The 243,793-nt window shown below is 39.2% G+C and overlaps 7 protein-coding genes across 13 annotated transcripts in view; 1 reads left to right on the forward strand and 6 right to left on the reverse strand.

The window, feature by feature from the left end:
• LOC124880766 (UDP-glucuronosyltransferase 2C1-like) overlaps positions 1-6,779 on the reverse strand; it is a 10,760-nt gene extending 3,981 nt beyond the window's left edge. Inside the window, exon 1 of one of the 2 annotated variants that reach the window (XM_047386106.1) lies at positions 6,711-6,779. The gene's annotated coding sequence lies outside the window, so the exon portion shown is untranslated. Of the gene's footprint in view, positions 1-2,755; positions 2,813-6,710 lie in introns of those variants that run through there. The other variant, XM_047386105.1, reaches the window with a different exon arrangement.
• Positions 6,780-15,866: 9,087 nt separating this feature from the next.
• Positions 15,867-21,428, reverse strand: LOC124881193 (placenta-specific gene 8 protein-like). Its single transcript, XM_047386719.1, has 3 exons — positions 21,157-21,428; positions 20,901-21,055; positions 15,867-16,159 (listed from the first exon to the last, which is right to left on the reverse strand). The coding sequence occupies exons 1-3, from the start codon at positions 21,254-21,256 to the stop codon at positions 15,986-15,988; spliced, it is 429 nt and encodes a 142-aa protein (XP_047242675.1). The 5' UTR covers positions 21,257-21,428; the 3' UTR covers positions 15,867-15,985.
• A 16,921-nt stretch (positions 21,429-38,349) lies between these two features.
• On the forward strand, positions 38,350-41,697 carry si:dkey-112a7.4 (calcium/calmodulin-dependent protein kinase II inhibitor 1). Its single transcript, XM_047385930.1, has 3 exons — positions 38,350-38,668; positions 38,958-39,314; positions 40,380-41,697. Exons 2-3 carry the CDS (start codon positions 39,134-39,136, stop codon positions 40,457-40,459), a joined length of 261 nt encoding a protein of 86 aa, XP_047241886.1. The 5' UTR covers positions 38,350-38,668; positions 38,958-39,133; the 3' UTR covers positions 40,460-41,697.
• A 4,078-nt stretch (positions 41,698-45,775) lies between these two features.
• cldn7a (claudin 7a) lies at positions 45,776-53,963 on the reverse strand. Of its 4 annotated transcripts, none has more exons than XM_047385929.1 (5): positions 53,947-53,963; positions 53,080-53,319; positions 48,977-49,141; positions 47,903-47,987; positions 45,776-46,820 (listed from the first exon to the last, which is right to left on the reverse strand). In XM_047385929.1, exons 2-5 carry the CDS (start codon positions 53,300-53,302, stop codon positions 46,652-46,654), a joined length of 642 nt encoding a protein of 213 aa, XP_047241885.1. In that variant the 5' UTR covers positions 53,303-53,319; positions 53,947-53,963; the 3' UTR covers positions 45,776-46,651. The 4 variants fall into 4 exon arrangements, with proteins under 4 accessions (XP_047241885.1, XP_047241884.1, XP_047241883.1 ...); XM_047385928.1 differs by lacking the exon at positions 53,947-53,963 and adding an exon at positions 53,405-53,709; XM_047385927.1 differs by lacking the exon at positions 53,947-53,963 and adding an exon at positions 53,413-53,708.
• A 7,014-nt stretch (positions 53,964-60,977) lies between these two features.
• Positions 60,978-75,582, reverse strand: chrnb1l (cholinergic receptor, nicotinic, beta 1 (muscle) like). 2 transcript variants are annotated; one of them, XM_047386244.1, is made up of 11 exons: positions 74,869-75,582; positions 71,802-71,935; positions 69,813-69,857; positions 69,509-69,618; positions 68,106-68,214; positions 67,522-67,669; positions 67,275-67,418; positions 66,287-66,510; positions 66,027-66,208; positions 61,804-61,942; positions 60,978-61,674 (listed from the first exon to the last, which is right to left on the reverse strand). In XM_047386244.1, exons 1-11 carry the CDS (start codon positions 74,954-74,956, stop codon positions 61,534-61,536), a joined length of 1,464 nt encoding a protein of 487 aa, XP_047242200.1. In that variant the 5' UTR covers positions 74,957-75,582; the 3' UTR covers positions 60,978-61,533. The 2 variants fall into 2 exon arrangements, with proteins under 2 accessions (XP_047242200.1, XP_047242199.1); XM_047386243.1 differs by having other exon boundaries at positions 67,233-67,418; positions 74,869-75,581.
• Positions 75,583-80,564: 4,982 nt separating this feature from the next.
• On the reverse strand, positions 80,565-110,324 carry chrnb1 (cholinergic receptor, nicotinic, beta 1 (muscle)). 2 transcript variants are annotated; one of them, XM_047385160.1, is made up of 12 exons: positions 110,117-110,255; positions 105,802-105,970; positions 105,455-105,588; positions 102,385-102,429; positions 101,862-101,971; positions 98,527-98,635; positions 98,297-98,441; positions 97,871-98,056; positions 96,470-96,693; positions 90,041-90,219; positions 81,308-81,455; positions 80,565-81,193 (listed from the first exon to the last, which is right to left on the reverse strand). In XM_047385160.1, exons 2-12 carry the CDS (start codon positions 105,938-105,940, stop codon positions 81,047-81,049), a joined length of 1,566 nt encoding a protein of 521 aa, XP_047241116.1. In that variant the 5' UTR covers positions 105,941-105,970; positions 110,117-110,255; the 3' UTR covers positions 80,565-81,046. The 2 variants fall into 2 exon arrangements, with proteins under 2 accessions (XP_047241116.1, XP_047241117.1); XM_047385161.1 differs by lacking the exon at positions 105,802-105,970 and having other exon boundaries at positions 110,117-110,324.
• Positions 110,325-116,656: 6,332 nt separating this feature from the next.
• On the reverse strand, positions 116,657-243,106 carry fgf11a (fibroblast growth factor 11a). Its single transcript, XM_047387003.1, has 5 exons — positions 242,796-243,106; positions 175,819-175,929; positions 157,854-157,957; positions 129,704-129,902; positions 116,657-128,084 (listed from the first exon to the last, which is right to left on the reverse strand). The coding sequence occupies exons 1-5, from the start codon at positions 242,866-242,868 to the stop codon at positions 127,942-127,944; spliced, it is 630 nt and encodes a 209-aa protein (XP_047242959.1). The 5' UTR covers positions 242,869-243,106; the 3' UTR covers positions 116,657-127,941.
• Positions 243,107-243,793: the final 687 nt, after the last annotated feature.

Genomic DNA, 243,793 nt, shown 5'->3' on the forward strand with positions numbered 1-243,793 from the left:
TAAAATTTGTATTATGGCAAGAAAAAGCAGCTAAGTAAACAAAAACGAGTGGCCATCATTACTTTGAGAAATGAAGGTCAGTCAGTCCGAACAATTGGGAAAACTTTGAAAGTGTCCCCAAGTGCAGAAACTGGCTCACATGAGGACAGGAATGTCCCCAGGAAAGGAAGACCAAGAGTCACCTCTGCTGCGGACGATAAGTTCACCCGAGTCACCAGCCTCAGAAATCGCAGGTTAACAGCAGCTCAGATTAGAGAACAGGTCAATGCCACACAGAGGTCTAGCAGCAGACACATCTCTAGAACAACTGTTAAGAGGAGATTGTGTGAATCAGGCCTTCATGGTAAAATAGCTGCTAGGAAACCACTGCTGAGGACTGGCAACAAGCAGAAGAGACTTGTTTGGGCTAAAGAACACAAGGAATGGACATTAGACCAGTGGAAATCTGTGCTTTGGTCTGATGAGTCCAAGTTTGAGATCTTTGGTTCCAACCACTGTGTCTTTGTGCGGCGCAGAAGAGGTGAACGGATGGACTCTACATGACTGGTTCCAACCATGAAGCATGGAGGAGGAGGTGTGATGGTGTGGGGGTGCTTTGCTGGTGACACTGTTGGGGATTTATTCAAAATTGAAGGCATACTGAACCAGCATGGCTACCACAGCATCTTGCAGCGGCATGCTATTCCATCTAGTTTGCGTTTAGTTGGACCATCATTTATTTTTCAACAGGACAATGACCCCAAACACACCTGCAGGCTGTGTAAGGGCTATTTGACCAAGAAGGAGAGTGATGGGGTGCTGCGCCAGATGACCCGGCCTCCACAGTCACCGGACCTGAACCCAATCGAAATGGTTTGGGGTGAGCTGGACCGCAGACTGAAGGCAAAAGGGCCAACAAGTGCTAAGCATCTCTGGGAACTCCTTCAAAATTGTTGGAAAACCATTTCAGGTGACTACCTCTTGAAGCTCTTCAACAGAATGCCAAGAGTGTGCGGAGCAGTAATCAAAGCAAAAGGTGGCTACTTTGAAGAACCTAGAATATAAGACATATTTTCAGTTGTTTTACACGTTTTTGTTCAGTATATAATTCCACATGTGTTAATTCATAGTTTTGATGCCTTCAGTGTGAAGCTACAATATTCATAGTCATGAAAATAAAGACAACTCTTTGAATGAGGTGTATATATATATATATATATACACAATTAGTGTGAAAAGCATTTTGTTGGGAAGTCAGTTTTTGTTGCTATTGAAACAATAGATAATGCGGAGGGGATTGTTGGTGCCGGCTGTTGGTACCGGCTGCTGTCTGGTTGCTGCGGGGGTAGTAAGCTGGGCAGTGTTTGGTGACGATTGGGGGTATGGCTTTTCTCTGGTGGACAGGCTGGCCGGCCAGCTTGGTGTGGCAGGGATATGCCATGCAGAGGGGGGCGTGTGTGGTTGTCATGCTCTGGCACCTCCTGGTTTGTGGTTTGGTGTTGGTGGGTTGCCTGGTCTTTGGTGAGCTTTGATGGCCTTCCTCCATTGCTTCCTCTTGTGGCTTTGGCCCCCAGCCTGGAGCGATGCTGCTGTTGTGGTCGTGTGGGTGGAGTGAGTGCTTCTTGTACCTGCATTGGGGCTGGTTGTGTGCGGCCTGGGGTGGTTGGTTGGCCCAGATGCGTGTACCCGGCTGGTGTATGTGGAGCTCCCACTGTATGGATTTGTCTTCATTGGATTTTCAGGGGTGAAGCTCTCTTGTGGGACCGTGACTCTCTGGGCAGGGGATTCATGGCATTTTTGTTTGGGGGCATTTGCTCAATATCTGTGTCCTGGTTGGGGGTGGCCCTTTAGGAAAATTCATGTTGGGCCTTATGGGGGGGTTGAGAATTGGAATTCATCGGGGGGTTGGGACTGTTTAATGCTGGGGCGACTCCGGTTGATGGGCTCGTTTGGACCAAGTGGACCCCTGTTTTTTGTTTGTGGCGTCCTGTCTGGATAGGGACGGAGTCAATGGGGGCTGGGTCAGCGTGGAGGTCGGGTTCTGGGCTGGGGTTGCCTGGGTTCAGGCGGTGTCGGCTCTAGCCTAGACTGGTGGCTCGGGCGGGCTGCCAGTCTCCACCCTGGAATAAAGGGGTTGGAGACAGGCAGAGGGCTGGTTGCCCCTCTGGGCTTCGGTACCTGGACCTGGGAGTATAGAGTGTGTATGGGGAAGGGAAGTGAGTGTATGGAGTCTATAGTTTTGTGTCTTTATGTCGGGGGTGTGGGTATAAGTGTTTTTATGTGTACGCAAGTACCTTTTCAAAATAACAACCTTAAGGGAGATATTCAATATACTTTTCATTTACCCCATATTTATGTATAACAAATGTTCTTTTTTATTGGTCTGATGTTATATTCTAGTGTCTATAACCTGTGTATCTTTTGAGCTGGGTCTCAAAAAAATTTCATTATGGTGACATAATGACAATAAAGAATCTTGAATGTTGTGTTTTCATTAGCTGTTAGTCAAAAAAAAACCTTGTAATTAACAGAAATAGAGGCTTGGAAATATCAGTTTGTGTGTAATTACTGTAAATAATGTGTTTCACTTAGTAAATGCAGTTACTGAAATAAATGAACTTTTCTGTAATATTCAAATTTATTGAAAATGACTGTATATACACACAGGCATGCCTATTTTGCTTCTCCTAGTCATGGGTCCTAAATGGGCTGCACAAACCAGCATGTATGTGTGTATTTTTTGATTTTCAATATTTTGGTTGTTGCTTACACTTACCTGATTGTTGTTGAACCCGATTCCCAGAGTATAATTTGTGCTGCCGGTCTCCAGTGAGCCAGGATAATATTTGACATTTATTTGCACACAGCATAGCTTTTGTGCAAAGATGCCATCAGCTTGTGGTGCAAAGTCTAGTATGTAGATTAAAGATTAAGTCACAGGAGTTCATGGCACATGTTTGAAATCAATGTGTTATGTTACTCATGTAAATATATTAGTGCGATAAATGTTGGCTCTAATTTGGATTTGAGGTAATCAGAGGTAACAGTTTTTGTGAGTTATTAGTTATTGTATTTTTTTAAATTCATGTCCGCTCTTTCAGCATAAACTCAAGTTATCAGATGTTTATTGCTCATGCTTCAGGTACTTTTATCAGTGACTGCACTTTGCCAAACTCAATTTATTTGCACCCAGCTTAGCTTTTACACAGTGACACCTTGGGATAATGAGACAAAGTCCAGTCTTTTGGTTAAAGGTAAGTCATGAAGGTTTATCTTGAAAAGGATAATGGCCATATGAAATTTGCACTACATGGTAGAAAATGTAGTTTTAGTCAGTTTCTACTTTATTGTAACAATGCTTATTCTATTTATTTCCCCTGTAATGGTGGCATATTTGTTAAGAAATTGCATTTGTGGGTTCAGCAGCAGAGCTAAGTATATAGGTTGCACCCAAGAAAGACTTAAATCCTCTTTGCTAAAGCTAAAAACAGCTTTGGTTGAAGAACATGTGAAGGTGTGGGGTGGTATCTCCCCACTGTTAAAATAAAGCTTGTCCTTACTGCATGATATATGTAATGCATGAGATAGGTAATGAAAAGATTACGCAAAAATACCATATCTCCACTCATAGGGAGTGAACTCTATCGTCCAAGATGTCAACGTTACCTCTCCCAGAGCAGGGTTCACCAGAACCAACCTTTAGAATTTGGGACCAAAGAGGATGGAACAGCTTGCCAGTCCTGACCTCAACCTCTAGAAACACCTGTGGCTTTAGCTTGGACATGCTGTTCGTGCTAAAATAATCAGAAACAACCATATGGACTGACTTAGAAGAAAAGGTGGTTGAGGGATGCAATGAGCATTGCACTGAGGCTCTAATTTGTTAAATGGTCAATCTGTCTCTTCTTTCTTCAAGTTCAATCATCCAATCCAATAAACGACCAAACAAGAGTCAATAGCAGAATAAACCTTGTTGGCATTGGAAGAGAGGATCTGACAGGTTTATTATGGGTGTAACCCACATACTCAGCTCTGCTACTAAAACCACAAATGCATTTTCCTTACAAATGGGCCACCATTTCAGGGGAAATAAACAGGCTTTCCAAAAGTGTCAGATTTATTTCCAAGAAGCATTGCTACAACAACAGCAAGAAAAGAAAAACAGCTGAAAATAGACTTCCCTGTTTGTGCATTTACAAAACAACTTTGCTGTAAAATCTTTAGCTCCTTCCACAAATTCTCTATCAGATTCATGTCAGGACTCTTGCCACCTCAAAAAGTTACTATCACTTCCAGCCATTAGAAACATGTTGTCATTAAAAAGTTGTATATAAATTTAAATCGTTCAGGGTATGAATAGTTTTGGGCTTAATTGTACAAAAACAAAGAGTCTGTTTATTAACGGACAATTTAACGGAGCTACTGTTTGCAATGGCAGTCCCCTCCTTCTCCAGCTAGGAAGCCAGGAAGATCTACGGGTGTCATTTAAAGGGACAGGATCAGGACCAGCATGCACTGGTGTGGACCTATAGTGTTTTACCAGAGCAGGAGAAGCAGTGTTTTTATTGTGTATTGCTTGGGAAAATGAATAAATAAACCATCAGAGACAGCTTTCAAGTCTGGCCATTGGACTTCGTTTGTTTACACATGAAATATACCCACATTTCTGCCTTAGAGTATGAATTAGGTACAGAGCTAAAACTGGCATGGGTTTCCCTTTACCTTTTCACAAAATTGCATTATTGTCCACATTAAATCTTTTTCTGTTTTTTGCTATTTGTTTTCAGCACCGTTTATACCACAGTCCTGAGACACTATTTGTGATCAACCTCCATGTTTGGATGTATATTTTGGATGAACTCCTTGAACAAAAAATGCAACTGAAACAGAAGAGGCCAGGTGTTGTTATACATAAGATCGGTAGTTATAATAAAATTTTTGTAAGGACATTAATATAAAGGTAAAGCAAATACCTGAACTCCTTATTGTCAAATCTGTTTCCAGGAGTTTGACCTGGCCTGCAGATCATCAGCAAGTGGTAATATGTTGTGTTTATTAGCATAAAGATTACCTTTTACTGAGCTTGTGAGAGAAGGGTCAACATGTAGAACAAAGGCAACTTACTGGGATCTGCTGCTTGGCAGCCCCTTCACCTACATAGAATGTCAACACAAGCATTTTTCTTGGCTTCTTTAAAACCAAACGTCCACTCATTAAGCCCAATCAGCACATGTTTGTGTCACCAGATGTGATTTTTAAAAAAATAAATTATCTACTGCGGGGTTCTAGAGCCAGATACATTTATTGCCATCCCTGTGAAAGAGGTTTAAAATACCCCAAGATAGATCATTTATTTAAGTGCCATAAAGACACACTGAAATATTTAGAAATGTCAGTACATGTATTCAGGGAGGGAAGAAAGGTTTGATATTCTGTATTGAACAAACTCACCAAAGCCAGAATTGTTATTAAAATAAGTGTAACTGAAGCCTTTATTAATTAATCACTTACTTTTTCATGTTTTTTAGAGTTTCTAGGAACTAATTAGTAATCCATGAGTTTGTGTTTGCCTGGGATGTGAATATAATGTGACACAGAGGTCATTTTTTCCACAAGGCTCACTGCTCACTGAGGTGTTTTACTGAAGCAGAGAAGCAATGTCAGTGGTGTGGTTGTTCGTTCACAATGTTGAAAGGGTAGGGAAATATATGTAATTTAAATAATATCTGCAAATATCGGGTATTCACCCAAGTTTTAATATTGGTGCATCCCTATTTTAAAATTGAATGTAAGATTTAAAGGAATTGGAAGTTTACTTTGTAAAAGTGCAAAGAATAATCTTCATTGTTTGATTGTTGTGTTGCAATCTGATGCTAGGAGTGTAATTATTTCCCGTTTTTTTGTACTCGGAAGTCAGAAGTGGGATGTCTTAGTTTACGTAATTTCTAAGTTGTAGCTTTCCAGTTTCCTGCTTGTTTTCGTCAGCAGTCTTACTACAATAACAATAATAACAATGACATTAACACTGTTTGCGTTTAAGCTCAGCAAATAAACTTGACCCCCTATCCAACACCTTGTTAGGGGTGGTAATGTTCTGAAGAGGAAGAAGGGCCCCAAATCAAATTCTGCTTAAGGCCCTAAAAGATTTTGGGCCAGCCCTGCTGTACAGTTAAATATCTGTGTTTTTCCAAGCTGGTTACTGAAGCCAAATCCCCTCTTACATCCCTTTTGGTTGTATACAAATGAGCTCCACAAAGGTGCGTCTGCAATAAAACAAAAACTTTCACATTTCAGGTCAACACGAGGGAAACTCCAGGCTGGAAGACGGCCAGAGAGTGAGAGAGACGGGAGTGGCAGGGAAAAGAGGGAAGGAGGAAGCAGCAAGGTCACATAGCGGAGGGAAAATAACGCAGGCGTTCATGATTACAGCATTAGATGGAGTCCCAGCACAGTCATATCAGTGAGCCGCAGCCTTCCCCTCCCCTCTTTGGCCTCTGAGGAGTTATACAAATCAGAGAGCAAGAGTGGGTAATAATAAAGAAAGGTGGCTGCTGTAAAGATTTTACAACATTCACAACACAGAGAGTTTGCATTGGGCTCTGTCATAATAGAGGTTCAGAAAGCAATGATTTCTGTGATTTTAGGAGTAAGCAAAACTATGTAACACAGATTTCTTAAGAAGTTAGTTGCTTGAACGTATGCATAAAGTAAAGCAAGTTAATTTTACTTACTGTGAAGTGCTGCAGAAGGAAGGGTTCCTACAAAGAACTCACGCTGTTGATCACAAGAGTAGGAGGAGCCAATCACATGCAAAGGTTTCTTCATGTGTCCCACATGGTTTCAGTCAAGAAAGTCACACATTCTTAAGTCACGCTGTGTGGTTACAGAGGTCACATTTATGCAGAAGAATAAAGATCTGAGCAAAGCTCTGGGCGATGAACAGGACTGTGACTCAAACTGCATAAAGACCTTTGAAGAACATTTATGAAGAAACTACAGTAAAGAGTAGTCATTTGTGGGTTTTGAAAAATAAACTAAGAAACTGTAAAATGTTGAGAGTGTGGTGTAATATAATCAGCTTCATTCCTGCAATGCACTTGTATATGCAGGGTAAGTTTGGCGGGGACTTCAGCACTGCTGGTAAAGATATGTTAAAAGCAATAAAATAGATTCATTTTTACTGCTGTAGAATAATCTCACACTGAAATATATTTAAAAATCCAACTTTTAATTTGAGTTCAGCCCATATTATGAAATGTAGTTTTTTCTTAACTCACCTGAGTCACACTTATTTACGCTTCTGCTGCTGATACAAATTTTCTCCAAAACTGATTTTTGCCTATAGGACATCACTTAGTTTTCTCCTATAACACTTCACATGGTTGGAGCTTACAGAGAGAGTGGTCTTTGACTATTCCTCTTTTTAGATCAGGGGTCTCCAACTCCAGTCCAGATGTACTCCCTACTCCAACCCACCTCAAATAAATTACCTTCTCAGCATGTCATCACACTCTGCAGAGGCCTGGTAATAAGCCATTCGCTTGGTTCAGGAGTGTTGGAGAAGGGATGCATCTAAACGTTGCAGGATAGTAGCTCAGGACCCTTCTCTTGATCATGCGGCATCACCCTACAGGTTCTCTATTGGCTTTAGATCTGGGGAGTGTAATGACAGGGAAGATGCTTGTTTTGTGTTTTCTGAACTCTGTTGATCTGGCCATACGTTTTCCACCCAGTGTTAAAGTATTTTTAGTTTTCTGCTAGAATCCACCCCATTTTTATTTAAAATGTTTCAGTATTTTAAAGAGTTCATGACTCCATGCTTTCCATAACAAGGTACCAAGTGGCTTTGGAAGAGGAACAAGCCCACAGCATCACACGGCCTCCATTGCACTTGAAATTGAGAGTGAGGTGGGTTTTTTTCTACACATATTTATCCTTTGGTTGACTAGACCTGCCTGTAGTTTGTGGCCAAAATGCTTTATCTTGTGCTCATCTGATTAAAACAAACACATAGCGTCTGATGGCTTTCATGGAGACTTGATGTTCCTAAGATGCCTGCAGTTCCTTAAGCCACATCCTATTTATTCCCCAGAAGAATAAAAACGTTTTATGAGACAACATAGATAGTTTGTTCACGTGTAATCCAAAATTTCAGATCAAATCCAGGCCTAGATGGCATGAAATGGTCCACCGGTTAAACAGATTTAGCTCTAATAAAATCAAACAGAAAGAGATACACATGCAATGAGCAGGAAGAGAGCTGACATTTTGCATAAGACATAAAAATAGCCGTACCTTTGAGAAGAAGTGGGAGCTGTTTCAGAGGGTTCCTGCTCCTCCTCCTCTCAACAATGACTTGGAGAGAAGGAATTTTATGATCAACGTTTCAAAATCCTTTTTTTGTGTTTTGGGCACTACATCCATCTTATACAGGGCTGTTAAAAGGTATCTCCCCCCTGACAGATTTATTCAGTTTTTGCTTTATTGTCACACTTAAAGAACATCAAAAAATTTAATATCAAACAAATAGAACCCGACTAAATGCAAAAACCTGTTTTCAAATGATAATTTCATTTGCTAAATCAAAAGAGCTATCCAAACGACCTGGTCCCGTTTGAAAAAGTAATAACCCTTTGTTGAATCATGAATTAACTGTTACTACATTTTTATTTGCTTCAGTTTCACTGCCCTCACCCAGGCCTGTTATGTAGAATCACTACACTTAAGTAGAACCTGTCTGACAACATGAAGTAGGCTAAATAATCTCAAAAATCTGATTTCGACAAAATTAGAGCACAGAGGAGAAGCAAATTTATCAGCATTAGTCTGGAGAGGGTTAAAAAGTAATTTCTAAGGCTTTGGGACTCCTGTGAACCACAGTGAGAGCCATTATTATTAAAGGCCTCATTTGCCTCAGTTAAGGTCAGAGTTCATTATTTAACAATGTGGTTTAGATAGCTTTTTGTTGTCATTTGAAATCGTTATTTTAAAACTGCATTTTGTATTTACTTTTATTTTTTATTGGTTGTATTTGTCTGATTATAAAGTAGTTTGACGATCAAAAAAAGTGAGAGAAAAAAGGAAAAACAGCAACAAAATCTTTAAGGAGGCAAACATTTATTTACAGGATCTTAAAAATAACTTTAACTTGTGTTACATTATCTGTTTTTTGAGGAATGTGATGAATTTCTCATCTTATCGCTAGATAACTCCCTATAAGTTTAGACTGCTCTGCAAATATGTAACCCAGCATTCTGCTAGAGAGTTGGTGGCACTCCTGAAATAGAAAGTCGATAAAATTCCTTTACGTCTAAGTTAATGATCAAACCATAGTGTGATAAAAGTCCAGCAGGCCAGGACTGATTTGCAAAATGTTTGTTGGATTTTGTTGTGACTGACATGTGCTTTGTTGTCCTTTTGAATGCTTCAGATTGCTTAAAATTAGGGGAAAGAAGTAGATCAACTTGGTCAATTTCAGATTCAGGTGTGGATTTCTGAGCTCCCTCATCCACTAGCTGGCTGGAGTCAATAACATGGGCATGAATTTTCTTCCTATCTGTAAGGAAACGTTTTAGACCAGGAGATCCATTTTTGACCTCAGTCCAGCTACATAAAAATCATTTAGAACCGCAAATGTTACTTGACCTTTTGAAAAAAGAAATCGTATAATCTTTGATAACAACCACCATTTTGGTTCTATTTTTAGTTTTTAAAATAAAATAAAAAGTTCGGGATGTTGATATTTGTGGAAAATTCTGTAAAAAAGAAGTACATAGTTTCCAACTTAAAGACATGAAAAATAAATCTAAAAACTATTACTGGTACTTTTAGTGTCAGTCTTAAAGTTCACCAATGCTCCCTGGTTGTAAAGGGACAAAATGTGGAAAAGTTTAAGGACTATGAATCCTTCTGCAAGGAGCTGTAAGTGTTTAATTTGATCCAGACAGCACTGTATAAACTGGAGGGTGATCTGAAGCACAGACGGATACACTCTCCCACCTGAGATGCTGGGTTTTACAAGCACAAAGGTTGGCTAAAGCAACCTGGATTAGGTTTCAGATGGTGTTCAGATTGAATTTTAAAGTTCAAAGATCTCATCCTTGGATCTACAACCAGACTGGTAATCCTGGAAATGTCCAGAATAACCCAGGAGGTTCCCAAGAGACCTCACTGTAATGTTGTAAAACTGATATTACGACACTTTGAACTATCTTCACCTTATAGTTGGATTGTAAACTTGTTAGAATTTAGAAACACATCTCCAGTTTGTGGTAATGTATCATTTATTTAATTGGAATGAAGTTCTCAACTCTCTACTAATTGCCAGTTTTAGCCTCTGTAGGATGCTCCTTCAGAAGCAGAAACGTCTTCCACACATTTATGCACATTTAAAACCTAAAGTCTCATAACCACCTGCTGGAGATGGAGACTGAAGCTGTTGGACACATTTGTTACCATGGCGGCTACTTAAACAAAGGAAGGCCTGCAGATAAAAACAACCAATGCTGTTTTTCTCATGAGACTCTTTCCACATTCACCACACCTTCCACAAAGTTTGACCCCAAGCCCAAAAAATGCCCCCGGAGACACTAGCCAGCCCAGAACCTTTTCCTTCCTTTTATTGTTCTGCATCATGATACGCATCGTTTTAGTTCACTGTTCACACAAGTGATTCAGACGCCATGCACGACATGACACTTGGCTACAGGTGTTTACTGGTAATCAAAACATGTTTTCACAAGACCCCCCCTCACCTGAGAAGTGTTTATTTGGTTTCCCACAGCCACACCATCCACATCCAAGCCAGTGATGTGTTTTGGTTCTTCCATTGGCGTCATTGAAAGAACTAAGTACACCCCATGATGCAGTGGCTTGTAGAACCACCTCCAGCATCAGTAGCTTGGTCATTTTGCATTGATTTGGAGGATTACCTCATTTTGTGGAGGTCACCCGACATTAGTTTCTGCACAGGTCAAGTTCTGGGCATTGACTGGTCCACACCTTGATTCTGTTGTTTTTCAGGTATTCTGGTGTGTTCTGTTCTTTTGGGCCAAGCTGACTGACATCTGACTCTAGAATAATTTGGACTTCGAATTGTTTGGAAATCTGATATCTCTCCTTCTGCACGCACCTGTATGTTAAAAAGCAGCCTGCTGCCAAAACCTCTTTTATAGAGGTGGTCTCTAAATCCTCCTGTGGCTTCAAAACAAACCCAAGTTATCACCCCTCCACCAGCATGCTGGACTGTTGGTCTGAGGTGTTTGATAACCAAACTTAGTACATCAACACAAACATGATGCTGTGCTGTATAGGTAAATATCTTGGACTCATGTGTCCAAAGGCGTCCCATTCTCTGGATTATGCTCTGTGCATGTGGTCGTCTCCTGTGTCTCTGGGCTCACCTTGAGTTACTGCCAGTGCAACTTTAGAGATCTCTGACTTCAACAGGAAAAAGCAAACCTTGTGATAAATTTTCATTGGAAACTCACCAGCTCTAAGAGGAGCCACTGGATCCTTCCTCCATCTGCATGACTACACTCTTCAGTCCTGCCCATGGTTTAGCCTGGAGAAGCCACAGATCCTCTTACATCAAAGGAAAAGAGAATCAGACAAGAACTCATCTCACTCCTGCATGTCGTCCCGCAGACCAATCCATTCCTTACAGACTCAGAGTTGCCTTGAACTCTGTGCTCTTCTCACCGTTCCTCTACATTCCCTCTGATGCCACCATCTTGCAAAAGCCATGTGGTTCTTTCTGATGCAACCTCACAGATCTAAGTCATTCGCCTATGTTCCTGAGAAGATACCCTCTCTGTCTGATCTGGAGGACTGTGACTCTAACGTATCACCTCAGGCCTCATTTACTTTGCATTTCTAGGTACTATCGTGGTTTGTTTTGTTCTGTTAGTGGCTAGTTGCCTCATCTCTGTGTTGTCCTGAGTTCATCCTCTCCAGTTATGTCCTCTACATTCCTTTGCAGTGCTTCATTGTTTCTCTGTCATATCAGCGTCCCTCCGTTACCCCAGTTCATGTTCCTCCCATCTGTCTCTCTTTAGCGTCATCAGACTAACCAGTTCATTGTTCCAGTAATCATCTTCGTGGTGTTTATACACCTGGTTTTCTCTCCGTCATTGTCGGATTGTCGTTCTGTTTTCCACATGTCACACTAGTCGGCTCCCAGCTGTTCTCCCTCTGTTTTCTCCTCAATTTTGTTTGTCCTTTCTTGTATTTGTTGCTAAATTCTGCTTCCCTATGTTTCTGCCTGCCTCCTGTCTGTGTTTGAGTCCTCCTCCACAACAATACATGACATTCTCCTGAAACCATCCCCTTGCAGGCCATACTTGTTCAGTTATTTTCTAACAGTCCTGTCATTAACTTGTTGAACTTAGCATGGTAACTGAGATCTGTGGTTTCTCTGGGAACATTTTTGGAACATCAACTCCTGGGAGGATTGGTTAATGTTTTTGATTTCATAAATTATCTTTCTCCCTGTAAAAATGTGGACTTCAAATTGTTTTTAAATGGCCCTATAACCTTTCCCAGATTGATGAGCTGCAACAGTTGCCTCTTTAAGGTATTTTCTAATGTCTTTCCATTGACTCAACACACACCCGTTTGACACAAGCACTAAACTACAAAAACATGGAGGTGGTCTCTCTGATCATGATCAGTTTATCCAGGGCTTTTGATTTGTATCACCTGGTTGCTGTCTTCCCTCCTAAATCCTATAGAACCAGCGGAGGATGTACTTAGTTTGCTTTATTTTAGTTTAATAAATACGTGTGGAATATGTTGTGCTTTTCTAAATAACAGAGCCTAAATTTGAATAATTTTACAATCTGGTTAAAACCAAATGATCTTTTTAATATTTTCTTACATGTAAAAACTTATACAATGAGTATACAGTGAGGGTATACTTTCTTTTTGCTATGATAGTATTTGTGTGCCTGCCCACCTTTAGTTTGGGTTCTGCACCAAAGATTCATGTTATGGATCTATAGTATCTAGCATTTATAGTCAAACACTAAATACATAAATTTGAATGTTTATATAAAACATAATATTTCCAAACTTTATTAGGAAATACAATGTTTCTAGCTCTTATTTATTGAATATTTGAACTTAAAATTTATATTAAGGGCAAAAAATAGCCTTATATTACCAGAAATACATACATATATGTTCAAAGTTGACATTAACAAGCAAATATGTGGAAAAAAGCAGTATTTTAAAATGCAAAGAGAAATAAATGTGGATGTAATAGGCCTGACCTTCTGACCGTTTTCTCTAATTTCCATCATTATTGTCAGTTAGTTTTTCTGTTCCTTATCAGCTGCTCAGTGATGTTCTTTGGTTGCAGATATCATTAAAAATCCTCCTAATGCAACAACCATGACGATTCGGCGGTATCTCTAATGATGGTTGTGACGTCCGTTTCTTTGGTTGTTGATGAGGGATTGAACTATTTGTTCTGATCAAACACCGCCAGATTTTGTCTTGTCTTGATCTCTTTGGATAACTGACACCAGGTGCAGGGCCTGCAGAAGAATGCATGTGCAAATGGTTCCCTGTGGAGGACATGGCATTCGGAAAAATTTGCAAAATGAGTTTAAAAGAATGTCGAGTTCAAAATGTGAGTTAGACTTCATCTGCCTTTTGAATTCGCTGAGGAAAGCAAGCAAACCACATTAACCTGAACAAAAGAAGACAGTAGACTCTGTAATGGGCATGCCACGTGAATATCTGGATGTTGGTTTGGAATGTAAACACCAACCGTGTCAAAACAGATTTAAGCTTGCTCTGAGAATCAGATAGATACTCACAGCATCCTTATTTTTCATAGTCTCACTGAGAATTTTATTTATTTACAGTAAAGAACCAAAGACTGGTTTGCACCTCGATGTTGTGTCTGTGGCGTATCGACACCCGGAGGGCTGTAGTCATGGGAGGGATGAGCCCAAAGGCATTCAGCAGAGGCAGACACAGACACTCTCCAGCATCCTTTGACGTCTTGCAAGTGAAGCAGGGAAAACGTCAAAAGGCGAAGCAACCTGGTGAGGGGAAACAACAGATAGTTTTCAGTTGGATAACATCAGCGTGTAAAACTTGATGCACAAATTAACTCTGCTGCTGCTGGCCTTTGGGTGAACCAGTCAGTTTGCTTCACAGGTGATCTCATAGATCAGGGACAGTGATTAGACACCTCAGTCATCATATGAGGACAGGTTTAACAATGGATAAATAACCATCTATGGATGCTGTGTCATCCATCTGTCCGTCACACCATCCATTTATCTGTTGTTGTCCTCCTGGACCTGGCAGATGTATCTTGGTCTGGGATGCATGGGATTTTGTCCACCTCTCAGGAGCTTCAGTGAGGGTTTGGTTGTAGATGGCTGGATAAATTAAGAAATTTGTCTTTAAGTTTAGTTCCTTCTTTACCAAACAGACTAAAGCAATGCCTTCGTTGCTGCAGACAAATTCCCTATTCATTTATCCATCTTCTCTCCCATACTACCATCAGTCCTGAAGAGGACCAGTTATTCTTGAACTCTGTTTGCTCTGAGGTTTAGTAGTTGGAAATAATATGCTGGTTTGTCAACCGTCTTGCCTAAACAGAAGACGATTTTTCAAAGGTCTTTCAATGCAATGTGTGTGAAGTATTTGCTTTCTTCCGCTCTCTCGTGTTAGGACTCTTTATCTTGTGGTTTGCTGTATCTTTGGCAACACTTTGACTAGAAGTTTGATCAGGAGGCCACTGTTATCGGTGCAAACAAATAATGCAGTAAAATAAATCCTGGGCTGCACATGGCCAAGATGACTCTAAAGGGCTAAACTTGATTGGCGTCACATATCGGCTTCATGCTGCAGCATTCCCGTTGCGGTTTTAGTTTAAGAGTTTGAATTGTGCTTCAGGTCTCTAAAATCTTCACCTTGTTAAAGGAAATTGAAAGGAAATAACAGTTTTTGACTAAAGGTTTCTAAATATATTTGATCATTTTTAAGGACATGATGAAGACAAACTCAATCAATGAGAGACATAGTTTATAATCATTTTAAACTAAATAACAATTTATAAAACAAATAATTACTTACAGTGCCCTTAAAATGAGGTTGTCTTCTGTTTTTGTGTTGTTGTCACTGTTTAATAATAAAGATCATCAAACAAATTTTAACATCAGACAAGGATAATTTGTGTAAACATAAAATAGCAGTTTTCAAATGATGATTTCTTCTTCATATTTTGGCTTACTGTTTCAATATTGATAAAAAGTATAATGTGCTTCCTGAAAAACTTGGTTTTTATTGTTTTCCAAAAACGTTCACTGATGACTTTTGTAATTATACTATGAGGCTAATGAAATCACGGATTAACTGACATTAACCAGATTTCTTTGGATCAGTTTCACTAGCCATACTCAGACCTGATCACTGTGAGAACTACACACTAAAATAAAATCAAATTAACCGAACCTATCTGAAAACAAATGAGACTAAAGATCTCAAAAAGGTGTTATGATACAAAATCAAGCTTCTAATGTAGTGCTACAGTAAGGTTTGTGGAAATAATATTTGTCTTCTGAGCAGAGTAATGACCCAAAAAACATTATTTAATATCACATACAAAAATGACAGTATCAGTCTAGCAAACAATGAAGTCAAAATTTTACAAACTGCTACAAGGAGGAAAACTACTCTTACACATTTATTTTTGCAGACTAGTTATGCAACATTGTCACATGTAATGTTTTATTAGGCAGTCACTTGAACAAAAAAAAACCCACCATAAATATTTTTTTACTATTGAAAATCTAAAGCATATAGGAAAAACATAAAAATGTTTTTAAAAAAAAGTAATAACTTCTGCTCTATTTTTGAACAAACTGGACTCTAGGACTCATTATATCCCTTCCGAGGTAATCCGGGAGGGGCTGCAGGCCAAAGGAAGAGTGATGAAATCTCCTGGTCTGGTTGCCACCGGGGAAAGAAGAGGGCCCAGATGCGTCTAGACCAAGTGCGCCCCCTGCAGGGAGGTCAGAGCAGTGTATCTGGCTGTGGAGGTGGAAGACGAAGAGGAGGCGGCGTGGGATGCTGCTCTTCTTTTCAGCTCCCTGGAGATCTGAAGCCAAGATAGTGTATAACAGCAGCATCCGTACAGGCAGTCGCTCCACGCACTTCCCTGCACACAGAAAAACTGAACTTAAGTGGGAGGCTCAGGCAGAAAGGTGAACATTTACATTCAGGTGAAAAAGAAACATTTTTGTTGCTTTATAATGCTATAACTATTACTTCTGTTGGCTACCTGGAAATGAGGTTTTGATATCAAAAACTACCTTTTTAAATTAACAGAGTACATTAAATGCTAAAACTTTCCTACACATTACTCATGTCAAACCTTACATACTTTTCCAGAGAACTCAGTCATTTTGTAGCACATTTAAAACATTTAATAGATTTCTGTGTAGGAACCCTGGTTAAGCTATTTTGATCAACTGAAAATGCTGGCGTATGATTGGACAAACTTGAAATGGCTGCTCTCTCCATCTGCACATTAGTCACATTCACTTCTAACCAAATGAACTTTTCACTTTCATGTATTTTCTTTAGCTTTGTCTTATCACACCGATCCATGAGAAAGAACAGTCGCAGAATATGACAAACACACAGTGTTATGTAAATCCATAGACCCTTGCTGTGATTTGAATGTGGGAGGTGACATAAACACCCAGAATAATTTCACAACCCACATACATATTAACAAGTTTAATGATTTAAAGGCAAATGTTTAATTTCCTGTAAAAACAATGCAGAAAATCTATGGGAAGAAACTTGTGCCATCAGAAACTGAATTGTTCAAACTGAGTCATTGTTTGCGCAATTTGAAATGAAAGTAATTTGTCGGCCGCATTTGAAGAAGCCTTCGAAGTTGGATAGCCTTTATTGCCTCACCATGACGTAATCGGCCTACAAATGCGACCTTCAAAGGATGCAGCCCCTGAATTTGGAGACAGCAATAGTGAATGATATCCGTGAATCAGTAAATCTGTGTTTGATTAATCTGTGGCTTCAAGGACCCGGATGTGTGACACAAAAAACTGAATTTTAGAACTGAAAGTAAAAGTAATCAAACTGAATTTTCAATACAAAGCAAAGCAACTTTCAAAGCAAACAAATTCAGTTTTAAACCATTAATTTCGATTTCAGTTTAGTAAAATTAATTTCCAAACCAATGCATTTGATTTCAAATTATGCAAATACAGATTCAGTCTGAGCAATTGAAATTTAGTTCCTTAAAGCACATCTTCCCATAAAAATCAGACACCATATTGAATCAGGCACACGTCTTTGTTATGAGTTACCAACAAAGGTCTCTTCATGGACTCACGGTCTAACTTCTGCATTTCTGTTAAATAAAAATCCGAAGGTGACAGTCGAAGTTACCCACCACCCTATGCAGATCTATGCAGGTTTTTAAAAGTCTGAGATGCAGTTTGCATTTAGTAATACCACGAAAATACAGCATGACCACCACTTCAATACATCATTAATTGTCAGACAAGACAATAATAAATTGAGAGCAAATGTATAAAAAGAAGTAGAAGCTAATTTAAAAGGGATGAAAGTTACATTAAGTTAAAGCTTAATAGCTGCTTTTGAAGTTTCAAAGAATATAGGAGGATGCTGTGTGGCTTTTGCAGAAATATCAGCGAAACACATTTGTAAAAGCTTTGTTTTTAAGGATTTTTTAAAATTCACTAATTTGAGGGATTCACTGTTCCAACACAAAAGCAACCATCAGTGATGTCTGAATCTTACTTATCTTTTAGGTGAGAAAAAAAAAAAAAGACTTGGCGATGTGGCTGTGTTAGGAACAACCACTAAATTCAAACTAATGAGTGAGCTGTTCTGGTTTGCGATTCCCAACATCTGCAGACAGCTTCCAAAGTATCAGAGGGATCTCACTGCCAAAAGATATCTGTTGGGATAAGGCTGCAAAAAAAAAATCCAAGGCTTTAGATATACCATGAAACACAGTAAAGACAGCAATACTGACGGAGCTGCAGGAAGTACTTTGTCCTCCAAATGGAACCCTTTTCTAAATAAAAACATCCAAGCCTGACAACGTCCTGCAGAAACATATATAAAGTCTTCCAATAGCATGTGGTAAAATGTGTCTGTGGATACCAAACTTAAACGTTTTGGACACAAAATATCATCCCCACAGTGAAGCACGGTCATGGCAGAGTCATGCTTTGGGGCAGCTTTTTCTTCAGATGAAACTTAGTCAAGGTGGAGGGGATTATGAACAGTCCCAAAAACCAGTACACTTTTTTATTCTATTTAATTTACGAGATTTACCAGTTAACTGGCCCATGACTCAAATTAGACACTAGTTCCCCTTAATTTACCTGCCAATGATCATCAGGTCAAATACAGAAAAATCTGGACCTTTTTTTCCTGTTCATTAAATGCATCAAAACTGAAAAGTATCACTTTATTTGGTTTTTAAATGCACCTATAATCAGCCTATTCTTTCCTGCTTTTCTTCTGAGTTTAGTAAAAATCGTATAAAGGCAAAGGACATAGAATTGTAATAACATAAAGGCATTCATTTTTGACATAAACATTTTTTTTTAAATGGTTTAAATTATAAGTTTAACACTGTGTTTATAAGCATTATTGTGCAATGGTTAATTTGAAAGCAGTTGTTTATAAACACAGCAGTTTAAAACTGTCAATGAACAGATCTGTTTTTTAAAACTGTTTTGAAATCAAATTTTTTCAAACTGCAAAGCTAATAACTGCTTTTTAAATACTTTAAATACTAGTTTGTAAATACTGCTGTTCAAACTGCGTTTATGAACCCCATTGATTTAAACTGTGTTTACAAACGCAGTGTTTATTGTTAATGCAGCGTAACTCTGCTGCTACACCTTGTTGCTCTTGTTTAGGGACTACACTAAAATGAAACGAAGACCACAGTTCATGGAAGCATAAACAAACGTTTGACTGATTCACCTAGATCCCCAGACTTACATTTAGACTGATATTGTGGCTAGTGAAACTAAATGACCTTTCACATCTAGACATGTATCTGCAAAAGTATACACAAAAACAATCAACAAATGCATGATATAAATCTATTGCTTCACATCAGCTTTATCCACAGGATCCACTCCATGATGGCTTTATCCTTTTCTTCTTGTGGGAAAATAGCTTTTCTACAAAACAAACAACCTACAAGCTTGGACCTGTTTTCACAAGAACTCCTGGCATCTTCTTAGCACGCTTTCTGCAGTCCTGCAAGTAATCCTCAGCCCACTCCACCTTCAGAGAAGCCAACATTACCAGCCACCTTCTTTTCTAGCGATGGCAGCGCTCCAGCCTCTGCCTGCCTGGTCTCCAACCACTCCCACATCGTGCCCTATCTTTTCTCCTTTCTTCACTGTCCCAGAAAATTACTCGCTGTGCTTCTGCAACATGGAACCAGCACCGTTGATGAGCTGTGTGCTATTTGCATGTCAAGCATCTGCAGGGAGAGCTGATGACTATCACGATCTTTGGTCACGGATTCAGTTTGGAGAAACATCCCCAGAGTGCAGCAGTTTATACCTGTTTCTCACTTTTTGTTCAGCGTATAGTAAATGTCTTAACTCATTGCTTTCATTGCCAAAGTAATAAGTGACGTCAGTGGTTATATTGACGACTGTTGCATAGGAAGACATCCTTATTGTCTTTTATTGCTGTGACGTCTCCATACACTCGGCAGTAATCATAACCATTCAAATCTCCTGAGGCTCTGAGTAATTAAAGTGGGGACACAGTGAGGTATAATCAGCTCAGGTATTACAGCTATTGTTTATCACGTCTCAACAACACATGATTAATAGAAATATACTAACTTCTAAAGGAAAATGGTAAATCACAGTCACAAACTGTTCAGTTCACAATCACATGACCAGAGTCTGGCATTTACCTTGTCAATGGGCGGATCAAGCTTGTTCCAGACGGAAGTTCTGTGCTCCTGTAAACTAAACTTCTGTTTTTTAAATTCTAATATTTTTTCACATTATGTTTATCTATGTATCTTTATGTGTATGGAACACATTAATTTAAACTATTTATCAAGAATAAACCCTGTAGTACAGTACCTGCTACAGGGATCATACATCTCTTCTGGCCTGGGAACGCACTGGTATCCCCCAGAATGAGATGAAGACAATCAATGGGCGGATGGACGTCTGGGTTTTCCTGCAGGCCCTGTTACCCCATTATCCATTCTTGGATAAGCAGATGACAACGGATGGATGGATGGATGGATGGATGGATGGATGGATGGATGGAATTATCCAGGCTCAATAAAAACTGTGAAACATCCCTTTAGTGAAGCACCCAAGCGGATGCTAACTTTATTGTCCTTAGCAGCTAACGGTTAGCCTTCTGTGGATTTCTCTGGTTCTAAATGGTTTGTATCTTGTCTGTCACATTGTCAACATTTTCATATCTGGGGCTAATTATAACAGCTCACACTTACTTCAACAGACAGACTTTACTTTGAAGAGTAATATTGTGGCGTTTTAACTTCTTCAGATGTTACATCACAAATCAAATGTCTGCAATTTTATAGCTTTTTATGCCAATGCTGTTTTGTACATATTTACAGTTACTTTTGCATTATGAGGTAATTAAAATATATTTCTTATGTTATTTTATGTCTCCTGCACCTTGAATCCACGGTTAGCAGGTAAGATAACCTCTCCAAAGAAATATGCTTTTAAAATCCATGCATCTTTTAAATATAAGAACGATATATCAGCTCAGTTCAAGGTTTCAGATGTTAGCTTCTAAAAAGTTATATTATTATATAAAAAATGACACCGTGTTTCATCTGTGAGTGAAAAATCTGTGGTGAGACACACCTTTATGCCGTATCGTTCCCTGACAGACGCCCTCATGGCCAGAGAGGCTGGAGGCACGCAGCTGATACAGTCCAGCAGAGGCAGACATGGACAGACACCGACTGCACTGGTCACCTTACAGGTAAACACTGGGAGGCAGCAGCAGGCAAAACAGCCTGCACACACACAAACACACACTGCTCAGTCATCTCAAACATAAATGACTGCTGGCCTCAATATCCTAACATCTCCATTTTAGATCACATTGTTCACTTACAGTCTCCAATGTCTTTGTAGCACTCACACAGTCCAGTGCTCCATTCTGCGGCCTCCTCGACCCGGTTCTTTGGCTGCACACTGACCACATGTCTGGACATAGCTCAGCTGTACTTGCCATATAAGAGGTTACATTCATATATAAGCAAGAGCAAATATTTGAAATCAAAAAATGATTGAATCTTGTATCTCATGTTCATAAGATCAATCAGCTGGTTTTCCTGATCCTAAAACGATGCCACTTTATAATAAATACCATTTGAAATATTTGAATCTAATCATTCTTCCCACAGAGTAATCACCGGAGTGATCTAAGTAAATTATTCAAATGAGTGAATTTTTGTGTACCGGAATATCTTTTATGTGTATGGTGGGCAGATCCTCAGACTCTACTTCTTGAATGTTGAATTTTAACTTTCCCAATCTCTTGTGAATCGTTAACATATGTGTTTTTTTAAAGAAAATCATTTAACTGGTGATAAATTAAAGATTTGTGTCACACATTAACCTGCAATGGTGGACCTCCTTAAAAAGACATTTTTATACAAGTAATCCATTAAGATCTATATGACATTACCTCTGGTTACAAAGTAAATTAAAGTAAAAAGCAACAAACTTAGATGTTGGATTTTATGCCACAAACCTCATCAACCAGAAATCCATCAACCCCGTTCTTACAGAGATTTATAAGCCATGCTTTATTTGTATTCAGTTATAAATTAGCTCTGGTTTTTTCCCACAAGCCAAAATCAAAGGACACAGGGACTCCACAACCGGTGGCTCTGGGCCAAACTGGTGTTCTCTCAGAAATCTTTCACATCCCAGTTCTCTGAACAGGAAGTGGAACAGAAGATTCCCAACCGGTCTCGATAGTTTAAATGACTTACCCGTTTAAGACTTTGTCTTGAAATCCAACCAGTGAGCTGTTTTGTTCTTGTTTGTAACTGACTAGCACTTGCTTTCCATCCTCCCTTTTATACTGTGTTTTGGTATAAATATGAAAACAGGGCAACTCTGTTCTCAGGACTTTTATGTGTAAAATATTCTAGGAACTCTTCAGTACCTGAAATATTTAATACAATTAGATTAAGGAGGACTTATACAAAGTCTAGACAGCAGAAATGTTCAGATAGATGTTTTTACCAACAGTTCCTTGGCAGCTGCAGCCTCATCTCAGTATTTTTGGTCAGAACAACATATATGTTTCTGTTCATTGGAAGTAGCCTAATATTAAGACCTGAATGTTATAACACATTTTATTACTTTAGTATAAAAAGTTAGACTAAAATCCAGAGCTATTTCTTGAAAACTAATTCTACTTAGTGTCTATTAGTTGGAAAACCACCAAAGTAGCAAGAATGATAATAAAATGAAAGTCCAACTATGTAAGCTGGACTTTAAATTTCACAATTTTCACAGTTGGATTTTCACATAAACAACACAGCCGTGCTTAGACCTATCTGATCTTTCATTATTCTTTTAAAAGCAAGCGTAACAGCTATCAGAAAAGACACAGTTAGGGGAATCTCACCAGTATTCAACCGATTCCAAAACATGAGGGCTGAAGCTGACACATTGGATTTTGCAATAGATTACCAGAGGTGAACTTCATGGCAAAATGGAGACAAGCATGGTTCACATATGCGCTCAAGTAGAGACACTAATTACTTCCAGAAGCAGACTAAACTGTTGAAGACAAAAATGTAAAAAAAAATAGGGAAATAGAAAGATTTTACATGTAAAGGAGAGAGGAAAAACAACCAAAGCTTAATATAACAACTATGTCTGATCTACATATTCTATAAGCAGTAAATTACTCAATATTTCTGAATAGTTTAACATTTGTTCAACACTTAAAATGAGCCCACTCTTAGTAGCACAGCATGAATAGGTAACTAGAGGAAGAACACGTTAGCACCTGATAGCCACTGAAGAGAAACAGCTACAGTGCCTTGTGAAAGTATTCGGCCCCCTTGAACTTTTCAACCCTTTGCCACATTTCAGGCTTCAAACAAAAAGATATAAAATTAAAATTTTTTGTGAAGAATCAACAACGTTTGGGAAAGTGGGATGGGGGGAGGGGGGTAATATTATATATATTTTCTTTTTCTTGTTGGTTCTTCTTGTTAAAAATATTTTACGTGTTTCAATACACTGTCACATGAGTGCACTGAGGCCATTCTGTTGAAAACTTTTTGTGTGTCATAACACATCATTACAACGCAGTGGCATAACTTTTACTAGTTGGAATGTTAAGGGTTTGGGACATGTCCTAAAAAGGGCTAAAGTATTTTCTCACTTAAAGTCCTGATCTGCGGACATTGTATATCTTCAAGAAACAAACATAAGACCAGGCAGGGAGGGGTTATTGAGATGCAGTTGGACAAACCAAATCTTTCATTCCACCTTTACGGGCAAAGCTCGAGGGGTGGCAATTCTGATTCGTAGAACAGTTCCATTTAGACATATCTCTATGGTGACTGACCCAAATAACAGATTTATATCGGTAACGGGTTATTTATATTCCTTTCATGTTACCCTTCTTAATGTATATGGTCCTAATTTTGATGACCCAGGCTTCTTTAGAAAAATGTTTAATTTGCTTCCTGACTCGGCTGATACACATCTAATTTTGGGAGGGGATTTTAACTGTGTGCTTGACACCTACCTGGATAGGTCAGCTCAAACAAGACAGTCACCCTCCTCCTCCTCTGCGGTTTTGAACACCCTCACGACCTCAACAATTCTGGTTGATGTTTGGAGACTGCAGCATCCGGTGGAGAGGGATTATTCCTTTTTTTCCAAATATGCATAAATCCTATTCAAGAATAGATTATTTTCTACTTGATTCCAAATTAGTATCTAATGTAATATCTTCCAAATACCATACGCTTTTAATTTCGGACCACTCTCCAGTTTCACTGACTCTCGCTCTTAACCATAAGAAACAACAATATTTTTGGTGCTTTCACCAATCCCTGCTATCAGAGGAGACATTCTGTAAATTCTTAGACAACAAAATTTCTGAATTTTTAGACACTAACGATACAAAAGATGTTACAGATTCTACTTTATGGGAAACTTATAAAGTTTCTTTTGAAAAGTACAACGCCTTTTGTTTTTTCAAAACAAAAGGTGGAAAAGCTCGTAGGAATTGAGACTGAATTAGCATGCTTAGAATCTATCTAGAAGTCTTCTTCTAATCCTTCGATTTTACAAAACATTCTGGTACTAAAATATGAATATAACATTATTCTGTCCAGGCAGGTGCTTGATTAGCTGTTTAAAATTAAGCAGAGGCACTTTGAGCTGAGTGATAAGCTCCATAAATTATTGGCTCGTCAGCTGCGGGGTTTACAGGCAAACAGGGCAATACACAAAATTAAGTCCAGGGCAGGAAAAATTCTATCTGAACCAAGAAGCATAAATGACTCCTTTAAGGAATATTATGAACAACTATACATGTCTAAAGCATAAGGAAATATATCAAACTGGCTCAAAGATCTAAATCTCCCAAGGATGGGTGAAGTCGCGCGAGAGGCTCTAAATGCAGACATCACTGTGGAAGAGATCCTCGATGTAATTAAATCGCTTCCCAATGCCAAAGCTCCAGGACCAGATGGTTTTGGAACTGAGCTCTATAAAAGATATGCTAAGAGGATTGCTCCTCTCCTCCGGAGGATGTTCGCTCACTCTCTCTATTCAGGTAAATTTCCCCCTACTATGTATGAAGCTAATGTAACATTACTACATAAAGAAGGCAGGGAGAAGACGGAGCTTTCTTCATAGCGTCCTATTTCATTATTGAATTCTGACATTAAAATATTCGCTAAAGTACTGGCAAATAGGCTAAATAAACATCTGGACCAAAACAGGCTTTGTTCCTAAAAGGTTTTCATTTTTTAATATTAGACGGTTAATGAACATTATGTATCATAAGTATGACAGTAAGTTTAAAGGAGCTGTTCTTTGCCTGGATGCTGAAAAGGGATTTGACCAATTGGATTGGCCTTATATCTTGACTGTACTTGAGGAATTTGGGTTTGGTAGTAAATTTGTGTCTTGGATTAAAACAGTGTATGCTCAACCATCTGCCTCTGTACTTAAAAACCAGGACAAGTCAGAGCCCTTTCTACTACAGCGGGGAACCCGTCAGGGTTGCCCCCTTAGTCCTCTGCTTTTTGTGGTCGCTATGGAGCCCCTCGACATTAGTATTAGAAAACACTCCCTAATCAAACCAATTCAGTTGGGAAACATTGACCATCACATTTCATTGTATGCTGATGATGTTGTTTTTGTATCGCATCCTGAGCAGTCAGTGCCAATTCTCCTAGACCTTATTCAGTCATTCGGTGAGATTTCAGGTTATACTATTAATTGGGAGAAGAGTGAATTTATGCCAATAGACGCAAGCCTTACTTCTGAATTTTTAGATAACCTATTATTCAAGATAACTGACAAACTGAACTATCTTGGAGTTATTTTACCAAAAGACCCTAAACAAATTTTCAAACTGAACTTCTTAGAAAAAGTGGATAATCTTAGGAAAGATGTTGATAATTGGAGAATACTCCCTCTCTCAATGATGGACCACACTGTAACTTACCAAAGACCTCAGTTCATGCCCCAGTCTACCGTAACCATGCTTTTCCCCCCATCATTATCGGATATATCATTTAAAACTTGGAGACTGAAGGGCCTCACTACACAAAGAAATTTGTATATTAACAAAAAGTTTGCTTCATTTGCAATGTTGAGGGACTGTTTCTCTCTTCCGCAGATTTTTTCAGATATTTGCAAATTAGAAATTATGTTCGAATTAACATGCCGAATTTCGTTTTTCTTCGCTACATTCTCACACTACTCTCCCATTTTGCATTGTTTGCTGTTATTTCAGCTTTTAACCTTGTTCTCTCTTTTCTCTTCCTAGAAGCTACACCTGGCCTGGGTCTGTGTCTGCCTGTGACACCTTTCTGGAGAGGGGAATTTTCCGAGCTTCTGCTGGCAACAACTTAATGCTCACCTTCTACCGATGATCCACAGAGCCCTGTCTTTTAGTGTTTAACCATTTCTCTCTCCTAGACATGGCAATTGACTGAGCTTTTACTGTAACTAATTATATCTGCTCTCTTTCAGACTCTAACCTTGAAAACTGGCTCAGAGTTTATCTGTTCTTTCTTTCTAGGTGAAACAACTAAAGGAGCTACATCCATTAACATTTACTTTTCCTTCCCATAGAAAGTACTCCTGGATCAGTGCTTCTTTGTTCTCTTTGTGTCTCTGCTCTGTTCTCTCAAACCCCCAGTCGGTCGTGGCAGATGGCTGCTCACACTGAGCCTGGTTCTGCTGGAGGTTTCTTCCTGTTAAAAGTGAGTTTTTCCTCTCCACTGTCGCTACATGCATGCTCAGTATGAGGGATTGCTGCAAAGTCAACGCCAGTGACTGTCCACTGTCTCTACATGCTCATCCAGGAGGAGGGAATGCTGCAAGTCACTGACTGGATGCAATCTGCTGGGTTTTCTTAGATAGAAAAACGTTTTATCCAATTTGAATAAAAAGCTAACTCCGACTGCACTGTTAAATTGTTAGGATTAATTGGAATGTATGTACCTGACTGTTGTGAAAACTGTTGTGTTTTGAAAACTTAATAAATATATATATACAAATAATCAACAACAAGTGGGACACAATTGTGAAGTGGAATGAAATTTATTGGATGTGTCAAACTTTTTTAACAAATAAAAAACTGAAAAGTGGGACATGCAATATTATTTGGCCCCCTTGCGTTAATACTTTGTAGCGCCACCCTTTGCTGCAATTACAGCTGCAAGTCTCTTGGGGTTTGTCTCTATCAGTTTTGCACATCGAGAGACTGAAATTCTTGCCCATTCTTCCTTGCAAAACAGCTGGAGCTCAGTGAGGTCGGATGGAGAGCGTTCGTGAACAGCAGTTTTCAGCTCTTTCCACAGATTCTCGATTGGATTCAGGTCTGGACTTTGACTTGGCCATTCCAACACCTGGATACGTTTATTTGTGAACCATTCTATTGTAGATTTGGCTTTATGTTTTGGATCATTGTCTTGTTGGAAGATAAATCTCCGTCCCAGTCTCAGGTCTCTTGCAGATTCCAACAGGTTTTTTTCCAGAATGGTCCAGTATTTGGCCCCATCCATCTTCCCATCAATTTTGACCATCTTCCCTGTCCCTGCTGACGAAAGGCAGGCCCAAACCATGATGCTGCCACCACCATGTTTGACAGTGGGGATGGTCTGTTCAGTGTGATGAGCTGTGTTGCTTTTACGCCAAACATATCGTTTTGCATTGTGGCCAAACAGTTCGATTTTGGTTTCATCTGACCAGACCACCTTCTTCCACATGTTTGGTGTGTCTCCCAGGTGGCTTGTGGCAAACTTTAAACGAGACTTTTATGGATATCTTTGAGAAATGGATTTCTTCTTGTCACTCTTCCATAAAGGCTAGATTTGTGCAGTGTATGACTGATTGTTGTCCTATGGACAGACTCTCCCACCTCAGCTGTAGATCTCTGCAGTTCATCCAGAGTGATCATGGGCCTCTTGGCTGCATCTCTGATCAGTCTTCTCCTTGTTCGAGATGAAAGTTTAGAGGGATGGCCGGGTCTTGGTAGATTTGCATTGGTCTGATACTCCTTCCATTTCAATATGATTGCTTGCACAGTGCTCCTTGGGATGTTTAAAGCTTGGAAAATCTTTTTGTATCCAAATCCGGCTTTAAACTTCTCCACAACAGTATCTCGGACCTGCCTGGTGTGTTCCTTGGTCTTCATGATGCTCTCTGCGCTTTGAACAGAACCCTGAGACTATCACAGAGCAGGTGCATTTATACGGAGACTTGATTACACACAGGTGGATTCTATTTATCAACATCAGTCATTTGGGACAACATTGGATCATTCAGAGATCCTCACTGAACTTCTGGAGTGAGTTTGCTGCACTGAAAGTAAAGGGGCCGAATAATATTGCGCGCCCCACTTTTCAGTTTTTTATTTGTTAAAAAAGTTTGACACATCCAATAAATTTCATTCTACTTCACGATTGTGTCCCACTTGTTGATTCTTCACAAAAAATTGGAATTTTATATCTTTATGTTTGAAGCCTGAAATGTGGCAAAAGGTTGAAAAGTTCAAGGGGGCCGAATACTTTCACAAGGCACTGTAGCTTATAAAATATCCCCACAACTACTCACATATTTTTGATTCCCAGAATCATTTTTATTCTTCATGGGCAATCATTGGTTAGATTTACAATTGTTTAATCTATTATGAATGTTGAATGGATTTTGTTATCTAAGGATAGGTTTGTTGTTAGGTTAGTAAGTCTGCATGCTAAGCTAAGCTAACACATAATTTAACCAAATGTTCTCAAACTATGGTGAATAAACGATATTAGTATTATACTTGCAGATTGTAAAATTTGTATTGTATTCATTGTTCATATGTTCTCTTAAATATAGGAACAGACTAGTGGAAATGTAGTGGAAAATAAGAGTGGAAACAGATCTACGTGTTAAGCACAGAGAAAAACAAGCAACACTTCATGTTACCTTTACTCATATCAGCGTTACATTATTGAATATTTCTGCATAGTTTAACAATACTTAAAATGGCCCCACTGTCAAAAGTGTGGCATAGATTGTTAGCATTGTTAGGCACTGTGAGGGGAGGGAAACAGCTAGCCTACCAAATATCCTAATAAACAAACACTTATTTTCATCTCTTACACCATATTTGTTATTGTGTGTCAGAATGCATCAGATGTTCAGTGGATTTTGTTAGATTGAACCAAGATTGGTGACTAAATAAGATACCAGACCATCCTCTCTTTGTTTTTTTTATGAAACTTACATTTTAAATTATCCTTTTATTTAATTTCTTTTTTTTATTTAGCTTACAGAGATGTTTGCATCATATTTACAACTCTAGACTAAATATAAAAAACACTAATTACATCGTTATGTAAAAAAAAAATGTTTTATTGACAGTAATATAATAATAATATCACAAAGATAGGAGATGCAAAAAAATAAATTTTTATTGAAAAGGTAAATAATTTACAAATGTATTATTAGGTGAAATTTACGTAAAAAAATAAAAGAATTTACAAAAACGAGTGAAAGAAAAACTCAAAACAAAATAAAAAAACAAAATAAATAAAAAAAATAAAAATAGCCATTTCCACAAATATGCTTTTTTTTTAAAAAAAATGTATTTCTGGCTAAAACTGTCTCAATATAAGCCTACATTTTAATATTTTTCTTTAACAGAAAAGGGTTAATATGCAGAGCAGATGGGCTGCTACGACTTTGAATACAATTAGATTCATACATTATACATTACACAGATTTATTTTACTCGATCCCTGTCATCAGTTGGTGTCTTGTTTGTTTGTCCATTGGGAGCCATGAACATGTCTTCATCGTTCTCACTACAATCCCCCTGATTTATAAAGGCGTTGGAGAATAACACGGGAAGTTACAGAACGCTTCCATCATTGGGGTTCCTATAAAGGTTATAAAGAAAGAAATTACATAGGAATGCTAAAAAGGAAAGACAAGACAACACGTGTTTTGTACTTACTGTCTTTCTTGCTCTTTACTTTACAGCAGAGGCAGCTCTTTAGAGCCCGTTTTTCTCTGACACTTGTGGGTATGAGTGGATGGGGGCAACTTTTTTTACCAAACTTGATTACTGCAACAACAACACAGATGGTTATATAAATGTAATAAGTAAAGGTTGCCACAATAAACGTTTAAATGCCTTACCTAGAGGTATAGTAATAATAAAAATGAAGCTAAGACACAAAATAAGATCTCTTGCGGTGTTTTGCTTTCTAATTAGCTTTTAGTTTTTAAGGGCATTGCTTTATTCTCTTGATTCTTGCACACAACAAAATTTGATCACAATGGGAATTTGTTAGGAAGGATCAAACAGGTCGTCACTCACCTGTGCATCTGCATTTACGTATTTCTGGTCTAGTAATTCCAACAGAATGGAATTCATCACAATAAGCTGTAAATAAAAACAAAAAAAAACCCAAAAAATAGAAAGTTACAAATGGCTACAGACAGAGAAATACATCAGTTATACTGAATTCAATGCACCATCAATTACAAAAACTAAAAAAAACAATTTTTTATCCTCACATAAAAGAGCGTGAGATCCATCTATGGAGGACAAAATTTAAAACAAATTAACGTTTTGTACCTGTCCTGTCGGAAAAGCAGTCGATCAGTATGATCAGCAGAATGGTGGCTTCTATGAGCTTGGCCATGCTCTCCGGGTTTTCTCTTTTCGCTCCAAGTTGTCCAAAAGCCTCTGCAGAACTGCACAAACACAGACTGCTTTATACCATCACAAGTTGTTGTCCACGTGGGGCTGCAAGGTTTGTTCTCGAAGATCAGTCCTGACATGTCTGGAGAGGCAGGAGCGGGTGGTGGGGGGGCGCTAGTTAATCTGTCACCTCTGGATTTAATCATTTATAAAATGCAATGAACATCTGAGAGGAGATCATTTATCCAATATGGTCACGCTTGACAAAGCACTTGTTCCAGCAAACAGAAACCTAATCAGTGGTAAAATTTTTCTAGTGAACCATTACTGAGGTGACAGCTCTGTGTGAGTCTAGTAATAGAGTGACAGAGCCAGGTTCTGTTTACCAGAACAGAAATCTACTGATTTCACCAAGAAGCACAAGATGTCTGTAGCCATGGCAGCCATTTAATATGAGAGTGAAAGAGTTTTCTTTGTTTATTCAGTGCTTTAGCAGTTTGTTTTATTTAGCCATTACTTAATTCTTTTAGATTGTGGAAAACCTTTTCAAAATAGTTTTTTATACTATAAATGTATTAACTCTGACTATACTGGATTAAAATTGCTTTGACTTGACTTTGTACACGTTAGCTTGTCCCTACGTTTTATTTTATAACAGTTTTGTGATTTCAAAAATATGTAGCTTCACAATAAATTCAATTGGACACCTTCTGAGGGAGGCATCCAGGGGGCATCCGAAACAGATGCTCCAGCCACCTAAACCAACTCCTCTGTGGTGGAACAGCAGCTCTACTCCGAGCTCCTCACCCTATATCTAAGAAAAAAATCAAAGGTCCTCCACCATCCTTAATATCTGGTATGATCTGCTTTTCCAAATAGCCTTACCTAGCTTTGCGCAAAACCCTTCAGAGTTTTTCTTGCAGTGGAATTTAGCTAGCTCCATGTTTGCATTTGTGACGGTAGGACTGGCATCATCCCCAAAAAACTATTGACATGTCGATGTTGTCTAATGAACATTATATTATTATGGTTATTTTTTAGTGACCTGAAGATGTCACACAGTATTGAAGTTCTCTAACGGTGACTTTTAGAGATGTTTGTACATTTTTAAATTATAGGTAAACAAAGGTTAATTCTAATGCAATGGCATGTTTTTGTTATTCCTATTTTGTTTAAATAAATGGGCCTCTGTGTCAAACAAACTCTGAGGATCCCAGAAAGACAGAATAACTTAAAAAATGTAGTTTACATCAAAATGCTTACCTGCACAGTATATGACAGGAATTGATAGGGATTTTAGGAAGTATGTATGATTTGTTTTTTTACCCACTGAATAAATTACTCAAATTAAAGGCTGGGAATTTCTAATTTCATAGATTATGCTACGCCACTTTTTACACATCTTTACATTGGAAAAAAACTTATACATCAATATATAAAAGAGAAGCACAAAAAAGAAAAAAAACAATGGAACATTTTTATAAATATTACCACACAATAAACATAAAGGCATTAAATTTACAAATAAACACTTTAAACCAACTTTTAATACACTTTAGTTCTAGTTTAATTGATTATTTTAGCTTTTATTGTGCTAATGTTCCTACTTATTTGATCTATTTTACCATGTATTTTACTTCGTTTTGCTTTTATTGTTTTTATTCAAATTTTATTTGTTTTTACTGTTTACGCTACTGATGATTTATACCTTGTGCAGCACTTTGGTCAACTATCGTTGTTTTAAATCTGCTATAGAAATAAACTTTGACTTTAACTTGACTAAGAGTTGGTCAACTGTATATGCATATATGTACACATCTTCTCAACGTCATACTTTTACCTTCAAGAAAGCTAAAGAACATATTCAGAACTGGACTTCTTGATAAGACTAGAATCAGCCTATTGCTTCATCAATACATTATGTATATTTTCCACAAGCGTTACATCTTTGGAATCTCTAGGATTCTTACTATCATTTTAAACGGTTTTTGTTTGAGAAATATGAGCGAGATATCTATTTAATCAGTGCCTCATAGGTGTAGAAGTTACAGTTTTACCATCTTTGCTATCAAACTTTGTTAAACGAACACGTTCCTGTGTGGAATGATACTAACAAGACGTTACAGACTAAACTGAAAGACATTTTATGTTTTGTTCTTGTCTAAAAAAGGTTTCTCGTCATACACTCTGTAACTTCAGCTGGCTTAAAATAATTTGTTGTTTTTTGTTCCTTTCTGATTCAGGTACACATCTTCATGGTTTCATTTACTTGTTGTTTATTTCTAGAAAAGCATTAAGGTAAAATACGAAAGAGCAGTTAAAGCAAAGAGGAAAATATAATAGGAGACAAGGCTGCTGATTTAAACCAGAAAATGAGACACAAGAAACAGAAACATCAAATTAAATCCGTCCCCCCGTGTTTATAAAGGCGTTGGATGAAAACACGAGAAGCCGCAGAACAATTTAATGGTTGGAGTTCCTATAAAGGAAGAGAAAAATCTGTAAGTTACTTTTCTTTTTTACATTTTAAACAAATACAACTATAAATAAAGAGAAAAAAAAAACTATCCAACACCCACACACAGTTGGACTTACTGTCTCTCGGGTTGTTCTTTATTCTACAGCAGAGGCAATGCTTCAGAGTCAGTCTTTCTTTCGGATTATACTTGTATATTTGTGGCTGACGACAGTTTTTAACTTTGAAAAGAACTGCAAGGAAAAAAGAGGAAGTCATTGATATTTTTTCTTTTAACCTTGTTACTTGAGGTTAAGCGCCTTGCTCAGGGGCCCAGGCAACTACTTTACTCACTGAGCCACAGTCCCCCTCCAAATTTAAAAACAAACATCTTTTTCATGTAAAAACTATATACTAAACAGTTAATTGTTGACAATTAACACATTTCTATTATTTCTTGTATCAGGGTTTGAAGAATTAATACCTCACCTGCAGAATGGTAATATTAAAAATCCAATTAAATAAATTAAAAAAGCTTGGTATTTAACTCACCGTTTTGATTTTCTCTACAAAGTTTATCCTCTTGTCCTTTATAATTTTCAGTTATGAGCGGACGAGGACACTTCATTCTGCCAGAGGAACTCACTGCAACAAAGCATGTTTATTGTCGCCTGTGCTGAAATCTGTAAATATTTAATCTGAATACCTAAAAAACACACCTTTTTATAACAACAAGAAGACCTAAGAATAAATGCCTTTTTTTTTTTGCATGTTCTGGTATTTTTTGCATTAATAATGATTTCTCACCTGAGCATCTGCATTTACGGATTTCAGCGGTAGTGAATCCAGCAGAGTGAAATTCATCACAATGAGCTGCAAAAGCCAAAGAAAAAGTATGAAGTAGTCAGAGTAAACCCTTGTAAACAATGTTTTTGTTTATTTTAGTAGAGAAACAGCTTGTATAAAAGCATCAGACGCCTCTAGAACAACATTAGGAACAAAGTCTCTCTTTTGGACATACCTGTTCTGTCGGAAAAGCAATTGGCCCAAATAACAAGCAGCAGAGTCGCTGCGATGATCTTAGCCATGGTGTCTCTCTGTTCGCTCCAAATGGTTCAAATACTTCTCAAAAAACCGCACCAACGTGGACAATTTTATAGCAGCGGAACCCTCTCATTCATGTGGGCTGCAGAGTCCTGGACAGGTCATGACATGTCTAATAAATGATTAGTTTGAGAGCGGAGTTTATCTCTTTATCACTGTGTTGATTTGTTTGCTAAATGAGATGAACCTGAAGATAGCACATGATCCTGCACAAACATGACTAAGATACCTGTTAAATCCTAAATGAACCTTGACCAAAGGTACACTTGGTAAACAGAATGAAATACAGTAAACGAGTCACTTAGATGGACTTTAATAACACCTGATACAGCTAACAACATACATTATGTCTCATCATCAGAACAGACCTTCACTTAACTCAGAAAAATAAGGATTTAACCTCACAAGACCACACCTGAGACAGGTGAGTAATTGAACCTACATGGTAATCACATCTTAAAGTAGTCTGCTTTTAAACAACAGACATATGAGTTTCTATTTTCAGTTTTTATCTAATACTTCCACTCGTCTCCAGACTGAAACTAGTTTTCATGTGTGTTCGCGATCATTGTGTCAGTCGTGTCCAAGTTTGAACTATTTAACTGTTGATTTGAAGAGAAACTGGAGAATTTGGGAGGTAGTACTTCTTCTATAGTTCAATTCATTTGGTGCAAAAAAAAAGATCAAACAGTCCCACACCATGATGCTTCCAACACCATGCTTGACAGTTGGGGCAGTTCTCTCTTGACTCCTCTTAAGTGTTCTTTATATCATTGTAGCCAAATGAATCTTTCCTCGAGAAGCCATTAGGCTTGTCCATGGGAGTGGCTGCAGATTTTAGTCAAAATTAAAGGTGTTAATTTTGAAAGGGCGGCGTCTCTCTTGGTCGGCACAACTGACAGTGGACAGTGACCCCGGTGTTCCAGCTGTTTCTTGTTTAAAATAAGCTCCTGGGTTGTTCTAGATCAGCCTGACCAGTTTTCCTTAATCTGAGGGAAACAGATTGTTGAACCTTGAACACAATTGGTTGATCTGTCACAGTAGGAATCATTTGTGGCCTCTCGACTGTTTTGCGCGGACCCCGACTGCAATTCAAGAATGGTACAAATTTGGCCCCTCAGCAACAGGTTGTTGAGGCAGATGGTGACTTTATTTTTAACTACAACAGAATTATACAAGATAAATTCAAATGAACTTACAATAGAACATTTTAGGTACAACACAAGTATTTGTCTTTTAATAACCACAAATTTCACGTTCTCTTTAATTTCATAATAAATAGGACCACATCTATCCATGGACTTTTAATCAGAAGCAGACGTGGTGCAGTCAAATCTGCTTTTAACTAATTAATTAAACTTGGCTAAATAAAGCGAGCTTTTTAAAAGAATGACCCAAAACCTGTTGGTATTGCTGAAGATAGACGAAATTTGTTCTATTTGTTCAAGTAAGTCCATATGAATTTGAAAACTGGACGATTTCTCCCATACTCTTTTTAAGTTTTGGATCAACACTGATTTACACTTTGCTTTCCTACAAAAAATCTGACTACTCTGTTTGTTTAGTTAAAAGATTCATGTTCAGTTTGTTGTAGAGCAGGTGAAAAAGGTATTTTTGTGATTTTAGTGTTTATTAATTATTTGTTTTTGGCCCACCAATACTTTCAAGTTGATGATTTTGGTCCAGGTGACACTAAGTTAATAAGTTAATAAGAGAGACATCCCTATTTTACCATGACGATGATCCTAAAGGCACATTATATTTTGTTTTGGAATGAATAAAGCGAGTTTATCTATTGCAATCCATTTCCATGGCTTTGACACTGTTTTTTTTTTCTTATTCTCACTTTATTGTTGTTTAATTTATCACTTATTTGTACTTGTTTTTATTGTATATAACAGTGTGCAATGACAAATAAACTTCTTATGTCTTAAAATTAAGCATCTCGAAGCGTCCTGATCACTATTTCTTTTTAAATATATTTATTATGGAGCCTGTTGCAGGAAACTTACCAATTAAAAATGAACCTCACTAATTCAGCCAATCAGAATGATGCTACAAGCTTGCTGATTGCTACTAAAACCAAGTGGTCAAGGTACCAATTGCTAAGGAAGGTTTAACTTGATGTTGACGCTGTGTGGATTAGAGAAAACCCACAATAAAATCAAACTTGTACATCCCATTGTTGTTCTTAAATGTCAGGTCAGCTATATCTTCAGTGATCATTCCACTCTAGAACATGAACAGTTCAAATAAATCATTACAAGACAAAAATGAATCTGAAACTCATCTCAACGATGGGTGGATTTGTCTGTCAGTAGAATGTAAGACATTTTGCCATTTCTGTCTCTAAATAAGTCCACAGATCACAAACTTAAAGACAGTTCTGTGAGTGGGAAGATGCTGTCAATGAACTGAGCTTAAAAGGTAATTTGAGGCTGTTGTGACTGAAATGAAACAAGACATGTACACCAATGCAACACAACAGCAGAGTGATGGAGAGGTTTAAAGTAAGCATTTGATTTTAAACAGTGGTGGTCATTTGTAATTATCACAAAGGTTACGTACCTGTAAGAATCCTTCTGTAGCCACACTTTGAGGTTAAGGAAACATTTGCAACAAGTTGCCTTGCAGAAATGTTGACATCCATGGCGCTTTTACACATTTTGTCACATTACAGACACAAACATTAATATATTTGATTAGGATTGTATGTGAAAGAACAACTACAAAGTAGTGCATAATTGTGAAGTGGAAGGAAAATGAGGCATGGCTTTAAACATTTTCTTAGAAATAAACATCTGAAAATTCTGCTGAGTTTTCAAACTGGCCAAGCCATAGAAACAGAAGTATACTATGATAAATAACTGTGTAAAAAGTAAATACATCAGGAGAAACAGTAGGCTTACTGTGTATCAAATGGGTTGTTTATGGGTATTAAGTGGTGATAGGAAGAGACAAAATGGCAACATTTGGATAAAAAATGGGGCAAAGAAGCAAAGTGACTTGGCATTATTGTTGTTACTTGTCAAAAGATTCTTACTGATGCCGACATGTTGTGGTTACAGGTCTAAAGGTGTGAAAGCGCCTGGTTTGAATTCCTGTAGATCAGAGCATGGTGTGTTGTTTTTGATATTTTTGAGCCTACTTCATGTTGTCAGACAGGTTCTATCTAAGTGATTTCTTGATTCTAATTGTCTGGCAGTAATTCAGCTAGTTGTACTGAACACAGTCGTCCAGAAATGTGGTTAACTACAGTTAAAAGCAAGAGGGCCAATTACCTTTTCATTACTTTGGTTTGAATAGCCTTTTCCACTTAATAAACAAAATCCTCATTTTGTTTACTCAGGTTATCTTTGTCTGGTATTAAAATGTGTTTATCTGAAATATCTAAGTGTGATGAAAAAACAAACTGTAATGGGTCAATAACTAGTTTTACAGTACTTTAATTGGATTTTTTTCATGCTTTTCAATGTTTTCTCATTAGTGTTTTGATAAATTAAGTCTTATTAAGCTTCAGTTCACACTGCCCCTTTCCCATAACTCAATTTTGGTAGCCTCGCATTGCCATTTCCTCCTTACAAACAAAGTAGTACCCATGTAATGAACCACTGTGTTTATGTTTAGTTTTCATGATTTTCCGCTTACAGTTAATGAAAACATTACATTTAAGATTAAAATATGAACAGTTCAAATAAGCTGAAGGTATTCGGCCATTATTAAATACTTTTTATGTAAGCAAAGACAGCAGGAGACAATAAAATAGATGTAAGGTTGGTTGGTTGATGACATGATCAACATAAATATATGTTGATCAACCTGATTTCAGACTAAATATGATAAATGATCGAGATCTAGTTCATGTTGGAGCTGCGAACTAAGTTCAGAATATTTAGGTGGTGAACTATGAACATGAATAACTTCATTTTAACTTAGCTAAGCTGAGTTTAGAAATAGTTCTTGTCAAAGATGAACTGGTACTGGCACTGGTTGCGTATGAATGGACCCGGAGTCTTTCCTTGCTTTATCTTAAACTGAAATCAGTCAGATGATTGTCTGAAAATGAGTGAAAAAAGCAGGCAAAATCCAAGGAAAAAACTTATAGAAGATCCTCAGAAAGCCTGGAGGACCATCAACTAAGTTTGGAACTGACTATAATGAAAGAAGAAATAACTTTTTCGTGACTAGTCTACTCATTTGCATCTTTCGATATGAGCTCGGGGTGTTGTGTAAAGTTCACCAACTTGTCATGAGTGGTTGATAGGAGAAGCAGTGCCTGTCATTGGCTGGCCCCTGAGTCACTCTGCCATTATAAGGAGGTGCGCAGCGACGCACTGAGCCCTCCAGAGCCTCTCCCTCCCACCGTGGAGGTATCTTGTGATCACAACTGTCGGCATCGAACCGACCACACTGTGACGTCCACGGCTCAGTGTGAGTCAAGACGCCACAGGAGGGAAATCCCCACGGCAGAGAGTGACGGGAGGCCCCTTTAAATCGACGCAGATTCTTCCTCCTTGGTGGGGTGCCAGGAACAAGAGAGAGGCAGAGAAAGAGGAAGAGAGCTCCGATAAACAACAACAACAACGCGTCTCTCAGCGGCACATTTGGACGGATTCAGCTGTGTACTGCGGCGTCTTGAGGCACAAGGTGAGTTCAATTCACCCTGTTTATCTTTATTCGTGAGGGATTGTTTGTGATGTTGTTTAAAAGTCGAGCGGGAATGAAGTGTTTTAACCCACAGATCGACCTGAAAACACGATATTAGGCGACACTGTGACGCAGGTAGAATAATTTCTACACATGTTAATGGTAATACAGCGGAAAAAAAACAGCGCTTGTTTCTGTATAAACATCGAGTTACTGTCGGTTTGTTAAAGACACGCCGCTCATAGTTCCCGGATCTCTTTCTAATTGCCGTTTTTACTGTTGTCAACAGACTGCGAGGACTTTTCCCGCTGTTATTTCCAACATTTTGGGTGTTTTTTTTTTTTTTTTTTGCCTCTACACGTTTCGGTGTTGAGAGCCATTGCGGAAGTGAGAATCTTCTATTCAACGCGACAGCTACGCTCGGGTCTGTGCTGACATCTAGCGGCCGAACAGGAGAACTGCAGCATGTACGGAGCTTCAGGCATCCCCGAGCTGATCCCACACAGCGGGCCTCCTCGCCAGCCCGGCCCGGCTGGGCAATTCAACCCGGGGCACCCGCAGGGGGAAGGACACGACGGTGGTGCGAACCCCCAGAGGCTCGGACAGAGGGCTCCGAAACTGGGTCAGATCGGTCGGACCAAAAAAGGTGAGAGATACTTCAATCGAAAGCATTTTTTTTTTTACTTTTTTGTTTATTATTCTCAAGCTTTATGTTTTATACACAAACTGTTTGTAGGAAGCAGCTCCACATACACTGCAAACATAAAGCACATTTACACACAACCTTGGTTGAATAAAGTGCTTTTAAAAACATGCCAAAAAAAAAAAAAATCAGTAATTGCTTCACTTGCAAAAGTATTCATACCCCTGGAAATTTCTCACGTTCTTGGCTTTACAGCCACAAACTTTAATGCATTTCATTGGGATTTATGTCGTAGACCAACACAAAGTAGTGCATAATTATAAAGTGGAAGGAAAACAATGCGTTTCTTTAGAAATAACAATCAGAAAAGTGCCCGTTCTTCTTTTCATAACGGGTCTAGCTCTGTCAGATTGGATGGAGATCTTCTGTGAGCAGCAATGATCAAGTCTTACCACAGATTCTTAGTTGTATTTAGCTCTGAATATGCTTCAACCTGAACCATCCCATTGTAGCTGTGGCTGTATGGTTGGGGTTGTTGTCCTCCACCCCTTCCTAATATTTCAACAGCTTTGAACAAGGTTTCTTCCAGGGTTGTCCTATATTTATCCATCTTCCCATTCTTGATTAGTTCTGTTTGAACAGACTTTAATTTCTAAGGATATCTGCTCTGTATACTCCGCATCCAGTAATTAAAAATGGGAGACATGGCGACTATTTTGCTACAAGATACGCAACGTTGAGAAGGTTTATAACTGTCACCTTGATATATAATCCTTGTAAAAATGTTAGTAGCTAAAGAAATTTAAAAAAAAAATTGTCCAGGGACTTTTGGTAGATGAAAAGACCCACAGCATTACTGATCCACCATACTTTACAGTTGGCATGAGGAGCTTTGCCACAAATCCGTTGTGTTTTATGCCAGACCCACCTGGACTGTAGTGTTCCTGGGGGAAAAAGAAATAACGGCATTTGAATAGAAAATACCTCGGCAGTAAATGTATTGTAGGGAGGGGAATAAAAGGCCTCAGTTGCCGTGGAGCAGTTAAAACATCTTCCCTCTTTTTACAGTGGACCTGGATGATGAAGACCTGGACGACCTCATGAACAACAATGGCCAGTGCCCCGTCTCCCTGTCACCGATCTCCTAACTTCTCAAAGAAGTGCCAAAAACCCCAGAAACCCCCTTCCCATCAGCGCTCTTGGTCCTAAGTGTCTTCCTGGAGCTTCTGGTGGCTCATCGGGGCTCCAAATCGGCTCACTTAGTGCCGACTGAAGCCCCCAGGGGGCCCTGATTGTACATAGTGTCTATTTAACTTCGCTCAGACTGTGAATGAATCGTACTGCGTCTCTCTCTGTACCCCTGTAGGCTGTCAGGACTCTAAGGGTTTTTCAAAGCTTCTTCTCAGAAAAGTTGCTGCTGTCGCACCTGAGGTAGACGGCAGCTGACCAGCCGGGCGTGTCCGACGAGGGTTACTGATTCTCTGTGGGTTTGTTGTGTGAAGAAACACGAGCCTGTTAACGTGTATCAACCGCGTGAAAATTTTAGCTTTGTGCAACGACTCGCACAGGTCCTAATGGTGTAGCTATTACCCACTGAATGAAAGCTCGCTATTGAAGGTAAAAGTAAACGACTACTGCAAATTATTTATTGTTTAAAGAAATGTATATTTTTGTTGTTGTTGTCGTGGCTTCTACTTATTCTTATTTCTTTTCTTTGTCATCTAAAAGTGGGATTTATATTGTTTCCAAATGGTGCACTTTGTGGGAATGCCCGTCATGTGCTGTGACACGTCGCAGAAACCTATGCATGAGGTCTGTGCAAGCGTCCAAACTGGTATCCTGTGATTTAAGGGCTACGTAGTAGTTTTCCTAAACCAAAACACTGTTTTGCTGAGCTTGTTATCGGCCCGAGCTGCAGACTCGGCAGGAAAAAATGTCACAAACAGCTAATTTTTATGCACTTTGATTCTGTTCTTGTTTTTCTTTTTTTTAAAATCAGATTTATACCTAAATATATTCTGGTTCGCATGTAGGACGCTTATGTGTTTTATATTAATGAATTAGTTTTTGTCATAGCATCTTTCAGAGTTGGGCGAACTATTTAAAGGTCATGATTGCAGTAAGATCAAAAAAAACGTGCAGCTCTGATTGGCTGTCGCTGGTGAGGCAACCTAACCCTGATGTTTTGGGGGATTTTGTAAAGATTGGAGTGGAGTTAGACGTAATGGGCCTTTTAAAGGCTTGTGATTGAGGTCATGGTCTACTGTTGGTGGCTGTTTCACACAGCTCACGTCTCTGACTCAGATGTTGAGGTTGTGTTTGCCTTTTGCATGAAAGTGATCAACTTTTCATGATGCATCTCTGGAAATAAAAGTATAAATCCTTAGAAAGTCTGTTTTTATTTGTACTCTCGGTACGTGAGAAGAAGCCCTCATGGCTTTAAAATAATCCGAGGTTTGCTGTTTATTACAGATGTAGTCCACAAGATTTAAAAACTGTTCCATCCAAATAATCCACAAAACCACATATTCATGGTGATCTTCCACCTAAGTGGAATCTTGTTCCTTTTGAAAAGGCAGGTTATAGGAATGAAAGTTGGCCTTTCATGACGACACGCAGTCTTAAAGTTCCCGTGGGCGTTTTGAAAGAGGAACAAGCCCACAGCATCACACATCATGCACCATGTTTGCTAGTGGGTATAAGTTGCTTTTCCACATATTCATCGTTTTGTTTTACAACAAACCCACCTGGAGTGTTTGTTGCTAAATCCAATGTAAATGGTTCCAGTTAAAGTCCCAGTAGCGTTTAGCAAACTCCACCTGTTTACGTTTGGGATTAAAGATCAGAAAATGTATATATTTATTTACTGAAATTGTTCACGCGTTGTTTTAAGGTTGCTGATTAAATGGCATGTTCTCTTGTCTTTCCCATTTTTAAAGAGTGGCTGAGAAGTCTGGTCCATATTCCTCAATTTAAAAAAATAACTTCATAGATGTTCTGATTAATATTTAATATAAAATGATATTAAAGAAATTTCTGGAGGTGCCAAAATTTATGGCAGTTTTTTGTTTTAGCACAATAATTGTACAGAAATAAAAAGCAGGTTTTTCTTTCTAACTTTTTACATGTCAGATGTGGTTACTTTGCAGTAAAACATTTATTTTAAGGATTTCTACCCATCTTTCCCTTGAAGGCCAATAACTGGTCCTGCAAAAAGGTAGTTCATCTTGTCCAAATATTGTCTTCAGTTTGTGCAGCATCCCTCTTTGCTTCTAAATATATTTGGCACTAGTGTCCACTATTCACTAGTGTCTGGATAGGAAGTAGGGTAGAAGGAGAAGGGGGCGCCGTGCTGTCTTCCTGTTCTAGGGACTGGGAATTGAATTCGGGACAGTTGCATGGAGGACCCTAGCCTCTACCGCTGAGCCACGCGACGCCCCCAGCATCCCTCATTTTGAAAACAGATTTTTTTAAATGTACGGCATGTTAACTACGTGACACACTGCGATGCATGGAGTTGCTGGCTGTGGAGTCGTATGACCAGTTTAACAATTGACCAGTTTTCCACACCTCCAATAATGTGGAAATGCCAAATGTTTTCGAGGATCCTGGTGTGGATTTTCCAGCTGGATAATCATTGTACAAGTCCAGACCTGATTTCCACAGCACACTTTGAGCATTATGACCAGAGTCCTCTCCTAGTACGGTACTCATAAATATGTTACTGAACTGGTATTTTCCCCCTCACATATTACTTTTGTTTTTGCTTTTTTTTTTCATGTAACAAAACATAACCCTTAAACACATTTTAATATGAGACAAAGACAAGCTGAGTAAATATAAAAAAGCAGCAAATGAAGATTTTTTATTTATTTTTTTAATTGAAGGAAAAGTGATTGAAACCAACCTGGAACTAAGTGGAAAAGTAACTGCCCCCTAATTAAATTATGAATTAACTGTGATTAACCACATTTTTTGTGTTTGAGTTTCACCGGCCACATCCAGGCCTGATTACTGTCAAAACCAGAACTGTTTCTTATTGTACGGCCACATCTGAAACAATATCTTGAAAAACGTCAATATTCTTTGTCACTCATTCAGAAGGTGAGTCTTCTATATTGTATAGATTTAGTACACATTGAATGAAACATTTCAAGCTTTTATTTCATGTAATTCTGATGATTGTTGGCTCATAGATAATGAAAACTTAAAATTCAATGCCAGAAAATGTAAATATTACATAGTCAGTAAAAAAAAAAGTTATTTTAGACTGAAATGTCAGACTTCTGAAAAGTATGTTTTATTTCTCTGCACTCTATTTGTTCAGCGATCAGCCTGAGGTTCTGCTGAGGTGTAATGGAAGCCCAGGTTGCTTTGATATCTGCCTTCAGGTCATCTGTATTGTTGGGTCTGGTGTCTCTCTACTTCCTCCTGACTTTACCCTGTAGATTCTTTCTGGGGTTGAGGTGAGGCCAGTTTGATGGCCAATCAATCACAGCAACGTCATTAGACCAGCTTTTGGTACCTTTGGCAGTGTGGGTTGGTACGAAGCTCTGCTGGTACCAGATATCCTGGTTGATGGCTGTGTTGACTGGGGTATTCAGAAAACACTGTGGACCAACACCAGCAGATGACATGGCACCCAAAAACCATCACTGACTGTGGAAACTTCACACTAGGCTTCAAGCAATATTGATTATGTCCCTCTCCACTTTTCCTCCAGACTCTGGAACCTTGATTTCCAAATGAAATGCAAACTTTACTTTAATCTGAAAAGAGGACCTTGGACCACTGAGCAACAATCCAACTCTTATTTGGCTTGGTCCAGGTGAGACACTTGTAGGCCATCTGTCTGATTGGTTGGGGCTCATGATGCTCATGATGAGTCCAGCCTCAGTCCACTCCTTGTGAAGCGCCACAACATTATTGAATGAATGTTACTTGACAATCCTTTTAAGATTGCAATTGCCCATGCTGCTGGTGCCCTTTTTCCTACCATACGTTTTCTTTCCACTCAACTTTCTATGAGTATGCTTGGATACAGCCCTCTGAACAACCAGCTTCTTGAGCCATGACCTTCTGTGGCTGACCCTCCTCAGGATGTCAATGACTGTGCTGAACATGGCAGTCTTCCCCATTACATAACTTGTATACATTAAAAATGATTATTTTCTAAATTGGTGTTATGTATTAACATTTTCTGAAAACTGAATTTTGGGTTTTCATCATCTGTCAACCCTCCAGTTACAAAAAATAAAAGATTGCAATATTTACCTCTATGCATAATGAATCTAAATAATGTATGAGTTTCACTTTCTGAAATGAGTGACAAAAAATATTGAACTTTTTCATGAGATTCAATTTTTTTTTTAGATGTACCTGAATGTGAACTATGGAAATGCAAATAGGGCCCAACACGCCCCTAGGGGGCACCAAAGCTAAATGTTCAGCCTCTTAGGAGAATAAAAAATTGCTCATATTTCTCCCTTTATAAGCTTGTATGATATAAACAGTATATAAAACACACAAGCTAGTTTACATGTTTTTGTGACATATTTATGCTGTTCAATTTAACAGAACAACAACTCTGTTAGAAATAATAAATCATAAAATATGCAACATCCTGATGCACAACCTGTTTGTTGAAGCACCTTTTGACTCAATTTTAGCATTAAGTCTTGTCTGCCTGGAGTCTTTCAACATTTTGAGTTGGCAATATTTGCTGACTGTGTCCAGATCTCTCAGATTGAGAAGACCTACTGTTTCTTGTCCACAGCCCTCTCCAGGTAAATCCCTGGACTTTGACTTGGCCGTTCCAAATTTTACATTTTTCCTAATAGTTATTTTGTTACTTTGTATGCTTGGACTGACCATGATGCAGAGATGTTAAATCAAAAGACTACAAAAAAGATTTAGTTTAAAGGTTTGAACACAAGGTTGTCACAGCTTGTTTTGATATATATAGTAGTTTGATTTGTTTTGCATCACACAAACCTGCCGTTTAAAAGGGGCTGTAAAGGGTAAGACTACAATACAGTTGGTAACAGTGTAGTCCAGCCTACCAAAATTACTCCAAGAGCCCGCCAATGACTCATCCTGGAGCTCACAGAGCCGAAAACAACATCTAAATCCCTGCAGACCTCAGTTTCATCAGTTAAGGTCAATTGCTCACCAAAAAGAACACAAAGACCTGTCTCACAGTTGCCAAAAAACTTTTGGAAAAATATTCTATAGACTGACGAGACAAAAGTCGATTTTGCATCCTGTTACATCTGGTGTGAAACTAACACAGCATTTCAGAAATAAAAAGATCATACAGGCAGAAAAACATGGTGGAGCTATGATCTGAGGCTGCTTTAAGGCCTGGATGATTTGAAAAAGCAAAAACTGAAGAAATCTGTAAAGGGGGGCAAATACTTTTTCTCAACACTGTACGTAGCAATTTGCAATCATCACACACTAAATACAACTGCAGTGTTTTTATTTCTCTATGTTTTGACATGTTAAAAATACTCTTTTCATACATTTTCTATGTTCCCATTATTCTGGATGAAGAGCCAGATGTTTGGAAAAACAAAATTGGAGTTACAGCTCAGAGAATAACAGTGTAAAAACTACGTATAATCAAGCTACAGATCCTTCAAACCTACACTTACCCTCGACAAAATAAATAGAAGTATGATCAGGGTAAAAGACAGTATCAAACATTTCTTTCTATCTGAGCAGAGTTTCTAACAGGCTGATCTGAAGAGCAATGGGTGTTGTTTGGTATAGTTTACACAATGAAGCCTGTGTGAGAAGTCCCACCGAGCTCATCATAATATCTATTTTAGTACACACAGATATAATAAAACATTTGCTTATCATCACGTGGACAGAGTTGTAGCCTGCACACCATGGTGGAACATATTGCTTTCAATTACATGACATGTGCTAATAAATGCTAGTTCTGCCATACTGCTGCAAAGATTGGCCTTAATCCATGATATTAGGCTGCAACCCAAGTGGTCACACCCTGAAGGCCTTGTGTATTAAATAGGAGGATCCAATTATAATGTATTTGAGAAGACCAGTTGTAAACAACTGTGGAATGTGTGGATGGAGTATGAAACATCTTTGATGGAACAACTCAGAGCAGTGGATGCCAATTAAATGCTCATTACAGCCATGGCTGCACATAAAAAGTAAAGGTCTCATTTCTGTCCTGCTTGTTTCTGTCTGCTGCTCTCACATCTCTGGTTCTGCTCATCTGATGCTGCAACAATTGGGGGTGGGGGCACTTCTTCCACAGCTTCGTTAATTTTTTTTTACCCAGCAGTCCCAGCCGGCAGAGGGAGATATCAGACATATTCCTTATTGCTGCTAGGTGGACTGGAGCGAGAGCCGGCCATATTTGGGTACTTGGATAACTGCTTCTTCCTTGGACAGGAGGCGGCCAGCATGGCTCCACCCAGAACATCTAGGAAGGCACCACCCCAAGCAATGAAGATGGCTGCTCCAAACTCAAACCTGGGAAGACCAAAAGAAAATGATATAAAATGATATATAATCTATCTATATAACAAACTATAATGCTTAAATTAAATAATCATTTGGTTTTTCTGTTGGGTTTTTGAATTTTAAAGTATTTTGAGCTAATTCTACATTTAGTTTATAACTATAATTTAGTAATACTTTTTTTAAAATAAGGTCTGTATGTTAGCTGCAACAGGCAGTGATCTGAGAACTCAGTTTAAGGAAATACTAGAATTATTAAGATGTTCTTGGGTCAAACTAGCAGTTGCTGAAAATCAAGCTAATGTGCTCTGAGTCAAGCTAGTAGCTGCTGAAAGCCAAGCTAACAACTACTTCACAGTTAAGCCAACATCTATTTAAAGTCAAGCTAATATCTTCTCAGAGATTAGCTAACATTTGCTTAAAGTCAGGCTTACACCTGCTCAGAGTGGAGCTAACAGCTGCTCATAGTCAAGCTAACAGTAGTTTAGATAAAAGCTAACATACCGTCGATGCTAAGGGAACAAGATAGTCAAGTCTAGAGCCTGTTTTCTTAGAGTCAAGTTAGTAGCTGCTTAAAGTCAAGCTACTAAGAGTTTAACATTTACTCTGAAGCGAACTCAAGCACCTTTATGTTTTTAAAATGTATGGTGATTTTGAAAAGGCTTAAATGCCTTTTCAAAATCACGTATTTTAACCGTTTATCATAGTTTTGAGTTTAGACAGGAAGCATAGCAGTAGTTCACATAATTAGCAGCATGTATGTTGTTTTGTAGAGAAAATTGTGACAATGGAAACAGGTTTTAGCTTTTTAAGACAACAGAACATTTTTTAATGGGCCATGTGGTGACTAACCGAGTCTTTAACACTGAATCACTATTAGCTTTACTTCTGGATTAGCATTTCTCAAATTAAGAAATGCTAATTAAGTGCGCTCGATCTGACTGCATTGTGCAACAGACAATATTATGACAACTCATAGTTACGCCACAAAACCCTAGTAAAACTGAGCTATGTTTTTAGACAACTACTGAGTTATATTGTGCAAAACACAGAAATGTTGCAGTAACTTAAGTAATAGCTTTAGTTTTTCTTACTTCGTGTTGACCGGAGTGTAAGGGTTATAGAAAGCTCTGATGACGTTGTGAGCAAACCAAGAACACGCCACAATGGCACAAAGCCCTGCAAAGAAAGAGTCAACAGGAAAGATAATTTAATGAACAAACAAATTCAAGAGGATTGATAGTATTTGTATCCCATTTATTCCCGGCAGCCACCCACTCTGACTGTGGCACAATTAAATATCAGTGTAATCTTCAAAGTTCTTTGGACGTCAGATGTTTGAATCAGTGCCAGGAGTGCTGAACTGATTCAGTCCAAGCACCACTGCAGGGCAGATGAGTGGGAAGAAAGCTTCATAGACATGGGATTAAACGTTCCCCAAGGTTCATTTATGGGCAGCAGCAGAACTGAGTACATCTTTGATTAAATTACATGTGCTGCTGTGCAACGGCACCAACACCATTTTAACTTTTCATATTTGGTCAAGTGCAAATTTCTAACTTCAAAACGTCAGTGTACTTTAGTGATATTTTATGTGACAGAGAAACACATAAGCTGCGCATAAATTTCAAGTGAGAAATAAAAATCTGAAAAAAATCTGACATGTACTTATAGCCTTCGCCCCACTTTTACTCTGATACTCCTAATTAAAATTCAGTGCCACCAACTGCTTTCAGAAGTCACCTAAATGGTAAACAGGAACCACCTGTGTGTAATTTGATTTTAAATCCAGCTGTGCTATAAAGACAAAAAACACTGAACAAACATCACTGAGACCAAGGAAAACAGCAGCTAAATACAAGGTGACACTGAAAGGAAGCCTAGTAGAGGCTGCAGAAGACTTTGGATTGGAATGGAAGTTCATCTTCCAGCAGGACAACCGTCCTAAGCATACAGCCAGGGCTACAATAGAATGGTTCAGATTTGTTCATTAGAGCGGTGAGTACCTACTTAGACAACTTGAACCTCTTAGGCCTTTACAGACAACCTTTGCAAAGAACTGTATGTAAATCATAAAAATTTTGGGATTGCATCCTACAGCTGGTCTATTTATTAATGCATTTTTTAATTAAACTAGTATCAATAGCTTGAAGCATCTTCATCCTCACCTCCTACAAGCAGAATAATGCCTCCTGTCATGGCAACGCGAGACTTGCGCAGTTTATCACCTCCTCCACAGGTGGTGCACTTCATTCCCATACAGGCCACACCCAGACCCGTGACGGACACAATGATGCCAACTATCATCAAGGCACGAGTTGCTTGGAGCGAACCTGGAGAGGTCACAGAACAAACATAGTGAGGTAGCTGTGTGCAGGTTATTCCGAGAACAGCAGTGAACAAAAAGGCCTTTTGTTCAATGAAATGTGTGAGTGTTTCTCAGGAAAGTTAAAAAAAATGTAGCGAACAATGTAAAACAAAACAGGAAAATACAGGGTGCAAGCAGAAAGATAAACTATCAAAGGTTTTCTCTGTGTGTCTTGAGGTTGTAAATTAACTTCCTGTTAGCCTGCCAGGACACTATTGTGATTTTTCCTGGAAGAGAAACAATGGGACACACATGAACACACCAAAGTAGAGAAACAACAGCTTTTTCACTTGAACTAAATCCCACTGGTTGGCTGGCTGAAACTTTCCTGTCAGGGTCCTCATTTATTAATGCTCCCCTCAACCCTATAAACCTATCACAGGGTGAGGCCCCTCTTTGTCTAACCCCCCCCCCCCCCCCCTGTCCACCTAGAACCAGTCTGTGCTAGTCTAGGCCATCCCTGCCCTGCCCAAACAAACATCCAGCAGGGAGCGAGGGATGGAGGGAGAGTGGATATAAAACAGAATGTAAATCAGAGGGAAATGGGAAACAATAGGCTGGATTATGCAATAAACACACAGCAGAATGTAGAGGTTTCATGCACCAAGCTTTCACTCATCAAATTACAAGATGTACAAAAGTTAAAAAAGGGTGGTCGTGGCTTTTCTGATCAATTGTATATTCCTAGAATATCAGTTAAAACTTGGATGTGCCACCACTACACAAGGTTCTGAACCTCTCCCCTTGGATGAAAGGAAACTGGTTGGAATATTCACAGGAATTCAGAAAGCACCAAGGTTCAGCCTAGAAACTGGAAACTGCAACATTAAGAGTGTCACATTCCAGTAGGAAGACAGTTTATTTTGGTGATGCACTAAGAGGGCATGCCGAACCCCTTCTGAATAAAAGGTTGTTGATCAAATAAGACAAAGAGTGACAAATTAGGCTACAATGACTAGAAATATGTTTGGAGCAGTCAAGTTGAGGCTTTCAAACCCAAGGACGTTGTTTCAACTGTCAAGCACAGGGGTGGCAGCATCATGCTGATGGTCTGGATATTTCGACAACAAAATGATCCCAAACGCATTAAAACTGGGTTTGGAAAGGATAAACCAGCCTAACATAGAGTTTATGGAATGAACCCGGCCTTAACCCTGTTGAAATTTAGGGGACCCAGTGTGGAGGTGGTAAAGTGCGTGACCTGTGTACGGAGGCTACAGTCTTCAACGAAGCTGCCACAAGTTCGAGTCATGACCCGTTGACCTTTGCTGCATCTCTTCTCCTTGCTCTCTCCATCTCATTTCCTGCCGGTCAACTTACAGAATAAAGGCCACTAGTGCCACAAAAAAATAAATAAATAAATTTAGGGGGACTATGCTGTGTGGGACGATGTAAATTTATGTCTTAAAGAGTGCAGAAATATCTGGGTTTTTTTTCAGTGATAAACTGTTGAAAACAGATTTGACAACACATGGTTTTAGTGCCCACAGTTTGATAACAGCTTGTTGACGAAAGGGTGCAACTCAGAACCTTGTGTTGAATGTAACACATTTACACTTTCTGTCACCACCCATCCTGAGAATCACACTGCTTGGACAGTGTGTGACGGTCTGTGTGTGAGGGTTTCAGAGTCATGAGGATGGTGACATTTTCAAAGAACAAGATGTAATAGAAGAGAAAACAAGATCCTGGTATTCTCACAGATTGCTCAGTGTGATGGTAAGAGAGTATGCAGAGGTAAACCTAGTCAGTGCGGTCTATCAGGGGGGTCTGATAAATGACCAGCTGTGTGTCCAGGTGTGTTCATGAACAACAGTTTCATTCATATAGCACCGTTCAATAGTTTTCAATCTCATTCATTCTTTCTTTATGTTTTTATGATATTTTACTTTCAAGCAGAACATCTTTCTTGCAATCTTTAAAAATAGAGTAAAGGAGCAGTTCTGCAGGCTTTCTAAAATACTTTCAAGCCTTTTATTAAGGTTTTGGCTGCTTTTTCACAGATTTTTAGCCCACCTTTTGGTCTATAACTTAGGAATGCGTTATTTTTATGCTTGTGGAATCACTTTAATATATACCTCTATCGTCCTATTGCAGATTTTCCTTGCATTTCGAGATGTACAGCTGTAAGTAACTAACAATTCAGCACTGGCATCCTACATATTTGACACTCAGCTAAACTGGGCTGCCATAAATAATTTTGGACATGCTGTAAAATGCTGCTGCATGAGCATAACAATTCTAAAACATCACATATACCACACAAATGTTTCAGCCCTGATCCCTTGAAATCTTGATCTAATGCTACACTCTGGACTGAAGAAGATTCCCTCCCCTCAGCCTGCCGAATGCTTGAAGTGGCTCCAACTGATCGTAACCCTACCTATTTTCTGATTAATTTATCTAATATTTATTTGACCAGTTAGGAGCACTTAAAGGTTGTGTGTAGAGCATTACCTTCCACCCCAGACCATTAAGCTTGAAAAAAAAACTTCAAAAACAACATACTTTGTCCTGACGCAGTCAAACTTTGTGCTTTTTGCATTATTTTTCTCAGTACACATGCACTATTCAAAATGGGGCCAATTGAAGGTGAGACAAACACTTCACAAATGTAACAGGACTTGATGTTAGAAAAAATTGACTTGATCTCCACACATTTTGATCCATGTGAAATGTGTTTTTAAATACTCCAACATACATGACAAGATTAGAAACACTTTGCCTCTGAAATCATTCACGCACACATATGCTCCTAAGTTCAAGAGATGAACTCGTATTGTGTCTAACAGACATGAACACATGAATGTATTCATCTATTGGAGAGAATTTTAGGTCTGACAGTTTTGTTGTCTTCATTTATTCTTCATTTATTAAAGTTCAGACTAAATATGTAGTCATGGTTTTGGACTGCGAGCGGAGCCGGAGTACCCGGAGAGAACCCACGCATGCACGGGGAGAACATGCAAACTCAATGCAGAAAGAGCCCTGGCCAGGAGTCGAACCCATTTCCATTTTCACTGATAAAACTTTGACATTTTCCTGCCAATTGTATAATACACGATTAACCTTAATACAGCTTAACGATTAACCTTAATGACCTTTGAATCAAGACCACCGTAAAGATTACAAGAGCATCTGACTGCTTGAATTGAATATATATAGCCATATTTAATAAATTAGAATGTTTTCCAGTGGGTTGTTTGTCAGATTAAGAGTACTTTTTGAAAATAACAACCTTTGAGGATTTATAAAACATATCTTTCAAACAGCCAATTTTTCTGTATTAAAATGTTTTTTTGTTGGTCTGATGTAATATTCTAATCTTAAATGTGTTTTCATCAGCTGTAAGCAGAAAATCCTCATAATTAACAGAAATACATGGGCTTGCAAACATCGGTTTCTGTGCAGTTAATCTATATAATGTGTTTCATTTACTGAGCTAAGTTACAAAAATAAATTAACTTTCCAACAGTATTCTAATTTATTGAATGGGTCTGGCACATATTCAATAGATCAGAATTATATTTATAACACATAATGATATTTTTAAGCATTTGTTTCTGTTAATTATGATTGTTTTCTGCTTACAGCTAATGAAAACACGACATTTAAGATTAGAATAATACATCAGACAATACAAAATATTAATAAAGACATGTGGACTTAATGAAAAATACGTTTAATACCTGCCTAAATGTTTTCATTTTCAAAATGTAGTTTTAATCTGACAAACGAGCCTCATTGGGGCGCATATTCTGATTTATTGAATATGACTGTATATAAAAAAATCAGCGGTGGTTTAAAAGTTTGTGCATTTACATAATTATTTTTTCGTCAAACCTTAGATTGCGCACTTCCTAAATTCTGCATAAACTTAATAAAAAGTGGCGCAGCGCTTACTGTCGAGCTGCAGGATGGAGTCGTAAATTTTGCACTGCAGCTGCCCGGTGCTCTGGAAGGCGCAGGACATCCACAGTCCCTGGTACATTGCCACGGCTGTGATGATGTTGTCCCCGATGTACGCAGACATCTTCCACTGAGGCAGGATGGTCCCGATGATCAGCCCCACGATCCCGACCAAAGACAGAAAAAAGCCCAGCAGCTGGATCCCGGAGTTGGCCATGCTTTACTTAGAGCTCCCTGGCGTATAGAAAAGAGATGTTATCCTTAAAAGTAAAATAAAAAACTTTCACAGGCTCTGTTAGGTTTAATAACGCTGTATAACCTGCATACAGTGTCTGTGTGGAGATAGAGGTGAGTAACAGAGGGTGGGTTTCCACGGAGGGGGCGATGATGGGTGGGTGTGGGAGCCCTGTCTGCTCTGATGGGAACATCTACCTCTGCTTCCAGCCTGTGCTGTCCTGGTTCTTCTGATAGGGATGTTACAACCACAGAAACTATTTGGGGAAAAATAACTACAAGTTTGGTTCAACTGGTATCAGATTTAGTGTTTAAACAGAATCAGATATAAACAGGCATACAGGGATCCTTCTACACCTTGTTCTTTACTTTAAATTATATAAAAAAAAACTGAAGTTCACCATGAATTTATGGCGCAGATTTTTACAGTGAACAGGTTAAAGAAGCTGCAAATACAGGAGGGGACACAAGGAAATTAGGGAGAGCACAAGGAAGATAGGACACAAGGATGGAGGGGGGGAGGACACAAGGATAGACACATATGTGAGAGGAAGAAAGGAAGGAGAAAATAGGGAAGGAAGACAATGGATGTATGGATGGATTCAATTGCAGTTATTCACTACTAACTGGCTTTTATGAAGGCTACTTCATCTGGGCGCCACAATGGACCATCTACCTCCATCTCATCCTAATCCCTCTCATCCTCCTCTGTCAGACCAACACTGCATATCCTGCTTCTCTGGACCCACAAACCAGTCCTGTGGACGTTTCTTGCTCTCTAGTAGCTCCACATTCTGAATGTGTTGACCAATAAATCCAACATGGTTAAAATGTTTATATAAATGAATCAAAACGGATCCTGAAAAGGGAGTACTTTGGGTAAAATTGTGTTTGGTTTATTTGTTCACACAGTTCAGTTATTCATATCCCACTCCCTCTCTGCGTTGTACTGATCCTTCAGTTTCTCACATTCTTGTCCTTTCAACCTCTTCCCCTGTCACTATAACTCTCCTCCTTTCATCTGTATCCAGGCTTGTGTAACGGGCCTTCAGCCTCTTGCTGTTGAAGGCAACAAATACCCGACTGTTGCTGGGGAGGAATGGCTCTGCAGGAAATCTGTTTCTCATTGAAACAAATGATAAGGATGAGAGTTTTTAAGATGTTTTTACATTTTTTTAGCATTTGGAAAAAAAAAAAAAAACAGGAAGGAAACCTTATAGATAGAAAAATCTAAAGGTCAGTCATTTTCTACCGCTTCTCCCATAGTGGGTCGCAGGGGAGCTGGTGCCTATCTCCATAAGTCTATGGGCGAGAGGCGGGCTACACCCTGGACAGGTCACCAGTCCGTTGCAGGGCAACACACAAACAACCATGCACACACTTAATACACCTAAGGGCAATTTAGAGAGACCAATTAACCTAACAGGCATGTCTTTGGATTGTGGGAGGAAGCCGGAGTACCCGGTGAGAACCCACGCATGCACAGGGAGAACATGCAAACTCCATGCAGAAAGACCCCCGGACGGGAATTGAACCCAGGACCGTGCTACCAAAAACAAAAAATGTAATAATGGATGAAGAAGAGCAGGAGAATAGGGGCAAATCCCAGCCTTCCAGTACTGTAACTACTGGAAACCTGATTTATATGATGTTCTAATCTAAGCAAGTCATGGGTACCAAAGAAAAGCTCCCCACACCACCTATTTCCTTTCAACTTTCTTTTCTCTTTTTTCTCCTTACCCTTTTCCCACTTCTTTACAGCATAAACACACATTCATCACAATGCTCAGAAGGAGCTACAGAAGAAAAAAAAAACAAAAAACGGCTAAATCAGTCTTAACAGCATTCTTTCTGCCTCCCCTTTCTGAGGCCTCCTGTGGGTCTGAACTGAGAAAGTACTGTACAAAGTCAATGACTAAAGTCCTTTGAGTGTCTGTGGAAGTCATTGATGCATTAGCAATAAAACACCCTGCTTTTCTCCTGAAAAGGCTCAGTGGGGCTGTAAATGAGGGGGATGGCGCCTGTCCTCTTTATGTCCCCTGTCTTCTCCAGAATACTTAGAAACTGTGTTCTTGGTCTTGTGGCTTCATTCTTCTCGTGTGTGACCACTTCATTGGGCATCAGTATGAAACGTACGAAAAACAGGGTAGAAAACCCTCACAGAATGGCCTATTCTTCAAACTAAAGAACATCTAATGGGGCCATTTAGTTTTTATTTTATTACTTCATGTTTTCATGGGATATTATAATTTAAAAAAGGTGTTTCAACTGAATTCATGCTTGTACCTCATGATGGTGATGTTCATTTTCATGACAACATTTAAGAAATAATTTGATTAAATTCAAATCCAATAATACTTTACTAATCCCTAAGGGAAATTAAATGTTGTTGTAGCTCATATTATGAAGGTTTCTTCAAAGAGCCGTTGTAGATGCTGATGGCTGTGGGCAGGAAGGATCTCCTGGAGCGGTTTGTCTTACAGCAGATCTGAAGAAGCCTCTGACTGAAGACGCTCTGTTGTTGTACAACAGTCTCATAAAGAGGATGCTCAGGGTTCTACATAATGTTCCTCATTTTATGAAGAATCCTTCTTTGCACAATGATCTCCAGAGGTCCCAGAGTTCATCCAACTTGTTTGCCAACATTGCCCATCATAATCGATGGAAGAGATGGTTTGAACTTCCTCCTTCTCTCTCTTCTCTTTGCTCCTGCTCTGCTTCCACGGCACCTCATTTTCAACTCATCAGGGATTTGGGGTTATAGTTGAAGTATTATTTGAGCATTTGATTAATCAGCTGCTCCTGGTTGTAAGAAAAAAAAAAAAACTCCTTGTTGCTATGGTGATGCATCATAACAAATGTCCAAAAGTACAAAAGTATCAGCAAAAAGAGGGCAATCATCCAAAAGAAGTAATTTGTATTGTGGAAATATAAATGCCTTATTATTAGTAGCTCAGACTAAGATATATTTGGGACTTTTCTGTTTATAGATTGATTTTTATTAGGAGTTTTTAGTTATGTTTTTGACAGTTAGAAAAAAACCTTAACAGTAGCCTCTAGTATTATAGAGTCCAGTTTTTACACAATGAGTGTTTATTATTCAAGGTTAAAGCTTGCAGGTGTTTTCTGTCTGTATTGTGAGAAGCCGGCAGTGTATTGGGGAGGCATGGTACTCCTCTCTGTGCTGACCGAAACGTCTGATAACTATTCCACCTTGAAGCTTCCTGAAGACGTGCGGGAAACAATTCTGTAATTAAATGATTAAATATATCTCTGTTTCTTTGATACTGATGCTGACAGAATGATTGTGTATGTGTGGGGTATAAAATGTAATGTAACGCAGCCCCCAGTGAGACAACACACAGAGGTTTCCAGGTAGCAGTGTAAGTGTGATGTCTCCCTCTCTGAATTCAGACTGGTTTTAATAAACTTGTGGAAACGTGCAACTGATCTCTGACTGAGGATTGTCCTTTGGGGTGCCAAATGAAAAGAGTCGATGAGAGGTGAAGAGTAATGTAATAGTTAATGGACGGCCAGTAAAGTTTTCCTACCTCGACGGTATCCACCACAAGAGGAATTTGAGTTCTTAAAAAGAATTAATCAGAATTTAAAGTAACAGAGCCACTCTAACCTGCTGCCACCTTAAGTGGCGCAAAAAAGGTGAGAACAAGGCAGCCGTGAACGCAGTTGAAAATGGTAGAAGAGTGATGAAGGTATTATTATTCCAATTTTATTTAATGAAGTGAAAATTTAAATGCTGATATTTTTCCAAGAAGAGGAAGTCAGGAGAAATGTTGACTGGGACCATTAGCTTGGAGTCCTAACCAAGCACCTATGAGAGATTTAAAAGCACTCCATTCTGAGCCTAATGTGCAATTCACCCCGGTAGAAAAATATAATTTATGAGAAAATCTGTAGGCTAATGAAAACCAAAGATTCTGGCAAAATTCAGATAAATTTAATTTCTGCTTCAGTTCTGACCAGCATTATTACTCTCATGTACTCAAACATGCATCAGCACTTTTCTCCAAGTGCATGTTTCTCTAGAATAGCCACATTTAAGTTAGCAATGTAGTGTCTCACTTTTTTCCACATAATCAGCCTCTTTTACGTGTGAGAGTTGAACTCCTGTCTGAGTTCATCTATATAGTTCACTCACATGTTGTTTAGCCTTAAAAAGCTACTCCTAGCTAATGCTACACCTGCTGTAGATGAGAGGGAAGTTAAAATATGAATGTATAATAAGACTGCAGCTACATCCAAACTCTCTCTGCTCCATTTGGCTCAGACACAGAGAAAAAAATGAGTCGCAGCTGAAGCTAATTTTTATAGGAAAACATAGTGTGGCAACATTGGGAAAGAGCATGATCTGTGGATATCAACAGATGTTTTGTGCTGACAGCAAAATGTTTTCTGGCTCTAAAAGCTGATGAGAGGTGTTGTTTAAAAGCCAATTTTATATCCTGAAAGATGTTTCTGCTGTTTTTTATTACCTCGTTTTATGTTAAGATTACCATAATTTTAGTTGATGTAGTTTTTAGTTTTTGAACCTGCTGTTAGCAGACTGCCTGTTGGTAGGTGTCATTTCCATTTCCTTGTTCTATCATCCAACACAAAGAAAACACAGCATAGACACAGTTTAGACATACACAACAAGAGATACTAAAGCAAATATACTCTTGGGCTTTTAGTCTGGATAAAGACCAATGTGGGATTGAATATATGGTGCTCTGGAAATGTCTTTGCCTTCAAGCATACAGACCTCCTGTAACAGCTGAGATTGGTCTCCATCAAAAGCTATCAAGGTTTTCTAACGGTTTTCTTTGGATTTTGACTGATTTTTCTCTCACTTTCTAATCTATTTGTTTACTAAGTCTTCTAACTCTGCCCTATGAATCATAGAAGCGTAAAAGCTTCAGAACTAATTTCTTGAATTATTTTTGAAAAACAGTTTTATAGCTTCAACAAAGTGAATCCCAAAGAGCTACCAGCTAAAACATGTTTTACAATGGACAGTCTTGTCTGTCTGATACTGCCCATCTGCTGGAGGTAGTGTTTGAGGCCAGACACTCTACATTATGCCACACCACACCTGGACTGAAAATTTGTGAAAGAACTTCAGTTCAAAGAAAGCATTTGAAAAACCTTTAGAAAATCTGAAGAGCTGCTTATCAGTTGCTAACAGCTTGTTACCTTGGTACAATCATTTTAACCTTTTCTCAAAAGTGAGAAAAGGTTAAAAGCCATCTGTATGAAGAGGTCTACAAGTGTCTAAATGTAGGCCTTGAGGTGATCAAATGGGTTGATCAAACCTGACTTTTATTGTCTTTGTTGGACAAGAGACATGGCCTAAAAAAAGTAAAGATTTCACCAGATTTTTCTGGACTTAAAAAGCACAATAACTGATATGAAACAGACATAAACATATGTAAAATTACATATTTGGGACTTTGGTTTCGGGTTTTGCTTTCTTTTAAATTTGACACTGTTGGCATTCTATACTCTGTTCTTTGATTTCTGGTAATCATGGTTATTTGTAGTATTTTGAAATTGAAGGTATTTGCTTGGATTCTGATTCAATTTATATGAGATAATGTTCTGTGTTGCCTGGTTTATCTAGTAGCTTTGTGTCTCAGCTGCCTGCACCCCTCCAGCTGCCTCTCATCTGCTCATTAACTCACCTGTCTTGTATTCCAGTAATAAAGCCCCCCAGGCTTAAATACTGCTCTGTTTTTTTTTGTTTGTGTCAGATCCTCTGTTGTTGCTACCAGCCTGGTTGTTCCTCGTGGCTCACTTATGGTTTCTTGTTCTTTGATTTTCCTCTGGTCTCTGGCCTATTTTTTGTAGGTTTTGGATTGGTTAATCTTTAAAAAAAAAAAACAGATTGTTTTCATCTGCCTGCCTCTGCTCTACATTTGAGTCCTCCACTTTGCTCTTAAATGACACATTCCTCTACTAAAAAATGAGATTGTAATGTGGTACAATTTCAAGTGGAAATCTAAAAACTAAAAAGCTGTAATAACCTGGTTTCACACAATAAACTAAAACTTGTTAAAGCAACCTTTGAGTGAGTTTCAGCATTCAGTCTTCTTGAATTCACACCTAACATTAATCTGATTAATCTGAAATAAAGTTCAGTGGTCCCATTAGGGTCTTTGTCCATTTGTATCCTTTAGCTAAAGCTACAGTTTGCAGAAACGTTACAAATAATCCAAATTATATTATTGTACAAACATATAAAGAATCCAAAACATTATTAAGGCAACATGGCACAGTGGAGACATCCATTCGCCCATTAGTTGTCTAAACCAGCTTATCCTTGAAGGGTCATCAGGGGGCTGGTGGCACTGGGTGAAAGGCGGGGCATACTCTGGACCATGGCTAAAATGATTAATCGATTATCGAAATAATTGTGAATTAATGTAGTAATCAAATAATCGTTACCTGGAGTATGCAGACTCTGAAAGATGCCATTTGCTGAAAGAGCAACCCACTCAGAGCAGCAATTAAGCCAAAACTACACTAAAAATATGTAGATAATATATAAATTTAAGATGAAAAACCTTTTGTCTGTAAATATGCTCTATTCAGGACTCCTCAAGTGGCTTAGTTTTAGTTTCACCTGGTTCAAATTGGGTAATAAATCTCCTATTAAGCACCTTTTGCTATCCGATTATTAATCGATTAACTGAAAAAGTAGTCAGATTAATCGATTAGCAAAATAATCGTTAGTTGCAGCCCTACTCTGGACCGGTCGTCAGTCCATTATGTGGATAAACACAGACACACAGGACACAGTAAAGACATTCACCAATAATTGGAGAAAATATGGGCCAACAGTGACATTATGAAACTGGACATTTATCCAAAACTGAAAGGACAAGACTGAAACTGGTCATTGAAGCTGCTGCATGTCTGGACATCCATGCTTGCAGAAAATCTCCCAAAACCTTGTGGAAGAATGGTCTGAAGTAACTAAACTTGAACTTTTGGGACAAAACTCTATGATATGCTTGGCACATTACCTCTGGCCCCAAAACTTCAGGTGTCAGCTAGAAAGCTGAAGATGAGGAGGGATTTTATTTTTCAGCATCACAGTGAGTCGAAGCTTAGATTCAAATCAACTAAAGAATGACTTCATGGGCCCGCCGAGAGTTCAGAACTAAATCTAACAGACATTGGGTCACCTGAAAAAGGCTCTGGACAAGAGATGTCAGCTAAATCTGACAGATTTGGAGAACCTTTGAAAGGCAAAGTGGGCAAATATGGGCTGCTGACAGATTCCTACTGAAAGGCCTTAATGCTGAGTCTGAATAAAAGGTGATTCAACAAACAAGCAAACATCCAAAAAAAGGATTTTGGATCATTTTTTATCTTTCTGTCAGAACAAATTTTTTTTTTTTTTTTCAGCTTAATTGTATTGTATGGTCACATTATATGGGGAAAACAATTTAAAAGGTTTGTATCAGTCTAAAAAATCTGCAATTTTAACAGGCTGTTAAACCTCTGAGAGTTAGAGGAACATCGATGTTTGTAGGGGCGATGTATAGAATATGGCTGAATTTCTTAGTACTAAGTACTTAGACATATTACGTTGGAAATTTCTTCAGAGTTTATTTTCATATAATGAAACAAAAGCAAAGGAATGGCAAAGTAAATCCCTTTATGGATTTTATTAATTAAAACAGCAGTTTTCAGTTGGATCTGACAGAGCAACATTTAAAATCCAATAAAAGACATGTGCACACCAAACAAACAGCATTACAATAGTAATAATATCGTCCCTACTTCTGAGCGTGGCTTTCTAAAACACAAGACCAAAAGGAAAGCAATCTACCAAAGCATGTACAAACATTTAAAGAGGTTCCTTTAGCTGCAACTATACAATTTCTCACTGCCCTCTGCTGGCTAATATTATAAACTACACCCAGTGAGTGTTCAGTCAAAGCTTCATTTCATTCTACAGGATAGTACAGTTCAAGAATCACAAATTTCAAGTTTTTGGAGTCATAAAACCACACTGGATAAATAAACTGTAGAAAAATAGCACAACATTTGGTTCAACATTTGGCACCTGTCAGAAAAGGCAATTTCACAAAACAAGCTGACCAGAACCAAACTGAACAGTTGGTCCAGGGAGGTCCGACCTGGGGAGCTTAAGGTGAAAACCACACAGCGTGTTTCAGGGTTCGGCTGTGTGCAGAATGCTGTCCTCTATGGGAAGGGGTTGTCCGGTGTGTAATTAAAACTAGCATCCAGGAACACTGCCAGGGTTCCCAGGGTGGTGATGATGACAAACAGCCATAAGAAGAGACGGTCCACCACCAGGGCGATGAACTGCCAGTCTCCTGTCATCTGGAACAAAAACGGGAGGAACGCTTCCTGTAAGCACTGACTCAGCTCAATTCAGTGGCACATCACTGTAAATCCCTGTTGCTCTGGGCCTGCACACAGCCCTGGATACCATATGGACCGAGCACTCACCGAGTCATCCGTGTCCTGCTTCTTCAGCTGCTCAGCTATGTAGGTCACAGCGTCGATGGCTGACTTCAGGTTGGGAGGGAGAATCAGGCAGAACCGGTCTGAGTCCGGGAGCCGCTGGAGCTGCACTGTGCTCTCACACCTGAAATAAACAAGCACAAAGGGAAAAAGTGAAGTATGTGGAAGAACCACTTGTTACTGTAGTTCATTATCCAAACATTTTTGCTGTGGACTTAAACTTCAAACTACAAGTTGTACAATTTAGCATATCAACTTAAATATTATATATAACTTTTTGTACCCTGCCTCTCGCCCGTAGACTGCTGGAGATAGGCACCAGCTCCCCCGCGACCCACTATGGAATAAGCGGTAGAAAATGACTGAATGACTGACTGACTTTTTGTATTAAAAAATTAAAAGTTTGCTTAAATAACACAGCTCAAAATATTATTAATTATTGAATCTTGTTAATACCTCTGTTCTGGGCCAGTCAGTTGTTCTGTTTTATTAAATTAATGTATCACGCTGTTTCTTACTTTCACATATAGTTTTTCTAAAAACATGTTTTTGTGGGCCTAGGTGACGACAAATTAACCATATTTTGTCAAATATTGTCCATTGTTATGTCTTAAGTATAGTTGAAACAAAACATTTACATAAACTGTATAAAAAGAAACACATTTTTTATTTAATGTCTAGAACATGAAAATGTCGAAGATTACACAAAACACATGGCATTTAAACAGAATGTAAAATATTGGGTTAGCATTAGCATATTACCTCAGCTGTCTATCACAGTTACCTTATTATTTTAATGAGTTATTTGTGCTCTATTAGCTGAATAAACAATTGTAGTTTAAATTTTGGCCTCAAAAACATGACTCACAGTATATAAAAACTGAGACACTCAAACAGAACTTATCATGTACGGTTAGCATGCTAGCAATTAGCATTCTAGTTTACTAAGCAAACTTAATTAAAATTCTATCACAGTTAACATATTAAATATAACGGGTTTTTTGTGCTGAATCAATAAAATGAACATTTTTGTTGAAATTTTGAATGCCACAAAATGGCTGACCGTATATAAAAATATACATTCATAAAGAACTTAGCATATAAGGTTAGCATACCAGCTTAGCATACTAGTTACGCATACTACATTAAAATTCTATCAAAGTTATGTGAAATGTAAAGAGGTTTTTTGCACTGTTTTATTTAAATAAAAGTTTTGTTCAAATTCTGACCACAACAAAATGGCTGACCCTATATAAAAACCGATACATTCAAGCACAGCATGTTGAGCAAACAGCATATCAAGATATTAGGTTAGCATATAGTTACAATTAGAATATTGGGAAGCTAACAACATGTTATCTGTGTTAATCTGTTTTAAAACGTTTATAATAATTGCACTAGTAAATTTATCATTTTCACAATTGAATGTTAGCATGCTAAACTGTTTTCTAAAAATTTTAACATTAGCTTGCAAAGCTCCTACAGTTTTTGACTGCTAAATAAAACCTCCTCTGGTAATATCTGTCAGTCTATACGGTTTGTGGTTGCATCTGCTGCATCCACATTCTGTGGGTGGTTAAAAGAAGACAACCTTCACAGCTGCTGCATAAGCTGTGATTTATATCCTTACTCAATAGCACAGCATCATTCAGCCCTACAGTCGCATACCATCAGTGACATTATCTGTTCTGCATGGGACAAACATTACGGATTCTGTCTTACCTCCATGCCGCTGGTGACTTTGAGGCATCATTTATGTGATGCAGTGACCTCTGAAGTATTCTTCTAGTTCATTAAAAACAAATTATATGTGAAACATGCCTCTCACTAACAGCATTGTTTTGGCACCTGAAAGAACACCACTGTCCAAATGAACCAGATAAACTACAAATTCACTATTTATAGTTTCATGTTCATCATTTCCATCTGCTAATGTAATCAAATATGAATATCTATAGTTTATATGAAGGTACAGAAAATTTGACTTCGCTGATATTCCTGTCTGGAGTATTTGTGGAGGTGCAAACATAAGGGTGTTGCTTGAATGATTCATCTAAACAAACGAAGTTTAACACTAACCACAAAATAGGCACTGCCCTGTACATGTCTAGTTAATCATTTATCAGAAAATAGGCTCTGAACAAAGCTAAATTACAGCTTAGTACGGGTTCAGATCAACAGCAAAAAAGTGCCAAACAAATGGCTAGTAGGTTACTTACCAACTTTTGTTTTGACAGTAACAGAGACAGATTTGGTTACTGAATCAGCAGCAGATGAATTATGCTGCTGACTATAGGTTTAGAATTGTAAAACAAATATTAATATTAATATAATGGGGAAATTCTGATAAAAATACCAGATAAATGACCAAAAAATAAATACTTACTAAAATTGTGTCATTCTTTTATGATGTCTGACATTAGGGGGGAAAACCTTAAATTTTCCATGATTCAAGGCAGAGATTTATGGGAAGAAAACTAGGATATTCTCAGACATTGTAAATTCATAATTTAAGAGAAAAAAGTAAAAACTTTAAGGATTAAAGCAATAGATTTGCAAGAAAGAAAGGTGGACTTATATTGACATCCATTAAAAAATATCCTGCTTTTGTTCTTGTAAATCTATACCTTCAGTCATGGAAATTCTACCTTTTCTTTCTCACAAATTTAACACTTTCCAACATCCGGAAACATCCGTTTTTTTATGTTATATGTGACATTATGTACTGTAATATTTCTTTTTTTATTTGGTTTTACCCTCCCCAACCCCTGTTTTTCATTAAATCTGCTATGAACCTAGTCAAGTTGGTTCACAAAAAAAATAGGCTGATTCCAGTCACCCATTGAGCATTTGGTGCATGTCTAACAAACATTGATGTGTGACAGGTGGTGTACAAACCCTTGTGTCATATGTAAACAAACTAACAAGAGTATGTTTACTTTACAGATAAAAGTTGGGCTAATGAACCTGTATCAAATCACCACAAATAAACAGCAGATATTTAGGTCAGTTTACGTGATACACAATCACCTCACCTTTCCTGGTTTTGCTTTTTCATTTAGTTACTAAAACACTTAGATTTCTTTGTATGCATTCCGGACGTATGTGTGCAAGCAATTCCTGTCAGTGAGGCCATCTATTATACAGCCTGTGTATGTAGTGTACAGTTACACAGTGTGCATACTGGTCACAACATGCAGAAAGTATGGCACCAGCAGGAGGAAGGCATCAGAGGAGCCAGACACAGAGACACAGTGTGACAACAGATGGACAAAATAAATGAAGCAGCTGATTGAAGAGATTAGTGATAAGGAACAGATAATAGTATCATGCATGCTACGTACTGTCCACATTCAATACCACAGATTCCTGGAAAGCTGAACATTGTGATAGTTTTAGAGGAACCTGACCCAAACATTGACCCCATTGTTAGAACCCTTAAAAGTTACATTTAATTGAGTATGGGTCAGGCTTCCAAAAAGGTGGTGATACGATCAAGAACAAGCTTAATCGACACATATACTTTTAGAGGTAAGGAAATATTTTGCACCAGTTGTACCAAATGAAACCCCTTCCTTCTAATTGTCTTGTAAGCTAAACAGCCGAAGCAAAATGCATCTATGGTGATGAAAGTTCTTTATTTATACTCCATCCAACATCAAGCCCCCTGTGTCACAATCACTCAACAATGGCGGTCATCTCTCCCTTTCTGTCCTTTCCCCATCGTCCACCTCCTTTTGGTGGGATTACCCCCTAATGCCCAACCTAAATAGAAGCTTAGTGGCTGGCGACTGTGAATGGAAGTGTGGGGATTAGCTGAGGCTGAATCTGATGCCCCTGGAACGGGACAGGAGATGCCTAGGAACCAGGCTGGGTTCATGGGAGTGCTTAGATGTTTCTAATGCCTGAGCCGAGTGGCAAGTCTCAGGAGTTTTTTCAAGATTAGCCAGAGAGAAGCCAGCTACGAAGTGTATTCTCAGTGATGCAAATGAAAAGTGGAGATTATCACTTTTATCTCTACAAAAAATTATAATTGAAATGATTTCTTGAAAAACAAATCCCCAAAAATGGGATGAGTTTACAGGGACCTAATCATGAGATGAATTATGTACTGAATCAAGTATTTCAAGCTAAAAAGTATCTGATTTAAATGTGGTGATATGAGCCTTTTGTTGGACTTTTGAACCTTCTTCTAAACTATACTGTACCTCCCTCTCCAGGACAAGACAAGATCAGGGTTGATCTTGCGAAAGAAGTACTCTCCTCCAGGTTGACGCCCATTGAAACCTCGTAACGGTGTGTCGTCCTTTTCAGACTCTTCCTTCAGTAAAGGTTCTTCTGGGTTTGGTCTCATCATGCCAATGTATCTAGGCAGGATGTGGATGAACACCTGCAAATTCAGGTTTAAGGGTAAATTGAAGCAGAACTTTGAAGGGATTTTGAACTGGTATAGATGGACACTTTGTACCTTTCTAACCCAGTTTGGCATGATGTGGGTGCTCGGCGTTCGGTGGTGCAAATTGAGGACCACCACGCTCAGGATGACTGAGAAGGTGACCAGGATCATGGTGAACATGACGTAGTTAACAATAATAGGGATGCCTAGTGATGTCTCGGGGACTCTGTCAGCCAACAGCAGCATAAAAACAGTGAGAGCGATCAGGACAGAAATGGAAAGAGTCATTTTCTCCCCTGGAAATGGAAAAGTCGGAACAATGAGAGGGAAAATATTTAGAATTTATACCCAGGGTAGATATCCTTATGAGAAACAAATATTTAAAGAAAGATTAGCTTTAAACAGCTGCATACTGAACTATTTTTTGAAGAAATTATCATTCAGACCTTCTGATGTGTACATATTTGCTTTAAAAGAGAGACATTCTGACACTCTGTGGTCCATCAACAAATTAGATCTTACAGATTAAGAACAGGATGTCATCAAAGTTCATGTACATTTAAAAGTAGACAACGACTTTTGGCAATACAATATATCTGTCAACATCGTTGCCTTACTCCTCATATTTATAAAATATACTTTCCATCCATAATCTGCAGAAATTCTTTACACCTCAATCAGCTGATGGATATTGACATGAAAGGGGTGACTGAAATTGACCCACCCATTACGCCTCTGATTCCCCTTGAGCAGTCGTCTTAGAGCAGTAATTATCATAAGTATGAAAGAGGATTTTCTCACTAAATTAGACTATTTGATTAAAAGATGGGGAAAACACTTGTTTCAGCATAGACAGAGCTTCATTTAGCCATTTTCAGTCTACAGTGTATCAGTGGGTTTATCTGACTGAGCAGACTCAAAAGACAGCTTGCAATAAACATATCCAGCTTATGATGGTTCCACGCAGAGCATAACTTTCTGTATTCCTTTCATGCCAAAACATGTCAAACGTGCTGACCTGCTCCAGGAGGCAGGTAGAAGACAAATATTGCTAACACACTGGTAAGGATGCAGGGAACGATGATGTTGATTATGTAGAAGAGAGGCTTCCTCTCTATGATGAGGTAGAAGGTGATGTCCTCATACAGGTCATCCCCAATAGTCTTTCTGCTAGGTCTGTGACAGATGGCCCATTCTCCATTCTCTGTGGAGAGGGACAATGCACTCCAACATGTCAAGCAGAACATTCACTGGATTAACAAATACCAGAATTAATGGCTGTGTATGAGTGTATGTTTGATACCAACCTGTGAAAGCATTCTTATCAATGACAATCTCTTGGATCTCTGTCCCATTCTCATCGAGATAGAACTGCAGGTCGACCTCTGAAGCGTCATAGGTGTACGAGCGGAAAACCATGCTGCAGTTTTGCCAGTCAAACGGGAAATAGGCCACCTATGGATTGTATGATAGAAGCAAACACTATGCATTTTTATTCATAATACCACCAAATAGAACTTACAGTTTAGTCTCAGGTACAGAGGATCTGCTTCTAGCGAGTATGCCCAGATAACACCCTTGTTTCAACAACAGTGTTGGTAAGGTTTGTAATAGTTGTATCAAATGCATGAAGCTTTCTCACTTCATTGTCCACCCTCTGACACCAAATTAATGTAGCAAAAAGCAGCAAAGATTACAATATAAAAATCCAACTGGGTTGTTTAAGAATTTATCATACAAAACCTGCAAACATGTCTTCCATCATATGCTGCTTGTATGGTTGGTAAGAATGCAAAGCCCACCTGGACTTTTTTAAATAATAATTTTGTTCTTAAAAAATTATTTCAAAACTAATCAGCATAAAGGTATGTCACAGAAGTTAGTTCAGTACCTCAATGGAGCAGGAACTACGGTAGATGGCAGGTGGCAACCAACTGACCATACCGTTACTGTAAACCAAGACGTTAACGTACAGAGCCACGTCAAACTGCCCGTCATGACTGTGAGGAAGAATAAAGACAAATGTGAGGCGGACCATACATTTTTCTATTTCTCCTCTTTGTGCATAAAAAACAGATATTTATGAATCATTTAAAATATTTGACTTATGTAAAACAAATTGAGGAGTCAATATAACATCAGTAAGAGTCAAGCTAACAGGTACTTAGAACCCATTTAACAGTGAATTTTTACCATTTAAAACTTATGTCTCACTAACCATTAGCATAACTAAGAGACAGTTTCAGCCTGAGTAACTACTCAGGCTGAAACTTTCTCTTAGTCATGCTAATGGTTAGCTTTGCTCTAACAGGCAACTGAACTCCAGTAGCTTGAAGAAGTAATAGTTTGAGTGGCTCTTAGCTTGACTCAGGCTAGCTGTAGGCTGGTCCTTAACTAGTTTTTAGGTTGATTCCGACAAACTGTTAACTTGGCACTGATTCACCATTTGCTTTACTCTGAGTAGCTGTTATATTTACTCAGACTAACTTAAAGTTTGATTCTGACTAGAGTTTAGCTTGATTCTGTGCAACTTTTACCTTAAATAGCTGATAGCCACTTGGTATTAACCTGACTTCTATTAAATATTAGTGTAGGTAGTTTTTGCTTTTATTAGCAAGGGTCTGTTTTACTCTGACTAGCTGGCAGTTTAATCTGAGTATCCATTATCTTGAATAAATGTTTGCTTCTTCATGTGTAAATCTTAGTGGCTGTTTGCTTTACTTCCCCCAGCTGTTGGGCTTACTTTGATTAGCTGTTAGCTTTACTTTAACTGTCTTAGCTTTAGTTTAATCAGATGCTAGCTTTACACGTAATAGCTGCTAGCTTTACTCTGACCAGCTGCTAACCTAACTCTGACTAGTTGTTTTCTAGACTCTCAGCACCTTAGAGCCGAATATAATTATATATTTGTTTAAACGTTATCATACTTATTTTAAAGACTGTGATTACCCTGTGTGCTGCCTACTGTCAGTAAGATACTGATTGCTCATTGTTGTTCATGACATTACTTTAAAAATGTTAAATTTTATCAATGCAAACCACTAACTAAAGCTTAGAGTAGGGAGTTACATTTATGCCAGTCAGGGGATCTCCTAAGTTTGTTTCTGGTCTATTCTGGAGATTTTAGTTGACTACAGATTTAGTTTTGGAGTTTTTAATGTTATTTTGCTGTGAAGACACTTAAAATCTTTATCTTGAAAGGCACTTTATAAACAAAATGTACTCATTTGTGCATTGAATGACATCTGCTGCCTTAGTCATAAGTGATTTTGTTGGTGGGGATAGGTCACTCACTTGTTTATGAGGTAGATGTCAGGACGCCACACCTTGTGGGGAGGAATTCTCACAACCGCAATGTTGTCGTACTCCTCTGGTTTCCACGACAACCTGTAGTCTGTCCAGTTCTAGAATGGATGGAGGAAAAACAGAAAGCAGCATTCATGTGGAAATGAAAGAAAACAAAAGCAAAACTGATTTTTTTTTTTTGAGTAGCTAATGTCAGTGACCAGAAGTTGAAGGTATTAAAGTGTTAACTCCACATTGAAGTCACAAAGAAAGGTTCAGGATTCAGAAAGAAAATGTGTTTTCATCTTCATACCAAATTCATGAACACGTTTGTTGTCATCTCGCCGTTCTTTTCATTCTGTTGTGGGACAGACAGGGAAAGGCTGACGTTACTTCCACTTGTGTGTGCTGTTTGTAACATGATGTTTGGATGACTGAGAAAAATACACCGTCTGGTTCATTACGGTTTTCACATTTATTTAGTAGGAACAAAAGTTACGTCTTACATTTTTACATGATACCATATGTACCTAAAATAGTGGTAGCTTTGCTTTTTTTATTTAGATATTTTTTCAGCACTAGTAGCCTTTATTTTTTGACAGTAGGCAGACAGGAAAGAGGGATAGACAATCGTCAAATGTCACCGGGTCCGGGACTCGAACCCTGGACGGCTGCTTTGAGGACTGTAGCCTCTGTATAGGGTCGCGTGCTTAACCCCTACACCATCCCATCAGCGCTAGGTACCTTTGCTTTTTAACAGGCTGTATGACCCACTGATATATATATATATATATATATATATATATATATCTCACTGGTATATATTAATATACAATATCATATAACAGGCAACCCTCTGTTGCCTGTTACACAGAACTTATTGTACTTCTGTAACATTTCTAAATTTAGAAAATTCAGAAAGATAGATTCCGATTTTGCCCTGTCTGAGTAGAACTGAGGTCAGCAACCTTTACAACCAAGAGAGAATTTTTTTCCCTTGGTCCAGCTTAATAAAATGTGTTTCATGAATCAAAAGCTACATGAAAGAAATTAGCTTATTTTTATAAATATCCACCATAGAAAATTTGTTTTGTTTTTTAAGTTAAAGAACCACATTTTCAGTTTAATCTTTAGGTTTTAGAATAAAAAAAATTATCCAACTTTTCATGATGGGAATGAACACATTTTCTTCAATGGAACTTTCTACTTTTATTGAAAACCAAAAGACAAAAACTTTTTCCCATCAAATGTTCTCTTCTCTTTACTATAGGATTTAGGTCTGGGGACAGTGATGGCCATAGAAGAAGGTTGATTTTGTGTCCAATGAATCATTACTTTATTGGTTTGACCACACTTTGGATCATTAAAGACCCAATGACAAACCATTTTCAGTGTCAGAACCCAACAGCTTTTTATTTTGAAAGACCTGGTATTTCAAACACTTACTGATGCCATGCTGTCTAACAAGGTTCCCAGCCCCACAGCGTCACAGATCTTCCATGGTACTTAACAGTGTGCATGAGGTACTTTAGAACATATTCACCCTTTGCTTGATGCCAAATCCAGCTTGAATGTTTTTTGCCAAAAAGCTCAGTCCTAGAATAATCTGGCCAGAACACAGAGTTACAGTTTCAGTCCCAGCAGCATTTAGCAAACTCACAATGTTTGTGAAAGTGGACCAGAAAAGCAACTTTCTCCTGGCATGCCTCCCAAACAATTGCTTGGAACAGTTATAACATAGTAGTAATAAGAGCATGTCCCTCACCATTCCCCTCACTGTGTGTGGCGACGAGCCGTCCTCGTTTCAGTTGTTTAAAATATTTTAAGTACTGCTCTGACTCTAGGTATGGGTGAGTTCAGGCAAGCAGCTATTTCTCTGACTTATGACAAACATTTCCCTTACCTGAATGGCATGTTTTCTTATCTTTCTAGTTTTGAGTAATGGGTCATATAGCACTTTTCTAGTCATACCAAACACTCAAAGCACTACAACCAATCTCACTCACAAACACGCACACATTCAGACATATGAAAGGCAGATTCATAGATAACTTGGGGTTGAGTGCCTTGCTGAGGGGCACATCAACATGTGGCAGAAGTAAGTCAAAATCAAACCCACCCATTTTTTGATTGTTCACAAATGTACTCAAATTAAAGGTGATATATTTTTCAGTCTGATATTATGTTGCTGCAATAAAAGATAGATTTATTGCAAGGGATTTTACTCATCTTTCCCAGAGGTGGCAGTAATTATGGAGGGAGCTGTAGGTCCAAATTGCTTTTAATGGTTATGCATATTCACCAAGCCGATGAGCTGGGACAACGTCATCCCCACCCGCACCATCACCCTCTCCTTCCAGTGACGAGCTGGCCTGACTTTCACGTTGTAGTCCTGGAACAACTTCTGAAGGAGTCTTCGCTCCGTCTCTGAGGCTCCTGGAGGACCACATATTTATTGTGACAAATAATACATGAAAGAAATATGAAAAGTCACTATGTGGATCAAAGTGCTAATGAGAGAGAGGCAAATTAAATCCCATTGGACAAAGCGTGCTTGAACTTCCACCTTACGCCTCTGAAAGTCAAATAACAGCATGTTTGTTCTCTGGATCAATAAGTCCCACCTGCTGCGGTTTGGTGTTGTGTTCAATTCCCACTAAGATTACAGGCTAAAAATATCATCTGACGCTGTCTACAGGATACACGGCCGATCTGTTATTTAATGCAGAGGTCACCGACCTCATGGCTGTTGGGTGATGAAGGCAGAGCATTTCTTAGAAGGTGGTGAATAATCCCGCAAAAAAATAAAAATAAAACAATAAAAACTGTGTCGACTGTTGCCTACTGAGAAACGCCCAGCAGAAGGTGACCCTAAAGGTATGTAGGGATGGATTGTAGCCCTTTTGTGAACATCCTTGGTATTTTTCTTTAAGTGTGCATTTCAGGAAGATGAAGTTGTCTCAAATGAGAGCCAGGAGGATGATCTGAACAGAACTCATCTGAATGAAAGTCAAAACCACAAGAGATTAAACTTAAAGAAATCTTTAGCTTGAAGTCCTCAAGAGCTTTTTAGAAGGTTTTTGTGCTATAAATTCAACCAAAAAGAAAGTGGGCGTCACAGATGTGTAAATATGCATATTTTAACAAAGGATCTTCTCAAAGGTGTCACATATGTTGTGAATAGAGGAGGGAATCTTTTAAAGGTTGAAACAGAAAATTATGCCCTAAATCCAGTGGAATGAGCCACAGTTTTCTTTCCAATATTATAAGAGCTGTTAGATAATTTATTTAATTTAATAAAAAAAAGGGAAATTTATATGTTGCAACTGTAACATATAAAGAAATAATAAAAAAAACTTGCCGTATGGTACTGAGTACCTAGATATATAATTAACTGTTTCATCTGCCTTTACGGTGTTATTTTTACATTTATTAGTTTAACTGGAGTTTTTTCTTGAGTAGAAATAACAGTAAAAATGCTTGAACTCGAACTGAATAAGACTTCCATACTGAAACAAAGGTAGAAAATGAATGAATAAATGAGAAATCATTTCTCTAACAAAGAGGTCAGATATGAAACAATAATTCCATGTTAAGATAGATATCTACAATCATATTCAATAAATTAAAATGTTATTGAGAAGTTAATTTATTTCAGCAACTCAGTTCACTAAGTGAAAACACACAATATAGATTAATTTCACACAGACCGATGTTTTCAAGCCTTTATTTCTGTTAATTATGATTGTTTTCTGCTTACAGCGAATTAAAACACAGACTTTAAGATTGGAATATTACATTAGACCACTAAAAAACATTTTTAATACAGAAATGTGGTCTTAATGAAAAGTATGTTTAAAGGTTGTTAGTTTCAGAAGGTGCTTTTAATCTCACAATGGGAACGCATTTCTTTAAATTATTGAATATGACTCTATAATGCTCTTCAAGGAACAAGGAGTGTTGCCGACTTTATCCAATTTGCTGAACATAAACAGTTCCTGCTTTCTCCAAAAAGCCCCTAGCGTCATAAAGGTATCTCCTCATCTGGGTCACGCTCCGTTCTGTTGCCATCAGGCAGATGCTACAGATCGATCAAAAGAAGGACAAGGAGATTCAACAGCAACACCTAATCTAAATACAGCCAGTACGTAACGGAGATACAATAGTGGGAATTGTGCAAACAGTATAAATAAGATCAGGTCTTCTTCTGATTAGTCCAGTTTTTACATTGTGAAAACCCAAAATGGTTGGAAGCAGCAATTAGAGCAACCTGGGCTTCCTTTACATCTCAGCAGAACCACAGGCTGGTTGCCTCCATGCCACGCCGCACTGATGCAGTGATTCACAAAAAAGACCCCCACCCAAGTTTCACACATACCTTTCATTAAGTCAACATTTCTTCATTAAAAAATATTTCAACTAATCCTGAGAAATGTTTGAATTTTCTAAGAAACAGAATTTCAGGTTTTCATTAGCTAGAAGACATGATCATCAAAACTAGCAGAAACATGTCCTTCAGTGTGGAATGAATCTGTGTAACAAGTTCACTTTGTGATGACAATCTAATTTAAGATTAAAGTAATACATGATAACACCCAATTACCACAGAAGCCTCAGAGGTTGGAGGTAGGGTTATTAGAAGTGATCGAGCCCGATTGATAGCTGCGTCCCTGCAAACACCATAATAAATATGCAGGACAGACAGTAAAGGACAAACAGGACATGCAAAAGAGTCAGAGAGAGTCCTACAGTTAACATATGCTGAGAGGCAAGGGACACCCAGCTAATGTGACGGATACACCACAGGGACATGGGGTTAAAGGGATTTCTGGGATACCATCTCCATTGGGGATGGAAGATATTCTTATTAACAAGCAATCACGTGTTAGTATAGTTCATTAGATGTTCCTTTGGAGCAAAACGTTTTTTTTCCCCATTGATTATTGCATCAAAAATTACAAAAAAAAAAACATTAAAATTAAATCAGTTTCCTACATTGATATTAACATTAATGTAAATTTCCCTTTTTTTTCCAGCGTATTTCACAATGTGTGTTCATGTATAGGGTTGAAGAGGAGGTGGAAGGGAAGTACATCAGGAAATATTAATAGTGTTGGGGGTGCTGACTGCACCACAGGCCATAGCTTGTTTTTCTGAGGGTTATTCAGGGTCGAAGGTCAATGCCCGAGTAACGAATAAAATTACCTTTCTTTTCTTTAAATAGGAAAATTTATATTTCTGTTCGTTTCAGCATCTAAATGCTTTACATTATCAGACAAATGGCAAAAATAAAAGAAGCTGATTTATTGACTGCAATCTAAATAAATTACTATTATTGAAAGGATTTGGAAACTTATAACATTCCCTACCTGTACAGGTGAAAAAAAGAATGCCACAAATGATGAGAAATGTGTCCATGTTAAACTTCACCCTCATCTGTCCTGTAATGGCAGCCATTACATCCTCATAAAAGGCCCCAGTCTTTCTGACTCCTCGGTACCTTCCCCTGAATCCAGATTATCTCCTACAGCTGGTTCCTCAGTGACAAACTCTGCTCGTCCAACACTTCTCTCTCTTGCCCCTACGTGTCTTTGTGGTCATGGCTCCACGGGTAAAACCACGACCTGATTGGGTGCCCGTCCTGGGAGTCACTAAAGGGTGGAATGTGTTTGTACTGGGAGGCCTGCGTTGTGGACACCTGTTGGTGCTAACCAATCTGAGGTTAGGGGATGGTTGGTTGGAGAAGAAGGAGGAAGTGAAGGGGATGAGGTTATGACAGTGGAGATATTTTCAGGGGGACAGGGCGAGTTGACTGTGGGAAGGTTTTTTTCTAGGAAAATGTGGAGGATTGTTAATCTATTGAGAATGAACAAGATTACTGCAGGCATCTGTTGCTAATTTGACTTCCTTCCCTCAGTGCTGTCCAAAGTGTGGCCTGGGGGTCATTTGCAGCCCGGGCAACTTTTACTGAAGCACAGACCTGGGCACATACAACGGTTGGACAATGAAACTGAAACTGAAACACAAAAACATTCACATTTTTACCAAGTAAACCCAAAAGACACCACATGACATTAAGGAAAACAACAAAAGAAACAGAACTACAGGGGTTGGACAATGAAACTGAAACACCTGTCATTTTAGTGTGGGAGGTTTCATGGCTAAATTGGACCAGCCTGGTAGCCAGTCTTCATTGATTGCACATTGCACCAGTAAGAGCAGTGCGTGAAGGTTCAATTAGCAGGGTAAGAGCACAGTTTTGCTCAAAATATTGAAATGCACACAACATTATGGATGACATACCAGAGTTCAAAAGAGGACAAATTGTTGGTGCACGTCTTGCTGGTGCATCTGTGACCAAGACAGCAAGTCTTTGTGATGTATCAAGAGCCACGGTATCCAGGGTAATGTCAGCATACCACCAAGAAGGACGAACCACATCCAACAGGATTAACTGTGGACGCAAGAGGAAGCTGTCTGAAAGGGATGTTTGGTTGCTAACCCGGATTGTATCCAAAAAACATAAAACCACGGCTGCCCAAATCAAGGCAGAATTAAATGTGCACCTCAACTCTCCTGTTTCCACCAGAACTGTCCGTCAGGAGCTCCACAGGGTCAATATACACGGCCGGGCTGCTATAGCCAAACCTTTGGTCACTCATGCCAATGCCAAACGTCGGTTTCAATGGTGCAAGGAGCGCAAATCTTGGGCTGTGGACAATGTGAAACATGTATTGTTCTCTGATGAGTCCACCTTTACTGTTTTCCCCACATCCAGGAGAGTTACGGTGTGGATAATCTCCAAAGAAGCGTACCACCCAGACTGTTGGATGCCCAGAGTGAAGCATGGGGGTGGATCAGTGACGGTTTGGGCTGCTATATCATGGCATTCCCTTGGCCCAATACTTGTGCTAGATGGGCGCATCACTGCCACGGACTACCGAATCATTCTTGAGGACCATGTGCATCCAATGGTTCAAACATTGTATCCTGAAGGCGGTGCCGTGTATCAGGATGACAATGCACCAATACACACAGCAAGACTGGTGAAAGATTGGTTAGATGAACATGAAAGTGAAGTTGAACATCTCCCATGGCCTGTACAGTCACGAGATCTAAATATTATTCAATTCAAAGATACTTTATTGATCCCCAAGGGGAAATTAGAATTCCAGTACAACCCATCCAAACATACATCATGACACAAGACAAGGGGGGGACGGCTCACCGAGGCTTTGCTGCTCACTCACAGGTGCTGCCCTTGCTAGATGAGAGAAGAGGCCACATTAGGTAAGTAGTGTGGGAAAAAATCATATTTCACATTTTATCCTTAGCAGGATACAGTTTGAGATTGCAAAAAACCTCAGCACAAAGAAGCAACAAGTTTACAAAACAACATCATGCCGGGAACGGTGAAGGTGGTGTGAGGGGGTGCATATGTTTATCTTGAGCATGTGTGTGTGTGCAAGTGAGTGTGTGCAAGTAAGTCCATGAAGCACTGTCACAGAGGCCATTGTCCTTGATGGTTCGTTGGAATGTTCATCAACCGGCCACAAAGTTCTGAGCAGGTCCACAGATGTCCTCAGGGAAGGGAGGGAGCAGAGGGAGCAGAGCGTCATGTTTACATAACTTCCAGGAGAAGTTGAAGATAGCCAGCCATCAAGGCCGCGCAGGGGAGCCAGATTCAGAAAAACAATAATTATTTGGGTTAGGCTGACTCTTAATTTTCCTCTCTGACTCTTAATTATCGATTATTGAGCCACTTTGGGGTGTTTTGGAGGAGTGAGTCAGGAAACATTTTCCTCCACCAGTATCACGTAGTGACCTGGCCACTATCCTGCAAGAAGAATGGCTTAAAATCCCTCTGACCACTGTGCAGGACTTGTATATGTCATTCCCAAGACGAATTGACGCTGTATTGGCTGCAAAAGGAGGCCCTACACCATACTAATAAATTATTGTGGTCTAACACCAGGTGTTTCAGTTTCTTTGTCCAACCCCTGTATATTCATCAAACATGCCAAAGTACAGCAAGCTTTTTAAAAAGAAAGACTGACTCATAATCCAATTTTGTTGATACTAAAAACCTGTTTTGTAGACCAACAAAATAAAAAGTGTGAATCTTGTTTAATTAAAATATTTTGAGTTCAATTTATAGCTGAGCTGGTAAATCAAAATAAAGTTATGTTTTTATAAATTTTTATCCCTGCTGTCAGTTTCTAAACCATCTGTGGGACTCTCATTGTTTAACTCTCTTTAATTGAATTTATTTGATTATTTCAAACAAAAAGTAACCTGTTTGTTCTTTTAAGCTGCTGTCACACAGTTTCCTAACATTTCCTCTCGTTTGCTGTTATTTAAAAAAGACTTGGTGCGTGGTTGAGGAAACAAAAGGATATTGTGGAACATCAAGATCTGTCATGTCTTTGAAATATTTTTGTCTTTGGAGTTCACACTGTTTTGTTGCATCTTGACCAATTATGTTATTTTTCCATTTTTCCTTTTTGGTATTTTTTCAAATTAACAAATCAACTGACCGTATTTGAAAGAAATTTCAATGTGCGTCGGTGCCCCAAGTGGTTAGATAATTATAGGCCAGCTTAATTAGACGGTAAGTGATGGAGTATGTTTTACTATCAGTATCAAGCATTTAGCATCCCGAGGTGAGTGAAAACATCTATATTTCATAGTGTGACATTAGGTTGTGCTATTACTGAGTCATTGGTGTCACATCGGAGTCACAGTTGCGTTGATTCTTAAGCAGTAGTGCACATATGCGTTTTACAGTATATGGCCTGTGTCTTTGCAGCTAAATTGTTTTACATTTTTTCAAACAACCTGTGGCTAGAGGCCATATGTGAAGATCAGATTGTCCACCCTTCACTGTTTAATGCACAGAAAGGTAATGTGACTGGAATTATTGCTGTCAGGTAGAGGTCAGGTGACTGCGGGGATTGGCTTTAAAGGGAGATCCACCAACCTGTTCTCTGCTCAGACATCTTTCCAGTCATGTCACAAGCTCTTGTTCTCTCAGATCATCACACTTCCTTCACCTAAGGTGCCATTAGTGCTCCCTCTCTTTTCTCTTTCTTTTTTCTCTACTATCCCAGCTAATTCTCCGAACTGTTTGTAAGACTGATTCTTTTCCGAATCCGCTGACTGCGCTTCTGGTGTTACTAGAATAAACTGTGTGTCTCTTCCTACCTGCCCCTAGCTCAGTACCAGGTTTGGGTCCAGCTAGAATGCAACATGTGCGCATTTAGCTACGTAATCCGTGTGTCTCATCCCACACTGAAACGTGCTCACTGGAAGGGCCATGTATCTTCCTTGAAATCTGACTGAATAACATAAAACTGGACAACATTAAACAGAAGTTCTTTTAACACCTTTCTGGCTGTTTTGTTGGGATTTCTGACAGGCCCAAGGCGGCATGGGGGTTGAAGTCAAACTGTTGCTTTGACTGTTTATTTATGAAAGGATAAGCCAAGTTCACTGCCAGTTGACTGATCCATTTCAAGCGACTCGTTTTGATGCCCTTGGAATGTGGTTCTACTCAGAGTTCTGTCCAGGTGATACAGCCCGCTTTGAGCAGCTTTTATCTAAGCTCTTGTTCCTGTTCATCATCCATCTCATGACACTTGGAGAGGGCTGAAACATAGATGAACTGGTAAAACAAAAACCGCCTTCTAACTCTTCATCAGGACAGGCCAAACTTGCCCTCTTATGAAGGTGATTTATGTGATTTAGGGCTTGTTCTTCTGCTGTCATTTAGTATCATGCTCTTCCCCTCTGTTCTCTGCTGCCTCCTGGGTCATGTTGTCCCCTCTCCCTAAAAAAAACCCTCTGGACATAAATCAGAGCCACAATGAGGGCTGAGAGAAGCAAAATGTCTCAGGTTTGCCCCCGTGCATGCCAACGCACCGAGTATAAATACATCGGTCAGAGGGGCTCCAGCTAATCTGGAGTATCATACAAGGCCAGAGTGTTAACTAAGAGTCTGAGGAAGGAGATGAGTGCAAACGTGACCAGTATGGCAGTGATAATGCTGTGTAAAGGTGTATAATGTTGAAGAGCTATCAGCAGTGTCAACAGGAAGATCTGATGAGAAAGAGTGTAAAGTTTCAGCTTTAAATGCTTCGGCGTAAGGAGCTTGCGCTGTAGGTCAAGAATATGAAAATAATATTAAAGAAGGCATCGCTGACCAAGACCTCCTTGAAAGCTCATCCTACTCACCTTACTAACACAGGTCCAACAGTGAATAAAAACAGATTGGACCATCCAGACACAATTGCGCACACACCTGAGGTTCATTTAGATTCCCCATTCCTAACCTAACCTGCAGGCTTTTGGACCCTCAGAAAACTGTGAGGCCCAATGCGAGAAAGTAATACCACCCTTGTTAAATCTTTAATCAGTTGTTATTGATCACCAACCATCCCTGGTTACTAGCAGACATGTAGAACCAAAAAAAAAACAAAAAACATTGAAAGCAGAACCTGTCTAACAGCTTCAAATAGGCAGAGATCTAGATCTTGAAATTTGTCACTGCAATATTAAATCAACACCATAAATCTCTGCATGTAGCTCCAGGTGTATATTTTTTATTGATTTAACTATTCTGGGTTGGATTCCCAGCCTTTGCATGTTCTCCCCTTGTATTCTCTCGGGTTCTCTCGGGGTACTCCAGCTTCCTCTAACAGTTCTAAAACATGACTCTTAGGGTAATTGCTTTCTTGCTAAATTGTCCTTAGGTGCGAGTGTGATGCTGAATGGTTATACTACTGAAGAAATATTGTTGTTTTAACCTGCATGAACAAGCTAACATGAAAAGTGTAGATTCTACACTTTCTTTGCTAAACTCAGACATCGCTATACGTTTTACATATATTGTGCTGTTTTAATCTTTGGGAATTATGTAAATAACGAAACTAATAGATATTAGGGACATGAGAAACCCAGCATGCAGAAACCACTGCCTATTATTAGACCGACTAATTAGACTAATATTAGCTGAATGGGCAGGTGATGCACAGAGTGTTGAAGCATTGTGACAACAGATGAAGCCTTTGATATCCTCCCCTCAGATCTTTATTAAAATGACCAAAACAAATGCCCAGTTGCAGCTATGTATGTACCATAAAGGACACTTGGTGTCCTTGTGAGACAGAGGAAACTGATGTTCTGCACTTTAACACAAGATTAGCCTCCAAACAAATGTGCACCTATGCAGCAGTGTCTAAAGCACAAATAGGATTACACTGGCTGCAGAAATATCCCCCAGGCATTTGCCACGTTCATTGTAAAGGCAGTATGAAAGGCACTCTGCCAGCTTATTATAGCAACTGGCTTTTCATGGTGTTTATGTGTTAACAGCATGTTGAAATATCTGAGTTCAGCTGTGGCTAAAATGCTTTTAAACATCAAAGTCACATAGATCCCTGGACAGAAACTGTCACAGTGTAAGAATCTAGCCTGACTCCACTTATGGAACAATGTTCTGCACCATTTCCTGAAGGGTGGCACAGGTAAACACAGTATTTCAGGTCCTCAGGCCCATTTGAAGGGATCTGTGGGGGTGTGATTGAAGCTGGCATCAGCAAAAATGGCCAGAGTGCCCACTGTGGTGAAGACGACGAAGATCCAGAGAAACATGCGGTCCACCACCATGGCCACGTACTGCCAGTCCTCTTTCAGCTGATGATGGATGGGGATCAAGAAAAGGTAGTGAGAAAAGGAAAAGGAAATCTGAGTGCATTGGGATTAGTCTGCAAGGATCCTATGATATAAGGAGGAAGGAGGAAAACTCACAGCTTCATAGTCTTTCTCAGCCTGCAGGGCCTCAGCAATGTACGTGATGGCCTCGATAGCTGACTTGAGCTCGTCAGGCAGAGTAAGGTAGGTGCTGGGACCGTCAATGAACTTCTTCAAATCTGTGCACAGACCCTCTGGCTGGAACCTGTAGAGCAGAGCCACAAGAACAAAACTACATTTACACGTGGCGAAAAGGAGCTACAGATTATGCCTTTATCGATGAAATAAGAGAATATCTGGATGAAATTAGACTTTATAGAGATGGTCCTGCTGGATGAACGAGGTAACAACTCTTGGTTTACTCAGCTGATCCAGTAAGAAGATATTTATTTAGCTTCAATGCAACATCTGGATTAGGAAATTTAACATATGGAAGATACTTGCTGCTTATGCCATTAAACCTTCATACTGGTTACTTGTTTAAACCTACGAATAAACAAAAAATCCATGTAATATTTTACAACCTGTGCAGGTCAAGTACAATGTATTTCAAAAGCACATGTAATTGCTAGACATCTAAAATAGTCAAATAACGTACAACATGGGGCAAAATTATAAAATAACAAAGTTTTACATAAAACCTGAGTAAGACGTTCCACACATAAAAGGTAGGGAGAGTCATTCTGATTTAAAAGCCAGGAGGTAAAATTGGGTTTTAACGCAGGATGTGAAAGTTTCTTACGCTGAAGAGGTTCTGATGAAAGGGCCAATTTGCTCCATAGTTGGAGCAGCAATTATTCGGTCAGAAACAGGTACATGTCAACATAAATATCAACTTTACCACCAAAGAATATTGTGTCCAAGTTAGATTATGTGTGTCAATGTGCAACATTGCTCAAAGTTATGGTTCACGGTACCCACACCTCTCACGTAAGAGGTCAAAAATAATTCAGGATGAAGAAAACGATACACCTCCAATGAGATGTATGTCAAACGGTGAAACTATAAACTCAGTGTGTTTTGGTAAAAAGCAAATATTTTATTTCCAAACTGCAGAAATCCACACAAGCTTGCAGCACCTGGTAATCTGGTCCAAGTCCAAAAACGAATTAAAACCTATAAAACAGTGAGGTATGCGTGAAGCAGGCTATAGACCTGCTTTGTACTCTTCTGTCATTCAGAGGGGAATAAAGGGAAGGCCAGAGGAGCTCCCTGCACCCCTGCTACCACTGTGGGAGTCACTGCTTGGATTCTGCTGACCGGGCTTCTCTGGCCCAGAAACCCTACGTGAATATGTGTGAATGTTTCTGTGTTTACTTGTTTCCCTCAGTTACCGACTGTCAGCTGCTGCTGGTGCCAAGGAGCCGCTGGGGAAAGCCAGGAAAATGCTGCTGAGGGAACCTTCATAACACAGCTGTCTGTCACTGAGAAATGTTCACACCAAGGCCCAAACACAGTAATTCAAACCTGTTTTTCCCCCTCTATTATATGAAAAACAAACATTTCTTCAGTAATACTGCAGGAAGACCAGGCTGAGAGCTGAAGCACAACCACAGTTCCTAACCTCAACAAAAGTAATAATATATGAGGAAAATAATAAATAGAAAACATGATCAGATTTCACAAAAACATTCACATTTTTACCAAGTAAACCCACATGACAATAAGGAAAACAACAAAAGAAACAGAACTACAGGGGTTGGACAATGAAACTGAAACACCTGTCATTTTAGTGTGGGAGGTTTCATGGCTAAATTGGACCAGCCTGGTAGCCAGTCTTCATTGATTGCACATTGCACCAGTAAGAGCAGAGTTTGAAGGTTCAATTAGCAGGGTAAGAGCACAGTTTTCCTCAAAATATTAAAATGTACACAACATTATGGGTGACATACCAGAGTTCATAAGAGGACAAATTGTTGGTGCACGTCTTGCTGGCGCATCTGTGACCAAGACAGCAAGTCTTTGTGATGTATCAAGAGCCACGGTATCCATGGTAATGTCAGCATACCACCAAGAAGGACAAACCACATCCAACAGGATTAACTGTGGACGCAAGAGGAAGCTGTCTGAAAGGGATGTTTGGGTGCTAACCTGGATTGTATCCAAAAAACATAAAACCACAGCTGTCCAAATCACGGCAGAATTAAATGTGCACCTCAACTCTCCTGTTTCCACCAGAACTGTCCGTCAGGAGCTCCACAGGGTCAATATACACGACCGGGCTGCTATAGCCAAACCTTTGGTCACTCATGCCAATGCCAAACGTCGGTTTCAATGGTGCAAGGAGCGCAAATCTTGGGCTGTGGACAATATGAGACATGTATTGTTCTCTGATGAGTCCACCTTTACTGTTTTCCCCACATCCGGGAGAGTTACGGTGTGGAGAAGCCCCAAAGAAGCGTACCACCCAGACTGTTGGATGCCCAGAGTGAAGCATGGGGGTGGATCAGTGATGGTTTGGGCTGCCATATTATGGCATTCCCTTGGCCCAATACTTGTGCTAGATGGGCGCATCACTGCCAAGGACTACCGAACCATTCTTGAGGACCATGTGCATCCAATGGTTCAAACATTGTATCCTGAAGGTGGTGCCGTGTATCAGGATGACAATGCACCAATGCACACAGCAAGACTGGTGAAAGATTGGTTTGATGAACATGAAAGTGAAGTTGAACATCTTCCATGGCCTGCACAGTCACCAGATCTAAATATTATTGAGCCACTTTGGGGTGTTTTGGAGAAGCGAGTCAGGAAACGTTTTCCTCCACCAGTATCACGTAGTGACCTGGACACTATCCTGCAAGAAGAATGGTTTAAAATCCCTCTGACCACTGTGCAGGACTTATATATGTCATTACCAAGACGAATTGATGCTGTACTGGCTGCAAAAGGAGGCCCTACACCATACTAATAAATTATTATGGTCTAAAACCAGGTGTTTCAGTTTCATTGTCCAAACCCTGTACATTTTAAATGAGGTCACTTGGCCTCTTCAACCCTCATTTCGTACTCCTGAACAAACCAGTTTGTCCTCATTGGTTTACCTGCATATTGGTTTGTTTCGCTTAGTCGTTAGGGATTTGGAGGAATTATATATTGTTTAATTTAATTGTTTATAATTTTTCTTAGACTTTAAATTACTACTAGATGTGTAACAGTAGACGTATTGGTACTGAAAATAGCTCTGTCATTTGGGTCCGCACGTAGACCGAATGAATAAAGAGCTGTTTTAACTTTCCACTTTTTTAAGTTTAAGAACATAAATAAATCACATTACACGATAGAAATTTTAAAATATTCTTTGTTTACTGCTTACTGAAGTAAAAAATAAAAAAATCATATATTTTTATTTATTTTTCTGGATTGAATTGTACAGAAAACATACCGAACCGGGATTTTACTACCACTGATTATTGCCACCAGTTGTGGTTCTGATCCACACAAGGCATTTGGACCTGTGAAAATGACAGTTTCACTGCTCACTTTTTGAGGTTTTACATCGGTTTAATCCATAAATCAGATTTTTATTTCATCTTGGTTATTTTCATATCATGCAAAGTAACATTAATAGAAGTATTAGATATTATTCATACTAATTATAACTATATGTAGTAATCTCCATAATAATATTAAGTTTAAATATTTTTAATAAATGTTTTACAACTATAAATATTTTTGTTTTTTAAAAACAGATAAAACAAAAAAAACAAAAAACAAACAAAAAAAAAACTTTTAAAAACGTCATCTGGATTGCTGCTCCAGAATCTCTCCACCAGAGTGCAGTGTTGCACTGTAACTACATGCTGGAGTCAGAGGAAAACAGCCTCTTGGTATTCTGTTCATGAAATGGTGAGTTTACAATGCAGAGCTGCCATCACAGCTCTTTGAGCATGGCAGGTGAGGAGGCTGTGACCTAAGACAGGTGAAGCTCCATCAGTTAGACAGAAACATAGACCTGGTGGAGAGACAGAGAAGGTGGGAAAGGATGGGAAAGAGATAAAGTTTGACCTTTTACCCCCTTCCCTGCTCCGTCTTTTATGACTCAGAGTCGCACTTCATCAGCAAGAAGAAAATTACTATTCAGGAGATTAATTTTAAGGAAAACTGGCTACGTTTGGTGCCAAGACATCCACTAAACCAATTAGAAAGGTGCATGTGAGTGTATATATGGCCTAATGGGAGATACTGCTGTCTCATCAAATTCTTCTGACACAACCACCCTCTACACTCCAACACCCCTCCTTCTTTTACCGAGACACACATCTTCCCGCTCTTATGTGTCAGAGTCAATTTGTGCAGGTCATTAATTATTTCAGCGGCTGTTCTTTCCCTCCAGACATATTTTACGTCTCACAGGGGGACAGCTACACACAGTTAGGACAGTTTGGGAGTGTTTTAATGGGAAAAAAACTTGAAGGCAGGATTGTTAGGACGTAACTCAGCTGAATGTCAAGATGTACAGATCTCCAGTTTAGGGTTAGACACCCAGCGCTGGCCCAAATCCAAATCATTACTCAACGGTTTAAGGAATCTGTAATGAAAATGATAATTATGGGCTCTAAATGAAGGGTTTTATGGATTTATGCTTTTTAATGTTATCCAAAGGTATGGTTCCTTATAGAAATGGAGCAATGAAATCAAAGGGTGACTAGAATCAGATGATTTTAAGCTTGACTGGCCCTGACCAGTGACCGGCCCAGTCAGAAACTCAAAAATCTGATCTTTTTCTGTCCAGTGAACACATCATATCTAAGATTTAACAGCATGAGGGAACAAAAATGAAAGTTAGCCATTTTCAGTATCAGTGAGGTGAACTCAGAGGAAACACAAAATGAGGACGACTGTTCTAGAAAGGAAACTATATCTTGTACAGAGGCATGTCAGGTGTTCATGAACGCTGTGAGAGAACCAGACTTTCAGCAGATAACAGGAAGGCTTTAAATATTACAGCAAAGCTACTCCATTTTGTTCCTTTGAGCTTTGAGCAACAGTCATGGATCATGCTGGGGTTAGAAACATATATTTTTTTTAAATTAAGCATTTGTTTGTGATTTTAGGTCACAACTTTTCCGGGTTTCAATGTAAATTGAGGGGCAAAAATTAACCGAGAATTCTTTCTTTAAAAACACTGTCTTAATTTTCAACCTACAAACAAGATGTAATAATTTAAGTTGTTTTATTGCTCTTTTAGATAAAATTGTGGGTTACTGGGTTGTAATTCTAAGAAACCTGTTTTAAGGTATAAGATGCGTTGTCACCTCTGCTCCTAAATAATGACTGCTCATAGCAGAGAGGGTAGGAAAATTTACTTTGTGTGCTGTTAATTAAAGTCTTAACCAGCAATCAAAGTCAGGTAAAATTTGTATCAACGAGTCCAAGTTTCACAAAAACATTTAGCAGATCTCTATGGGATTAGACTGAAATAATGCAAATAATGTAATAAATATGTGAAACTGTTGCGGAAAATGTTATTTTCAATTCTTCCATGACTGTTTATTTTATTTAGACATCTTGGTGTTTTGGTGGAAATGGCAAAATTAGCTAAATTAATTTAAATAGATTAAAGGCTAAATGTGCACCATCTCCATGTGCTGAATTCAAATACTCAACTTGAAATGAAAATAATGAAACAAGGTAGTAAATCAGGATTCAACATCATCCACCTGCAGCTTTGCATGCAGTTGAAAAATTATTGTTTTTTTTAAATCCACGTGTCTTTCCACTCTGACAAATTTCTTCTTTCTCGTAATGTTACAACTTTATTCTCGTAATATTACAACTTTATTCTTGCAATATTAAGACTTTATTTATTCTTGTAATGTTACGACTTTATTCTTGTAATATTAGCCTACAGCTTTATTCTCATAATGTTACGACTTTATTCTCGTAAAGTAACAACATTATTCATGTAATATTAGCCTACGACTTTTTTCTTGTAAAGTTTTTACATTGTTCTTGTAATATTAAGACTTTTTTCTTGTAATGTTATGACTTTATTCTCCTAATATTATAACTTTATTCTTGCAATTTTAAGACTTTATTTATTCTTGTAATGTTACGACTTTATTCTTGTAATATTAGCCTACAACTTTATTCTCATAATGTTATGACTTTATTCTCGTAAAGTTATGACATTATTCATATAATATTAGCCTACACCTTTTTTTTTTGTGATGTTACGACTTTATTCTTGTAATATTAGCCTACAACTTTTTTCTTGTAAAGTTTTTACATTATTCTTGTAATATTAAGACCTTTTTCTCGTAATGTTATGACTTTATCCTCGTAAAGTTACGACATTATTCATATAATATTAGCCTACACATTTTTTCTTGTAATGTTATGACTTTATTCTCGTAAAGTTACGACATTATTCCTGTAATATTAGCCTACAACTTTATTCTCATAATGTTACGACTTTATTCTCATAAGTTACAACATTATTCATGTAATATTAGCCTACAGCTTTTTTCTTGTAAAGTTTTTACATTGTTCTTGTAATATTAAGACTTTTTTCTTGTAATGTTATGACTTTATTCTCCTAATATTACAACTTTATTCTTGCAATGTTAAGACTTTATGTATTCTTGTAATGTTACGACTTTATTCTTGTAATATTAGCCTACAACTTTATTGTCATAATGTTATGACTTTATTCTCGTAAAGGTACGACATTATTCATATAATATTAGCCTACACCGTTTTTCTTGTAATGTTACGACTTTATTCTTGTAATATTAGCCTACAACTTTTTTCTTGTAAAGTTTTTACATTATTCTAGTAATATTAAGACCTTTTTCTCGTAATGTTATGACTTTATCCTCGTAAAGTTACGACATTATTCATATAATATTAGCCTACACCATTTTTCTTGTAATGTTACAACTTTATTCTTGTAATATTACCCTACAATTGTTTTCTTGTAATGTTATGACTTTGTTCTCGTAAAGTTACGACATTATTCATGTAATATTAGCCTACACCTTTTTTCTTGTAATGTTATGATTTTATCCTCGTAAAGTTACGACATTATTCATATAATATTAGCCTACGCCTTTTTTCTTGTAATGTTACGACTTTATTCTTGTAATATTAGCCTACAACTTTGTTCTTGTAATGTTATGACTTTATTCTTGTAATATTAGCCTACAACTTTTTTCTTGTAAAGTTTTTACATTATTCTAGTAATATTAAGACCTTTTTCTCGTAATGTTATGACTTTATCCTCGTAAAGTTACGACATTATTCATATAATATTAGCCTACACCATTTTTCTTGTAATGTTACAACTTTATTCTTGTAATATTACCCTACAATTGTTTTCTTGTAATGTTATAACTTTGTTCTCGTAAAGTTACGACATTATTCATGTAATATTAGCCTACACCTTTTTTCTTGTAATGTTATGATTTTATCCTCGTAAAGTTACGACATTATTCATATAATATTAGCCTACGCCTTTTTTCTTGTAATGTTACGACTTTATTCTTGTAATATTAGCCTACAACTTTGTTCTTGTAATGTTATGACTTTATTCTCGTAAAGTTACGACATTATTCCTGTAATATTAGCCTAAAACTTTATTCTCATAATGTTATGACTTTATCCTCGTAAAGTTATGACATTATTCATATAATATTAGCCTACACACCTTTTTTCTTGTAAGTTACGACTTTATTCTTGTAATATTAGCCTACAACTTTTTTCTTGTAATGTTATGACTTTATTCTCGTAAAGTTACGACATTATTCCTGTAATATTAGCCTACAACTTTATTCTCATAATGTTACGACTTTATTCTCATAAAGTTACAACATTATTCATGTAATATTAGCCTACAGCTTTTTTCTTGTAAAGTTTTTACATTGTTCTTGTAATATTAAGACGTTTTTCTTGTAATGTTATGACTTTATTCTCCTAATATTACAACTTTATTCTTGCAATGTTAAGACTTTATGTATTCTTGTAATGTTACAACTTTATTCTTGTAATATTAGCCTACAACTTTATTCTCATAATGTTATGACTTTATTCTTGTAAAGTTACGACATTATTCATATAATATTAGCCTACACCTTTTTTCCTGTAATGTTACAACTTTATTCTTGTAATATTACCCTACAACTTTGTTCTTGTAATGTTATGACTTTATTCTCGTAAAGGTACGACATTATTCATGTAATATTAGCCTACACCTTTTTTCTCGTAATATTACGACTTTATTCACGTAATATTAGCCTACGACTTTATTCTCATAATGTTACGACTTTATTCTCATAAAGTTACGACATTATTCATGTAATATTAAACTACAATTTTTTTCTTTTAATGTTACAACTTTATTCACGTAATATTAGCCTACGATGTTATTCTCATAATGTTACGACTTTATTCTCATAAAGTTACGACATTATTCATGTAATATTACTACTTTATACTGGTAGATTAAAAAACAATCTCTGAGCCTGGCCCTAATACTCCGTCGAAGATTTGCAAGGAGACTACCTCATACAAAGGAGTCTCTGTTAATCTTCAGCCACTGTTTCGACTGACTGTTGGATGCCTCATCAACTGCCTGTACCAATCCTACCTTACCCATAACACACTAATTGAAGGCCCTCTAGAGCCCGCTAGCTTCTTGCAAATCAAATCTTTTACATGCCCATCACTTGCCTGGACCTTTACCAAAATGCTTCCAAATCAGACCTTCAGTGCCAGTCCTTCAGTGACAAACAGATGTTTGTCAGTGAGAAATAATGGAGCTAATCTCCAGAGCAGAATGATCCTCACCTGTTGGGCTTGGGGAACAAGATGGACATGTCAGGCTTGCGGATAAAGTACTCATCAACGACTTTGCTGATGGACATCACCATCTGTTTTTCCCTGCGGGGAATGATCTCGAGGGAAAGCGGGGTCTCTACTTTTGGACGCATCATGCAGAGGTAAGGAGGCAGCATGTGGATGAAGATCTGGGTGGAGAAAGGGAGTAAAGGGGCAAAGAGTTACCCTCATAGCTTAAATGCCAGCTGGTTCCACTTTCTAAAGATTAAATCTGACAGAGCTCTGTTCTAAGAATACAAACATAATATTTTTTCTTTTTTCAGCAACCTAAGGCTATTTCTCTTACAAAGGACTTTGGGGAGGCAGACATTATCTATACTTACAGTAATCCACAATATATTGTGAATATATGTTTATTCCAATATCAGTGTCTGCAACATTCATATCACAAAGCGCAGTCTGGAGTCCAATAATTGATGACTGTTTTCCAGCTGTGTAACCCTGCATTTGTATGCTAACATAATATTTAGGCAGTTGGGCCGAGTACCACGGCTGCAGATGCTCACACCAAACACATGTGACATTGCCTAAAATGCTAAAGGTCACAGAGTGATGGAAGCACAGATGGGAAAGAGAGAAAGGAAGAAAATGGGCATAAATCACAAGCGTCAGCAAAATATTTGCTAATATTATTGCAATTGCAAGATTTTTGAATATCACACAGTCCTACTTCACACTTCGGCCTAAAGCCTTCTGTGTCGACCCACACTACCCTGGTACAAACATCTATTAGTTTGGAGCTTTAAGATGGTTTCAGCTACTGGGGATCAGACCACCAAGTCCTCCAGTTAAAGCATCACTGTGTGAAGACACCAGGCTTAGAGAGAGCTTCTGAGATCTGGTATCTCTGAATGTAGGACTGATGGAGAATGGAAACACTTTAGGAGTCTGTAAAGGGAAAATGAAAAGAGAGAGCTTCTGAGATCTGGTATCTCTGAATGTAGGACTGGTGGAGAATGGAAACACTTTAGGAGTCTGTAAAGGGAAAATGAAAAGAGAGAGCTTCTGAGATCTGGTATCTCTGAATGTAGGACTGGTGGAGAATGGAAACACTTTAGGAGTTTGTAAAGGGAAAATGAAAGATGGATGGATGGATGGATGGATTTTGTTTGATGTTTTTGCCCATCCATTGTGTAAATTGGCAGGAAAACATCCTTTCACAAAGGCTGCTGCGGGAAGACCTGAGAAGAAACTAGTGCTCTTTAATTCCTCACTCCAGGCTCATGATGCACTTCAGAAAAGCGTATAACTCTGGATTTTCCAATGAAGCACTTTCAGTAAGACTTGTGTTGGGCACCACCCAAGTCTCCGCTGTTAAATTCAAATTTACAGATTGATGGATCCTTGGTGAGAGAACAAAAATTCGTTCAAAGTTGCCTTTTAAAGAATTACCAGGGCACTCAGTTATAAAAGAGCACACCACAGGTGAAAATGTGACCCTTGATCAATATAATAGATGTTGTAATTGGCTCATTTATGCTCTGTTTGATGTGCTTTAAATGGTTTTCGAAATAACTCTCGTCTGGCCCTTATTGACTGACAGGACTTAAAGATAAAACCTCGCTGGCACTGAATATGCAAGGTGACATTTAATGAAGGGTGAAAGACTAAGAATTAAAAATGATGACCTTATATATGCTTAGAAATGAATTTAAAGTTTTAATTGGCCTCCTGAGGTTTTTTATTCCCACTGTCTGCTGAGTCAGTTGTAGAAAATAACCATGGAGTAAAAAGTCTCTCAAGAACAATAGTGGGTTTTAAGGATTCTTCCAAGCTCTGGGTCCCCATAAAAAATGCCTAAAATACTAGGTGTTCAGAACTCTTGTCACACAAGAAAAACAGTTTCTTAATTGATGACCCAAACATGTTATCCTGTATTTAGCTTCACCCAGCTTTCCTGTCCCTACTCAAGAAAAGCATCCTCACAACATGATGCTGCCAACACCATGTTGTGGTGTGTTCAGGATGATGTGTAGTGTTAGTTTTCCACCACAAAGTGTTTTGCACTTAAACCAAAAAAGTTCAGTTTTGGTCCCGTCAAACCAGAGCACCTTCTTCCACATGTTTAAGTCCGTCCTCTGTAGATTTTTGATCAACAGTGGGGATCTCTGCAGCTCCTCCACAATTACCTGCGTCTTCCTGGCTGCTACTCCGATTAATGTTCTACTAGCCGGGAGGGTCAGTTTAGGTGGGCGGCCATGATGGGTTTGCAGATGTGGCATTTCCATTATCAGATGATGGTTTGAATGTAGCTCTGCGAGATGTTCAGAGGTTGGGATATTGTTTTATAACCTAACCCTGTTTCTAAACTTTCTCCCTGACCTGTTTGCTGTGTTCCTTGGTCTTGATGATGTTCTTTGTTCACTAATAATTTAACATGACTGTTTTGACTGTATTCCATCACATTCTTTGTTCAAAACAAACAGAAATTTCTGATATTTGAATCTAAAATATCTCAAATAGGAATGTCTCACAAGTTGCTGCTCCTAATATAAACATTAGGATCGTTTACCTTGTTGAACATTGCAAAAAAATGCACTTTGAAAGCACTTTATTACCATGAAGCACTAAGCTGTATTATATAATAAATATAATAATGTACTAGTATAGATTTCAATGGTTTCAAAGCTCTGTTTAGCAATAGCCACACTAGAACCAACAACCGATAAAAATGTTGTCAGCACCACATTTTAAATTTCTTAAGCTGCCGTGACCCTGTTTCATTTCCTGTCATGTTTGCTGACATTTAGAAAAACATCTGTTACGTGTGTCTAGACATAAAGAAATAAAAGTGATTTTGTGGAGCATCAAGTCCTGTAGCGTCTCTGAAGTATGTGTGTTGTTTTTAATGCACTGCTGATCTGAATATTATGTGTATCCTGGATCGATGGTGTGGCATTCACAGTGTTCTGCTGCATCATGACAAGGTATGTTACTCTCCTTGTCTTATTTATTTATTTTTTCTCATGTTAAAGGATTGACTTTTCTATCTGGAATTCAAATTTCAGTGCTCGCTGAGTGCCCCAAACTGGTCAAATAACTGAATTGCATGCATAAATGGCTCAAAGCTGACTATTTTACCCCGGCCGCTTTCATATGTTTTCCCAAATGAGATTTAATATTTTTCAAACTGATTTCAGTCTGAACATCTCATTTCAGTTCCCTTTGTCTTGTTGTGACACTTTGATTTACTACTTGGTCAAATACAGTGAAATATCAAAATTTAAAATCTTTACGTTTTCTGTTCGGTCTTCGACTTTCACGCCTCTTTAGTGTCGCTTGTTTTATGGCTTATGCTCGCTAATATTCTCAGGCTTGATGCAAACTGGTTTGTTACTGTAAGTGAAAACTTCCAGTACAAATTTATAATTCAAACCAGATATTTAGATACACATAGAAACAAAATTACAAATAGAAGCCCAACCATAACCCTTATAATTCTTTCTTACTATAATTAAATCAGACTAATCTTACTCCGATTAACATCAGTTAGGGTTACCTTAATGAATTTGTTGTCCAAAATGCCAGAATAACGAGAGAATCTTTAAATTCTTTTTTCCTTCAAATTCAGAAATTTGCATACATTTCCTTTGTATTTGGGAGAAATGCTTTTTAAATTGCAAGACTTAGTTAAATGTTTTGGACATCCCTCCACAAGCTTTTCATGATAGTTTGCTGAAATTCTAAGCCATTCTTTCCAACAGAGCTGAATCAGGTTTGTAACCCTCCTTGCTCACACTCAACGTTTCGATATCGACTAGAAATAGTCGGGCTCACCTCCACGCACAGCGTGGGCTCTGGAAACCATCTCCTTGAGAGGGGTTGGACTTTCTTCTACTCTGGAGTGGCCCACGGGGAGAGGCAGCTGGCTGGTGTGGGTTTGCTTGTTGCCCCCCAGCTCAGCCGTCTCGTGTTGGGGTTTACCCCAGTGGATGAAGTGGATGAGAGGGTCGCATCCCTGCACCTTCGGGTTGGGGATAGGTCTCTGACTGTCGTCTCGTCCTACGGACCGAGCAGTAGTGCAGAGTACCCGGCCTTTTTGGTGTCCCTGTTGGGGGTGCTGGATAGTCCCCCTCCCGGGGACTCCATTATTCTGCTGGGGGACTTCAACGCCAACGTGGGAAATGACAGTGACACCTGGAGAGGCATGATTGGGAGGAATGGCCTCCCCGATGTGAATCCGAGTGGTGTTTTGTTATTGGACTTCTGTGCTAGTCACGGATTGTCCATAATGAACACCATGTTCAAACATAAAGGTGTCCATCAATGAGTGCACTTGGCACCAGGACACCCTAGGCAGGAGATCAATGATCGACTTTGTTGTCGTATCATCAGACCTTCGGCTGCATGTTTTGGACAGTTGGGTGAAGAGAGGGACTGAGCTGTCCACTGATCACCACCTGGTGGTGAGTTGGATCCGCTGGAGGAGGAGAAAGCCGGACACACTTGGCAGGCCCAAGTGCATAGTGAGGGTCTGCTGGGAATGCCTGGCGGAGCCCTCGGCCAGGGATGTATTCAACTCCCACCTCCGGGAGAGCTTTGAGCACCGGAGGGACCAGAGGGTGTGTTCCAACTACAAGGGGATCACACTCCTCAGCCTCCCTGGTAAGGCCTACGCCAGGGTATTGGAGAGTAGAGTCCGATAGTCGAACCTCGGCTTCAGGAGGAGCAGTGTGGCTTTCGTCCCGGCCCTGGAACACTGGACCAGCTCTATACCCTCTACAGGGTACTCGAGGGTTCATGGGAGTTTGCCCAACCGGTCAACATGTGTTTTGTGGACCTGGAGAAAGCATTCGACTGTGTCCCTCGTGATGCCCTGTGGGGGGTGCTCCAGGAGTATGGAATCGGGGGCCCTTAATTAGGGGCCATCCGGTCTCTGTACGAGCGGAGCAGGAGTTTAAGTCAGACCTGTTCCCGGTGCATGTTGGACTCCGGCAGCGGTCACCGATTTCTAGACGCAGCCAAGGGCCGGAGGGGGTCTGGTTTGGGGACCAGTGGATTTCGTCTCTTCTTTTTGCAGATGACGTGGTCCTGCTGGACCCCTCTAGCCAAGACCTACAGCATGCGCTGGGGCAGTTTGCAGCCGAGTGTGAAGCGGCTGGGATGAAGATCAGCTCCTCCAAGTCAGAGGCCATGGTACTCGACTGGAAAAGGGTGGCTTGTCCTCTTCAGGTTGGAGGGGAGTTCCTGCCTCAAGTGGAGGAGTTCAAGTATCTCGGGGTAAGTACGAGTCCACGTTCATCTCTTGGACACAGAAACCATCTCTTTCCTGATCAGTATGAATGACATTCCCATAGCGTATGCTTTTATACAATTGTTTGAACAGATGAGTGTAACTCCACAGCTGTGCCGCCAGTTAACGCCGATGTTATGAATTAATTTACCTGAAACTTGTGAAGGCATGAAATCATCATCCAGGTTTTTTGAAATTGTTTAAAGGTATAGTGATCTCAGTGTATGTAAACTTCAGACTTTGAAGGAAATAATAAAATACTTTTCTTACCCAATATCCTGGGTTTTAGCCAGAAGAAATAAACCAGTAAACCTATCTGACCTAAACCAAGAAACATTTAGTCTCTTTTAATGTCAGACAGGGAGACAAAAATGGTTCTTTTTTATGCAGTGAAGGAAAATACAAGGCTTCAGCTGTATTTGCAAAAACTTGCATTTATATGTCTAATAAATACAAGATAAGGTCTCAAACAATCATAAATGTCCTTTTAGCAAATACTTTGTTTGCAGAACTTTACTTCCTCCAACATTTTATGAACTCAGTGATCTTATGGCGAATAGGAGCGAAACAAGCAGAACATATAAAGGTCATCTCCTCCATCTCAGCTCCATTAGACTGTGTAAATCACCTGTATGCAAGTACTAAGGTACAGTCTTAAGTGAATGCACCCTGAAACCGTGACAGACCAACCTACAGAGCTGTAATTAGCTTCACATAATGTACATAATGTAATGTATGTGAGGGCAACGGCTGCTGATGGAGGTTAATGGTACAGGATGACGTTTAAATTGTCAACTCTGGCCTAATCCAACAGTTGCTGCCTCCTCAAACAGATTCATGCTAAATTAACAGCCCAATCCTTCATACTGGATGAGGAATTTCTTGTCAACAAGATACAGTTGCTATAAACTTTAAGCATGAAAACATTTTAAATTAACTAAATCATCCTTTGTTACAATTTGTTATATTAATCCGATTTACTAGAATTACTTTACCGTAATATCTAAGAAAATACAATTATAGTCTTCAAACTCCACTGGTGGTGCTAAACTTTCTCTAGTTGAGAATATGATAAATTCCAATTCACCGGTTAGATTTGGAGCATATTGTTTACGTGTTGGAAAGCCTATATCTGCGAAGCTGACCTTGCGTACCCACATGGGCATCATGTGGGTGTTGGAGGAGCGGTGGTGCAAGTTTAGGACGACCACGCTCAGAATGACGGAGAAGGTGACCAGGATCATGGTGAACATGATGTAGTTGACGATGATGGGGACACCAAGTGATGTCTCAGGGATCTTATCGGCCAGCAGCAGCAGGAACACAGTGAGGGTGAGAAGCACGTTGATGGACAGACCCATCTTCTCTCCTGGCAAAGAGAGATAAAAAAATAACACATCTTTACTCCTTACTATAAACGGTTTAGCATCAGTTTGTTGATCTCCAGAGTCAGCGAAACCAAAAAGAAAAGCTTTGTGTGGAAAAACAAAGTATACCACTGCTGCTTCTTCAACATTAAAGAAAGAATATAGAAGCCAGATGGTGTCAGAGTAAATGCACTTGATAACTGGTTCATTATCAGTGGAACCATCCCTCTATAAAAGCAGGAGTTTCAGTATTTTGCTGGTCTGGAGCATACAGAAAAGCCTCATGAATAACCCTAGAAAAGCAATTGTTCCTGCGCATCAATCTGGGAATGGTTATAAGGATATTTTCAACCAATATAAAGTCTCTCCTTCTAGACATCTGGACTGATGTCCTTTGGACACAGGAGACTTAAGTAGAGATGTTGGGTCAAAATGCACAGAACCATGTTTGGTAAAAATTAAACACAGCATATCAGCATGAACACCTCATACCAACTGTGAAGCACAGTGGCAGAGTGGTTATGATATGGGCTTTTTTGACGCCACTGGACCTGGGCTTCTTGTAGTCATTGAGTTGACCATGAACTCCTCTGTATGGCAATGGATTGAAGAGTCAAATGTGGGGCCATCTTGTTAAACAGCTGAAGCTTGGTCATAACTGGGTAACCAGCAGACAATAATCCCATACACAGCAGCAAATGTAAAATAGAATGGCTGAAATAGAAAAGAATCAAGGTGTTGCAATGGCTTAGTCAAAGTCCAGACCTCAATTGGATTGAAATGCATTAGTGAAACCTTAACAGGGCTGTGCAGAAGTAAATATGTGTAAACCTCAATACAAAATACAAAAAAACAAAGAAGGTTATACACCTGCTGGATCCTGGGGTGTACTTACTTTTATACCCATCTTTTGTATTTTGGGTTCATCTTTCTTTGATAAATAATGGCAGTGTGAAATCTTTAGTGTGTTTCAGTTCACATTGGGTTAGATTGAAATACTTTTACAACCCGCTAATGATCAACAAATTTGCGTCCTTAAAAATAAAACCTGAAAATAAATTTTTTTCCATATAAGACTTTTAAGATGAATGACTAACTAAATGTTATTTCTAACTAAGTAAATCTAGAAATGCTGAGCTCCAGCTTAAGTGATTTAAATCACTATTGCAAAGTGTTTACCTGCATCCGGAGGCAGGTAGAAGTTGAATATGGCGATGATTGTGATGAGGATACAGGGGATGATGATGTTTATGATGTAGTACAGAGGCTTTCTCTCTATGATCAGGTAGAAAGTCATTTCTTCGTACATGTCGTCATTCATGTTCTTCCTGCTTGGCTTGTGTCTGATGTACCACTCGCCGCTCTCTGGAGAAACATTAAAACAGGTTTATTTTAATTAAGAGGAACACCTTGGTTTAATAAAAATAATTTTATAAAGTCAGACATGAAATGGCAAAGAAACGAGCGAATCTGCAGACCACAAGGGGGTCGAAGACATAAAGATTACAATCAAACAAGAATGAAAAAATCTCTTGAAAAAAGCTGTGAATATTAATGTAAATTAGACATAATTGACTTTTTAGGCGAACACGGTTTGGTGCTCACCACTGAAGCCTTCATCCAACTGGATCTCCCTGATCTCCTTGCCTCTCGAGTCTCTTGCGTACTGCAGGTTGATCTCTGTTGAATCGTATGTGTAAGAGCGAAACTGCATTGAGCAGTTCTGCCAGTCAAATGGGAAATATGTAACCTGGAATGAAAAACAATCACCGGTGTGTAAATGACTCAAAGAACTGAAGGGAAAACCACTGGAAGAGAAAAAAAGGTCAGTCCACCTTGACTCCACAGGAGCTGCAGTAGAGAGCAGGGGGTGTCCATGTTACCCTGCCGTTACTGTAAACCTGAACATGGACGTGAAGGGCCACATCAAACACACCATCATTACTGCAAACAGAGATGTAAAAGAGACATGAGTAAAAAGTTTCTTGCTTTACATTTTTATGTGTAAATTTAACAAATGCTTTTATTTAAAGTGATTTGTATTTGTGGACCAACACTGAAGTTTCAGTAAAGTCAGAAATCCTGGCTTGGTGGAGCAAAGCCATTCAATGAAAGGTATAGTACTTTTTTCAAGGTTCATAAAATGAGTTTGGTCTCAAAAAGATTTCATAGATTGTTCCACAGCTCCATGTGAACTTGCCTCTTTAACAACTGGTAACCCTATGATGTACCTGTATGTTGCCCATTTTGTACCTGTAAATGATCTCCTACCAGCAGGTGACCTGCTGGTAGATATTATTAATAACCACCTTTCCCTACAGTAGACTTATTATCAGTTGTCAAAGTGGGCATGAAATGTCCTTCTTGCAGGTGTGCTTTGACGTGTAGATGGTAGAAGATGTCCCATGGGAGATGGCTACACCTAACTCGAGACCGAGTCAAGTCCAAGACTTTAAGGGAGGCCAAGTCCAAGACCAAACCACTTTGAGGCAATTTTCAAGACCATTACTGTAATCATATTTATGTAATATGTAATTGTTTAATTGTTAAATGTTAAAATATATCTGCCTGCAACAGCTTGTTAGAAAGTTAACCTGAAACAGGGCTCCAGGGTATCTGGTTGCACAGAGGTGCCAAATTATTTAAGTGAGGTATACCATTTAAGTGAAGACCATCTACTACACGCCACTTGTTCAATAAACCGGATAAGCTGGTAACAAGTTAAGGAGACAACCCAGACAACTCTAAGCAACACATACACCCAGCTAATCACTGACTTGCCATTAACTGCATTGAGTTTTACATTAAGGCTGTGGTAAAAAAAAACAAAAAAAAAACGATGTTGCTGCAGTGGCCTTGAGAAAGAAATCCTGAGTCCATTGTGAGAGCAAGACAAGGCCGAGTAAAAATGTAATTGAGACTGAGAATACACCAAGACTGAAAATGTGGTCTCAAGACTGGTCTTGTCTTTAGTACTACAACACTACCATTCTATACTATACAGTTGAGTATGAAACAATCAAAACTGCAATGGTACGAAAAGGCAAAGGAGCAAAAAGACTGACCCGTAACAACACAAAAGTGGTGGTCTAAACAACTATCTGGTCAGTCAAGACAATGTGTAAGGCCTAGTTGGTGTAGAGTTTAACTTAACTGCTACTAAAGTTGGAGATGATGGTAATGTACTCTTGAAAACACCCTAGTAGCTGCTTGCTTGACTCCAAAGAGAACTTTAGCTGTTGGTTTAACCCCAGTTACCAATGACCTTAACTCTAAAAAGGTCTTAGCACAATATTTGTTGCTTTCAGCTTAACTCCATGCAGCTGGTAGATAACACTGATAAGTTGTCAGCATTTCTTTATGTAGTTTCAGCTTCACTCTGCGATGCTGTTAGCTTAACACTGGTTAGCTATTAGCATTTCATTAGTTAGTTGTAAGCTTTACTCCGCGACACTGTTAGCTTTACTCTATGATGCTTTTTCAATGTTTGGTCAACTCTGTAAATAATGCCTGACTGATTAGCTGTTAGCTGAAAAATGAAAAGGTTTAACTCTGAATAGCTTCCAGCTTACTGTTTGCTCAAATCTTGAACTAACTTTGAACTGTGACTTTAATGAGCAAAAAGCATGACTCTGAATAACTGCTAGCTTGACTCTTAGTTTTCTCTTCCATTTACACTCACCTCACAAAATATAAAAACATAAATAAAACCAAAAACAGGTGGATCATTCAGTTTCCTTAGCTTCTACTTTTTGCTGATTTTCCATATGCACATGTTAGATCCAGCCTTCCGATCTATCATTAAACCTTTATTTGCCATGAGTGGTATATACAAAACATTAGCTGAACACTTAGGTCAGTGTTGGATCATACGCACAAAGCTTTCTTGATGGATAAACTCACAAAAGACTCATCAAGTTAATTAGAGAGTGATTTAACCTTCTCACAGTACACTGTTTAAGATTTTTATGATGCAAGTAATTGACCAAACTTGTGTCCCTAACATTAGCCCAAATAAAACTTCCCAATCTCAGGGTGATGCTGAAATAAGCAGTATTGATCACCCATATTGGGAAGTACACAGAGGCTTGTGTTGATGTATTTCGTTCCAAACGAAAGCCCAGCACACTGAAGTTGCTGAATGGTGCCATCACCCCAGTTATTAGAGAGCCATGCTGCTTAATTGCCTATAGAGTGTTGATAAAGGGAGAAGTGGGTATGTTTACAGTGGTGTTAATGGGGGCATGCACATGTGTTGAGCTACGGGGAAAATGAGCCCCCAATTGCTGCTCCTGGTATGTCTAATTTAATGCATTCATCTGCGTTTTTTTTCACTGAAAGAATGCTATAATGTGCCTCATCTTTAGCCTGATGTTCATTGGCAACATTGTGATCAGTCAGTTGTGTATAATAGACTACCTATCCAACAGCCCTAGAAAGTGAAATAAAGGTGGTATTGTAATATTAAATTACAGCAGCAGAAAGTTTAGATATAATTCACAATAAATAAAACACAGGACACATTATGCCATGTCTATGGATTAAAACATTTGAAAAAACAAGAACAATTTTAAAAAAGCCATAATTTTGTCAGGGTTTGTGTGGCGGAGGACCCAGGAATGCAGACGAGCGGGCAGCATGACAGTAAGTAAAGGTTTGATAAACAAAACTTACTTCAGTGGCAAAACAGACATGGGCACGCTGGCAAGACAGGCTTGGCAAGAGTAAAGGACATGACATGAATAGAGATGAACAATCCAAAATGTTTCCGCGAGGAATGAACAGAACAGATGTGTATATATGGAGCAAGAATCAGGTGAAACGAGGAGACTGAATGCTAGGTTCAGGTGAACCGAATGAAGATGATTGAAGACAGGAGAGAACAAAACGTGGCTGGAGCAAAACAGAGACTTGAATACAAACTTAAACACAACTAGTAAACCATGAAACTAAAGCATAACCAGATCCAAAAAAACCTAACTTGACAAAACATGAACTAGAAGACAAAAACTAAAGCATGACCAGGAAAATAACAGAAGCATGATTCAAAACCTATCAATAATGATAATAATAATAATAATAACCCAAAAACACCCACAAATCACGACAATAAAGCAGATAAGTAGTTTTAAAACTAAATTCTAACACAAAAAGAGTCTTTGTTGCTTACTTATTAATGAGAACAATGTCAGGAAGCCACATCTTCCCAGAGGGGACACGCAACACCTCAATCCCATCATGCTCCTTGGGTTTCCATGTGAGCCGATAATCCGTCCATTCCTGTCAAAACAGTTTAGTTTGTGGTATTTAGCAAAAGACACAAGAGAAAGAGAAACAGCAAAGGACAGCAGGAAGAAACTTTGCTCATTCAGTACAAATGTAGAGCAATTTGTCATTTCATCAGTTTTTTCTCCCCTTTCATTTTTCCAACACTTTAATTAGAGTCATCAGGGAGGATTTACTTTGCATTTGCATAAAAATAACAGTATTTGCATATGCTTTCACTCTGCTTGGTATACTCCAACTGTTCTGTTGTCTGTGCAGTGTGGATCAGTAGAGAGTGCACTGAGCTGAACATGGAGATGACTCTGAAAGATTTTTTAAGATGATCAGAACCAGAAGCTATGTACCTCCTGAATAATGTGAAACTACTGAACCCTTCTGATTGAGGCAAACAGAGCTAATACACTTACCAGATTCATGACAACAATTGTGCTCATTTCTTCATTTTTCATGTTCTGAAGGAAAATATGAAACGGCATGTTAATCATGGCAGATGCAGTTCTTTGCAGAGTGCTTTTAGGATTCATGTATGAAGAAAAATAATCAGATACAGACAGAGACGTTTCTACTAAAGATCCCAAATTTGTTTACTGATATCCTCTGTTCTGAGTTTTATTCTGTGTCTTTGCAGGAAATAACTTCTTCCTTGCACTAATGAATACTTCTGTCATGAATAAAACAAAGATGAGCTCAGTTTGGCATAGAGTGAAGGCAGGAGGCATCTATAGGTACCGGTTAAAATGCTGTTTCTTGTTCATGTGTGCAAATTAAATACAGTGCAAAAACAGCGATACACCTCGACCGTTTGTCATGTTGCAACCACAAACCTCTCCTTATTTTTTTAAAATTTTACCTAAAAAACCAACCAAAAGTAGGGCATGATTGTGTATTAGAAGGGAAAGGACACATTGCATCCATCTTTACATGTTTTTTGTTTAGACCAAATTTATGAAGAACACAACTCATAGTCATCCTGTCAACAGATTCTCCCAGCTGAGCAACAAATTCTGCAGCTCCTCCAAAGTTACCATGGTCCTCTGGGCTGCTTCTCCTTCCATGCAATGTCAGCTTAGGTAGATGGCCATGTCTTTCCGTTGTGCCATATCATTTCTGTTTTCAGTGCTCTGTAAGATGTTTAAAGCTTGAGAAATTGTTTTATGACCTACAGTAACTCTGCTTTAAACTAACAAATTGAAGGTGATTGATTGCACTGAATTTTATTTAGGACTGTCAAAGTAAAGGGATCTGATTTTAAACACCATGTATTATTTTTCTTCCACTTTGCAATTACATCCCACATTCACTCGAGTGCTGAGTATGGCAACATATTCTCCCAAAACAGTGACAGTAACTTTTATTTTGTCAGTTAATAACTTTAGAGATGCAGAAAAATGTAGAAAAGCCAGTAAAAATGTCTCTACAGTTGCTGTGGCTTCTAGTGCATAAAGCCAGTATTTGCCAAGAATGCAACGCATACACAAAAAACTGGAGTAAAAAGAAATATGAGTAAAAACGTGTTTGAATATGACAAGAGATCCAAATACAACAGAAAAGGTTCTGCTTGAGAAGCAAAATATGCCTGTAGGTGTGGGCAGGGGCTCAGACAAGCACAATGAAAGTGCTAAACAAAATAATAATAATGTTGTTAATAATGATTATAATTAGAAAACATTTGCTGAGCAGCAAATTGAAGCTTATTGATTTCTGCATTAAACTGCAATCTTTTTCACAGTCACCGAGGCACGATTTTCATGTCTTTAACTTGGAATGCATTGCATTGTGGGAGAATTGCTGTACACTTCATGCCTTAAAGCAGGAGGTCTGAGGCTGTCTGAGCCTGACCTGCTATTTAAAACACAAACAGGAATGTCAGTGAGACAGCTGAAGCGACATAGGAGGGGGGGTTAACATAAACCGGCTCTCTCTGTAACACAAAAGACATTTCTGCCATTACTGATACTTCCTGTAACAGTTCACCTCCAGGTACCCAGCTGACCACCTGTGGACAAACAAGTGTCACCACTACCAAGAAAGTTTCCCGCCAGAAGCTAAAGGGTCATGAACTCCTTTAAGGATTGTGACCGACCTTGACTGGAGGTTTCAAGGACACTGGCTACATCTGCTGTGTAAAACTGACATTATGAAGGTTTAGATACCATAAAAGCGCAGGGGTACAGAGAATGGCCTGATATGTGTGCAAGTGTAATATAATGCATACATCAGTTTTACTTTTATTTATGTATTTAGTTGTCACTCTGCATTAAGTTTACTAAAGACAAAGCAGCTGTTTAACAAAAACACACTGAAGCTTAAATTCAAAACATTCAGCACTGACAGGCTCTGAAGCAGCAGTCCTCCCATGAAAAGGCTGAATTTTCTTTAAAACCTAAAATCAAAGTTTTGTAGTTGATGTTTTGTTTCCAGAAGGCCACTGTGGCTTTGTTACAGAAAACTCAAGAGTGCCAGACATTAAACTGATGGCAGGACATTTTTACAGGGTTAAGAATATGTCCTCCTGAGGACTATGTGACAGAAGCTCCAGGAACCACCTGTGCACAGCTTGACAGACTACATTTCTGCAGGACAGAATACTAGTGAAGACATCCTCCTTATGACTGTTTGGGGCATCTGAAAATCAAAAGTGAGCTCTACCATGAGTCCTGTGTTAGCCTAACTGTAAAGCATCCTGATAAAGTGCACATGTGGGGATGATTTAGATCCTTCCTCAAATTATCCCCGAGAACACTGCCATGACCACAGAGTGGGATCAAACATCCCCCATCTTCTTCCGGGATGAATTTGATGATGACTTGTGCATTTTCCAACATGACAACATGTCCAAAAAGATACAGTGGTTAAAAGATAAAAACATTAGAGATTTTGTTCTCATGGCCAAAAAACTCCACAGATCTCAATCCCTTTGATACCCTGTGGTCGGTTCTGAGAAAGCACGAAGAGAAACAGAAGCAAACGGACTGTGATCAACTACAAAAACCTACAGAAGAAGAATGGATCATCATGAGTCAGGATCTGTTTCAGAAGATAATATCAGGCATGTTATTGAGAAATGTCAAGGAGAACTGCAAGATTATTACTAATACGGGTTCGAAGAGAGCTGGAAGACTTGAAAATGAGGTGACAGGGTCTAAAAAAGAAATATGAGGCAACATCAGGAACAAAATATTTATGGTTGATGTGGCAGCAGGTTATCAATCTCTACATTTTGTGAGGCATCATTGCAAACTTTGTTCCACTAATCATGTAGCAATTTTAATTTGGAAAACAGACACATCTTTAAAAAATGTTTTACAAGAGCCAGTTCACTTATGTGTATATCATAGTATACCCTACTGTATACAATGATCTACACATTAGAGTAACTGTGAAGGATGCTGTATGTAGTTTGTATATTGACATAACAGTTCTTTAATTGACATATTACCTGAAAAAAATTATAAAATGATGGACATATTTTCTCACCAGTCCAACGAAGGAGGAGAGGATCATCCCCACGCGAACCACCACCCTCTCTTCTGGGGTGCGGGCCGGCCGGACCTTAAGGTTGTAGTCAGTGAAGACTTTCTTCATTAAAGCATGTTCTGCCTCCACAGCACCTCAACAACACAAAGGGGAGAGCTTCTTAAACTGAGGGAGAAACCTTCGAGGGAGGTGGTGTCAAAATACACCAGGAACAGAGTTAAAGTGGTCAAGCGTTACTGGGACACAGGAAATCTTTAAGAGAAATTAAAAAAACACAAGTTAACTAAATTATTTCAGAATCTGGAATTCATCATCTAAGTCAACACATCAGTTTTTGAAGAACTCACTAACACATTGTCCTTTTGCCACCTGGTTGAATTGGCCATTTGTAACTCTTCTTACTTGATCTGATGAGGGTATGCAGTAAGAAATGTGCCCCTTAGACGACTGGTTGTATAAATAGAGAATGGTAGAAGGTGTATCCATTGATAGATGCCAGTTCAATGAGGATGCTGTCTAAAACAACAAAACATTTTTCATGACCAGATTGTCGGTTCAATTCCAGCAGCTGCTGAGGAAAGATTAGATTCAGTTATCTTCATCATTCATCATTTCTGACAATGTGGTACAGAAAATAGCAAGCATCTCCAAATTGTGGCTCAGTTGGTTTCTTTCCTTCAGATTTACCATGACTTGCACAGAAGAACCAACAACAACTGGAGACTACTTTCTTTACTACCACATGGGACTAATGGCTGCAGAGGTTGGTCTTTTCTTACTTTGTTTATCCAAGGTAAGCCACTATTTCCCCCCAACAAAGTCGGGGATGGTTAGTATCAACACCAACTACTTATTGGTCAGGTGTCCAAGTTTTGACCATCCTGCAGTAGACAGAAATAGAGATAACTTGTCTCATTAATACTTAGCATCATCTCCCACTCAGTACGAAGGGTTCCTAAATTCCTATAGCAGAAATCTCAAACATTACTTTTACACTTACCTTATAGATTTCTGTGGTACATACTCTAAAGATAACCCCCTATAAAGTGACTCTAAAGACTATTACCTTTCCAGTGACTTTAAAGCCAGAATCAAGACCATTCCTTTCACATACTCTAAAGAACATTCCTTGAGCAATCACTTAAGACCATTCGTTTTGCTAAAACTCTAAAGACCATTCCTCTAGCCGAGTCTAAAGACCATTCCTGATTTGCAAACTAAGGAGATCAATCCTTTTACAAAGACTGAAAATAATTGCTTTTGCAGAGACTCTGAAGACCATACACAATTCAGACTTTAGACCATTCATTTCACATAGTCTAAAGACCCTTCCTCGAGCAAACCTTTAGGACCATTCCTTTTACAGAAACTCTATATATTTTTCCTTTCACAGACTCTAAAGACCATTTGGCTTGCAGACACTGTGAAGACCACTCCTTTTACAGAGACTCTAAAGACCCATCCTCTTTGGAGTCTTAATTGTCTTCTTTTGGTTTAAAACATAGTTGCTTTGGCTAAAACTCTAAAGACCAGTCCTCTGGCAGAGTCAAAGACCATTCCTGCCTTGTGGCCTCTGAAGACCAGTCGCTCTAGAGAGACTCTGAAGCTAATTCCATCTGGAGAGATTCTGAAGAGCATCCTTTTTGCAGAGACTCTAGACCATTTCTTTCACAGAATGTATCTAACCCTCATTGAAAAGCTTTAAAAGTTCTGGTCTGACAAAGGATTTAAACTAAATTTTTAGAGCATGACTAAAAGAGAACTGCTTCCAAAATTCAAAGAAGGGAAGTATCATCTTTAAAAAGTCATATTTTATGATCTGAAAATATAAATATAGGTCTAAATCTAGAATCCTTTACCATTCTTTAATGGTAAATGAGCTTTAAAGACCTCACTGCTGTTCTTAAAAGCTATATGCTATTGAAACCATATTGCTTCCCTTTCATTGCATTTTTACAGCCTTCTATTTTACTTGCAACCATTTTCTCCTTGGTGTAGGAAGGTTAGAAGCATTTATAATCAGTGGCACTGATGACGTGGCATCCATCACATTTGGCATCTGTGTGGCTCCAGCAGAACCTGACCTGACAGGAATAAATGACAACAATCACCCAGCAAGGCGCCCCTATTAGCGAGGCACAGGGAGGCATGGCTGCTCATTGGTCAGAAATGGGTCAGATGGTGGTTCTGACTGGCTGGCTAAAGCAAAAATGTGATTATTGGATGTAAAACAACAATCAGAGCTGATTTTATTTTTCATAGTAAACCATATCTGTTTCCTTCAGTGAGGATTCAATTAAATTGTGTTTCATCTCTTATTAGGTCTCTAAACTCAGCTGAATCCACAGTGATAAACATTATATAAAGACCGACACTGACAGCAGTAAAGTTTAATTTAAACAGCACTGACAGAAGAGCTTTACTCTCTTCCACCAGAGCTCCATCATCAAACCAACTGTCTGAGGTTAAGAAAGTCATGGATTTCTTCAAAGGATGACACTCAGACGGCAATGACCATAGTTCCTCTTATCATATTTTTTTAAATCTTATACTGAGTTTAGGCAGTAACACGGATCTCATCCTTACACAAAGAATTACCGTCATTCTGTCATCGTTTTTATGCATCCCCAGTCATTGCCTGTCTTGTCCGTTTCAAGCATTTTATGTTGAGCAAAATTGATGCCAGGTTCGAACAGTGAGTCAGACTGTCATGCACTGAGATTTTTTTGCTTGAAAATTTAGATAAGTTTTACTTAAATTGTGCTAATTGGCAACAGAGGTTATTAAAGAGGCAGCTATAGAAACTACATTTTGAGATGTCAGGGAAATATTTGTCCAACTGATATATGCCTCTAAGGGCTGAAATGTCAGTCAGTCGGTCATTTTCTACCGCTTATTCCATAGTGGGTTGCGGGGAAGCTGGTGCCTATCTCCAGCAGTCTATGGGCGAGAGGCAGGGTACACCCTGGACAGGTCGCCAGTCAGGGGAATATTCTCACACATAAAAGATTTGGGACCTATAGGGAAAGAAACCATTAGAAACAAATTTCAGAAACAAACAGTGGTAGAGGGGTGATGATTTGGTCTTGTTCTGCAGTTATAGGACCTGTGCATCATGTGGTCATTGAGTCAACCATGAACTCCTCTAAATTTCAAAATATTCCGAAGTCAAATGTGAAGCTGTTTCACCAACAGCTAAAACATAAAAAACTGTTCCAAACTGACTCCAGCACAATGCTTTTTAAATAGTAGTAAACTTACAACCAAATGACTAAAAAAGAAGAAGAAAAAAAAGAAAAACTAAGAAGTTGCAATGGTCCAGCCAAAGACCACAACCTGTCTGAAAAGCTGTACAGGGAGCCTTAAGAGCTATGAACAATTTGTCTGCAAACCTAAATAAACTAAAAAAAGAAGGACATAACTTCTCTCCACGAAATGAAAACGATCAAGTCAGTTAAGAAGCAACTGTTATTAAAAGTATTATTACAGGTAGTCCTATAACCTTTTAAATTATGATTGTACTGTGTTTCTCCACACAGGTATTCAATACAGAGTGGGTTTTGTGCAGTTAAGGTTAGGTTTAAATTAATTTAGAAGACAACCCATCCCTCCATCCATCCATCCATCATATTCTGCTTAACCTAGATGGTGTTGTGGATGCAACAGATTCAGCAGGGAAACCCTCCTGGAAACATTTTTCTATGGATCTCATTTCTACACATTACAATGTCAAATAGACCAGCTTTTGTGTTACAAATGCTAAAATGCTACTAGATAAACAAACAAACTAGCATTTGGGTATTGACGTGAACTGCATTTTTAAATACTGATTTTAAATTAACATTTTATTAGAAATCCCATTTCTACACACTAAAATGTTACTTAGACTATGTAGGTAATGATTTCTCTTACAATTGCTAAAATGTTACTAGCTTAAAAAACAAATTAGCATGTCTGAGTTAGCATGTGGTGTTGCTGCTAGCAGTTAGCTTAAATCACCTCAACTACAGCCTTTTATCATAGCAAGATGTTTAATTAAAACTGGTTTTTTGTTTCACGATAATTTATTTAGAATGATAATTTCTCATTTGATTGTGTTGCTCTTCATACCGGATACAAACTGTTTCCAATAATTGTCCCATAGTCATGATGGGACAAAAGCACTACATTATTTGTGAAAGTCTTTTGTTTTCATAATTCTGTTGTGGCTTAATGGCAATATTTGTATTCTGCTGTCATTTGTCGCTGTTATTTTGTAGATAAAAAGTTTGTTTGGGAACTAACACCAAATAAATCTTTTGCAACTGCTTTATATTGTTGAGCATAATATTTAGGATTTATTTTCCATCCTGTGTGATTGTCTGGTATTCTTGTTTTCCCAGCAAAGCTATGAAAGGAACTATAGTAGAGCAACATACTTGAGCATAAGTGCAGCACATTTACTCAGCTACCAAGATGACCTGGTATTCACAGTCTACTACTTTAGCTAAACTATTTTTTTAATTTGCTTTGACCTATGCACTCTCCGGGATCACAGCAGGATTAATATCAGTTTCAATTAGACACAACATTATTCCCTACATGTTTGATCCAGCATCTATGTATGAATTATGTTATTGTCATAGCTCAGTTTTGAGTACATTTAGTCATTTTGTGTCTTACCTCCTAATGTGCTCAGGCTGTATAGGCAACATGCCAGCAGCAACTTGCTCAGCAGGCTTTTCATGGCAGCCCCTTGAACCAAACTTGGATCTTCAGACAGGTTTATCCAACTCCTCAGAATTAGAGTTCCTCTTTTCTTAACCAGCAGATGGAAATGCTTTAACACTGAGTTTGGTCTAGTTGGTTTGAGCTGTTGTTGTCTGTCAGTCAGGCCAGCCTGGACAACTGGTGTATGCTCCGATTACCTCTAGGAGGGAGGGGGTGTTTTTGCACGATAGGCTTTCAGTCTATGTGAGTCAGACATGTGTCTGACCAAATAAACTTTACAATACAAGGACTTTAAGGTATGATGATAGTTACACCAGTGACCATGTTCCAATTTCCACTGGTAAATGAGTATATTAGTTGGGAGGGGAAATTTATTTATATAAAGTATCACTCAAGATATTTGAAAATGCTCGCCAGAGTCTTCTGATGAAGAACAAGAAATCTTGCTCCAGAGTGCAATAAGCATAAACGTCTAGCATAAATACGAATTTATTATGGATTTTCTCTAACCCTCCCCTGGTCAAATTCTTACATAACGTTTAAATATACACTTCAATAATATGTGGTTAAGGTCCAAATTGTATCTCAACCACATGTTTTTTTTTTAACCATTAACAAGCTTCAGGCATCATTCTAGTAGGATATTGGTTTACTCTTTAGTTTTATATGGTGTAATACATACTTTTTAAATAAGGCTAAGGTCAGGTCATTAGCCTGCTTTATCCATTCCTAAACCAGTTTAGAAATGTTTCTTGTTGGAACAACCAGTCATGTCCAATATTCAACCATCTAACTGTTGATTTGTGTTGAAGTTGAAAAATTAGAGATACCCCCCTTCAATTTTCCTTTTTTTTTACCGTGTCCTGTCCGGCAGAGTAGAGCTCAGAATTGTTGTCTAAGTGCCAAGAAAAAGCCCAACAGATTTACTTTCACAAGTGGAGCATTACAGCTAACGCTTTGAAGCTTTGCTATATATTTATAAAAACAACTTAATTAGAAACTGCTTTAGAATGACTTCAATTGTTACAGATATGGAGACAGAAATGAAAATGAAAAAAATAAGATGCATGAAAGAGAGAGAGGTGGGGAAAAAAAGGAAAAGGGGAGAAAAGAATGGAGGAAAGAAAGAAGGATGAAGAGAATACTAGATAACACCGTGCTTGCTTGCCTGCTTGCTTGCCTTCAGAAACATTCATATTAACAGCTGTTTACCAAAAAGTGCACGGTACTTATGGATGCAAGATGTATTTAGTGGTAAATGCGACTCATTTGTGTGTCTGTTAACACCTGAATTTAAACACCTGTGGGTCTGAGTGTGAGCACACTTGTATATGCAAGGTTTCTCCATAAAAATATGCAATAGCGAGTGTGAGAAGCCACAGACCTGTCCCCTTGGACCCGGGACAGATACGGAGGAGATCTGAGCCACAGACATCCAAAGGCCTCCTAGAGCACAGGAACCCCAGGAGAACCATTGCCGGGACTACCGCAACCTCCCCAGAGAATAGGAGGGGAGAGTCCCAGGGGAACCACCCAGCAGCCACAGTGCAGAAGCCCCAGGGAGCTGCAGTGATGAACCCACAGGCCCTGCCGTCCATGCCTGAGCAGATCCAGCCATGGATCCAGAGACCCGAGACCCCTGGACATATAACTCCCCAAGCAGAGGCCTCACAGAGCCCAGGGGTCCAGACCCTGGCAAGCAGCCACCGGGAGTGAGCCGGCACACACCAAAGCACCCAGCCCCGGACACAGGCAGGTAGTGTGGTGGGGAGAAAATGGGCCCCACATTTGATGGGGGTCTACACTGATCCAGGAGATCCTGCCACATCCTGCCCCCACCACAAAGTGCGCCACAACGGCAAGGTAAGGGCCCCGCGCAACGCTACCCCAGCCCCCACACACTGGCACAACAGGGCAGACACCACCGAGCACCGTGCCCACAACGGAACCTCCACGCCACACCAAGATGGGACAAACTCATCCAGCAAGAGGTCCCCGGCCAGCGACAAGCACTCAGGGCCAGCATCCCCCACTATGCCCCCGCAACCACACAAACACACCACATCACTGCCACTGCAATGATAGCCCAGGGAGAAACATTATCGAGCTCAGCTCTACCACCGCCGCTCAGCCAATCCAAATGCCGGTGACCCTACAGCCAATAAGAGGACACAACTCCCGTTCCCCACATGCTGAAGCCCCTCCACACCACCCTCTAGCCCGCCATCCCGAACCCCCCGCACCCCCAGACACAACGGGCAGCAGAGCAGCACACCGCCAAGCCCCCCAAATCATCCGGCCAGCGCCAGCAGCCCCAGTCCGTCAGTTCATTAGAGGGAAACATGCCGGGCCAGGCAGGCCAACCACTCCAGGCCAAGCACAACTCACCAGCCACCACAGTGCAGGCACAAGACATACTCCACCACCCCAGTCACCCGACCGCTCGGCGCCCGGCCAGGGGCCATAGCCACAGAAGAAGGCACTGGAGGAAGGCCATCACAGCACGCCAAGGACTGGGAATCCTGCCAACCCCACACTCAAACCCCGGAGGTGCCCCAGGATGATGGCCACGGTACACTACGTCGCACCAAGCAGGCCGGCCAATTTAGCCCCTCCACCCCCTTCATTATTCCATCTAGTTGTGCAGTGTGCCAGAACCACTAGCATTAAAACATTCTCATTGCATGATGCTGCCACCACTATGCTCGACAGTTGTTGCATTGTATTTTGGTTTGAAAACCTCACCTTGAGTCATAAAAACTTCTAGTCATCATGGTTAAACTTTGTCTTAATTGACAGTAAAACATTTCCCTAGGAGACATTTATTTTTTTGGGGATTTTACCCTCAGTCCCTGGCAATGAAACGTTGTTTTTGTAGATGCTGGTGATGCTGGTGTTGCAGCAGTTTCCAGTTTAGATCAGGTTTATGTCTTGGGGGTTTGTGGCTTCTTCTACATCTAGTAATTATAGCCAATAATACCTGTCAATAGGTCAGGGGTTTTGCCTTGAGATGGATTGGCGACCTGTCCAGGGTGTACCCCGCGTCTCGCCCGTAGACTGCTGGAGATAGGCACCAGCCCCCCCTGTGACCCACTCTGGAATAAGCTGTATAGAAGATGAATGATTAAATGAAGGTCAGGGGTCTGTAAACCTTTCAATCCGTTGACTCATGTTGGCCCTCAGTCCAGCTACATAAAACTCAATTTGAGCCACAAATGTTCCATGAACTTTTAAAAAAAGACAACTTTTAATTTTTGATTAATATCTCCTATAGGACATTTGTTGTCATTTAAAATAAAACAATCTTATCTTTAATTTTAGTTTTAAAAAAAGGAGAAGAAAAACTAAAAACTAAAAAACTTGCAAAAAGAGGATGGATATATTTTCTTCTATGGAATGTTGATATTTATGACAAATTATATAAAAACAAACAGCATAAAGTTTCCAACCAAATGAAATGAAACATTTTTTAGAAAATATTACTGTTACTTTTTGTTTCATTCTGTGGTGGAAATCCATGTTATTATTACATAAAAAACTGAAAACGGGGTCAAAAAAAACAACTGCATTTGTTATTATATTATATTTAAAATTATTAGTTGGTTGTTTATCAGTTTTAGCCAGTTATTAGGAGCCATTCTGGAAGGTTCAAAGAATAATAAACCTTTTAAACCATCACTGTAATAACGTTCCTTTGGAAATATAATAACTGCAGCAGATAAGGTAATAATATATAAGCAGGACTACATTCTTTGCTGTTTTAGTACAAATTTATCTTAAGAAATAGATATGGTAAAGGGCCTAGTCCACAACTTAAACCTCTCCCTAATTATCTAAGAATAACTTGATCTAATCTTTGTGTTCCTCCAAATGTTCCCAAATCATTACGTGATTATTTTCAGCAAGTTGTTGCAGAAATGAAAATACCAATAACTATGTCTTGCTTCTTTTCTGTCCCTTATGCTGTAATCAGTAGCCTTTGGCTGAATGACATTTAATAGGAGAAGACAAGTTTTTAAACTAAAGCTTAGTTCTTGACTTCTTCTCAGGTGTCTCATAAAATCACGTTGAGTAAGAAAAATCTGAACTCTAACTAGACAGACAGCAGCAACACAGAACAGAAGCAACCAATCCCTTTAGTCTAATAGTGAGATGATCGGATTTACCTGCCAGGTGCAGCTTTATTCTCTGAAGGCCCATGAAGTGAAACATCTCTCTCTTCTTTTAAGTCATCCTTCCACTCGTCTTTTCACGCCACTCTGCTCTAACACTCATCTTTCACTGATCCACTCAGCCTTAATTTATGATCTGCTGTCTGTGCCACTTGGCCTGTGGCCAATTTAATTATAAAAGAAGGTAACTATTAACAGCTAGCAGCCAGAGTCAAGTCTCTCAGCACATCTGTGGTCAAGAGGGAGCAGGTGAATACCATGTCTGCACTGACTCAAAGACACAACAGTAGTTTACTTAAATTGTATTAAATGTTAATTTCTATTTGCAATAAATTATGATTTAAGCTTGATTATATTAAATAATCAGGTTACAATTTAGTATCATCCTTTTACCAGACATATATTTGGATGAATCTTTAATTTTGTTAAAGAGTGTTGAATTGAGGTTAACATGGCAAGCTTGCATTTTCTGTACATGAGGGGGAGTAAATGAGTATGAGGGGAGTAAATGGTCTTTACTGACAAAGCAGCTTTCAAGACTTATCTTGCTTCTTAATGTGTTTCTCATACCCCAAACAGAGCTTCTTATCACATATTTGCATTGCTTTTTGTGTTGTAGTGCTTTTATACACACAGGCAAGCATATTGGGGGCACTTTGGGAAAGGGATGAGCTGCAAATCGAGCCAAAGATCTTCAGCGTCAGCTAATGCGGCACCGAACCACAGCCGCTCAACCTGAGGGTTTGGTGATCGGCGAAATACAAAAGTTAGATTAAACAGGATTATCATTACCTCTAGGAATAGTTTGATTGTCTTTAATATGAGTTTCTTCTTCTTGGAAAATCATTAGAGACAGTGCTGTGAAAAAGTTTTGCCCCCTTACAGATTTTTTTCTGCTTTTGTTTTTGTTTTCATGTTTTTTTGTGTTATCAAGCCAGGACAGGACACCACCAGAAAGGAAACACCTAAAACATGCATGACATGGGCTCTGAGGAGCAGGGGTGAGAAACAAAGTTTTACATCACTGCAGAGGAATTTTGATCCACTCGTCTCTGCTGATTTGGTTTAATTCAGCAACATTGGAGGGATTTTAAGCATGAAATGCCTGTCTGGAGGGACAAGAAGAGACAGAGCAACCTGTACTTCTTGAGGAAGCTTAGTTGCTTCGGTGTTTGCAGCAAGATTCTGCATATCTTCTATAAGTCTGTTCTGCTGGGGTAGCAGCATCAGTGCCAGTGACTTAAAAAAGCTCAACAGGCTAATATAGAAAGCTGGATTTGTTCTGGGGACTCATCTGCAACCTCTGGAGATCATTGTGCAACGAAGGATTCTTTATAAAATGAAGAACATTATGGAGAACCCTGAGCATCCTCTTCATGAGAGTGTTGTACAAGAACAAAATGTTTTCAATCAGAGGCTTCTTCAGACCTGCTGTAAGACAGACCGCTACAGGAAATCCTTCCCATCCAAAGCCATCTGCATCTACAACGGCTGTTTGAAGAAACCTGCATAACATTTAATTTTCCTTTAGGATTAATAAAAATTTTTTTAATTGAATTAAGGTCATACAGCATCTCAATTGAATTTAAGTTTAGACTTTGACTAGGCCACTTCAAAACCTTCAATTTGTCTTTTTTTGTCATTCAAAGGTGCATGTTGGTGTGCTTGTGATCATTCATGGTTCCATGATTTACAGCATGTCTTCCAGAAGAAACAAAGAAGCCCCAGACCATAACACTACCACCACCATGTTTGAATGCTGGTATGATGTTGTTTTAGCCTACTTCATGTTGTCAGACAGGTTTGATATAAATGATTCCTTGACTCTAAAGATCTGGCAGTAATCATGCCTGGGTATGGCTAAAGGAATAAAACATCATCCAAAAAAAGTGACTATTTAAAATTAATTTCTAATTTAAAAAGGGATGATAACTGTATTTCACATCAGGACAAGTTGGTTTGGATAGCTTGCTTCTCCTAGTAAATAAAATAATAACCTGAAAACCTATTTTTTAAAGATGGTATTTATCTGATGTAAGAAAAAAAAATTAATATTCTGAAACAAGTGTGACAAAAACAAATAAAGGGAAGAAATATGTCATTAATGTATATTCCTGAGCTAAATAAACCAATGTTTGGATGTCATTATTATTGTCATATATGAGTAAAAGTACTACTTACTACATAGTACTACTATGAAATGTGTCTGTGCTGACAGAGAAAGTACATCACCATAGATCACCAGTGGGTTTTATAACAGAAGCTGCATGACAGCCCCATTAACCCTCTGCCTGTAAAAAAAACTGTTCAGAGACAAGTGTTACAATCATACAAATATATTAGTTTGTTTTATTCAATTATATCCAATAATACATCTCCCTTGACTTTGTGTAAGTTATTATAGAAATAAATACAGATCATATTGCAAATGCAGAGTTTGGGATAGTGAGAAGAAGATTAGGTGGTTAAAGGGGGTCAAAGAGTAAATGCTGGGTGACTCCTGTTTCTTTGAAGGTGTCCAGTAAAAGATCAGCGCATGCATGCTCATTGTCCCTCCACGTTGATGCAGTCTGTGAGCTCCACGGCTCTCTCTATGATCCCCCTTTTAGCTCCTTTTTCCCCAATGATCCGTAGGTCTGGATGGCAGAGTGTAGCGGCGTTATTCCACCTCGCAGGGGCCAGGAGGCTTTACCCCATTTCCCCTGTCACGCTTGCATGGATACACATAGAAGGATAAATAGATATATGTACTTTTTTCCCCAGTAGAATACAAAAATAGTCTCATTGTGGCTTTGATAACTGGAAGACTGAAGCAATATTTTTGCATTTGGAAGACGGGAAGAAAAACATAACGTGGTGATGATTTCCTTACAGTTTCTGTGGAAGCTCACAATGACTTGAAAAATACAGTTAAAAGGAAATGGCATATCTCATTCATGGATGAAGAAGGTGTTTGTGTGTGTGAAAGAGAGTTGTAGATTAAAATCCAGATGAGGAAGGTTGAAGGTTGAAGGTCAGACGCTTGGTTTGAGCAGTTACCTCTTTCTATAAGTTAAACTTTTATACTCACATTTACCACAATGTAAAGGTAAAACACACAAAGATGCATTCATGGTAAAAGAAAGTACACCCACTTTCATTGTTGGAGAATACTAAAAAAAGTTAATCTTCACCTGGTTCTAAAATGTATGTAATCTAATTTTATGGTACAGAAAAACACTCAGCAGAATCCACATTGGCATTATTTATTAAACAAAGAAGAAGCCAATAGGGAAAATGTTATGTAAAATAAGTACACCCATGTTGCTTCCAAAGGATTTAACAGGGAAAGTAGCAGCTAGATGCAAAGGTTCGATCGTTTAAATGTGTGTTACTACAACGACAATATGGAGAGTTAATGACACTGATCTGAAAAGCAAATGTTGCCACCAATCAAACTTGGAAGGGACATTTGGCCATTTCTAAACTATTTGAGGTCCATCATTTTATAGTGTGAAAGATTACTCGTCAAGGCAATGTCCCAGCAAATTCATCTCAAGGTATGAGCATGTAAAGGTCAGGAGAAAAAGCAAAACAACCCAAGAGCTTCACCTCAGATCTCACAGGCCTCAGTTGGCATGTTAAATGTTAAAGTTCAAGACAGGAAAATAGACAAATACTTAACAAAAAATGTCTTCTCTCTATCACAATGTTGGATTGATGTGTTTTTGGAAGATGAGGCTAAAGTAGAGATGTCTGGCCATAATGCACAGCACCATGTTTAACAGAAATCACAAACACCTCATAACCAACTGTCAAACACTGTGGTGAAGGTGCAGTGTGAAGCTAAATGTGATGTTGCCAGTCTAAGTGCTACAGCTTGGCCCAAACTTTGCCATGAACAGGACCATGATCCCAAACACACCAGCAAATATACAGCAGAATGACTGAAAAAGATAATAATCAAGGTCTTACAATGGACCAGTCAAACCCCAGACCTCAATATGATTGAAATGCTATGATGGGACCTTAAGGGACATATAAAGAAAGAAATGCTGAATGAACTGAAGCAGTGTTAGAAAAAAAGAGTATTCCACAATGATGCAAGAGACACTGAAAATTACTTCTAAGTGTCATTCCTGCTGTGGTTCTACAAGACGTGGAATCAAGGGGTGTACAGTCCGTTTTGGCTGGGTACTGGTTGATGTTTGATAAATAAAGGCAGAGTGGATCCTGTTGTTTCCTCTTGCACACTTGAGATTAGATTTACATATTCTTAAAAGCTGATAAAGGTCAGCTCATTTTATCATGAATGTATGTCTTTAGACATCAAGTTAAACAATAAATCACACATTTAGACTCAATAAGGAGTTACAATGGACACCAGGGTAAATGTCAATACATTTCACAGTAATTCCACCAATAAATATGCAAATCACAATCCAAATTTCCTTAAAATACAGTCAAAACAGTCAGGGACAGGTAAGGAAGCAGTTCAAAATTACAAATAAAAATGCGTTAGCTGCTAAAAGGTGAAGTCCCTCCTTGGTCATCTTCGTTAAGGTATCCATCCTGCTTCCTTCACTGGCAAGCTGGAGGGTGGATGGGAGCAATGCAGATGTGCCTTAAAAATGTATACATGTGAAGTGAATCTGTTGCTACACAGGATATGACAGTAGGCACTCTGGATTCCAGTATAAAAGCACTTTCAATGGGGCAGCTTAACCAAAAGTCAGTCTGAGGAAGGCTCCACTCTTTAGTCAGAGCCTCCCCGCTTCCTCCCTCTCTCTTTTTTGTGTTTTCTGCTGCATTGCAGATGTGGCGGAGGGACTCCACCTCAAACTAATGCACGCACACTTAAACAGCCATCACACAAAAAGGGACAAAGTGCTAGAAAATTAAAAGCTGCAATAAAACACACACATTAACCCCTTTTTCCACCATGTGCTCTCCCAGAGAATGTGGCTGCATCTAGTTTATGAACTTTATTGCTTTTCACCCAAGGACCCCTACTGATTTTAATTTTTCACATGTATACAAAGATTTTACACCAGGGCTCTTACACATTTTTTTAAAGGGAAGGTGGGTTTTATTGGAAGTAAGAGCCTCTCCTGGTGTGTCAGAGTCCTTCAAAACCCTGCATGACCCCCCTCTCTGCAGCTGTAATTCGCTCTGTAAGCATGGAGGGAGGCCCTGACTAGAGAGAAATGGAAGTAAAGGGAGTCCCAGGAGAGAGAGGTGTGTGTGAACTTATGTGTGAAGAGAGCAGCTGAATCAGATATACATCATTTAACTCCCTTTCCATAGCAGCTCACTTGGCTTCCGTCTCCTTTCATACGAACAAATGGTGATGCCAAACTCTTAGAAGGGGCCAATATTTAATGTTTTGGTGTTGGAAACCGGAGACATTCATCTGTGAGTTAAAGGCGGTAAATTCAGCCATTGGGAGGTGGGGTTCACCAATCATACATGTGCTCTGATAGACGGCCCAGAGAGACAAATGGCAAACTTTACATGGTGCAATTCAAGCAATATCGTTTGAAGTGAAGAATGGAGGGTTGGAGAGCAGATAGGCTGGAACAGACTCACAGAAGAACAAGGGAATAAAAAGATGGAGACTGAATACAGTAAAACACTCTCATGCAATCATGCCCTCCACTCGCAATGAATGTGTTAGTAATTCTTTCTTGATGTAACCCTGAAAATATATCCATAACACTGCAATCAAGGAGTTACACAATATATTTATCTATATATCATGAACCTGATCTTAAATGGCAATATCTATTCACTTTCTGATTTTTTGTTTAAAACCAGAAATGTTTGGCTGTGATCTGAAAACTCTAGAGATGCACAGAGAGATTAGCTGTTGACTGCAATCAGACAATTTTAAGTATCAGCCCTGACTGGTGACCTGTCGGTCGGAAACGCAACAATCTGTTCTTTACATAGGCCGTAACACCAACATTTTTCTGTCCATCTCTTTTCTGCTGTTACTGAGAGAGGATGACACAGCGTTAGCTATTTTCAGCATCAACACTGTTAATATGAGGTCAGAGGAAGCTAGAAGATCTAACAATATATTTTAAATTGTGTATTTTCTGCTAGATCTTTGCGGTTCATTCAGGCTGTGAGAGAGACAAACTTTCACCAGATAACAGGAAGGCCAAAGGCATTACAGCAAGGGGGCTGTTTTATTGTATTGTGCTCTTAACCTGTCTGTCATGGAACATGCTGGATTTGGAAAATTTGGAAGCCTTTTCAAGATCTTACACTTAAGGTAAGAATCTACCTTTTAGTAATGCTAGCTTTACATAATATATAGAATGTTAAAGTCAGTTTAAAATGTCAATTCTGTAATCGCTTTGTCTTAAAACGACAGTAAAACCTTGTTTTACAGCAAGTGCTCTAACAAAGAGTGACATCACTTCTTCTCTCTGCTAAATGTTGAATGTTTGTCTTATACCTACCTATAACTATACCTTATAGTTTTAAAAAGAGAAATCAGAATGGTCCAGAATTTATATGGGAAGGTCAATGATAAAAAAACAGCTTCAATCAATTTTATAAGCCAGGATGAAATCCTGCCATTGAGAGGACAATAATTAAAATAATCGTATAAGAACTGCCAAGAAAGGCTCATCCATCTACAAATTTCAGTGAGTGAAAAGCAATTTTTAAGTGATAGATTTATCTGGTGAATCTGATTTTTTTGTGACACGAGTGATAGGCTTTTCTGGACTGCTAGAAAAATAACCAGTGTTGACATTTAAATCAACTTGTGACTTCGGTCAATGTTACATCTTCTACAAAATACAATAATCTTATTTAAAACTTCCCCCGTTTATTTAAAGGTCATAGGGAGATTTTTGGGAGTGGTTGTGAGCAATCTGTATCTTAGTACCTAACATCGAGAGTGATATTAGTTTGGATAAAAAAGTCTTATGAATCATTCAAAAGAGTCGAGTTAAGTAGACTCAAGCTAACAGCTTTTCAAAGTCAAAATTAACAACATCTTAGAGTCAAACTAACAGCTAACTAGAGTCAAGCTAATGGCTACTCAAGAAGTCAAGCCCACAAGTAACTAGAATCAGGTCAACAACTACTCAAGTTAAGTGTACAACTGACAAAAATCAAGCTATTGGCAACTCAGAGTAAAGCTAACAGCTAACTATAGTTAAGCTAACAGGTAACTAAAGTCCAGCTCAAACCTAAATAGAGATAGATAATTACTACTCAGAATCAACAGTTAACCAGAATCAAGCTAATGGCTACTTGGAGTTAAGCTAATATCTACTAAGAGCCAGGCTATAAGCTACTCATAGTTCAGCTAACATAAGGTAACCAGAGTTCTGAAATCAGATCCCGGGACATTTGCAGTTCAGAGATTAAAATAATTAAATGTTATCAAGATATATTGTAAACATTGGTACAGTTACGGTCTCATTTATTTTAAAATATTTATTCATATTTAAACAATAAAAATCAAATATAATACTTAAAAGTTTCTATCCACACTGTTTGCATTTCCTAATAAAAATTAAATGAACAAAGTCTGTCCAATTCCCTCTCCTGCTTTTCCTTTCTTCCCTTCCGTTTAGCTTTACTCCTCTTTCTACAAATCTATTTTCATACTCTCTCCCCTTTTATCAGTCTTTCGCTATTCTAAAGCAGAAACAATCACAATCTTCTCCAAATTCAATAGAATGTATAAAATACAGAAAAATTACAATTTAACAAACAAAATCAGATTTTTATTTCAAATACCCTTTAGAAGTTTTTAGATGAGAATCTAGGGAATACTAATACAATCTTGTAAATATCACAGTTTCTTTAATTATTTGACTAGTTTTCTCAGCTGATGAAATGCCATAATTGCTTTATTTAGCAAAACCCCCCAACTATTTTTATTTCGACCTACAAGCTGATACAGAAGACGAAATGCACATTTAACCAGGTGATTATCTGTTAACTGCTTTATTTGTTTGTGAGGAACTTTCAATAACCAAAAACTCATAACTAAACTAAAGGTCACCCATTTATTTTAAAACGTCTTACTTTGGACGAATCCTTGTTGACATTTTCAGGGACAGCTTTAACAGGTCATCTAAAATGGGGACTGTCTCCGGAAATCAGGGATGTCTGGTCACCCTAAGCTAACAGCTAATTAAAGCTAACAACTTAACTCACCTTTACTTAGAGTCAAGCTCCATGTACATCTAAAAAACAGAATGTCATGAAAAAGTTCAAAATTTTTTCACTCAATGAAGAAAATGAATACCTTGTAAACATTCATTACACATAGATTGAAATATTCCAGGCCCTTCTTTCTCGCAATTCTTATGGTTTTGGCTTAGAAATAATGAATACAACACATTCGGTGTCTCCAAAAATTTGAGTATTGTAAACAATTTTTATTGGAAACTTCTGGTGTCACACCCTAATCAGCTAAATAATTCAAAACGCCTGCAAAGGTTTCCTGAGCCTCTAAATGGTCTCTCAGCCTGGGTCAGTAGGCCACACAATCATGGGGAAGATTGGTGACTTGACAGATGTCCAGAAGAAGTCAATGACAGGTATGAGAGTAAGCCACAAAAAGTTGTTTCTAAAGAAGGTGGTTGTTCAAAGAGAGCTATATCCAAGAATATTCATAGCAATTTGAGTGGATTGATAAAGTGTAGTAAAAAGGTGCACCAACAATAGCAATAACTGAAGCCATGAGAGAATTGTCAAGTAAAATCCATTCCAAGATTTGGGAACTAGTGTACAGAGGCTAGTGTCGGCACATCAAGAGCCACTAAGCAGAGACAAATCCTCTACGTGTGCTAACAATTGTCCTATTCCTAATGCCAAGCCACTCCTGAACCAGAGCCTAGGCAGTTGCTCAGTACTCCAAAGTCCTGTTTTCAGATGAAAGTAAAGTTTGCATTTCATTTGGAAATTCATTTTGGAAATCAAGTTTGAAGGAAGAGTGGAGAAACACAGAGTCCACATTGCTTGAAGTCCAGTGTGAAGTTTCCCTAGTCAGTGATGGTTTGGGTTGCAATGTCATCTGCTGGTCCACTTTGTTTCCTGTTGTCCACAGTCAATGAAACCATCTAACAGGAAATTTTAGAGCACTTTATCTTTACTCCTGCTTATGTACATGCGAATTTTCTTTTCCAGCAGGACTTGGTACTGGCCCACACACTCAAAGGTACCAAATGCTGGTTCAATGACTAAAATGACTATGATGTTACTGTGTTTCATTTACCAGGAACTGGCCTAACCCAAACCCTATAGAGAATCTATGGAGTGTTGTCAAGAGAAAGATGAGAGACACCAGACCCAACAATGCAGAAGACGTGGGCTTCCATCACACCTCAGCAGAATCACGATCTGATCGCCTCCATACCATGCTGCACTGATGCAGTAAATTGATGCAAAAGGAGGCCCAACCAAGTATTTAGTGCATCAAAATCAACATACTTTTCAGAAGTCTGACATTTCTGTTTAAAATATCCTCATTTTATCATGTATTATAATTTTCTAACACACTGCATTTTGGGTTTCATTATCTGTAAACCATAATCATCAATATTACAACAAATAAAGGCTCAATATTTTTCAGTTTATAACAAATCTACTTAATATATGTGTCACGTTTTGAAATTAGTGACATAAAATACAGAAAATCTGTATCTTTCATAACAAACCATAAAATGGTTCTCATTGGTCTCATTGCACGTTAGCCTAGCAAAACAAATGTTATTTGGTTAAGAAAATATAGTTTTTATAAATATCTCATCTAAAAGTAGTGAAGTGGTAAAATACTCAGTATTACTCTCAATCAAAATATTAGTAAAACCATGAGTTTAATTTCATTCAGATTCCCCAAACCAAGACTGCTCTGGCAACTGGCAACTTGGGGATACTGACAACTCATAACTAGCCTATATAGCCCCACATTATTAAAACAAACTATCCAATCAAATGTTTACCTATAATCTATAAAACAAAAATCAGTAAAGCTCAAAGGTTATTACCAATCACAATGACTTCATCACAAACTTGAGGCAACTTTTTAAATAGTTGGGGGAACAATTTACTTAAAGAAAGTTTGCACTTATATGTTGCAACAAGAAGGTTCGTTTCACAGTATTCTGTTAACAATTCATATCGGTTTTATTTATGTGTTGACAGGCAAATGCATCTGCTTATGTGAAAACTGTGAATTACCCTTATTTATGAAAACGGCTTAGACAAATCCTGTAAATTGAATTCTATATGGGCTCTTAACTAAAATAAAACATTTTCTTTGCATAACCAATACATAACTCTCGTAGACAAAACTTTAGCCCTTAACAGATTTACGTTTTTATTCTTTGGTTCAAACTCCAATCAAACTTTGAAAATAACATCCATAACTTTAATGATCAAAATGTTGAAACACAGATTTGCATGTCCATAAAAAAGTTTTGTTCAGAATCGTGTTTGCTAAATTATTTCTATGTATTTACCTAACAGTATACAGTCCCAGGGAATTCTAATCAAACAGACTGAAGCCCCATTTAGTGAAACATTTAAGTAATTACTTAGCAAAACATTACCAAGCAATGGATATAGAGATCCATAGAGGCGGTGTGGTCAAACACAACCAAACCAAAGGTCTGTTTAGGTGGTTAATTAATGGCCTTCAGTGTCAAAACTAGCCTGAGTGAAAAAAATCAACAGATGACAAATTATGAAAGTACTTCTTTAGTTTGTTTGTTCTCTTCTTACTTCCTCATTTTCTGTCTTAGTATATTTCCTTTGCTATTTTTATTTTTTATTCATGATCTGACTGCTTTCAATTTCCTCCGGAAAGCTTTTTCTCCCAGGTAGCAGGTTACTTTGCTCAGCGTTTCTCCTGATTTGGTTATCACTTATTATTGTTTACAACTATTGGTTCAGGGGAGCAGAGGATTATGCATGGGAGGAGAGGCATGGAAAAAAGTGCATCCGTCCAGTGCAATAATTCCCTCTTCAATCTCTTTTTGTTCTGCTTATCACCACTAATTCGCCCCTCTAAAATGTCCTTTTGCCTCCTTTATCCAATCCATTTTTCTTCACTCAGATCTTTTGTGTTGCTTTACTTTCAGGGCCTGAATAAATGGTACTCCCCTCATTTTATATGAAACATTACCATTAGGCTATAAATAATTACTCTACTGAGAACATTATTCCAAGAAAATTTGATGTGAAACAAATATTGCTTATTGTGTTCTGGTGCACATACCCAAACACCATATCCTCTAGTCCCCACCATATGATGACATCCATTTATGCTTTCTACCACTTTGGTGAAATATAACCTTGAACATTATTACTACACTGTAAAACTAGATGGATGGATGTGTTCTTTATCTATGTTGATGACAATAAAAAAGAAATAAGACACCATGAAAAAAGAAATATAGTGCTGTGCCTGGCAGCTTGTACAGTCCAGTCCTTACATTTATCCACATGAACCCCAGGTATCAAAGAAATTGAGTCTTGCTTTGAATACGGTGGCTGGAAGGAACTGCAACCTCAATGGTTCGTCTTGGATAAATGAAAAAATAATAAAGAGAACAACTGTCTTGTGCAAGTGACAATGAGTTTCAGAGTGGGGAAATAATTGTTTCCATAGACCTTGTTCTGAGCAATTTTTAGATTGACTGTAATTAGTCGCTAGATGTGAGCTCGACTTTGAGCTGTAGCTGGGAAATGAGTAGTTGTTAGCTTGAATATAAGTAGATATTGTCTCGACTGTGAGCTAGCTTGACTATGTGTAGCTGTTAGCTTGACTGAGTAACTTTTAGCTTGACTCTGGGTAGATGTTAGCTTGACTCTGACTATCCATTATCTGGACTTTAAATGGCCTTTAGCTTGGCTTTATAGAGTTTTTACCTAAACCTGAGAAGCAGTTAGCTCATATGAACAGTCGTTAGTTTAACTTCCTAATTGTTAGCTGAACTCCGATTGGCCAGTAGCTCATATCCAATTAATTGTTAGTTGTAGGGGTAGGTAGCTTAAAAAAGAGTTTGCTAGACTCCCGATTGAGAACTTCCCCTTAAATTTGCCAACTAATTTCACTCTGGCTGTTGTCTACTGGAGGTAAACCCGAAAGAAATTGTAACCAACAGCTCTAATCTCATAGTTTAAACTTGAAGTTTTGGTTTGAATTTGGACTTTGCATTCTATAAAAAGAAACTGTCTGCACAACTGTATGATTTGCCATTTTTCCCACGAATCCATTTTCTTACAGTACAAACATAATCAAATATAAATACCACATCATACCAAACTGCTTAATGTAGTGGTCAAATATCCATAAAATTAAGCACTATTAAATGTTTGGGTTTGGTTAGGGTTGCAGAAATTTGCAGGATAACGTCAGTGAGATGAGTATAGTAAAATGCAAGATTTGTGATGATTTGACAATGTGGCTCATTATCTGCATATACAGCTCAATATAGGTTTGTAGTACATTTTTGATTTATTAATGAAAAATGAAAATCCTGCATATTTTGTTCAATGACAATGACATGCAGATGCTAAATGGCCCTAGAGCGTTTGTGCAAAAGAAAAGCTATTGCAGTGGAACCACATAAGCTCCATTACTACTCATATCTTCATCATCTCCCAGAACACACACCTGCCACTGTATGAATATATGAATGCATCCATGCTTGTGTGCGTGTCATTGTAATGGTCATGAGATCATTTTGGTATGTAAGTACAACAGAATACATAAGAGTGTGTGGTTACACAGTGTGTCAAGGGAGTGATTGGCTCCTTGTTCAACGGTTGAAAGATTCCGATCAGCCTCTGACTCCATTAACAAAGCCAGAGGGATAGGAGGGAGTTTTATTGTGCCGCAGAGTGGAAAATTGACTCCATGTCACAAACTAATCACATGGTGCCAAAGGTGAGTGAAAAAGAGAGGAAAATACTACTCCATTACCCCCCCCCCCCCCTCCACACACACACAAACATGACTGACGAGAATTCAGGCCATCTTTGAAAGTTGCTGACACAAACAGAAGATGTGGACCGAGCAGATGGCTGCAGAACTGAAACAGTGTGACAGACTCACATTAACATGGCTTTGTGTCAAGTTAACATTAGCAGAAAACCCTGCAGGGAAATAAAAACCCATTTGTGAAAAATGAGCTGCAGGGGGACAGATTTTCTCGTTGCACCCGTCACGGTGAAACCAGGAAGACCTTGCTGGGATATTTGGTTGACCGGAGGAATGCTCGCTGGCATGACTGCTGGAGGGCGTCCATCCAGCTGGTGAAACAGGCTGTGGTGACATGCTTTAAAACACTAGACCACTGTTCAGCTCTATACTGAGTTATTGCTTATACACCCCAGGTTCAGATGACCATAGAGGGGCTTTTTAATAAATAGGTAAGGGGCTCGTTTGGTAGAGGTCTGAGAAGATAAAAGGGATTTTCCCTTTCCCAGCTCCCCCCTGCATGGACATTTTAAAACCAGAAAGTTTCAGGTCCATATCCCAGGCAACAGGTCGAGGTTTGCCTCGACAACGTCCTTTAGATGTCCGCTGGTGACCATCACCCTAGATTGTCCACCTTCTCCTCTCCTCCATGTCTTTCAGCGCTAGGAAGTGGAGGTTTTGGTTTTGGACTGAGCATCTTTCTTGCCGTTGTTAAGCACAGGTGAGTCACTGGAGGTCTTGGGCGTTTTTCTGGGTGGACTCTGTTCAGCGACGTCATGTAAGGAGGGCTCCCTGTACATTGCCACTGAGCAAGAAAAATATAAAGAGATGGTAAAATCATCCAAACTGAAAAGGGCATAATTTTAGTCATCACAGCTTTTGTTCAAGGTTTGAAAAAATCTCCCTCTATCACCTCTGCAATATTTTTTAGGTCTCTTACTTGGTTAGATACACTTAGAAATACTTATGGTTCCATTTAGCTGAATGCGATTTGTTGTTAGTGTTTTCATCAACAACATGCTGGCATAATTCTGGCTTGATATTTCACTAATCTTGATTGGTGGAGATCTTGTGAATTGGGTGGTTTCTTGGTACAGATCTGGGACTGTCTGCAAGTTGAGGTCAGGGCCATTTCAGAAACTAGATGTTGGCCTGCTTTATCCAATCTAAAAGGAGTTTGGATTTGGAAGTGTGGGCCACTTGGAACACCTACTGCATCTGTATTATATATTCAAACATTTAGCAGTTGATTTGGGGGAAAGTTCAAAAACAGGGAGGCAGTCCTTCTTCTTCATTATTTCATACACCTTGTATACTGAAATCACTCACCAGAACCGTGCTTGATAGTTGGTACAGTGTTCTTAGGTTTGAAATCCACATCTTGGCTCCTCCAACCATTCCTCTTGTGAGTGGCGCCAAACAACTCAATCTTTTTTTTTTGTCCAACCATAACACTTTTCTCCAGAAGGCACTTTGCTTGTCCTTGTGTTCAGGTGTAGATTTCTGTTAACAGGGTTCCTGGACTTTTCTCAGCTTAAAATTCAAGACTTTTCCAGACTCAGCTTTCAAGAGGTCTTAGTCTCTTATGTTCATTTCACAATATTAAGTACTAAAGTTCATAATTAATCTTTTGCTGATATTTCTATACAGGGTAGGCTTTAGAAGGGAGGTGGAAAAAACACAGACAAGAAGAAAGGGTGGAAAGAAGGGCACAGGGAATAAGAAAAGGAAGGACATAAAAAAACAAAAAGCTTTAGGGATGAATTAATGGAAAACACAAGGAAGAAGAGAAGGAAGGCCGGAAAGGCACAAGAAAGGAAAAGCTAAAGGACACCAGGAAGAAAATAGGGAGGACACAAGGAAGGAAAGAAAAAAAGGAAGGTTTGCACCCTCTCAGTCCATGTCAATTCAAAACTTGTTTCAGTGTGGACAGTGATAGCGGTGTTCCAGTTCCTAGTCGGTTTAAGCCTTGGGGGTTCATTGGTTCAACCCAACCATCCTGACCAATTTCCTACCATCTGAGGGGTAGCAGTTGGGTCAGGTGGTTGACCCTTGACACAGTTGGCTGTTCCAGCCTAACAATAGTCTGAGACACACGTCAAATTGTGACATGGAAACATTATGTTAATGTAAAGTTTCTGGAATGGCCATGAACTGAATCTTCTTTAAAAAAAATCTGTGGTAGAAAACCAACCAGTTTAAATAGGCTCTACTTATTTTGGCGGTCTGGATATTCTCTGCAGAGACCAGCAACACACATTTTATTGCCACTGGTTTAAGTGAATGCAATACAGCACTTAAGGAATAAAGTCTGGAAAAGCTGTTCCACTAAAAAGAGACAATCCTAAATGTGAGAAACAACAATCTTCCACGGAATAAATGAACAGCACGTTTGGGTCAGGATATGTGACTTGTCCTTCGTACCTTCAATAAGTTTGGGCAGGAAGTGAGCGGCACCCTTGGTCTTCTTGACACGGTTTCCCTTCATGACCTGCCCATCCCGGTTGATGCCAATGTACCAGGCTCGCCCCGACTGGGTCTGTCTGTACAGGATGGACGAGTAGGTGACGTAGTAGTTTTCAAAGACGGACTCCTTAAACTTACATTCCGGTGTGAAGTGTTCCTGTAAGACACACAAACACACACATATTGGAATCAGTTCCGTGCAGAAGAAATAACACATTTACAGTGAATGCCTTTTTTAAAATTATTTATATATTCACACTCCAGTAGTGCCGGGCTAGCTGGGAATGGAAGGAAATGGGCTCCACATTTCATTGTGACAGGGTTACAGGATCATATGCCGCCGCTTTGACAAACACATGCATTGACAAACTCAACCGTGTGTGTGCACACGGCTATTTGCTGCGCAGACAGAGCGGTTTCTGATCTGGGACGCCATAACTCAGCTCATGTGCAACCAACAACGATCTTCCTGGATCCCCCACCTTCTTCCTGGTCCACTGTTGGCCTTCAGCTGGCACACTTGTTCAGACAGATCTACATTAGAGTTTCCCAACGTTTCTTCCACCACCTCCCTCTCTCCGTCTTGTTACATATTCCATCTTATATTCTGCCTCTCTTTCAATACGGTCTCTCTGTTTCTCCATCATTTGGTAACCTTGTCGAGGAACGGGCCAATTTGCAGGATTGATTTGGAGCCTTGATGTGACTGGTAAGTGGGAAAAAGGCCTGAATAAGGAGTTTGCTCTCTCTCTCTGTATCTCAGAGTCTCTGCCCCTCAATCTTTGGGATTAATAAAGTATTTTTGAATTGAATTTGAATTGAATTGAATTGAATTGAATCTCCTTAACTTCTGTCTCTTTCTCTGTCCCTCTGTCCGTCTGCCTGGCCTCAGTGCCCGACACTTGTACCACACATAAACAAGCTAATTACATCGACTGTATCGTCCGTTCTTTGATTACACATCCATTCACTCAGGCAGCCATTCATTTCTTTGCCACTAATTACTTTGGTACCATTAGAGCAAAGTGGAGCCCAAAAGTCTGCAATGTCTCAGAAGGTGTAATCAGATTACTATCACTGTGTGTGTTTTTGTGTGCCTGATCAATATCTTCCACAAGATCAAAACGACCACCGGGATCATTGAATGATTAATCCTGAATATATGTGAAGCATTTGGTTTGAAAATGTGAAAGCTAAATGGAAGGAGGTAAATACAGAGGATTCCTGGAAGAAAATCTGTTAGTACAGGCATTTCCAAGGTGTAGCCCGGGGGTGATTTGTGGCCCTCAGAATGCATTTGCGCTGCCCACAACTAAAATATACGAATGGTTCAAATTTGGCCCACCAGCACAGAAGGCTTTTAAAGAGAAAAATATAAGGCAAGATTTTCTTTGATAAATTATAATCTTCTTAAAATGGAAAATGCTGCACGATACAAAATGTTTAGTTACATTATATGTGGTCATTTTAATTTTCTACAAGGTCCACTAAAATCCAGCAACTTTCACTCTAAATTTGGGTGCACCCTATTCATTAAACTTGGCTCAATACAGCAAACTTTTCAAAGTTTTTTCTAGGCAGAAGAAACAACAACCTTGAGAGTGGGGCAGAGCTTGACCTTCCAGCAGATAAACAGCCGTAAACATACAGCCAAAGATACAGTGGAGTGGTTTACATGACAGCACCTTCCTGCAAGAATGGCCCAGTCAAAGTTTTCTCAAAGCAGCTCAACTTATAAAAAATAGTAATTCATGTTTCCACAGTATGTGTCTGCCACTGTCTCAAAGCAGATGCAACTCCTTTAATAAAACATAACATTCAGAGTTGAAATCTTAATGTAATTTCAGTCTCATAAAGATGTCAAGTCGACCCAAACTCCTGAAAATTTTAAGAACAAGAATTTTCAAATAATAACAATAATCTAAACCTGACAGAAAATAAACACAGCATGGAAGAGAGAAAACTGCAACAAATAGAAAAAGTAAAGGAAGTGCTCTAAATTTTTTTGGAGCACTCAAGCTTTACAGATTGATTGCTATGAATGAAGTTTCACTAAACACATTTTTTTTAATATATTGAGTAATCAACAATTTACTACTCTGACATGTATAATTATTTTGAAAATAAAGGCTTTTCTGTTGCAAGAATCTAGCAAGTTGCAATGGAAAACTCATCCTGCCAACTGCTGTGAAGCTTAATGGGATAACACACTATTACCCATCATTTACATACACGTTATTCTCAATGCAGGCACACAAGGGGCAGATGCACATCTGTCTGCACAGATGACTCTGAAAAGTCTTCAGGAGGGGTTTTGACAGATTATTTCCTGTTTGTCAAGAGATGTCTTGCCTCCTTTTCACCTTTACATCCAAAGCTCCAAACCAGTTTTGAGCCTTAATTTTCTACATAAAGTGAAAGTGTGGCCTTCTTTCTCCTTGTGCAAAACATTACCAATGATGCAGTTCCTCCTGTGCTCAGCAGGAGATGCTCAAAACAAGTAGGAAATATTGGAGTTAATCTGTAAAAGCAACTAGTGTGCCTCTCTAGAACTGTTTTACTCTCAGAAAATCTCGTTCACTATCTAAAACCATTCAAGACACAAAGAAGCCTCTAAACTACACTCAGTTTAGTTCCGGGCCACGTTTTAAACTCCATGTTTAATGAAACCTAAGCTAAAATGTCTCATCAGACATGCAACAAATGTGATACAGAGCAGAACATAAACATAGATGGGACTTTGAACATTCCCAGAGAGTACTAGTTTTAAAATGGGTTTCTGCTCTCATGAAACAACTCCTAATTGGCATACATATTACATCAAATATTACAAGTAGTACACAGATTAACGCAGTGTGTGGCATAAATACCAAGGCTTTCAATGTAAATAAACACTGAACATGAAAAGACACTTATTGTCACCTATGAAACTGGACCCACTATGTGCATCTGTTATACCGATTCGAAACAGCTGTTAGCTTGATGCTGAGTTTTAGTTAGCTCAACTTTGTAACGATTCGCTTGACTTTGAGTTAGCCTGACTCTGATTATCTGTTAGTTTAACTGTGATTACCTATTAGCTTAAATCAGAATAACTTGGTTTGGCTTGGTTCTTATTACCTATTCCCTTGACTCTGATCACCTGTTTGCTTGACTTTGAATAGCTGTTAGCCTGACTTTGATTATTGCTTAGCTTTTGTTAGTTTTTTATTATTAAAATACCACAGTTTTTTTGTTTTTATTATGTTTGTGTTAGCACAACTATGATCGCTGGTAGCTTGACTTTGATTGGCTGTAACAGCTGGACTGAGTAGCGTGTAGATGACCCTTATTTCCTGTTAGCTTGACTGAGAGTAGCTGTTAGATGACCCGTACTGACTAAAAATTTGACCCTGAGTAGCTTTTAGCTAGACTAAAGTAGCTGTTAGCTTAACTCTGACTAGCTTTTAGTTTGACTCCAACAACCTAATAGTGTGAATCTGTTTAGGCATGAAACACACACATACATACAGATAAAAACATAAAAAACTAAGGCAAGAGACAACTATTGATACATGGATTGGAAGAAAAGTATTAAGAGTTGCTAAACTGATCATTTGTCTGTGTTTGAGATCTCGTTTCAACTCAAAATTACGTTTTGTCTTCTTTAAATAAACTGCTTTATATAAACATCTCAGCTTTAATTTGGCAATACAAAGAGAATGAAATAAATAATTCAGGTAAATGGAAAATGTTTATTGACAGTTTAATTAAAACATTGATTAACTAAATCTGGAGAGTGTTACCGACAGTTCAAACAACCAGATTTTGTGTGTTTAGGCCTGTGTGTGTTTCAGGGTGTGTATGTCCACTCATGCATGTCTGCTGTTGTGACAGAAAGACATGACAGATCCCCTGTACATCAGTGGGAGGCCACCCAGTGCCAGATGACACACACTCACACACCGACACTCACAACATCCCCAGTGACGGATGGACCCCTTTCTTCCCTCATCACTCACTCCCACAGACAGCCCATACAGTAACAGAGAGATGGAGTGAAAAAGAGGATGAAACAAGAGGAGGAGAAAGAAAATAACCTTAAAACGGTGGGAAAATGACATGAGAGATAAAGGGGGAGAATGAGACATAGATCGGATTAGTTTCCAGCTATGACAAATACCTCCTCGTCTTATTTTCACCTGCAGACATTGACAGACATCATTCAGCCAACAAGCAGCCTCCAAGTCAGTCATCAGTCGAGGGATTGATTCTCCGTAAGATCTCTGCCAAAGTCAATAAGCATCGGAGCTGGAAAAAACCATGATCAGGCGTTTATTGGATGTGGGACATGGTGACAGTCTGTGAACACTCCTATAACCTACGAGCTAGTAACACACAAAGGTTAATCCAGAAACTTTACACAACCAGACATGATCCCTCAACTTGTGTCATCTAGATTATTGTTGAAATGCTGTTTTTTCTCCAGGCTTTATTAAGCGATGTTTGTGGTTTCATGTGTCAGCAACTAGAGCTGATCAATTCTGACAGTTCCGTCAGAGCTGAATCTGAATCAATTTAGTTTCTGGGAGCCACCAGAAGAGTTAAAGATAAATATTAGGGACAAGACTTACAGTACAGAAGGTAAAGTCCGCAGAAAAATTCTAAAAGACCTTCAGCAAGTCAGACCTTTAATAGATTAAAAGAAAATATGTCTGCTTTGAAGAAAAATGTGATTTTTCCAAAAACTAAAAGTGTCTGCTGAGAGAAATTAGCCTACGAGAATGAAGCAGGTTTATTAGGAGTTTAGCACAAAAAGGATTCAGCATTTATGAGATTTAGACACAACATCAATCTTTGTTTCACATTTCTGAGTATCTACCTTCACACGTTAAAAACGTTTTTAAAACAAACCATTGTTATTTGTTTTTAAATCCACCTTTCTTATATAACACACTTTGTTGTGAGAGGAGATGTTCCAAGCTGTTCTTTGATTCCTGATGATTGAAATCAATCATGTCATTGAAGATCTGTGGGACAAATTTGGCTTCAGATCATCGAGTCTGTCAACTGACTGTCTGTTAGATCACATCTTCAGCCTGCCGTCATGTCGCTCCTGTCCGTTCTCCTTACAGTCTAACATAATGTGACCTAAAAATATCCTGCAGCATCCACACTTTAATGCAATGGCTGCGTACGAATCATGAACTGAAAACTGCCTCTACTTTTTGCACAGGAGTATTTAATCTTTCTGAATACTTTATGAAACTTTCAGTTTGCTTTGGAGGAATGGGGTTTATTATGAGCTGACTTGGAACCAGGTACTTTCCTGAACTTACAGGTTACTTTTTGGAACGTATAGGGTAGGTTCTGAAACTGTAGGTTTCTTATTTAAAATTTACAAGGCACCTTCCCTAAATGTACAGCTTAAATGTCCAACAAATTTTCTGCTACGTATGGTGTACTTTCTTCAAATTCAAATGGTATTTTCCCTGAATATATATGGCAGTAAGGTACAGGGTACTTAGAGAATAATTTTTTGGTTACTATCCAAGGATTTACAAGGTACACTCTGGAACTTACAGAGTACATTCTGGAACCTAAAATTCAATTCAATTCAATTCAAAAATACTTTATTAATCCCAAAGGGAAATTAAATGCTGTTATAGCTCATATTATGAAGGTTTCCTCAAAGAGCCGTTGTAGATGCTGATGGCTGTGGGCAGGAAGGATCTCCTGTAGCACTCCGTCTTACAGCAGATCTGAAGAAGCCTCTGACTGAAGACACTCTGTTGTTGTAGGACAGTCTCATGAAGAGGATGCTCAGGGTTCTCCATAATGTTCTTCATTTTATTAAGAATCCGTCTTTCCACAATGATCTCCAGAGGTTCCAGAGGAGTCCCCAGAACAGAGCCAGCCTTTTTTATCAGCTTGTTGAGCTTTTTTAAGTCCCTGGCTCTGATGCTGCTTCCCCAGCAGATGATGGCAGAAGAGATCACACTCTCCACAACAGACTTATAGAAGATATGCAGCATCTTGCTGCAAACACCAAAGGACCTAAGCTTCCTCAAGAAGTACAGTCTGCTCTGTCCCTGCTTGTAGACGGCTTCACAGTTGCATCTCCACTCTAGTCTGTTGTCCAGGTGAACACCGAGGTATTTATACTCCTCCACCACCTCCACTTCTTCTCCCATGATAGAAATAGCTTTTGACTTATTCCTGTTTCTCTTAAAATCTACAATCATCTCCTTTGTTTTAGTCACGTTCAAAATGAGATGATTGTTTCCACACCATGCCACAAAGCGGTCCACCACCTTCCTGTACTCATCTTCTTGTCCATCTCTTTTCCACCCCACGACTGCAGAATCATCCGAGTATTTCTGCAGATGACAGGAGTCTGTCTTGTACTGGAAGTCTGAGGTGTACAGAGTGAAAAGGAATGGTGAGAGTTTAGTCCCCTGTGGTGCTCCTGTGCTGCTGACTACCTGGTTAGACTCACAACCCTTCAGTCTCACAAACTGTGGTATGTTTGTCAGGTAGTCTTTGATCCAGGAGATTGTTGAGGCCTCCACCTGAGTCTTCTGGAGTTTCTGACAAAGCAAATCAGGTTGGATTGTATTAAATGCACTGGAGAAATCAAAGAACATGATCCTCACAGTGCTACTGGCTTTGTCCAGATGACAGTGGGTTTGTTGAAGCAGGTGTATGATGGCATCTTCACCTCTAACTCCGCAGCGATAAGCAAACTGAAGGGGGTCCTGATGGTTTACTGTTTGCTTACTCAGGTGGGCCAACAGGAGTCTCTCTAGGACCTTCATGATGTGAGATGTCAGGGCAACAGGTCTATAGTCATTGAGGACTGATGGGTGAGTTTTCTTTGGTACCGGAACAAGACAGGAGGTCTTCCACAACACCGGAACCTTCTTCTGGGCCAGGCTAAGGTTGAAGAGGTGCTGCAGAATCCCACAGAGCTGCTCTGCACAGGCCTTCAGGACTCTAGGGCTGACATGATCTGGACCTGCAGCCTTATTCCTATTCAGTCTCTCCAGTTGTCTCTTCACCTGACTTCTTGAGACACACAGGTGGAAGGGGGAAGCAAAGGAAGCATCAGCACCTTTTGATATGGTTGAAGGCAAACATGTAGAAGCAGAAGGGTCTAGGGCTGAGGTGGAAGATAAAAAATGTGAGGTGTTACTGGACAGCTGTGGGTCCTGTGGGTCAAAGGAAGGTGGAATGTCTGTTTGGCTGTGAGCAGGAGAGGAGGATGCGAAGCTTGTTTCTGAACTGAACCTATTGAAGAATGTGTTCAGTTCATTGGCTCTGTCCAGACGTCCATCGGTCTGATCATCCTTCTGCTTGAAGCCTGTGATCTTCTTCATCCCTGTCTCCACATCTCTGATATTGTTTTGCTGGAGCTTGCTCTCCAGCTTCTTCTTGTACACCTCCTTGCTGTCTCTTATCTTGACTTTAAGTTGCTTCTGTATAATCCTCAATAATTCTCTGTCTCCCTCTCTGAAGGCTTTTTTTTTCTTGTTAAGCAGGTCCTTCAGGTCACTGGTGATCCAAGGTTTGTTATTGGGGAAGCACCTCACGGTTCTGGTGGGGATGATGTTATCCACACCGAAGTTTATATAGTCGGTTACACACTCAGTCATGGCATTGATGTCCTCTCCATGTGGCTGGCACAGTGCATCCCAGTCTGTAGCCTCAAAGCAACCTTGCAGAGCTTCTTCAGCTTCCTGTGACCATTTTCTCACAGTCCTCTTTATTACAGGTTGCCTCTGAACAAGGGACTTAAATTTCGAGCAGAGAAAAACAAGATTGTGATCTGATTTGCCTAGAGGAGGTATTGCTGTAGAGACGTATGAGTCCTTGACATTTGCATAAAACAAATCCAATGTTTTGTTTTCTCTGGTAGAGCAGCTGACAAATTGTTGAAACGTTGGAAGTGTAGCACAGAGTGAAGCATGGTTAAAATCTCCAGAAATTGCCACAAAAGCATTGGGGTTTTGTGTCTGTAGCTTAGCAACAACTGAGCTGATGGCATCACATGCAGTGTCAGCAACAGCAGAAGGTGGAACGTAAACTGTTGCCAAAATAACACTGGTGAACTCTCTGGGTAAATAATATAGATGAAAGCTTACTGCCAACAGTTCAATATCTGGACTGCAGAGATGACACTTCACAGTAACATGTCCTGGGTTACACCATCTGTTGTTCACAAGTACTGCCAGTCCACCTCCTTTACATTTGCCGCTCCTCTTTAAATCTCTGTCTGCTCGTATGGTTAAAAAGCCCGGCAGAGAGACACTGGAGTCGGGGATATGATCCTGCAGCCATGTCTCAGTAAAACACATGATACTGCATGCCCAGTACTCTGGCTGGGTCCTTTGTAGGGCTTGGAGTTCATCCAACTTGTTTCCCAACTATCTCACATTGCCCATCATAATTGATGGAAGAGATGGGTTGAACTTCCTCCTTCTCTCTTTTCTCTTAGCTCCTGCTCTGCATCCACAGCGTCTCCTTTTCAACTCATCAGGGATTTGGGGTTATAGTTGAAGTATTATTTGAGCTTTTGAGATATTAATCAGCTGCTCCCGGTTGTAAGAAACAACCCCGTTGCCATGGCAATGCATCATAACAAATGTCCAAAAATAGAAAGTATTAAGAAAAATCTTCCAAGCTGCACAGCATCAGACACTGGAGTGGACAGTCATCCAAACAAAATCAACTGTATCCACCACAAGAGGAATAGTTCCCAAAAAAGAATACATCAGAATCAAAAAAAAAAAAGTTACTATTCCAGAACTTGCAACTAACTTTGTTCAAATGTAAAACTTACTTTCAGGGAATTTATAGTGTAATGTCTTGGAAATACTTTTTTACATGAACTTAGATGGCACTTTGCTAAAACCTTTAGGGCACTTTTTGGGACCGGGCTATAGTGACTTATTTCTGAGGTACTTTCTGGAATTTGTTGAGTACTATCTGAAACGTACATAGGAATTAGGTAAGTTTGGAACTAACAGGTTACTTCTTTTGCAATTTACAAGTTATTCTCTTGTAATTTATATGGGATTTTCTTGTGAATTACAGGGAGCATTTCCTGAATTTAAAGGTTATTTTACAAAACTCAATTGTTCTGTCTTGGAACTTACAGGGAAATTTCAGGAACCAGGCTGTATTACAAGTTGACTTATTAGTATGGTACTTGCAATTTTAAGGGCACTTTACTGAATGTACGGATTATTAGATAACTTCAGGAACTTAAAGGATGTTTTCCTGAACTTACCAGGGCACTTTTCTGGAAGTTACAGGAAATATTTCCCAAATTTACAGGTTACTACAGTATCCGGAACATACAGAGCTCTGTCCTCAAGGACAGGGCTCTGCTATGAGGTGACATGTAACTTGTTACTCTCCAGAATTTACAGAGAGTAGGTTCACATGATTTACGGGATGTTTTTCTGGGAATTCTAAAAATACTTTTCCCAGAACTTCAAAAATGGACGGTTCGGTTTTACGAAAACTAGCAGGGTAGTTTTGCTGTACTTACAGGGTACTTTTCCTGAACTTACATACATGATACTTGGTTGAAAAAGGTGTATAGAAGTGTGGAGTTACGCTTTTACAAGTAATGCTAAACAACTGTCAAAGAAAGAGCGATCAGATTTTTTAATGGATGTAAGACAATATGTCAGTCTGGCCAGTGTTGTTTTCAGGGGACACAGAACAAAAGAAAGAAACAAAAACAGTAAACAGGACAATTTGTAATCATTTCACATATTAAGTGAGCCACAGAGCTACTTGAGGCTCTAGAGCTGCAGGTAGCAGACCCCTAATCTAGCAGATGAAAACTGTGATCCTATCTCAATATGGCTGAAGCTAAAGTGCAAAACCTTCATTTTTAATTCATTCCTAAAGTAAAACTGTAAAGATATAAAATAAAATTGGTCCAAGGGACCAATCAGTTTCGGTTTCTGTGCCTGCGGATATCATGATAAGAAACTGATTCAGTATTATGTCTCTGGTACAGGGGCCTTAACAGGTTTAATGTCAAATATTATGTATAATGACATTGTTTGCTTTTCTTCTTGTACTTAATATGAGCTTGTGAGAAACCAAATCAATATATTATATAAAACACTTTTTCTTATTCTTTTATCAGTCATGAAAATTCAGCATGCATCAAATGTTTCTAGACTGAAATTGTTGAAATAATTTAGAAATTTCTGATAAAAACCCACACAAAGATTCAGATACAGGTATGGATTCTAACCGAGGACAAGCTTAACAATAGGACCATTTCTGGCAATGAATGATGCTCCTGTCAGGAGGATAAGAATCAGCACACTGAGGAAGGTTAGTCTCACAAAAGAGTGTTTACCAGCAAGGCAGATTATTATCTGAGCAAATGAGCAGAAAAACAACTTTAATGGAGGACAAACAGCTGAGAAAGCATCACAGAGAGTTGGAAATCAATTCTCTCAAGAAAGGCGCAAGTTTTGTTTATTAATTAAAAAAAGACTACAGCAATCCGCTTCATCATCACTGCTGCAAGTTTGGGCTGATTATCTAAACTTGAGCGAGCTTTCATACAAGAGTTCAAAAACATGAACATTTACTGCCTTTCAAAGCAGTTTTGTTAAAATTCAAAATGTCTGTTTGCTTCAGTTTTATGCGTCACACTATTGTGTCTGAGTTAGTAATAAAACAATCTGACGGCTTAAGCAAAGATGTTTCACTCTGAGCAAAAGAGACGTGTCACTTTCACTGTTCCTGTCTCTGACATGGCTCTGGTGCTGCAGGAGAGTCCACACCACAAACATAGTAAATCATTCATGCAGTCAAACTTCCTATGTGAAAAAGCGCCTTGTTCTGTTAAGATCGGGTCGTTGAGACTTTAATGCTTTTTAATGAGGTTTAAGGCACTGATGTGGCAGCTTGTAAGTGCTAAAAAATGGGATCTGAACACATAATGAACTGTATTAACCAAAGCAAATCTTTAAAGAGAGTCATGCAGGATGTTGCAAAACATATTTTACTGTTGTCATAGAATCTGGATTTTGTCCAGGAAAATGAAACTACTTTATAAATTCTGTTAACTAAAAATGGTAAAAAGTCCTGAAATTCACTTAAAAAAAATAAATAAACAAATGTAAGTTTATTAAGCTCAAAGTTTACTTGAAATTAATAAATATTTGAAACAAGATAGGAATAAAAACAAAACATTGTGAAACAAATTTGAAACAAAAAGATAATAAAAATAACAATAAAATAAAAAGAAAACTATGATGAATAGAAACAAAATCTAAGAAAAGTAAACTACATAAAGAATAAAGTGAAACAAAACTAAAGAAATTAAACAAGAAAGTTAAATGAATATGTTTAATGAAAAAAAAGACTAGATAAAATAAAATTATTTAAAAGGTATACTTAAACTGAATAACTGAATAAAACAAAAGAAAAAACACAAAAATTATATATGAAGATCATAAAAAAATAAAATTGAAAAAATTATACATATTTAAACTGAAACAAAAAAAACATAATAACTTATTAAACCAAACCAATCTAACATATGATTTATAAAAAATACAAATTAAAACTAAAAAAACAAAAAGAAATAAAATGAAGTAAATTCACAAATGCTATAAAAGAACAAAACAAATTTGTAAGAAAAAAACAAAACCCACAAAAATTACAATAAAACAAATAAAATTTTGAAAAATAACAAATTAAACACAAACAAAATAAAAATAAAAAACATTTTGAAAAAAACTGAAAAAAGTACGTGATCCATTATTTTGAATTTCAAAGCAATTTTTGTTGCTGATATTTCAGTTCATAGACAGAAAAAATAATAAAGTGGCACAATGAACCTTAATAGATTAGGAAAGAAACTCAACATAAATCTAACCACCAGGTCCGCCTGTCTTTTTATCTTTTGGACTTTTGAGCTCTCCTAAACTCTCATGTGTGTCTTTGAGTTGCTGACCAGCAGAGAGGAGGAAAATACAATTATTTCACATTTCAAGCAGAGACAGAGAGGGCCCTGATCATAGCCGACCTCCTGACATTTACTGGGAGGTCAGGAAGAAGGCTGGAGTTGGACTGGTTTGAAACAACGCCACGGAGACTTAGGATCGACCATGTAATCCTAGTATCTGACAGGACAGAAGGAATAATAAACAAGATCTGGGCCTGAAACACAAACCCACACTGAGATAAATGAGTCGACAGAAACACACACATATAATGAGAACAGCTGGAGAGGAGGTGAACAGGAGGGGAGATGCAGAGAGAGAGAAGCAGGAAGGGATGTCCTCTGGTTTTCACCTTGCCTGCCTGACCCTCGCCGTGTGTTTGGGGATTTTCCGAACCTTCCTCTTCATCTTTCTCTGTTCCTTTCTTCCATTCTTGTGTTTCTTACTTGATTCTTTACATCTTCCTCACCTCGTCAAATGCCTCATCATCCCCCTCTCGGGTTTACACACTTACGCCACAGAAGGCGGTGAGTCGCCAAGTGTGGAAAAAGGAAGGAGAATGACACAAGGAAACAGAGAAGGAAATACGGGCAGTAGGAAAGGAAACAAAAGTGCTGACTCAGAGGAAAAGAGTGGGTAAGGAAGGTCAGAGGAGAGGAGCTGGAGGTCTTACTGTGCAGAGGAGTCTGTGTTTCTGTGTGCTGGGTCGTACTGAGAAAAGACGGTATTGTAGGGAACTGACTAATTGTCAAGTGCACCTGTCAAGTGCAGCTGGTTGTGCATGAGAGAGCCGGACAAAACAGAATCTGCTTTACAGGCATCAACATTTACTTGATATCTCCTGGTTTATGTGAAAATGGCTGAAGATATTTCGTGCAAATATATGTATTTGTATTTACTTAAATATTACTCAGCGTCCCTTAGTGAGTGTTATGACAGCCAACTTGCATTTGTGCTGTAAAAGCTGCTTTGAAGGCTCTGACATTTTATAAAACATGCAGTCTTTACAATCTCAATTTGGTTTCATAGCATTTTCTTACATCAGCCTAAATGCTCTAATAAAATAACTTTTAAATATTTTTATGTTTTTCTCCTTTTTTCTCATCTTGCCACAAGGGGGCGGTAAAAACAACCAGTAAGTGTAAAAGTCACTGAAGTTTGAGTGAAATACCAACATAAAGGCACTTTTTACAACCCTAAAATCCCTTGTGAAATACAAAGGAAACCACCGTATTCTTATTTTCTTAATGCTTCACTAGTTCAGCTTTGTCTCCATAAATCCATGTTAACCTTTTCCAGAGATTTTCACAAGTCATTTTTTTCAAAGTCCAAATCAGGTTTTAAGTCTCTGATGACTGAAATAAACATTTTCTAATCAAATGTATACCGTCTAGTCCACCAGAACAGTTGCAGATTAGGCTAAGGACCGTTGTCTTTGGGCCTAATTTAACAAATGATCTTTTTTAACCATTATGTCTTTTAACATTTAATTAGGCATGCAAAAAAACCTGTATGACCTATTTTAAATTGCTAATTTACCCCATTTTAAAAATAAATATGTATTATTTAGAGATTCTCAAACTTGCAGGTGATAGCAGGTGCTGGTTTCTCTGTGAAAATCCTATTGAAGCAGCAAGGATGTACTTCTTACCATGAAAACTTCATATTTCCCCAAGACTGAAACTGCTTGAAGGCCAAATACATTACAACAAAGGGGTAAAGAATAAAGTGTTCAGATTTAGGAGGTTGAGACAACCGTTAGGCAACATGAGTCCTAACCACAGGAGTGGCTCATTTTTAACACCTTCATTCATAGTTTCAGAATCAGAATCAGCTTTATTGCCAAGTTCGTACATATAAACAAGGAATTTGACTCCGGTATACTTTGCGTTCTGGTTTTTGTTTTTTGTATTACAGAATATACATGTTTACAATGTACAATATACACATATATAAATAAAAAGGTACATTTGCAACATCTGTACACTGTTGTTTGGTACTTCATTAAATGTTCATCAGAGAAACAGCCTGGGGGAAGAAACTGTCTCTGTGGCGGCTGGTTTTAGTAAACAGTGCTCTGTAGCGGCGGCCTGAAGGTAAAACTCTGAACAGTTTATGTGCAGGGTGTGTGGGGTCTGCAGAGATTTTTCCAGCTCTTTTCCTGACCCTAGACCTGTATAAGTCCTTCCTGGAGGGAAGGCCAGCCCTTATTATTCTCTCTGCATTCCTGATTATTCATTGCAGTCTGCACCTGTCCTGTTTTCTGGATGATCTAAACCACACTGAGATGGATGAAGGCAGGACAGACTGAATGATGGCAGTGTAGAAGATGACCAGCAGCTCCTGTGGAAGGTTGAACTTCTTGAGTTGCCTCAGGAAGTACAGTCTCTGCTGGGCCTTCTTTCGAACAGTGTCTATGTGTGAAGACTATCTCAGGTCCTCAGAGATGGTGGTTCCTAAGAACCTGAAGTGGTCCACAGCCGACTCGGTGTTGTTGAGGACGGTGAGGGGGTGTATGCAGGTGGTGTTCTCCGAAGGTCCACCACCATTTCCACAGTCTTGAGTGGGTTGAGTTCAAGGTAGTTCTGACCGCACCAGTGTACCAGCTGTTCCACCTGCTGTCTGTATGCAGACTCATCACCATCCTGGATCAGTCCAATGACAGTGGTGTCGTCTAAAAACTTAAGGAGTTTCACGGACGAGTCCGATGAGGTGCAGTAATTTGTTTACAGAGAGAAGAGGAGTGGGGATAGAACACACCCCTGGGGGGCACCAGTACTTATTGATCTGGATCGGGAGAAGATGCTCCCCAGTCTCACCTGCTGCTGTCGGTCCGTCAGGAAGCTCTTGATCCACTGACAGGTGGAGGCTGGGATGTTGAGCTGGGTGAGCTTCTGGTGGAGGATGTCTGGTATGATAGTGTTGAAGGCCGAGCTGAAGTCTACAAACAGGATCCTGGCGTACGTCCCTGGGTTGTCGAGGTGTTGCAGGATGAAGTGTAGACCTAAGTTGACAGCATCATCTGCTGACCTGTTTGCTCGGTAAGCAAATTGCAGGGGGTCCAGCAGGGGGCCTGTGATGTCTTTCAGGTGCTTCAACACCAGCCGCTCAAAGGATTTCATGACCACAGACGTCAGGGCTACAGGCCTGTAGTCATTTACTCCTAGGATGGTGGATTTCTTGGGAACCGGAAGATAGAGGATCGTTTGAGTCAGGAGGGGACCTGACACGTCTCCAGTGACTTGTTGAAGATCCGGTTGAAGATCGTTGATCGAGTTGATGTGCACAGGCTTTCAGGCATGATGGGGAGACGTTATCAGGTCCTCCAGCTTTCTTTGTTTTCATGCGCTGAAAGAGCCTGTTTACATCTTCCTTGGAGATCTTTAGTGCAGGCAGAGGATCTGAAGGTAGGAGGTTGGTAGCTTTGTGGGAAGAACTTGTTTCTGAATTGGATGTAGAGGAGATGATTTGAGGCATGAACAGCTTCCTGTCATGTCTGCAGTTGAAGCCATTCAGACGAGGTGAGGATTCTGTTCAGGATGGATGGGGCGGCTCCTGTAGGCAGTCAGGTTTCTCAGACCAGTCCATACAGCCGAAGTGTCACCAGTAGAAAGGCTGTTCTTTAGCTTCTCACTGTAGCTTCTCTTGGCTGCTTTGATCTCCTTTGTTAGTCTGTTCCTGACCTGCCTGTACCGCGCCCAATCTCCACTGCTGTGAGCTTCTTCCTTGTTCTTGCGCAGATTACTGAGATGTGGAGTAAACCATGGCTTGTTATTCCCAAAGGTGCAGAATGTCTTGGTCTGCACACACATGTCCTCACAGAAACTGATGTATGATGTCACCACATCAGTGAGTTAGTTTAAGTCAGTGGCTGAGGTTTCAAAAACAGTCCAGTCTGTGCATTCAAAGCAGGCTTGTAGCATCTGCTTTGATTCCTCAGTCCACTTGTTAACAGTGTGAACCATGGGTTTGGAAGCTGAACCGTGGGTTTGGAAGTGTTTTGTAAATAGAACTGAACTTTTTCAAATAGAAAGCTGATGACTGGAAGGAGATACATGGGTAAGAAAGTCCAATCTCATTTAAAATCCACCAAACTAAAATTTATTAAACAATCTAAAAGCTGAAATCAGTTAACCAGATTTCTCTCCTACTTTTAAAACCATAAAAAGTTCCTTGTTCATGATCACTCAGCACGAATACAGAGTGAACAGTGAAAGCCGAAGAGGACATCTATGCTCTCATTCTGACTCTCAGCTAGTCTCTACAGACAAACAAACTGCTCACAGCTACAGAGCACCGTCCGATGATGGATGTGGTAACTTTCTCTATCACCAAAGACCATCCATCCCAATTAACTGCTTCTGTGATGGAGGAAGTTGCTGCAGTACAAAACTGATGAAGAACAGTCCACTTACAGGAATTAGCTCACAGTGAAAAGCTTGTGAATTTTTCAGGACCATTATGGAAGGCATTTGTTAAGCATGGTGTAAAATGCATCATAAATACACATTTATTTGCCTTCTTGTGTGCAGAACTTAAATCCAGCCCTTCAGCATTTTAGTACAGCCCTTAAAAGGCAGCAAGGTTATTGTGCATCCACGCAATAAACCTGAAGTAGTTTTTACAAATGTTTAAATTGGTTTTGGAGACCAATATATTTACTTTTTCTACTCTACATAGACAACTACCCACTGCTGCCTCCAGTTCTCTTGCTCAAGTCTTTGGCTCCTCTCCAAGGTGAGTCATGTGAGTAGAGGCATTCCCTATTTACAGACCAGCACCTCCATCCATCTAAAAACAAGTCCCCAGTGGAAAGCTTAGAGAAGGTCACAAAAAGAGCAAAGAGGGAAAAAAAAGTACAGTAAGCATTACTCAGACAGGCACACTGCCAACAACCCTTTGGGTCTGGTTTAAGGATAGGTGACCAGATTTCTGATATCAAATCCGGAGACATTTCCAGCTCGGAGATTAAAATAATCAAATCTTATCAAGATATAATGAACACATTGGTAGAGTTACAGTCTCATTTATTTTAAAGTATTTATACACAATTAAACAATACAAATCAAGTGTAATAGCAGGAAAATGTATATTCACACTGTTAGCTTTTAGAGTAATAAATACGAGTAATAAAACTAATAAAGTAACAGCAGTAGTAGCCAAATGTCTGTCTTCTTTCCTCTCCTCCTTTTTTTGTCCAATACTCTTTCATACCTCCTCTTAGCTTTATTCTTCATTCTATCAGTCTTCTCTCTGTAACTCCTCCAATTTTCCTCCACACTTTCACTGTTTTTATGTATTTCTATTTTCCTCCTGTCTCCTCTTCTATCAGTTATTCTGAAACAGACATAATATAATCACTATCGTCTCCAAAAACATTAGAACGTATAACATACTGAAAAATTACAATTTAACAAATAAAATAAAATTTTTGTTTCAGATATCCATTAGAAGTTGGTTATTTTTAGATGAGAAACCAGGATAATCCTAATATAATCTTATAAATATTACCATTTCTTTCTAATTATTTCACCAGTTTCCTCAGCTGATGAAATGCAGAAATTGCTATATTTAGCAAAAAGAAAAAAAAAAACTATTTTTACTTGGAGCTACAACCTCATACAACAGAAGAAGTGTGCATTTTAACCAGGCGATTCTCTTTCCCTCCTCATCATTCTCAGTTCATACAGGTCTTACCTCATTCAGTTTCCCTGTTACTGACTGCTTTATTTTTTGTGAGGAACTTTCATTTGTCTAAACTGAGCAGACAAACACCTCACAGCCTGAAAGTCTGTGTTTACATATCACAACAATAAATTAACAAAACAACTGATGACTAGATCTGAAAGAATTTACTAAAGCTCCCTAATCAATTTTAATACATCATTGCACGAACCCTTGTTGACACTGTAGCTCCACGTTCCTAATTTAGGCAGAGCTTAAAATGTTTCTCCCTCTCTCCTCACTCATTTTTTATTCTTTTTTACAAAATCCTGAAATCGGAACATTTCGAGGGACAGCTTTAGTTGGGGACAGGTCATCTAAAATGGGGACTGTCTCCAGAAATCGGGGACGTCTGGTCACCCTAATCTATGTACTATTCAAACTCAAGCTAAAAAGTACCCAGAATTAAACTAAAAGACATTCGGAGTCAAGCTAGCGGCTACTCAAAATGAGCTACACAATCTTAAGCTAAAACATTGAGAATTATTAAAGGAATGGCTACTTAGAGTCAAGCTAAAATGTTACCAAAGTCAAGTTAATGGCTACTCAGACCAACATGTCAATCTTGCTATTCAGGGTCGAGGTAGCAGTTTGTCGAAGTAGGACCAGTTTTAAAGTATTTTCTAGTCATTGTAAGACAACTTTTCTATAGGTCCTCTCTAATAATGCCACAGAAACTCACATAAAAAGTCTAAACTACCTTACTAACATTTATTTTAGTAATATTTGATGATAAAATGTTCACCCAACATACCTGAAATTTAATCTAATTTATTCCAGTCCAATAATGTATTGTCAGGTCATATCCAGCCATGTCAGGAAGCTATAACAATAAGCAGGCCTAGATCAAACCCAAATACACAAGAGCCATTTATATCTTAATCATTTTAATGTAATTCAATTGGGTTAAATGCTAGTCCAATTTAGTTTTTTTTATGTAATTTTACTTCTCTCTTTTCAGAAATAAAGAAACATACAACTTAATACTGGAGATGTTTGTCTTCTTCCTAAAGTCATGTTGGTATGGTTTATACCAATCTGTTAAATTCCCTCTTTCTCCAAAGTGGGGCTGAGTTAATCTTTCCTGAGTGTACATCTCTAAAGTCATCTGAAGGAAGTTTATACTTTACTCAACTTTCCCCTGTTAGCTGTGGAGAGTTTGGCCAGAGCTGGTCCTGGGTATCGAGTCCGACCCAATTATGTCTGACTGCCTCTGTCAGATTGTTTATACCTGGCTGCACTCGTGTGTTTGTGGGGATGTAGAGGGTGGCAGAATTGCACAGGAACGGGTGAGTGTGTGTGTTGTGTGTGTGTGTGTGTGTGTGTGTGTGTGTGTGTGTGTGTGTGTGTGTGTGTGTGTGTGTGTGTGAAAGTGTGTATGACTGAGTGTGTGTGTTAGTTCATTTCTTGTTGTGGTTTAGACTGCACAACTGAGACGACTCCCCCCCATCAACCCCTCACCCTGTTAAACCATTCATTCCTCCCACCCCACTGCCATCCTTCTACCCGGAAGGCTTTTCCAGAGTACACAGCTAATAAAGTGGGCCAGGTCCGTGGCTGAACACTATTTTTATCAGAATGTAATTTTCAGGTGGTGCCCACAGGTAAGCATGGCCCAGCAGCTTTAAACAATGGAGCCATAACAAAGAGTCCCACCTCGCCTCCATTAACCCCTGCTAGCTTACTTTCATATGCCTTGGTGTGCAACTAGCATGGCAGCAAACATCTGCATAGACCTCTATATGTCATGGTGTGTACATTGACATCCTGTGTTGGTCTGTCACTACAGCTCAAAAATACAACATTGTAAAAAAAATATAGTTTTTGTAACTCATTTTAGAAAGTGAATTTCATATTTTATATAGAATTATTACACATAGAGTGAAACGTTTCAAGCCTTTATTTCTTGTGATTTTGATGATTACAGATAATGAAAACCCAAGATGCAATGGAAGCCCAAGTTGTTTTGATAGCAGACTTCAGGTCATCTGCATTGTTGGGTCTGGTGTCTCATCTTCCTCTTGACAATACTCCATAGAATCCCTATGGGGTTCAGGTCTGGCCAGTTTGCTGGCCAATTAAGCACAGTAACACCATGGTCATTGAACCAGCTTTTGGTAACTGTGAGAGCATGTCCCAAGTCCTGCTCCAAAATGAAAACAACATCTCCATAAGGCTTGTCAGCAGAAGGCGGCATGGAGTGCTCTAAAATTTCCTGGTAGATGGTTGAGTGGACTGTAGACTTCAGAAAACACAGTGGACCAACACCAGCAGATGACATGGACCCCAAACCATCACTGAGTTGAATAGATTTTGCTTGACAATCCTTAGAAGGCTGTTGTTTTCCCTGTTGCTGGTGCCCCTTTTCCTACCACATTTTTTCCTTCCACTCAACTTTCTATGAATATGCTATAACTTTTTCACAATATTCAAATTTTTTTAGCTGTACTTGTACAGTGCTGTGAGAATGTATATTTTTTCCCCTTATGGATTTCTTTTTTTCTTCTTTGCTTTTGCTTTTTTTGTCAAACCTAAATGTTTCAGATCCTGACTAAATACTGTTTTCACATGATGATTGCATTTATCAAGGGAAAAAGTGAATGGGATGAGAGGTGAAGCAAAAAGAGAAAAACAAGATAGAAGCAGAGGACAAAGACAGGACACATGAGGGGCACATCAACAATGGGATGTGTCTTCTGAATAAAAAAGGTTTGCTGAACGACAACAAGCAATAGATGGTACAAAGAAGAGAAAAAAACGACAAGCCACAAGAGATGCCAAGAGACATAAATGACCAGACAGGGAGCAAGACAGACTGACAGGCGAGTAAAAGCTGTACAAGTGTGATGTAGAGAGGGGGAAGAGAGATGGGCATGGAGGTGGCTGGTGTTCCCAGAGGAAATGTTATGCTTGTTTAGAGTCTGGTCCTGTCAGGCCATACTTCTCTCCCTCCCTCTTTCTCTTTACGCTATACTCCAGTCTTTCCATCACTCTTTCCCTCAAGACAACAATCAGCCCTGTTCGTTATTGCTGGCGCTAAGATCCAGTCTGTTGCGCCGCTTAAACTGCCCCGCCAGCCCATTTCTCTCAACCAGGCCTGTATATTATGCAGATTAGCAGGTGTGTCACCAGGAAGAGGACACGTATGTGGGCAAACATTAAAATGTCACATTCTGACTAATTTTTGAACTCTTGTCCATTTTCCTTCTGACCTCTAGCATATAAATGTAATTGTTTATATTTTGGTGAACAAATCTCATTTACTCTTCAAAACTTTGAAAGTATTTCCATAGAGATGATTACCCTCTGTAACGCACAGAGGACTGCCTGTTTTTCTTTTATACTAGTTGCTGCTAGGAAAAAACGTAAATTTATATATCTCTCTGAAAAAGATAAATCAACACAAGAATGAAAAAAAAATGCACAAACTCTCTGCTGTATTATTGTTTCTACCTTCGAGCCCTTCCATCAGACAGCATGAACAGCACCTGATGGAAGAGCCCTAGTTTAGGTTTGTATCATGCAACTGTCCACAAGCAGACAAGCTTTTGGACACATTACCATTTTTATGTCCCTCATGTCAGGCAGTTGAATTAAACACCCAACCAGCCTCATGTAAAAATTGTGGTAATGCTGTCTAATGAGTCTTTAAGGAGTGCTCTGTGTCTGCTGACCTTCGCTCACATCTTCAGCCACCTGAACCACAATGGCTCGATTCTGGATGCCATTATTTATGCCATCTGCCAGTGCTATGTAGGATATGAATGGCACCCTGGGCAAGCTCAACACTCCTATAATGTTAGGCGTGGTTCGCCTCACGTAACAAAACACACAGCCACTCACCTGACTAAGCAAAAATCAGGAACTCTTTCAGTATGTAAGTAAACAGAACTGGCAAAAGGTACTGAAGGAAGAAAAAAATATTAGACAACAACCAAAGAACAGAAGGAATAAACAAATAATGGATGGAAGGATGAGGAAAGAATCGAAGGAAGGAATGAAGGAAGAAACAAAACAGGATGGAAGAAATGAACAAATGTATGAAGGAAGGAAGGAAGGAAGGAAGGGAGGAAGGAAGGAAGGAAGGAAGGACTACTAGTCTCATCCAGACATGGAAGAAAATCATATTCCACACCTTTGATGGTTTTCCAGACTGCACATAAACCCAGACCCTGTTCCAACAGCCACAATTAAAATGTTGCATTTATACCACAATATATAAAGACATATGCCTGGTTTTGCTCGGCTTTATTAGCCCAGATGCTTTCATGACACGACATGTCACTTGCTACATGCACTCAAACAATACAGATGATAATTACTGGAAATTGATACTGCAGTTTTCTAAATACGTATTTTCCTCTTCTGAGCTCCTTCATTTCTCACGGCAAGATAAAAAAAGAAAGAATAAATGATCGGGCACATTTTTAATCTGTTACAGGGCTATAATAAGCTTGTAACTGATGTCATCACAAATGTCTCAGTGCATTAAAAGTTGTCATCAATCATTAAATCACGGACTTAAATCTAATTCTGGGAAATGGGAGGTGATGACAAACAAGATAGAATAAAACTGAAAAAATAAGCAAGAAAAAAAGAACCAAGAAATCGGACAGCGAGAAATAAAGATAAACGATGGGGCAGAAAAGTACTTTTGTCTGTCTGTGAGTCATTACTGGCCAAGGACCAGCTAGGAGGGGGTGTTTTATTTCCCAGTCCTTTAAATAAGTGTTGTAATTATCTCCTTATCTGTGTGTGGCTGTAGAGGGAGGCCAGCACACCACAGAGGTCCATGAAAGATTAATCCAGGCCGGCAGAAACGCTTCTAAAACTCTGCAGCTGAGCTTTTTGACTTGAGAGACAAAGAAAATCAAGATGGTTTGATGCATGCACACAAAAACAAGGTCTTATGTTTTATTGCCCTTTGTTTTCTTGATCTCTTCTCTCGCTGCTTCACGTGCACAAGACAACATCTAAACCAAAACTTTAAATGTTACAAAGAAGAAAGTCGGCCCATCTTCTTTGTCCGCTCTCAGTTTCTCTTCTCAGGGGGATTTTCCCAGAGGATTCTTCTCCACACTCCTCCCTTCTTGTGGTTATTTCCCTCTGTTAAAATGGGTCACCTTCTCTGGCAGGGGAACAGCCGGGTATACTCAGACTTTCTGTGTGTTTATGGTTGTACAAGATTTTGCTATCTGCTGGGGATAGTATCGTTACAAGCACCGGAAATATGGTGAAAGGACGTTTTCTGGAGCTCATTAGAGGAGACAGCTCAGACTTTTTTAAGATGTGGGTGGGGGGAGGGGTTGGACACTTAAAATCAACTTCATTCAGTACCTAAAGCTTTTTTTAAATTGATTTCAGCCTGACTTTTAAGGCAGTATAAAACATGGCATTGGTTCTTTGAGGTGTGCAGACATTTGTTTCTGCACAGCTTTCTTCTGGTCCCACCACATCACTTCAGACAGGCTGCGGTCTGAACTTTGACTGGGCCATAGCAAAAAGTTTGCTCTTTTCTTTTTCAGTCAATCTGTTGTAGATTTACTGCTCTGTTTGGGATTATTGTTCTGTTGATGACCCAGTTTGGATCAGGCTTCAGCTTTTGATTTTACTCCAGAATACTTTGATATACAGTAGATTTCATGATTGACTCAATGACTGCAAGGTGCCCTGGTCCCATGGCTGCAAATCAAGCCCATATCATCAGCCCTCCACTACCATGCCGGACCATTGATATGAGGTGTTTGTGTTGATATGCTGTGTTTGGTTGGTCTGTGCATCATGATGACTGTTCCAGAATGTCATTTGGTCGTCTGATTCATTTTGGAGCAACTTTGCAAACCAAAGTCATATTGCTAAGCAATACTTGTTTGGTCTTTCACTAATTTTCCTGAACTTTAACATTCATCATAACTGAGGCATGAAGAATATAAGATGGATATCTTTGCATTTCTCAGAGCATTACACGATCTGACCTTGGGGTGCATTTGCTGGAATGTCAATTTTCGGGATTAACATTGTTTCTCTGTAGAATGATGGACTTTAAGCTGTTTGAGTGAAGTTGAGTTGAGTTAAGTTGAGTTAAGCTGAGATGGCCTTACTGTTATGATTTGGGGTTGTATGGTTTTTGGTTCTTTCCTTATATGTTTTTCACTGCTTAGATTTTGAATCATGCTTCTGTTTATTATTTTTCTAGTCATGTTTTAGTCTTGTTCACGTTTTGTCAAGTTTGGTTTTGTTTGTATATTATAGTCTCTGTTTTTGCCACAGCCACGTTTTGTTCTGTCTGTCAATAAAGTTTATTCGGTTCACCTGCTCAAAGTTAATCTGTCTCCTTGCTCCAACTGGTTTTCATTCCATATATACACACCTGTTCAGTTAGTCATCACGGAAACATTTCTCAGATCATGTCTTGTCGTTCAAATGATGCTCAAGTCTAGTTCTCAGATCATGTCTTGTTTTTTGATCATGCCATGCCTGTCTCGCCTGCCCGTTTTTTGTTTTGTTCCTGCCTCCTGCTGAGAGTGAGTTTTTGTTATTAAACCTTTTTCACTTACCATCACGCTGCCTGCTCGTCTGCATTCTGGGGTCCTATATCTCGCAAACCATAACACTTACAACGTTTTCCAGAATGATAAGCAGCAAAAATCTCTTCTCTAAGTGTATTTAGAGAAGCAATTGAGGTATTTAGTTTGTTTAAAACAAACTCTGGTTTGTTTCTCCCATTGGTTCAGTTGATTTGTGTAGATGTGAAAACAGCAGTCACATTAGGGTGCGGACCAGAACAACCACACCTTTTGGAGGAGGTGGTCTCTGTTCAGCTCCAAATTAACTCTAGAACAATTCGCTTATGGTATGAATGTGATCTGACCTCAAACGACACAGATAACCAGGTGTTCATTGAAATGTTGAGCCATATACCTTCCTGTAGCCAGGTCTGTGTTGCATTGTGGGTAAAGTAAACAAAATAATAAACAATGGCCACACGTTTTGTTTGCATGAAGCCCCATCCAACTTTTAAGATGTCTTCTCAAAATCATGTGGTATATTTACAAGGTAATTTTCCTTGCAATAGTACCCAGAAAAATACTATTAGGAAGATTAAATTCTCTGTGGTTTGGATTGGCTCAGAGCTGCATCTGCTACCTGTATTCACCTTTGGTTCTCCTAGCAGGGACACATCTGACTAACAGACAGACTCAACGTTCTCATGTTGTTTTTAGTTACAGTTTTTAGTTCACTTGGAGTTTTGTTTGTCAACAACAACCAAACCACCACAAAAAGTTGCAAGTTAGCAACTCAATAACTAATTCTGACCAAAGTAAATGAACTAAAAGTGTAAAAACACCATATATTTATTGCTGATACCTTTCCTTCCCTGCATTTTGTTAACACACCCCGATTCGCTTTAGAGAACAGCAAACTTCTTCTCTATAGAGGTGGTCACACTGATGATAATCGGTTAATCAAGTGCATTTGAACAGCGACAATTAACTCTACACTCACTATTAAGGAAGCAGTAACGGTTTACTTAGTTTTTCCAAACACAGCTTTTCCATTTCGGCTTCATATTTCATTAAAATAGTGGAATCAGTTGTGTATTTTCTGCAATTGAGATTAGATTAAAATAATTTTGGAACCCGGCAAAGACAATGTACTTTTTATTTAGAGAGGGTGTACTTTCTTTTTCACATAATTGGATGCACATACAAAATACACATACGCATATCAGAAATACTCAAAGATTAAAAACACCCACAAGGCTAACACTTAATAAATATAGAGAATTTTCCCCACTTAATGAAATTAAAGGTTGTATTTTTCCAGATTATCCAGGAGAGATGCTCTGTTACAATATAAGGTGAGTTGATGTTGAGGTTTTTTTACACATCTTTACCCAGGGCAGCTAGGAAACCTGGCCTGAGCTATACTAACATCACAGACAAAAATCTGCAGGTAATGTTAAATCTGTCAGTTTTTCTGTAACCCGCTCCTGGTCTCACTGGATGCTGGCAGAACCAGCCATGCAAGCTTAACTCAGCACCAGCTTTCATCGTGGTGATGCATCAGTACGGTTCAGATTTTATTAATGGAAAACTATGAAGATCAGTTCAGCTTGAATGTGTGTGAAAGGAACTATAAGCTGCAAAACAGCGAGAAGCTGGTAGAACAAGGGGACAACATGAAACAACGAGCCATTCTCAACAGCTGAATGATGTTCCGGTTCTGTATATGTGACAGCATAAGAAGCAGTTTCCATCCCTGTGTTCCTTCTGACAGAAACCTCCTCTCCTCCACTCAGGCAGCTTGCTACACTGGCACAGCTGAATGGACTCTGAAGTGAGCACTTTGCTTGACTTCAAACAAGGATAAAAAAAAAAAAAAGGTGACTTTAATTCGGATCCTGTTAAAGAGCGTTGATGATCTGTGCTTCAATCCCCCTGTTAACTTTGAGGCTCGGCTCTGACGCTTCTCCCTACACATCAATGCTAACCAACCCTGAGGATGTTCTGTGTGAACTGTTTCAGAGAAAACAGCGAGCGGAGGCTGCTGTGAGCGAGAGCAGGAGCCGGTTTGATACACAAATGTTTGTTGACATAAAACAAGCCTCTGATGTCCGCACCTCTCTGGGTTACGGACCCAATGGAGGCTCTGCGGTGTGATAGAACAGTACAATTTTGTGTCTGTGCTATTAATCAGGTACCAATGATCAGAGAAATAATCTCTAAATAAAAACTGGAATAAAGATCTGTTTTTGTTTGTTTACCTTCGTAAACATATTTAGGTCATAAAGTCTGCAACTCCCAGCTCTGGACACAAAATGTTATATTTATAAAAAATAGAAAATATAAAAAACTGTTGTTTTAGCAGGTTTTCCATATGCATTAATACAATATATATATATGTGTAACTTTCTGTATGCACTTATCTTTACAGGGTCACAGGAAGCCAAGTCTCAGTAGACGGGATGTGAGTTAAAGGACAGGAGAGGTTTTCAGTCTATCGCAGGGCAACACAGAGACACAGTGACCAAATAACCTCTCCTAGTTTTTAAATATGAGACAAAACAGAAGTACCGGGAGAAAACCCATGCATTCATCGGTTGAACATTCAAACACAGAAAGGCCGAGGCTGGTATTCAAACCTAGGACCTTACTGCTGCACAGCAACAGTGCTAACAACTGCTCCACCGTCCTAATTTGTTATAAACACGTGAATCTTAATGAGTGTATAGATTAATTACACCCAAACATGTTTTCAAGTCTTTATTTCTGTTAATTAAGAGGATTTTCTGCTTACAGCTAAGGACAACACGACATTTAAGATTAGAATATTACATCAGACCAATAACAAATTTTTTTAATACAGAGATGTGGGCTTAATGAAACGTATGTTTAATACCTACTTTTAAACTGACAAACAAGCCTCATTAGAAGGCATATCCTAAAAAAGTGTCCTCAGTTATTTGCTGTCATAAATTATGAGGTGATGGCTGTTTATTTCTCTGTCCTTCACATTAACTGTTTTATGAAAATATTTAATCTATCTCACTAGACTCACTAACAGGGGAACCAACTGTTGAAATCTACCATAAACAATAAGCTAATGACGTGTCCCAAACAACGCTGCTCTTTGAGAATCTGGCGGTTTTTGTCCTACCAGTTATCTACATAACTATGTGCTGTTTTTATTGTAAAGGTACGAAAGAATCGCTAGTATAAATGGGAGCAGATAGGTGCTTTCTGCTTGGCGTTGCAATTTAAGCAGCAAATTTTCCCCTACTAGTGCTTTGTGAAGATGAACGTCCAAACTCTGGTTTCCAAGTGTTTTGTGAATAAATAAGTAGAACAACCTTTTAGTCATTTTTTTTCTTCTCAAAGTGACTACATCTTTACATCGTTTTAAGTACCAGCAGTAGGAAAAAAGGTAAAGCAGTTTCACATTATAACTTTTTTTAAATGGACTGAGCAGTTTGATAATGGAGGGACCAATGGGTGGTTCCTTAAACTAAATGATTTGTTGTACTGTGGTTTGATGCTGATGTAGCAGGATTGGCTGCAATAATATTATTACAGGTGTCACCTGCAAGCTGAACATGTCAGCATGAAATATTGGTAAAAAGCGCATTTAGCATCTTACAAGGCTATCAGTGTTCAACCTGATATTCAGCTGAGTGACCTTGCCACACAGACTGACTTTAAAACCTTTCATAAGCACAGAAAAACTATAAAATATGGGAACATTACCTCTGTTGGAAAGTACTTGTGTAATAGGTTGGAAAGCATGGTTCCTGACACTGCGCTCATCTAAAACCAGCAGCGAGGGGGACGTTACTCCAACCAGGGCAGATTTAATAAAATCACATATTGGGTCTTTAAAATCTCATGGCATCAGAGTAGAATGTGTGCTGACCGTACCGAAGTGTAGAGGTAGCCCTCACTGTTCATGGCGATGTAGAGCCCCGTCTTGGTGCTCTGGATGGCCACTATCCTGAGTCCCACAGGAATCAAGTTGAACTGCACTGCAGGACACAGAGAAGAAGAGATGGTGTTAGAAAAACTCTACACCTGTGTTTTAATGTGGCATGAAATGGTCTCCCCAATTCCATTTTTCCAACTCAGAAGTTCATCCATACATAACTAGAGCTATATGAGACCAAGATAATATGGAACGCGGGGATTGGAAAGGAGGAAAAATGCATTGTTGGTGCTGACAGACAAACCTGGACGTGGCTATACAGAGAATACAGCAGCTGCACAGAGAGATACTTCAACTGAGAGCTTTACAAACTCAATAAATTACAAAGTGACATCTTGTGAGCCTGCTGAAAATTGATTTTATCTTTACTGACACAGTTAAACTCACTCTATGATGCAGTTTACTGGATCCCCTCGCCAGGAACCCACTTAGATTTTTACAGCGCTACAGATAAACCCAGAATTCAATCAAAACAGAGGAAAATATCCACAGAAATATACACACTTTCAGGAAAGTATTGGTAGTTACACATGCTCGTAGAATAGAATAGAATAGAATAAAACAGAACCGAACAGAACAGAACACAACACAACAGAACAGAATGAAATAAAGTAGAAAGGAACAGAGCAGAAGAGAATAGAAAGTAAAAAAAAAAAGATAAAACAGATCAAAACAAAACAGAATAGAATAGAGCAGATTAGATTTGGAAGGGGAAAATTAAAACGCAATAGAAAACAGAACAAATCAGAACTGTACCAATTCTAACAGAGCAGAATAAAACAAAACAGAATAGAACAAAAAAAATTTAAAAATAAGAAAAAGTCAGGACAGAATGAAATAGAATACAGTAGAAGACCACATAACAGAAAAGGACAGAACAAAACTATAGAACATGGAAAGTCTAGATTAAAATAGAATTGAATAGGATAGAATAGATGTACATTTGTCGAAGCTGTTTGAATTCAGATTTTTCTTCCATTCTCTGAGTTCAAGTCAGTATTGTTATAAATCCATTCATTTCACTCTTTTCTTACTTCATTTTAATTTAATTTAATTTTACTTTGTGTTTCCCTCCTCATGCATCCAGTCACTTCTGCTTGTTTCTAAACTTCAGGTTCATGCAGCCTTTATCTGTTCAAATTAAAACGATAGCAATTATCTTCATCATCTATCATTGTTCTGCTCACATTTTGTTCCTTCATTCTACATCGTCTCATGGCCATGTGGAGATCTTTGTTATTTCCATGTCTGTTGAGGGTAAGTCCTCTAAATCTGACACAATAAATTTGTGATCTTGACTTTCCAGCCTCTGGCATCCAGCTGCTCTGTCACAATGTCTTGATGACCAAACGTTACCAAGATGATTGACTCCTTAAAGCACATCAAAACTAGTGCATCAAATACACCGCTATAATAATTAGCTAATATAAATAATTAGCTTTTCCTTTAAATTTTTTAGCTGGCAGCAGTTAGTATGGGCAGTAAAATTTATTTGGACCTGAAGCACAGACTAATACCTCAACAAGGACAATAACTTTGATTTTATTTGCAGTGAAATGAAAAATGTCTCTGGTTGGGCAGTAATAAAATGGAACTTTGGGTACTATAAAGTGTTTTTTTCAATGAATCCACAAAGATTGGAGATGCATCTAATGCAGACTAACCTTTAACAACTATAATCCAAGCAAATGAAGCAAGAAATAACTGTAAGTGATATTCCCCTTGTTCAACTTTGCCCAGAAAGGTAAAGATGATTGAGGCAGAAAACTATTCAAACTGGTCAGAGAAACTGGTAATGATTTTCTACTTGATTTTATGTTATTTTTAGTGCATTAAGCAGGTTGTTATCATTCCTCTCTTATGTACCTTGAGAGAAGAGATGACGCTCAACGTGCCATTGGGTAATAACTTAAGGAGGTGTGTTCCAATTGAATATCAAGTTCGGAAATGGAGATTGGGATATTGTCCCGAAATGTCTGTAAAATGTTGGACTGGTGCATTAGTTTTATTTTACAACTTTTCTTCTAACTCAGTAAACTAACCTTTATCAAGCATGTTTGCACTTACCTCTTAAATTAAAATTTAGTTTTTGAGTCTAAACAAGAGTGTATGTCATACTTTAAGTATTAATACCCTTGCTACACTATTGCATTTCTGTGGTGTGTTTCAATGATATATGCAGATAGGCATTTTTATGCATCGGAGACCATGGAACAGACGATTTCATCTCCAGCACAGCTAAAATCCTGAGTTTGTCCCGTCATGGTGTGGGGTCGGGGTCCGGTTGTGGGTGCGGCGCTGGGTGGGGTCTGCCCTGTCGCGCCAGTGGGCGGGGGTGGCATTGTGCGGGACCCTTGCCTTGCTGTTGCGGCGCGCTGTGTGGTGGGGGAGCGAGGTGCGGCAGGGGTTCTTAGAGCGGGACTGTGTGTGGAGCTTGCGCTGTGTGGGTGTGGCTTCATCGGCTTCTCAGCCACGGAGTTCACCTGTGGGGGTGTGCCCCTGTGGGGGTGGGGATTTGTGGCGTTTGGGTTCGGGGGGATGTGTTCGATATCGGTGTCCTTGTTGGGGGTGGCCCTGTGGGGAGGTTCTTGTTGGGGTTCACTGGGGGTGGGAGACTCATGGGGTTGGGATCGGAGCTCGTTGGGGGGTCGGGACTGCTCCGTCTCCGTCCTGGGGCGGCTCCAGTTGACGGGTTGCTTTGGGCCATGTGGACCCCTTTTTTGTACATAGCCCCCTCACCGGAGGTGGATGGGGGTTGTTGGGGACTGGGTTCGAGGCGGGGGGGGGCAAATGCCGGGCTGGGGTCACCCGGGTCTGGGCAGTACTGGTGCTGTCTGCCTGCCTCTGCCCCAGGAGGGAAGGGGACCACCTCCTGGGTCCGGGGGCTGGGTGCCCCTAGGGGGTACCGGCGCCTGGACCTGGGAGTATAGTGTATGCATGGGGAGTGTGAATGAGTGTATGACGTCCATTGTTGTTTATCCTTACGTTGGGTGAGAGTGATTTTATGTTTATGCATGAGGGTGGGAGTGGGTGATTGTGACTGTGTGTGCCTGTTTTTTTTTTGCGACAGGTTGGGTCTTGGACTGCTCCCTCTCCTGGATCAGCTTCTTCCCCGCCATACTGCCTGCCGGTGGTTGGAGTCTCTGCCTGCTGGTGTACTTGTGGTTCTCGGTGTCCGGGGCTGGGTGCTTTGGTGTGGGCTGGCTCACTCCCGGTGGCTGCTTGCCGGGGCCTGGCCCCCTGGGCTCTGTCGGGCCTCTGCTTGGGGGGTGGTGTGTCCCGGGGTCTTGGGCCTCTGGGTCCATGGCTGAATCTGCCTGGGCGTGGACGACTCGGATCTCCTCAGTGTCCGTCCAAGGACCATGGGGCAGGCCTGTGGGTCCTCACACTCGCTATTGCATATTTTTGTGGAGAAACCTTGTATACAAAATGCGTCCACACCCATACTCACAGGTGTTAAGTTTCGGGTGTTGACAGATACACAGATGTTCTATATTGGGCTGCACCTCTCACTAAGTACATTTTACATTCATAAGTACCGTGCAGTATTTTGTAAAAAAAAAAAAACAGCTGCAGGTGTATAAGCAAGCAGGGTGTAATCTTGTATTCTCTTCATCCTTCTTTCTCTCCTCCACTCTCTCCTCCTTTTCTCCCCTTTTTCCCCCATCTCTCTCTTTTTTGAGCTTCTTTTTTCCTTTTCATTTCAGTCTCCGTGTCTGTAACAATTGAAATATTCCCAAAGAAGTTTATAATAAAGTTTCTTTTATAAATATCAAGCAGGGCTTTAAAGCATTAGCTGTGATGCTCCGTTTGTGAAAGTAAATCTGTTGGGCAATTCTTGGCACTCAGACAACAATTCTGAGCGATACTCTGCCGGACAGGACACGGTAAAAAAAAAAAGAATATCAAGTTCGGAAATGGAGATTGGGATATTGTCCCTAAATGTCTGTAAAATGTTGGACTGGTGCATCAGTTTTATTGTACAACTTTTCTTCTAACTCCGTAAACTAACCTTTATCAAGCATGTTTGCACTTACCTCTTAAATTAAAATTTCGTTTTTCAGTCTAAACAAGAGTGTATGTCATACTTTAAGTATTAATACCCTTGCTACACTACTGCATATCTGTGGTGTGTTTCAATGATATATGCAGATATGCATTTTTATGCATCGGAGACCATGGAACAGACGATTTCATCTCCAGCACAGCTAAAATCCTCAAGTTGGACATCTGTGACATGGACATTGTTATTTTAAGACACCATGTTTACACATTTGCAAAATTGCTACACAAAAACATCAATGCCCTTAAAATAACATAAATGAATCTCATGCTTTGCTATGGAGGTGCTCAGTCTGCACTGATGAAGATTCACTCAGCTCGGCATGTGGCTCCAACGGCAGGGGAGTCCAACCTATTTCCTCAGTAATACAGCTAATAATGTTTTAACCACTTGGGGGTTCTCATGAACTGTGTAATTCATCTCTTAACAATCAGACCCATGTAAAGTGTGTTTTAGCTATGCCAGTGGGAATATAGTGAAGCGTGAGACCACAGATATGATGTCGTACTTGGCACAAATTTACCAAATTGTTGAAAAGTAAAGATCAAATGTTCTTTGGACTCTAAGTTCTGTTTTTAAGGGTATGTTTTCCCCATCCCTAGAACAGACCCAATGAAAATGTTTAGAAAAAGAAAAATGTGAACATAAGAAAATACAAAAAATCTCCAAAGCCCTAAAACTGAACAGTCTAATGCTTGTTCAGAGGGCAAATCCAACTGGTTTTCCTACATATAACTGAAATATAAATAAGTCTAGTTTCATGTCATTTCAAGCTTAGTGCTTTTAAAGCACATGGAACACAACATATGACTTGAATGAATGAGGAAATAACCTTGCTGTTGAAGTCCGCCAGTTGCACCAAGTTTCTATATCTTAAATTTCTCTGACTACATGCTGTGGCTTTATTTTGGGTTTCTACTGTAGTTTGCATCTCTGTTTTCTTACTTACCTCTCAGGAAAGAAAATAAGACATAAATGAAAAGGGGTTACTTATCTGTGTACCAGTTACGATCTTTAAAATGGACTCTCAAGGGAAATTTAAAAGTCTAATTCTTCTGAAGCTCTCTTCCACATTTCATGGTCTTAATCAACAGAAAGCACTTTATCGATTAGTTTAGTTACTCTCTAATGAAAGCGTCTGTAATACCCATCGGTAAATGAAATCTAAGCTATGTTGTTAAAATGTAATGAGGTGTAAATTTAAATTTCTGGGAACATTACAGATGAATGCCAGTTATGAGACTGTCAAATAAAGTTTTCAGCTCTGTCCTTAAATATATCATTAAAATGGAAACCTTTAGGTCTATTTTAAGTCTAAAGTTGGGTAATTTGGCATCTCACTGAATGTTTGAAAGGGTAATTGTGAAGTTTTTTCTGTAATCTACTGTCTTGTCAGTCCAGATAGAGACGTGTGCCCAGTTTTACGGTTGAAATATTGGTAATAAATCGTGCACATAAATCTCAGACCTGCATATTTTCTTTCTCTACCTTTCTTCTCTTTATCTCGAGGGCTCAGCTTTTCTGTTTGCTCGATCGATCCCTGCATCTCAAACAACGGGTTTCGCAAATGAACAAGGTGTCACCTAAGAGTGCAGCCAGGATGACAAATAGATCAGAAACTCACTCACACACACAGAAATTGATCCACACAAGGTTAGACAGACATGTGCACACACAACACACACACAATCCTTTTTCTTTACCCAGTCCATACAAAGAATAAAGAAAACAGGCCATGTCTAAAACATGAAATAGAATCTAGAGTAAGAAATTTACATTAACTTTACTTATCAAGTGACATTTTCCTTTTTCATGCAGGTTGACTTTTGTAACTCTTTGCAAACTAAAGGGCTGCATAATCAAATCTTGAAAGAAAGGAGAAAATTGTCTTGAAATCAGGTTTACCATTAGCATCTGGAGCTAACTAGCTTTCTCGTAAAATAGAAAGAAAGCATTATCAAGAGCCATTTTTCTTGAGCAGATTAGATAATAGTTGCGTAACTCTTCAAACTCAAGAGCTGCTTAATCAAATTTGCAAAGATTTACCATTAGCATCTGTCGTTAACTAGCTTACTACTATAAAATGAAAAACAAAGAAAGCATTAGCCAACTTGTCAAGATCCATTCTCCTTAGTGAAACAGATTAGATAGTTGTGTTTAGTAAGTCTATCAATCTAAAGACTGTTTTCCCTACTGTAGATTAGATGGTTGTGTTTTTTAACCTTTCCAAAATAAAGAAATATGTTTTCCAATTTGTAAAGAAAGGATAAATTCATACCTTTAAAGGGGCTCTAGCATCTGAAGCTAACCAGCTTATAGTTCCAAAATGAAAGCCAAAGGAGGCATTACTTAGCATCACTATTGTCCTTACCCAAGATGGATTTTGTAACTCTTTCCAAGCTAAATAGACAGTTTCTAAAGAATAGGTAAAGTGTCTAAATCAGGCCTACTATTGGCATTTGCAACTAACTAGCTTACAGGTTGAAAACTAAATAGACTACTTGTTTGAACAGATATGTGCAGAAACAAAGTTCACAAGTTTGCAATATGTTTCATTTAAGCAGCTATATTTTTTTAACTGTCTTCATGTGGAAAAACTAAATTATACAAGGGTTTTTCATAGGTCACCTAACTAGTTTTTGATAGTACTTTGTACTCTCAGCGTTTGACACTATGAGCATCCAAGTGGTAACCCTTGGTTTTGTGGCAGAGCCAACCATACAACTTGTCGGATTTTAATATAAAAGATTTGTGCGTTTATAAAATATAAATGCCATGAGCTCAATTTTGGAAACCATTTTGTTCTTGCATCAAAGACCATGTGCAAATTAGCTCAAATTTACAGAAAATCCCTGCCTCCTTCATTAATTATTCAAACATAAGCACCTATATAATAAATGACCATCATACCCCAGTTTTCTTATTATATTTTCTTACCCAAATAAAGAGGAGTGTAATTATTACATGACTCAAATAACTGTGTTGGGACCTACAGCCATGGATTTCCACATTAAAACTCCGGTACATACTTTTCTGGAACTTTTCAAAATAAAGTGCATTAACCTTCTTCCAGCACAGCCAGGAAAGGGGGTAACTGCGGACTTCCTGTGGCGCCATTACCCGAAATAAAGCACAACTCCGAAGGGGGAAGGGGGTTAGCAGAGGACTTCCCAGTGATGCCACTGCCCGTATAAGACCCCCACCCTTCCCACATATTGCTCTCTTTCCACACGGCCTTCGAGGAGGACGGTTCAGGAGAGGCCCAGCGTGCGAATGTCTTTTGCTGGCAAAAAGACATAAAAATGGATCCAAAGCCATGCGATCATCGATCATATGCAAAGTTAAGTAGAATGAAATACTGTTTGTGTATCCGGTATTTTCATTCATGAATTAAGGTACAAGCATTGCTGACTGTCTCTCCGAGGCCCCGCAGACGCAAACGGTGTTCGAGAAAAGCCCCGGCAAAGACGCAGTCTCCCAGCCTGAAGGAAGACGGCAGAAACCGCAGCGGACAACGTCCATTCTTCATCCACAGCTGGAGGTTAACGGGAAGCTAACCCGTTGTTCACAGAACGAACGCACCTTCTGATCGGGAGAAACTGAGGAAATTAGCGGGAAGCTAACCCTTTTGTTCACGGTGGATATCTTCTTCGAACTTCGTCGCTTGGACAACATTCCTCACCACAATTCACGAGGTGAAGTGTTTGGGCAGAATAATATAGAGATTAACAGTTAGGATGAAATAATCTGAACGTTTTCATTCTATGAAGTTTTGTTTTGTGGAACCTGGCGATCTTTAGCGCTAGTAGGCTAGCTACGGCACGTGCCGTTTTGTGTTCTTTGTATGTTTTAAAGTTAAGATAAACTTTATTTAAAGGGTGGTTTTAACCAGAACATTGCTCATAACGCGCTGTCCACGCTTATGCATTTTAACCCTTTTATTAATCCTGGTATTTTAAAGGTATGTGTTGATTCTGGTGCTAAGCTCTCCGCTTCTTTGTTAGCTCAACGGCTAGCCGGTAAGGACACGTGCTAGCACTAAGACTATTAAACAGAAAGGTTGTTGGTTTTCAAGCTAGTGAATAATCGTCCCTGAACATCATTTACTAGATTTGATAACTAAGTAAACACCATTAAGCCCATTTCTCCAGAAAGATTTGGCTCTTTTCCAAAATACCCTTTTTTAAAAATATTTCTTTGAATATTATTTCAATAACTAAAGGCAGCTAATTAGACACCGTTGTGAAATGGTCATCCAGAAGGTTGGTTTTATTCAGCAGAATTTAATAAAACATTATTTTATTAAAATGATATTTTATCTGATCTTGCTTTGTGAATGGTTGTCCAAACGTTTGCTGATTATTGCCTAAGTTAGTTCCAAGACTAACTTAACTTAATTTCCAGATTCTTCTAGATAATCCTTGGTTCTCAAACATAAACATTGCATGGTAATGTTGCATCACTCTTTTTGGTCATGATTTCAATCATCTTTAATCAACTTGTTTATATTGTACATAGCCCATTAGTCTTTGTTATTCTTTAATTCTGCTTGGTAGTTTAGTTGGATTGTTTTAGCATAGTAAAGAGTTTGTTGATTGAAATATGTTTGACTTTGAGTTCAGTTATTTTTGTTAATAAATTGTGTGAATTCATTCCATATATGTGCAGAGTTGATGCTGTTCAATAATGTCAGAGCTCGTCTCACACCTTTCTATTTTATCCTAATACCATCGCCTTACTGGGCTGGTATTCACAGGACAACCCTTAACAGACCGAAATATTATTTGATAAAATATTAAAATATTAATATTAATTATTAAATAATATTCCCAGATTCATATTTACAACAACTGTCTATATAAAATAGCCATGCTATCTCTTTTTAACCTTTTTCTTCTTCTCGTCTCTCTGAAATGAAGTAAAAGATGTAACCAAATCAATCCCCCATGTCAATTTGAAGCCTGAGATCACCTGTATAATAAATAAACAACAAGAAATTGGACGAGAGAAGGTTGAGCACAGGGGGAGACAATACAGCAGGAAGGTTAGGCCTTACAGAGGCCTGAATGCTGAGCTTTAGCTCCGAATTGTTACAACGTACTGCATAGTTGTTCTAAGGAGAAGGAAGATTAGATCTGCTCAGTTTCACACAAGAAACTGAGCAGATAAGAGCATTGTGATTAAAAAGCAGTACAAACATCTAAATGAACTCATTCCATGTTTATCTGGACACAATGTTTCAGGTATTACGAATGAGCTGAAAACACATTGATTGGGCTCATTGGGATGCATGGTTGATTTTACAAGAGGCCAGGGTGCTGGTGAGTCAGCACATCAGAAAAATGACCTTTATCACCTTATCTTAAAGCAATGGCTTGGATTTCTTTTTAAGTAGGAATGTGTAGAGTTTATTTGAGCAGTCAATATCTTATGTATGTTATTACTTTTTTATTTTAAGACGGCTGGATGAAGAAAAACAGATGGATGGGTGATGGAAAAACCATACTAGTTTGGTTCCCTGCTGAATGTCTTTACTCACATATAACTTGACTTTTCCAGACTGTTTCTAGTCTGCAAAGGGACCGAGATCTTACCTGAAGTAGACCCCTTTCTCACTCTGGACAAATGAAAAGATCTCAAACCGTAAAACTGAGCTAATGTGTAGTCTAGGAGGGGTCAAGACCAACACATCTCTGCCTCCATCACAACTTACTGGTGGTTATAAATGCAGGTATGAAATGCCTTGTTATCCCACCGGTATGTGTATATAATTGCTTTATATCATTAATTCATATTTATGACACTTAATTCTCACCCTGATTCACATAATGCTGATGTTAAGTCTTCAGCGGATTGAAAACAGCCTTGTTTGCTAGTTTCTGTCTAAAATAAATTAGTTTAAAATTCTGACTTGTGGTTGAGGTTCATGCCTGGTTTCCCAGGGCTCTATGACTCTAAAGACAACTACCTTCACGCTCCTGTTATTTACCATCAACTCCTATAAATGATAATTCTGAGTCTTTATCTGTCTGCCTGTCACTTCCATCATTTCCTTCACTTTCCTGACTTATGTTGTATTTTTTTATGTATGCTGTTCCATTTTTTTGCCCCTTGTCACTTCCTCGGTCTTGTGAAACCTTTAATCCAATCCATTAATCTTTGTCCGACTTCTGCCCTGCAGCCTTTCCTTCCTATCTCTTTATTACTCCCTTGTATTTGAGTGCTATCAACGCTTGATATTATGATTGTCCTCTTTCTTTTTCTGCTTCATATGGCACAGTTATTTTTTCTTTTTATTCCTCATAGATGTCTGCTGTTCTCTGACAGAGGAATTTTCCTCACTTGCTTTCCACAGATTTGAGCATTTTCCCTTTTTCGCCTCTGATTAGGAGCTATATTGAACTCTCACAGAAGATAGACTGAAAAAGAACAGAGTAGACTTGCTCTTGTTCAAGGTAAGAACTAGAGGAAAACAGGTAGACTTTTAAAATGACAAACAACAGTTGCTAAAATAACCACTAGTTACAGTCAAGTTATCCAGAGCAATGTCTCTGAACGTACAACCTTTAAGTAAAAGGGCAGCAGCGGCTGCAGCAGAAGATTACACCAAGGGCCACTCCTGTCAGCTAAGAACTGAAAACTCAGGCTATAATTCACACAGGCTCGCCAACATTGGACAACATTGGGGGTAGTGTTAAGGCATCGTTTCAGGGATGAAGGCAGTCATACTGTTCCTCGAGTGTGCTGCTACATTGCAGTTCTCTAAGCTCCATCTTGAGGTTTGCAGTTGCTATTTAAAAGTGGATGTTGTTTATATTTTTTGTGCTTAAAAACAGCAAAATGCCTTTTGAACTCATTTCACACTGCACAGTTTATCAGCAAAATATTCGTTTGGGAGCAAAGTAACTTTTCATTTTCTGGCAATGCAGAAAGTGCTGCAAGTTTCCTTTCTGCATCCGACTCTCCTACAAATTGTGCTTGTGTAACCCAGGGCTTAAGTTGCGAGTAGCTGTTGAAGTGCATTGTGGGATATGCACAGTGATTGGGCCTCTACAGTTAATCATCTGAATGATCATGCATCCATTAGGTCCTCTGTTAGATCTTTGCTGGACTTTTTCTGTCCTACAGACATGACTTACAGACACAGTCTATCTTCTGTGGATAGTACTTTTAAGCCTGGACACTTTTTTTTCTTTCTTTCACACATCCACCACTTTAAATGTAGATTTTGTACAATATGCTGTTGTGGCCAAATACAAGAATCGGACTGAACATTATCGAACAAACCAAACACAATCCAATGAAAACTCTGAAAGACCTTCAGATAACCTGCAGAAGGCTGTGTAGTAAGTCTGGCTACTTGAAAGAGAAGATTTTGCACAATACTTGCAGGAGTTGACCTTAAGCTTATTTGAATGTTCTGCCGCTGCTCATTTCATGCAGTAATTATAAATTTAAGTTCATAAAGTTATGTGATTGTCTATTTCTCCTTTCTGGCAATGACTCAGGGAACCTGAACATAGAAAGAAAAGTAGTCCACAAAGGGGACTTCTTTCTGACCATTCTTCCTACCGTTGCTGTCATAACCTCTTAGTATCTGAACCAAACAAAACCAGGAGGTGAGAAGGAAAAAAGGAAGGAACCAAAGCCCTGAGAGGATCTAATGAAACAAAAAGAGATGGGGGGTGCCTTTGTACGGCCCTGCTTTAGTTTTATCACTTTTTTTATGGAAGTTCCCTCAGGGTTTCCCTAACTAGGTGATAGTTGTCACAAAGCTGAAAGTGGCTCAGAGTTAAAGCACAAAGCGAGATGGGGCTGGAAACAAAAGAGCAAGAGGATCAGAGAAAAGGGAAGAAAGAGAGAAAGGTAACCTGCTGGAGAAAAGTGAGCCAGTGAGACAAGACGGGTTGGCAGAGGAAGAGAGATATTTAAATAAAAAGAAAAACGTGAAGATGAAAAGAGAAAAAGAACGAGGAGATGCAGCAGCTGGCATGAAGCTGATGGCTCCTCAATCACTGTGTCCCTCTGTTGGGAGGTCAGAGGAGCTGCCTCCCCCTCCCCTGCCCCTGCCCTCTTCCTTCTCTCTCCTTCCGTGTTCTCGGCTCTTTTAGGCTGTTATGTAACAGAGCAGGGAGAAAAGTGAGGCGAGGAAAGAGTTCTTCTTTTCACTTGGAAAGAAGGTGCTTCAACAGTTTTTCTTTTGCACTTCAGGTTTTACCTTAATTACCTTAGCCTTTATTCTGAGACCCAAGCTGACATATTTCTCAATGAAGTGGGTCACTCTTTTAAGAGACCATATCCCCAACAACAACAAGCAAGTTGTTGTCATTTCAAATAATTAAAAAATACACAATAAAAAATAATTCAGATCAAACAGCAGTTTGGAGATGGGCAGCACCACTTGATGCCAAAGCAGTAGGGAGACTCGAAGAAATCACTGTTATTTCTTGGTCTGCATTGTCTCTTCTCCAGCCTGGGTTGTGTCTCCATGGTAACCAAGTCCAGTTTTACCGCTGGGTGATGGTAGTCTGTTACCGCATCAAGTTTTAAATCAGACTTTCACCACAGTGTCCAGAGATACAATGCAGTGAAAAATGCATTTGTCTCTTTGCAGGTTTCACGTTATTTGCTTTGTTGTTGAAATTGGTCCTGAGGGCCCCAAAGTGTGCAAAAAAAAAAAATCCTCCAAACCATTTCACGACCACTGCCAGCCTGCCGTTGCTGCTTTTTAGTTACACCTAAATGTTCCAAATCATCGAACACGGCTTAATATTAATGACAACCCAAGTATTTTCTCTAGCCACTCACAGGCCTGTTTACTCACCCAGATGTGTAGAATGCAGAAATCCCTTGAATGGAACCTGTCTGACAACACGAAGAAGGCCAAAAGATTTCAGAAAATAACACATCATAATCCAGACTACAGCAATTCAAACACATATGACAAACTAAATCGCTGACATCCATCAGTCTGGAAAGGGCTACAAAGCCTTTTCTAAGGCTGTGGGACACCAGCGAACAACAGTGAGAACCATTATCCACAAATGGAGTAAGACCTTCTCACAAGTGACTGGCCTACTAAATCACTCTAAAAGCGCTTTGAAAACTCATCCAGCAGCCTAAAAAATTAACCAATGAGGCGATGATGGCCTCACAGTGACGATCAGTGTTGACCATTCAATTTGAAAGGGACTGGGTAAATATGCCATCCACTCGACAGTGGTGGTCAGTGGAAAGTGCTAAAACATTTCTGAAAAAATGTGTTGATGATCCCAAAACACTTGGGAAAATCTTTTGGTTTCATAAATGGTGGAACTATGAATTTTGCTCCATCTGACCAACAGTTTGTGACCTCAGATTCAAGCTGAAACTGAATCTGAAAGAAGAGTGGGGTAGCATTCTTCCAGAGAAATGTGAAACACAGTGTTAATATTATCATTTATCACAAACATTTGACGGCAGTTGTGTCGAAAATAGGCCAAAACGTTGATTTAAACAAAATGCAGTTAAAATTATGTTTTCATTTATGAAATGGAAAAAAGCTGGCCAACCTGGTCTTGTGTAAAAAATGCCCCCTTGGTAAATCATTAATTGACTGTGACTAACACATTTCTTTTGTTTGCCTGGTGTTTTTAGTCCTATACCTGTAGGATCAAGAAATTTCTTAAATACAACCTATCTAACAACATAAAGTATGCTTAAAGGTCAAAAAGGCAACACATCGTGTCCCGACCCAAAGAAATTCAAGAACAGGTGAAAAACAGAGCCACTGACATTGATCAATCTGGAAAGGGTTACCAAGCCACTTGTATTTCTTTGAGCGAGGTCCACAAATGGTGAACAGTGGTGAACCTTCCCATGAGTAATTTTCCTTCCAAAATTGCTACAGCTGATGCAGGAGGTTAAAAAAGAACCCCCAGAACCCCATCGAAAGCATTCAACAACTAGAAACAGACCAAACAAAAATTGTTGTCATGATGGTGCTCCCAGTTAATGAGTGAAGGAGAGCAACTATGTCATGAATTACAGTCAAACCATGGTACAATTTATGCAAAGATAAAAAAGCAGAAAATCAAACAGATCTAAACAACTCGCTGGAAATCAAAGTATCTCACATGTAATGTATGGTTCTAGGGCTTCCCTACAAAGGTTTAATGGCTGCAGATATTTAAAAGCCATTTGAGATATAAGAGGGAGGATGGCAGCTGCAGCTGAAACAGAAGGCTGTCTGGTTCAAAGTTACGTTTTACAGTGAATGTCTCCACAGTCTCTTTCATGCATATCCCACTCAGGGCAGCCGAACATGCTCACGCAGCAATTTGCCTCCTCTTTTAATGTCCTGTGCAGTCAGGTAGATGATTGTGCTGCTGATTGATACCAGTTTCCAATGATGTGAGCGACTAAATAATACAACTCAGGCAGGAAGGGAACATTTTCTGAGCTGTGACTTAAGAATGCAAAAAAGAGCCAAGGATGGTTTTACATCTCATCTGGAGTCTGATGGAGTTACAGCTGTTATAAAATGAGCTGGTAAAGTCGGACCCACGCAAACACAGAAATGTGGAGGTGACCTCTGCTGACTGATGTTCGACGCTCCGCCACATGAGCAGCGAAGCGGCATTACACAACAACAATCTTTACACCTGTCTGGGAAATGAGCCCCGCTCGCCTTCGGATGTGCCCTGCGGTATTACGTGATGAATATTTCAGATTGGACATGAAACTGTTTAAAGTTCAACCAAGCGCCGGCATTTTTCCCGAGCGTAGGTGTTCTGTTACATAAGAGCGGGAGGTGAGAGCAGGAATAATCAGCAGCAGTGGAGCTTTCTGGACGTGTTCGATCACATTTGCAACTCTGTTGTCACGCAGGCTTTCCATTCACACCAGTTTTTCCAGAGATACTGGACTCATCAGGTTGTTACTTGACAGTTGTGCTTGTTTTACCTGTCAAAAACACAATAAAGACATTGCAGAAACCCTGGCCGGCTTCAGGACAAATGTCTTGGGAAGGTTTAGAAGTTAGATCTAGTTTGGTAACACTTCAACATTCTGACCTTTTAATAAAAAGCTGAAATATAGGCTTCACACAGAGTCAAACTGCGATTTTTCCACTCCTTGCTGTAGGTTGTAAATCTGAAATCTTGCCGACTAGATGTTTTCCACCTAAACTGTTGTTTTGACAGAAAAAAATCTGCTGTTTTGCCACATAAGGGATAAATGGTATAATACGATATTGATCTCTCTGGGAGGGCTGAAGGGATTCCTGGAGTTTGGGATACGATGGTTTTAGTCAGTAATCACAGAGGAGATGACCCAAAGCAGGTCGAGATGTGATGATGTGTTTGTATGGAGACTTAAGATGAAAAGAAAAGAAACATTTTGAAGTTTTATCCCAGATCTTATCACCATTGAATATGTTTACGTATATACTATTAATTATTTAGCTTATACTCCTGCTTTAAGGCAATTGGTCATAGTGGGGTGAAGACCTGGATATTTTTCTGACAAATGATGATCCATTTGTAAAACCAATCTTTAATTAATCCTTACAAATAGGAAAGCACCTATCCAAATCCCTCATACATTTATCAATCTGACGACTACAAAAAAAAAACCAACCAAGACAACAACAACAACACTAGATCCAACCATAACGACAACAACAACAACATTTACTACAATAACCACCAATCCCTTAACAAGTGTGAGTACACCCAGGCCAACTTTAACAACAACCACAACCTCCATCGACAACACTCCCCAACATCGACTATAACCATCCAACACAAAACTACAATTCTGTGCCAGTCATTATTTTCCCTCATGGACATTTAATTAAAAAACACAAATATTTGGTCTCCATTTATTTCAACAAGTTTTGATATATTTTACATTCTCTCTTTTTGGGCTGCATGGTGGTGAAGTTGTTAACACTGTTTCATTGCAGCAAAAAGGTCCTGAATTTGAATCCTCGGCTGGGGCCTATTTGCATAAAGTTTGCATGTTCTGTCTGTACATGTTTGGGTTCTTTCCAGGTACTTCAGCTTCCTCCCTTCCACACGCCAAACATATGCCAATGAAGTTAATTGGTCTCAAGAACTGCCCTTGGATGAACTTGCGAACTGCCCATGGTGTACCCCACCTCTTGCCCAATGACCACTGCAGATAATGAGATAGGCAAAAAACCCCACGACTATGCATGAATAAAAGGGTATAGATGATAAATGGATGGATTTTCTCTGATGAAAGCAATTTGCAATATCATTATACCTGGTATACTGACAATGAAGAAAAATCAGTTTTTGAATGATCACATTTACAACCTTGCCAACTACTACAACCACCTAACTCTCAACAATGACCTCAACAACACTTAGTCATGACACGTAATCATGACAACAAAATAACCCCCAACCACAACTATAACCAAATCCATTTCAACTACAACAAGCAACCACGCCACAATCACAACTCTTGTTACAACTACAACTACTTCAGTCCTGACCATACTGATGACAACCTTCTTAACCTTTATCCCGATATCATGTAAAAGTGATTGGGAATGAGAGCAACTTAGACACAAAGTGGTGGGCCAGATGAATTCCCAGAGTGGGGTCAGCGGATGCTGAGGTACATTGAGGTAGCTATCTTTCCGCAGAGTCAGTAGCTACATTACTCCAAACATCATGTGGCACTCGCATGAAGCCCAAGAAGAGTATGTTTCCATGGTGAAGAAGCTTCATCCAAGCCTTGAATCATCAAGTGAAATGTAAAGCGCTGGATGCAGTGGTGTAACGCATGCTGCCACTGGACTCTAGAGCAGTGGAGATATGTTCTCTAGAATAACTGTGCCCCTCTGGTTTATGTAGCTACTAGTGAAACAATTCTTGACCTTTTAAAGTTTTAGCGCAATAACACATTTTGGACAATTGCATGCTCCAAACTTCATTGGATGGCTTCTTTCTGTTCTAAGATGACTGCGTACCAGTACAGAAAGCAAGCTCCATAAAGATATGAGCAAGTTTGGATGGAAGGACCTTTGTTGGTCTGCACAGTCTTGACCTAAACCCAATGGAGCACCTTTGGGAAGAATTCATGGGACTGTGAGCCAGACCTTCTTGACCAACATCAGTGATGATGATCTAAAAATTCAAAAGTTTACATAAACACACTGATAAACCATGTGGAAAGGCTTCCCAGAAGAGGTGAAGATGTTATGGCTACACAAGGTGGGCAGATTTCCCTCATGGATTAAGAATGAGATGCCAATGGAGTTCACATGTGTGTCAAGGAAAGTGACCCAGTAGTTATGGAAATATAGTCGATAATAAATAATAAAACAGTTTTTTTTAGCTAGGACTGCATACTATACTGAATGGCAGCCACCATCTCATTATCAGTACACAGAAGATTAGTTTCACAAAGAACAGCATGAACTGCTATATTTGGAAGGCTAAAATGTTCCAGCTACGTTCCACTGATGCCTTGCATGCCAGTCATATGACCAGTCAGAATAACTCCCACTGTCTTTGATGCCCACATCTGGATCAGATCATGGTGCCTGAGATGCTAAGGTACGTGGAGATGGTGAGAGCATTACCAGGACTGAAGAAAATGAAAATTGAGGCAATAATCTGGTTGTTCACGAAGTTCACCTCATCACATAAATTTTCTTGATTAATCCTAGAATGAATCCAGGACTTCATTGAGATTTATTTATCTCCTCTCATAAATGACATAACTCATCAGCTGAAAAACCAAGTGGCGCACATACTGGCTGAGTTCTGAATCAGAAACCTCTGGCAGCTAATGAATTTGCAAACTCTAGTTCTCTCACTTACAAAAGGAGCTGCTTTCGTCCTTTGTGCCTTCCATGGTGCCATCCGGCAGCATCTGGAGGTAGAATCCGTGTCTGCAGTAGAGCCGTGTGACGATGCCCTTCAGCTGGGGCTCTGCAGAGCAAACATAGTGTTAATGACACATGTTAGCCTCCAGGAACACACACTTTCTCTCTCAAACACACACACACACACACACACGCACACACACACACACTTGTCAGGTGGCATTTATCAGTGCAAACGCCTACCTCAGAGCCTAGCCACACAGAGAAAAGTCTATTTACTCTGTTAAACATTCAGACAGAGAGGGATTTGTGCTTGCATATGAGTAGGTATTTTCTCAGACAGGTTTAACTCAGAAAAGGACACCGTTAGCTGTTTTCTTTAGTTTAGCTTGTGTAACTGCATGCATGCAAGACTAGTTTTGGCCTCCAAGTTGTGTTAATTTACTTCAATGTTAGCTTAAAATAGCCTATAAAATACACTAACTAAACATTTTAGCTTGCCTACACTAGTTTTGGATGTTGTATTTTTCACCCACAGAACACTTTTTACTTGATAAACCTAGTTGTATCAAAACGTTCCAGTAAAAGGTTTATATCCAGTTTGTTTATCTGGCCTGCTTATAAGTTTGCTAACTGAAATGCTAACTCTTAGCATCTGACTTGTTTAAGTTAACATGAGTTTTTCTTCTGGTTCTGAACTGCTGAGGAGGGCTAACTGGAGGATCCGAAGAAATGTCAGGAGGCTGAAGTGTTTCTACAATCAACTTTTGATGAATCACATCAAATATGAAAGAGGATTGAGGCGCATGGGGGGAGCCTGCAGTTTGCCCTCAATTGATAGAAAGGAGGTTTCAGTGCGTGAAGAATAAAGAAAGATACTAACAGGGAAATCTGCTCATTTAAACTTCCCAAGGTGTACAAGCAAACTGACACGAAGACTCTTTCTTTTCTTGAAATACAGTGCATCAAACAGTATTTGGCCCATTTACAGAGTTTTTTAATTTAGCTTTTTGGTCGCACTTAAATGTTTGAGATCATCAAACTAATTTTAATCTGAAATTGTTGGACCATGTTTTGCTGAATATTTGACCATTTGCATATTGCTGGACGCCACCAGGCCTTCCGGGGTTTTCGGGCATTTTGTATCCCAGGACAGTCCGCTAGTACAAATCCCAGCAGGAACTGCAGCTGATAGGATGGGGGCGTCGCAGCTCTGAGGCCGTTGCAGCTCTGAGGCCACAGTCAACTATATAACAGAGTATGAGACGGCCCACCATTGCTTTCATCTTGGGACCAAGACGCGGTTACCGGCATCTGAAGCAGCATTCTGGAGAAAGAGTCACACATGGATTTTAATTCATTCTCCCCGTTGGCCAACGAGAAAACTAAGTGAATTAAGCTTACAGGGTTTAACAGGTAATGTGCATGCAACCTTACGTGGGTTTAACACGTAATCAAAAACCACGGAGTTTCAAGGAGACGCAATTTTACCTCCTTGTTTTTTTTGTTCCAGTCGACTAGTGACGGTCCATCATATTTTTCACCTTTCTGCCAAGGAGGTCACAAAGGGCGAAAAACGGACTGCGTTGCTGAGTATCCGCGTTGCTGAGTATCCGCGTTGCTGAGAGTTCCACACAGACGTGTGGAACTCTCCCCCCCTCCTTCTCCCTCCCTCTGCTCAGAGGAGACAACATCGAGTAAAATCCATCCTTTTATTTTTATTTCTTTATTAGAAATAGCGTGGGCAGGGTAGAGGAGGATCTTAGTGCGATTCAGAGTTGCCACTTATAGCCTAATGTGTTCTGAATTGTATGTGCATGCAACCTTTTTTTTTAAACTTGACTGCTGTTGAATTTCGGAGGCCGCTGAGTCTCGCAAGTTGTGTTTTTACTGTGCGAACACCTGAGCGCAGGTGCACTGAGAAACTGGACTGCTATAATAACCTTATGGTTAAAATCAACCATCTTTGTCTTCAACTTCGTGCTTTACTAGCTTGCTGCCAAAAGTTTATTACCCTTTGTCCTCTGGGTTTACAACTTTGCATGGAGGAAGTTTATGACTGCCTGTGTCCCGCTGAGCTACACTTTGGGGAGTGGCCTCCCCGAGCTTCGCTCAGCGTCACATTCTCACTTGTTTGCCATAATTGCTGGTTTGATTCCATACACACCCACTGCTGTTTTGTTTTATTTTGTTTAGTTAGATATTTTAAGCCTTTTGTGTAGAACTTTGCATGCTTGATTAGGTGAAGATTATTGAATCGAAGAGCGAATTGTATCAGGACTGTTGATTTAATAAATATTCACGTAGATAAAGAGAAGGCGTTGGTGTTTATTTTGTGATTTGTCAGTCAAAATAAGGTTAAAGTTCCCTACGTTTTGGCAGAAATGGTTGATTAAACAGTGACGTCTAATAATAGTTACCAACTATTACCGAGAATTTAATAATTGTAATTATCAAAGGCTTTGAGCCACAATTACAACACCAGAGGACATCTCTGGTTTCGATTCATAAATGAGGATTTTTGGTTAGGAAATTAATTTTCTCAAATTATGATATTTAATTATAATTCTTGATAAATATTAACTAATCAATAATCATAATCCCAACAAAATAAAGATAACCTAGGTAAATAATTAATTTACTTTACAAATTAAAGCCAACCAAGCCAGCCTAGGCAAAAGTGAACAAATAATGGCACCCATTTGTTAAATCAGGAAATAACTGTGAATGAGCACACATAGGTATGATTTCCGCCCCCACCTGTAGATTCAAGTTAAAGATCTCAAAAAGCAACATATCTTGCTCCAATTTAAAGAAATTTGACAACAGAGGAGAAACCAAGTTAATGATGTCTATCAGTGTGGAAATCCTAGCAATTTGCTGAGAGACTAGTAAGCTCCAGTGTTTGAAAGTCATTCAGGAGGTCACAGAAGTACACAGAGCAACATCTGAGGCTCTAAAGGCCTCACTTGCCTCAGTTAAGATTAATGTTCATGTTTCAACAATAAGAAAAATGACTGGGCAAAATTTGAAACCATTGGAGACCTCTAAAACAAACACAAAAACACATCTCAGATGTGCCAAAAACATCTTGATGATCCCAAAGACTTTTAGAAATATACTCGGTGGACTGATGAGGCAAAAAGTGCAACTTTATGTGAGGTATGCATCTTATTACATCTAGAAAAACTTAACACAGCATTTTACACAGCTAAAATAGCCCCAACAGAAACTATATACATGTTTTGGAGTGGCCTAGTCAAAGTTCAGACTCGAATTTGAGTGAGATACTAGGGCATGAACTTAAACAGCCCATTGATGCTCAAAATCCATCAGATACAACTGTATTAAAACAATTCTGCAAAGAAAGTAACACTTTATGGTAGCTGGTGTCCTGACGTGTGACTCAGCCAGTTATTAGACTTGAACCAAGTTAGTCTTGGTAGCTTTTCAACCCTTAACAAATAACATCATAATTTGAAAATGAATTCTTTGTATTTCATCAAAAAAACAGAAGATATCTGTTCAGGGGAAACACTTTCTCACAGCCTGGCAAGTAAATAAATAATTAAACAAAACAAAAAAAACCTCCCCACTAACTTCATAAAATGAGACCAAGATAAAACAAACAATAAAAAATATATAAAAAACACATATATAAAAGATATAAAAACTGTAAAATTTGATAAAAAATTTAAATAATAGAATAAAACTCCAATAAAACTAAGCAGTCACAACAAACACTTTATTAATCTATGTCCTTGTGGAAATCAAATTCAGGCTGACTTTTTATACTTTTAACCATCATGTCATGGATTTCTTCTGTTTAATCCCCACTTTTATAATAAACCTGTGACACAACATGTTTAAAATCCTTTCATGGCAGACCGTATCCTCTGCATGGAGCCTCAGTCGTTGTAACGACAGAAAGATAAGAGCCATCATCCATCCATCGCCAGCTGACTAGACACAGAAGGTCAGATGTGGAGTGTGGTAATCTGTTATGTGTTAATCTCAAATTAAGCCCCAGACCACACAGCGGGCCATGTGCATCTGAACATGGCTGCTGCCGGGCACAGAGGATCTGAGCAACAAACATGCACCGCTGACCTTTAACGAGTCTCTGCCTTTGCTCTGTTTGGTAATGTTGCTGCATTTTCAAACAGACGGAGTACTTCTTGGACAGAAGCGAATGGATGACATCTAGTGCAGAGCTAAAAAAAATCAGCAATAAGAACTCCTGGCCTTTACGCTTAATCTCTCAGGCATGCATCTTCCGAGCTACAAGTAAGAGAAATCTCCTTAAACCACATTTGAGCTGGAATGATAAACTTAAAAGGTTTATGTGCACAAACAGTGCCTTGCAAAAGTATTTATACCCATTAATCATTTCCATATTTTATCACATTATCAAATATTTTAGCTACAAACTTCATGTATTTTATTGGGATCTTATGAGATAGACCAGTGCAAAGAAGAAAATTGTGAAGTGGAAGGAAAAGCATTTGTGATCAGCCCCCTTTACTCTTATACCTTTAAATAACATCCAGTGCAAATAACTGTCTTCAAGGTTTTAATTTGTTAAGCACCCAGGAGGTCCACAGTAACAGCAGGAGCTGTTGGGTGGGAGAATCTGTTGACATGTTTTAATCATCCATCCACAAATCTGGCTTTTGTTGTTAGAAGAGAGGCAAGAGGAAAGCCATTGTTGGTAGAAATCCATAAGAAGTCACATTTGCCACAAGACATGTAGGGGAGACAGCAAGCATGCGAAAGAATGTGCTCTGATGAGATGAGACCAAAAGTGAAGCTTCTGCCTTATATGCATAACACAGGTGGAAAACTACAACTGCAAATCACCCTAAATAGCCCAAGTGGAAAGCATGGTAATGGCAGCATCATGCCACCAAGTCCAGACCTAAACCCAATCAAGAACCTGTAAAACTACTTGTGAATTGTTAATCACAGAGGCTCTCAGTCCAAACTGACTGAGCTATATGGGTGAAATTTTAGACTTTTCACAAAAGCTGAGGTTACTAAAGGTGTCAAGTCTTTATAAGTCCGTCCTTGTATAACAGTAAAAGTTAATCAGTGGGACTAAAACAAATACGTTCAAAGCCAACCTGAGTATGCAGAATGAACAGATGGTAGATTTGTGAAATGACGTGAGGAAGAGTGGGAGAAGGATCTGTTCCCTCTTTGAATGTCAACAGGCATTCAAAGACAGTTAAGGAGTGAACTTAATAAAGAAAGAGGGATTAATTTCCCATATTAAGAATCTCAACCATCAAAGTCACCCTGAACCCCGAGGCTCCATAATGTCAAATGACAACTGCGCTGCAGCTCATGTTATTTTTACCACTGTGATGCACTGTTATTCCCAACCTGTGTGTTCAGACACTTCCAACAGTATGAACTCGGCTGAAAGCACATATGATCACATTTAAACACAGAGCTAAACTAAAAGTTATACCACGATTTATTTCCAGGAACAACAAATGATTCAAACTGTTCTTTAGGGGAATATTTCAACCAAATGAGAGGAATAAACAATGTTGTGATGTTACATATCTTTTTCTCTGACGTTTATGTTTTGCAGTTCAATATTTCTTTTAACTTTTTGAAAGTACTTAACGTTTTTTCTATGATGTTGGCTGCTTTTTAGGTCCAGTTTCCGGTCATCTTTACAGGAATATTTGTTTGTTAAGCCAGCTGGCTAACTTTGATATTTCAGACGTAAAAAATCTCCTAAACTCACCACTCACCACTGAACCAGTGCTATGATGACACCAAAACATTTCAGCAACAAACTATTTAGATTTGATTTCTCAGCGCTGGAGGCATTGGAGAGGCATATTAGTCAGTCACAGCAAACCAACGTTCCTTTATAAGGGTTAGCTGGGTTTGTGGCTTGAGAATGGGATGTTGTGATGAAAGAGCAGCTTTGAGGTCAACCAGCAGCAGGATTTAAGGTAAAAACATAAGTAGAGGCGTCTTTTGATGTGTCCACCTTGGCTCGCCACTCAGGGCAGCAAAGCCTTTGGGGCGGCATGAAAACAAATGATCTGGGTTGCGCGCTAAATAATTTTGACGTTGCCCATTTGGGAACAGGCCTGGCCTCTAATGGTGGCTATGTTGTGTAATATTACACAAGCCACTAGTGGCACTGATGCATCTTTGCAGCTAAAGCTTTGCAGCTTTTTTGAAAGACAGTAGCTTGTTTCTCTTTCTTCAGTTTTATCTATGACCACATAAAACAGTTTGACAGACAGAAAATAGGACTGTAGTTCAAACAAGTGACACACAAAGACCTATTAATGGTGATAGACCAAAGGAGGATGCATCTCTGAGGTCTGGTGTCAGGTCTTAGAAGGATTATTGCATTCTTTAGGGTTGCAGCCTATTTTGCATTTCCACATTTAGCCACATTTAGCCATGGTCAAGTAACTGGACTGGACCGAGATTGAGTGAAATATTGATCAAAAGATATCAAGAAACTCTGGCTGTTTGGAAACCTTTGTACAAGAGCATATGTGTTCCAATGAAACAGCGAGAATACATTAAGACATTTTATTTACACTTTCTTTACACTTTTATAATCTGAGGTTTGTTCAGACCGTTATTTGGGAATTTCAAATTGTAACGTTTTCCATTTTATATACAATCATTTTATTACCATTGTCATTCATCATGCACAGTAAGTAAAGATAACTTAGAGCTACCCTGTGTTTGGTTTAGTGCAGCTTAATGCAGCTTCTTCTTCTTCCTACCTAAAACATGTTGACACCCCCTACTGCTAAGTGTATGGGCGGTCTCAGTGTTTGGTTTACATCAGTGTTTGCATGTGGTATTTATCTTGATTTGCCAGCATTTGGTTGTGAATTGCAACATATCACATAAATACATAAAAAATCACTGCCACTCTAGATTAAAACCTGGTTTCTATGTAATTTAACATATTTTCTCTCCCTCTCTGACTGATTTTTTTCCCTCTTCCCTCAGTCTGTTCATCTTCTGTATTTTTTCCCCATCTCATACCAAAAACTGCATACCTAATCTGCAGGGAAAGCCCTTACTGTTGCTCTTTTTGAGTTGTGAAGAACAGATGAAGTGGGGAAAAGTGGCAGCACTTAATAGCTGAATGACAGACTGTCACTCAGAGGAACAAGGAGAGGGGAGACAGAGGACTTGGAGGAAAAGTGGCAGATGAAGGTAAATGTCCGAGAATTCACCACTAAGCATTTAAAAAGTGTTTTAAACAGGTTTTAGATTCACCTCAGCATGGTTCAGCAGGTGTGCTAAATAATTTTTTCTCCCAGCCAGACCACTTGAAACTGATGGCTGATTGCAGATTATTATTCGTCCATCTGTTTGTCGGGAAGACTTCTGAAACCTTCACCGTTCTGTCAGTGTCAGCAGCCGAGCAGTCGTTCCCCGGAGAGCACAGATGTGCAACAGCACTGATGAATTATGATCACTGTAGCGCAGAAACTGTTTATGGGTTTGGTGGGATCAAATACAAGCAGATTCTTGCAGACGTTTCCGATCTTTGCAATTACATTTACCTTAAATCAGATATTTACATGCATGTTATAAAATCAAACATAACCTATATTTTTCTCACTTTGACATTAAATGAAACCAGACTTTTATTATTATTTCTATTTACTAAATCTAAGAACAATGAGAGACGGATGTTTAAGAGTTTCTGTTTTTTGCCTTCCTCAAATAAAAAACAAAATTACAAATTACTTTGCCTTTAATCAATTTTGGAAAGCACAAATGATAATGTCATAGCTTTGCATGCTTCTAATTGGTTGATTTCCCTGACAGCAGAGTTAAACGGAGGTGCACATACAGTTTAAGTCATGAAAAATCTAAAGAATCCTGCCAAGATACCAGGAAGAGGATTATGGACCACAGTGAGTCTGATTCATTCTTGGATACATTTCCAGATGCCTGAAAATGCCATGTTCATCTGTATGGGAATGTCCAGCCATCATACTGCTCAGAAAGCAGACAGCTGGTAAGAGAGTGTGATTATTCAGTAAAACAAGCGCTGTACCAACATGGGCTGAAAGAGAACAAGATGCGTGCACTCCTTAAATAACATTAATAGTCATATTACAGTTTGTAAATGCACTCAGGGACAAAAACCTTGATTTTTGGAGACATCCTGAAGTTTTGCGACCTGTCCAGGGTGTACCCCGCCTAATTGCCCAATGACCACTTGAGATAGGCTCAAAGGAAAAACCCAAAACAAAACTCAGAACACCTTCAAATGATGACAGCAGAAGGGACTGATGCCCTTCACAAAACAGACGCCATCAAAAGGAAAAAACAGTATATGGAAATACTGAAGCAGCATCTCAGATGTCAGCCAGGAAGTTAAAGCTTGGACACAAATGCGTCTTCCAAATGGAAAAATGCCCGTCTGATTCCAGCAAACTATTGAGAGAAGCTAAATAAAACCATTTGCTGTTCTGAAAACCTAAAAACTGGAATTAAACTGAAATAAACATTTGACCCAATGTCAAATATTTTGAATAATTTCTGGTTTTTATCTTGGATGTTGTAACAAAATTATACGGACTGAACCTTCGTAGTGTTTCTCTGGTCATACTGACGATTAACATTAGTCTCATTCAGCTGCACTCACAATGCTCCCACATTTATACACTGATACTCAAGGGCACATCGACGTTCACCACCTTTCAATTCCCGCTGAGCCAAAGAACAGGTAACTCAACATAAACCATTGTTCCACATCTGCCTCTCACCTATTAGTTAGTTGCCAAACACACAAATAACTGATCTTTTCAAACAGCTGAAGGCTGGACAACAACTGTTATTGGCTGTATCAGGTTCATTTAGAGAGTTATAAAGCATAACTTAGCTCACAGCGGTGTGAACAATGTTTAAAGTGTGACCAAACAATCCAACAATCCCATACAAGGTCAACATTTGGTGCCAGCACCACCACTGAGGTTTTTCTATCCAATCTCTAAGCTGCCAGGCTGAATTGAATAGCTAACACTCCACCTGAGACAACCACTGTAAGTCAAGTCTGTGTGCTGACAGATTGTTCTTTGTGCGCTGCGACAGAAGGAAACAAAGCATAGTTGACTTCTTCAAGTAATTACTCCTCCAGGCTGAGCAGCACTAATTTACAGCTGCATGCTGCTCATGCAGTAAGAGAGTAATATTTCTGGTCTCTGCCTGTACTGTTGCTACTGCATCACACAAACAGACACACAATAACAGTGTTTATTTACCTTCCTATTGCAGTTCTGTGTTCATATAGTTCCTAAAAATATCAGCATCTAAGTCAGACCATCATCAGCCAGCAGACAAATGTCAGTATAGTGTCTTTATCAAATAAATCTTTGTGGGCAAATTCCTGCTTGGTTTCTGCTATTTAACATACCATGCCTCTGCACACTGGTCCAGCAAAATCTCTCTCTACAGTTAATAAGCTTGTTACTCTCCACTGACTGTAATATTGTCTTTCTCACCACTTGCCTGAAAGCCTGAAGACATTAATCCATGGACTTATGGATTTTACAGCTAGTTTTCATCTTTCATTTATTCTGGCCAATAGTAAACGCTCACAAGAAACCACAAAAGATTTATCATATCCTCAACTGGAAATATGTCCATATGTCCATTATAAAGATTATTTTTGTAGTTCTACCAAAATTAAAAAACAACCTGGACTAAAGGAGGAAATGCATAAAATATTTCATATTTCATTTTTCACATTAAGCGTGCTTGTAAATTGCATAAATCCGTGGGCTCAGTGTATCCCCAGATGACAGTGAATAATGAGGATAAAGGCAGGTTTAGCCTATATGGTAATGATCACATTTACAAGGACCATCAATCACCTAAAAATCACCATCCGCCTCATTCCTTATTGGATGCAGAGGTAGAAGAGGCGGAGGAACCTTTAAAAAAACCTGCCTCTTCCTCTTTCTCATTCAGTCTTTTTCTTTGTCTCACTAAAGTCAAGCATCAGCTTTTAGGAAAATCAATATTGATTAAAGTGATCAACAGGAGTGCATGACTCAGTTACAACAAATGTTTGGCAGAAGACAAAATTACTGTGTTTTAGTAAAAGGGAAAGTTTATGATGTGGTTGTGGGGAGTAGTAATGAGCAATAATCAGAATCAGCTTTATTGGCCAATATTGTGTACACAAACAAGAAACTTGACTTCGGATTTAATCGCTTACAGCATACAGACATTAAGTATAAATATTTAAATTTACAGGAAATTTAAAAAAAAATAAGAAAAGGAGCAGTATCCACATGTATGTGTATGTTCAACCATTTTTATGTAAAGAAAAAGAAAAGCAGATTATGGTATTCCAGATATGCTTATTTTGTTTCACAGCAAAGTATCTGACTAGTCAGGCTGAAAAGTGTTCACTGTGTTCATCAGAGAGACAGTCTGGGGGAACAAACTGTCTCTGTGGTGGCTGGTTTTGCAAATAGTGCTCTATACCGCAGAGATGTTGGCTGCCCTTTTCCTGATCCTAGACCTGTACAAGTCCAGAACCATAAGTGACCCACTGTCTTTAATGGGTTTAGTTTCAGGTGGTTTTGACCGCACCAGTGTACCAGCCAATCTACCTCCTGTCTGTATGCAGACGGATCACTGTCCTGGATCAGAGCAATGACAGTGGTTTTATCTATAAACTTCAGGATTTTTTTAAAATCCCAAATTACTCCCTTTTCCAGGGACAGTCAGCTGATAGTTGAACCTCGGCTTCAGGAGGAACAGTGTGGTTTTCATCCCGGCCGTGGAACACTGGACCAGCTCTATACCCTCTACAGGGTACTTGAGAGTGCATGGGAGTTTGCTCAACCGGTTCACATGTGTTTTGTGGATCTGGAAAAGGCATTCGACTGTGTCCCTTAAAGTGCTCTGTGGGGGGTACTCCAGGAGTACCGAGTCGGGGGCCCTTTCTCAGGGGCCATCCGGTCTCTGTACAAGCAGAACAGGAGTTTGATCTGCTTTGCCGGCACTAAGTAGGACCTGTTCTCGGTGCATGTTGGACTCTGGCAGGGCTGCCCTTTGTCACCGGTCCTGTTCATAACTTTTATGGACAGGATTTCTAGGCACAGCCAAGGGCCGGAGGGGGTCTGGATTGGGGACCAGTGGATTTTGTCTCTTATTTTTGCAGATGATGTGGTCCTGCTGGTTCCCTCTAGCCAAGACCAACAGCATGCACTGGGTTGGTTTGCAGCTGAGTGTGAAGCAGCTGGGATGAAGATCAGCTCCTCCAAGTCCAAGGCCATGGTTCTCGACCGGAAAAGGATGGCTTGTCCTCTTCAGATTGGAGGGGGGCTCCTGCCTCAAGTGGAGGAGTTCAAGTATCTTGTGGTTTTTTCACGAGTAAGGGGAGAATGGAGCGGGAGATTGACAGATGGATCGGTGCAGCACTCAGTAATGGGGACGCTGTGCCAGTCTGTTGTGGTGAAGAGAGAGCTGAGCTGAAAGGCGAAGCTCTCGATTTACCGGCCAGTCTACGTTCCTACCCTCACCTATGGCCATGAACGAGATCCTGGATACAATTTTCTCGCTGGAAATTTAGGTAGCACTAAAGAGTACTTAAAGGTCACTTTTTCCAAGGATCATGTGGAACCTGCTGGTTATTTTACCATAACATTCAGGTTCTTTCCCAGGACTTACATGGTATGTTCAGAAAAGTAACCAATCAGCTCTGGACAGTAGCCTACAACTTCTAGGAATGTCACTAGCAAAGGTTCTCGTTAAATTACAAAAAAGTTACAGGTACACTGCATGAAATTAACCCCTAAGTTCAGGGCAAGTGCCCTGATAATTTAATTAGAGTAACCAGTGAAATCAGTGAAGGTAACCAGTAACCTCTGAGAAAGTATTTGGTGTGTTTTAGGAATGTATTTAGAAGTACACAGGAAGGATCCAGTTTGTAAGCTGGATGTCCTACCCAAATTTGTACAAGGGCTACTTTTCCTTTTGGTTTAAATTAACATTTTGCCATGATCTCAAGGTGTTTGAGTTTCTTAATGGATCTGTTTTCTTCCCGTTGTTTTTGTTCTCTAGTTGCTGTTACGTTAGTTAATTCATTGCATATTAGGTTCATAGTTCATTCTTGTGTTTAGATATTTATGTTCCCTTCTCGGGACATCTCTGTATTCCTGCTCATCTGTTTTAATTAGCCTCCCTCCTTCATCTGCTCTACATTTCTTCATGTGAGAAAAAGCTGTAAAGCAGCCTTTTCACAAAGGATTGCCCAAAACGTTCAAGCTTGCTTGGACCAGAGCAGAAAAAATAAAAACAAATTATGAAAGCAGAAACGTTGGATGTATAACTATGCATTGAGGTTGGATCATAAATAACCAGCATGTACAGTAGTTTGAGATGTTCTGGATTGATTAGAAAGTGAGTAAACTTTATTTCGGTGTGTTATTGAAGCTTATTGATTTAAAGCATTGATAAATGATCTACTGATGGAGTCAGAAACAAAGAGAAAGAAACAATAGCAGATGTCTCCCTAAATTAGTGAGGGAGAGAATGTGGAGAGCAAGATAAGGACAGAGGATAAAGGACAAGACTGAAAAATTGAATGTGAGAGTGGAAGAGTGGGACAAAGACATGGGACATCAATCAGAAAAAACAAAGTCTGGGAGGAAAATGATACACAGGACGTGGGTTGAAAAGGAAAGGATATGGAGAATAGAGTAACAACTAAAGGCAGCAATAACAGAAAAGGAATGAAGACACTAAAACAGAGTTAAACTGGCAACATAAACACAAGCATGATCTTACTGTTACATCATGCTAACTGTTTATCCTTTTTTAAGCTTAAATTTCCATATCCAACTTTAGGTAATTTTGGGTAATCCAGAAAAACTGAGATCACAGCATGTAAGACCACAGCAGCCACCACGCCAGATACTAATGCAAAACATGGCATTTCCCCTGTAGATTTCATGTGTTAAGATTAAGAACAAAAGCCAAGTAGATATCATTAAACATATGTATGTTTAGGTTTGGAGATACAGCACATGGTTCTGTAAATGGCAGTCATAGTGAATTATGTATGAACATTATTTGTTTCATTATTGTCACTAATACATTTTAATACAAATTTTCTAATGTGAAAAAGCTTAAACACAAAAACTTATAAATACAGGTACAGTTAAGCCCAAAATTAGCTGTACATCCAGCAAATTTTGAATAAAGGTAATCTGTGACTAATATGGGAAGAAACTTGTGCCATCAGAAACTGAATTTGAATTGCTCTGACTGAATTTGTATTTGTGTAATTTGAAATTAAATACATTGGTTTGAATATGAATTTCACTAAACTGAAACTGAATATAATGGTTTAAAACTGAATTTGTTTGCTTTGAAAATTGCTTTGCTTTGTATTGAAAATTCAGTTTGATTACTTTCACTTTCAGGTCTGAAATTTAATTTCAGTTCCAAAATTTTGTTTTTTGTGTCACACATCCGGATTCTTGAAGCCACAAATTAATCAAACACAGATTTAATGATTCAAGTATGTCATTCACTATTGCTGTGTCCAAATTAAGGTCTGCATTCTTTTGAAGGACGCATTATAGGCCAATAACATCCTGGATGAGGCGACAAATGCTGTCCAATCTCCAAGGTTCTAACAAATGCGTCCTTCTTATCCCCAGATTTGATGGATGGGTCCGGTGTATCCTCCGTGACCCATCCTATCCCATGATTCATTGCGGGTCGAAGTAGATTGTTCAAACAGAAGTAGCAAAGGCCGGAGGAGAGAGAAAAGTTGTGAATAAAATTGGATATATTGTGTATTCTGTGAAACAACTGAACTTTTACAATGTTTTTAGACGAGAATGTAGTTGTGTAAACCTAAAATATCTGATCAGTTTATCAAGATATTGCTTAAGTGCACAAATGCGCTGATGTGTTCGTCCACTGCCCCAGCAGCCAGCTCGCCTTGCCAGCTGTCAGCTGACCGGGTGGTTGAGGTGCGCTAAACCCAGAGAGAACAGCTGACTCCCGGCACATTGTTTTCAAAGTCCCGCTGGGTTTCCCCAATGGATGGAAGTTAAACAGATATAATTCAGTCAGATGAATATTAATCTAATATTAATGTTGGTTTATTTATAATAATAATAATAATAATTATTATTATTATTATTATTATTATGCCCTGCAAATAAACTTATTTAAACCTTTTTCCTAAAGTTAATATGTTAGTGTTTAAGTTGTTGAAAATTTTACAAATAAGTTAAACAGTTGGTATTTGTCATCAATGTATTTTATCTAGTGTTAGATTTATATCTATGAACACAAAAACATATTTCCAACATTTAATGGCTAAATAATGAACAAGATCATAAAACAATAACATTTTAAAACAAAACAGCATTATAAGCCATCAGCAATATGTAAAATGGTAAATAAAAACCGTGTAGTTATTCACAGTAGAGACAGCGTTATTAACCTTCAGGCTCCATGTGTTTCGCTTCACACCTCTGCGCTTCGTGTTAACACGGTTGCTAGGCAACAGAAGTTACGCTGAGGTAAGGGCAAGAGAAAGGCAGAGCGACGTAACGCCGGCCGCACCATGCTGATCTGGCATGTTTAGCTAACAGCTACAGGTAGCATAAGTGTTGCTGTTTGACCATCATTTGTTTACATGACGCTTCTTATAGATGCTCATTTGACTTGATGATTGACATCCGCCAAGCTCATGTATGCTGCACTGCTCCATCTCAAAAGGCGGTAAAGGAAGTTTAACCTGATGTGAAATAAAATCGATGAATCTGTGTTTGATTAATCTGTGGCTGTCCTCAAGGACCCGGATGTGTGACACAAAAAATTAAATTTTTTAACTGAAATTGAATTTTACAACTGAAAGTGAAAGTAATCATACAGAATTTTTTAAACAACAAAATACATTTTCAAAGCAAACAAATTCAGTTTCAAACCATTAAATTCAGTTTCAGTTTTGTGAAATTCCTTTTCAAACCAATGCATTTAATTTCAAATTACACAAATACAAATTCAGTCAGAGCAATTCAGATTCAGTTTCTGATGGGACGAGTTTCTTCCCATAGACTAACATAATTAATAATAATGCTTTAAATCTGACAAATAAATCTGTTAAAGGGAGCTAAAGATTAGGGTGATGGCAAGGCGGCCTTCCAGCCTCAAAGACTTACCACCAAAGCATAAATTATCAAAATACCAGTGAAAGCATGCAAAATGTTGATTGGCAATTATAAGAAGGGGTTGATTGTTGTAATGCCAAGACAGATGTTCCCACATATTTTTGAGAAGGGTGTAAATAATTTGATATTCCATTTGTTAAATTGATACTCCTTATGTTTTAAGATATGGCTGTCTCATTTGCTTTCAGAAACAAACGTCATGGTCAAATAAAAACAATAGAAAATCAAAATGTTCTGTGGTATGAATAATTTTGGCCTTAACTGTAGTTGGGCACAGTAGATTATAATGAGGAAATAGAAAATTAATGCATTATGAGTCAGAATTGAAAATGCACCAAACTCATGCAGTGGCAGACATGGTTTTGAAATGTCAAGGCTAAACATAGATTTTTTTTGGAAGTGACCCAAAGATGCGGACCAATGTGGTTGAGTCATTTTATGTCTGATAAATTCAGCTTAATACTCTATTTATTCAACCAAGAGATGAAATTACATTTTCTAAAGTATGCATAGAAAGCTGAGTATCTTTGTACGCCTTTGAAACAGATTGACAATACTATGTTGGGGTATTTCTCGTAACCAGAGAAGGGAATATTATGACCGTTTAACATATAGTGCAATTTATTTCTGTTAAAGAAAACAAGTTTATTTATTACGACAAATAATCTGCACTACTTTTTGTTCCTTTGATGCTCTGCAGAAGATCATCTAAAACTACAGTTATGTACAAAACTATTGGATGAAAGCTACAAATGTGGGCTTCTGTAACTGCAGCTTGACAGCCACCAGGAAGATAAACTGCCGATCCCATGCACTTAGACATCAAACAATATGGTGTCTTTAAGCAGTGTAATCCACTCCAGTACACAAATGTCTTCCATATTTGGCAAGGCTGACCTAAATGCAGGGCATAATGTGCACAATGAGCAGTATAAGAGTTACGAACAGGAGGAGAGGAATTAGTTGACCGGTTTTGATACTCTCTTTTGGTACTGGGGTCAGTATTGGGCATCATATGTCCATGTCTGGCAACAGTAATGACTACAAACCAAAAACACCATGCCAAGTTTGGAACGTGTACCAAAAATTTAATAGTTTTTTTTTTTTTTTTTTTTTTTTATCAAAACACAATAGAAATGGAGATTCTTAGTTTTTACAACTTTTGTACTTTTATGCACAACAAAATTCAACAAACAAACAAAATTCCTTTTCTTTGCCAAACTTTGCCAAAATTATCTCAAATAAACTAGCAAAGAAAGTCTTAGAATTGGCCTTAGCATCAAAAAGTAAAGATGGGAGGGACAGGGCAGAAAAACAAAGATGACAACGCATTTAATCAAACCTCCCAACTGATTGAAACAGATGTTAGATAAAAATGATTTTAATCTATGTCATTTTATTGCAATAATTAAGCTGTTTGCAAACTGACCTGTGGATAGCCTTTCAGATTCACCGCATCTATGATTAACATGACAACAAATTGCTGTTAGTTAGTTATTAATTTCAAAACTGACTTAAATAAAAAGCTACTGTTTGAAACTCTTAGACTTGAAAGGACCAGATAGGAAACACCAGAAAGGAGTAAAAGTTAATGGAAGTTTTTTTTTAAATAGAGCTCAAGCTAAATGAATGGAAAAATTCCAGCTTTATCTCCACTCTTCGGTCAAACTCCAGAGATGTCTCCTCCTTCCTTGCAGTCTCTATTGCCTCTTTTCCATTGGCTGGTTTTAGGCAGCATGGCTCCACTCTACTCGGTTTCGCTCTACTCGGTACCAGTTGTGTTTTCATGGACCTGGATATTGGATATTTGTGCCCCTTGGATTCAACCGGTCTTCCTCCCGTTTGACCCAATGCAGGCGGTCTAATTTAAGGCAGCTGCTCTCTGCTTGCTCTCTCCTCCTGCAGACAGTGGTTCGGTTAAGAACTGTCAACAAATTTCCAAACCAAACACGCTGTTTCATGGTGGTGTTGTTTTGTGTGTTTTGAGGTAAATGTTTGTGCGTCTGAACAGCTGATTTTATGTGTGATCAGCTGGTTTAGGATGTTAATAAATACAGCTCCCCATCTGCTTGGTTTATAATTTGTAAATAGTAAAGTTATATTTCTTAATATTATTCTAGCCACTCTTGAGATTTAGTTTTACTTTTCCTTGCCCTACCTTTTGGGAAACCTTCTTATTTCTCCTGGTCCCATGGCCAATCAGTGAACAGCAGTCTGTTTAGTCCCGACTCAGCTCCGGTCTGACCTGCTCAGGTGCATGGAGCAAAAAAATAGGTACTGGTACGGCGGGAAAAAAAGTAATGGAAACGTTCGCAAAGCGAGTCAAGTGAGGTCAAGTAAGACCAAATCGAGCCAGTGGAAAAGGGGTATAAACTGTAGGGGTGCTGAACTGAGAAGGTTCTGCAGGAGAGTCCGGAGGAGCTATGGATGGAATCCCGGAAGTGGAAGTGTGTGCCTGGTAGTGCAGTCCAGGCCCTGAGTGATGGGTTGCTGCTTGAAATATGTGAGCTGTATTTTAACAGCAAAACTCCGGTTTAGTTCAACAGGGAATAGTATGGGTCTTGAGAGAACTTAGTGGAGAAGCAGTGGGGAAGTCCTGGGATCGATGGAGAGAGACGGAATACACAAGTCAGAAACTTGATCCGGTTGGTCTGTTGTTAGCCAAGCCTAGCTCATACACGTAGGTGGCAGAAGAGTGACCTTACAGATAAGAGGCAAAGCAAGGTGATTCAAGAGGACAGGCAATGGTTCATGGTCAACACTGCAACAAGGTAAGATTGGTACAAGATTAAAGCAAGGATTGTAATCATAGAAAGGGACACTTGGTCAAACACTATGCACCATCACAGCCAAACTGCTTGAACACTGTGGCAAGGCAAACAAACGATCCGGTGGTGGACTGAGGAGGGAATAAACAATGGTGGAACAGATGAGTGGCATTATGAGATGATTAAGTTCAGCTGAGTTAAATGACTGATCACAAACCATGACAGCTGCAGAGTAAATATGAGAATAGAAACTCTTCATTTAGGGGTTAAATTTCATTGTGTCCACAGTGAGAAGCTCAACTTCCCCTCCAGTTCGCTTAGAGGGGTGGTATCCAAACATTTACCACATGGGCCAAAATCCAACAGAGATGAACGTACTCGTGGGACATAATAACTTGTGAGATTTTGTTTTTATAATAAAATGCAAACAGTTTGTTTTTTTCTTTTTACCTGCTCAACAAATAACAAACAAAATTTATCAAAATAAACAAAGTCAGACCTTTGTAGAAAACTGATCTGTAAATGATTATACATTCAAAAAGGAAAAATACAACAAGTATGGGAAATGGGTCACAGTTCAAAACCCTTGCTTTATTTAGAATAACTTTATGAAATCCTGCTGCTGAGTAAACATCACTCTATGTTTGTGTTTGTACTTATTATTTTAGGCAATCAAGTATTTTTTTAAGATAAATGCCCACAGGAGGTAAGGTGCTTACTTCTAATGAAAAGGTTCCATTTGTATTTTGCTTACTCAGTCTTAGGTACCAGGTAAATTATGAGCAAGAGTTTAAAAATTAATGAAAGAATACATGAAAGAAAGATGAAAGGGTGGGTGTAGATGGGAAAGCCCGGTAAATGGAGGAGAAGAAGGAGTGTCAGTGTAAGAGAAGGACAGAGCTGGAGATCAACCATCTAAAAATTATTGCTGAGGAAGGAAAGAAAATTGAGCCAGTGAATTAACAAGGGACAAAAGAGCAGAGGGTGAACACCACTGGATAAAAAGGCAGGGAGGCGAATGGAGAAATCAATCTCCAGTGGCCGGATGTAGTAACGCTGAAAAAGAGTCAATGGCCAAAAACCAAACTTTCTACCCACACACTTTTCTCTCTTCATCATTATCGCCACACTCATTCACACCTTCAAAACCCTCAGCTTCACAGTTTATTGCTCTCTTCCTCCCCACTCTCTAAACAACACCTTACATCTGCAGCTTTTTAGCATCACTGCTCCTCCTGGTAAGTGCTGACCCATACGAAGATAAACAGGAATATTCCCTTAAGAGCCATTAGAGCCAGAAAAAAGCCAGTTTCCAGTATATAAAGGGTCTCTTGATGACACTTCAAGCATATTATGCTGTAACTCACAATAACACACAAATGCAGGAGGGGAATATTCCACATGAAAATGTGAAAGACAGTCGCAAAGTGGCCAAATTCACAAAATGTACAGCTCTTTGATAATAAACATCAGAAAACACTGAGATTTAGTGCCTGGGGGAAAATTCTTACCACAACAATGAGTTTTTACTTTTGACACAATGATCATGAATTTGTGAAATATATTGCAAATACAAAAGTTTTGGTTGATACTAAACACAATTAGGCATTAGACAATAGTATAAGAATAGCATATTTTAGAAAACCACATAGATATTCATGTTTAAAGAAAGAACACTTTAGAATAAAGCCCCCTATAGGGTTTAATAACAATCTTTACAATTTCAATCAAGAAGATAGAAGTTGTCCAACCTAAAAACTATAACTGATTTAGAGTTAGAAAGGTGAAATATTGAAATAAAACACATTACCCCATTTGAATCTAAAATTTAGCTGACATAATTCTTGATATCCTTTCTACAGTATAAGTCACTAAATGATACCAAAAAATGATTATCTCCTTACCCCATATGGAAGTGACTGTCAAAGACACTGATATAAGCAAAAAATGCATACCATAAGTGGCTTGTATTTTATTTGTTTTAATTACCATCTGTACGAATACACAAGAAAAAATGGAAGTGAAAAAAAATATTAAAACATTCATCTACTAGCAGTCAGTTTTTAGCAGTCAGGGGTCAATCTAAAAGGTTGTCAGTGTCAAGCTAACAGCTACTTAGATGGTCTGTTTAACAACTACTCAGTGTCCATCTTACAGCTAGTTAGGATCCAACCAATAGTCAGGTCCAGTCAACAGCCAGTCAGAGTGCATCTAACAGGCCAAGGCAGGCCAGCTAACTACTGGTCAAAGCCCATCTAACAGTTAGGCAGAGTAGCCATTTAATAACTATTTGGCGGACCTAGCTAATAACTAGTCAGAGTTCCAACTGTTACAACTTCCCTTCATCAAGCACAACCACTACTAGTTGTATCCACTGCTGTGAATATTTTGAGCAACCACACAGTTAGCATAACAACACAAACATTGTTTAACAAAGAGAATGAAATCAAAGTAAACTGCCTCAAACCAAGGTGTCGGACATGTAGGAAACTAGTATTATTTAAGCCCAAACCGCTTAGAAAGAAGAGTTGAGTTGGGATCTTTGTTAGTCTTAGCTTTAATGAGCTGTTAACTTCCTTATGGAAGTTTGTCTGATTCTCCAAACTGAGATCAATCTATCTGCTGTTTTTGGCAGGTATGATACTGACTGCATATTACTACCCCTAACACCCTAGTAAAACCAAGACTAAGTCCAAGGTGGGATTTTTTGTTTGTTTTTGGCAGTCCGTCATGGGTGAATGAGCAAAGTAAGCCCTGTAAGGGACTGGTGTGCACTCATAGAGGCCAGCAGCATTAGACACACCTTCCTCCATGCATTAGTTAATGGCTAACTGCTAACTTCCAACAAATACACACAGTCACAGGTGGGTTTTTCACAATCAAGTGGAGAAAGTGTTTCAGAGCATATGGGTAATGGGCCTCAGGAAGATAGAATTTAAACAAACTCGAAGTTCTTCACTTGGACCTTATCCAAATTAAGTGGGAAATAAAGAGCAAGCTGATTTGCTTTAATACTGTTATCACAAAGGTATTACTTTCCTCTGGATCATTGTCAAACACACTGAAAGCTTGCTGTTAAGGTTAAACTGGGTATTTTAGATAAGAAAGCATAAGTACTGATACATTCTTTATTCAAAATGTTAAATTTTGGGTTTGTTTTATGTACGTAACCTGAATTTGTATGACAAAACGTTGAAATCAAACAAAAAGTACAAGGAATTAAACTTCATGCAAACTGAAACCAGTGTTTAAAGACACCCATTTGTCTTGCACTTTCTTCTTGCAGCAGATGTAAATCAATAACTTGGCACCCACTGTCATGCAAGAAAAGATAACACTGAAATAGAAGAGAGGAAAGTAAGGTTGACAAGCGAATAAAATGTGAAGAGTGAGCACAAGTGGTTTTAGTGGCTTTGTGCATGTAACACAAAGAGAAAGTGGAGAGTATCTCTAGTAAATAAAATGAGAAAGTATAAATATTGCTAGCATCAATGCTACCATCAATATATGTTGGTAAGTTTTGTTGAGACCATGATAAATCAATAAATCATTTAAAAAGGTTTCTATCTTTAATGTGGCATGTATCCGGTACAATTGAACTGAAAAAAAAAAAACTGAAATGTTAGGAGGTGAATGTAAAAAGTAAAAAAAGCTGCACAGCACTAGTTAAAGTCACTAATGATATTCTCCTAGCCTCAGAAATGGACGTGTGTCTGTACTTGTCCTGTTAGATCTCAGTGCTACATTTGATACAGTCGATCACAATATTCTCTTAGAAAGGCTGGAATATGCTGTAGGTGATCAGGGGAGCAGTGCTAGTCTGGTTTAAATCTTATTTGTCTGCTAGATTCCAGTTTGTTCATGTAAAGGATAAATCATCTTCAAACTCCAGAGTTAATTGTGGAGTACCACAGGGTTCAGTACTTGGGCCAATTCTCTTCACTATATATATATGCTTCTAATAGGTACAATTATCAGGTAGCATGGCATAAATGTCCACTGTTGTGCTGTTATGCCAGTCCAACCAGTTAAATAGACTACAAGCATGTCTTGAAGACATAAAAACTTGGATGACTTTACATTTTCTGCTTTCAAATTCAGACAAGGCAGAAGTTGTCGTCTCTGGACCGGAGTCTTTAAAAAAGAAACTGCTTAGTCAATCACTTAACCTGGATGGCATTAAATTGACTTCTGGTAATAAAGTAAAAAACCTTGGTGTTATTTTTGACCAGGACATATCATTTAAATCCCAAATTAAACAGGTTTCTAGGATTTCCTTCTTTTACCTCCGGAACATTGCCAGAATTAGAAATATCCTGTCCAGGAGTGACACTGAAAAACTAGTCCATGCATTTGTTACTTCAAGGCTGGACTCTGGTAATTCTTTACTCTCAGGATGTCCACAAAATGCAGTGAAAAGCCTTCAGCTGATCAAAAATGCTGCAGCAAGATGTCATGGAGTGACATTTTTGGACTTTATGGTTTCTTTTGCTAGTCCTTAGATCTTAGGTTGTTGTGCTACCTCCAGTTCTCAGTTTCCTTTAGTTCATGTTTATTCTTGATTCTGTTTTATCTTGGTCTGTAGTTTTTGTTTAGGTCTGTTTCACTGTTTTGTTAATCAGTCCCTTTCCTCAAGTCTTAGTCTTATTAGGTTCACCTGCTCCCTCTGTCTCCCTGCGTCCATGTCACACCTGTTCCCTGTTTCTTTGATTACCTGCCTTTTGTTCCCCTCTCTGTGCTCTGTGTATATTAGTTGTTCTGTTTGCTTAGTTCCTCGCTGGTTCGTTCTGTTACTACCCCGTTCCCTACCATGTCTATGCTTTGTTTTGCTTCGCTTTGTTTTTATGCTACGTTTACCATGTCTATGCTTTGTCTATGCTTCGTTTGGAGACTATGCTACGTTTTTGCTACGTTTTTGCCTTAAGTGACCTGCAGAGTTCATGTAAGTTTTGGACTGTACTTATGATTCATCCCTGCAGTGTTTTTGTTACGTTTTGGATTTTTTTTTTGAATAAACAAGGAAGTACTAAGATGCGGCTGCCGAGCTCTTGTCTGCGCTTTGGTCCAACCCACAGTCCTCCCCCGACATTACGAACCAGCCAACAGATGGACCAAGCAGACAATGAGAGGATTACTTTGTTTGAGTACTTCCGACGTGCCGCGGAGAAGAGCACGTCAGGCTGCAGAGGAGAGAGAGCAGCGGTCACCGTTTTGGGGCACAAGACTGGCTAGGCCTCTTCCGGGTACCGGTCCGCTGCGCCACAGACCCTCTCCTCATCCCCGGAGTAAGTCACTGGCTCCAGTCTGCTTTTCCTCCTCGTTTTTGGAGCAACAGCAGCGCCTGAGCTTGCCACGTCCGCAGTAGTAGCAGCAGCACCTGAGCTCGTCATGCTCTCTGCTGGTCTCCGGTCGTCGGTACGACCCCCTGCTCCGCCATGGGTTCAGGCCGGGTTGCAGGAAATGAAGAAGGAACTTATGAAGTCACGTTGCCTAGAGTGTGTTCCTCACTTGATTAGCAATCCTCAGGATCTGGCTGATGTGCACACCATTTTACTAGATGAGTTTCTTGCAGAGGGATGGCTAGACGCTCCAGCTCCACTTTCCGCTGGATGTCCTTTCGATCCTCTTCTCGTGGCCGTTAAGGCAGCCATGCCTCTGGACTCACAGCATTTAGCCATGCCTCTGGACTCACAGCATTTAGCCATGCCTCTGGACTCACAGCATTTAGCCACGCCTCTGGACTCACAGCATTTAGCCACGCCTCAGGACTCACAGCATGCAGCTAAGCCTACAGAGCCTCAGCCGGCCGCCGCCGGATCTACAGAGCCTCAGCCGGCCGCCGCCGGGTCTACAGAGCCTCGTCACGACACGGAGGAGCCCGTGGGCGGGCTGCCTCCATTTCCACACCATGCTTCGGTGGAGCCCATGGATGGGCTGTCTCCAAGACCTGGTCCTGAGCACCTGCTCAGTTTCCTCTGGGGGGTGTTACTGGAGATATGGACTGACTTTTTGACTTTGCCCGACACACCAGAGCCTGACTCTTTGCCTGACTCTTTGCCTGACTCGTTGCAGCCTGGGTCCAAGTTGGACGCCAGGGCCAAGTCTTCAGGGTTTCTGCCTGGGTCCAAGTTGGACGCCAGGGCCAAGTCTTCAGGGTTTCTGCCTGGGTCCAAGTTGGACGCCAGGGCCAAGTCTTCAGGGTTTCTGCCTGGGTCCAAGTTGGACGCCAGGGCCAAGTCTTCAGGGTTTCTGCCTGGGTCCAAGTTGGACGCCAGGGCCAAGTCTCTGAGGATCTCGCCACGTCATACACTGCCTGGCATCTCTGCTGTCGGACTCCAGGCAGCCTGCATCCTCGCCGCAGACCTCCGAGGCGCCTGCATCCTCGCTGCAGACCTCCGAGGCGCCTGCATCCTCGCCGCAGACCTCCGAGGCGCCTGCATCCTCGCCGCAGACCTCCGAGACATCGGCTCCTTAATCGCTGGCGTCGCCGCCGGTCTCCGGATCATCAACCACATCGCTGGCGTCGCCGCCGGTCTCCGGATCATCAACCACTTCGCTGGCTACTTCGTCGCAGGCCTCCGGATCAACAACCACTTCGCTGGCTGATTCGTCACTGCCGGCCCCCGGATCATCAACCACTTCGATGGCTGCTTTGTCACTGCCGGTCCCCAAATCATCAACCACTTCGATGGCTGCTTCGTCACTGCCGGCCTCCAGATCATCAACCACTTCGCTGGCTACGTCATCGCGGGCCCCCTGATCATCGGCCTCCTGGATTTTGTTAGGCTCCCCTGGAGATTATGGACTTTGGTTTTGCTGTTTTGTTTATTGGGAGTTATTTTTGTTTTGGACTCTGTGAGAGTTCATGTAAGTTTTGGACTGTACTTATGATTCATCCCTGCAGTGTTTTTGTTACGTTTTGGATTTTATTTTTGAATAAACAAGGAAGTACTAAGATGCGGCTGCCGAGCTCTTGTCTGCGCTTTGGTCCGACCCACAGTCCTCCCCCGACACAAGAGTTCTGATGACACTTAAAAAGAGAGATCATATTTCTCCTATTTTAGCTACCCTTCATTGGCTCCCTGTCAAATCTCCTTCTCCACCTTAATGATCAAAAGCTTATAGTTAGAGTGGCTTCAGTTATCCTGAGCTATCTCTGTAGTTATGCTGCTATAGGCTTGACTGCTAGAGGACCTAATGACCACTTTCACTCTCTCTGCTACATTCTCATACCACTCTCCAATTTTGCGTTATTTGCTGTTATTTCAGCTTTTAACTCTATGTTCTCTCTTTGTTATTTTCTCTTTCTAGAAGCTATATCTGACCTGGCTCTGTGTTTAGCTGTGACACCTTCCTGGAGGGGGGCATCAGCCCAGCTGCTGCTGCCAAGAACTTAATGCTCACCTTCTACCAATGATACACTTGGCCCTTTCTTTCAGTGTTTAACCCTGTCTGTCTACTAGACATAGCTACTGGCTGAGCTTCTACTGTCACTAACTGTATGTGCTCTCTCTCAAACTCTAGATCTGAAAACTGGCTCAGAGTTTATCTGTCTTTCTCTCCTAGATGAAGCCACTTAAGGAACTATAACCATTGTTTCACTTTTCTTTCTGATAGAAAGTACTCCTGGATCAGTGCTTCTGTGTTCTTTTTCTGTCTCTGCTCTGTTCTCTCAAACCCCCAGTCGGTTGAGGCAGATGGCCGCTCACACTGAGCCTGGTTCTGCTAGTCAAGTCAAGTTTATTTATATAGCGCTTTTCAGCAACAAGGCACTCAAGGCGCTGTACATATGGAAAAGCATTACAGTGATACAGGAAATCAAACAACAGAGGTAATTTAGAAAAAATAAAAATAAAATAAAGAGAATAGAATGATGGATAAGAAAATAAAAGGAAAATTGGACTGAAAACATAATTAATAATGTTTAGATGGCACACTCAAAGGCCACTCTAAACAAATACGTTTTTTAATCTTGATTTAAAGCATCTTAGGGTTTCGGCACTTTTACAGTTTTCTGGGAGTTTATTCCAGATTAGTGGAGCATAAGAACTAAAAGCTGCTTCTCCCTGTTTGGTTCTGGTTCTGGGTATGCAGAGTAGATTTGAGCCAGAAGACCTTAGAGGTCTGGATGTTTAATACGCCGACAACAAGTCTGTAATGTATTTTGGTGCTAAGTCATTCAGTGATTTATAGACTAACAGAAGTGTTTTAAACTCTATTCTCTGAGCAACAGGGAGCCATTGTGGGAGCTTTAGAACAGGGGTGATGTGCTCCACTTTCTTAGTTCTAGTGAGGACGCGGGCAGCAGTGTTCTGGATCAATTGCAGCTGTCTGATCGACTTTTTAGGCAGACCTGTGAAGACACCATTGCAGTAATCAATTCTACTAAAGATGAACGCATGAGTTAGTTTTTCAAGGTCCTGCTGAGACATTAGTGCTTTAATCCTCGAGATGTCCTTTAGGTGATAGAAGGCCGACCTAGTTACTACCTTTATGTGCCTCTGAAGGTTCAGGTCTGAGTCCATCACTACACCCAGGTTTCGAGCCTGACTGGTGGTTTCTAGCTGCAGTAACTGAAGCTGTGTGCTAACTTTTAAACGCTCTTCCTTTGGTCCAACGATTATTACTTCAGTTTTGTTTTGATTCAGCTGAAGAAAATTTAGGCCCATCCATGCATTGATTTCTTCTAAGCATTTACCCAGCGCTTGAATGGGTTCATAGTCACCTGGTGACATCGTCACGTATAGCTGTGTGTCGTCTGCATAGTTATCATAACTTACATTGTTGTTTATTAAAATCTGAGTTAGGGGGAGCATGTAGATATTGAATAGAAGGGGCCCTAAGATGGACCCTTGGGGAACGCCACATGTGATTTTTGTGGTCTCTGATGTAAAGTTACCTACTGACACAAAAAAGTCCCTGTCCTTCAATTAGGATTTAAACCAATTGAGTGCTGTACCAGAAAGGCCGACCCAGTTTTCTAGGCACTCTAATAAAATGGAGTGATCAACAGTGTCGAATGCTGCACTAAGGTCCAATAATACCAGCACTGTGGTTCTTCCACAGTCTGCATTTATACGGATGTCATTGAACACCTTGACAAGAGCAGTCTCTGTACTGTGGTGAGCACGGAAGCCTGACTGGAAGACATCGAAGCGGTTGGTCGTTGTTAGGAAGTTGTTTAACTGTTGAAACAGCTTTTTCAATAATCTTACTGATGAAGGGGAGGTTTGATATAGGCCTATAGTTCTGTAGTAGCAGCTTGTCCAAGTTGCTCTTTTTCAATAGAGGTTCGATAATTGCTGTTTTCAGGGCCTGGGGGAAAACACCTGACAAAAGGGACGTGTTTATTATTTGTGTTAAATCAGATGTTATTACGGGCAAAGCTTTCTTAAGAAAAGCTGTGGGTAAAAGATTGAGACAGCAGGAAGAAGAGCTTAGTTGGTGTACGATTTCTTCTAAGTTTTTGTAGTTTTTTATTTGGTGAAATTGGGACATTTTGTCGAAATCAGTTCTAGTTGGAGACAACATTGGTTACGGGAGGTGATGTGGATGTGCTGACTGCCCCTCTGATCTTTTGGGTTTTTTCAATAAAGAATTTAGCAAATTCATTGCAGGCCCTGGTAGAGTGGAGTTCAGATGCTACGGTCACAGGAGGTTTTGTTAACCTGTCGACCGTGGCAAATAATGCACGAGCATTGTTAATGTTTTTGCTGATGATCTCAGAAAAGAAGGATTCCCTTGCATTTTTCAGTTGTAGGTTATATCTGTATAGTGTCTCTATTTATAGATAATATGGTGAACCTGGAGTCCAGTCTTTCGCCACCTGCGTTCAGCTTTTCGACACTCCTTTTTTCCACTTCTGACTGGTGGAACACTTCTCCACGGAGACATTTTCTTCCCAGAAATGACTTTCACTTTAATTGGAGCAATTGAATCAATGATGTCCGAGATTTTAGAATGAAAGTTTTCTACCAACTCATCTACAGTGTTACAGGGCAAAGTGGAGGTAGAAGAGTAAATCTGGTAAAAGGTTTCAGCTGCACTGTCCTTAAAGATGCGTTTTCTTATCTTGTCTCTTTGGCAAAATGAGTCATTGCAGATGATGCTTTCAAAAATAACAGAAAAGTGGTCAGATAGAGCAACATCAGTTACAGACACCTTGGAAATGTTTAGACCCTTAGTGATGATCAAGTCCAAAATATGTCCCTGTTTGTGTGTTTGCTGTTTAACATGTTGAGTCAAACCAACATTTCTAAGAGTGTCACATAAATCTATCGCACTTCTGTCTTCAGGATTGTCCATATGAATGTTGAAGTCTCCCACAATAATTAAACAGTCATAATCAACACATATCACAGATAAAAGCTTATTGAAATCATTGAAAAAGTTTGTTTTGGACTTAAAAGGCCTGTAAATATTCAAGAACATGGTTCAGACCGGGCTCTTTACCTGGAGAACGTTTGTGATGACCTCTCTTTCTCAGCCTACTGGCTGATTGTTTCTGCTGGAGCTGTTGGAGGCAGTGTTATCATTGTTGTTGGTACTCCATGTTCTCTGCTGAAGGTCGAAGCTGCTGGTGGATTATTTACTGAATAGAAGAGATTAGATGTGAGACGTCTGGCTCCTGGCTTTTTCAAACAGAAACCATCTTGCTTGAAGAGTTGACTTTTTCCCAAAAAATATTAAAGTTGTCGATGAAGTTCACAGATTTAGTAGCACATGTTTTTTTCAACCACTTATTAATCATCAGAAGTCTCAAAAAAATCTAATCTCCACAGAAAATCGGTGCAAAGGGTCCGCTGAGAAACACCTTGATATTGAGACCTCCTACAATATTCAGAAGACGAGTGAAATCCTCCTTCAATCCTTCTGATTTTTTCTTAGCTACGTCATCCATGGCTCCACAGTGTATAATAAGGTTTTCTAGAGACGGGCACTTTTCTGTGATTGCCAGAATATTCTCTGAGATATCTGACACCACATTACTGGTCCCAATCATAAGTTCTGTGTTTTCCTTGTTGCAGAAGTTTTTAATCCCATCCACAGCTGTGTTGCCCACTATTAGGGTTCTTGGGCCGGTGGGGCGCCTTTTCTCTGGCAATTTACGAGAAGACTGTTAGAATGAAGTTTTCCTGGTTTTCATTCTGTAGTGGAGCAAATCTGTTTTGGAGGAGAACTCCATTATTTCCAGCTGTCTCACTCCTATCAGTTGTTGTGACAGCAGCTCGCTGTCGAAGTTTCCTTTTCCCAGGGGAAACGGGGGCTTTTCTCTGTAATTCTGGCCATTCTAATTTATTTAATTGCTGAGATCTTCCAGTGAGTCGTCCACCTTGATTTTTTGGGCATGCCCCTAAAACATGCCAGGGGGGTCTGCCAGTAGGTTTATTCTCAGTGTTCTGATTGCCGGCTGAGTTGTTGTGCTGGCTGTCACTGTTTGGGATCACAGGCAGAGTTGAATCATCACTGTACCCCATATTCACCTCCACATTCACTTCTAGTTGATGGATTTTCATCTCTGCTGGAAGTTTCTTTCTGTTAAAAGGGAGTTTTTCCTCTCCACTGTTGCTACATGCATGCTCAGTATGAGGGATTGCTGCAAAGTCAACGCCAGTGACTGCCACTGTCGCTACATGCTCATCCAGGAGGAGGGAATGCTACAAGTTAATGACTTGATACAATCTGTTGGGCTTCCTTAAACAGAAACCTTTTTAACCAATTTAAATGATAAAGTGTATTTGACTGCATTGTTTGGTTACTAGGATTAGTTAAAATGAATGTACTTTACATGGAATTTGTGTGATTTAACTGAATTGACTTTTTTTGTACAAGTACCTTGAGATGACATGTTTTGTGAGTTGGCTGTTTATGAATAAACTGAATTCAATTGAACTGAATAAGTTTGCACACCCTTGTGCAAGTTGATGCTTTGTTGAAGCACCTTTTGATTCAATTTCAGTGTTCAGTCCTCTTTGGTAGGAATCTTATCACCATATCAGATCCTGACTTGACTATGTTTGAAATTATGAAGCGAATTCTTGTCCACCGCCCTCTTCAGGTGACTATACAGCTCGTTGGTCAGATGTAGTTCTGGCCTTGACTAGGATAATCCAAAACTCCAATTTTCCTCTGGTTAGTCTTCTTTGATTTATTTTGACATATGCTAGGACTCACACAGATGGCTGGAACAAAGAACCATTTATGATTTGATTCAAATGACAAAAAAGTTCAATCTGAAGAAAAGTAACCCCAGACCATGATGCTGCCACCATTATATTTCACTATAAGTTGGATGTTTAATAAAGCATTAGTTCAAGGGTGTCAACATTTATGCAACTGGGTTATTGCAGGTTTTCTTTATTTCCTTCTAAAATAAATCTTTTTCAGTTAATTTGTGCCGGATTTATGTCACAAGAAGAAGTCCCTAATTTCTCATGATCTCATTTTCTTACATCACAAAATCTTTTGTTTTTTAAGGGGTGTGTAAATGTTTGAGAGACACAGGAGATGTTTAGGGTAGCAAATATATACATTGACACAATAAATAAATATAATGTCAAGAAAACCTTTGCTCATCTTTGACATCTGCACTAACTTAGATCAGTTTAATTTTACTACTTTAAACAGATTAATTAAAGCAGTTTGTGGGGTTTGACACTTTATTTTACGAGGAAACTTGTAGTACTGCCTTACAGCTTGAAGGTCACCAGTCCAAATGTAACCGGTTTAGAAAATGTTTGCCAAACGAGTTCCTCCAAAATTTTTAAGTGCTCAATCATTTTCTCTCTGCAAACATTTCTCAGCTCTCCTCCGTACTCAGTGCTGAGTCAGCACTTCTTTGCCTCCATCTCTCCCTCATGCTCTTATCTTCGTCCTTCTTGAGGCCTCAGCAGCGAAACACCAGGCACAACACAGAACAGCCTCTCATGCTCCTCTGCTGCTCTCATACGCTCACAGCTAAGAAGAGGAAAACCTTGTCTAACAAGAGACTGGAGTCATTAACAAAAAGGACATAAAACTTTGCCTTATTCTTTAATTCTCTTCCATTTCTGTTTATTCCTTTTATGTCAGCATTATATCCCAAATGAGGGAATCAGAAGCCGTGTCACCGTAATATTGTGTTTTCCCTCAGGTAATAATACTAAAACTTCATCACCATCTGTCCTGTGGACTCTAATAACTCTGTTTGAAAGCTGAACAACAATGGTGCCATTTTAGGAGCTAAAAACAGGCTGAAATCTGTCATTTTTTGAAAATAATGTTCTTCCCACATGGAGACACTACTGTGGACAAATAAGGACACTTTATATGCATTTAAAAGGTGTTAAACGCATGGGAAATATTTCAGTAGTTATACTTATACCAACATTAACACCAAATATCTGTGTGATACTTATGAGTAACTTTTAAAAAATAAAAGATTTCTTCAGTTTTCACTTTTTGATGCACAATGTTTCAGATTTTTGTTTTTCTAATGGGAATTTCATGTAATATGGTGGAAAAAAAGCTATCCAAACCAACAGGGCCTTGTGTGTATTAACCTAATTATCAGTACTGGTTCAATTTCACCAGCCCCACCCAGGCCTGATTCCTGCCTGACCTGTAGAATCAAGAAACTACTTAAATAGAACCTGTCTGACAACATGAAGTAGGCTTAACTATCTCAAAAACAATATGCTGTGAAAGAAATTAAAGAACTGAAGAGAAGTCATTGAAATCTCTCTAGAAAGGGTTACAAAGTACATAATTTCGAAGGTTTTGGGACTCCACACATGAAGACAACATGGAATACTTTCTCCTGAGTCCCTGACCCACTAAAATTACTCCAAGAGTGCATCAACAACTCACCCAAGAGGTCACAAAATAACCGAGAACACCACCTAAAGCACTGAAGGCCTCACCTGCCGCAGATGAGATCAGTGTTATTGATTTAAGAAAATTAGTTTCACAAAAATGGCCTCCATGGGAGAGTTTGAAGGTCAGAAGCACTGCTGACCATAAATGATACCAATACCTGTCTCAGATTTACCAAAAAACATCTTGATGATCTCCAAGAATTTGAGGAAAACATTTAGGGGACTGTTAACAGAAATGGGAACTATTTGGACGGTGTGTGTCACATCCAATGTGGTGTAAGACTAACAAAATATTTTAGAAAAAGAACACTTCAACATGGTGGTTGTAGTGTGATGGTCATGGGCTGCCATGCTGCTTCAGGACGTGGACGACTTACTGTAACTGATAGTACACTCAGTTCTGCAGAAAAGAACCTGAAGGAGAAGGTCTAAACATCAGTTTGTAACCTTAAGCTCAAGCACACTTAGGCAGTGCAACACGATGATCATCCAAAGCACACCAGCAAGTCCATGTCTGAATAAAAAAAATTAAAAAGAGAAATCAAGGTTTCATCAAGTGGCCTAGTCAAAGTATGGACTTAAATCAGATTGAGGTGTGGTGGCATGTACTTAAACAGGAAATGGCTGAATTAAAATGATTATGCAAAGAAGAGTGGGTCAAAATTCGTCCACAGTGATGGAAAAGACTCATTACGAGGTATTGCAAACACTTGATGACAACTGTTGTGTGTGACAAACAAGCAGAAACTAAAGAAATCTCCAAGGTGGATAAATATCCAGAAATATGTCAGGGTTGAAGATATAAAAATATCAGTACATATTTCTGAGATATACCTGCTGTGGCTGAACCTGACCCAGATGTCAGTGACTGTATAACCTGTTAAAGCTTGATATAAACATCATTGGTTGAATCCAAAATAAACTCATCATGCAAAAAAATGCTTTTCATTCCCTGACATAATGAGGAGTCGCCTGTGGTGTAAAAATGTCTCTTCAGCATTCTCACCAAACAAAGACACTCAGCAAAGCCATGAATGCGAACACATATCCTGCAGCAGTTGTGCAGCAGCATCTTGGAGACCGTTCTAATTATCCTCTCAGCAGCAGACAGAGAGGTTTTCCTCACACGTGCACAAACCGCCTGACTCAGGAGGAAACGTCGAGACAGGAAACACCCTGGGTGCATTTGCAGTCTGAGGAGCTGCCTTGGGACCGGCATGCTGCACTTCAGCCACAGGCAGCTACAACCATCGGTTTCTCCCAAATCACTCTCACTCTGCTTAACTCTGTCCTCCCTCCATCTGTCTCTGTCCCTTGTCCTGTGTAATCATATCCTTTACACCATCGGCTTCCCATCTAATCTCATGCATCGATACTCTTTAATTAAACTGATTCAAAGAGTCTGTCCTCAATTCATTTGTTCCCCCTCAGTACTAAAAACGAAGGTGGCACAGTGCCTCCTCGCTCCCCCGCGTCGCCGATAAGCTGAAATGTCACACAATTCACAAAACATTCCTCCTAATTATTTCCTGATTTCAGCGAGGCAGCTACTCTCCCTACTTGCTGAACTCGCTCTTTGATGTGTGACACCAAACAGCAAATCTTGACGATAAACAACCACCCAGGAGGTCTCCACAGAACGCCCGGCTGAGGGCGAGGGAGGCAAACCGTCAACTGGCTATTATTCACCAAATTACTTTGTAACTTTGAAACTGAGCAGGCTTGGCTGGATGGGGTAGCGGCTGAGGCTACCCCAGAGTGAGAGGTTTCATTTTGTTTTATTTTTTCATTTTAAATCCTGCTGCAGTTTATCTTTGCAAACAAGGAGCAACACTTTCCACGGCAGCTCCTGAGCCTCGCAGTTTAATTTGCTGAAGAAAGATAATGGAAAATGTGAAACTACAGAACGCTCTTCTCTTCTTTTGAATTCCCCTCTCTCCTCACCTGCTTATCTACCTTCCCCTCCCTTCTCGTCATTCTTGCTCTGGTTTTAAAGGGATTAAATCCCCCTCCAGCTGGTAAGTGATTATGCAAGCTGTTCTATTGAGCAGGACCGGGGGGGGGGGGGGGGGGGGGGTGTATGTACAGAGTGGGCTATCCCCTTTAAAACCCATCCAGGGTTTTCCATTTGCAGACGGTCTGGTGATCTCCTCCCACATCTTTTCACGCGTGCACATCTCCTTCCTTGGTGTCAGCAGGTCATCCCGTCTGGCTTTCTGCTTTTTACCAGCACCATGCGTGTCATTGCTCCAGGTTTAAGCTATCCCAATCCCATTAGATAACCCCACATCTCTGCACAGAAAAGCTTACATTCTGTTTAAAGGAGTCTGTTATCAAAGCAGACTCACATACGAGCTCTGTAAATAGTTTTTCGGGTGACTTAATGAGTCATCCAGGAGCGGTTCAAAGTCATTACATCCACATTAACATAGTGCTAATAAAATCTGTCCTATAATGTATACAATGTATGTATACAAATATACAGGGGTTGGACAATGAAACTGAAACACCTGGTTTTAGACCACACTAATTTATTAGTGTAGTGTAGGATCTCCTTTTGCGGCCAATTCGTCTTGGGAATGACATATACAAGTCCTGCACAGTGGTCAGAGGGATTTTAAGCCATTCTTCTTGCAGGATAGTGGCCAGGTCACTACGTGATACTGGTGGAGGAAAACGTTTCCTGACTCGCTCCTCCAAACACCCCAAAGTGGCTCAATAATATTTAGATCTGGTGACTGTGCAGGCCATGGGAGATGTTCAACTTCACTTTCATGTTCATCAAACCAATCTTTCACCAGTTTTGCTGTGCGTATTGCTGCATTGTCATCCTGATACACGGCACCGCCTTCAGGATACAATGTTTGAACCATTGGATGCACATGGTCCTCAAGAATGGTTCGGTAGTCCTTGGCAGTGACGCGCCCATCTAGCACAAGTATTGGGCCAAGGGAATGCCATGATATGGCAGCCTAAACCATCACTGATCCACCCCCATGCTTCACTCTGGGCATGCAACAGTCTGGGTGGTACGCTTCTTTGGAGATTATCCACACCGTAACTCTCCTGGATGTGGGGAAAACAGTAAAGGTGGACTCATCAGAGAACAATACATGTTTCACATTGTCCACAGCCCAAGATTTGCGCTCCTTGCACCATTGAAACCGACGTTGGGCATTGGCATGAGTGACCAAAGGTTTGGCTATAGCAGCCCGGCCGTGTATATTGACCCTGTGGAGCTCCTGACGGACAGTTCTGGTGGAAACAGGAGAGTTGAGGTGCACATTTAATTCTGCCGTGATTTGGGCAGCCGTGGTTTTATGTTTTTTGGATACAATCCGGGTCAGCACCCGAACATCCCTTTCAGACAGCTTCCTCTTGCGTCCACAGTTAATCCTGTTGGATGTGGTTCGTCCTTCTTGGTGGTATGCTGACATTACCCTGGATACCGTGGCTCTTGATACATCACAAAGACTTGCTGTCTTGGTCACAGATGTGCCACCAAGACGTGCACCAACAATTCGTCCTCTTTTGAACTCTGGTATGTCACCCATAATGTTGTGTGCATTTCAGTATTTTGAGCAAAACTGTGCTCTTACCCTGCTAATTGAACCTTCACACTCTGCTCTTACTGGTGCAATGTGCAATCAATGAAGACTGGCTACCAGGCTGGTCCAGTTTAGCCATGAAACCTCCCACACTAAAATGACAGGTGTTTCAGTTTCATTGTCCAACCCCTGTATATTTACAAAGTCTCTTACACAACAGTTAGGGAAACAGACTAAAACAATAAAACTTGTGCATGCACACACTTAAATGTTGTAGGCCAAACCATATGATTACCAAACTCTCCATAAACAGGAGTTTTTTGGTTTTACATTTGGTTATATGCACTTCTATAAATATAAACATTCCACCTTTCTGCATGTTGTCAATGTTGTTTCCATTGTGGTGTTTCTGTTTATTTTGCTTACCTTGACCACTGCTCTAAACTATACAAGATACTCTCTCCAATATGTTATAAAATGGAGGGACCACAGTCAGAAAGACAGTTCAAGAGGTGTGTTTAAATACACTGATCATATTAATTTAGGGTTTTTAAAAATCTATTTCAGATGTTCCCCAACTTGCACAGGGTCAAACTTATGCATATACTCTTAAATAAACACATGTAAGCCTAAAATCCTTCAGAACTTTGGCAGATATAGATTTGAAATTGTTTTCTTTTAACCAAGACTTTTGTTTCTAATTGGAAATGAAACGGGTGCCCCGTTCCCTTATTTTTTTTTTTTTCGGTTTAATTGAGAATCAACCCAATTTGAATTTTAATTAAGTGAATGGTTTAAAGTTTTTGTATAGCTTTTTCATCCATAGAAAACAGCAGCACACATTCCAAGAAATAATAATCTATTTTGAAAAACAAAATGTTTTAGACATTCATTTTAAATTCTTTAATGTTCTAACAACACTTTACCTAAAACTTGAAGCTTAAAAACATACAGCTACGGTAAATGTGCATCACGCTTTGGCCAAGGATCTCTGGATAGAGAGCGGTTTGCTGGGGTGCTAGGCTAACGTTAGCTTGGTTCCTCTTTGTTTTGATAGGACTCATTGACAAATCAGGTCACCATTTGTCCTCTTTGCAGTTACAGGAAAACATATGTGGACAAAACCCACAGAAGGGGTTTGAAATTCTTAGTGGTGTTATAGCAGAAAGCTGCACTGTGCTCCCACCAACAGAGAACTCTGCAGCAACTGATACAGTGTCTCTTTCACACTAAACAGCAGCGTAGGAGGTTAAAAACACTTAGATTGTCAAGATAAACCCAGATTTGTTATGTCACACCCACTAAGTAACTCATCCTGATCTAGTTTTTATTTTAGGGAGGATTCCATTTAATATGTCAAATCATGCTTAATCATTGGGATCTTCTTATAGACAATGTCAGATCATCATCATATTTTAATCCTTTAAGATCCAAAAATGTCATAACACCCAACACTATGTTGCACCAATTCACAACAAAAGCAATTTCAAGACTCATAAAAAAGGAAAATGGGTTCAGTTTATCAACAGTTACATGCAATCTAATACAAGCAGAAATAACATTGTTTCTTTCAGACAAAGGTTGAAAATCCAAGGTTAATGGTCCTATGAAGGCTTAAGTTGCTTATCTTGAAAAATTAAGGCTTTTGTGGAGGAGAAGTTACAACATAAGAGTAAAAACAAGGATTTATAAGAGTTTTAAAAATATTTAACACTATCTAAGGCTTATGTGGCATGCTGACATTCACAGAGGTCATAAGACAGATTTAAACCCATTAAGCTTCAGATGAGGATGACTGAAATCTATTGCTCTCCAACGTTCACATAGATGCAACTCAGAAGAATTCGGTCCTACTAATGAAAGATTATTATGTAAGGTTCCTTGACACTTTTGAATCACAGCTCATTTAAACTAAACTAATAGCAGTAGATTTACTTATAATATGCTCCCCTCATTAAGCCTCATATATATAAGTGAATCACAGGATATGATCTTCTATAGATGGACAGCTGCAGATAAATTGACCATCTTTTCAGATACTATCTGATGATTGATGATTTGACTGAAGTGCTCGCTGGATTAATTTGAACAAGAGCAGGCTGGGGGTCAGAAAGCGGTCCTGTCTGCAGGAAAATCTATCAAAGTTTCATGCAATTTCTGGCAAAAACATGCAAAATATATACATTTTGATATTGTTTTCAAAAATAATTTTTAAAGAGGAGAAAACATGAACATATATGCATTTAGTTAAGTTTAACTCACAAGTGTCAATTTACAGGACAAAAACACGTCAAATTCATGCAAAGAGAAGCTCAATCCAGACTGAAATCAGTTCAGTCAAATAAATTCCAATACAGTCCAATTTAATCCAGTTATAACACAACACGGTCACATTCATGTGATGGAAAAAAAATAAAAAACACCAAATGGGTGCTTAGAGGACAGAAATGAAGCACAGAAACTCAGAAGCGCTGAATCCGGTTGTACTTTCTATTGAAAAGATAAAAAAGAGTAAACAGAGTTCTTGGTAGAAACAGGCTGTTGCTACTGTCAGGCTACTGGCTAAAATTCCTGTCACTGGCTCTGTCCATTTAGGAAACACAGCTAAATAATAACTGTGAACCAGGTGTACTTTCTATGGGAACCAAAATCAACAGAGCACACAATGTTAATGGCAGAAATAATCAATGAGTCAGACACCCTGGGTTTAGGGTACTTTCTATGCAGTAATTAAAGACATGTCTATGTCTGGGTAGTGAGTGACAAGCAAACTAGAAGCCATAAAATCATATATAAAATTATTAAATTATAAAATATCTGGTAAAATGAGACTAAAACGCACAACGTAAAATTGGTTCAAGAATATCAAACGATGGTGAATGTTTGGAGGAAATAATACAAATGAAATGGATTTCATAGATTACTGTCAACAGGCTTGATGTGTATCTGCTTTAACAAATTAGTTATGTAAATGGGTTTCACAATTTGATAGACTTGATGGTTTGCCAGAGCCAAAACATAAAGGCCTCAGAGCACACAGCGAACTTCCTATTACAGGTAATAGAGATCGAGAGAGTCCTGATTGTACACAGCCTCTGGCATGGTATGGTCATTAGATAATTTAAAGCAGGCCTGGACAAACTGGTTTCATGCTGAAGATAGAACTTCACCAACACTGTTGTGGCAGTGCTTCATGTGAGTTATTGTAGTGCTCTTGGCACAGCAGCTACATTGTGGCTCCCAGTTGCCGCTCAGGGTGAAACCTAAAGAATCTCACCAAGAACCTGCAACAAGCAATCCATGTTCTGTATTTCACAAAATCCTGCACCACACTAGTAAATGGTCTCTACTGGAACTCTCATGGAGTTTTTCAACCAACTGGAGAGAAATGCACACACCTCCAAATTGCACCCATCCTTATCTGTGCTGGTTGCTGGGAGATAAAAGGGAAGTTTTCAGGCTGCAGTTTGTATCCACAACATGCCTGTCAATGAAAATCCTTGTCATAGTGTTTTGTGATGGAGAGGAAAAATGAGAGTAGCGGAGCGTCAACAGCAACTCAGAAGGTTTATAATATCAATTTACAATAGTTCCACTATGACCTTAAGACATGTAGATTCATTGGCTCACTGTATTTGCTGCTCAAACAGATATATTTTTGTTTTCTGTACATTATTCCTTTAATTTGATACACCCAAGTACATCTACACAGAGTGCTGTGCCAGGTTAAAATTATTTTACCTTGCAGGATGGGATGCTTGGCAGTGTACTGTTCTCTAAACAGAAACCCTCTCACCTGCATCCTCACATGCTGCTGGTAAGAAATGAAACTAGCACACAAAAGTAAAGCACCGAATGCAAATAAGATGCAAGACCTAAAAGCAGATAGAGAGGAAGAGATACCAGATAGAGAGCTGGGATAAAGGACAGAGTAGAGGAGAGAGAAGTCGGTAGAGGCACTGAGGGAGGTGAATGTGGTCGGTAGAGATGAGGAAGTAGATAGTGGGAAGAGAAAGGTGTGTGGGAAAGGATGAAAAGATGGGCGAAAGATAACTGAGACCAAATACTGGCAAAATTATAAAAACTGATAAGAAGAAAGAGGAAAACAACAAAGAAAAGACTAGAAATGATCACAGACTCTGAGAAGATCAGTTTAGTAAGAAACATATTTGCCTTTCGGTCTGTTTGTAATCTTCTGAGAGATTTAGCATTGAAGTTTTAAAAATGTGTCTGATTCTTTATGTGTGTGTGTTGCCCAAGAGATTAGAGCCTAGTGAGGAAAGGATAAGCAGGCTTATTAAGAGGTCATTAATAAATTTGTTAATGAGCTCTCCATGTAAGACAGTCAGAGGGAGAGGGGAAAAGATCCTGCGTCTCAGTGTGTGCTGTGTTGTGTTCGCTCTCTGCGTGTATCTCTCATATTCCATATCAGCCATATCTGCAGGCTGTGATAACTTATCATTATAAGATGCGGCCTGTGACACACAAACACACACACACACACACACACACCCCTCCATTTGCATGAAGAGGGCTTTTAGCGATGCCCTTGTACCCTCAATGACAGTATTTCTGCATAATTCAATGAGTGTGCAGATACATACATGCAGAGAAGATTGCACACACTTGTACATACATCTGCATTCATGATGTATTAATTGTTTAATATATAGGTATGGATATGTGCAAATGTTTTAAACCACCTCTGATGTCTTCATCTTTTTCTTTCAAGCACCCAGACATTTTGGAAATCTTCTAGAATTAGGTTTATCATTAGTTCTGCAGCCTTTTTAAAGGTCGTTCAACATGTTTATTTTGGACTTGGCTGCTTTTTGACTCCCCTACAGTTTAATACTTGATTATTTGTGTTTGCTTGTTTGTAAATGAACATGTTTCACATCTATAAATCATTCAGGCTTAAAAAGGCACTTAAACCCAAGGGAGGAACCACAAAAAACGATTTCAAATCTGAGCTTTAGGGAATATTTCACCAGCAGCCTCAAAATAATGTAGAGTGAAAAGTTTAAAAACCTGTGTCATTCCTGAATTTCTAAAGGACACAACTCTTTAGACACTGTTCATATGCTGCAGCCAGACACTTCTTCTTTTGTCCACTATTTGTCTGATGCATGGCTAAAAAGCTCTAGAAAGGGACAGAGTTGTTCTACTAAACATGCACCAGTAATGCACCAGTGCTCGCTTAGCACCAGTTCTTGCTGTTCCACCGTCACCTCAAGAACAAGAAAACTTGTTCTATCTCAGCAGCAGCTCTGTTGCTTCAGAGAACAGAACAATGTTCTTCAGGAACTGAGGGTGAGCTCATGGAGAACAACAACCTAACCTGTTGTGAGCAGGCGTCAGCATGAACCAGCAGTCAAGATTGGGTCATGAGATTAGCCTCTCTTCTCTTCTTGCTTTGTTTTAATATTACCTCTCGCATTGTTACCCTATCTACAGTTGCTCGCATTAGCATTCAGTACATCTCTTCACGTTACAACCACAAACATTATTTGGATTTTATGTGATAGACCAACACGAAGAAGCAGATAACTGTGGGGTAGAAAAAAAGTCATATGCATTATTGTATCCAGCTTCCTTAACTGACACCCCTAAATAACCAATTGCCTTCAGAAATTGCCTAAATACTAAAAAAAGTCCATCAGTGTGCAACTAAATTGCCACAAATTTGACCTTTGTGCAGGACTGGTAGGAAGAAGGGAAAGCCTTTAGAAGTCCTGTTTGTCGCCCTGAACACATCACCCAGATGTTGAATTATAATGGTGGGAGAATCTTAGGGAGGCTTTACTTCCTCAGGTCTGGGGAAGCTGCTAAGAGTTGAAAGGAAACATGGAAGGAGCTAAATACAGGGCAATCCTGAAAGAAAGTCTGTTAAATGAACATTCTTTATTATTGAGAGAAAAGTGTACTGGAGTCAAATTCCTTGTTTTTCTGTACAAACGTGGCAATAAAGTTGTTTACGATTCTGATTAAAAGCTGCAAAAATAACTTGAGTCTGGGGTGGAGGTTCATCTTCCAGCAGGAAAACAACCTTAAACATTCCGCCGGAGCTACAATGGAAGGAGATAGATCACAGGTGTCCATATTGTGGCGCAGGGGCCATTTGTGGGCCCTTGGAATGATTATGCGTGGCCCCCATCTGCAATTCAAGAAGGTACCAGTGCAGGTAGTTGCAACAATGGTTTTAAGAGACAGTTACCCATATCCAGTTCTTGCTGCAGAGAATAGACTATAACAGTTGACCCAAACAAATTTCAATTATATTCCTTTTATTCCTTTAATATTTTGGATCTAACATGAGTTACAGAAGCATTTTCTACAAAAATCATTTCACTTTGTTTCCTTCTTCAAAATATTCCATCTTTTGTTTAATGTTGTAAAAAAAAGTAAAAGTAAAAAAAAAAAAAAAAAATCACAACAAAATTACTTTTTGCAATCAAAAAATCAAATATTGTTGTCTGCAAGTACTTTCAAATGTATAATCTTAGCCTGCTTGGTTTGGACACTACTGCTTTATATCAAAGCATATTCATGTGCTAGAATGGCCCAGTCAAAGTCCAGACCTAAATTGAGCAGAATATCTGTGGCAGACTTGAAAACTGAAGTTCGCAGAAGCTCTTCAGCCAATCAGCTGAGCATGAGCCATTTTGCAAATTTGAAAGAGAGAAATTTTAAGCCTTCTAGATGTCATAAGCTACTGGAAACATGCCACAAAAGGGCTGCAATCACAGTAAAAGTAGGTTCTTTAAAATATTGACTCAGGGGCTCTGAAAACAGATGCACGCCGCACGTTTCAGATTTTCCAAACGTTTAAAATCACGTCTCATATTCCTTCCACCTATAAAGCATGAGCTACTTTGTGTTTGTCACATAAAACCCCAAAACAGCAAAACAAAGTTTTCGGGTATAAAATGTCTAAATGTAAAAAGAGGAAAACCTTAGAAATGCACTGTTTGAGATAGAAGGGAGAATACTTCAGCTCATATTTACACATGGTGGCGTTCAGCAGGCGCACAGCTAAGTCATGCTGAGATCTGCAAACTGGATCATAAAACAGAAACAGGATCAGAGTTTGTTTCTCTGTGTGTTTCTGGGTTTATGGTGTGTGAACAATTCAACTGAACCTGCTGGTTTATCTACAGCAGCTTCCAAAAAAATAAAGTGTTTCAAAGTGAAAATTGTCCATACTCACTAATATCAGTACACAGTTTATATTTACAACTTTGGACAACTGGATAATTACTAACTTAAACCATGAGGCAGCAACTCCTAGACTGTAATCTGTTTTGCCAGCATGATGTGCAGCCTGGGGTTTGATCTTTGACAACAAGTTAAAAAATGTTTGTTTGAAATTAAACACTGAAACAGGCTTTTGAATGGCCAGCTGTGAACAGTCCAACAGCAGAAGTACTTTTAGCCCCGGCTGAATGTGTCCAGCGCCAGAAAGTCTTTGTGTTGCACGCAGCTAATAAAGATTTCTGTGCACACGCTGAGTTGGGTTCGATGGTGAATATATGCTGAGTCAGTGCTTTTTAGGTATGCGCAGCTGGGTGTGGAACAGAAAACTGCAGTTTACAGACGAATTATGTTCTTTTATTGTTTCTATACCAAATACAGTATACACTCAGTATCCATTCTGCATGTATACACTCCCGTATACACTCCAGTTAGAAAACCATGATAAATAATTTCAAGACTTTTTTCAGATTTAATGTGACATACACTATTTCCTGTAAATTTTAACAAAAATTCAAGCCAACAGTAAAAGAAAAGCTGCAATATCCTGATTGCATAAGCTTGCAGCTGCAGACTAATACTTTTCTGAACCACTTGTTTATGAAAATTTCTGCATGCAGTCTTGTTTGGTAGGCTCTTGAATGAATGTGGCCCTGACTTGTTCAATTCAGTTCAGTTCAGTTTATTTAGATAGTACCAATTCACAACACATGTCGTCTCAAGGCACTTCACAAAAATGTTCATGCCATCTAAACCAATCAGAAGGCAGCAAGCAAAATTCACCTTCAGTCTTGAATCAAGTCATCACCTTTCATCATAAAATCTCCAGAAATGTATTGTGTTCCACACAGAACATTGAAATATTTCTACAGGTTTATAATATCACAACCTACGCAGCAAGCAAACACCACCTTACCTTAAATAACTCCCTTCCTATTTTATGTGGATGTCTAGCCTTCCTCAGAGAGTTCACAACCAGGAACAGGCCTATTAGTCGGGCAGTGCTTGTGTTCACCTGTAAGCACTACGTTTTAACCTCTCTGTGGTCCTGATTTGCAAATATGTAACCTCTTCAAATTTCCTAATTGTGCGTCGCTTAATGCAGCACTGAGACACTCTTACAAGAGGCAGAGAGGACGGCTCTGTTTCACCAGCACCACCAAACAGCCACACCTCCTGAAAACCAAAAAAACTATTGGAAGTCCTCTCTGATGAGTGATGGAGGAAAACATTTGCAGCCCAGTCAGGTAACCTCTTCTCTGTGACGTCAGCATCTAACTGACAGGCAAGGAGAGCAAAAAGAAATGTGCCCAGGGAGGTGGTCGCCCAGGGCGGCATTCATGCATAACTGACCATTGTACACAACTTCTCCTTGAGTTCCTGTGCATGAAAAAGAATCAGACGTAAAATGTAATTACTAAACTTCTGCAAAGTATCAGAGGATTCCTTCAACCACTATCTCATGATTGCCTTGCCTTCCCTCTAATTAAACAGAAACAAGGCAAAGAAATTGAGGAGTAAAGCAACAGAAGACAACTGATCACCTTATTGGAAAGCTGCCTCTCCAGCTCTCCCTCCTCTTTAAACCTCTGCAAGCCCTAATTTATGGAGGAAGTGAATCTCTGAAGATTTTAGAAGGAAGCAATTACCTCTGTTTTGCCTTGCTGTAACATGACAGTAATGATCGACCTGACGATATGTCATTATGGCTTTGCATTTGGCTGCGAATCTGTAAGTGACCTGGAAAGCTCCAGTTCAGCCGCTCTCCTGGGAAACCTGCACCACTGCAGTGCCCAGATTGTCGTTCCTCTTCTACTCTTCTCAGGCACAAACTTTGAAAAAAAAAATAATAAAGAATGGAAAATATTGTAAGTCTTTTTGCAAGAGTCACGGAGATAGAAGTTCTCATCTCAATCTTTGTTTTTGATCAACTCCTCAACACAGTATAGCTACTCTTCATCACCTTAAGACTAAGATACACTCAGTCTGGTTAAAGGAATAGAGAAACATTTCAGCTAACACCCCTTTTAGTCCTAAAAAGTAAGTAGATATAGGTTTTTTTAAATTTATATTTGTTGTGAAGCCCAAAATTAACTCAAAAACAGATCATGTGGCCTTATTCAAAGTGACCTCAGAAGCACTAGAATAGGCTCTAATTCTTCTTTGTTTATGGACGTATCACCATGAGATATTATAAAGTAGTACTGGGTCATCTGGCCACTTCTCCAATCAATGCTCCTATTTTGCGCTGACATTGCAATTAAAAGCAAACAATTTAGCACCCATGTACCTAAACCATAAGAAATGTGTGTATTTTTTTGTTGTTGTGGTTAAGTATTTTAATGAGATATCGAGATCAGCACTGCAAAATATATCAAATTTCAACATTGCAATAATGAAAGAAATAAAAGACGGCTTCTGAATGTGAATGTGTGTGTGTGTGTGTGTGTGTGTGTGTGTGTGTGTGTGTTTGTGGACGCTCTGGCTTGTCTCCAGCTTCCCAGATTGATGGCACATTAAAGTGAAGGACACGTCATGCAGCTCTGCTCATGTGAACCACATGGGAGCTGCTCACAGGTAGACGAGGTGCTGCAATCAGCAAGGTGTCCCTCACACAATAAAGACAGCTGGGTGTTCACCAGGTGTCTCACTTTCATATAGTTGGATTTTAGTCAAAGCAAACACAAGCGTTCATATGTCTGGTTGGTCTGTAGAGCGTTTTAATCAAACTATTCCTACTCTTTAAAGTCCTTTGAATGAGATTTCAGAGAAATCTCTGGAGAGGTTTCTGCAGCTGCATGGAGGACAGAGTATTGTGCTCTGCCCCCTCCCTGACTTGTTGCTGCACAATGCCACTCAGCTGGTTGGAAGAGGCCCACTACACTTCTACCTCACTGACAAAAGAGAAGAATTGATTGGCAGAACTGATGACCGGGAGCGAATGCCAGCTTGTTTTACTCCTAGTGTTACTCTATGATTACCAGATTATTAAAGGGGATTACAGAAATTTAAACACGTGTTTTTTGCTAACATATACACATCAAATATATTCATATACTCATTATTATTGTAAGTGCAATTTCTAATGTCACATTATTTTTTTTTTTATTACTTTTTAACATTAGTAAGAAATATTGTTTTCTGTTTTAAATAAAAGCAATTAGGTCATGCATGCATTTTGTGCTATAAATCTTATAAATACTGTGAAACATGACGTTTTTACTCAGGGTTGTCATACTGTGAGATCTCATACCAGTCCATGCTGAACATTATGGTTATAGTTTCTTATTTGTTTTACCTCTTGTAGTTTTATAAACTGATTTTCACTTTATTACTGCAAAATTATCAGTTTTTCATATTAATGTTAAATGTTTTCTATAGCTTTCTACATATGTTTCATATGTTATTTAATTCACTTCTTATTTATTGTCTCATTAGAGAGTTTCTGCAGTTTTTTATTTCCTTTGCTGCTACAACAATGTCCCGCTGAAAAAAAAGATGAATTGTTCTATTTCCACCATGAGGGATTTCATATTTCATAGAGCTCTGTGTTTGCTCTGTCTCCCTTCATGTTTTCAGTGCATGTACGAAAAGTGTCCACAGACAGTGCTGGCACTTGAAAATATGAACCCAACCGGCTGTCTGCGCGATTTACAGATTTAAATCTGTACATTAATATTTGCAGTTCTATATACAAACAAATCTGGAAGTTCATTATGTGTGTGTAGGAACTATGGCAACGGTTCAGTGGCTGTAAAATAACACAGGGAGTTATGTCTGCGTGGAGAAATGCTTCGCTCTGCTGTCCATGCAAACAAAGCCTGCGGTGTTCAGTTGTGTTGTGGATGGCTCTGGGTGCTTTGTTAACTGTCAGCCTAATGAGTATAACTTTATCAAATTGAACTGAATTATAATGTACCGCATGAAATCGGGTGCAGTTGAACTGCAATGTCTCCAACTCAATTTAAATCTCATTCTGACTTTACCAGATTTTAACTTTACAGAACTGTTTGCAATATATTATATGTTATTATGGGTGCATTTCAACATTAAAGATTAACTTTACACAGATTGGTGTTTTCAGGCCTTTATTTCTATTAATTATGATGATTTTCTTCTTACATATAATTAAAAAACAACATTAAGGTAAATATATTACAACACACCAATAAAAAACATTTTTAAAACAGAAATGTGTTATGAGGAGTATATTTAATACCTGCTTAAAGATTGTTATTTTAACCTGACAAACGAGCCTCATCGGAACACATATTCTAATTTAATGATGTACCTGTATTTTATAACTTCCTTTCAAATGAATTTGACAGTACTGAATATTTGTTTTGAACTGGAATTTACCACTTAAAATGAACACAGGTAAAACTACCACAAACTGGGCTGTATACAAGAGGATTTAAATGAAGATGACTGAGCTGGATTGTACTATACCAGGACTAAATTAGTATATACTTAGTTGGAACTGAACTGGCCCATGTTGAACTGAAATTGAACTGAATTGTCAAATATATTCAACTGGAATTCAGACAGTGAGATTTTAATCATAACTTTGCCATATAGACTGTGTTGGATTAAAATTACATTTAAATCTATATATTGTATATATTGTGTATATATGTGCATTTAAAAGATATTCTTCTTTTTGATTCTATTATTGAGAGAAAAGTGTACCGGAGTCAATTTCCTTCTTTGTCTGTACAAACTTGGTAATAAAGCTGATTCAGATTCTGATTCTGATATGACTATATACTTCAGTTGAAATGGGAGGTATGTAACTGGAACTAAGTGTGAATCTCATCTAGATTTAAATATGAATCCAACAAATTAAATTCAAATCAGATTTGAGACTTGCAATTGGAACATGTCAAATTAAATTGAATTGGACCAAATCCAGCAGGAGGTAATTAGGGATCTTATTGTAATGAATATTTGTGTTGAGAAGGAACCAAGCACAATTTGATAAATTTGAGTTTGACCGTTGTGATTATTGCACCATTAATTAGCTGGTAATACACTGAAATGACCCACGCACAAACTTTTGCATGCAGAAACACTGAAATTCAGTCAGTAATCATTTCTAAGTTCTTTCCAAATAACAAATGGGTCAGAAGTCTGTCCTGTAGGCTGATCTGTTGCAGTCTGTAGCACCTGTCAGTAATTCCTGCACCCACACCCCCACCCTCCTGGGTGCCACTGTCTCTGTGATGAAAGTAAATTAGCTCGTAATCAGATACAGACGCAAGCAGAAAAGCATGCACACGCAGTCTTTTCCCATAAGGCGAATTTGTTCAGTGGCTTCGCCGGACAGCGGGCTTAAGGAAATGTGTGTTAGAGGTTAACACACACACTGAGAAGGAGAATCTCAGAGGGTAGGGGCATTGTGTGATTTAAAGAGCTATCTTTTGGACAATGTTGCTTCGGTCAGGGATTGTGGCGGAGCTAAGAGAGAGAGATCAAACTCTTCACACTTCACCAAGATTTGTGTTTTAGCCCCGGATCTTTCTGCAATGTTTTGTGCCTCCATGCCTTTTCCTAGCTTTAATGCTGCCCTGCGTGTGTCACGTACCCCTGAACTGTCATTGCCATGTTGCACACGTCCCACTCAGCTGTGCACGCAAACCATGGAGCAAAATGATTGCATGTGAAATACTAATGCTAGTTTTACTTTCCTCGGCATGTTAATATTGCAATTTTAACTATAAGATATCGATTAAAGGGACAGCGCATTCTTCTTGTGACATTGAGGACAGCAGGGTTGGTGTGCATAGGAGCTCTCAAGATGTAGCATGCTTGGGTAGATAAAAAGTGTGTGGCACAATCTCAGCTGGAGGTCATTTCAAGTATAGAGCCACCAGATCCGAAGTCCCTCTGCTTCATTGCCCTGCTTTAATTACACTTTGGTGTTCGGTTCTGTGCCAAGAATGCTCCACACCGAGTCCAAACAGCTATTCTTGTTCCTACCAGACCACTGGAGCCATCATAAACCAAACATGTACCAGTCAACACTGAAACAGAAGCTGGAGAGGCGTAAAAACCAAAACAAAAGCAGTTGTCTCTATAACTTGGCTGATTCGAGGGCGAGCCACTTAGTTATCACATTGATCACCAAATGTGAGCCTCTCCAAATCTTTTATTCTGTGTCTCATGAACAATATTTGCCACTGAGGCAGTTTCAGAGCACAGCCACCTGTTACAAGCCAGCGAATGTAGTTGACCAATGATATTTTAGGCAACACTGAGAGTCGGTCATAATCAACTATAAACAAGAGGTTATAAACACTGGTTTGTTCTACCCCTGTGGTCTCCTTTATTTTTTTTTCCACAGTATCCCTTTGAAGCAAAAAAAGGAAGCTTTTCTAAGGACTCCCAAATAAATATTTTAACTCAACCCATATTTCCACTTCTATAAATTCCACTCTCACCATACACAGCAAATATTTCTGAAGGAGGGGAGTGTTGTTATCCAAGCCTGGGTGTGTCAAAAAATTGGCTGGATCAATATACACAATACAGGGGAGTTTTCAAGATTGCGGCTTAAAGTAAGGTCATAATCGGGAGTGCAAGCATGCTGTTTTGCTGATTTTACACTTATAACGAACAGATAAAGCTAAAATATGCATAATAATTTTCTGTCTGCAATGAGCATCAGCAACTACTTTTTGAGACAGTCTAACAATATGCAGAGCAGCGAGGTTAACAAGTAAGCTAGCATGGAAGCTAGTGCCTAGTCACAGGATGTAATTACAGATCCAGCAGTTTATGTGGTGATTTGTGAAGGGACTGTGACCCTCACTAAAGTCATTGGAGAGAAATTCGGACCAGCCTCCCTGCTTTTGCAAGCACAGGACAATGAACTGGAGGATCATGAGGAGTGCATGAAAGAGGTTGAGGCCTGGCTCTGGGCTGCGAAGGATGCCACGGCGCTGACCTAAGATGAGCTCTAATCACTGGGGAAGTGGGTGCAAGAACTGGCAGAGACATTCTAGAAAACAGAGCGAGAAAAAAGAATATTCGAATTATGTGTCTCCCAGAGGCCGCTGAAGGCAACAACCCTACAAATTTTTTCAAGACATCAAAACGAAAGCCTGCCAACTTAAAGGGGAAAGAGCGCACCACAATGTAAATGTTACATTCGCCTGTAAGCAGAGGAAGGTCTTGAACTCATCTGAATCTCAAAAAAGAACAGGTTCACATAGCTCCTCTAAAGGAGACCCATTTGGTTTCTGTAGAAAATCCTAAACTAGCACAGGGTAGGTTTGGTATAGCTATTTTAATTAGCAAATGTTTACTATTTAAGCTTATTGACTGTATAAAGAATATGAGTAGCCTATTTGTGATTGTAAGGGTGTTTTATACTGAAAGGTAAGATGAGTCCTGAATATTTATAACCCTCTTGGTGATCCAGGTGACTTTTTGGTCACTGCATTTAAAAAAGGCATACATCTAAATGTCAGGAATTCCTTTGTTGGAGCAGATTTTAATTGTCACTTAAGTCTAAGTCTAAATAAATCTCTTAAGACTAAATTATGTCTCCCACCTCAGGCCAAATTACTAACTACCATATGTGAGGAGCTTGACAATGCGGATGTGTGGAGAACACAGCTTCTGGCAGAAATATATTCCACATTATTTTCCAAAGTGCATACATGTTACACAATAGATTGTGTCTTTGTCCCAAACCATACACTACCATCAGTCAAGAGCTTAACTGCTAACAGTCTTCTTTCATTGTAGTATATGGAACTTACCCCCTCAAAACAGACATTGGTATGACCAAAATGTGTAACCTATTTTACAGAGGAATTTAGACAGATTTTGTCAATTAATACACCCTCTACTGATAACCCGTCATTACCTTGGGAGGCATCAAAGGCTTATTCACGAGGTTTCGTTACTTCATATACAAAAAGTAAAAGGCATAGACAAGCTGAACAGAGAGAAATTTTTGTATCCAAATTGAAGTGCGTCGAAGAAGATTATCTATATCTATAGATAAACTTAAGGAAATCTCTGCTCTTCGTTTACCATAAAATTACTTATTGATAGTGGAGACAAATATATTAATCAGATTCATAAGATAAAGTTTAAGAGTATGAAGACAAACCTGGAAAATGTTTAGTTGACTTGACGAGGAAGTATGATTCGCAGACTATTTCTTCAGTTAGACACAAATGGAAAACTATTTTTTGACACTGCCACTTTTAATGAGATACTTAACAATTTCTTCAAAAACCTATAAATAACAAACATACATGTGCTCCAGACTTAATGGCTGCCTTATTTTCCTCTCTCAGCCTTCCTAGGCTGACTGAAGACCAGAAGTTAAATCTGGATTCTTCTATTGCAGGGAAGGAGGTATTAGACACCATTAAAGAGTTGTAGTTGGGCAAAGTAGATGGGCCAGACGGACCCTCTGCTGAGATTTACAAATAATTTTGGGAATCGATCCGCTGCTAAGTACGTATAATGACTTGAAAAATACCTTTTATCCAATTCTGTAAGGGAGGTGAATATATCCTTGATACTAAAAAAGGATAAATTGTCTGAAGATTGTGCCTCTTATAGGCCAATTTCTTTACTGTACGTAGAAACTCGCTTATTCCCCTTGTTCATTAATGATGACCAGACAGGCTTCCTTAAAGGTTGCAAATCGTACAACAACATGCGCAGATTGTTGAATACAGTTGAGTATTTTTCACCAAAAATCACTGCCAGGCATCTCTTGATGCCGAAAAGCATTCTACTGTGCGGAATGGCCAAACCTTGATTTATACCTTACGTTAATTTGGTTTAACTGAAAATTTTATAAATAAGATTAAGTTTTTGTATATCTTTGCCCGGCAGTCCTCATAAATAAGTTGTGGTCTCCTAATTTTCAAGTTTTGCAAGAAAGCGGACAACCCTGTCTACTACATATATATACAGGGCTTAACTATAGGCCACAGAGAGCACAAGATTACTTTGTATGCTGATGATGTTCTTGTTGTATTGTCCCAGCCTTAAAAATCCATTCCTTCCCATATTGAGGGTGTATTTGGAGATTAAAATTGCCCCTGCTTTCGATCAGATGTACAAAACTAGTTTCACTCTTTTTAATGTTATATCACATTTTGAGAGATGGAGGACCTATCTTGGCTATTTTGGCTCGGTCATCTTGCTCTCCTGAAAATGAACAGTTACCCAGGCTACTATATTCAATACAAATGATTCAGATAATTTTTCTGCATAAGAATATTAAAACGTTAAATGGCTGGTTTAGTTTGTTTGTATGGGCAGGGAGAAAACCTCGACCAAAAATATATTTGTTATGTCTTCCATCCTCAAAAGGGGGCTTTGACCTCTCTGACATAAAAAGGTATCATCTAAGTGCCAATATGCGTGTAGCTGCTGGATGGGTGCAACAAACTTGTGTCTCTTTGGCTCAATTTACAGAGCTCCATGTACAACTTCCCTAAAAAAAAAAAAACTTGCTTTTCTTGAAGAACTTAAAACCCTAAAGATGTCTTATATTCCTACTGTAATCCGCTGACATTATCTACTGTAAGAGCTTGGAAAACATTGTAAAAGCTTGAACGCATGTCACGGACCTTAAAACTGTATGGACCAAAAAGGAACACCAAAACAGGGATTGGAAGATCAAAAGTATTTATTCCTTTCCCCTCTGTCCCAGTTAAAGAAGTTTGGATCACATTCAGCTTCGTCTCTCCACTCAGTCACACTCAGAAATGCAGAGAGGACTGTGAATGCCCAAACAGACAACAACAGACTGAAATGTCTCCAAACAGACTCTTATTACCCAGATGACTCTCCTTGCAGACCCAACTTCCAAAACTGCAGAAACAGGAGCGACCAGAGAGGGCGCTGCTGGAGCGTCTGGAGAATGCCTGAGAGGAGATCCCAGAAGTGGAAGAGGTCTCCTGGGTAATGGAGTTGAGTATGAGCAGCGGCTCGAAATCTGCGAGGTTGGTAGTGATTCCTACACTCCAATAGAGATGATTGCATTGAGAGGGGCTGGGACGGTGATGTAGTGGGAAAGAGAACCCACCATCAATCCAGTGACATGAGACCCCCTAGGGGTCAAGACGTGATCCGATAGAGGTGTCGTTTGCCAGAAGGGGTCATATACTAAGAAAGCAGAATAGGCAGGCTTACTTGAGGCGAGATGAGGAGAGTTGAGAGGGCAGGCAAAGTTGGGAATCCGAAATGGTGACAGGGCAAACTGGGTCCGACAAGGATTAGACGAGACTCGTAGTCATGGGACATTAACTGGATCATACACTTGGCTTGGTCGTGGATTACTGCTGGAACGCTGTGGCAAAAACAAACAGACAATCTGGTGCTTTAGGTGAGACCAGAGGAGGGACCGAGGAGTGATCGAGCTTAGCAGAAAGGCATGCGAGATCAAACTATGACAAGGCAGGTCTCTGTTAACATCTCTTTTCACTCCATTGTGTGATAATCCCCCCTTTCTGCTTGGGACTATGAAACCTGGTTTTTGGTTTGGGTGGAGAAAGGTATTTCTAGCCCTTCTGACTTAATGAATGGGCCAAACCAGAGGCATTTTGATCAGTTAGTTAACAAATATGATATTTATGTATTTGATTTCTTTTGATATTTACAAGTGAGGGACTGCATTCAAGGATGCACGACAATACTTAATAACCATACTGTGTCTGACTGTGAAAAAAAACAGCCATTTAATCCAAAACTTAGAAGCTCTATAAAAACTTGCTATGGCTTACTAAAAGAAAATGGGGTCACAAACACAGTTTACCTGAAGGCATGGGAAAAAAAATTTGATGTGGAGAGATGAAGCTTTGGAGAATTCAAAGTCTTTAAGTGTCTCCAAAAAAGTAAAAGCGATCGAACCTAAAATTTGACATGCAGCTCAGATATCTCCCTCTCAACACCACTGACTTAGTTTAGACCTCTCCACTCTGCCCTAAGTCTAACATAGAGGTATGCTACCTCAGCCATTGGGTTGAATAATCCAGAGAAGCATCTTATAGAAGATGAGAAAAATTCAATTCAGGAAATAAATATAATCTTAAATGTCCATCCATCCATTCATTGTCTATAACCTCTTATCCTGGCAGGTTTGCTTGGGGGTTGGTTCCTATGTCCAGCAGTCATTGGGCGAAAGGCAGGGGTACACCCTGGACAGGTCACCAGTCCATCACAGGGTAACACAGAGACACAGGACAAATAACGATGCACGCACTCATACCTAAGGGCAATTTAGAGAAAGCAGTTAACAGTCATGTTTTTGGACTGTTCGAGAAAGCCCGAGTACCCAGAGAGTATGCACACAGACCATAAAAACTCCATACAGAAAGATACCAGGCCGGGAATCAGACCTAAGACCTTCTTGCTGCAACCCAACAGTGCCAACAACTGTCCCGCTATTAAAATTACATCTAGGGCCTAAGCTGTTGGGCTCTGAATACAAAATTTACAGATTTAACACTTTCTAACATAACTTTTTGTCTGATGGCAGAGGAACCCCCCGTCAATGGTGTGCAGTGAGTTTTGGTTGAGAAACATAGTTCACGCAATTCACAAAAAAAGAAGATTCTCTTCCTTACCAATAATGGAGTTTTCGCAAAAAGATTTGGACATCTCTGCCTCTGGCTTAGTGCAGCCATGAGTTACAGAGAAGTCACAAAGTTAGAGTATACCTGTCTAAGCTGTCGATGCAATACATTTTAAATTTTTTGACAGAATCAGAGTTAAACTGACATTTTATCATGTTTAAATGTTTAGTTTAGAATGTGATAATTTTACACTGTATGTATTATTTTTTGGGCTGCATGGTGGCGCAGTTGGTAGCACTCTTGCCTTGCAGCAAGAAGGTCCTGTGTTTGATTCCCAGCATGGAGTTTTCACTGGGTACTCCAGCTTCCTCCCACTGTCCAAAGACATACCTGTTAGGTTAATTGGTCTCTCTAAATTGCCCTTAGGTTGTTTGTGTATTGCCCTGCGATGGACTGGCGACCTATCCAGGGTGTACCCTGCCTCTCGCCCGTAGACTGCTGGAGATAGGCACCAGCTTCCCCGCGACCCACTATGGAATAAGCGGTAGAAAATGACTGACTGTATTCTTTTATTTAAACTTCCCTCATGGCCACAGTTTCATCTCTTAATCAAATTGAAGGGATTTCTATCTACTTTCATCCAGTCTCTCTCCCATGAATATAGAATTTAGGAGTTTCTGTCTAAACATCCAAGAGTGTGTTGTGGCTACACTCAAACTCTAACTTACTCTCTCTATAGTTTACCCAAGTGTTTCACAGTATATGTGTATTTTAGGCCTAACCTCTAGTTTGCCTATGAATAGAGTAGTTCTGTGGACTATCCTAGGAAAGGGTGGGAATAACCATACCAACCAGTGACACAGGAGAAAAAAAAACATTTTATGAAGTGTTATTCTTATTAGTGTTCTAAAGATATTCCAATATGTTATATATTAATATTTTTACTTAAAATGATTTTAAAAGAACAGTTGTGTATTACCGAGCAAAGTTTATTGAAATAAAAGTGTTTGAGGGGCAAGTCCAAGCCAAGCCTGAACTACTTAAGGGCAAATCCAAGTCCAGTCTCAAGTCATTAAAGGGCAAAAATAAATCAAATCTCTAGTATCTGAGACTGACAAGTCTAAGTAAAATATCAAATATCAAGTACTTGAGGGGCAAGTCCATCTGCTCTGAAATACGTCAGGAATAATTCCCTGTCAAGTCCAAAGTACTTCGGAGGCAGGTCAAACTCAAGTCTTCAGTCCTTAAGGGGCAAATTCTAATAAAGTCTCATATCTTTGAGGGGCAAGATCAGGCTAAGTCTGAAGTACTTGAAGAGTAAATCTAAGTCCACTCTCAAGTCCCTACAGGGCAAGTTCGAATCAAGTCCCAAGTATCTTAGACTGACATTTCTAAGTCAGTTTTCAATTCTCAATACTTGAGAGGCAAGTCCATCTGCTCTGAAACACTTTCAATTCAATTCAGTTTATTTATATAGCGCCAATTCACAACACATGCCGTCTCAAGGCACTTCACAAAAGTCAGGTACATACATTCCAATTAATCTTAATCATTGAACAGTGCAGACAGATTCAGTTATTTATTAAAATTGGATAAAAAGTTTTTCTGTCTAAGGGAACCCAGCAGATTGCATCCAGTCAGTGACTTGTAGCATTCACTGCTCCAGGATGAGCATGTAGAGACAGTGGACAGTCACTGGCGTTGACTTTGCAACAATCCCTCATACTGAGCATGCATGTAGCGACAGTGGAGAGGAAAAACTCCCTTTAAACAGGAAGAAACCTCCAGAAGAACCAGGCTCAGTGTGAGCGGCCATCTGCCACGACCGACTGGGGATTTGAGAGAACAGAGCAGAGACACAAAAAGAACAAAGAAGCACTGATCCAGGTGTCCTTTCTATGGGAAGGAAAAGTAAACGTTAATGGATGTAGAGAGCACATAGAGTTAGTCAGAGTAAAAGCTCAGTCAATTGCCATGTCTAGGAGAGAGAAAAGGTTAAACACTCAAAGACAGGGCCATGTGGATCATCGGTAGAGGGTGAGTATTAAGTTGTTGCCAGCATAAGCTTGGACAATGCCCCTCTCCAGAAAGGTGTCACAGGTAGACACAGTCAGGCCAGGTGTAGCTTCTAGGAAGAGAAAAGAGAGAACAAGGTTAAAAGCTGAAATAACAGCAAATAATGCAATATTGGAGAATAGTGTGAGAATGTAGTGAAGAGGGTGAAAGTGGTCATCATGTCCTCCAGCAGCCTAAGCCTATAGCAGCATAACTACAGAGATAGCTCAGGATAACCTAGGCCACTCTAACTATAAGCTTTATTAAAAAGGAAAGTTTTAAGCCTAGCCTTAAAAGTAGACAGTTTGTCCATCTAGAGCCCACTGATTGCCATTGTTATACTAAAAACCACAAGGATTGGGATACCTCTCTCTGTCAGACTGATTATAACCATTGGAAAAGAGAATGGGTCATACAGGTAGCAGAAATGGAGGGTGTGTTTGCAGCTCAACCATAACTGAGCCGTTTTAGGCTAAACCTGACTCCCCCTTACTCCATCCAACAGGGAGGGAAGAAGACGGAGGTACAAAATAAGGAAGATAGCTCCGGATAACCTAAGCCACTCTAACTATAAGCTTTATCAAAAAGGAAAGTTTTAAGCCTAGCCTTAAAAGTAGACAGGATGTCTGCCTCACGGACTAAAACTGGGTGCTGGTTCCACAGGAGAGGAGCCTTATAACTAAAGGATCTGCCTCCCATTCTACTTCTAGAGACTCTAGGAACCACCAGTAAACCTGCAGTCTGAGAACAAAGTGCCCTGTTAGGAACATATGGACCAATCAGATCTCTGATGTATGATGGAGCTAGATCATTAAGGACTTTATATGTGAGGAGGATCATTTTAAATTCTATTCTGGATTTAACAGGGAGCCAATGAAGGGAAGCTAAAATAGGAGAAATATGATCTCTCTTTTTAATTTTCATCAGAACTTTTGCTGCAGCATTTTGAATCAGCTGAAGTCTTTTAACTGCATTTTGTGGACATCCTGATAGTGACAAATTACAATAGTCCAGCCTTGAAGTAACAAATGCATGGACTAGTTTTTCAGTGTCACTCCTCGACAGGATATAGACAATAAAAGACATGTCCTGGTCAAAAATAACACCAAGGAGTTTTACTTTATTATCAGAGATCAATTTAATGCCATCCAGGTTAAGTGATTGACTAAGCAGTTTCTTTTTTAAAGACTCCGGTCCAAAGACGACAACTTCTGTCTTGTTTGAATTTAGAAGCAAAACATTTAAAGTCATCCAAGTTTTTATGTCTTCAAGACATGCTTGTAGTCTATCTAACTGGTTGGGTTCATCAGGATTCATGGATAAGTAAAGCCGAGTATCATCAGCGTAACAGTGAAAATTTATTCTCTGCTGTCTGATAATTTTATCTATTCGAAGCATATATATAGTAAGGAGAATTGGCCCGAGTACTGAACCCTGTGGTACTCCACAATTAACCCTGGAGTTTAAAGATGATTTATCATTTACATGAACAAACTGGAATCTGTCAGACAAATAAGATTTAAACCAGCCTAGTGCTGTTCCCCTGATCCCTACAGCATATTCCAGCCTTTCTAAGAGAATATTATGATTGACTGTATCAAATGCAGCACTGAGATCTAACAGGACCAGTACAGACACAAGTCCATTATCTGAGGCCATAAGAATATCATTAGTGACTTTCAGCAGAGCTGTTTCAGTGCTATGATGAGCTCTGAAACTTGACTGAAACTCTTCAAACAGGTCATTGCTGTATAAATGCTCACACATTTGATTAGCAACTACTTTCTCAAGACTTTTAGATAAGAATGGAAGATTGGATATAGGTCTGTAATTTTTTAAGTCATCTCAATCAAGCGAAGGTTTCTTAAGTAAAGGTTTAATTACAGCTACCTTAAAATCTTCTGGTACATATCCATTTACTAAAGATAGATTAATCATATCTAAAATGGGGCTGGTAATCAGAGGGAACACTTCCTTAAATAATTTGGTTGGGATTGGGTCTAACATACAAGTTGAAGGTTTAGATGAAGCTAATATTTCTGATAACTCAGGAAGCTCCACAGGATCAAAACAGTCCAAACACAAATCAGGTTCTACAGTTATTTCCAATGTTGTCTCACTTGCTGAGAATAAAGTAATCATCTTCAGGAGTATGTCAAAGATTTTATTTTTAATAGAATCAATTTTATTTAAGAAGAATCCCATAAAGTCATGGCTGCTAAGAGCTAAGGGAATGGATGGCTCAACAGAGCTATGACTCTGTGTAAGTTTAGCAACTGTACTAAAGAGAAACCTAGGATTATTCTTGTTCTCTTCTATTAATGATGAGAAATAAGCTGTTCTAGCTTGGCGAAGCGTCTTTTTATACAACAGTAGGCTATTTTTCCAGTTTAAGCAGGAATCCTCTAGGTGTGTAGAGCGCCATTTTCTCTCCAATTTTCTAGCATTGTGCTGTAAAGTACACAGCTCTGAATTAAACCAGGGAGCTAGTCTCCTATGAATAATTACCTTCTTTTTCAAGGGGGCTGCATTGTCTAATGCACCACGCAGTGATGAAGTAACACTATGAATAAGAGAATCAATTTGTGAAGGGGAAGAAACAAAATTATTGCCCTCCACTGTTTTTTTCTGTGATAATGAGGAAATCAAAAGTGGAACAGATTCTTTAAAGGTTGTTACTTTCCAAGTCAAGTCTCAAGTACTTGAGGCGCAGATACAAGTCAAGTCTTAAGTCCTTAAGGGGCAAGTTTGAGTAATATCTCAAGTCTTGAAGGTGCAGATTTAGGCCAAGTCTTAAATGTTTGAAGGGAAAGTCCAAGTAAAGTCTCAAGTCTTAAGTCAACATTGTGTACTACATCAAATTGGATGCATGCAATATAGTCTGCCTAAAACACTGCACACAGTATTGGAATCAAATAGTCATTCTTAGCATTCAACACATTTAACATCTTTATCTTTTCAGAACATTCAGTTTGACATGCAGAAAATAATTAATACTGCTTTATTTTGAAAATTATTAAGGCAAAATATTTACCTCTCTAAAAATACAAAAAAATATATTATGTTCAAAGAAACAATGTGGAAAGAGTTAGGCTACCTTTCAGTGTTACATTTCTGAATAAATCAAATAGGAAGTGCTTTTATTTTGAAGAACCCATGAGGTCTTTTTTATGATGCCAGATTAACAGTGAGAGAATAAGCAGTCTGAGGCAAGTAACTTTTTTGTTCTGAAATGACAATTTCATAGATATCATGTGGTCATTTTTATGAAGGTTCAGCAAACATGAAGAGATTGTTATAAACAATTAATAGCCCACAGTTCACTAGTGATCCACGTTAATACATTAAACGCACACTTAATACACACAGCTCTGTCAGGGATTGATCTTTAGCTACAGTGGTTGGTAGATGAATTACTGTAAATGCTGCCCAGCATTAGATATAATTAAAAGTAGACAAACTTGGAAGCTGCCGATGTGTACTGTGCTTCATGTTACCCTAACAAACAGTCACTGACATACACTAACTCACACAGGACACTATTAATAATACTATACTATACTTATTAGCTAACTTTCATCCGGGCGAAGTCTTTAGAAGAGAGGCCAAAATCAGGACTTGAGTGCAAGTTGAGTTTAAGTTGCTGACTCGGCTCACAATGTCAGCTGAACACTGCAGGTGGAACATTTGTAATGCATTGCAAATATATGAATTCAAATAGATTATAGTTTTACCAATGAACGTAGAAATCATAAATGTTCCAAAATATGCTTTCTGGATGCAGTTACACTCCACTTTAAAACCTTTCTGCTGCAAATAAGTTGTTAAATGCACAACTTATCAGATCCACATAAAATTTTCCCGACTTCGCTGACAATAAAACCACAATTAACTGACATGGCATCATCTCTGTTATTGTAACATCCAGTGACTGCTGGGCTGGACCAAAGACAAGATGATTAGGCACGGTGGGGAAATGCGGCGAGTGCAGAGAGACCCTGGGACAGACAGTTATAAGAGTCTACATGTCCTTGAGATGATAAGTGTGGAGGGTGTGGAGGGTGTGGAGGGGCAGAGGGGGATCAAGGCTATGGTGAGGAGGGAAAAAAGGGAGGTTAGACAGAAAGAAGAGTGAGTTGATGGATTGAAAGGAAGGAGGAGGGAGGATGTGAGCAGATAAAACAGTCCTCGCTAAGTGTGGATTGTCCACAGTGTCCGCCCAGTGATGAGGCAGTAAATTTGTCCTATTCAGTGTGTGCTCTCCAAACGCTGCTGCACATTATTGATAAATCAGTATGTGTTAATGAGAGGAGCCGATGTGGTGTGATGAATCATGACACAATGAGCTTTAAACGCACACACACAAAACGGAGAGTCTGCCTGAAGTGTGTGTTCATTGCCCTGTTGTCCGCTGCTCTTCTCCCACAATCTTGCACACACACACAAACTAATTTGCAGCAGCAGGACAGACACTTGGCCCCTGCACCGCATCAACAACAACTCCGAGTGTTATTCCACCCTGTTAACAGGCGCTTCGGCTACCACTCAAAGGACAGCCCGAGCTATTTCTGTTTGATATCCAATAGGCAGCTTAACATCCTCATTAGATTAAATCAGGCAAACACAGCCAGTGTGAAATTATCTCTCACCTACACTCTCTTTCTCAATTATCACAAAATCTCATCATTTGTTTGTGTTTGTGTCGGCTGATTTATTAGTTTTTGTAAATTTGCGTGGGTGTGTTTTGTATCGCTGCCATCCTTGATACCTGGTTAGTGTGTGAGTGTGTGTGTGTGTGTGTGTGTTTGTACAGGGCGAGATGACCTTGTTATAAGCTGAGTGGGCTGTAGTGCCGGGGCATCATTAGTATGGGTTAGGTTAGATGGTGTTTGTGTGTGTTTGTGGAGGTTAGAGGGTAACACGGGGGGAGAGATGGGGAATAGCCGTATAAGAAAGTACCAAAGGGTCAAAAAGGGACACACAAATTTGTCACCACTGCCATCCGTCACATGGAGGCAACAACTGTTTGAGGAAACACACACGCAAGCTTTCACCCAAACACACATGCATTTGCCTTTTTTATCACCTCCTCCTCTCCTACAATAGCTTCAAATGGCCTTCAGCAGCACAAAGGGAGTCTGAACAATCCAGTCACAATGTAATGATGCAGTAACAGACAGCGTTAGATGCATGATAAAATCTACACACAGTGGAAGGTGCAGGCTGAAAATGGAGGGAACAGATTTATAAACTGGAAACATATGTGCTGACACACTTAGTGTCTATAAATCATGAATTACCTGTCAATAATCCTGTATTATACAAGCCCCACCCAGGCCTGATTAACCTGTATGACAACATGAAGTAGGATCTCACTTAGCAGCACATCATGCCCTGATCAAAATAAATTCAACAACAGGTAAAAAACTACCGTAAGTAACTGACATTTATCAAGCGAAGGAGAGTTCATTTACAGCACAGTTTATACACCAGGCTAACTAAAATCAAAGTACTCTTTGATCAAAAGGTGCAGTAAACAATCGTGGTTTCAGTCATTCATTGGTTTTAGCAGCTTTTGCACATCTCAAGTTTTCAGGGAGTTTGTTACAGAACTGATGAGCATAGAAACCAAATACTGCTTCCCCTTGATTTGTTCTGGTCCCAAGAACAGTGAGCAATGATCCAGTGTCCTGGTGTTGGTCAGGAGTCTGGCAGCAGCACTGTAGAGGAGCTGCAACTACCTGATTGAATTTACTGACCTACTGAAAAGAAAAGCATGCAGAAATTTTTCTGTGTATCACTCTATAACAGCCATTTATTAGAAACTAAAACCAGTGGAACAGTTATGAATCTCTAGGAGTGGCTGGCTGACCAAAATTACTCCAGGAGCGCATCAACAACTTATCCAGGAGGTCACAAAGGAACCAAACACACCTAAAGGACTGCAGACCTCACTAGCATGGTTTAATCCCTTACTGATTTCATACAAAAACATTTTTGTTGTGTCTGTAAAGCACAGGCTGAATAAAGTAGAGATAATTTATTTAAATAATAATAGTACATTCAATTTAATGTGCAAATTAGCAAAATTAGACATATTTGGGCATAATTCTGACCATTGGAGGCAAATGGCTACCTGTACAACGTTTGGTATGTGTTGAATATGCATGAACTAGGTTTAGTGGTATACATACACCAAAGTAAAACCCCTTTTATGGACGGACAGAACAACAAAAGGCAAGAAGAGAGCACAGGGAGTAGCTGCAGCTGAGGGAGGGAGAGTGGGAGAAGTGCCACAGGAGTAGCTGCCTGATTTGGGAAAGTGGAGCTACAAAGTCAACAAGCGTTCGTCCAAATTAAGATGTTTTAGAATTGATTGGTGACATTTAGTTTATATTTTCACAGCTAGGTATTAGTTGATTTGTTAATTTATTGTTGTGGTATGGGAACACAGATCTTCAGGCTGAAGGGTGTTTGTCTACACGGTTTAGACAAATGAAAGTTCCTCTCAAAAAATAAAGCAGTCAGTAACAGGGAAACTGAATAAGGCAAGAACTGCATTAACAGAGAATGGTGAGAAATGAGAGATAATCACCTGGTTAAACGTGCATTTCTTCTGTTGTATCTGCTTGGAGCTCCATGTAAAAATAGTTGTGTTTCTTTGCTAAATATAGCAATTTTGGCATTTTGTCAGCTGAAGAAATTGGTCAAGGTTTTAATAGTAATAAACAATAATAAAGAATTTATAAGGTTAGGATTACTCTCTAAAATACCCACTTCTAAAGGGGATCTAGAACAAAAATCTTATTTTATTTGTTAAACTGTAATTTTTCAGTATGTTATACATTCTAATATTTTTGAAAGGGATTGTGATTATATTATGTCTGTTTTTAAACAGTGAAAGACTGATAGAAGAGCAGAGAGGAAAAAGAAGGAGAGGAAAGAAAACAAACATTACTACTGCTATTATTTTATTCATGTTATTATTCTGACAGAGTAAATGCTAAAAGTGTGGATAGACATTTCCCTGCTGTCACACTTGATTTTTATTGTTTAATTATGAAAAAGTATTTTTAAATAAATGAAACCGTAACTGTACCAATGTTTTCATTATATCTTGATAACATTCAATTCCTTTAATCTCCAAGCTGGAAATGTCCCCGGATGTGATTTCAGTAGTCTGGTCACCTCAAGCTAGCAGCTACTTAGAGTCAAGCTAAAAGATAATCAGAGTTCACTGAGTAGAGCTAAAAGAAACCCAGTGCAAAGCTAATGGCTTCTCAGAGTCCAGGTTACAGTTTTCTTGAGTCAAGGTAACTGCTTCTTTTAGCCTGGCAAACAGCTACTCAGGCTCAAGCTAATGTTAAGACGGAGTAAACCTAGTGGATAGTCAAAGTCATGTCCCACTGGGATAAAATTTGTTTGTGGAATATTATATCCGTTCACACCTGAGTTGAAAAGGTTGGTTCCCCTTACCAAAGCCTGGCTAAGTGGAGACTGGATAGATAGAGGGATGGATGCTCTGCAAGTAGATTTGGTGTTAAAACTATTTATATTATATAACAAGTTTTGCTCAGTTGCAGATCAAGACGTTAATTAATTTAGTTAGCCAGCAACAGTTTTCCACATGTTTTCAATTTTTGCCCCCTAGAGTAAACATGTTTATGTTGTCAAAAATAGTTTAATAAAATCAACCCTAAATTCATTATTACACAGAAACTTGGAAACTTTCAGTATTCAGTAAAATTGCGAAAGCATGCATTGAATTATCACATTAGTGTGTCTGGAAATCTCGGGTACCCCTTCCTCTGGGAAAACAATCCCATGCAGAACAATTCATACAGTGATTTGTTGTAAAATATTTTACCTTCCTGATGAAGGCCACATATGATAAATTCTGCTGATTCATAGCAGTGTGGGTCCACCATATAGGACTGCTGCTACAAATATTTGAAGGATAAAAAAATGGCAAATATAACACTCTAAACTGTTCAGACTGATATATCCAGTATGTAGCAAATGGTTTTCTCATTTCAGCCAGAGTGTTGTTAAATGAAAATTTGATCGAGTACAGTATTCAAAAAACAAAAAAAGAATATCACTAAAAGTTTCTTGATGAAGAATAATCTATCTGTTGAGACAATGGAAGCCAGTTAGAAACAACGTGATGGCAAACTGTAAGCAGGCCACTCTGAAGTTCTGCCAGAAGAAAGAAAAAGAGGAGGAGGAGGAGGAGGGCATGGTTTAGTAATATTTTAGTTGATTATTCTTGGCCAAGGGTCAACCGTGGCCGCAGGATGAAGCTCAGCGAGAGAGGAAGAAACTCACAGATGAACAGAATTAACACTCATATACACACTTATTCATGGCCGGGGGTCAGGAGTGACCTACATATAGAGGTGTGAAAAAGTATTTCCCTATTATTACAGTTTGTTTTGCTTTTTAGTCATGCTTAAAAGGTTTCAGATGATCATACAAAATTTAATACCAGACAAAGATGACCTGAGCACATACAAAATGCAGTTTTTATATTATGCTTTCATTTCATTGATTAAGCAACTAAAGCTATCCGATCAAACCTAGTACTATGTGAAAAAGTAATTACAACCTAAACTAACAAGTGTAATACCTGGTTATGAGTCTTTTCTACTGGAAATTTGGATCACTTTTCTTTGTGGAATTAAGGATTTAAATCCATTAGAGGATTTGAAGCATGGATGGCCTGATAAGGTCATGCCACTGCATCTGAATCAGATTTATTTCCAGAGTTTAACAACCCAACTCCAAAATGTTCATTTTACCATTCAGAGGTGGACTTGCTGTAGGGCTTTAGATAATTGTTCTGCTGCGTAACTCAAGTAAGACTGAGGACCTTCTCCTTCAGGACTTCCTGGTAGAGAGCAGGATTCATGGTTCCATCAATTACAGTGAATTGCCCAAGTCCTGGAACAGAAATGCAGCTACAATCCATGACACTTGCACCATCATCTTTGACTGTCAGTGTGATTTTGTTTTTCTAAAATACTGTTAGTTTTACACCAGATATACGTAATTGGACCCACACCTTCAAAAAAGGTACACTTTCCCTCGTCAGTCGACAGAATCTTGTATACGTCTTGAGGATCGTCAAGATGGGTTTTTTTTGACAAAGAGCCTTTGTGTTCTTTTTGGTCAGTTGTCGTTTTGGCCTTCAAAATCTCCCAGTGACGCCATTTTTTGAACAGTCTTTTTCTTAATGTGAAAACTGAAGCCAGGCCTGCAGTGGTTTGGACGTGATTTGTAGTTCTTCAGAACCTCCTGGATGAGATGTAGATGCACTCTAGGAGTAGTTTTGGGAGGCTGGTGACTCCTGGGATGGTTCATCACTATTCCATGTTTTTTTCATTTGTGAATAATAGCTTTCCCTGTGGTTCACTGGAGGCCCATAGCTTTAGGAGTCCCTATGTGACCGTTTTCAGACAGATAAATGCCAGTGGCTTAGTTTTTAATTGAATTTGTTCTTGAATTTCTTAAGACTGGCTCATGATTTGTTGCTTTCTGAGATCTTTATCCTAATGTTGCCAGTTTGAGTGACTTTCTGATTTTACTGGTCATGCATGATGTGTGGATAGGGAAATTTAAATCAGCTCTCCAAAAATGCGATCAATCACAGTTAATTTATTATTTAAAAAGTGGAAAGATATATTTTCACATTGGATAAGGTTTTTGGTTAATGAAGGAAATCATCATTTTAAAACTGCATTTTTAATTTACTCTGGGCTGCTTTTGGCTGATTTTAAAATTTATTTCATGATTTGAAAGATTTAAGATTGACATAGAGGCAAAAATAAAATAAATCTGTAAAAGGGCTAAGATTTTTCGCAGCACTGTATGCTAAATACTCGGAAACCTCAAGGTAAGGATGAAGATAAATGCTCTCACATTCTGTAATTTACACACAGGGTTGCAGACTCAGTTGTCCATGCATTTTTAAAGATAAATAGGCCTATTATAAATCCAGCCACATGCAGTCCAGTTTCAACAGAATCCATAAGAAGCAGTGATGCTATTAGAGTGTAAATTAGTCCAAACAATAGGTATTATGCACGTGTGGCCTTTTCTCAAAGAGCCCTCACTGCCGTGGCCTGTCCAACAAATTTTACTACCATAATTACAATAAGAGAGCGACTGCCTCTATGGCAGCTGCTGCTTCCGTGTTAGAGGTTCCCTGCGTAATTATCATGATGAACTTGGCACACTCTGGTAATAAATATCGCAACACACTCACACACAACTGCAGTTGTACAAGGTGGAAGGGGACACACACACAGATTGTGAAAATGCAGTCAGGTAGAAGAAGGAGCAGCAGTCACCTCACACTCACGAGTTGATGAGAGCTCATGGCTCATGTTAAAACGTGAAATAGGCAACAACATGAAAATCTGTTTCCATGCTTTCAGACAGGGTCTGGGCCTCCTTTGATTCTAAGTAAGGCATCATAACTAAAGGTTTCTTTTATGATGAGAGCAGAAAATACACAAATTGTAAGCCAAATGAACTTAATTCACAGAAACAAAGTCACAAGAAACTAAGTTAGACCCAAAGGATAACACCACTAAAATATTGTCTCAAGAACCGTCTCAAGAAAACAGTTCCTGTGTTTCCGTCATGTCTGTAAGTTCAACATTCCTTTCATTAATAAATATCTATCCACCATGCTTCTGGAATTAACAGCATACCACACAAGCAGCCTCTGAGTCCGATGCCTCGCACTTCCTCCACCAGGGTCAGAAAAGTCCCGCACCGGCACATCCCCAACCTGCTCCCCGGCTCCAGCGTGGGCTATTTGGGACCCATTCTGCTCATTTGGCTTTGCAGTCAGTGACTGAGATAGATTTTTCTTTTGCTGTCCCAGAGCCTGCTTCAATGCCACCGCAAGGTCCCTGAGCCTGCTTCTCGCTGCCTGCGAGCCCCAGAGCCTGCAGCAAACTGTCTCTATGCTCCAAGCTGCCTCAGACCAGCAGTGCAAACTACTCACCTCAAGCTGTTGCTGCCACCTCGTGTGTCTCTTTCTGAGGTCTCTGACATGGGTGTCCAGATGGCCCCGCCTTGTGTTCGTGCTCCAGAGCTCCTCTGTGGGTCCCAGTCTTCTGTGCTCCTTTGTGGAACCCACTTTTCTGAGCTCCTCCATGGGTCTTAGAGCCCCTCCATGGGTCCCAGTTCCCAGAGCTTCGCCGTGTGTTCCAGTCTCCAGAGCCTCTTGGCTGACCTCCTGGCAAGGTCCTCCGTGGGTTCTCCATGCACTTATTTTGCCTGCCTTTAAGGTTCCTGCATTGGCGCTGCCAGCTTCCAGGTCATCCTCCTGAACTTTGGGTTTTGCTTGGTTTCCTTGCCCTTCATATGAGTCCCCATCCGCCCACCCTAGTTCGGCTTTTTTTTTTTTGTCTTATATATATATACTTTTTGGACTCATGGAGATGTCTGGTATTCACCCTCGTGGGAGGGGTTATGTCATGATCCACACCTGTTTGTTTTGTTAATTGCACTCACCTGTTTTCCATGTAGTTCTTTTCACCTCAGTTGTATTTAAGTTCCTGTTTTCTCTCCCTTTATTGTTGGGTTCTCCATTGCTATCTCCATGGTTTCTGTGTTTCCTTCATGTCTGTGAATTCATCATTCCTTTCATTAAAATATATGCATCCACCATTCGTCTGCCGATGTCTTGTTGCCAAAACAG

Source organism: Girardinichthys multiradiatus, chromosome 14, assembly GCF_021462225.1.
Source record: "Girardinichthys multiradiatus isolate DD_20200921_A chromosome 14, DD_fGirMul_XY1, whole genome shotgun sequence".
NCBI lineage: Eukaryota > Metazoa > Chordata > Actinopteri > Cyprinodontiformes > Goodeidae > Girardinichthys > Girardinichthys multiradiatus.

What these genes read in the sequence shown, in the direction of transcription:
- LOC124881193 (XM_047386719.1), bottom strand. Translation starts at nt 21,256, where the DNA reads ATGTCCAGACATGTGGTCAGTGTGCAGCCAAAGAACCGGGTCGAGGAG. An exon ending in CTACAAAGACATTGGAGACT is followed by an intron (nt 21,056 to 21,156) that starts GTAAGTGAACAA and finishes GTGTGTGTGCAG; the next exon opens with GCTGTTTTGCCTGCTGCTGC. An exon ending in GGGAACGATACGGCATAAAG is followed by an intron (nt 16,160 to 20,900) that starts GTGTGTCTCACC and finishes TTCTGTGTGCAG; the next exon opens with GGAAGTGCGTGGAGCGACTG.
- si:dkey-112a7.4 (XM_047385930.1), top strand. Translation starts at nt 39,134, where the DNA reads ATGTACGGAGCTTCAGGCATCCCCGAGCTGATCCCACACAGCGGGCCT. An exon ending in GATCGGTCGGACCAAAAAAG is followed by an intron (nt 39,315 to 40,379) that starts GTGAGAGATACT and finishes CTCTTTTTACAG; the next exon opens with TGGACCTGGATGATGAAGAC.
- cldn7a (XM_047385929.1), bottom strand. Translation starts at nt 53,302, where the DNA reads ATGGCCAACTCCGGGATCCAGCTGCTGGGCTTTTTTCTGTCTTTGGTC. An exon ending in CTCCATCCTGCAGCTCGACA is followed by an intron (nt 49,142 to 53,079) that starts GTAAGCGCTGCG and finishes TGACCTCTCCAG; the next exon opens with GTTCGCTCCAAGCAACTCGT. An exon ending in CATTATTCTGCTTGTAGGAG is followed by an intron (nt 47,988 to 48,976) that starts GTGAGGATGAAG and finishes CTTTCTTTGCAG; the next exon opens with GGCTTTGTGCCATTGTGGCG.
- chrnb1l (XM_047386243.1), bottom strand. Translation starts at nt 74,956, where the DNA reads ATGGCTGCCATTACAGGACAGATGAGGGTGAAGTTTAACATGGACACA. An exon ending in TGCCAAACTGGGTTAGAAAG is followed by an intron (nt 66,209 to 66,286) that starts GTACAAAGTGTC and finishes CTGAATTTGCAG; the next exon opens with GTGTTCATCCACATCCTGCC. An exon ending in GTCTTGTCCTGGAGAGGGAG is followed by an intron (nt 61,943 to 66,026) that starts GTACAGTATAGT and finishes TGTTTATTTCAG; the next exon opens with GTGTGAGAGCACAGTGCAGC.
- chrnb1 (XM_047385160.1), bottom strand. Translation starts at nt 105,940, where the DNA reads ATGGATACACCTTCTACCATTCTCTATTTATACAACCAGTCGTCTAAG. An exon ending in GACATTGTTCTCATTAATAA is followed by an intron (nt 98,636 to 101,861) that starts GTAAGCAACAAA and finishes CTCTGTTTGCAG; the next exon opens with TAATGATGGTGTGTTTGATG. An exon ending in TTGTTCCCCAAGCCCAACAG is followed by an intron (nt 81,456 to 90,040) that starts GTGAGGATCATT and finishes TCTGCTCTACAG; the next exon opens with GTTCCAGCCAGAGGGTCTGT.
- fgf11a (XM_047387003.1), bottom strand. Translation starts at nt 242,868, where the DNA reads ATGTGCCGGTGCGGGACTTTTCTGACCCTGGTGGAGGAAGTGCGAGGC. An exon ending in GGACGAAAGCAGCTCCTTTT is followed by an intron (nt 157,958 to 175,818) that starts GTAAGTGAGAGA and finishes TGTGTCCTGCAG; the next exon opens with TGCAGTTCAACTTGATTCCT. An exon ending in CCTGCCCAAACTTATTGAAG is followed by an intron (nt 128,085 to 129,703) that starts GTACGAAGGACA and finishes TTTCTTGCTCAG; the next exon opens with TGGCAATGTACAGGGAGCCC.